At 42.9% G+C, this 243,128-nt stretch overlaps 7 protein-coding genes across 20 annotated transcripts in view; 6 read left to right on the forward strand and 1 right to left on the reverse strand.

The window, feature by feature from the left end:
- pacs2 (phosphofurin acidic cluster sorting protein 2) overlaps window positions 1-11,344 on the forward strand; it is a 56,163-nt gene extending 44,819 nt beyond the window's left edge. For 2 of the 3 annotated variants that reach the window (XM_041953215.1, XM_041953217.1), the window contains exons 12-25: window positions 237-361; window positions 536-668; window positions 920-1,024; window positions 1,259-1,365; window positions 1,473-1,627; window positions 2,241-2,351; window positions 2,537-2,645; window positions 3,902-3,934; window positions 7,514-7,556; window positions 7,672-7,714; window positions 7,909-8,044; window positions 8,823-9,043; window positions 9,263-9,376; window positions 9,831-11,344. In XM_041953215.1, coding sequence (XP_041809149.1) covers window positions 237-361; window positions 536-668; window positions 920-1,024; window positions 1,259-1,365; window positions 1,473-1,627; window positions 2,241-2,351; window positions 2,537-2,645; window positions 3,902-3,934; window positions 7,514-7,556; window positions 7,672-7,714; window positions 7,909-8,044; window positions 8,823-9,043; window positions 9,263-9,376; window positions 9,831-9,949 — 1,554 coding nt within the window. In that variant the 3' untranslated portion in view covers window positions 9,950-11,344. The remainder of the gene's footprint in view (window positions 1-236; window positions 362-535; window positions 669-919; window positions 1,025-1,258; window positions 1,366-1,472; window positions 1,628-2,240; window positions 2,352-2,536; window positions 2,646-3,901; window positions 3,935-7,513; window positions 7,557-7,671; window positions 7,715-7,908; window positions 8,045-8,822; window positions 9,044-9,262; window positions 9,377-9,830) is intronic. The other variant, XM_041953218.1, reaches the window with a different exon arrangement.
- Window positions 11,345-14,403: 3,059 nt separating this feature from the next.
- Window positions 14,404-30,352, forward strand: dcaf5 (ddb1 and cul4 associated factor 5). Its single transcript, XM_041953219.1, has 9 exons — window positions 14,404-14,756; window positions 16,008-16,151; window positions 16,815-16,851; window positions 17,505-17,644; window positions 19,119-19,248; window positions 20,377-20,590; window positions 25,173-25,239; window positions 26,188-26,315; window positions 27,669-30,352. Exons 1-9 carry the CDS (start codon window positions 14,540-14,542, stop codon window positions 28,992-28,994), a joined length of 2,403 nt encoding a protein of 800 aa, XP_041809153.1. The 5' UTR covers window positions 14,404-14,539; the 3' UTR covers window positions 28,995-30,352.
- A 5,828-nt stretch (window positions 30,353-36,180) lies between these two features.
- actn1 (actinin, alpha 1) lies at window positions 36,181-93,790 on the forward strand. Of its 3 annotated transcripts, XM_041953214.1 has the most exons (22): window positions 36,181-36,584; window positions 62,667-62,781; window positions 63,732-63,851; window positions 67,733-67,819; window positions 68,446-68,533; window positions 71,681-71,759; window positions 72,797-72,878; window positions 73,734-73,819; window positions 80,271-80,363; window positions 81,550-81,780; window positions 82,937-83,084; window positions 83,378-83,528; window positions 83,754-83,862; window positions 84,297-84,437; window positions 85,146-85,328; window positions 86,308-86,442; window positions 86,851-87,030; window positions 88,629-88,775; window positions 90,718-90,798; window positions 91,121-91,186; window positions 91,568-91,726; window positions 93,204-93,790. In XM_041953214.1, exons 1-22 carry the CDS (start codon window positions 36,477-36,479, stop codon window positions 93,360-93,362), a joined length of 2,748 nt encoding a protein of 915 aa, XP_041809148.1. In that variant the 5' UTR covers window positions 36,181-36,476; the 3' UTR covers window positions 93,363-93,790. The 3 variants fall into 3 exon arrangements, with proteins under 3 accessions (XP_041809148.1, XP_041809146.1, XP_041809147.1); XM_041953212.1 differs by lacking the exon at window positions 91,121-91,186; XM_041953213.1 differs by lacking the exon at window positions 90,718-90,798.
- Window positions 93,791-95,747: 1,957 nt separating this feature from the next.
- LOC121617996 (cytochrome c oxidase assembly protein COX16 homolog, mitochondrial) lies at window positions 95,748-100,239 on the forward strand. The gene is made up of 4 exons (XM_041953226.1): window positions 95,748-95,879; window positions 96,594-96,671; window positions 98,677-98,745; window positions 99,514-100,239. Exons 1-4 carry the CDS (start codon window positions 95,820-95,822, stop codon window positions 99,625-99,627), a joined length of 321 nt encoding a protein of 106 aa, XP_041809160.1. The 5' UTR covers window positions 95,748-95,819; the 3' UTR covers window positions 99,628-100,239.
- A 17,849-nt stretch (window positions 100,240-118,088) lies between these two features.
- slc8a3 (solute carrier family 8 member 3) lies at window positions 118,089-216,604 on the forward strand. Of its 10 annotated transcripts, XM_041953540.1 has the most exons (9): window positions 118,089-119,704; window positions 182,337-182,414; window positions 196,285-196,331; window positions 201,971-201,981; window positions 208,978-209,007; window positions 210,986-211,093; window positions 211,467-211,581; window positions 213,577-213,849; window positions 216,228-216,604. In XM_041953540.1, the coding sequence occupies exons 1-9, from the start codon at window positions 118,125-118,127 to the stop codon at window positions 216,602-216,604; spliced, it is 2,619 nt and encodes an 872-aa protein (XP_041809474.1). In that variant the 5' UTR covers window positions 118,089-118,124. The 10 variants fall into 10 exon arrangements, with proteins under 10 accessions (XP_041809474.1, XP_041809473.1, XP_041809476.1 ...); XM_041953542.1 differs by lacking the exons at window positions 201,971-201,981; window positions 208,978-209,007 and adding an exon at window positions 196,582-196,597 and having other exon boundaries at window positions 118,092-119,704; window positions 196,285-196,325; window positions 210,982-211,093; window positions 211,467-211,566; XM_041953539.1 differs by lacking the exons at window positions 196,285-196,331; window positions 201,971-201,981 and having other exon boundaries at window positions 182,337-182,448.
- Window positions 216,605-222,973: 6,369 nt separating this feature from the next.
- On the forward strand, window positions 222,974-234,846 carry map3k9 (mitogen-activated protein kinase kinase kinase 9). Its single transcript, XM_041954163.1, has 11 exons — window positions 222,974-223,364; window positions 224,724-225,137; window positions 228,123-228,303; window positions 230,042-230,190; window positions 230,542-230,717; window positions 230,862-231,102; window positions 231,445-231,567; window positions 231,759-231,900; window positions 232,131-232,243; window positions 232,658-233,410; window positions 234,392-234,846. The coding sequence occupies exons 1-11, from the start codon at window positions 222,974-222,976 to the stop codon at window positions 234,844-234,846; spliced, it is 3,138 nt and encodes a 1,045-aa protein (XP_041810097.1).
- A 3,643-nt stretch (window positions 234,847-238,489) lies between these two features.
- On the reverse strand, window positions 238,490-242,785 carry LOC121618208 (tetratricopeptide repeat protein 9A). The gene is made up of 3 exons (XM_041953567.1): window positions 242,168-242,785; window positions 241,600-241,782; window positions 238,490-239,361 (listed from the first exon to the last, which is right to left on the reverse strand). The coding sequence occupies exons 1-3, from the start codon at window positions 242,643-242,645 to the stop codon at window positions 239,279-239,281; spliced, it is 744 nt and encodes a 247-aa protein (XP_041809501.1). The 5' UTR covers window positions 242,646-242,785; the 3' UTR covers window positions 238,490-239,278.
- Between the last annotated feature and the right edge of the window lie 343 nt (window positions 242,786-243,128).

Consider the following 243,128-nt stretch of genomic DNA (forward strand, 5'->3'; position numbering starts at 1 on the left):
AGAAAAACGAGCCCTCTGGGTAGAAATTGCACATTTTAAATTGCATGTGTCCATCAAAACCAAGTAGACACAGTTAGGATAGATTATAATAGATAACAAGTACAATCCTCAAGGACAGTGCAGACAGTTAAGGTGTTAAAAAGTGTTGTTTTAAAAGAAGAATGCAGACGTGCTGTCTGGCAGCGCCTTTCTCACAAACCCTGTTACTGTTTTTCTCTCTTTTTGCTGTCCCTCAGGAGCAGCCGGAGGCGGTGACCCCGACCACAGAGCTGGAGATGGACAACATGGACACATTTTTAGAGAGGCTGCCACCAAGTGGCAAAATGACCAAGACAGAGTCCCTAATCATTTCGTCCAACAGGTAGAAATAACAAGAATGATCTACTTTGCTATGCGTCTGCAGGGCGTGAACAGTGTCTTTTAAAAGGGAAAAGAGTGAATTAGCTGTCGTCGCCTGCAGATCAGTGTTTTTGCTTCCTGCATTACATCACACTCCAGTCCTCCATCGCTCTTCCTCTGCTGTTCTCGTTTTCAGGCAGGAACCGAAGTTGGCAGGGAGGCGAGGAAGGAGCACGTCACTGAAGGAGCGCCAGCCCAGCAGGCCGCAGAATGAGAGGGCCAACAGCCTGGACAACGAGCGGTCCCTGGACACACGCTGCCACCTACAGGTAGGAGGAGAGAACTGCAGCACAACGTGTCGCTTAATGCAGATTTGTTGTTGATTTTGTCAGCATAAAATAGCAGAGACGTGTGGCCTCTCTACAAATCATGATGTTTAAAAGATGCATCTTAAGCCCTGGCAGAAGAACTCAGTCACTTTAAAGACTTTAAGAGCCACTTAAAGATTCAAACATATTTCATGGTGCCTCAGTTAAAAATATGGCTTCTTATTTTTACTGTTCTTCTTTTGTCCGCCTAGATCCCACGAAAGACGGTGTATGACCAACTAAACCACATCCTGGTGTCTGATAACCACCTCCCTGACAGCATCATTCTCATCAATACATCAGACTGGCAGGGCCAGGTGAGGACAAGCGTGAAATGGCTCCAACTCTGCATGTTGTTTTGAGATTTAGTTTTACTCCAAAGTGACAGAGGGTAATCACAGTTTGTATAATGTTATGCAGGCTCTTGAATGGTTGTTTGGAAAGCATTACTTATTCCAGTTGTTAAAGGATAGTTGGTGAGAAAATATTTAAACATTACATTTATGGCAGCGAACTGCTTTCCACAATAAAGCCTTCCTCTCCCCTCCCAGTATCTTTCAGATATGCTGCAAAACCACCAGCTACCAGTGGTCTGCACCTGCACCACGGCCGACATCCAAGCTGCATTCAACACCATCGTCTCCCGCATACAGAGATTGTAAGCCAGCCTCTCACGCGCTGACTTTCTGAAGCACCACTTCCCTTTACCAAATATGATTGTATCGATTAGGAAACTGTAAGCAGTATATTTATTTTCTTCCCTAGTTGCAACTGTAACTCGCAGACACCTATTCCCATAAAGATTGCAGTGGCGGGAGCGCAGCACTACCTCAGCGCTGTTCTGAGGCTTTTTGTCGACCACCTTTCCCATAAGACCCCTGACTGGCTTGGCTACATGAGGTTCCTCATCATCCCTCTAGGTTAGTAAAGCCTAGCCCTAATGCTTCTCTTAGCTTGTTTTATTGTAGTATTTAAAGGTGCTATGTTTGTCCAAATGCTCTAATTCAGGCATGTCAAAGTGATTCCATAAAGGGCCGTGTGGCTGCAGGTTTTCGTTCCAACCAAGGAGGAGCACACCTGGCTGGAATCAATTAATCAGCTGATCTCAGTCTTCAGCTGATAACTAAGGATCCCTTGATGTTGATTGGTTGGCCTGGTGTGCTCCTCTTGGGTTGGAACGAAAACCTGCAGCCACACGGCCCTTTATGGAATCACTTTGACATATGTGCTCTAATTGCTGAAAATGGATAAGATAATGGTGGAGTCTGGTGGTTCCTATAAAAGGCGCTGCCACTCCCTCTCATGATGAGACAGGATGTTGGAAAATATCTTTCCATCTGTCTTCCACTCTTTCCACCACCTGCCATTATCAGTATCTCTAAACACTGTGGATCATGTTGCACTGGAGGAACAGCGACGCTTCCAGTCCTCTCAGCATTGGCCTTATTTGTTTACAGTACTATGATAATTTAACACTGCACATTTAAAGCTGATTGTTGTCTGATTTTGACTGTTTATATTTGACTGGTTTAGGTGCACATCCTGTCTCCAAATATCTTGGCACTATTGACTATCGATACAACAGTTTGTTCCAAGATGCTGCTTGGAGGGACCTGTTTCACAAGCCAGAGGCGCCTGTTGTTGGTGGGCTGTTATGTTTAAATACCTTTTTTTTAAAAAATAGTTGCCAGCAGTCTTTAGAGAACATCTGCAATTAGGGAAAACTGGTCATTTTTGCTCCTAACTTACAGAACTTCTTAATGAATGTTTCTGACTATGCATGCAGGTCTGCAGTCAGTAGCAGAGAACTAATAGTGTGTCTTGTGCAGCCCAGGAGAGCCCAGACGTGGTGTCAAGGGTGACTCAGTACATGGTGGGAGCTAATGGAGCTCACCAGCTTCCCATCGCAGAGGCCATGCTCACCTACAAACAGAAAAGGTATTTTCTTCTCTTTTCGGGATTAATACAGAGCTGAGAAAATGTCACACTGAGCTGTTTTTTTGTGAGCTTCCCTTAAAAAGTGTGGATTTTGTTAAGTCTGAGGGTTTCATCTAACAAATGCTTCTAATGCAGAGCTTTCAGCAGTTTTTCAAAAGGGGATTGAACTCTTCTGTGAAAAATCGGCTCTATGAACAATCTGTGATACATTAGCTGGCTTTTAAAAATGCATTTCATACATTCTTTCAAGTTTTTTTTTGTTACAAATTCAGGCACAGCTATGCAGAGCACTAAAACATCTAATATGTGAAGACAGTTTTCAGAGAGTTTTCACTGGTAGCAACTGAGAAACAAGCTCAATGATGGTGATTACAAGTCAGCAAAAAGAGGAGATAAGCAAGAGTACATGAGGGCTATTCAAAAAATTAACAAGGCCAGAACAGGAACAAGGAAACTGGGCGAGCTGTCAGATTAGTCATTGTCCATCATGCCAGGAACACGTAAATTAGTGACATTTAGAGGTGCTGCTGCACAGCTCTTGCTATCTTAAGATAAAGACAGGCCAGCTGTTTCCCCATTTCCAGTATTTATGCAAAGCTAAGGTAAGCTAAACTAAGCAGCTGCTGGCTATAGCTTCCTTTAATGCACGCATGAGACTGACATCTGTCTTTTCATCTCGCTCTGCACCAGAAAGCAAATGTGGAGCAACTGCTTTCGGTCTCCACAAGAAATAAAACGCAGTCGTAAATCTTGCAACCATGCACACAGAGTCCATGAGAATAAAAGCACAAACACATAACAGTTAGCCCTGTAATATAATAGACACTCAGACTGTTGTCTTAGGAACACATTAGCCTTTTTAATACATAAAATGAAAATATGATATATTTTGCTTTTCGTGCGTGCACTGTGCATTGGCCGACATTAAGTCACTTAAATGTCATTTAACACAGAAAGAGACGCCTAAGTGGTGGGTCTAGCAGTGCAGGGGCTCTCCACCTCTGCAGGCCGGTGTTTCTTGAATAGTTGGCTAGTGATTAATCAATTATCTCAACAAATTGTGGCACGTTCTGTTTCTGTTCAAACGCTTTCAACCCCCTTTTGAAAAATCGGGGTAAAAGTTTGACTAATCTTGAGTTTGTGTGGGAGTGTCTGACATGAGGGTCTAAACATCACTGTCTTTCCATCACTGTGTGTGTGTGTGTGTGTGTGTGAATAACATGTTTTATCTTTTTGTTGTATGTTTTTCTTTGAAGGAAAAAGAGCTTTCATTTTGATTTTGCAGTAAGGTATTGTGGTCGATTGAGTTTGTTTCTCACGTAGCTTGTTGACTCATGCGCTTTCTGTGTGTTGGAGCCATTTCCCCTTGAACCCTCTTAGCCTTTTCTGGAGCTTGCCACTTTAACTGCCTCTGAGATTTTTATTTTCTATTTTCTTTGCTATTAACAGCTTGAGCTCTAAACCTCTCGGAATAGATCTAACTCTGCCATTCAGGCCACGGCTCAGAGTTCTGACGCACAGCAGCACACAGACACAGTATGAGGTTTTCTTGAACTAATTAAAGCTGCACCAGGCCATGTTTTTATTTAGAAAGCAAGACACAAGAGATGCAATAAAGAGGAGAGTTTTATTCCTACCAAGACACTCTAGCTTTGCCCTTTTTGGCCAAATGAAATTGTGGCTAGGGGCACCATAACCACAGTTTCCACATGTTGTCGCTTCACAGCCAAAGAACGTGACATTTTGGGAGAAAATCCAAACTGTTTGCAGAAAAGAAATCAAAGAAATGTGCACATCAGTGTGAGATCAGCTGCCTCTCATCTGTTTGGTGTCCTTCGGTGTGAAATGATAGCAGAGCGGCCACGCTAATGTCATGTTACGTGGTCTCTAGGCTGTAAATGAATGTTTTGCTGCGTATTTTTAGCTGCCGAATGCAGAATTATCTGGTGCAGCTTTAATTGGCAAAGCTGAACAACTACTCTCGATTTGAAGAAGTATGCCTCTTGAAGGAATAGAGAGCCGAAGTGAAACCAGGACGCTTGGCTCTGTTCTAGAAGAAAGAAAATCCCACTGACGTTTGAAACTGCAGTAATAACTAAACGCAGCCGTGGAACAAAGCCTTTCTCAGCAGTAATGCTGTGTGGCTCACGTCATATGTCTAGCCCAGTTTTAGGATTGTTTTTTATTCAGTATTTATGTGTCATAGTAGCCTTTCGTGAACAACTGGTCCCAAAAGCAGAGGCAGGTCCACGAGCAAGTCGAGGGGTTGCAGTGAGCTCTGATAAGTTGCTCGATCGAACGCTCTGTATGTTTTAACAATTGCCTGAAGTGCATCATGCAGAACTTCAGTGCACATTTTCTAAATTTATGTGTTTCAGCATAAATGAAGACTTTCTAGTCTCCAACATCTGTGTGCTCTTGATGTAAATATTAGTATACCTGGAATTAAAGAAAGAACTTCCTCGATAATTCTGACTAATGCCTACGCCAAACATTTCTCATTGATAAGATATCAGAGAAATGGCTGAAGGATAAAACGATGCTGATAAAGTGGCAAGAGACCAAATCAGCTGTCTTCCCTCCTCTGAAGCTTTTTCTTCTGTTTCTTCCTCCCTGCTGTCTCCTCTCCATCTTCGCCATGTGCTTCCGGCCATCCATGTCTGTCTGTTATTTGTCCCGTTAGAAGTAGAAAACCTGCACACTGTCAATAGAAAGACAATGTCGGCGTGCAATTAACACTTAAACTTTATAATTAAATCACAAACCTAAACCACCAGGATCAACATTTCAGTTACTTGTTTGGTTTAATGTCACCATCAAATGTCAACTGGAGAGTTATCAGTGCTACTGAGCCTGTTTTCAAATTATATTAATATCTTTTTTTAAATATATGCAATTCACTTAAATGTTTTAATGCTATAGATTATATAGAACTAAAGTCACAGCTGAGTCTGTTTCTTGACAGGTGTCACATTTGTTTTCACATTTAAAAAAAATGAAAATTGAGTTAAAAGACATTTAAAATGTCATATTTAGGAAATGATTTATGAAATTATGCATAAAATGATGAACCTGTTAAATAGAGTAAATAAAGTGTTGCAACCAACTGTGCAAAAATAAAAAGTGTTTATACTCCACTAAACGTCTGAGAGAGAAGAGGTGGAGCATGGGTGGAACTGAGGTGGACGAATGAAGCGTGGTTGCTGAAACCTAGCGGCTAGCTGCCACTCGCAGCAACCATGCCCATAATTATGCAGAACTTTAAGCCTTAATATAATTTAAACGAGTGCGTTATACAAGAATGAATCCCTTGTACAGTTAGCAATAGAGATCAAAACTGTTTATTGCACTAGGCTGTAAACGAGTTTATTTGTACTGTAAAGTTGGCATTTTAATATGGGGGTCTATGGGGATTGACTGTTGACACATTCAAGTGGCCATTCAAGGAACTGCAGTCTTTGGCACTTCAATGTTGGCTTCATTTTTCAGCCCCAGAGGTTGCTACTTGGTTGTGCTGATATCACCAACAATAATAACACAAATTAATATATATAGCTTCAAAAACAATATTAAAAAGTACCTTAAAGCATAAAAAGGAATAAAACATGATAGAATGACACAAATTGTCATTAACAACAATTACAAAAAAATGTATTATACATAAATGCACACTGTAATGGTAACATTATAATACATCCTGTAATCTACAACAATACAAACATTAAAAAGATTAGATGCAGAACTAGAGTCGAGGTGTATCTGAAAAGTGCATGCATTATGTCCACACAGTAGTTCTGCATCCATCTACATGGATTGATGATGTGCATGTGCATCTTTTAACCAATACATCACATATGTAAGCCAATATATGGATGAAACACATCAGGCAGAAGCCATGTGTTCTCTCATAATCCATCCCTGCAAGGCGAGATGAACATGAATCACTCACATACCAGGCAGACATCTGGCTTTCTCTCTCTGGCTGCTCTCAAACTGATTCCAGCAACAGAAAACAAAACGTGGCCTTGATATGCAAACTGTGACCCACTGCGGACTGTCTTCTCTCCTTCTCTCCCCTCCTCTGTAGTCTCTCTGTTTCTTCCCTGGGGGGGCGATGGCAGGTTTCTTCAAGGCAAGAGCAACAACCTCTCACATCATCAAACGCCTTTACATTTAGAGAACGTAGAACTAGAACCATTCAGGCTATTTTCCTGGCAGCGACCGGAAAAATAGTTCGTGTAGTCATGCACTATCGCTCGCAGGTAGTGCATGGAACCTGGAGAAGTTTTGGATGTAGGTTGGTGCTCTTCCTTCTCATCCATTTCCTTGTGACTAGTTGTTCCCCTGATGGACTTGCTGCCTCCTGAATGCCCTTCTGACTTTGGTTTGATGGATCCAGTCTGTCTCTGCAACAGCTAGACGGCTTTGCCGGAGGTCCTGAATTAGCCGATAGCTTGCATGTTTCGCTCTCTACTTCTCCAGCTACTTTAAGGGGCCTGCAGTTCGGAACTGAATCTGTTTTAGTGGAAGTTTGAAGCCCAGCAGCAAGTGAAGCATGCTCGGTTGATTCTTTGCATAATTTGCATAGTATTTCCAGATGTGAAACATCGGAAATCAAAAATCAACATTTGCAAGAAAATAATTATTAAATCTCATTGTTACTAACTGTAGATGTCACGTCTCTAAATTGTTAAATCCTTTCACAGTCAGTTTTTGGAAATGCTTGTAGGAGTTAGTCCCTTTAGATTAATTTAGTTTTTTCCATCTGTGCATAATTTCCTCCCTTTAAATCATGACATCCTGATTAATTTTTTGCCATCTTTTTACCTGAACTTTTTTTTTTTTTGGCCCCTGCTGCTTCTCCACAGCCCTGATGAGGACTCATGTCAGAAATTCATCCCTTTCATTGGGGTAAGTGGCCTCTTTGACTCCAGATTTGCCCTTCTTTGTCTTCTGTTGTCAGTGTCTTTTAAGTGTTTTTATTTTACAAGTAATAATCCGTTCTCGTCTGTTTTTAATTCTGCAGATGGTGAAGGTCGGCATCGTGGAGCAAACATCTGCAACGTCAGGCAAGCAATAAGTCTGTTTAAAATTTAAAAGAGATACATGTTTTTTGCTCAGTTTGCATGCTAACCTGCACCAAAGCATGTCAAAGTTGCACCAGACACCTTTGCACATTGGCGGCGCTGAACAAAAGCATTGCTCCACCACATTGCATACAGGTATCTTTTGGAAATGAATGATTGACTGCTTCCTCCCTCAGGAGACTCTGATGATGCAGCACCTCTGGGCTCCTCGCTGCTCTCCTCCACTCCTCCACAAGTATCACCTGCACTGAAAGAAGCGTCGCCCACCCCACCCTCCTCTCCCTCTGTCCACACCAGCTTCTGTGCTTACAGGTACGATGTGATGTATGGTGTCTGCAAAATGGACCAAAACATTTGACCTTTCTGTAAATTCCTTTTCTTTCATACATTTTCTATGCAGGTGTAGTAAGTAAGTGACATAAATACTAAGAAAAGTCATGATATTATATTTTTCTTCCAGGTAAAAAAGGTTTCTTATGTTATGTTGTTGATATGAGAAATTAGCATACATATAAAACATATTCTTCATTTTATTTGGCTTTAAAGAAATAGTGACACAACACATAACAGGCTTTCTTGCAGGGAGTTAGATGTTAAGGTTGATACCACTCTCATGTCTGTGTGGCAAATATAAAGCCACTGCCAGCAGCTGGTTAGCTTAGCTTAGCATAAAGACAGGAAACAGGGGGCAACAGCGGCCTGGCTCTGTCCAGATGTGAAAAAAAAAAACAAGAAAAAACTGCAGCTGTTGAGCTCACAGTGATGACACAGTTACCTGGACCTACCTCTCCAGTCTTTCCTAAGCTAAGCTAACCAACTGCTGGTGGTAGCTTCGTATTTGCCATGCAGACATGAGTGAGGTGTCAATTTTCTAACATAACTCGCAGAAAAAAGGCAAATGTTGACAGTAAGTAAGTAAGTAAGGTTAAAAGTATTTTCTAATTTATGTAATTGTAACATTTCAGTTACTGCTTTAAATTATAAGGCTATCTACATCTCATATTCCCAGCTTTAACCACTTGAACTCCAACGTGAGAGTTTTTCCATTTAAAACAGTTTTCATGGATTTCCACCTGACTGTTTTCTGTAGTTCTGTAGGTCAGGCGGAACTGATGGGGCTTCAGGTCGACTACTGGGTGGCTCCGACAGAAAGGAAGAAAGACATGGAGAAGCGGGACTCCTCCTCCAAAAACACGCTCAAGTGCAATTTCCGCTCGCTGCAGGTCAGCCGGCTGCCACTGGGGGGAGCAGAGCCGAGCCCCCAGCCCACCATGTCCATGACTGTGGTAACAAAGGAGAAGAATAAGAAGGGTGAGCTGTATACCTGTGTTGTACAAGGGGACTCATGCATGCATCATTCTCTGGATTTGTGGAGAAAAGTGTGACAGGGTGTGATCTGATCAAATCCAGTCTTCTACAGTATCAAAAGAAGCACCAAAAGGCCAAAAGTCATTGAATCCTCAGAGAGCAAAAAGATTCTGAATCCCTCATTTACTCACAGCGTGCATCTCTGTTCCTCCCCTTTGCCAGTCATGTTCCTGCCAAAAAAGAGCAAAGACAAGGAGGTGGAGTCGAAGAGTCAAGTGATCGAGGGCATCAGCCGGCTCATCTGCACTGCCAAGCAACAGCAGACCATGCTGAGAGGTACTTTTCTGCACTCCTGCCCTGACATGTCACCCCCCGCAACAGCACACACTTCCCCAGAGGGATCTCGGATGTTTTTCAGCTTTCCTGACAGTTAGTAGTAGTAGTTAGTAGCTTGTGAATTTCCCCTTGGATCAATAAAGTCTTGCTATATAAGTATTGCCATATAATAATCATATCATAACTTATTTGTTGATTACATTTTGTATTATTAATCAGAATCTGGAAAGTAACTCGTTATTAAAGTTATCATTAAATATAGTGGAGTAAGTACAAGTACAATATTTGCCTCTGAACTGTAGTGGAGTAGAAGTATATATATACATATATACTCAAAGTCCAAGTACTTAGCTGCTTTCCACGACTGGACACGGGGTCATTCAGGATAGCAGCATCATTAACTCCAGTAATAAAAGTGTAGCTGTACAGTAATGTTTGTTTTCCTCCTCTGCAGTACTGATTGATGGCGTCGAGTGGAACGATGTCAAGTTTTTCCAGCTGGCGGCACAGTGGTCCTCACACGTCAAACACTTCCCCATCGGGATCTTTGGACACACTAAAGGCCCTTACTAGCAGCACCTAAGAGACTGAAACACTGAGGACAGCTCCCCCCTCTCCTCCCGTTCCCTCCCGCCAACAGCTTTTAACCCCCTCCTCCCTACTTTCCCCCTGCACACTTCTTCTATCCTGCCATCTTAATTTAAACTCCTGCTTTCTGCTGTTGCATTTGTCTGATTATTTAATCTTTTGCGTGTTTTTTTTTTATTTTCTATTTATGTAAAAATGTCTCGAGGCAAAGCTGCCGAGAGAAATTTTATTTACTCAGCTTTTTAAAAGAAAGAAAATCCTGCTGATGTTTTATAGACTTTTGAGAAAAAAAATAACTAATTACTAAACAATTACTTCTAACCTTTAACATCCTGTACGAGTGCCCAGGTGTCACCCTCTGCCATCGTTTTTTTTTTTTTTTTTGACTTGGTGAGGCACAGCACATTTAATCAAGAATATATTTAAAAAACAAGAGCAGTTGCCTTGTAATGAAGTAGAAGACTTGATGGTCGTCTTATTTTCCAACCGTGACGAGGAAATTTTGGATTCTCAACTTCAGAGACTGTTGTTGAGTCATCGTCTTAACCCTGAAGGAGGAAAAAGTAAATGACCCCAGATCTTTGGCTCTCTGCACTCAATGAAGAAGTCTAATGTGCAATAGACTGAATACTGTGTGAATGCGATTCTGAATAATAACCTGGCACTGTTAGAAGATTACACACTGCTCTTAGTTGTGATTTTCACTCTCCCTAACCCCTTCTCTTCTTTACTTTCTCCTGCCGGTAAATTGGCTTGAGGTTTGAAGAGTTTTGCCCCAAAGTGAGACATGTAATTAGAAAATAAACTAAAAAAATATGCTTTTTAGAAAATCTTTCATAGCACAAAATGAACTAATATATAGATAGTAGTACAGACTTTTGGGAAATATGTTGTGTTGTTTCCTTGCCAAGTGAAATGAGAAGATTAATATCACTCTAATGTTTGTCCTTAATATGTAGAGCCAGCAGCAAGTTAGCTTAGTTTAGCATAAAGACTGGAATCAGGGGGAAACAGCTAGCCCAGTTTTCTCCAAATGTAACAGAATCCACCTACCACCATCTCTGAAGCGCACTCCTTCGGACAGAGCAATGCTAGCTTTTTACCTCTGTTTCAAGTCTTTATGCTAAGCTAAAGCTAACCGGCTGCTTGCAAATAGCTATCTTGGCTCTGATCAAAAGTAACAAAATTCGCCTACCAGCATCTCTAAAGCTTGCTGATTATCATGTGATATCATTGATCTGTACAAAAAAACTGAAAATGTATAAAAATGCCAAATTGTGGTTTTAGAGGGGGTTGAAAGGAAATAATTTGGCACATAACACCCCTCAGAAACCACAATTTGTCATGTTTTACACTCTAGATGATGTACAGCTTACACAAATAACATTTTTGTTGGGTTTTTTTTTTTACCTTTGGACAGAGCTATGCTAGCCGTTTCCCTCTGTTTCCAGTCTTTATTGCTAAGCTAAAGCTAACCGGCTGTTTGCAAACAGCTAGCTTGGCTCTGATCAAAAGTAACAAAATTCAACATCCAGCATCTCTAAAGCTCACATTAAAACATCATGTCTCCTTTGTTTAATCTGTACAAAAACTGAGCCAGGCCATCTGTTTTCCCCTTTTCCAGCCTCAATGCTAAGCTAAGCTAATCAGCTGCTGGCTGTAGCTTCACATTAGGGCTATGAGAGAGGCATCAATCTTCTCACCTTGCTGGAAAACAAACTTTTATTTCCCTAAATGTTAATAACATTAAACATTTTTTACAGAGTGGCTCCTCTGTATGAGACAATTAGCTTGTTAACGTTCATTTGAGAAAGAACTCTTCCTCCTCAAGCCCCACACTCCTCTGACACACTCCACGTCTTTTGCTAAAAGCAAATGTTACTTTTGCCAAAGGAATACTCATCAACTGCAGCTCACCTGTTACCTGTGGTATTATAGAAGACTTCATAATGTAGAGGTGAATGTATTGAAGGTACCTTAATGTAAAGCACTTTTAAATGTTTGTCCCTCATAGATTAGCGTGTTATAAACCTTCCCGGGACCCTGCAGGTACGTATGACTGTGGTTCACAGAGGCACATGGACAGACCCGGTATCTGTCGTTCTGTCTGAGCTGGACAGCAGCACAAGCAGCGGTGTTCATGGCATAGTTCATATGCAAAGCAAACCAAGCACCTGTATCTTCTCAGTGCTGTGTAATATCACTTAATGCTCAGTGTGTGAGGCCTCGTCGGACTATTTAGATTTTAGTTGAATATTCTGTAAGGTTAGCCTAGAATGTGACGTTAACAAGAAATGTTCTGTCAGTAGATCTTTCGTTGACTGTTAAGCATAAAGCGAAAAGTATTTTGCTTGTTGAATTTCTTTCAGTAGCATTTTCCTCGTAACCTTTGCCAATTTCTTGATAAGTGCCTAAATTGCTTAATTTTGACAAATCAACATTAAATAATTTGTCCTTGGCTAACATGGTGCTGATTCTGGTCCGACAACAACAGAATATCTCAATACAGTGCATTGATTTTGGCAGTCGAGCTTGTTCATTGGAGGGAGGGAAAATCACGCTGTGGACAGTTGGCTCTCAAACATGGGTTTGGATTAATTAAAAGAACACCACAGCCCATTTGCGTTGAGCATATATTTGTCTCTCTGTATAGAAGATGTTTTCGATGTTTTGGTTTTTCATGTTGTCTCAGAGAAAGGCTTGTTGAAACTGAAAGTTCCCTAAAGACTACCACTGTAATCCCAAAACTTGGAGTAATAAAACTACTATACACACTAAAATGTACACTGCTATGTACTCTTTCCCTGTGTGAGTTATTAAGCTCTGTTTGCTACTCGGTGCATTGGATGAAAACAGGAAAGAAAATGAATCAGCTTAATAAACTTCAGTCAGTGAAGGCAACAGATAACAACCAATAGAAAAACAGTAACGTTTTTATAAAAACAATGTTACTTCCTGTGGTTCAAAGTTCAGACTTGACTTTGGGAGCAGCGGCAGAGAAAACAGCTGGCCGTCATATCTCATGATCTTTATCAGCAGAAAAGCTACTAAATGGACTCAACTGCTGTTTCTAAGGTCAACAATAAACTGTGAACCTACGCTTTCAAGCCAGTGTAGCTCAGAAGTCCTTCTAGTGCTCAGAAAAAATTGAAATTTGAACATCTACAATACATCTGATGAGGATAATGTACTGTGATTGAAAGCTCCAGAGCAGCTATTGAAAGCACCTTGTGGTTACTCTTTGAAAGACTCACCACCAATTTCAATGTAAAACTTTATTAGCATCAGTGTATACTTAAATTACCAAAAATTACTTTCATATGACAATAATGCACTTAAGGTCCTGCAGTCAATATTATACTTAGGTAAAAGTACAAAAGTATTAACAGTAACAGAACTAATCATGCAGAATGGATCCTTTCAGAGCTTATTTTATATCTTATACTCTTGTTTTTTTTTTTTGTTGATGGATTGGCATGCAGCATTTTAAAGTTGTCGCAGGTTGAGGTGGAGCTAATTTAAACTGTGTTATACTGTAAAATAGTTGAATCTATAACAATGCATCATATAAGATGATCGCATGTTGATTTAATCTGCCCAGTGACTACAGGTGACAGATAAATGTAGTTGTGACTGTGGAATATTTGAAGTAAAAGTATAAAGTCGCACAAAATTAAAATACTCATCGTAATCAAGTACAAGTACCTCAAAACTGTACTCAAGTACAGCGCTTAAGTAAATGTACTTATCAATTAAAACACAATCTTTTCACAAAAACAGTGTTATTTTCTCTTTGAAACACCAATTATATAAATTACACAATTTAAAAATCTAAAAGTAAAAAAAAAAAAACATGTAAAAAGTCCCTTATTCAAAACTTAACTCAAGTAGTACCAAAGTATTTGGATCATAATATAATTAAGGTACCAAAACTAAAAGTATTCATCATGCAGAATAGTGCAATTCATAATAAAGAACATATTATTGGATTATAATTTGTGATTGATGTATCACTTCAAAGTTGCAGCGGGCCAGTGTGGGGCTAATTTTAATTACTTCATATGTAATTAACTTATTTTTTTTAACAATATTTTGTGCTAATAATCTGAATCTGTTCAGTAAGTAAAGTTATCAAATGAATGTATGTTTGTAAGTTATAGCTTACATGGCACCACAGGTTTGTTTCAACCTAACGTGTGAATGGTGGTGTGGTTAGGTGGGCTCACACCTGATACCTGTGGTAGGAACTAGTTGGCCCACATTCAGTTAAAGGTGAGACGTGAAATTGGAGCCTGTGGTTGTAAATGAAAGTCGGCGGAGTCCGGGCTGGTGATGCTGACTGACAGACAGGGGGAGAGAGAGATCCTCCACCGGAGCAGGAAGCTGCTGCTGGGACTACCGAGAAGACAGAGGAGGTACAAAACAACGTCGACATCAGCAGGCAGGCAGCGGGGCATCCACCATAATGTAGACCCAGCAGAGCAGGAACAGCCGTGTGCCACATCCAGCGAGCGACACGAACGGATGTCGAGGGTGCAGTGGTGAAAACAAAAGCAGAGCGGGCCGTATTTTTGCATGGTGAACATGAAGGAGCTGAAGGGCTGCGGTATGCGCTCCTCGGTGGGCTTTCTGTCCCGCAGAGAGCTCACTGGGCAGCCGCTCATGAAGGAGGAATTCCAGAGACGCAGGCTGGCAGGCTGCACCAGCCTCTACAAGAAGGATATGCTCGGACATTTCGGCTGTGTCAACGCCATTGAGTTCTCCAACAACGGCGGAGAATGGCTGGTGTCCGGTAAGTTGACAAATCCCCCTTTCCCAGGCTGAGACTGTTTTAACGTGTTAGCATGCTAACGCTAACTAGCCAGGCAGTCAGCTGAAACCTTCCTGGGCTAGCCAAGTTAGCCTAGCTCTTTTTTTTTTGCTAGCTAGCTAGCTAGCTAGCTAACGTCAAACCAAACAGCGAGCAGCTCAGAGGGGCAGCAGTCCCGGATCAGTCCCGGATCAGTCCCGTATGTCAGTCCGTAAGCTCATCACTGCGGCCCCTGAAGTGCACATTTTCTTTCTCTGGTGGGTCTAATCATGGCTACCTCCTGAAATCACAATGCTATTTATGTCCTGAGAGGATTAAAAACCATCATCTGGCCTAGTATAACAGCCCGAGGCTTGCTATTTTTGGGCTGCTGAGGATGTTAACTTTGCACAATACAGCTAAATTAAACGTAAATTCTAGAAACTGAGCTTGACTCCACCTGGCCAGGTAAGTTAAACTATATATATGCACTTCATTAACTCTGCCACTTCGATGAATGGGAGATGTATACAGTTCTTTCCAGCTGAGTGTAATTATTAACTCTTGACCATGAAAACGACCTCCTGATCTAGATTTTGCACCACATGCATTACACTGTAGTGTTTTAATTTTGCTCTTCTAGGTGTGTTTTGAATGTCATCTCCAAAAGAGCTTATTTTCAGACCATATTGTTCAGCTCTGCATCTAACTAATGTAGATCCAATTATAATAGATTATTATTATCACGTGTTCTATGAAATGTCCACAAATTCTGGAAAAAATTACCATTACAGTTTTTCACAGTCTAAGGTGACATCTTCAAATGTCTTGTTTTCTCTAATCAATAGTCTGAAACTCAAAGATACTTAGTTTACACCCACAGACAGCAGAGAAAACCAGCAAGTTGTCACATTGGAGAAGCTGGCGCAAGAGAATGGTTAGAGGGCTTGTTTGGGAAAAAAAAAAAAAAAAACTATGAATCAGAATGGTTGACTAATTTTCCTTTGATTCACGGAGCGATTAATGAAGCATTATACCTATAAATCTTTTAGTTTTACCTATTTAGGCCTAAAAAATGATTGAAATGAACCAGTCTGAGGAGGGAGCATGTTCGCACATGTACTGTAGACATATGCAACCTGTGACACATGGTCATAAGTGTTGCTTCACTTTAAACGGTTTGGAAAAGACTGCTCCAGACGATTCTGCATTGTTGTAAGCTGGTGGTGTCGGTCCGTCCTGTCATGTCTACAGGAGGAGATGACCGCCGGGTGCTGCTGTGGCACATGGAGAAAGCCATCCACGCTCGGTCCAAGCCTGTGAAACTGAAGGGAGAGCACCTGTCCAACATCTTCTGCCTGGCCTTCGACAGCACCAACAAAAAGGTCTTCTCTGGTGGTAAGAGCAAGAAAAGCTACATCTGGTCTGATCTCCGCTCTTTCACAACAAGGTTCAATCCTCTTCCGAGTCCTTGACCCATGCAGGGATGTAGCTGAAAGTTAGATCAGATTACATTGAGGAAATGTTGATGCGTTTGGTAATGGCAGGTTTTGATGGAATAAAGTGTATTGAATAAAAAATTAAACCACAAGAGGTGACAAGCATAACACTGACATGAGAGGCACTGCAGGTGGTAAAGCGCTGTAATAAATGAAATAGAAAAAAAAACATTTATTTCGAATGCACATAGGACTCAATAGAAACATTATCTTAGTTTTTATATCATCAAAAAGCAAAAGATAAAATATTAAATGGATTGTTTCCCGTGCTTTTAAATTGCTGCAGAAATGTTGGAGTTGTTGAATTATGTTGTTCTGGAGGCATGACATGAATGCTGCTTACCGACCGCTGACACGCTGCCATGCAAATTAGTCAGGAAGATAAAATATTGATGATGCTGTGTAATGATTTAGTTGCTGGCTGGTAGATGATTAACTAACCACACCATTTAAGACTCCCCTGAAGGCCACGCTAGTGTTGCATTTAAGCACTGAGGTTGAAAATTAGAGCAGCAGAACGTTTATCCTCTGTGATCCTCAGTTTGTCTCTTTGCTGTTTCAGGAAATGATGAACAGGTGATTCTTCACGATGTGGAAAGGTGAGTAAAATAACACAATTAACACACTTTATATTAATGTACAGATGTTCACCATCAACTAGCTACTTATTAGCATGCATATCAGTGTCATATTGGCTCTTTATTAGTCCTCCGGGGCACTGCCAAGATGCCTGTGAGCACCTAACCCCTACCTGCTCAGCATGCTGTACTGTCATGACCCATCACTCTGACATCTCTCCATATCAGTTGTGTCATTTTATTATCCGTGTATCAATTAATTGCATTATTATGTGTGTGCGTGTATGTGATAAAGTACTGATCAGAGCATAAAGATGAATTCCTATATTTGTCAGCTGTAATTAGGAGGTTATTGGGGGAGAACTCCTTGCTAATGGCCCAGTTGTTGTAGAATGTCGTCATGCAGAATAAGACATTAATAAGTGCTTTATAATGACTAATAAAGAGCCAATATGCCACTAATATGCATGCAATAAGCAGCTAAGTGGTGAATATGTATCTTATATAAAGTGTTTCCATAACACAGCCATCATTACAGTGTGATTGATATATATATATATATATATATATATATATATATATATATATATATATATATATATATATATATATATATATATATACACACAATTTGCATTTACTTTAACAAAACATCTGGATTGTTGTTTCTACAGAAGAGAAACTCTGAACGTGTTCCTGCATATCGACGCCGTGTACAGTTTGTCTGTCAGTCCGGTCAACGACAACGTGTTTGCCAGCTCATCTGACGACGGACGTGTTCTTATCTGGGACACCCGCGAGCCGCCGAGTGCAGGTAAGCGGCGGTGGCCTTTATGCTCCTGTAGACCTCGTTGGTTGGTGATGACAGTAAAAGTATTTTTTTTATGGTGATGCCATGTTTAATGTTTATTCATATGGCTGCAAGGCAAGTACAATTAAAGGCCCTATTCCAAATGATGTTTGGATAAGTCAGATAACCTACTTCATAGTCTGAAAATATATCCTGCTGTTGTGTGAGGCTAACGATGGATTAGAATAAAAAATGGAAACCACAGTTCCTGCTCTGAAGGATAAATGAATGAGTCAAAAGATGGGACCTCTGTCAGGTAAAACCCTGGATCAGTGTGTAAAGTTATCTTTGTTTCATGAAAATAAAGCTCTGCAATGGTGTCTTTGGTAATAAAAATACACAAGCAGAGCTCATCTCGAAGCATGTCCTCCCTTTTGTTGTCTCCATGTGATTGTAATTAAAAAGCTGTTGACATGCAGTCTATTGTAAGTGTCTGAAAAGGGTGGGTAGTGCTCCATGATGGGACTTAGTGAGACTTGTTGATAACTTTAAAAATGCAGTGGATCATCTTGCATGACGGCCACATCCTTCTATTTTAGAAGCCTTCCTTGTGACCAAGTTGGACTAATAATACATTTAGCAGTAACTGGTGCTCCATGTCTGCGAACAGGCTTTTTATGTAGCTCTGTTCCCACCCTGCAGCCTCAGTTTGAAAGGACAAAAGTCACACACAAATACAAGCAAATGCATTCCTTTATTGGTCGAGCTCTCACTCTGAATATAAGTCATGTTTTATGATTAATTCTGGTGTAGCCGTAAGTATAATGCATTAAAATAAGTGAATACACGTGGGCTGGGAAATGTTTTGATTAAATTGTTGATTGACAGTGTACAGCAGTGATGCTACTGTTTGAGACTGGCTGGTGAGCTGAAAATCTGCTCCACACAAAACTGACATGTAGAAATTCTATAAATAAGAGTTTACAGATGTGCTAGCGGCTCTGCGAACCTGTACATTGGTGCTTTGAGCTAAATGCAAATGCCAGCATGGTAACATACTCACAGTGACACATGCTGATGTACAATGTTCACTGTCTTATTTTAGTTTTTGCATGCTAACATTTGCCAAACAGGACTCAAACAAAGCACGGCTGAGGCTGATGGGTCTGTGATTAGTTTTGTTATTAGATGGCGTTTGGAGACCGTTTGGGATCCTATAGGGGACATGAATTTCTGTACCGAACTTCATGACAGTTCATTCGATAGTTGTCAAGATGTTAAACTCAAAACAACAAAAGCAAACCTCGTGGTGGCGCTAGATGAAAACTTGGGGGATCCCCAAAGTCAGAAGGAAACGTCATCTGGACCTCATGATAGTCTGGACCAAAACAGCCAGACCAGTATTAACATTCCTACAGCCGTGCTGCTTGTTGCTAAAAACCTGTCACAGAAGTGTTCATGTAACTGTAATTGATAAAAATCTCATGTGTTCCTGCAGAGCCGTTCTGCCTGGCCAGCTACCCCTCAGCTTTCCACAGTGTCATGTTTAACCCTGTGGAGCCCAGGCTGATCGCCACAGCCAACTCCAAGGAAGGAGTCGGATTATGGGACATCCGCAAGCCACGCAGGTTAGAAATTTTACTTTTGATCCATTTTTCAGTGCGGCATCACTGAAAAATCCAGTGAATTACAAGCATGCAAATAAACAATAGTAATGTTGATAAAAAACAAAGAAAAATACCCTTTGCAATTAATATTTCATCAAAATCTGAAGCCGGGCGTAAAATAATTGTACATCAAACTGTAGATTATGGACTCGGTCATTTTCCAGTGGTTTGTATGTTGTTTGTATCAACAGAATCAAGTTTACAGTCTGATGCAAGTTTGTCCCGCCCATGTCCACCAGGTGGCGGTGCTGACCTGCAGTTAAACTAACCACCGCTGCCACTCCGTTAACTGCAGACCTGTTGCACTGCAAAAACCAAATGTTTATACCACTCAGATGACTCTGTGAAAATACCGATTTGTGCTGGGAGTGTGTTCACTCAGGTCAGGTTAGGTTTCACTTAGTAAGACACAAATGACAGCACTTCCAATAAAAGTAAATACTGAGTCATCCCTCCTCCACTGTTGGCTCTGCCTCTCTGCAGTGTGGGTATGTTTACAGCCACCTCTTAGAAATACTCTCAACTTACTATGAAGTTTAAAAAAAGCTTCCAGTTGAAGTTAATTTAATGAATGACCTGTTTTATTTTGTCATTTTAATTCAGTACTGGCCAGTCTGTTTAGTCTCCCGATAAGCTGCAGACATATTACAGGATATCTTCTGATGATGTAGTATGTCTGTCGCAGTGGTGTTTGAAAGGTGCGTTACAAGGCTTCAAAGTATTAAAAAAATGAAATCCACTTATTCAGAGCCTTATTTTGACCCAACTACATTGAACTGTGATGTCTCAGGTATTAGTATAGGGACAAAATCCAAACTTCAATCAAAACCCCTTCAAAAACTAGTCAGAGTTTTGTTTTGACATATTTTTGAAATGATTTGCACTAATAAAAAGCAGAGGTATCTTCTGCAATGATATGGATCTAATATCAAACTCAGCTGGATTATTTCCAGTCAGTTTTGGCTCTTACAGTGAGAAATGGGACGCTCATCTCTTCCGAAGTCTCACTTTGTGATTAAGGCAGAAACGAGGATTGGTGCACTGAAGTCTTACTGAGCTCTAATATGTTCTTTCCTTCTGTTCTCTCAGCTCATTGCTGCGTTATGGAGGCAGCATGTCCCTGCAGAGCGCCATGAGTGTTCGCTTTAACAGCACCGGCACCCAGCTGCTGGCACTGCGCCGCCGCCTGCCGCCCGTCCTCTACGAGCTGCACTCCCGTCTGCCCAGCTTCCAGTTTGACAACCAGGGCTACTTCAACTCCTGCACCATGAAGAGCTGCTGCTTCGCTGGAGACAAAGATCAGGTTGGTCGCCAGATTTTAGAAATCCCAACTTAAACTACTGCTGCTATCATTGCTATATCACATTTTGACAAAGACTTGGTTAATATATTAATAAGGCATTTATAGATAAAAGGGTTGTACAAAATAATAGCTGAACAACAAAAAGAAAAACAAGGCAAACAGGATTTGAGAACATCTCTTTCCAACTTCTAGTCAGCCAACGTTTCCAAAGGCACCTTCCCCTTACATACATACAGGCGGAATGCATTAGTGCTGACGAATGAATTGTATTTTGATCCTTATGTACGTGTGTGATAAACACGTTCAAAACGTGATGAATAAGAAAAATCCTTTAATTTATACACGCCGGGGGTCCAAATTGAAACCCAAATGCGGGTAGATTTTCCATTTGGCCATTTTTCCTTCACATTTGCGGGCAAATGCTTGTACAAAAACAGACATGTAATAAAAATTATGCTGTGTTGTACTGATACTTAAGGGCACCCTGCTTGTGGCTGCTGTTTGCGTCGGAGTGTGACACATGGTACTTCATGGTGTGTTCAGGGCCCCACTTGAACTCTGAGATCTACACTGCGGTGCACGGCAAAGCTTGTTGGCACAAACGGTAACTTCATGGTGCATTCAAGTGCTGCTCGTAAACTGACTAAAGGTTGTGTGTTATACTCCCTTTGTTGAAATACATAGGCCTACATCTGTCATTACTTTCTTGTTCTTTCACTACAGCATTTTTAATAATTAGATACTAGAATCATAACAGCATCCCACTCATTGCTACAAGGGCAGATTTTAAAAAATCTGTTAAACAAATCTTAGCAAATTGTTATCAGTACAACAGCAGTAGTGCAGCAGTCCTTCTGTGATAATTTTCAACTTGTTTTACAGCAGGTTTCCTTAATAAATAAATAATATTATCATACTCAATATGCATTCATTTTGGCCAGTAAAAAATATGCATGTTAAAAATAATTCATTTCATTTTTTTCAGTGTGTGCATCAGCTGTTCAGTGTTTGGAGTCTATGTTAGTAGTGTTCCTATTAAAGCAGAAAGACATAGAACTTGTATAGCTAATGTGCACACTTCAATGTTTGTTTATCTCAAGTCATATTGTCATCGCAATGTTGAACAATGTTTGCACATCACAGATTTTCCCCATATCCCGCAGGTCTAAAATACGTGTGTATGAAATGTTTTACAGGACTTCTAAAAGTTTCCATTTCATGTGTCTGTGCAGCCATAAAAGTAGTGTTTTGAATATAATATATGGCACTCAGGTGTGTGATTTAACTCCTGATACAACAAGCAGAAACAGAATATGTAAGTGATGTCAAACAGTGGAGAGATTGTTTTATCTGACTTTGTGGTTACATAAAGTGAAACATGAGGAGAATATTGGGAACATGTGGGATCAATAGAAAGAATAAGAATAGAAGGAAATGTGGGTTCCTTCTGTGAGATTGGGACTTCTGAGTGTTGGAGGAACACCAGGAGCCATGGTACTCAGCCAATGGTCCTCCCGTTGGTCCTCCTCAGACGTGACATCACCCTGCAGCCACGTTTATTATGTTAACATTATCCTCGGGTGTCAGCAGAGCTCATGGAGGCTTAAAAATGATCCCTCGCTACATGAGTGAAGCAGGTAGTTTAAAGGTCACAGAATCGGGTCAGGGCTGTACAAGAAGGTTGCTGGTTTGCATCTGTTCACCTGCAACGTAGTTGGACAGAAAAACTGGATTTAAATTGCTTTTTTGACTTTAACAAGGATTGTTCAGGAGAAAGACCATTGTGGGTCAGTTGGTCCTGTACCGCATGTGTTTGAGCGGAGTTACATGCTTTAAATATATATATCCTTTAAAAAACAAATGCTGATGTGGTGTCCCTCATATATCTTGTTACAGTGTAATCAGCACTCACATCTTGTGTGCCGTCAGCACATGTGCAGTGTTAAAGGCCCATAAAGATCATACAAAACTATTTTTATATGTGTAAGTATGTAATTGAGTCTGCCTTCTGAAGAGAACGAAGCATTTTTGTGCCTCTTAAACGGAAGTATTTAAAAGTATATACAGTACCTGTTTACTCCTGAGCTGACAAAGATTAGTGATGTAACCATGGATCAAACTTTGGGTTGCAAAGATTGTCTGGCAACACTTGCAGGTCCAACTTGCTAATGTGGCTACAAAAATGACCAGAGACTGAGCTCAGGTCATCCAAAGTGTATCACTCTGTGGAAATCTTGTTTTTGTTGAGTGGTTTCACTCCTCAGCTTTCTGCAGCGATGCAGAGGTGTACTTCAGGCTTCGTTGATGCACGTCGACATCACTGTTAGGTGTGGTTACAGATGCAACAGCAGCACATGTCTAACCACATCAAACCACACCCTGCAGTGCTGCTTGGTGTGGTCACAACCATGACTTTTCAGCCTGGTATTACGTTGCTCTTTAGTGTGTTTCTTTATTATTCTTTATGCAAAATATTTCAAAAAGTGTAGAGACAGGATGCCAGTTTTAGTAAGACATCACAGTTTAGGGGAGAAGACAAGAGGCAGCAGAAGAAATTTGTCTCACAGCGCTCTAATTTTCAGAAACCTCCTCATATAGACCCAGAACCACAGACGGCAGAGGATTTTCTCAGAATGGCGTGAAAGCAGAGGTGCAGAGTGGCAACCTACCACACAGACTTGATGGAAAGGAGAGAGGGAGGGAGTTATGGGTGTGACATTCCTGCTTGACGTGTCCTCTGGGAACCTGAGGCGGAGCACACAGGTGTTCAGTTCAGAGTGTGTTCATGTGGCCTGGAGCTACACTGATACGAGTCTGTTTCAGGAATAATGACTTCTCATCACTGCAGAGTAGAGGTTATTTGTAGATCAAGACATTTTTCACCAAATAAAAGTTTTACAGTGATTAGAGGAGTGAAAATGGATTCAGCGGCCAACATGATTGCAAGCCTTCAAGAAACATTCTTGAGCAAGTCTCTGAAACAGCAAAGTTGAAGGAGAAATGCACCCACAGAGACCAGCAGAATATTTCCATAAGGAAATTAAAGACATTTGTTTCAGTCACTGGCAGATAAAGTGGCACAAAAATAATTCACAACTTGACAGAATGTCAGAAAATCAGCAGCACAAGACGATGCCTTAAAACAAATGTAAACGATTTAACAAAAATGTGCCTCCAGATGGTGAAATAAGGCTCGACAGACGTTCCAATTGAATAGAAATGTGCCAGAAGAACAGAGGAGGAGAGAAAGCAGGGGACGTATTTTTAAGAGGGAAAAGGTTCTGGTGTTTTTCTGATTATGCACCTAAATATTTGTGGATGCCTGTGCAGTCCAGTTCATAACCAACCTCCAGCCAAATAGTAGTTAATTAGCGAGGATAGCTGAACTCTGGCTGTAGCCATCGACACTGGCTGCGACCACTGCAAACTATAACCACCCTGTTGCCATGGCTACAGTTGTGTGTAGCTATTGCTATGGCCACAACATTAGCTGTGGCTGTGATCGTGCATGGACATACGACAGTAACAGTGGCCTGGACAGCGTTGTAAAGCCAGTCAGTCCTGCCAGGATTTCTGTCAGATGTGACAGATGTGCTATGAGTTCACCCCTGGAGTTCAGGAATAGCTTCACCACAACGCTCAGCCGAACGTGTCAGTTCACACGGGCACGTTAGTGTTGAACAGAAGAAAACACAAACATCCAGTGGCTACAACCATAGCCATAATCACAAGAAGGTGACGGAGTGGTGCCTTCTTGGACGTCCTGATAGTAAATAAAACGTGATAAAGAGCCACATAGTAGTAGTTCTACTTTAAATCTGTACATTTCACTACAAATGCATCATGAATTCCTGAGCGTTGGTGACCCACCTCATGCAGTTGCAACGCATAGCTTGGCGCTACCATGTTATGTCCAAGAGAAAAGTCTGAAATCCAGTGAAGAGCAGGACTGATCTGCTAACGTTAATATAAACTCCAAGACTGGCCCCCACACACTGGGGAAATACACATAGTGGATGTGCTTGTTGTGAGTGTGTCATGTGAGGAAACCCAAAGCTCGACTTACCGAGCTTAGTCATGGTTGCGAAGCTATGATTGAACGATCACTGGTCGGGGGGGAGGGGTTCAGCAATCAGTGAATTGGCAGATCGTGTTAATGTTGGAATGACTGCGCATTACAGCCAGTGCCAGAAAGTCAGCTTCAAGCCCGTCTTTTCTTGACATGTCGCAGTATATATGTGTAAGAACTGTGTGCACCCCCCCAGTCTGGCTCTGTCAAAACTTACCTTAAGCGACAGGTATAAGTGGAACCATCTGTTTTCAAACAGTTCAGACGTGGAGCAGAAGCTGTGTTAGGGTCAGACTGTCATGTTGTGTTAAGAACTTGTTTGATCTTGTTTGTGAGATGAAGCGCTGCGATAAGATCTGGTGGGTTTTTGCCATATAGTGACCCCCCCACCCCCAAGTGTGTGTGTATATGTACGTATAAACATTTCCGCTCTCTTGTGGTCATATGGAAAGTTTTGTCATATGTATTGGAGCAGACTTAAATCTCTAAACACCCCTCTGTTTTCCTGCTCAGTACATCTTGTCCGGGTCAGACGACTTCAACCTCTACATGTGGAAAATCCCGAAGGATCCAGAAGCAGGTGAGTTACTGAATCTGTCCGCGCCGACTGCGTATTTACGTGGCTCGATGATTTACATTGATTTTGCCGTCTACGCGCGACAAAAATGATGAATGTCTTTCTGTCTACTCTGCTGAATGCTTATGTTTTCTTTTGTGAGTTTGGTTTGTCTAAGTTCACGCTGTTCACCAGGAAATCAGTGCTTGTAATCAGATGTTACCACAACTTGCAAATATTTTTTGGTGATGTGTCATCCTGCAAGGTTAAAGATCTGAGTGGCGCCAGGGAAGGCAAAAACAAACCTGATTCCAATCGCTGTCAGTTTCAGCCCCAGAAAGAATGATGGACGTCTCTGTGCTCTTTGCCATTGAGCATCAGCCCAGGCTGTGGTTTGCCCTCAGTTCATTCGGTCACAGTATACTTTCCAGGCCGAAGTAACTATCACATATCCTATATCAGCGTCTGTCTCATTATATAATCATCCGCTTTGTAGTCTGCTCAGTTCTTACTTGGGTCAAACTTTTTCTTGACTTTTAATGTTTCCAAAGCAAAGTTAATGCTGGAAATTTTGGAATAAGTGCTCCAAATAGGCCTTCTGTGAACATGCCTCAAATCTAATTACTCTGGGAAGAAAATCCCAAAAATGCAACAATCCAGGAATGTGGTCGTTTGTAGCTCTGGAGCACCACCTGACACATTTATGGATTTCATTTTCCCTGGAGTTACTCACACTGGAAATATGTGCAAAGGGCCTGTTTGGTGTCAGACTTATGACATCTTGTGAGGATTACATTACTGCCATATTTCACCGTGTTTATTTTCTGTCCTGGAATATTCAGAAGCAGGTTCAATAATCCTGGCTCTCTTTGTGGAGCTGACTGTGTTTGTTTTAACGAATCCATGTCATAGACTCGTATCTGTGTGGCTCTGAGCCTGCGTCACAAACCCACATCGTGTTCTTCCTTCAAGGAGGCCCTGGTCGTGTGGTAAATGGGGCTTTCATGGTCCTGAAGGGTCACCGCTCCATCGTGAACCAGGTTCGCTTCAACCCTCAAACCTACATGATCTGCTCCTCCGGTGTGGAGAAAGTCATCAAGGTTAGTAAAGAAATATCATGACTGTATTGGTAAAGTAATTGGTAAAGACATGAGTGTTTTTTAAAGCCTGGATTTCGACCTGAAGGTGAGTTACAGAGAGATAACTCTTCTATCCACTGCAGCATCAGGATGATGTAGTGGTTGGATAAATTGTTCCGCAAGTGGACAGACTGAATGTAAGTGTGTGCCCTCCAAGGTTCAGACAGTAGACGTGCCCTTAAGTGAGACATTGATCTCCGCTGACACCACACTGTAACAGACTGAGCTGCGACGTCCCTCTGTGGAGTGGGGAATGAGAAAAGATGAATATCCCCATATCGTAGAATGTAGTCTGTATCAGGTGATGTCAGGCGGTGTTCAAAAACTGCGTCGTGGTGAGATATGAATGGTTCCACAGATACAGGATTTCTGAAACCAAACCCAGGCTATGTCACACTGCCAGCCTTTCACCTGTCTTAGCAGTTTAAGGTGGCCCGGATCAAATGGCGAAGCCTCCATAAGCATACGGTAAATCAAAGCTGTTACTGTAGCTCGAGCTTCATTAGATTCCACCGTCAGCTGCATTTTCTGATTTATCATGATAGAATTCATATGGCGAGCCATTTGTTTTGATCTGTTGGCTTCTTTGACAAGAGCGTGCTGTTAAATAAACACTCCTCACAACATTCAGATGTTTCGCTGCACACAGCAGCTGCGTTCCTGTATTCAGTCTTACTCAGTGCGAGCTGTCTGAGTCACTGTGTTGACCGTATGAGTGAACTAGCTCTGTGTCGCTCTGATGTTTGACTCAGTGAAGCATCATCAGTCATCAGTTATTTTGCCTGTGCTCATAGAAACAGAACACTTAATGTGTTCTGTTCTGTTCTGTGGCTGAAAATTAGTTCAAGGAGAGAAATAAAGCACACCTGTGGTCTTTTGTTTTGCTTGTGTCATCAGGCAAGCCCAAAATCATGATTACAGTACATGAAAAGGTATCGCTACCAAGCCTTTGAATAGCGCCATATTGATCTTAAAAAGTGAACTCAAACAGTCTAAAAGTTCACAGCTGTTCACATGAAAGCATTCACACAAGGATAAGAAAGATTCAGTTCTTTTTGTGTCAGTACAGTAACACAAGCTCTCTGTTGTGTACATTTTACTGCAGTGAAAGCTGATACAGGTCCAGGTGTTCTGTAATATGACCTGGGCTTCTCCACTGCTCACTTTTTCTCCTTTTTTCATTCTGCCCTCCAATCTGTCCAACTTTAAATCCTCATGTTTGTCTTTATCTCCATCATCTCCATTTTCTATCCTGTCCTTTATGCCTCCATCCACTTCCACCATTCCTCCACAATGTTTCTTTATCCTTGTCAGGTGTGGAGTCCCTACCTGCAGCCCGACAGTCTAGGTGACCTGGAGGGCCGTGTGGAGGACAAGTCACGCAGCCTCTACACCCATGAGGAGTACATCAGCCTGGTGCTCAACAGCGGCAGCGGTCTGTCCCACGACTACGTCAGCCAGTCCATCCAGGAGGATCCACGCATGATGGCTTTCTTCGACTCTTTGGTGCGTCGAGAGATCGAGGGCTGGAGCTCCGACTCTGACAGTGACCTGAGCGAGGAGGCCATCATGCAGCTCCACGCCCGAGGACGGCGTACCACGCGGGCCACACCAACGGCTCCCACCGCCGTCTCGGCTGCTGGTCACCACAGTGACTCTGACAACTCTTCCTCCTCCTCACTGGCTGGACCTGACGCCTCAGGAGGGGAAGAGCAAGCCGGGCCGGAGGTGGAGGGGCGGCCGAGGAGACGAAGCAGGCATCAGCGGCATCAGTCAGGCTTCCTTGTGAACGAAGACTCAGACTCGAGTGAGTTTTGGCTCGACCCCATGCCCCGGCCTCGCTCCCCGAGCCCCAGGGACAACTCCACGCTGTCTAGCCCCACCTCCTCCCCTTCGCTTCCTGCGGGAGCCTCCAGCTCCTCCACGTCCACTTCCAGCTCCAGCAGTGACGACGAAGAGCGGCGGAGCGCGGTGAGGCGGCGCAACGTCATGAGGCGACGGCGCATGCATGTAGTCTCCAGAGCTGGGGATCGACCCGAGTCTGTACAGGCTCTGTTTTCAGCCATCGACTCCTGCAGTTACCCGTCGATATCAATCGATGACCTGTCTTCCTCCTCCTCAGGTGAGGAACAAAACTCTCTCCAAATCAAGCCCTGCACTGGCAGCGCCAGAGATGAGGAAAAATGTCTGAGCCCTTCTGACTTTGTGTGTCTGAGCCCAGTAATGTCCCCCGAGAGCCAGGAGAATGAGGAAGGGAGTGACAGGACTGAGCTGGAAAGACATCCAGCTGCGTCTCAGCGATCGCTGGTTGGACACAGGACTGGAGAAAGGGCTGCTACAGATCCGGCTTTAGACAGCTCTGATAGCGAAGAGGCTTGTAGCAGCTCAGGGGCTTTAGACAGTATCTCCCAGAGCCAGCACAGCCCCGGAGTGAACGGGCAGCACCGGACTGTGGCCCCGTATGTGAGCGAGAACCTCCTTGTCTCCTCAGAATCAGAGGAAGAGACTGGCATTACACCTGAAGACACAAGGCCACAGAGAGAAAAGGGCCTGGCACAGAGCGCTCTGAAACGGACTCATATGGGATCAGAGCAGGGAGAGTCGGGCTCCTCGCCCTCGGAAAAGAAGTTAAAAACATAATGACATCTCTTTCTCATCCTGGAAAGAAATCCTTTGTTAACAGACTCAGTTCAGGAAGTGGGTTTTCTATGGGTTTTTACAACTCATCTTTTTCATTTCGCGTCTTGTAGTCATGCGACACATGTGGACTCACGCTGATTAAGAGCAGAAGACGTTAAGGAACTAAAAAAAAGAAAGTGTGGTTAATTTGTGTTTCCGAACAACGGAATTGAACAGTGTCATCGTTCTTTAGGTCAAACCGCAGATGACATTAAAAGATGGAAAATATAAAACGTAAGCTAAATATTATTGATAACAATGGTATTTTAAGTGAAACGCCTTTATTTTCATGCAGCATCAGTGTTTCTCTCCCATGCTCTGGTTGTTGCAGAAAGCTCCACCCAGGATTTGGAGCTCCTCCAACTACAACAACAAAAAAAGGGTCTTATGGAGGACAAAGCTTAGCAGCATTTTAATTTCTGCAGTTTCACACTGAGCGTAAATCTGATTGGGCTTATTTTCATTTTCAAGTGATTCTCGGCTAAGACTGCTTCGGGGGTGTCTGAAGGATTGACTGTGTCTCCATAGAAATCTTAAGGAGCACCATTTGTTTAAGCTGTGCATTGAAATGACGCTTTCACTGTGTCTACCAATTGTTTTTTGTCTCATTATCCAGCCCCTGGGTACCATTACAAGCCAGCGCTCGCTTTTGTTTTCCTGCAATTAAAGAATAATTTGCTCCCCAGTGACAATGCCACAGCGTCTTCCTGAGGCTGCACTTACTCACAGTCGAGTTCGACTGAAATGTTTACACTCTCTGACACACGTCTGTCTGAAATGATGGAAACAAGTTATTTGGATCCTCCGCTACCGACTCCGCTAACACGAGTTGCCGTGGCAACGCAGCCTCAACTCTCCTGTGAAAGAAATCTGAAGCTCTTTCAGCGGGCCCTGACCCTGAGCAACCAATGTCAGCCAGAGTAGTTTTTTTTATTGAGAGAACCAATTACCTTTGCTTTCATTAAGAGAATAGTTCAAACAATTAGCAGTCTGCTGCTCTGAATGAAACACATACATCACAGAGAATTAAAACACTGATTCAGATATTACAAACAGTTAATGTTCATCTCTGGAAAAAAAAAAAGCCTTTTGATGTGGATAGATGCTGAAAAGAAAATATTTTAGTACCAAAGTCTTTGGCCACTCTGAAAAAATGTGTTTAAAGTGTTCTGTTTTCATATTTGTCTGAATGCTGGTTGAAAATCCTTCCACATTAATTAATTCATGAATTAATAGTCAGGTTAATTTTGTTATCTTGAAAGTAGTCAAATTGAACCTGCAATAACTGATTTTTTTTTTCTTTTGGCCACTTGGGGGCACTGGAAACAGTTTGTGAACACAACATTGAAAAATCATCACGGATTAAGTCATGTGGCGAATGGATTCATTTATGAACTCAGCTGCCGTTACGGCGCAACATTATCATTAGTTAGGAGTCTTGTTCCTGACAACCTGATGAATGTAAGTTCAGTATTCACTCTCTTTTAGCTCTGTTTTTGGTCTCTACCAACTGTTTCGGGGAATATTTGTCTCTAGCGGCTAAAGCAGGCAGACAGAAATATGGCTGTACGTCCCAATGCTCTACTACAGCAACAGTGTGGAACTTCACCAGAGTGTTACAGTATGCCATGTTAATTAGTCAAAAGTGATTAAACAGAATTTACGGTATTTAGAAAAGGAAAGACCCTGCAAGAAACAGTCAGACAGCATCTCCAGCTCAGAGAAGCTGGCTGGGGGTTTAGGCCAATCAGATCACAGCTCAATTTCAAGCAGCTTCTCAGAGCCAATCGAGGACTGTGCTCCTTCACCTACCCCCAGGTTGGACCTGCCGACAGTAGTGAATCCTTAACTGGTTGTATTTGAGACCTTTGATCATTTTTTGGGAGTAGTTACTGACCATTAAAATGCAGCAGTCGTTTACGGTGTGTTTTTAGAGCTTTTTTGCCTAAAACTGATAACTGATTACTTACAAACAACGCTAAGAGAAAGCCTTCTTTTCATGTTAATTTTCTTTTTGTCCTAAAAATATCACTTATAGCAGCTTTAAATATGTTGAATGTAAAAAGTACTGGAATCAGCTCGTGAAATACACGCTCTGTGCGATTTGTCAGGAAACTCATATCAGTGGATATCAAGTAAAAGTACACCAAAGGAAAGAAAAAAAAAATCAGTATTCCTAAAACAGACAGGATGTTGACCAGTCATGACTTGAAAAACCATAAATGGATGAGTATCCATTCAGCAATAATTTCGCCACACCCTCTCAGATTCCCCAACAGTGTAATGATTGCCCATGAAACACATGATGTCATTGCTTTCCGAGGAAGCAGCAATGCCAGCTGTCTCCTGTCTACAGCCTGAACGACGGCACTCTTCTGCCAGACAAAGCAGACTACTAGAGGGCACACCAGTGGTTGCTGGGAAAGATTACAAAAGAAAACACACCACATGGCATCACGGCCTCGCGGGCTGGCGGTGAAGTGGTAATCTGAGGGCAGGCAGACACGTAGTTGAGGGTTATCGAGTTGTTTGCGCTGCTGTCTTGTCAAAATAATTTCCTCTACTTCATAGGACTTTGTGACCAGCACTTATCTGCAGGAAGTAGACACCCTTCATTTAACCCCCATGCCTCCCCTGGGACAAATAGTCCAATTGGGATAGTGTATACTTTGGGGTTGTTTACATTTTGAATGGTGTGTGCCTGCTGCGCTGCATTTGGCTTAATGATTAATTACAGTTTATGGATGCAGGGGCGTATGAGAGAGTCAGCTTTTTTTAACTGACACAACATCAGAATTATAAGTTGAATTTCACAGATTCCCTGAAAGAATTAAGTCATGCATCTTTTAGTATTACTGAACACAATGCTGAAGCACGCTTTGCTGGTCACATTAGAAGAGAATCAAACCCATTAGTGAACTTACAATGGACTTTTTTTATCTTTATTTACTCAGGAAGGTCAACTGATTATATGTGCTCTTTTGCAGCAACACCCTTCTTCATAGGTCACATTCACAACTGGGAGGAGCCCAGTACAACCACAGCCTTTGAGGACTTCCATTAAAGCAAGCATGGGTTTGGTCAAATGCACCATATTGGTTTGGGAGGGGACATCCTCACTTTTTCAGTTTCCTAATGACCACAAAAACCTATTTTCCTCAGTCAGCGTTGTGGTCCTACATGCTATTTGCTGCCAAAGTTTGTCAGTTGCAACATTCAGCTCTATTTGTCGTCTTGTCCTTGCGTTGCACTGGTTTGTGGTGGGCGGGGCTCATTTTGAAAAAGGTGATGACACGTTTTCCCCTGCACCAATCAGGATTTAGAAATAATTCAAATGAAAATGTGATGGCAGATGTTGAGCTCTTTCCTTTTGTGTTGCCAATCAAATCGGACCAAACCACACACTGCCCACACAGTCCTGATAAACAGATTTGTTTTTGAGCATTAAAACTATTAAACTGTGATATGTGCACATTTTGTCAGGAATATTTAATGTTACAGAAGAACGCAGAAACACTGCACTGATTTAGCATTACTCTCCTGTAAACTTTGTCAATCTCGCAGTAGGCTTTAAACAACAACAACAAATTCAGAGATATCACTCCTTGTCATGACCCTGAGCCTACATTACCCACAATGCAACATTGCCGCTGACAGTTCTGTCACAGATTCGGAAGTGTTATGCTAGTAGCAGCTAACTTAGCTTGGAGCTACATAAGCAAATATGAGGAGCGGCCTTCACAGGTCTAGTAAGCGCACTTCTTTTAACTCCACAACCTCAGACTTTTTACAATTTTAAACTCATCTTCAGACCCAACCAGTGCTGACTCAAGTTTCATCACATAACTCGACTCTGGAGCCACCAATGTCACTTTTAATGTGCAAAATCAAGAGATCTGAAACCAAGTTTTCTGGGGTTTTAAGTTAGATTCTGAATTTGCCCTGTGCTGAATTGCCCCAGTTGAATCCAGCACCCGCCCACTGCTGCATTATAACCCAAAGGAGCAGAACTCCCCTTTTAGATTGAGTCCTGACATTCTTTATCCTGTGCCTACAGTATGTTTCCTTTGGGCCCAGATGGTGTTTTGGCTCAAGCTGTTTGACCACAAACCCAAACACATGTACAACTCAATAGGATTACCATGGTTGTTCTGCTGTATCCCATACATGGTTTAGCTTTAACTGCAAGTACAGCTATTTAAGAATTCCCCTCCCAACATGACTGGAATACCTTGGGATGTTGCCAGAGACCAGACAGAGCCAAATGCACCAGCTCTTCACATGACCTGTGTGCCTCAGAAAGCAGGCCTGAGCTCCTTTGCACCACTGACTCTTCACAAGATATTCTGGGATTCTGCTGAATAGCATGATGTTGACGTCAAGTAGCTGGACCGAGTGAAATTTCTCCAGTCTGCCCAAACCAAATGCAGTCTGGAGTGTGCCACCAGAATAATTACACACATTTCAGTGATTCATTATAATGAGTTAATTGATGCAGTTAATAAGCCATCATTTGCAGTGTTGAGAGGAAGAGCCCCTTTTGTCAGCTGGCCAATTGGAGCTCCTGTTGCTACTCTGTAGCTTGGACCTTTTTTAATTTTTAGTGTGGCAGTGTGTTTCAATGACATTAATGAAAGAGACAAATGATAGAAAAACTCATTACAGGAGTAATAATTAAAAGCCTTCTTAGCCACGTTAGTTGCACTCTCCAGGAATAGCAGTGTCAGTTGGGCCACCACTTAGGTCCAGACTGAAATATCCAAACAAATATTAAATTAATCATCATGAAGGACATCATTTTGTGAGGACTTTTATTCATTCAGACATTCAGTCCTCACAGGATGAAGCCAGTTGACTTTGGTGATCCCCTGACTTTTCATCTGGTGTTACCAGCAGGTTAACATTTGTGGTTTTCAGTGAAATGTCTTGACAAGTAGTGAATGATTTGCCATAAACTTTGGTACAGATACTTGCAATTAAGAAGGTTAACGTGATAACCATTATATCTGCTTAACATTACCAGTATATGTAGAGTATACATCAGTGTTGTAAGATCTAGCGTTTCTTCAGATTTTTAACTCTGAAGGATATCATTTTTACAGATTCGTGTGAGTTTTATGAGGAACAGACTGATTTGATACGCTTAGCCAACTCACAATGGCATTTAGCTCCAAACACCACTGTGCCTATGTACAGCCTCACACAGCTGCGAACAGAGCTGTAGGCTCTGGTTCCGATTTATTTAGCAAACCCATTTGTCCCTGAATTAAAAAACTGATTATTTGAAAACACGGATAATGAAACTGACTTATTAGTGGGGGCAGATAAGGAACATTGTATTACCTTTTAGCCAGTAGTTTTCAGAAAAGTATAATTTAAATTAAAATGTAATTAATTGCTTTGTTTTTCAAGTCACTGCAGGTTACTTAGCCAATGAAAAGGTGTATAATTACCTCCATGGCACACTCTAGAGTCTCTTACTATCAAGCTGCTGTCAGCTACTTTTGGTTTTGTTCTATCATTGAGTTTTATCACCACTGCGCTGCTGCTGCCTTGCACAGGAGCCGCAGGCTGCTTCCTTAAACCAGGGACCAGGCAGAGCTGGCAGCCGGCTCCCTGTCCGTGACATCACTTTCCCAAACATTCACCCTTGGAAGTTTGTCCATATATGGAAGAGCGCTCCACTTTCTCCTGACTGCCGGGGCTATCCTGTGTCGGCATCTTTCCTGCTCTGTGTGTGTGACTGTGAATGTGTGCATGTGTGACAGAGAGGGCGAGGAGAGGGAGTCGGTTTACCTTACAAGGCAGACAGACCTGGCCTTCGCCTCTCATGTTTACAGGAGCTGCGTCCTGACTCACCTTTCTTTTCTGAATGACTGGAGGTCTGGTGTATGCAAGTGCTGTGCACACTGTAGGCCTACAGTATATATATATATATATATATATATATATATATATATATATATATATATATATATACTATAGCCTACAATATTTGCCAATGGTGGATGAAGTATTCTTATCCTTTACTGAAGTAAAATACCACAGTGTGAAAATACCCCACTTAAGTAAAAGTCTTGCCTTCAAACTTAAGTAAAAGTATGTAAAAATTATCAGCAAAATTTACTGAAAATATCAAAAGTAAAAATCCCTATCTGTAGTAGTAACTAAAGCCGTCAGCTTCCAAATAATATACTTTTAACTCCACTACATTTATTTGATAATTTAATTCACCAGTTAAATCGTAAAATTAGCCCCCCGCTTTACCAGCTGCAACATAAAGTGATGTAAACATTAATGCATCAATAATTATAATCCAGTAACATATGCATGATTCTGAAATGAGCCATTCTGCATAATGAATACTTTAAGAATTAGTTGGTGCTAATACTTAAGTACTTTTGTACTAAATCCCAACACTGTGGGGATGCTACCTTTAATGACGAAACATATCTGAATACTTCTTCAACCACAGACAGTAAAAATTTACTCAGTTACAAGACAAGTCCTGTAATGATTCAGAAAAATATAGTGGTTGGATGTAATAAGTATATTTACCTAAGTACTATAATCAAATACATATTTGACCTACTTATCTTCATGTAATGCTTTGACTAAATTTTCGAGGGAAATGTTGTAGGCTACTTTTTATGTCATTTGATGAACGACTGTAGTTATTCATTTCTTTACACATTTTACAAAAAATGGAAACAAGCAAAGTACCTCATACTTTATGTTCGGTAGGCTACTTGAGTAAATCCACTTACAGTTACAGTCCACCACTGTAGTATTGTTCATATGACTTAAATAAAGGATGGAAGTGCTAAAAACTCACCCAATATCAACAAAACTGCTTCATCAGTGTGTGTTTTAAATGCTGTCGTTACAACATGTGAAGTAACGCGTTACAGTAGTTTTACACCGATTACATCCTGAAGTTTCCTCGCAGTCAAACAGTCAGATGTTTGGATCAACCTATGCAGTCAAACCTTGGATACAAAGCCTCCACACTGACAGCCAAACAAGCCAATCCAATTCAAGGGGGCAGGTCATGTGCGCCCATAGGCGTCCAATCAAATTCCTCGGTCGGTTATCGATTCAATTTGTCTGAAGCAAAGTTTTTGCGTCTGTCACTCGTCGCCACTAGACCTGCCTACCGCTGCGTGCTCCTGCTGGGCAAAAGCTCGAGCAGATAGAGGGAGAAAAGAGGCAGAGTTGGAGGGGAGAAGAGAGAGAGAGAGAGACAGAGAGTGAGAGAGAGAGAGAGAAAGAGAGAGAGAGGGAAGCCGGGGGTGGACCGTTAATTTCATCCACACACCGTCTTGAATGCGTGGCGGAGAGTAGACTGAGCTAATATACGGCTGTAAAACATCACCTCGACGAGGACCGGGGGACTCACGAGAGAAGCAGAGAGCGTCGATATATACAAAGCTTTATAGATACATGTATAATATGGAACAGTATGATGGAGATGAAGATTATATGCACCAAGAAGATGACTGGGATCGGGATCTCCTCTTGGATCCTGCATGGGAGAAGCAGCAGAGAAAGGTGAGACTGACTTCCTTCTACCTCCGGCGTAAAGGTGCGGAAGTGGCTTTGTTGCTCGTGATGATCATGATCATAAGGATGGAGGTGATTCGGATTATTATCAGACATTAATTAGGGTGTCTGGCGCGTGCGTTTGGCCACTTTGACAGCAGATCGAGGAGCCAGCAGCACCAAACACCGACTGGCAGCGGTTTACTTGAATGATTCGGCTCAATATCGCGTTGATAATCACCTGTGCGGCTTTCTCGACTGCTTCTATCAGGGGCCCGATCGTGCTCCGAAACTTTTCTCACCGCCAGATCTCGCAACACACTTGCACATATCCTGTAAAGCGTTATGAAATGTCCTGTAGAGGCAATTAAATGCAGGAGGCCCACCCATTATCCGTGCAGCAGGAGGGACAGAGTAGAGATGGGGGGGGAGTGCGAAGAGGGTAGAAAAACAATTGAGAAGTGGACAGGGCGCCCACCTTTCCAGCGCAACAGATGTCAGCCATGCGCTTCACTGCATATGGTGTGTGACTGGCCCCTCCTGTCATCTGGCTTATGATGCGACGTGGATTAGTCCATGCTTAACAACCGGGGGATGGCGTGCGTGTGTGTGTGAGGGAGAGAGAGAGAGAGAAAGAGGAGGGTTGGGGGGTTAACCCACCATAACTCAATTTGCGTCTCCTCTTTATAAGAGGAATTTACGCGCGGATTCCGCATGCTACTGAACGCAACGCAGACTTATAAGGCAAATAAATAGATTTCTGTCTATTGTAGAAGTTGTTTGCCGCAGTCTGGAAGTTAGTTTGCGCACCTTTAGGTGTGTGAACAGATGACTGCTTTACTTTTCCTCCCTTTTGGTGACTATGAGCTCCACAACCCGGCGTGCACACGGGTCACCCCTTATAATAAATGGCTGTAAGACGTCCCATATACTGTTTTAACAAGCCCAAATCATCCACACGCGTTTAACAGCTGCCCTTTCTTTTCCAGACAGAGTATGAATGGTCTGTTTCTTGAAGGGGTGTTACTTTTCTCTCTCTCTCTCTCTCTCTCTCTCTGCTCCCCATACTTTTCCTCCTCTTTGAAAAACGGGGAAGAAAAGCGCTGTGGAATCTGAGTAAGCGCTGCGGTTTGGGCTGGGCTTGCATGGGAGCAAGCGTGCCCAAAAATGGTAATAATCGGCCCCTCTCGCTGCCGTTGGAAAACTTTTTCCCCCAAGTTTCTCTCTTGCACTGAAGCTCTCGGCTTCCAGTTTCCTGGATTATGTCATCGTCAGGCTGCTACCGGTCGAAAGCGAATTAGAGGAAATGCAGGGAAGGTGGGCTGTGCAGGGCTGGTGTCAGGTGTGAGCAGCAGACAGGGTTTGTTCAGTCATCAGAGGAGTCACCGTCTGGGGTTGCTGCTTCTTTAGTGCCTTTTCATGCAATAAAGTGAACTTTTGCACAGGCCTGAAGGATCAGAACCACCTGACAGACACACCCAGGCTGGATCACAGACCTGAAAAGACTTTCCTCTGGTGACCCTCACATTTCTGCGCCTGCCTGACCCTCATTGATCAAACCATCCTGCAGGGCGCAGGAATGTTTTATTCATCCGCTCCTCTCCGCAGAGAGCAGTGATAAGTGGTTATGTCGGGATCTGACGCCACACACAATTACAGGCTGAATGGGAAGGCAGCGGCACCCCGATCCTCGACCGCAGGCCGAGTGTAGTTTACTGTCACACACATGCAGTATGCTGAACACACAAACACACTCCGCCCGGATTCCCTCCAGGCTTTCACAATCAGCTTTGGTGCTGATGAGCAGATAATCTAGAAGCCTTTCAATGTTCGCTGATTGTTCCCAATCAAGAGAAAACATCTTTATGATTGAGATGTTAAAAGAATCATCCAGCTTCCCGGAGGTGCTTCCTCAGCCTTCTGCATAGATTTTGGTTGATCCAATTATACAAGTGAGTGAAAGGTGAGACACGGGATTAAGGTGCCAAAGAACATGAAGGAAAACAAGAAGGAATTAGAAGCAGTTGGTCATTTGTATGTTTTTGCTCGTGCAGATTACAGGCAGAAGTCAACAATCGTGTGCTTATAACTGATATTATAACAGCTCATAATCGTTCACCTCTTTATAGCTTGAAGATCTGTTCGTCAAGAGGTGATGATTGAACAGCAACTATTTTACCAGCACAGTCATCCTGCTTGAGTCTGACAGACAAAAAAACCCCCAAAACTTAATTGAGATTTGATGCCTCTTAAACTAAACTGAAAAAAAAAACATCGAGCGCAGGTGACGACTTTATTTATTTTTGGCTCTTTTTTTGTATTTCACTGCGACGCACGCAAACCCAGCTTGCCAGAGAGTGCTTAAAATATTTTGAGTCCGATGCAAGTCTTAACCTGACCCCGGAGTGTAAGGGCGCTGGTATCCTCTTATCTTGGAATCTTGATGTCTTTGCAGACCCAGGTGTCTCAGGTACACAGCGCCAGATGTTACTTAAAGCTACAGCTCCCACATATTTTCACTTAACCAACACTGGTCGATGTGTTCAAAGAACAAACAAAAACACACGCACATACCTCATCTGTTTTTCAGCCTCTTAACGTTTCTGTCAGTTGTTTTCATAGCTGGAAGGTGGAGTTCAGGTGTTAACTACCGTGGCCAATTTGTCCACATTTGTCCTTATAAGGATAAAAACTGCAGTACCTCCGATCAGGCCCTGCCTGTAAACCTCCCGCCTCCCACCTCCCATCTCCCACACCCCAACCTCTGCGCTCACACCCACATTCCCCTGCTCAGACTGTACAAGCTAGGTCATAGATAACATCCGCTGATGAGTTGTTCACCTTTGACAAAAAACGTCTGTGTCAAATTCATCAGTTCTGGCAGACGTGAGCCACAGCCCCTGTGTGAGTGGACAAAAAAAAGCTAAATTATGAAATATCTGGTGTGTTTCTTCATGTAACCTACTGACCGAGATCATGGATTTCCTTGTTGGAGTGTAATCAAGCTCTGGGCGTTCATGCTGACAAGCAGCAGCAGCGTGTTGGTCGATACATTTCTACAAATCATGACGTAGGACTCAATTAATCCACCCTGCAGGCCAGAAGGCCACGCAGGAACTTGTCTTTTTGTGTGACAGATATGCAGGAAGTACCCATTAAGCGAATCAGTCATCAGACTTGTCATCCCGTTGCACTCCCCACTTTGACTAATCAGCGGTCCTCGGGCGGGGCTGTCGCTGGCAGCACGCGTCCAAACCCAGCGTCCTCACCCACATCCACAGCAACTGACGTTTCACTGCTCCTGGAAAAAGCTGACACCTGCTAAAAGGGTGTAAGGCTTTAATTTAACAGGAAGCAAGACTAGCCTATTTTTATTTTCTGTGCCCAGAAATGTAAAATTGCAGTATCTGACGAGTTTCGAGGCTCAGGAAACTGACTCATCGCATGAATGACTGCGTGACGCTTCAGTTCAAGTAAGAAGGCCATAAAAAGTTGCGTGTTTGTTCCCCAACGGCAGCTGTTGGTTAGATTGCATAATAGGATGTGTAATGTCAGCTCTGGCCACCTCACAAAATGCTTCCCGTCATCAGATTCCTCTGTTCCCATGATGCACCTTGCGCAGCCCTCAATTTAACAAAAGAAGAAGAGCGTCACAGCCTGGCGGTGACAAAGCAGGGAATGTCAAACGAGTGAATTCCCCTCTCTCTGTGGCGGCCGGCTCGGCTCTCCACCCCGATAAAGGCGTTACGTGCTGAAACGTTGCTTCTTTTCACTGCATAAAGCGCGAGCGCGCCGGAGAGCGTGTCACTTTTTGTTTTGCCATGTTCAGTAAACTGTCTGGCTGCGTCATGTGATGTTTTCCATCCTGCAGCCTGTCATTGAGCGCCTGATTAAACTCACATGCAGTTATTATCATGAAAGTACACGGCGCTTGTAATAGCAGTGTAATCATCTGCACGTCATCAGTTCAGATCCCCTGGGAAAGTTGAGAAAAAGGTTGAGCACTGCAGCAACACTTTTGCTTCCCTCAGATGCTAAAAAAACGTTCAAATCAAAGATATTTCGATGTGTTCGATCTGATTGAGGAAATAGCTTTTCAGAGCTGTTAGTAAACCTCCAAATGCTCTGATAAAACTGCTCTTTGGCCTACAGAAGATAATAAAAGCAGTGGTTCAAAATGTTGTGAAACTCATTCACTATCTTGCCAAGATTTACACAAGAAGATTAAGACCACTGTCATGTCTGTACACTAAATATAAAGCTACAGCCAGGAGCTGGTTAGCTCACTGCTACTGGACAAATAATATTGTACAAACATTGTTTTTGCTCTTATTTCTTTTACTGATTAAACAAGCAAATACAATGTGTTGAATATTGAGCTTTGGACGTGCTGGTGGGCAGATTTTGTGACCTTTGGACCGAGCCAGGCTAGCTGTTTCCCCATATCCAGTCTTTATGCTAAGCTAAGCTAGCTGGCTGCCGGCTCCTGCTTCACATTCAATGGACAGATGTGAGAGAGGTGTCAAATCTCTCATCTCAGCAAAAGAGTGAATAACCGTATTAAGAAGAAGTCACGCAACTCCTCGAAAGAAAGGCGAGAGAGTGAACTCGGATGCCACTTCTGTCAAAGACGCTTCAGGGAAATGAGCAGCGTTCTGCCTGTGTCTCAGCAGGAGACAGCTCAGTATCCATTTCTCAGTCACTTAGTCATGTGTCAGGGCGGCTGCTGTTCTCTGTGAAATAGTAAGAAAATTGAAAGTTATTTTAGCATTGAGGGCTCTTGGGTGCTGATAATCCTGAGCCCGCTCGCTGGCGTGGTTAACACGGCCGGGGCCATAAATCCCAGCAGGCGCTCCCCAGGGAACCAATCATCCCGCTCTGGTCACGCCGTCAGGGCCCCGTCTCGTTTGTCCTGATTGATGGGGCCACCCCAGCTGAGAGGGCCCGGGAGCATCCAGCCATCCGCTCGTCCCATCGCTGGAAGTTTTACGCGTGTGCTCCCAGCTCAGCCAGGGGCCACGATCAAAGGTGGAGTCCAGCTCTTTTGAAGTCAGGAATCGTCCGCTGGAGATGTAGATTGTCTTGAACGCTTTATTTGGCACTGCTGTGGATCGACAATAACATTCAAAAGCTGGAAATGTAATTTTTAATAGAAAATGATTCTTTTATTTATCACGGAAGCAAACTGATCAGATTTGGTCATTTAAGCTTGATTAATTAAGGATGAGCTTATCATTAAGATGCTAATGTAATGGCTGTTGAAAATTGGGCCATAAATCAGTCATTTATAGCAGTCATAGCCATTTGCAACATTGGTAATATTGGCTTTACTGTGTACGCTGCTTAAATCAGTGTAATTACACTTTGATGGGCAGATTATCTACTTTTTTTATCAAAAAACGTGTTTACCTTATTGCTTTTGCTCCAGTTGTCCCAGTTGGGATTCAAACCTGTGAGTCACCACCAACACTCTTTTCTGCCCACCTCGCTCCTCATCCTACCACCCTTCTCCTTTTTCTCTGGCTGTAAGCCGATCCTGCGTGAACACAGTCAGGGTTTGATCCAGCACGTTTCATAATTAACCGAAACATCTGGTTATCTGCCGCTAACGAGAAGCTTCCAGCGAGAAGGAAATCATCTACTCTTACAGCCTGAAGCTCCTGGCTTGATGTCCGATGCGTCCGACGATACCGACCTGCGTCTAATGACTCTTGCATAACCCACCTCCGCGTCTCGTGGAGGGAGTATTGTTCTCCAGCATAGTGTACTGAGGCTCTTGTGGGACAGCCTGCAGAGATCAGTGCTTTAGAGAGTTGCTTTACTACACATGCAGGTGAAAACAGCAGCTTCTTCACTGTGTTGTCAAGCTAATTTAACTTTTAGCCATGCTAGCGATGAGGGCGGATGGATGGCAGTGGTGATTGGTCAATATGGCACTTTGGTCCAGATTAAAATATCAGTCAATATCAATATCAATGGATTTAAAGGAAAATTTGTACAGACATTCATTCCCCGGAGGATGAATCCTAATGACTTTGGTAACTTTTCCTTTAACACCACAATGAGGCTGACATTTGTGTCTTAATGTGAAATGTCTGAACTTTTGGATGGATCGACTTTCCCATGAGCCTCAGCTTTTTATTGCTAATTAGCAAATGTTAGCATACTAACACTTTAACCTAAGATGGTGAACATGGTTAACGTTATGCATGCAAAACATCAGCATGTTATCATTGTCATTGAGATGCTGATGTCTGCATTTAGCTCAAACCACCTCCTGCCAAAGTACAGCCTCACAGAGCCGCTAGCATGGCTGTAGACTCTCAGCTTTCTTAGAAAATAAAATGACCTTGAAACAATTATGATGATATAAGAGTGTTCAAAGATGAAAACACAGACACATGAGGCGAGTTTTCCTGTTCTCTTTGAACACCGGTGAACTGTATATCCTCAGTGTTTTGCAGTACAACTTTCTTTGGTCTGATACCTGTGTTTGTGCCAATGGTTGAGAAAGCAGAGCGGAGGCTGAACCTTAGCAAAACTTCTCATCCTTTCTTGGTGTGGAAACATTTTCATGCTTAAGTTGCGGTTTGTCCATTTTATGTGTTTCAGTAAGGTGAAAGCTAATTCTTCCTTATGTACATTGCATCTGGGTTTTTGCAAAAGTCACTGTTTGAAAAGTCAAATGTGAGCAATTACCAGGCTCTTATCTGAACTGCTCCCAAATGCCAGGGCCCTGATGCAAATTCTTGCATAGCTTATTTTCTCAGGCTCATGCTCCAAATTTAGAAACGTGTACAGGAATCAGCTCCAAGCTTTCAGTTATAGGCCATTAAAACAGTTTCAAGGCCAATTGTGCAATGAATTTTAACGGGTTTATCGGGGTTTGGATAAGTTTGACTGCTTTGGTTCATGATGGACAATTCATCCTGCACAGACTGGAGTTAGTGTTATATTTGCAGCTCGGCGGCAGATTTCAGACCCCAGATGGGTGTTTTTTTGGATTCCACATCCACCATGGGATTTGGGGTCAAGGTGCATTTCCTGCTGAGCAAAGAGTACGGAGCAAAAACCTGCTCAATGCTCGACCACGTCTGGAACCACTACACACTTAAGGTCACATGTCTTCAATAGCGTACGACCCAGAGGGGGTTTATAGGCGATCTGTCTGCATGTTTCCAAGGAATTTTCCTGCACCACATGGGAAGGATGTAGCCGGGTCTTTCCTTCACTAATGCTATTAATCAAACCACATGCATTCTCAAGTGCATGTGCTCGCAGCGAAGCCTGTCTTTGAAGCCAAGGGGGGCTCATACTGTACTGTACTCGGAGGGTCTATGAACATGTGAGTGTATTAGCTATAAGCCTGCTCACAGGAGCAGCTGCAGTGCGTCTCATATAAGTGAAAGCAGCTTTGAGTAAACAGATACTCTGTTAAAAGTAGTCAGCAGGCACACCTTTCCATTCAGTAGCTGTGTGGGTGGAGCTCTGGGGGGGTGGGGTGGGCTCAGACAGAGGAGCTTTCAGGTCTCTGCACAAAGAGAGCGTGTTCAGGAGGCCATCCTTTGTCACGCTGTCAACCTGGAGTCAATAATTTATCATCACTGGCCAGGACGGCGTATGAGCTATCAAATGATTCTTTACTCTGATGCTGCCACAGGGTGTTTCCCTCCTGCAGCATGCTTGGTCTGTTATTAACAGTGTTTGCCACGTTACTTAAGAACGTAATCAATTACTCTTACATATTAAAGAAATTACAATACTGAGTCATCAAGATTGTTGCAGTCGCTGGTTGCAGTGGTTGTATTTTTTCCTTGTGTGAAACTTTACATTCAACAGAACTTCACAAGCTGTTTTATTGAACTTATTTCCATCTAGTTGTTTTTATACACGTGCATCTATATTTTTAATATAATCTTTTTCTTACCTTCCTCGTGTCACCTTAGTGTAAGTTATGTGTGTTTTGTGATATGTGAACTGCTGCTGCAACACTGCGATTTCCCTTTGGGGATCAATAAAGTATCTATGTCCATCCATCCATCCATCCATCCACCCACCCGTCCACCACTTAACAGGAAAGTAAGGTGCTGCACATTTCATCCTCTATATTTAAAGCAAAAGATTTTGAGAAGAAATATGCTTATTGGCTTTCTGGCAGAGAGTCAAATGACAAGACTGACACCACTCTCATATCTGCTAAACGTAAGGCTACAGCCAGCAGCTGCTTAGCTTAGCTTAGCAGAAAGGCTGCAAACAGAGGGAAACCTTGCAGTTGCCAGGCAACCAGCGCAGACTTGAGAAAGTTAGTGCTCGTGGTCCAAAAGGTCAGACACGTAACCCTGCGTAAAACAGCAAATTGTCATTTTTGCACTTTGGTTTTTGTATGTCTTGACAAGTGAGCTTTAGAGGTGTTTGTATGCAGATTAGTTACTCCTGGACAGAGCTAAGCTAAGCTAGCAAATCGCTGGCTGTAACCTCGTAGTCAATGGAATGGATAGGGAAAAGCAAATAAGCCCATTTCCAAAAATACTGAACTTTTCCTTAAACACTGGAACAACACACTAAGTTTTAAGAAGCAGTCTCCTGTTTGGTGGTGTTTACTGTCCGTCGTCAGCTAGCTGAATGTTAGCCGCGGTGACTGTGTGCAGCACTTTCAGAGTCCTGACCTCGCACTGAAGCTGCAGAGTTCACACACCTCTAACTGTGACTACCAGGATATTCCTGAAAGGAAGCTATGCACTCGCAGTATGTAAATATGATCGCTGTGGTACACGAAGGTGCGGTTTCTCCTCTTTTGGTACAGGACAACCGGCGTAATCCTGCCTGATCAGCTCCTCTTCTGCCGTTTATCCAAAATCAGCCACTGCCGCTTCTGTCGGAAACTTATCAATGCATCATTTCCCATGTGGCACAAAAGTTTTTCTGCGGAAGAGCGAAGCTGCCTCTGGGAGTGCAGAACTGCAAGAGCTTCAGTGTCGATGGGTGGTAGAGTGAAAAAGTGCCAAAAAAGTGTCTTTTTGCTCCTTCTATCCACCATCTGTCTGCACACTGTGACTGCATGATTGGGCGACAATGCATTTAAGGAAAATGTTTTCCCTTGCTTTAGCTTTAGCATGTTGAAACCTCGCTCCAGCCTTATCAGGCAGCCTGTCTTCTGTTGCGCAGAGGGTGCTGCGTCACCATTGTTTGCTCTGTGACTAATAAATAGGCAGTTGCAGCATTTGAAGAAGGAAGGCAGGATGTTTCTTAGGCTTTTATTTACACTGTAGGCAATTAAACATAGTTGAGAGAGAGTTGAATTCAATGCGGTGAATCAGCCTCCCGTGGTGGCCGTTGTTGCAGGCAAGGAGTGAGTGATAAGTGCAGCGTTTAAAGCAACAGCGAGTGGAAAGGAGATAAAACCAATGTTCGAATGAGGATAATGTTGGAAATATATCAATCCATTTATTTGTGAGTCCTTGGGAAGAGAGTGTTCGGATGAAATCCGAGGCTGGAGGCTATTTGTTCTGCAGCACTCGTCCACTTCTCTAAAATGGGACAAGTATTGAACGTCTGAATTTCAATCAGTGGCTGCTATTGATCGTCTGGTCCACCGGCGCTCACGGTCAGTTAAAGTTGACTCCCGCAGGCGAGTTGCATTACGCGCTGATGACTCTGTGCTGTTTGCGATACACTCTGCACAGTTAAATTCTGCAGCCGCGACAAAGCCTGACCGACATTTCTTTTCCCTGCGCTGCTTCCCCGTCCTTGTTCACCGCTGCAGGATCAGCCTGCACGCTCCTGACGTCACTTCATTTGCTACAGTAAACAACAACAAAGTGCTCACGGCGGATCTCATTACAAGTTGTAACAGACACCTCCCCTCGACAGCCCCACCCCTGGTAACCCAGCACAAAGGGGAGAGCCGGCCTGCTACTTGTTAGTGTGCAGTTGAGAGCCCTTGGCAGAGCGGCGGGGCAGCAGAGTGGTTTGAGCTGTGTGAAGTGCTGGCAGGTGGACGGACACAGACCGGGAGGGAGGGTGAAACAGCATCACTGCCAGTCAAAGCAGCTGATCGTGCAGTTCACTCGTCGCTGTGGTCACTCAGAAAGTATTGAGATTCAAAGGCTGTGATGTGAACTGTTCTCGTCGTCCTCCTTTTGCCTTTCGCTCTGACTTTGCCATGAACTATTTCTTCCTTTTCTCGCCCGTCGTAATTACAACCTCTGTGACCTTCCCCTGATCCAGCTCAGAGAAGAAACGCAGATGCCCACAAGATTTTTCTTTGTCCAGTGAAAAATACGGTTCCCCTTTCAGAGCCTAATTTTATGTTACTGCTGTCAGTCATATTCTATTCTGGGTCAGGTCTCCGGTGAAGCTGTGCACCTTTGACACCCTGCAGCATCGTCTGTATAGTCTGTTGTCTTGAATAAATAGCAGAATATTCCTCCCCAAAACAGAAAAGAAGTAAAATCTCAGAGTTTTTGCCACATGCTTTTTTGATCCATCGCTACAAAGGGAACATAAGATGTGACGGATCAATCATCTTCTGAGCTGTGTCAGACAGATCCTCCTGCGATTAATCTCCGTGTGAATGTAGTTTCTAAATGGCAGTTTAAACAGTCGCCTCACTTGTTAAATGGCATTTGCTGCGTGAAGCTGCGCCGCCGTTAGTTTTCTCTGAAGATTAATAACTCATTTCATAAAAATGTAAAAATTTCTTCTGGTCTCATGTGAGACTGGCAGCCTAATATTATATACACATTCTCTCTGATACAGTGCTCCTAATGCAAGGGGAAGACCTGATCATGCTAATCACATTGATCTAGACGTCTTCTCCAGATTTGTCTTAGTTTGAAAGATTAACAGTTTATTTGCGTTGCTCCATCACGACCAATCGGTCAAATGACGCTTCAGTCCCTCAAATGCCATTTTCAAAAAACACAAAATCCTGATTTAGAGGAACTATCGATCTCATCAATCAGACGCGGGTCTGACTGTCACTAATTTTGTGGCCATTTTTTATCACTATTTTTGTAGCCAGGTAAAAAAGCTGCTTATGTGAGAAGATATCATAGAGGTTGGAGATCGCCGGTTTGATTCCCCCACTGGACCGGCAGAAAAATGTAGATGTGGTGGAGTATTCCCTCCCCCTCCATTAGCCGGCTGATCTGCCCTTGAGCAAGGCACTTAACCCCCCCCCAATATGCTCCCCGGGCGCTTGAATGCAGCCCACTGCTCCTGTGTGTGTTTCACTGCATGGTGCATGTTTGCATGTGTGTGTGTTTCCCCAGTGATGGGTTAAATGCAGAGAATAATTTCCCAGTCTTGGGATCAATAAAGTAAATAAACTTAAACTTAAAACTTAAACTTAAAACTTAAACTTAAAACTTAAACTTAAAACTTAACTTAATTCTTAATCCCTCCTACCAAGCTCTGATTTGTTGCCTGTTTCATTTATGTTCCAGCTTTTACAAGACAAGTCATTTGTAAAAATCTCAAAGTTGAATTTAAGTGTGTTTTTGACATGAATTCGACTGCATTTTTTCTATCTAACACCACAATGTTTTTAAAAAACAGCGTAAAATGTGTTATTATTTCTCCTTGTTACATAAATACGTTACTCTGAGTGGATGTTTCATGTCAAGGCCAGATGAAGTCAAGTAGCCGGCGGAGCTCAGCGGAATAGATCACATTTACCTGGACTTTTGTTGACGCGGGCCTCTCCTGAAACCAGCTTTCAGGTGCGGTTTACTTTGCTGAACTGAAAACGTTGCCACTTCTGTTTCTCGACTCACATGTGGATCTGATCATCAGGAAGCTTAATTCTGTGTGTTTCGTTTTCAGAAAGTTCCCACGTATAAACAACACTGAGGCCAGAGCAACGAAAGAGCCCCCCATTCGTTCTGCCCTGCCCCCACACACAATATGTTTTCACATTCTGCAGATCAGATCTAGTTTGACGGTGCATGTGGAAGCGAAAAATTAATTGTCAACATTTCAGTGTGTTCTGTAATTCATAAGACATAAGACAAGTTCATTCTTGACCTTAGAAAGTTGAGAAACAACCTCACCACAAGGTCCATTTAGCTGCTGCTCCTGGAGCTTTTGATCATATCAGATGATGTTCATCAGTGGATGGAGTTTGCCCTGTTGTCAGGGCAGTAAGTCAAAGTCTCCTAGCACTCTGAGGGCTTCTCTTCCATAGCGGCTGAGGCGACTGTGTCTGCTGACGTAGGCCAGTTAAAGACTCCAGAACCGCTACTAAATAGACCTGATGGTGAGATTTATTTCCTATTTCTATACTATTTGACGTTCTATATGTCATTTTTATTTTAGCTGCATTGATTGGACATTTTACCAAGTACTTTGTGAATACAAACCTGTCTCATTTTCAGATTTAAAATAATGTGGCAAACTTTACTTTTTGGCCCGTTAGCTGCTCACTCAAGAGTTGAAGAAAACAGTGAGCATGTGAATTAATAACCACCTGACTGTTCGTCCCAATGAAAGTGAATATCAAACAATAGGAAGAAGTGAGAAACCACTGACAGCTGTCACTCTCAGGTGTCCTGGTATAAGAAAATAATGAACCGTTGTTGTTGCCTCCTGCACTTTAAAATATCTTGTGTGCAGAAATAGAATATGTCCTGATTTGTATTTTATTTCTTCCATGATATTGTAAAAAATACAAGTCACGATCCAGAAAAATGTTTTTAAACCCAACAGAAAATGTTGCATGTGCACTCCTGATAACTAGGAGACGTCAAGCTTGGTGGATAGAAATAGAGCCCATAAGTACAATACGTACAATGGCCTTAACAGGACACGTACAGTACAGTTGATGTGTAGATGTGTTGAAAGCATCCTTTGTTCGAGTGCACCGTAACTCCTCCCAGCTCAGCATTTCTCTGAGTCAGGTGACGGTCAGCAGAGAAAAACGCTGCTGCGGCACAAAGCGGCACCACGTCCGAGCCGCACGCTTCCCATCACACGACCGCTGCGGGCAAACCGAGCTCGAGCTGACTCATGACTACTGTGTTATGACTCGGGTGAAGTGGGCCACCGTACTTCCCATCACACTGTTTGGATTGGCATCTGACTGTTGTCAGAGAGCACAACAGCTCAGGCATGACTCAGGAATTACGACTGTGCTGACTCGCTGTGATAACAACTTTATTCCTGTTGAGCAAAAAAGAAGTACGTTGTCTGCTGTTTGCAGTGGAAACATGCAAATCCCTCTGTCCATTTTAAATAAAGTTCTGTTGAAATGCATCAATACATTGCATTTACAGTGACGGACATCTAATAAATGTACTTGAAATATGAAAATATGATTATAGTCTGCCAGAAATTACGCCCAGGTGGACAATATTAACGTGAAAGTTCAAGCCTGTAGGTCTTTGTACATGTATGTGCACAGTCCTCACGTCACAGTTAGTTGACGTACCATAAAGCCGAGCTGTAGCTTCAGTTTGGACACATACAGCACAGAGAACGGGCTTCTCCACAGACTGACCTTTGCACAGTGAGACACTCCGGCTTGCAGCCGGTGAAGCGGGGAAATACATGCTCACACTGGGCTTTTGAATGACTTGCTGCCCAGCATGGCGTCTTTGATGCCTGCGGTCTATTTGAATAGCATCCGCACATGGATTTGCATCCAATTTGTGTGCTGTGAGATCACCAGAAATGCTGCATCCTATCAACTTTTGTCAAGCTCAGTTAGACATTTGTCGTGGACGTATTTGGTCTTGTTCTCACCAAAGACAGAAGCTTAATGAAAGAGACGCAACATCACTGAAGCTTGAAAAAAGTTTTAAAAGTTTTTTGTTTTTAGATCAATGAGTGGCTTTAAAAGTACTTTAAAAGTGCTCTGAAGTAAAGCTGCAGTACCACAAATTCAAAACTGAAGACTGAAATCATCATCATCAAAATGTACTTTAAGAATCAAAAGTAAAAATACTTCTTATGCACTATTGTCCCCTATTAGAGTGTTCTGTTATTATGTATAGTTGGATTATTTTATTTTATATTAGCATGTTAATGTAGCTGGCTGAGCAGAGCTAATTTCTACTCCTTTATACACTGTTGGGTTGCTAAATTTGTAGTAATAATAGGATAAATAATTCTATATCATTAGATGATTTTTGCTGTTTTGAAACTAAAACTGTCTTTTGTTTGTACAGTAAAAAGCACAATATTTGTATTTAATTAAACCCATGTTGCTGTTTTTTATTAAACTATGCCACCAGAAAATGTAAATTTGATGGATATCTGATCCAGAAGCAGTTTAAAAATGATTTCAGCAAAATCACTTGAACTAAAGCATCCCTCGTCGAGTCTAAGGTCCAGGTGACCAGCACGGGAACCGACGCGGCGATCTCTCACCGTCACAGACGTTTTTGTGGTCGTTAACTTGTGTTGCGTGGGGGCGTTTGTGTGAATGTGCATGTGTAAGCTGACATGTTGCATCCCGGCGAGCGCTTGGGGAGCCGCGGACGTGGGCTTTAAGAGCCTCGGCGCTGCCAAGCTGTTTGTTTGTGGGTCTCCAGGCTTTTGTGGTTGTCATAGCAACCGGCCAGTGTTAGGTGCTCTGCGGCATTTTCACAGACGAGCCACTCTTTGTTAAATGAACTGGGCTGAGAAAGGAGCTACTACCGCTGACTTCACATTGTAACGCACACACACACATGAATATGCATCAGGGCTGCTTTGGGGCACATGAGAGTAAATATCAGTGGACTGGTCACAATGGCTGCTATTCTTTGTCAATCTGTACTTTTTGGCCGGCTCACCGCTCCACCAGCACGCGCTTGAACTGTGGAGAGTGTGCGCATGCAAGTGTGCAAGTACACATGTTCAAGTGTATTTGCTTGCATCCGCAGAATGTGTCTGCATGCGTCCGTGCACATACTGTCTGCTGTGTTTCTGTGTTAGCATTTTTTTTTTTTTTGTACTCGTGTTCACGCTCTGGGCTGCATTTGCTTGCGCGCACTCGCCCTCGTGCACCCGAGTGTGCTGAAACAGCAGCCAGGGCGATAGATAAGTGTAATGGGATGACTGTGCTGAGTCAGCAGTTTGCAGAAACAGCCTGTTTGAGTGCCTGGTTGGACGGATGCTGCACCTGAGAGACTGTCGCACTCCATCATGGCTGCAGGCTGGAGGAAGGAGCGCTTGCTCTTCTCTGATGGGCAGGAGAGACGCTGCTATGGCACACTGTGTGTGTGTGGTCTGAACTGAGATTAGGGCAACAAAGAACAAAGAAAGAAAAGCAGTGTTAGCTTCATCAGTCCACCCGTTCTTATTGCTGCATCATCATCGTGAATCAAATGGAAAATCTTTTGTGTATAATTCTTATGCACATTTGAATCTGAATCAGTGCGACATGTTTGTCTATCTGTGGAAACCTTGAAATCTTTGAGTTTAAAATCATGATCTGCGGGTTTGAGCAGCTCGTGAGATACTTTGCACAGGTTGAAATAATTAATGAAGCATCTTACGACACAGTATAGAGGATAAAACCATGAACATCACCTGGAAACAGGACTGAGTATCAACCCTCATCAAACAACATCTGTCCATAGCGAAGACTTTGAGAAGTTGGCTTACAATGCAGAGCTGACATGATTAGTCAATTGATCATGATCACCATTTTTCAAGCAAACAATTAGCTTTTTCACCCTCCTCCTGTACGAGGATCTTTTCTATTCTATATCTTAACAATCTGAATATCGTCGGGTTTTGGACTGTTGATTGGACAAAACCGGACATTTGACACCATGTGCTCTGAGGAACAATGATCAGCATGTTTTGCTATTTTTGCCATTTTCAAAAATCGTTTGTGGCAGTCGTAGCTGAGTTCTTGGCCAGATGTTTTGATCAGATATGTCCTGATTTAAATCAGAAAACTTTTCTAGCTTTTGTCTTTGTGTTATTATTTATTGTTTCTTGACATAGTTCCTTATTTAACGCAGATGCATTTAACAGTGTGGCATATTTTGTTGAATTGTAAAAAGGGTTAAAACACGGTTCAATAAACCAAGCTAAGCTAAACTATAAACTAAGCTATCAAAAAAGGAATTGGTTTGCCATCACTACCAAATCCAAAACTATCACGTAGGCACCGATGTCTGAAATTTTCAAACAGCCTGTCTTGGAAAGAATAAAAGATTTTCACGCTTGGTCATCCAAATTTGTGGTGAAAACTGGATAAAAAGACGTAAAAACTGAGAGCAAAAGCAAGTGAAAAGAGACGTCCAGCTGTGCTGTTCTTGAAGGGAAAACGAGGGAAGCCAGAGAGCCACAGCACTGGAATTATAGCGGCAAGTGTCGACTCAACTTACTCCACCAGCTGCAGTCAGAGCGGTCCACTCGGTCCATCTCGCCCTCCTCTGCACACACACACACACACCACATCTGCCTGGCAGCCTCAGCTGAACCTCGTCTACTTCTTCTGGTGTCAGAGACACGTGTGTTTTTTGTGTGTGTGTGTGTGTGGGTAGTCAGGCTGTATCCTCCAGTGAGCTTTTTAGAGGAAGGAGACAGGGAGGGATGAATGATGACCTTTGACCCTTTCAGCGCTCTCCCCTTGTTAGTTGGCAGGTCCCCAGACTTGTGTCCTTCCTCTGGCAGAGAGGGAGCATCTTCTGGGCTGTAACCAAGAGAGAGGCGGATATTTCCCCTTCATCCCTCCAGCATGTGGAGCAGCAGAAAAGGTCATATAGTTCTGTCCATGACTCACTCTGTGCAGGACGGACAGAGCTGTGGCGCTTATTATGCAGCGGTGTCGCTCTGTTCGTGCTCGAGGTGTAAATGTCTACATGTCGGGGCGCCTCTGTGGATGTCGGTCGGTGAATGTTTGTTTGTCTGACTCAGGGTCAGAATCTGCAATGACTCGTGGCATTAAAGCCTCCTAAAATGCCAGTGAAATAAACATTCTGGTTTGTTTCAGCTTAGGTGTTTTAACTACTTTTGTAGTTTTGGTCATTGTTTCCATCTAAAACTCAAATATGACAACAGACACTATGTTCCCAGATCTGTGTTATTACTGATAGGAATGATGGGTAAAACTACAAAAATAAGATCAGAATTGTATCAGACAAAATAGCCCTTTAAGAAAATCTGTGGGTTTAAAGGCCCACATGAAGATTTTTCACACTGTTCATTGTTTTCTTCATTGTAGTCACTCCTCAATCCTTCTTCTGTCCGCTGTGAGCCACCGTAGGTGATTTGTAGGAGCCTCTTTCCAGTGTTTTCTTGGAGAATGCTGCAGTTTATGGTCAAAGGCGAAAGTGTGCACAGCCTGAAACGGCTGAAAAGCTCAGTGTTTGAGCCCTGTTGTTGTAGTGTTCTATATTATGGTTTAATTCAATCAAATTGTCTGTAAAAAAAAATGTCACAACACAATTAATTCAACTTTATGCTTCACAAAAACTGAGCTCTGTGCCCAGCTAAGCATGGATTTTCTTTGCCTTCATGAGCGTATCCACTGATTTTTCCGGCTTCATTGAAAATGATTGATTTTGGTCAGAAAATTTGCAATCCTGCGTTGTGTCATTATACAAATTGAGTGCTTATTTGCCAAGAAAAAGTGCATGGTATGTTATATCATAGTTCAACAACACTGCTGGGGAAAAAAACTGCCTCAGAAGTGATTTTTTTCTCCCCCAGTCTCTGTCTCTGTTTGTCTTCTTATCCGTCTGAGTCTCTGGACATATGCAGCAGTTGTTCTGCTGTCTACCATCACTTTTCCCAGACTTTGCATCATGTCTTTGCTCTCTTGCCTCCCACTCAACTGCTGAGATGGAATTTGTGTTTTGAGTCTCTCTGTTTGCCAGATGCACGGAGCCACAGCACAGCGGTGTGCAGAGCATCCAGACAGCAGGCTGGCCCCGCATCCTGCACGCTGTGCCTCCGAACCGAAGGCAGCAGTAACCCCCAACCTCCTCTGTTCATCCTACCAGACTTTCATTGTCAATTCGTACTCATGCTAAGTTCTATTTTTTGGATGACAGTTGTTTTTTTTTTTTATTTTAGGATGTAACCTATATCTGATGTGTATATCAACCGACAGCGCTGTCAAAAATAATTCAGACGTGAGCTTTTCAGGCTTGTTTGGAAGTCTTTGTTATTCGCTGTTCTGTTTCTGGCTCAGTTGAGCTGCAGGAGGTGTTGAAATGAAACTTTTTTTTTTTTTTTCAGGTGAATTTAAGATTAATTTATTGTCCTGGCAGCACTGACAAACTCCAGATTACAAATTGCATGTAGGTTGCTGGAATACAAATGCATCACATATTCATGGAGTGCAGCTTTGACTGGAAACAGAAGCTATGTTTCGTTATTAAACTAGATTATTATTCATTGAGGTCTAAATAGGGGGTATTTCTTGTTTGTGTCCAACGTCTAGGACTTTGTCTTAAGCACCAGAAGTTGTTTGGTTTCACAAAAAGTGATTTGGTTTCCAGATATCAACACTATACTGCAACAGGCTGTTTATAAGAGGGCTTCCTGTTGGTTAACGGCGTAAATTTGTGTGTCCATCAAAGTTGAACTGAATCAACTGGTCGCAGTGATTCTGTTTAATACTTCACGCTAAAAACAGGATATGACTAAAATGCAGCAGTTCAGATCTCCAGAACAGTCTGGAAAGTCTGAGCAGCAGAAACAAATGAGAGAAGTTCTTCCCTTCCTTATCATTTATCGTTGATCCGCCCTTGAGCAAGGCACGCCTCGCGCACAGCTCTCCCTCCCCGCACAGCTGCCCCTCCTGGATGCCATTTTAAGTCAGAACACGCTCGCCGTGAACTCGTCTGGTGAAGCGCCGTGCCCTAATCCATCACACATCAGGAAGTCATCTGGGAGTCTGAGAGGGAGGAAGGTGCCGTGGCTGTTAGCAGCTCTGTTTTCCTGGCACGCAAAACTCTTTCCACCAGCAGTTTCTGGCCCCCAAGAGCCTCAGTGAGACAAAGGCGGCAGAGATAGACTTAACAGGAGAGAAACAACGCTCATACCTCCCCGGGATTCACAGAGGCTCATTTCCCCCAACTCATCCAGACCTCTATTCTCATTACGGCTCGAGCTGCGGGTGGCATTGCGGTTTTTACCTTGTGGATTTGATTGTAAAGAGAAATATTTTTTCCCCTCCTGCTTTGTTCAAGGTTCTGGAGGAGACGCTGGAAAGATATTATTTCTAGAAGTTTTTCTTGCAATTTATCTGCCTGTTTCTGAGGTTTCATCGGGACATGAGAGGCCCTCTGGTACCCTGAGCTGGAGACTCAGGCTTAAGAAACTGGCGGCTGTGTTGAAAACCGCCTTCCTGTGTCAGACGCTCTGCCAGCAATGTCTGCCTTTCCTCTCTCCCCTCGACTTGTCCGCCTGCCTGCGTGTTCGGATATGGCAGCGGCTCGCGCTCATGAGCTGGCTTGTTTCAGTAAAAGGATTGTACTAATATGGAACTGGCAGAGAAGCAGGAAATATTTTCCTAACTGAGGTTGATTAATGGAGTGGGAGGGAGGGGACGGTGGAGCAGGGGGGAGGCCGGGAGCTGAGCGAGAGGTGGGGAAAGGAACAGGAGCGAGGAGAGGGAAAAAGTATATGTGACGGCTACCAGCACAAGGAGGTAGAGAAAGGTAAAGCTGGCGTGAATGTTAAAACTTTCCACCGTCAGCTCAACGGCTGGCGATTGCTGATATATTGGCGCAGGCGTGTGTGCGGCGCCCCCCCGTAGTGTCAGCTGGGAGATGTGTGAGCAGTGAATTCGCCAAGATTAACAAAATAAACGTATAAAATGTCAAGAAAGGAAAGGAAAATCAACCTGTTGTCTTTCTCAAACAGAAAAATGGAACCTTCTGGATTCAAGATTCTCTCTGTCACCGTGCTAACACGAGCTGAATTCCCTCGTTAACTCCTCGTAAACCTCACTTCATTCAAGCCCGACAGAAACGAAATAAATCTCACCAAAACCGCCTTGGTTAGTCTTTCCACTGTTCCAACAATCACCAGCTCTGGCTTGGTGGGAAGAAACCCTTCAGTCTGTAGCCGAGCGGCGGCTCTCGCTCGTTCTTCGGAAGCAGAGCATTAAATTAGCCGAATAAAATGTCGGAAACTGTCCAAACTCAAAGTTTACTCTCCAATTGTATCACCGCTCACATGCCAAGATGATGGATCCGTTCAGGTTTATCATCTGCAACAGGAGTGAATTATGGTACCATGGCAAACAAAAAAATCTAAAATATATAATACGTAATGCAACATAAGATTATATAAGATGAGTTGATGTAATATTATCCATAGCACTAGTACTTCTTGTCCATTTTGCCTCAGCTCTAGCTTTCAACCACGTGACACTGTCTTCATCGTGAAAGATCAAGTACAAGCTGTTCACTTTAAGCCAATCAGGACGATAGATGAAATCCTAACAGCTGCTGAGCTAGCATGCTTTGTCTTCTTAGGTATATGATGCTATCTAGTCCAGGGCTCCCTTGAAAAAGGGAGTTTGTGAACTCAGTGGGACTTTCCTGGTTAAATTAAGGTTTAAAAATGTTGACCATCCATCTACATCTGAGCACAATGCTGATGTATGTCTCCTGAAAAAGCTAGAAAGAGGACAGAAAGAGAACAATTTCCAAAGTCAAGAACAAACCAACATGCATCATAGTTTTTAATGGGAGATACACATGAATCCACTTTTTCACTTTCTTGACAGACAGAAATAGTCTTCCCATCCAACTCTCATCAACAAAACAAATAAGTCTCTTCCCAACAACACTGAACCAATCCTTTAACTATATTGATAACTGATTCTTTAATAAAGCAAAAATGCAGAACAACCACCACTTTCAGCTTCTCAAACTTGCTGCTTTCCCGTGTTTTATGTTTTTGTAAATTAAGTATCTCTGGTTTTGGACTCGTGGTCAAACAAAACAAGCAATTTGAGGACATCATCACGGGAATGGAAAATGGAAGATTGTGACGGTCATTTTTCATTTTTATAAACGAAATGATTCATGTGTTTGTATTAATTAAGTTTGACGCACTCGTGAACTCGTGCTCTACTCTGACTGTCTATGAACGAGAACGTTGTGGTTAACCGGCTTCAGGTAGTTTGCTTGCTGAGCTTTGCATTCAGGGGTTGCCATGGGAAAAACGTTGCTGTAATGACGCTGACTGGCAGCTTTCCCTGACACTGATGCGGAGCAGATTCCTCCTGCTCTCGACCCCTGTTGTTTTTGCAGCCTGCCTCAGTTCTGGGAGGCTGAGACGAGAGAGAGGAGGGGGGCCCTCAAAATTTACGACCCCGCAGACACTGTGCTTTCACTTTGCCCCGTTTACGCATGTTACGCTGAGGCTGAACACAGGCTGTGTTTAAGCCGCGGTAACGAGAGTGATTTCCACTGGCACGTCGTGGACGAGCGGGGATTGGTCTCCGTGGCTCCGGAGCAGAAGACATGTTAACAGCTTACAGAGATTCACAGCACATACTGTACTGACACAAACTGTACAAGGACGACATTATCACACATAGAGTGCACTGGGATCAGATGACACACTCCATACGCAGTGAAGCACTGTGTGTATCCCCCTACTTTTATTTAGCCAACACCCTGTAAGCTGCAGGTAAACGTAGGTTAACTGGTGTCAGATATTCTCCAAGATTCAAGATTGCCTTTATTGTCATTGAGCATAACATGAATGAATGAATTTGCATTGCAACCCCCGTGTTAGAAACAAGATAATAAGAAAGATACTAGAATAAAATAAAATAACATGCAGTAAAAATATGCGTAATTTCAATAAAAATTACCAGAAATGAAAATATACTAAGACAATAAACAATAAAATATACCAACAGCAGCGGAAATATGCTAAAATGTAAATGCTGAGTGCAAATAGCTAGCAATTTAGTTAAGAATGCGTGTACTTAAATGTTAAGTACACAGAAGGTGCAGGTGAAGGTGGAGGTGAAGGTGGAGCAGTACAGCTACAGATGGGTTTCTTCATTTTATATTTAATCCAAAGCAATGACACAGATCAGTGTTTTTTCGCAGTCCCATACATTCCATGCCATTTTGCAGCCACCTTTCAACAATTGTACAGATAGAAATCTAATGCAGAAGAGGAAGAGAGGTCGATTTCTCCACAGACCGCAGCCTCTGTAAACTACAGAGCAATGCAGCTCCGAGACAACTGGAAAAACTCTCACTTGTGGTCCTACTAGGGATGTCCCGATCAAGTGGTTTTGGCCCGGATCCTGATCCTTTAATATGGGGGGTTTCCAAAACCAATCCTGATCTGATACTGACTTAAATGTTGATTAAATATGCATCCGACACATTACAATGACAGCCGTAGCTGACTTAATGTGACAGGGATTGGCCCGAGGCATCTCTAGGTCTTACTGATGGTTTTAAACCCAGTCCTCAGATTTGGAGCTTGTCAGAAGTCATTCTAAAATGTACAAATGTAGATAACTTTGGCTGGAAAAAAGTAGATTTAATTTAGAATTTATATTTTATGATAAGGTAACACCTGGAATACAAAGATCATCAAGGGGGTGATCAGTGCACATATTTTGTCCGATGATACTGTGAGAGTATCCAAGGATGAAGCTCTGCGAGTGGTACTCATTCAGATCTTGGCTATTAATACTTCGGCCCTCCTCATAGGAAAAACCCAACGCCTCCGTTTATATTGGAGCGATGGCAACCGATGAAAACATAACTCTCAGGAGGCATTTTTCTCTGGAAGCTCCTTCCGTAGTCCAACACAACAGCTAATAATGTCATGAGTTTTTGATAAGCAAACTAGAGTCATACGGAAATTAATAGCCCAATGATGCTATCACTGTCTGTTCCAAGCTACTTGGTAGCTACCGCTCCTCCACCTAATGCAGGTAATTGATCGTTAGCTTAGCTTTGCCTTAGTTAGTGTTGCTTTCCATTCGAGTCTGGTGCAGCTCACATACGGTTCCAGCAGACCTCTGTCGATTTTAGTGATGAAGGCTGAAATCACAAATGTTGTTGGCAGATTTTTTTTTTTAAGCTATAGCTAGCTTGTTGATAAAACTAGCTTTAACATAGTTTTACTGTAGCGTCTGGCTGCCTTTTTAATGTTTCCACAGGACTTGTTTTTAAACAAGAACCCTGTAAAACAGTCTTAAATTTGGACTTGATGGTTACATGCATGATAATATGCTAGCAGACGGAAGCTAATGCTACACGTCCTTGGCAAAAAGGATCTGACTGTCATGCTAATGCAGTAATCTGCCGCTGTGACCAGTGGACCGGTGACTCACTGTCGTGCCCTGCCAAGAGCCCCAGAACACCTGAGGGGCCTGCGAGTGTTGACCATAACACAGCCTGCGGGTCATGTGACGGTGCAGGTGGCTGCCAGCCCGAGCAGCGAGCTGCTGCCAAGCTCCACAGTGACCCAGAGAGTTAGAGGAGCTGCAGGAGGGCCGGCTAATTCTCGTCAGGAGGAGGCCTGTCACCCAGCCCAGAGCAGCCAAACTTACCCTCCTTCCAGCACATTTAACAAGCTAGCATTCCTTCTGTGAACTTTTAGTCGTTTTCACAACTGTGCTCGTTGCACTGTGGAAGCCCATATAATTTCAGTCCTACAAGAACAGATCCAGGGCCTTCTTATTTATGTTTTCTTCGAAATAGCCCAGTGTTATCAAACCAAAAATTGACCCTGATAGAATTCATATAAATTGAGCAGGAAAGAACAAGTATTTGGTTTTACTTTCTTTTCTTTATATTGTTGTTTTTCATTTTCATTTTATTCACCTTTGAGCATTTTAATATGTAACTATAAATTCTACTATAAAAGTATGTGTATGTGAAAATGAAAATGCAATTTTGACCCAAATAACACATACATAAATGGAAAACTATAAATTTACCGTGCAATTACATTTTCCTTTTCAAGTTTGCATTATCATTTTAATAAAGTCCCCTATGGGCTTCCATATTGCGGGTTGACTCAAAGCCTTTTAACATTTTCAGCTGTCCGGTCCTGTTCAGGCTGCACTAAGCAGGAATTTTTAGTGACAATACAATCATTATATCGACTGAGAACACATCCTGTTCCCCTTTGTACCTTCTACCTTATTTTAAATGATGCTATAAGGAGTTCTCTTTCATTTTGCTGTCCTTTGGTGCAAGGCTTTGTGCAGTTTGCTGATGATGTGTTAATAGGATATCAGTGTATTATAGGTCAAAGTTTTCTGTTACCGCTTGCTGGCATTTGGAGTTGCAGAGTTTGCAAGAGTTTTCTCTTGCTTTTTTTCTTTTTTTTTTATTTCAATTAAGTGGTGGGAAACTGAACAAAAAAGGGAAGGGAGAGCAATGGGGCTGACACGTGTCAAAAGTTACACCATGTACAAGAAAACAACCTCAAAAAACACAACGCTGTGGGAACCTCAGCAGAGCCAGCAAACACCCTTATCTCAACACTTGATTAAATGATACAGTATTCATGTTGGCTGCTGACACCACAGCCCTGCCTCAACAGCTTAAAATCTTTGGAGAGCTCTTAAAGGGACTACTGATTAGGATTAATTGATATATCTTAGTGCCTGTTGGAGCTTGTCTTAACTCATGACGAACTTTAGAGGAATACAGAATCTTTTAGAGGGCGTGTACCTGCCAGTTGCACATAAATCCTCAGCGCTGGTCTTTTTCTGTCAGCTCTACCCTTGGAGATAAAATACCATGTAATCTGCCCTTTTCCCTCCACATCTTCTACAGTCTCCTCAGTTTCCTTTGGCTTTTTCATTGGTTGGAACTCCACCACATGCCAGCAAACTCGTACACATCTGAAACCCGGCTCATCCACGCTCGAGTTTATTGATAGTCGTGTAAACCTCATGCCACTCCATTTTAAGAGTGATCTCATCGCGGAAGTTCCACGAGTGCTCTGGACCAGCTCGCCAGTGACTTTTAAGTGGCTGTTGTTCCCCGGCAGTGGAAGGCAGGCCAGCCAAAGACAGTGCAGGCTTTCATAAATGCCTGGCTCTGCTCCTGCAGGTCCTCCTTCAGCTCTCTGGTGGAAACATGGTGCCTGGTGTTTCGGCCCTGGGTGTAATTAACCCGGGAACTCATAAAGAGGCGTTCACAGCAGGGTGCATGGCGGGCCCACTCCTCATGCCAGCTCCTGTTGGGCAGCTGAGATCCTGCTCCAGATGTTTTCCATTAGCATGTTTGCATGCCTGCAATGCCAGAGAATCCAAGGCCTGCTACACCTACTGTATACAGTACACAATGCTCCAGTGTGCTAAGCTTGTTAGGAAAGATTCTCATGAAAGGGTGGGAGTATGTGAATGAACCAACAGGAAACACATTTATCAGTAAATAGGTCTGGTTCCGCGAGCTGGTTGTGATTTAGTGTTTTGCTTATAGACACATTAGGCAGACATTTTCGCTGGCAGCACGGTCAGTCAGTCGGTCCACCAGTTGGTCCAAAAACTGAAATATCTCATCAACGACTGGATGGATTCCCATGAAATTTGGTATAGGCGTTCTCAGGTTCTCATGGTTCTCAGATGATGAATCTTACTGACTTTGGTGAACCCTTCACTTGTCCTGTAGCGCCACCATGAGGTTGACAATTGTAGTTTTGACAGAAGTAGCTCAACAGCTAACAGTTGGATATGCAAAGAAATTTGGTACAGACATTAATGTCACATCGAGATCAATTGCAATCACTCTGGTTATTTCTGAAATGATCCCCCATCTAATCAGCCCCCCATCAGCCTCAGCTGTAATTAGCAAATTGAAACATCAATCAGCTAGTTTGAGATGGTGAACAAGGTCAACGTTATACCTGATAAACATGATAAGGCTTGAACCTGCATCTTCAAGCTGGACAAGAATCTCACTTCCTTGTACAGCAACCTGCTGCCCTAATGTATATCAGCCCAAACATAATTCTGCCATTGATGAGGTTAGCCTTGCTGAGCTTAATGCACTGGAGTGCCATTGTCAACAGATTGTAAAATAGTGTGAAACTGATCACTATCAACTGTCACAGTTGGCTGCTGCAACAGATGATATGACTGTAAGTGCAATGACCAATGATTGTTGTTCTCTCTTTCTTCCGTCTCTGTAGACATTTACAGCTTGGTGTAACTCTCACCTGAGGAAAGCAGGAACGCAGATTGAGAACATCGAGGAGGACTTCCGGGATGGACTGAAACTCATGCTGCTGCTGGAGGTCATCTCAGGTAAACACCCTCTTACTTAACAGGATTATCTGAATGAAAACACTTTGCGTGGACAGGACTGTCCCACGCTGAGTTTGGATACCAGGATTGGCGTCCAAACTCAGCATGAATCTGAATTTAGAACATCTTTAGCTTTTGTAATGAGATGTATTTCTAAGTGAAACAGAACATGTGGGCCCGTTCAAATTACGAGAGGGATTTGGATTACATCCGTCAAATTTGATTGGATCGTTAAAAAGCAGGTGTGACTTCGCAATATGTTGATAGATTTGGAGACACACACACATTAATAATTACCAGTTTCTTTGGAAATGTATTCAAAGTGTTTGCCAGCTGACATCAACACACACACCCTACTGTAATCTTAACTCACAAGCTAACAGTCAAGTACATTTTTATTTATATGATGGGCTTGCGCTAGTTAGTTAGTCACCCCAAATCATGATTGATTGGATAAATGTATGTATGTATGTTAAAATAAGATGTGTGAGTTATAAAAGCTATTTCAAGGTTTTACAGAAAGTCAGATATGATTGTATTAACATATACTTGGCATTTACCAAAAGCCTGAACAATTATTTCACTGTGTCTTCGAATATGAAGCTACAATCAGCAGCCGGTTAGCTAAAGAAACAACTGGCTGTGTCCAAAGCTACACAAAGGCCTACCAGCACGTCTAAAGCTCACTAATTACCACATTATATCTTGCATGTTAGTGTGAAAAAGACTGTCAACTGAATTGACCTATGGACAGAACCAGCACAGCTGTTTTCAGTCTTTGTGCTGAGCTAAGCAAATCATCTCCAAATCAAATCAAAGCAAATCATCTCGTCTTGGAACCACTTTTTTCTATTTTATTTTATTGTTCCAGAACAAAATCTTGTTTATTTTAAATCTGAGTGCTGCCGATCATCGTCTATCTGTCTGCCTTTTTGTGTTTTCCTGTCTAGGCGAGCGCTTGGCCAAACCAGAGAGAGGCAAGATGAGAGTCCACAAGATCTCCAACGTTAACAAAGCGCTTGACTTCATCGCCAGCAAAGGAGTGAAACTGGTGTCTATTGGAGCAGAGGGTGAGTGATGTCACATCTGTCTTATAGGGACATTTCCATCAGAGTATGAAGGTCAGGGATTTTTCACAAAGTCGCCTGACCTTCATGGCCTAGAAGTTTGTTTACTGATGGCCACCTATTGATTTCAGTTGGGGCATCATCCAAATCAATACCTACCATTCTGGTGTACATAGTGTAATGTAGACTCAGGTCCTCTCTCTCTCTCTTGTTACCATGGCAGTGACACTGGCTGCTGTGCAGTTTAATGAGATCCTTTTTCCAGAGTGTTCCGGCCCAGGTTGTGCTTTGCGGTGCATTTTCTGAGAGCAGATCTTAGGATCAGCAATCCCCTCAGGGACTGAGGCCGCTCATTGTTCAGCACAAATAACTTAGGGATGTCCGTCCTCCTCCCATCAGTGAATAAACAACTCTTTAGCCAAGTAAACGCTCCCATTTCCCTCTCACTCTCTCTGTCTGTCTTCCTCTTTCACAGTCACACACGCCCCTCTGGCATTTTCTGGAATTGACAGCGTTTGCACATGTGCAAACAGAAACTACAAACTGTCCACTAAGTGATCCCTAAATATTTAAATGCTCTTGCAGGGTCAGTTCACACAATATACTTATTTTTCTACTCACCCCTTGTGGTTTTTAGCCATGCAGATATTTATGGTTTGAGTGCCAAGGTTTTGAGATATCACTCTCTGAGATTTCTTCTGCAGCACAATGCAGCAGAACAGACATTTTATTGTGTTGCTCAAAGCACTGAAAGATGACATTTGAAAAACTCTGCAGGAATTTGTCTCACAAGAGACAATGTCCTGGTTTCTCTGGGCAATCCAAACCTCACTGACAACAATTCCTGCTGCAACTACTTTCTACTGATGAAATAGTCCCCTTGAAAATTGTTAGATTTCATGTCATTTGGGCACAGAAAGTAAGGCAGAAAATATGCTACTTTGGATTTTTTGTTGAACTGACCCCTTTTGTAATCCATGTTAAGCACACAGGGATGTGACTCTGTCCCGCCCCAACACCAGGTTCACCTCTGACCCATCTAGCCCTGCTATTCAGAAGCTTTTTCTGTGTCTTTCACTGTCAGACACAACCATGTTGAAAGAAATCCTTGTAAGGAAAATGTTTCATTTCCAAACGCTGACCTGCAACTGAAAAGTTAGTCCATAATCCTTCACATATTTTTACCTCTGCGTTGATTTCTGACTCCCCCCTGCATGCAACACCCATGCTGCAAAATTCTCTGTCTTATCAGATCACTCTTGTCAATTATTAAGTTTGAAACTATTATGAAGTCTTATTGTTGAAGTCTTATTTTAACTAATTTCCAATACAAATCACCTGTTTTCAGTACTTTTCTGAAAGTTTTAATAATATGATAATAATATAAAAAACTAACTTAGTTCTGATCAAATTATCATTTATTCACCAACAATCTAAATTTCACCAGTTTTAGGCTTAGAAAAAGCTCTTTTTGGTAGTTTGTGTTCTGACAACATTTAAAAAACATGATTAGCAAATATCCTTTTAGTATCGATGTTGAAACTCAGGTGTCATATTGACTGAAACAACATCCAGCTCTAATATCTACAGAAGTCAAAGGAAGTCAACAGAAATTTTCTTGATTAATCAGTCATTATCATTTGATCTATAAAATGTCAAACGAATGGAACATCTTCCCAGAGCCCAAGGAGACATCTTTAATTACTTGTTTTTAGTTATGTAGTTAGTTTATTGTAATCTATTAAAAGTTTTCTGACAGGAGGATATAAATCCTCCACACTCTACAACTCGAAACAAACCGTACACCAGTTTTGCAGCTCTTCTCTGACCCTTCCTCATTTTTTCTATGTATTTTAATTTATATATTTCCTTGTATAAAATTAGAAAACCGGTCACACTAATTACTCATGCTATATGATGATGTGTGGTGTCAGTGCCCTTAGTAATTATTCTAAATATTGCAGCGCCTGCAAAAAGAGAAGCATCAGATTGGATCACATATGGTAAATCATTAATGTAGACAACAAAGAGTCGAGGGCCCAGCACAGATCCTTGTGGAACCCCAGCAGCCCAAAAACTACAAATATTTAATCTACTATCATAGAAGACAAAGAAAACCAGCAAACATCTGAAACAGTGGAACCAGTGAATTGTTTGATTTTATTCTAATTATTTAGATTTTAACTAAATGGTTCAGCTCTACTTTATTTCTTTAAGATTATAGAACAAATCCATGGAATAGACTTCTTTCACTCTTTTAAGGAAAACCAGACTCTTTGGTTCAAGAGGACAAAAATTACTTCATAAAATGGAGATTATTTTGCAGTGCACAGAGGCCGGTATAAAAGCTCCTAAGCCAGACCAGCATTCCAGACAGATTAGTCGCCTGGAATCCCCTCCTGGTGGAGCGGCCCTGCAGCCTAGCTCCCCGCTAGCTGCGGTGGTGGGATGAGACTAGTTGAAGGCTCAGGTTCATGCGACTCATCAGGGGGCTTGTTGTGGGTGAGGGACGAAGGAGGGTGAAGGGGGGGTCGCAGTTTGAAATGGATTTAACAGGATTTGTGTTCCTCCCTCAGGTTGATCAGTCATGTTCATTAGGACTAATCTCAACATGTATCTGCATGTCGGCCCGAACACCCGAGCGCGACTTTTTCTGCCTCCTAATTCAATCTGAGCCGTCTTTCACAGCGTGTTACACGTACAGACCTCTGACTGACACCTCGCAGTCCGAGTTTGTCCGTCACAGCCGAGCGGCCGTGGAGCTGTCGTGCCCCGTGCCTTATTGGATTAGAGGGAGAAACGAATGATTATTGAAGGCGGGCAAACAGAGCGACCTGTTAGAGGGGATTTTCATTATCGACAATACAGAGGGCACTGGACAGAGGCAGTTCATTCACAGCCTCCAAGTGCAGGCACACAGCTGACTGACAGCTTAACAGCTTCAGCCTCAAATGATTGAATCTTCACATGTTTCATTCATCAGAGCTCAGTACTCACTGTTGTAGTTCCCCCTCTAGGAAGTACTGAACCTAAGCCTGTGTGGACATGTATGTTTTGGCGTTGAATTGGCAGGTCATCTGAATGCCAAAAGGCCTGTAAAAGGTGTTCTTAAACACATCATAGAGTTTTGAAAACATGGCTGTAATTTTCAAAAAGATGGTTTTCTTTCACATTTTCTTTCCAAAAGTTTTTATATCCCCATATTTGTGTATCAGGGCATTATTTCTTTCTCTTGCACTCTTTGTTGTTGACAGTTTGTAAGTAAAGTTAAAAGTTAAGTTAAAATTGAGAAATTAAAAATTACCCTGCAGAAGTCATCTACATAGACATCAAAATGAAACTTAGTAAATTTAATGTTTTTTAGACATCTGGGTTATATAGAACTTTGTTTCAAGAGCATTTAAGAGTGTATCTCAGTGTGATGAAGATCCTTACAACACATTGTGATATAGTTGTTAAAATGCTTCTGAAACAGCTGTTAGAAGTAACCTGGGTAACTAAAAAGACCAAGAGCTTACAGCTTCATCCTTCATGCTCCAGGAATCTAAAGATACATCATGCTCACAATGACAATGCTAATATGCTAGTGTTTAGCAGATGTAATGTTTGTCCTGTTCAGCATCAGTTTCCAATGTTTGCATGCAAACACTAATTAGAATTAAAGACAAAGTACAGCCGAGGCTCATGGGAATGTGTTTAGTGTTGCAGGTATTTTGACCTGATGATGGCGCTAGATGAAAAGTCAGTCATGTACTTCAGTTTGGACCAAAGTGGCGGACCAGGACGGCGTTGCAGCCAGCATGACCATAAGTCTTTCATGTTTCAACCATATTTAGTCCGGTCAATCCTAAAATATAAATGTTATTGCTTTGCCCTTCTTTCAGAGATCGTAGATGGCAACGCTAAGATGACCCTGGGAATGATCTGGACCATAATCCTCCGCTTCGCCATCCAAGACATTTCTGTGGAAGGTAGTGTGTGTGTGTGTGTGCGTGCGTGCGTGCGTGCGTGCGTGCGTGCGTGCGTGCGTGTTGGAAGGTTTCCACGCACTTCTTATTCATTGACTTGATTGAAAAGAGCTCCAGCTCACTGTCTTCATTTGCAATTCAAAACACTTTTCATTGACACAGTGTCTCTGTGCTAAGACCTTTGTGACGCACCTCACCGACCTGCACGACACCACATATAGACTTGAGCTAATGCACGTTCATTTCAATATGAACGTTTCACTGCTTTTTCCCATGGAAGTGGACATGTTTAGGTTATGCTCCTCTCCTTGGTTAACATATACTGTATAATGTACTTACAGTGTAATCCAATTTAAATGTCAGGAGTGATCATCCTTGATTTGTTCAGCTTTAGATTCCAGCGCAGCGAGTTTTAAAGTATTTAACATTTACTGTTTGTGTACAAAGCAATAGCAGACACCTCTCGGCTTCACACAAGAGAGCACGAAACATCCGAACAATCACACATGCTCCCCATTCACTTCACCTCCACTTAATCCACCACTAAACAGGGATTAGCCGGCAGTCGGTCAAAGTAAAAGCCTGAGAGTTTGTCCAACTTCACAATGATCCCTTCTCTCCAACCGCAGAGACATCTGCCAAAGAAGGCCTCCTGTTGTGGTGCCAGAGGAAAACTGCGCCGTACAAGAATGTCAACATCCAAAACTTTCACATCAGGTAAGGCTTTGGGGAGGAAAACATAATGAGCAACTAAAAAGGTTATTTTGCACCACATGCCGAGATGCAGTTACAGTTAATGGGGTGAGATTGTGGAACTGTATGCAAAGAGGTCAAATATCCGCGTCAAGCAGGGAAAATTAGCGCAAAGAATGTGAAAGAGCAGGGCTGCATCATCTCACCTGAGGTTTTACTTGGTCTAAGCCTCCTCATGTTGGGGGGGCACAATGAGTCAGTGGTTCAAAAGCAAACAAGTATACATGAATGTTATTTTCTTCATTATATTAATATATAATCTAGCTAATTATAAATTATGGTTACATTGTTATCGTGATTTCCATAATATTGTTAATATGCCAAAACAATACATGCCACATACAGTAAACTGCTTCATTATAATACACTAACCCAGCAATCTGGTAATGTTTTCAAGATTTTTTGGGGGGGCATTTATTTTGCCTTTATTACACAGTAGAAGCAAAGAGGAAACGGGGGCGTTAGCATCCTCTGTTCCTGCTGCCACAAGTGGGTTTAGCTCGGCCTCAGTCCCCGTCACAGGAAGCCTCCACGCGTGTTGAATTATTGAAAGAAGACCACTGTGATCCTCAGATGTGGATGAAAGCCGAGGCGAGAAGAAAGGTGGAGGGGAGGTCATTTCAGTGGACGGTAAAGGGAGAGGCCTGATGATCCCGGCGCAGGCGCAGGGGCCAGGCCTTTGATGTGGTTTCTCTGTGAGAGATGATAGCAGCACATTTAGTCTTTTCATCAAGCACTCAGGTACGGCTGCTGTAGAAGAGTCGCCTTGTAAAAGCCCCTCTCTCTTTTTATGGCAAGTAATACATTTCAATAACCCATCCCACTAATTTGTTGCCATGCGAGCAGAGAGCACCGGTAAATCCTGCAGAACACTTACAAATTGAGATGAAGATCGCACTGCGCCATCCCATCATGCTGCATTTACAGACAGACTGCTTTTTCTGCATCAAGGCCATTAATCAATGAACTGCAGAAGGCCAAACTAAGAATATGTCTTCCAGCTAAATAGACACATGATCACTGATGTCAAGAGAAAATTTGATTTAACTGTAATGTTCTTGAACTTTGTGGCAGGTTTTAAATTATTTGGAAATACAATATACAGGCATTTGAATATACACTTTCATCCTCTGCAGAGTCAAAACTAGCACTGAGATTCATATTTCTTATTGTTAAACTTAGCCGCTCTCTCCCATACGTCACAAAAACAACTCCACATGTCACTGTAAATGTATATGCATATATCTTTTTCAAAATCTAGTTTCTACATAATTTTTCTGCACATTGGATCACTGGGGTCTTGAACCTACAAGTGTTTAAGCGTTGTGTATCGTGTAATGTGAAAGGTGTCGCTTGTAGTGACGAACCCGCAGAAAATTATTGCCTGACTCTGCACTCCCCCTCAGCTCGACTGAGCTTTTTAGCATCCTTTAACTCTTAGTTTGGGTTTGATGGTTAAACTTTGCTGTTTTGGTTCACTCTCTCCGCTCTCACTGTGCCATTTTCGGCCACAGCCGGCTGCTGTTTTCAGTACTGAACACTACCTGCTCAGCATCAGACTGCAGACTGACACAGCTGGCCATAAACCTGTGAACAAAGTGGAGCATTTAGCAGCTAAAGATCCAGATGTTTTCCTCTGGATTTGGTGGAGACCAAAATAGAGCTTAGGATAACTTTCGTTTTTTACAACCTGGACCTTATTTGTAGTATTAAATACGCCCATTTACTCACCCAGACAACTTTGGTGGCATTTGGAGTCGTTTTGAAGAATTTAGCCTCAGAGGAGCGGCGCGTATATCTGTATAATGCGAGTACTCGGGGCATCCATGCGCAGCCTCTATATAACGCATAATCTGCGGTGAAACTCGTTCATATTCCAATATTTTGTTATGATATGCTGGTGCTATTCCCCTCTGAGCCCGCTCCTCTGGGGCTAATTTCTTCAAAACGACTCCAAATGCCACCAAAGTTGTCTGGGTGAGTAAATGGGCATATTTAATGCTACAAACAAGGTCCAGGTTGTAAAAAACGAAAGTTATCCTTTAAAGGCGAGTGCAGTAGGGCTTTCAGTCAACGTGTGGACAAAATGAATGCTAATGTTTCTCTGTGTCTGCTGCATGTGGAAACATTCAACCGTTTGTTTTATCACATTCCTTTATAAGGTGACAATATGTCAGCATTGTGTTTACAGCCTTTGAGCCACAAGTGGCCAGAAAAAAACAACACTTACTGCGTCTTTAATTTAATCTGATAAAACACAGCTAACAGTAGCATTAATGTCCAACATTCACAGGGTAGAAATGTTTCACACAAATACAGGAGATATCTAAATAAACTGTGTTGGAGCTGAAGCAGTCTGAATAAATTGGACCACATCTGTAAGTCAGCAAGTCGCACTGAGACCACTTGCCAAGAAAATTACCGATAAGTAAAGTAAGCCAGTCCAGAAGTAGCGTTTCTGTTCAGTGTACAGAAGTGGCCGAGCAAGAATGTCTCTTTCTCTGAACATGTTCCAGAATCTGGACCTCAAAAGCCAAATGACAGCAATTTACAATTTTTTTATGGTCCTTGAAAATAATTTGAGGGGTCATTTTTCGTCGTAGTTTTTCTTCTTCAAAGATTAAAACACTGAGACTGTAGATCCAGCTTGTTCCAAAACATTCTCTTATTTAACATTAGACCTCAACAGTAAATCTATGCGTGTCCTACAACTGCATTGTTTTCTTAGAATGAAATAAATAAATCCACGAGGTGAGGATAATTTGTCACCGAAAAACAACTGAATTCAGGAACTTGACCTCATCATGACAAAGCATGTAATTTCTCAAACTTCAGAGGCTGTGGCGCAACTTTAATTGGAGACTTGGACTATGTGGTACATTAGATAACCCATCCTCCCTCATTTGTGCTGATAGCGGTCAGCTTCATGCTGTGTTACAGTAACACACCACGTTCTGCTGGGAGGATGTGGGTGTGTGACTTGAAACTAATTAGGGAGACAGACGGAGGGGAATGATTTCAATCAAAGATTAAAGTCGAATTCCTTTTCCTCGGCTTGTTGTGTCTCACTTTTACCCTCATCGCAACTTTTTCTCTCTCTGTGTGCTTCAGCTGGAAAGATGGTTTGGGTTTCTGTGCACTCATTCATCGACACCGTCCAGAGCTCATTGACTACGGAAAACTGCGCAAGGTGAGTGAGCGCTGTCTGACGTTAATGTGACAAACGCACAGAAGTCACTAAACCCATGAGTTCACCACATTTCAAATGTTTCAACAAAAGCACAAAGTGAAGAAGCTCTTCTGATCAAACCAGGAAAAACAGTAGCTGTATGTTCTCGTGTCTTCTGTCAGCCCGGATGGATTATCCTGCTCAGACACCATCAGCTTCACAGAGATGTTTAAGAATGTTATCATCTGCCTGCTAAATAACACCATGCACAGTATCTGGTAGCAAAACAGACAAACATACTGTAAATCATTAATATGTTGTTTTTGCTATCTTTCAAAACAACAAAAGGTAGAAAAACAGTGCTTTGATGAATAAAACCAAAGCATTCATTGATAAATGATGAAATATGAAAAGGAAGGAAAAATTATTTCTTATTCATCTGTTTTTTCATTTTCTTGTAGTTGCCCTTTTGTCAGTTTTTGTTAAGTGCATGTGCTTCAACAAAATAAGGCTGCTACTTACCGTAATTTTTATTCTATATCGAGTCATTTTCTCGATTAAATGATTAATAATTTGCTTAAAATAAATAGATAAATAAAGCCAATTCTGACATCCTCACATTTCTTGTTTTTTTTCTGACCAAAACCCAAAGATCAGGTGACTCTCATGAAACAAAGAAAATCAAAAGGAAATGGACATTTTAATATTTTTTTAAAATAAAAACAATGACAAATTGAATAATGATGAAGTCAAATTGTTACATACAAAACTCAGCGTATTTGGTTGTAAAGTAGATTCTTCATTAAAAGTATTTTGAAAAATGTATTCACAATAATTAGCTCTGTAGCTTAAATTGTGACAGGAATCTTTTCTAAGTTTATCTTTTCTAAATGACAACTTACAACTTTTAACTGAGCTCATTTCTGAGAAAACATTTAAAAACTAATTGACCATCTGTGATCATACGGCCCTCTTGTTAAGAGAGTGTGCTGCTGTAGAATAGTTGCTCTTTAGAACCATCCTTATGTCTAAAGGTGTTGATGGTCTGCTGTTGACAGGACGACCCCATGACCAACCTGAACACAGCCTTCGACGTGGCAGAGAAGTACCTGGACATCCCCAAGATGTTGGACGCAGAAGGTGAGCAGGCCGGGAGGAAAACTGTAAAATGATGATGAGCAGGAGAGACGTTTTGCTGTGTTCAAAGACCAAAATACACTCTCTCAGAAGTGCTGTTCAGAAGTCTAAAAGGTGATGAAAAGCTCCTTTCAGGACATGGATGGGGCCTGCACCACCCAATCTTTATAACTTCCTGAAAACGATAACCTGTCAGCCTCGCTTTTTTTCCCCGCAGCGATTAGCCAGGTGTGCATAGGTGTGAAAATGGGCAGAGCTTCAAATTTTTTTCGTCACATTCCTCCTTACATCACTTTACGTGTGTACTGCTGAATTGTTTTGGCAGACTTACAAAAAGAGAACCAAAAATTTACCAAAATCTGAATGAAGTTCTGAATACGCCCTTAAGACACATGATGCTGGGTGATGGATGGGCTCTCTCTTCTCCATCGCTTGTTTTTGTGGCCTGCTTATTGATCTTTAGGCACCAGTTTCTCTGAGAGAGTATATTCTGGTCTTCAGGCTCACACATGCAGCTGTGCACACAGAGAGAGACACACACATCCTTTTTTCCATCGACTGTAAATATCCAATTCTCATGTTCCGAATACGTGTTAAAGCCTTTAGACTTTCCTGATGACCTCTGACGTGTTTGTGTTTCTGTGTCGAAGGCTGCTAACTTTAAATCAAATCCTCCTCGTTAAGCACATCTGGACAGTGACACAGCATGTTTTTCTTTCCATTCTGGACATTGTTTATGTGACGAGCTGAACCCCGGCTCTACTTCCTGTGTCTCATTTATCTGTGCTCTGTTTAACAACCTCAACTCCCCCCCTCCGCCCCCCACCCACCTCCCTGACCTCCTCTCTTCCCCCACAGACATTGTGGGCACTGCCCGTCCGGACGAGAAGGCGATCATGACCTACGTCTCTAGCTTCTACCACGCCTTCTCAGGCGCCCAGAAGGTATCCTGGATGCAGCGTCTCCCTCCTCCTCCTCCTCCTCTTCCTCACCCTTCTCCTCCCTCGTTTCTACTGCCGTGTGTTTCTCCTAACGGTGCCCTTCTCTTTCTGCAGTGCACAACGAACCCCCTGCAGGGTTCCCCCTCCTTCACTTTCCGCATGGTTCACACCACCAAATGCATGATGGGACGACAAACACTCTGTTCTTAGAGGCAATGAGCACAAGTGTATCTCCAGTCGACCTCGTTGTTACGGTGCCGCAGGCCGCCGCGTTCACCCCTGATTAGGGTTTTGTTCGACTGAACAGAAGCTGAGCGGAGTGGGAAGTGCGGCGAAGTTTGTCTGATAAATGATGATGATTGCCTGTGATAAAAGCCGTGGTGGCTGACGGAGAGAAACAAATTAGCCTGAAGTTTAGCGTGCTGGGGGAGATGTAACCATTTAAATGGATGGTTATGTTCAGCCTTGAGAGCGACAGCTTAAATGGAGGGTGGAAGAATGAATGAAATTAAAACCGGCACTTCAAAGCAGAGCAGAAAGCTGTCTTTTAATTTTAATAGCTGCGCGCTGTCTGGCTTAAGTGGGGAGTCTGTTTCCTCGTTCCTCTGGAGAACGAGGTCTTGTGTCAGAGTTTGAGAGACAATGACTGATTGTCTGTTAGTTTGACGGCTACCTTGAAGCGGAGCAGGAACTCTGCCTGCTGCCAAGTTTATTTATGGAGCACATTTGAAAACAAAACAAGTTGACCAAAGTGCAAAGAACAATGAAAATATGAGAACATTTGTAAAAACGTTAAGTGGCAAAACACAGATACAGCTGAAACAATGACAGTCAACTGTATAAAACAGAAGATTCAGGTGGCTGCAGATGCTCAGAAACAAAGATGGGTTTGAGTTGAGTTTTAAATGAGCCGGCCTAACAGACAGTGGGAGATGGTTCCAAAGTTTAGGGACAGTGACCACAAAGGTGCAGTCACCACTGAGTTTGTAGATGAATCATAGGATGATGAGGAGGCCATTGTTGGGAGAAATGGAGAGATCTAGAGATGGAGTGGGGACTGAGGAGGTCTGGAGGCCTATGGAGGGCCATCCAGCTTTTGTTGTCCTCATTCCCTGAGGCAGTTGAGGTCTGATGGGCAGTTGGGGTTCAGGGTTAGGTGCTGGGTATCACCGGTGTTACAACCCCGATTCCAAAAATTCCTGGGCTCAGGAACACTTCAGAAAACTGTGGTCTGTGAACACAGTTTGCAAATGATTGTATTCTGTTTTTATTGATTTTTTACACAGCGCCAAAACTTTTTTTGCCATTGCGGTTGTATATTTCAATTTGAATCTTGCAAGTGGGGAGCAAGTAGAGAAAAGGAGAACAGAACTGGTCCGAGGATGGAACCTTGCGGCCAGACCCTGTGCCTCCTCTCAGACAGTCAGGGGAGAAGCAGAGCATCAAAAAGCAGAAGTTATATAAGAGCCAGGTCCGTTTGAGAGGCCCAGCAGCAGAGAGAGCATTTCAACACAGCTGTGTTTAAGCAACGCATATCAAAAATGTCTGTGTTTATAACAGGAGAGAGTGGAGAGGTGTGGTCTGCCTCACTGAGAGCAGCGAAACAACAGCTGGACTGTGGATTGCATCATAGATCTGAGAGGACGGGACACGACTGGTTTTTAGATTAAGCTGGACTAAGTTTAGTCACAAAATACAATGAAAAACACAATTCAAAAAGCTCGCCACAAATTATGATATCACAGAATTGTAATTTTGGCCGCTGTTGGACTGAGTTAATCCTCCATATTTTACAGTTGCTGGCAGATATTTGATAGCAGATCTATGGCTGTATTTTTGCTGGAGGCACTTGACTTCATGGTTTAAATTTATTTAAGCTGCACCTTTAGCCGACCCTGAACTCCCCAGCTACTTAAATAGTGCTGCATGTGCATATAAGTATATTTGTGTGAAACTCATGCATAACTTACTCCACTTCCCACTTAAAATTTATTCACATTTATCTTTCGATAAATTAGATTTCCCCAAAAACAAACCAACTTGAAGGCAGCCTGTAGGTCGACTGGAGATGACTTGTGCGCCCACTGTTGCCTCCTCTTGTGATTACACCTCCTGCCGGTCCTTTTGTCTCTGCACTCTTTTACTCTTGTGCATTTTTCTCTTCTCTGTCCTCCCTCCCCTTCCTCTGTTCTCCGGGCAGATATCATTAGCACCTTGAGGCCAGATGAGAAGGCCGTCATGACTTATGTGTCGTGTTACTACCACGCGTTCTCAGGCAAGCAGAAGGTGAGAAATGAAACGCAAAAAAAAAGAAAATCCACAAACAATAACCGGATACCTGCCAAAGTGGCTGGCAGAGAATGACAGAGTTGTTTCTGCCAGCAATCATTTTTTTGGCTGCTTACCAGTGATACCATAATTTGACTCTACAACACTGAACGACACCGAAAATGACCATATCAGGCAATATAACCCCTGAAGTGGTTCTTTATTGAAGGTTTAAAGATTCAGATTAAACCAATTCCACTGATCCTATGAAATGCCCAAATCTGAATATTTGACACATTTTGAGGGCTTGGAGTTGGTCTTTATAGCTGCTATGATCAATATTTTTAGATCAACGATGGATCAGATGGCTGTGTAGTGTGAGAGGGGTCGTGATGAACCCATGAACAATTAGCATTTTGGCATCTTTCAGCTTATTGTTTTGGTTTTTACCGGTTAAGGTCAATGTTTTGGTTGTTTCCAGCTTCATCAGAAAGCTTCAGTAAACCCACTGTTCACTACCTGCTCAGCTCCAGACAGCACACAGGCACAGGTAGCAACTAGCTGGTGAACATAGTGGAGCATTTAGCAGCAAAAGAGTTATTTCTCGTTTTAGTTGGTGGAGACCAAATTCGGAGTTAAAAGAGAGCGAATATTAGACTTACATTCATCAAGAGTGATGTTGCTCCATAACTGGTGGATGTGTCAAAAAGCAGCTGTTTGCTAAGAAGTTCACCAACTCAGCTTTAGAAAGAAAAATCTATCAGTGATGTGTTGGCAGCTTGTGGCAAAATAACCTCTATCAAGCAAATTTTGTTCCTGCAGTAACTGAGCTAATGGAAAAAAGTGCAGTAACCAAAGTGAGCACTAGTGGTCAGTCAGGGAATAACTTTCTTTACCTTCAGACGACAAGTGGAAATGATTCAGGCTTATTTTAAAACATTAACCAGCACAAGACACACATATTTACACCAAGCAGACCTTTTATTGTATGTGCCTGGAAGCGCTGTAGCTCTACATTGTTAGCGTGGGCAGCCGCGGGAGGAAACCAGTCCCTCAGCTATTCAGAACCACCTTATCTGCCCTCCTTCAGCAGCGTATTGATCCCCGATAAAACACGCAACCTTTCTCCTCTGCCAGCATCAGCTTCTTACACCCTCAGTGGAATACATTATGCCAAATCCAAGATCTCTGCAGAGAGTCGTGGAGACTTATCACACACAGGGGATATCTGCTATGTCTCCTGTACTTAAAATCTTTATTAGGATCCACTTCGTAATGGAGCTCTCGAACCTCCCGAGGAGTCTGGAAACCGCTGCTGGCTGGCTGCTGGTTTTACAGCGCTGGCATGGGTTACACCTAGAAACAGGCGGTGGAGAACAGTTACTCCTCCTCTGTCTAACACCTCAGATTGTACCCACCAGGAAACCATCGCTCCAACTGTTCCTCACTTTAACTTTACAAACAAAGGGTCAGTGTTCGGCCCAGTTTGTCCCTCGTTTATATTATCTTTACAGTCTATTTTAGTACCAAAGATCCTTTTTTTTCCCTGAAAGTTAAATGATTTCCAAAGTGGAACTAAAGTGTAAAAAAGGTCAGAAATGATGTATCGCCTCTCTGTAGTAGTGAATACCATTGAGGTCACTGAGGTCATGTCCTTGGAGATATCTCTGGGAGCATGAGGTGGTGTAATGAGCTTTACATACTACGATTACATACTCCACATGTTGCCCATTATAAGTCTGAACTGCTTGAAACTTGACCTGTTTTTGAGCAGACATATAATACAATAAAGGGATTTAGTGTTATCCACCAGGATTACATACCTGGCAATGTGGAGAAAGCTTGGAAACCACATTTAGACAATCATGTAGGTACAATCAATCAGATGTCGGGGCTATAATCAGTATTTTTATTTTACCTTTGGCTGGTCAAATCTATGAATGATGCACTCTAAGTAGAAGAAGTGACATAAGAAGATTATGTGCAGGTGACACAACTAGAAACAGGCAGTAGTTTAACAGTGATGGAAAAAGAAAATAAGGAACTTCACTATAAAGTCTTTTAGCTGCATTACATTAAATATCACCTTAAAGCTGCTCTAATGTGAAAGAGACACACCCACTGAATTATCGCCATCATTTCTGCTGCCACTGATGTCAGGACAGAGTAATTCATGAAAGCGGTCGCGGCTGTCAGGGCTGTCAGTAAACAGGCCCAGCGTGCAAACATTAGCTCACAGAAGCACGACCTGCACATCCTGGCTCTCCTTTTAAGGCGGCTCGCCTGCCGCTCCTGGTGGAGCCCCCGGAGCATGTCTCCGACCGAGCCAAGTTTACCCCGTGATCTTTTGACAAAGTAGGCTGGAAGCAGTCCTCTGAGCGGGACGCCAGCGTCTGAGCTATGAGCTGCAGTGAGGAGCTTCAGGCCTGTCTCACTGTGCGTCTGTGCTCGCTGCTGCGAGGCGACTTTTGGGTGGACTGGTTTGCTTGTCCAGCCTTTTAGAGGAAAATCGATAATTTGGGTTGAGCCACGACAGCTGCAGATGGATTTGATATTTTCTGAGGTGCTTCAACACTTTACTACTGCTGCAAACTTTATATCCAGCTGATTATGTTTATATTTCTGCATTTCTTCCACACTTTGTGCACGTCGCTTAAATTTCTCTCTACATTTTCTCCTCTGCTCTTGTTTTCGATGAGCTTTCCTGAACACATTTACTCATCTTGAACCCAACGGGTTAACTGTCGACATGTTGTCATGGAAACTGCTTCACTCATGCATTGCCAGCCCAGTTATGAAGACTGACGGGCCATGTTAAGGAAGTGTTGTGTCATGGATGAGCCCCCCCCCCCCAGTTATCCCCACCGGAGCCTCGCTCTCCATTTCCCTGCTCTCTTTGTGTAGGTTGAGAGGCTAAAATAACACACTGTACACTGCTGTTCTATAAAAAACAGTGGTGCAGAGAGAAAGGTGCCCCACACCTGACAACAGGTACAATATGATGTGTCCTTGTTAAAGCTCAGTGAGTGGAAAAAGACATTAGATTATTAATCTTAGGTGATGTTTAGGCGACATTCACCAGGCAACACAGAAGCCCAGACAGGTTTGCAGAGATACAATCATACAGTATCTGTCCTGTTTTTACTCCCCGGAATGTCCCATTTGGGAAATCTTAAAGTGCTTTTGTAAGCAGCACAGATGGATGTATGCGTTTAAATGGCAGAAATAAATGACTGTAAATTACCAGTCACAAGTAGATGTCTGCTTGAGTAAGAGGACAGGGTTAAGATGCACTGCAGCCAGAAATGTGTTTTCCTTCTCATTTCTGCAGTTGCATGTTTGAGCTTCACTCTGCAGAATGATGTATGTGCAAGGTTTGACACAAGAAGGCTGTTTTCACATTCATTGCTGACGGTGTAAATTTAGCTAATCGTGCTAATTGACTGATTTTAAGAGGCGGGCTTACGAGCACTTTGCTGTTGTGGCGCATCACAGAAGCCACTGCTTTATATACAGTTACTGGAGGTAGTTTTCAACCTAGGGATCAGGCCCCCTCAAAAGGTCACAAGAAAAATGGGAGAGGTCGTAAGATGATTAAAGTTCTGCGACACAAACTTGTGTCATTCTTCGGAAACTGGACTGAATCTTCGCTTTTTTCTGAAATATTTTCAAATTTTACTCGTCATAGCCATAAAAAGTTATTTGAATGGAACGATTGAAGAAGTTTAGAGGTGAATACATTTTTGTTGAAACTCGTAGACATCTGAAATGTGGGCCCACACTAGGCGTTGGTCATTTGTAGGTGGTTACGAGCTAAAAAGGCTGGGAGCCACTAGTGTAATCTTTAACAATGCTTAATAATTTATGAGATTGTATCTGTTTTATTAAATGTGAAATCTTGATATGAAAAGTAACTAATAAGTACATCTGTCATGCAAAAAGTGCTAGAAAAAGTACAATATTTTCCTACGAAATGTAGTGAAGTAGAAGTATAATGGAAATACTTCAGTAAATTACACACACAGCATGCCAAAATGATACTTTTTACCACTAAAGATTATCACTTTAACTTTACAGAGCTTTCACTACATATGCATCCATTGTACAGTGTAGATGACTGAACGGCATCGAGCTTCTGCTCAGCTCTGGGTCTCACACTGTTTCTCCCCTCGCCCTCGTCATCCAGGCAGAGACAGCGGCCAACAGGATCTGCAAGGTGCTGGCTGTCAACCAAGAGAATGAGCAGCTGATGGAGGACTATGAGAAGCTGGCCAGTGATGTGAGCACACCCCGATTTTTTTCCTATAATTGCCCTGAGCCTCCTCTACCCTTCTATCTCCCTGTTCTCCTTTTAAAGCTTCTCCCTCGCCTCCCAGCCCCCGGGGGTGTTTGTGCTCCGTACAGGTGCAGGGTCAGGACCACAGACAGGGTAGATCCAGATGAAAAGACAGCCTGTTGGTTTCAAGCATAAAAAAGTACAAGTAATGTTTTTGCCTGTTTTAGCCCATTAATAACACTTGATTTTAGACAAATATGAAAAAAAAACTCAGTAGAGGCATTAAAACGTATTGATAATGTATTGAATAGATAACACAAAATTACCTGCAAACTATTTTGATTATTATTAAATTGTGATACATGAAGTAAAAAGGGCAAATAGTTAATGGTTGCAGCTTCTTCTTGAGGATTTGTTGCTTCTGTTCATCTTATTCAATTACAAACTGAATATCTTAAGGTTTTCCACTGCTTGTTGAACAAAACAAGATATTTTAAGACATCAGGTTGGGTTTTAGGAAATTGTTACTGTGACCTTCGGTCATCCTGACATTTTGTAGACCAAACAATGAGTGAATCAAGAAAACAATCTGCAGTTTAGGAACCATGAAAAGTTTTTTTTTTATGTACAATGTCTCACTCAGTTCATAACATGGTCCCAATTATTTAATAATCAAATTTAATGAATCCTCATATTAACTGTGTTTATCCCAGCCAATATGCCTTTGTTGGATTTTTAAAAAATCCTAAACATCAATATTAGTATCAGCATCAGGCTACAGTAGATTGAAGCTAGCTGTTGGTTCTAAATTATTATTTATTGCTCTGGAAAATGGTCAGCATCAATGACAACAACGCACAAATTGTACTAAGTGGGATAAAACATGCAAAAACACGGGTGTTGTCCTTTTAAATTAGACACAAGTTGTTCTTAGAGTTACATTTGGTTACAAAAAAATCCACAAACCAATTAGCTAACCAATTCTCTCGTCCTGTATTCTTCTTTTGCTGACACACATTAATTACATCCACTATACCTCACTAAACCTGTTCCTTTCTCCTTTTATTTGCATGGTTCTCCATTTTCTTTCCCCTGAATGGTGCTCTTTTCTCCTCCATCCCCTTTCTTTTATAACGCACCCTTTCCCTCACACACACACACACCACCACCACCGCCATCAACACCCCAGCTGTTGGAGTGGATCCGTCGCACCATCCCTTGGCTGGAGAACCGCATGCCTGAGAACACCATGCAGGCCATGCAGCAGAAGCTGGAGGACTTCAGAGACTACCGCCGCCTCCACAAGCCGCCCAAAGTGCAGGAGAAGTGCCAGCTGGAGATCAACTTCAACACCCTGCAGACCAAGCTGAGGCTCAGCAACAGGCCCGCCTTCATGCCCTCGGAGGGAAAGATGGTCTCGGTAGGTGAAGGCAACTTCTGAAAGTGCAAACTCACACACAAAAACTCTTTGAGTTTGAGTTTGAGATCCACACCTCCTCCGTGCATGACTGTGATGAACCGATTGGTGGTCGTCAGTGGCCAAAGCGTTACCTCAGCTCCATGAATCATGAAGACACATGCTGCCAGGGAACATTTGAACCCAGATTTTAACCGACGTCTTACTTGGTTGCTTGTTTGCTTTGAAATGTCAAATTTCAAACCCACAGCACAGCCAAAATATGGTGGAGTGTCGTTTCAGTGCAGTTTCTCCTCTTTCGCCCTAAAATTTTAGTAAAAAAAAAAATACAGTACAGTGTGAATAACTGCACGATCATATTTGTTTTTGTGGTGTCTCAAAAAACAAATGAAAAATATCCAATATTTGCAGATTTTCTTTGTAACATTCATCCAATTTAAAGCTGCGATGATCAGTATAACAGTGTAATGTGAAAGGGGTTGCTTGTAGAGAAAATGATCACATGACTCTGCAGATCCCCTCAGCATGTCAGCGTCTTTCAGGTCGTTGTTTTGGTTTTAACTTTAATGTCTTTATTTTCTTTTGTTATTCAGTGTTACTGCTCCCATCAGTGTTGCCAGGCACAGTAGTGAAAAATCCCACCGTTTGCTAACTAACTCCCCAACATCAAACACAGACAGAGTTAGCAACTAGCATTTAGCAGCTAAAAAGCCAGATATTTCCCTAAGGAGCTGGTGCAGACCTAAAACTGAGCTAAAAGGAGAGTTAATATTGGATTCATTCGTTAGATCGACAGAAACAAACTCCAAATAAGTGATGAAGTTCCTCTGTAACTGCTGGATGTGTAAATAAGCAACTGTTTGCTAACAAGTTCACTATATTAACTTGAAAGGTTGGAATATGCCAACGTTCAGCAGCAAAAACTCTCTAAAAGCAGGTTTAACTTTAGTTTAACTTATCATGCATGTGTGACAAAAACTGACAGCATATACTTGTAGAATAAAATATGAGAGCACAGAAAAACCGCCAACAGGAAGGTTGTCTTTTTTGTTTTGCTTATACAGATTTTTGCAGTCAGAGCCTGAATTACACATCACGTCTCTCCCTCTCTGTTTTTGGCGAGAGTTAATTCTGAGGTATTCTCCTTTGCCTCGTTCAGGACATTAACAACGCGTGGGGAAAACTGGAGGGAGCAGAGAAGGGCTATGAAGAGTGGCTCCTCAATGAGATCCGCAGGCTGGAAAGACTCGATCACCTGGCGGAGAAGTTCCGCCAGAAAGCAGCCATCCATGAAGCTTGGACCGAAGGTACGGCGAGTCTGAGAGGAGCTCAGAAAGACCCGCTGTCTGCATGCACACATCCAGCTCCTGTGTTTTAGTCTCATGCTGGCTGCCGAACGCCACAACAAAGTAAAATGCAAATTACAGCCTGTAAACATTTTTAGGATGCTGGCTTGTTATAATGCAGTATGTAATTGTCCTTTGTTTTAGTATCACGTAACAAGCGCTTTAAACAGACAAATGACATTGTTGATGGACTTGAGATACATTTTAATTTAATCCCAGCTCGGCCGGTGCATTCTCCGTGTCTCCCCCTGCAGGTAAGGAGGACATGCTGCAGAAGCGTGACTACGAGACGGCCTCTCTGTCAGAGATCAAGGCCCTGCTGAAAAAACACGAGGCCTTCGAGAGCGATCTGACGGCGCATCAGGACCGCGTGGAGCAGATCGCCGCAATCGCACAGGAGTTAAAGTAAGGGTTGATTCACAAGAGGCAGGGTTGATGGTGAGAGGACTGTGGAGGTGGACGAAAAAAAAAGAAAGAAAAGAAAAAAGAAACCTAATGAGTGAATCAAAGAAGACGCAACACACAGCAGGATCATAAAATCTAAAGAAAGATGATGATAAAACAACCAACTGAAGTGAACGACATATAATTATAATAAAGCTCTTGTTCCCTCGTCTGTTTGTGCTCCAGTGAGCTGGACTACTACGACTCCCCCAGTGTAAACGCTCGCTGCCAGAGGATTTGTGACCAGTGGGACGCACTGGGAGCTCTGACCCAGAAACGCAGCGAGGCTTTGCAGGTGAGACGAGTTAAGAAATATACTCTAATCCCAAGAGAATTAAAAAATAAACGAGTCAAAAAAGGAGTCAAATTTCTACCCTCTAAACCATGCACTTTGTTATCCTTGTTTTTAAGTTCACTTTGTCCTTCTTGGTGCCGGTGAGAGCAGAAATAATTCCACATTTAGGCTTGAAAGTGTTCTTTTTCACAGTCAGAGGCTGCGAAGAGACTGATTTTCAGGATTCCCACAGCCCTTGAAAATCCTATCAAGGTTTTGAGATTTGCTGAATTTTTTATCCGTAAAAATATGACCCCAAATCCATCGATATGACACAGCTCTCTGGAAGATCATGAATAAGATGAAGCCCCCATAAATTCTTCACCCAACAAGACTTTGAAGGTCGACGAAAAGCCTGCGACTTCATGTGATAACCTTGTTTTTATGCTCAACAGAGAACTGAGAAGCTGCTTGAAACCATTGACCAGCTGTACCTTGAGTTTGCCAAAAGAGCCGCTCCATTCAACAACTGGATGGAGGGCGCCATGGAGGACCTGCAGGATACCTTTATAGTGCACACCATCGAAGAAATCCAGGTGAGCACAGAGTGGGCTGACAGGGATAGAGGAGACTTAATTTACCCCAGAATCAATAACAGTGTTGCCATGCAGCATGCACAGCTGTGGACTTTTATGTACTTTAAAAATATGTTGCTGAGAATTACAAGCAAAAGTTTGACATTTTGGGAAATATGTTTTTTTGCTGTCTTGAGTTAGATGAGAAGATTGATACATCTCTCATATCTGTCCGGTAAATGTAAAGCTGCAGCCTGTTAGCTTAGCTTAGCATAAAGACTAGAAACAGGGGAAGACAGCTAGCCTGGCAGATTAAAGAATCTTCCTACCAGCCCTCAAACTCACTTATTAACGTGTTATATCTCTCATTTTTAGAGACATTTTTGCAATTAAATTGCAAAGAACGTTTTCCCCAAAATGTTGAGCTTCTCTTGAAGTCAAATGTTTTGTTGGACAGCATGGAAAAGACATGGATTTCTAACTTTTATATAGCTGTAAAGTACAGATGCTACAGATCAGCTAAGAAAAGGCACAGTAGATGTATGAACTGTGCCAAACTGAAGAAGCCAACACTATTTGTGCTTTGCCTGTTTTCTGGAAGTGAAGCTATAATATTTAGCAAAAAGTTGATTATAATAAGCAAGTAAATTTCTTTTTATTTCTAAAAGCCTTCATTGTTTTTGTTGTGGTTTAGATTTTCATTGTCTGTGTTTGTGTATTGTGTCTCAGGGATTAAGCACAGCCCACGAGCAGTTCAAAGCCACGCTGCCAGAGGCTGACAAGGAGCGCCAGGCCATCCTGGGCATCCACAATGAGATTACCAAGATTGTGCAGACCTATCATGTGAATATGGCTGGCACCAACCCCTACACCACCATCAACCCACAGGAGATTAACGCCAAATGGGACAAGGTAATAAAAAGCAATGACGAGCGAGGAAAATACACACTTGTACACACAAATTTATCTATGGAAGATGGAGTCCAGCAGTTCCTTGTCTGCACAGGACTTGAGATGGACTCAAGCTAGCCTGTATAGGTTTCCACCATCCATCAGTTAGACTTAACCCCAGGTCGGAAAGACTCTTTATGAGAGATTCTGATCAAGACTTATAGAAATACAGACATATATCATGGAGTATCATTATCATCTCATAATAATTCAGGTATTAAGCAAGCAACCACAAATTCAACATACAGCTATGTAAGCAGAATGCATCAGAACAACTCTGGCTCCAGATGGTCTTGTATATTCTTAAAGGGAAAGTTTGACATTTTAGTAAAAATAGTTTGCCAGCACATAGACTGGAAAACAGCTAATCTGGCTCTGGTTGCCTGGCAACTGGTCCCGGTCAAGAAAGTCAGTCACAAAACCCCCTTCAGAAAATGTCGAATTGTTGTTTTTCCGTTTTTGTACAGCTGAAACACGTGAGATGTAACCTGTTAACTTGTGAGCTTTAAAACACACATGCTAGCTGTTTCTCCTTGTATTCAGTATTTATGCTCAGCTAAATTAGCCAGCTACAAGTGGTAGATTTATATTTATCTCACAGACATAAGTGAAATAGATTTTCTTATCTAATGCTCATCAAGAGAACAAGCATCAGGTCTATGAGGACTCTTACAGTTACATAAAATTAGCCTGGCTGCTACTTTAATATATTTTATTTCCACACCGAAAAATTCACTTTATTAGAAGTTTTACTTTTATGTTCGGAAAAAAAGCTCAAGATCCTGTTTCATGGAAAAGAAACGATTTCAGTTTATTTTTGAGACATGTGGAAACACTATACAGTGTTCTCTGTTCAGTATAAGTTTTCCCTCCTTCATAAGAATCGCATTAATGTGCGTCCACTCTTTTGGGTTTTCTGTGGCCCTCCTGCCTGCTGCAGGTCAGGCAGCTGGTGCCTCAGCGCGACCAGGCTCTGATCGAGGAACACGCCCGGCAGCAGAACAACGAACGTCTGCGCCGACAGTTCGCCAACCAGGCCAACGTCATCGGGCCCTGGATCCAGACCAAGATGGAGGTCAGTATGAGCAGAAATCACCACGTTACCACGCTCAGAATGAGGCCAGCATGGCGACGAGTGCAGCGCTGTCAGTACAGTACAGTGTGTAATTAAGTTGTAGCGCATTTTTGTGTTGAGTTTAGTCTCAAATTGAAGTTTAATCACTTACCGGTCCTTTCCTGTGAGGAATTTCATAGGCACAAAGATTAAAATAAGAAATGGTAAAACTTTCTAACTGTGGTTCATTAAATCTGAACCCAGATTTGATAAACAGAATAAAAATATTCACAGTTTATGAAAAAGTGGCATTTCAAGTTCTGCACTGAGTGCAGTTATATGCAACATACAGCATACAAGTGACAGTATGACAGGGTAGTGTGAGGTTGAGAGATACATATCTGACAGAAATGGTGTGTGTCTCTGCAGGAAATCGGCCGCATCTCAATCGAGATGCACGGCACCCTGGAGGACCAGCTGACACACCTACGCCAGTACGAGAAGAGCATCGTCAACTACAAGCCAAAGATCGACCAGCTGGAGGGAGACCACCAGCTCATTCAGGAAGCTCTCATCTTTGACAACAAACACACCAACTACACCATGGAGGTAAAACCTGGAGCCAAGCTTAAAGTCTCTTTAACATGACAAGGAAAAGACTGAGGTTTCTGCTTCAGCCAGCTAGTATCCAACCAATATTTCTGCTTCCCTCCTCACTGAAGTTGCCATTGGTCTGTTTAACGTACTCGTTTGACCTGGCTGAACACTGCAAATACTTCTAATGCATTTTTCGAAGTTGTGTTGGCACCAGATGGCTGTGGTTTGCCACAGAGAACAAAGCAATGGGTGGCAGGATGTTAAGACAGCCACAGGAAAGTTTAATACTGAACCCTCCAGTCTCCAGTGTACATGATTAACTTTTTGTTTCATAAGCCACATGCTAAAAAAAACAGAAACCCCTGCCAGCCGAGAATTATTCATATGAATCTTGTTATTGAAATTTTGCACAGAGCTCTTATGTAGGTGTGTCTAGAATCTGGAATCAGGAGACGAGCAGATTTAAAGTACATGCGCCAAATTTGCTAACGTGTTTATGCAAAGTTTTTGTCTGCAGCTTTCTTTTTCTGCATCATTTCTGCTAAGGCTTGGCCAGTTTTAGGCTAACTATTCTGACAGAAGAAAGTTCAGATCACTGATTCCTGAACTGTTTCAGTCAGACGTACCCGACTGAGGTACCCCTTCATTATCCTGTCCCCTTTCATAAATAAGATTGAACTGTTTGGTAATATTGACTGCACATGTGAATACATACAACAGCAGGTTTTGTCTAGTTTGTATTTGTACGACTGCCACTGACAGAAGCTGGATGCTTTAAACCTGCAGTGCAGAGCTTTTGTCTCCCCCTTCTGGCAGTGAGAGTAATTGCAGAAACACTGTTGACCGGCCTTTGGCGCCTAGCCTTCTGTAGCCTCCATCTCCACGGTTGCTCCACCCTTCAGCTCAAACCAGTCATCACAGGTTGATGTAAAATGCATCACGCCAGATTTAAAAAGACCATGAGTATAACGGACGTTCATTTATATGTGAACGTCTTGTACTCCAGCTTTAAGCATTTATATATTTACTTCCAGAAGTCCACTTTGGCTTTTTTGTTAGCATGCAAACTAGTTTCATGGACGCTTAATCACAAAGCATCGTGTTTAGGTGTTACATCTATTATTCTACTATTTGTGTGTTAATTTGCTCCCAAAATACAAGTGAGCAGATTTTAAATACACTATTTTTTTTAATCAAATCAGAATTTTTCCAAATTAACTTAGCTGCTGAACACATTTCCAGGTGCGTCCAGGTGAATAACTGGTTCAGATGATACTGGTTGACACATCCTGAACAACAGGCTACTGTAAAGAGTCTGATGACAGTCATCGTTTTCTTTTTTCATCAGTGGCCTTCAGATGACAGCAGCTAAAGACTCGTCTGTGTACGATCAAAGCATTCAAATTCAAATGTGTTAAAATGTCAGATGTCATTCTAGTTATTGTCCTGATATAAAAATCATCTTTTCCTCCCTGCAGGTCTCACCAAACATTTTATTTGCAACCACCCAAAGCTAAAACCCAGCAAAAACTAATGCCCCTGAGATTGCTTTACAATCCATCTCTTCTTTAAACTTCCTCTGCCTTCGTGTGTCTCTCTCTCCTCTGCAGCACATCCGTGTGGGCTGGGAGCAGCTACTCACCACCATCGCCCGCACCATCAATGAAATCGAGAACCAGATCTTGACGCGAGACGCCAAGGGCATCAGCCAGGAGCAGCTGAATGAGTTCCGGGCTTCCTTCAACCACTTCGATAGGGTCAGTACTCGTGCTGAGTCGCCGCGCAGACACAAAGGCGAGGAGAGGTGTTCGCAGGCGGTCGCTGCTCATTTACCGTCAAACGTTCGAATTTTGCACGCTGTAAACTAGGTCGTTAGTTCTACATTTGGGAAATAGGTTGCAGAGAGTTAGCTGAGAGTGTCGATACCACTCTCATGTCTTTCCATTATATATGAGGCTAAAACCAGCAGTTAGTTAGCTTAGCTTAGTTTATGTTAGCGTGAAGATCAGACCAGATTATATCCTGGTCGGGAGTAGTGACTTCCTGGAATTTGCTTTGGGAGTGCTAAGTGCTAAGCTAAGATAACTTCAGGCAATAGCTCTTCTCATTTAACTCACAACAAAGAAAGTCATTAAAAGTCAAACTACAGCTTCAAACCTGCATGTAAAAAGTTCTGGCATGTGGAGTCACGCGTTTGTCTTCCGCATGTTTAGACTGCACCAACAAAGCGAAGAAGTGAAGGTGAGAATACATCGTTTCTGGGTTTGAGCTGTCGTGTCATGGTGCCTGAGGTGTGGCTAACGGCGATCCTTTAACGAACCTATAACCGGAAAACTGGGAGTGTGCAGAGCGTACAGTCGGGCTGTGTGCTTACCGCCTGGTTGAAGAGGGACTTTCAGATCAGTGAAGCTGTATTCTTATCTCATCTTATCTTTAAGACATATCAAGGCAACTGACAACGAAATCCCTTTATTGTGAGACACAAAAACATCTGCATTGAATTAAAAACAGAAATATGGAGCATGTGGAGGGAAATTGAGGATCGAGTTGAGATGTGTTCCCAGTGAAGGCTGTTTCTATAAAAACCTGCTTCCTGCGGCCCCCCTCCTGCCTCCAGAACTTAGTGTTTACACTGGGGCTCAATGTGTCAGGAACAGCACCAATTATGGATGAGTTTTTATTTAGCTCCCTCTCCACCTCCTCCTGCTCCTCCTCACCCCAGCTCTCCCGCTGTCTCCACCATTACCTCATGCATTTTTCCAGAGCCGCCCCATCGTTAATCAATACCTGGGGTTGACGATAGGAGGCCACGGGAAGACGACTGTGGACCTGAACTTGTGCTTTTGTTTCATATTTCATTCGTTACATGAGCGTGAATTGAATATCTTTGCATTATTGGTCTGAAAAAACAAACTCTTTGAAGACTTAGTTTCTAGTTAATTGGAATGAACGTTTTTCAAAATTATCTCACATTTTATGGATGAAACAAAGAATCGCGTAATCAACAATCAGATTAATCCATAGTACGAATAATCATTAGTAGAGCTGCAATGTGCAAAAGGTCTTCTTCTATGATTTTCATTTGAATCTGTTTGGGTTTTAGGACTTAATCGGACAATGTTAGACATTTTAGGAAAACTTCTAATCAGTCAATGAATCGGTTATAATCACATCTGTGTATTTACGGTTGTTTTATGCCTATATGGGAGAATGAATGTGATAAATGAAGCGTTTTACTTTGATGCTGTGTACATAAAAGGTAAAGAGATACTTTTGCATCCAAAGGAGCATATTTTGTGATGTTAAGCGCCACCAGTGATATGAATAACCTCACCACAGGGCCTGTAGTCTGCCTGCCACACTGCACATTAACGCCTCTGAATGCCCTCGCCCAGCATGGCAGCACTGCTGCCACCGTGTGTTCACCTGCCAGATCCTAATGAATATGCTGTGTTCTCTGTTTCCTATCTCGTGCATGGCCCTCTCCCTTCACCCCCCTCACTTCCTGTTCCCTCCCCGTGCATGGTGCACTCCCTCCACCCTCCTCCTTCCCCTTCCCCCCACCCCATCCAACACCACCTCACCCACCTCCCCGTCCCACCTCGTCCACCCCTCACCGTCACTGACACCGCTGTATGTGTTGCTGCATGGCCTGTGGCCCCCCGACGCCTCGCCTGGCACTGGCCTCCCACACCCCAGGACCACTCGGGCACTCTGGGCGCGGAGGAGTTCAAGGCCTGCCTGATCAGCCTGGGCTTCGATATCGCCAACGACGCACAGGTACATAATCGTAGCCGCTCCCCCGCTGTGAAAAGTTTAACTGGTTTCTTTTTTTTTTTCTTTTGTACTTTTTCCCCCTCGTATCTCTATCCTCCCCCCTACTCTCCCTCTGTTCCCTCCTTTACTGCCGATCCCTCCTGTCTAAATGTCCTTTGTGATTCCCCACACCGTGAAACGTCCACATTGTGGATCGCTGCGGCTCTCTTCCTTAATTCTACTCCTTGTTCATCCTTCACTCTCCCAATGTTTTTCCTCCACTATCCCTGCCACTCTCCATCTTTCCTCTCCTCCTGGCTTCCTTTGCCCATCGCTGACCTTGTAGAAGAGATCAGGAATCATGGATGCTGAAGACTTCAAAACCTGCCTTATCTCCATTGGTTACAACCTGGTAAAACCATGAGCACTCTTCAAGTATGGACATTTGTTTGTGTGTGATTAACGAGACCAGTCGGAAATGGAAAAGGATAGATGTAACCTTGATTTCATTATTTTTCTTAATGTTTGTGTATCTTACTATAGATTTTAAGAGATGGTCTATTGATCACAGAGTTTTTATGGTGATTAAAATTGAATATTTTCACTCAGCAGTACCTCAAATGAATTTAAAACTTACTTATGTAATATAAATTTGTGCTAAACAGTGAAGCTTATATCTAACTTATAACTTCTATCCCTGTATGAAGAATATATGCTGTTTACTCTTTGTTTGAATGTGTTGTCACGGAGACTGTCACCACTGAGCTTCACAGTTCCTCTCTGTTGCCACCAGGGTGAGAACGAGTTCTCCCGCATCATGAGCATAGTGGATCCCAACCGGATGGGCATCGTCACCTTCCAGGCCTTCATCGACTTCATGTCCCGCGAGACGGCCGACACGGACACTGCCGACCAAGTCATGGCCTCCTTCAAAGTTCTGGCAGGGGATAAGGTACAGCCTCGTGTTGTAGTGTCACCAAAGAAGAGTAACAAAGCAGAAGAGAACTTTTCAGTGTAGATTAAGCTCCATTTGGCTAATAATGAATATCTGATACTGATAACTTTCATTTTTTACAACCTGGACCTTATTTGTAGCATTAAATACGACCATTTACTCACCCAGACAACTTTGGTGACATTTGGAGTCGTTTTGAAGAAATTAGCCCCAGAGGAGCAGCGCGTATATCCGTATAATGCGAGTACTCGGGGCATCCATGCGCAGCCTCTATATAACGCATAATCTGCGGCGAAACTCGTTCATATTCCAACATTTTGTTATAATATGCTGGTGCTATTCCCCTCTGAGCCGGCGGTCGGCCCAGTAAGCCATTGCGTATTCGTAGCCGATTGCCGCAGAGTCAGCCGTGTTGTGGCTGGCTGCTCGCAGCGCGCAGCGTTCGGTAATGACATCATCCACATCAGAGGTAGTTTCCTAGAGACGCTGGATATTAACATACCACCACGGGCTCAGAGGGGAATAGCACCAGCATATCATAACATATATCATAACAAAATATTGGAATATGAACGAGTTTCGCCACAGATTATGCGTTATATAGAGGCTGCGCATGGCTGCCCCGAGTACTCGCATTATACGGATATACATGCCGCTCCTCTGGGGCTAATTTCTTCAAAACGACTCCAAATGCCACCAAAGTTGTCTGGGTGAGTAAATGGTCGTATTTAATGCTACAAATAAGGTCCAGGTTGTAAAAAACGAAAGTTATCCTTTAAGGCAGCGGAAAAGAGACTTTTTCTTATCTTAACAGTGAATTGTTCTTGTATGTGAAAGTAGTTGCTTGTAGTAAGAAGTATCACTCACCTCTGCAGTTCCCTTCAGCTCCAGATATTTTCCTTAGGTGTTGTTGAGACCAAAACAGAGCCAAAGGGAGAGTGAGAATTGGACTCACAGAAACAAGTTTATCTTAACAACCTAAAAAGCGATAATGTGTCCGTGTTGTGTTAACATCTGGTTTACACTGCGTCCGAGCGGCCAAAATATCGTAGCTTTAAAGACAACAACAAGACGAAGAGATCGTAAATCCAGAAAACTTTTCAGCTGGCAAATTGTTCGTAGTCAGTCACGTCCTTTAGTCAAAGAGACTTTAGCCAAAAGTCTCTTTGGCTTGCTGGATGTTTGACTTCTCATTTATTCCAGCAATCATCATTCCTACTTGATAGACCAGCAAACCAAAAAATGAGCTGAAAGTGGCCGAAAGCTGATTTGCACTGCAGAGATGGCTGCTGATTCTGAGTGGGATCAGCAGTGACAACAACTCTTTCACATCACAGAGCCTTTTTAAATCAATGATCAAAAATATTCAAATATTAAAAGAGTACTGCAAATCCAGACTGCATGATGTTTTCATGTCTAACAGCCGCGATTCTAATGTAAAAAAAAATCATATTATTGTTCTCATCCTTGACAGAACTACATTTTAGCCGATGAGCTGCGCCGGGAGCTGCCTCCAGACCAGGCGGAGTACTGCATAGCCCGCATGGCCCCCTACACCGGCCCCGACGGCGTGCCCGGAGCCCTCGACTACATGTCGTTCTCCACCGCTCTGTACGGAGAGAGCGACCTCTGAACACTCTGTCGTCAGTCGTCCTGACTCGGGACCACCAGCCTACCTGCTCTGATCACCGCCACGTCCTCCGACTGCCCCTTCACCACACTCCTGTCCTACTACGCTCATTTTTTGTATGTCTCTGGCCTTATCTTTTTGTCACTATCCTCTGTCTCCTCCTCCTCCTCCTCCCACCTCTCCAGCCTCTTTACTGCTCCCTCACACTCTGTCTCCGTTGTATTTGCTCCCCACGCAATGCAGCAGCTCTCCAGGTTTACAAAGAGGGAGAGAGAAAAATGTTTGTTTCTGTTTTTATTTTCTTGTTGTCATTGTTTTTCTTCATAAAATGAATAAAGTTAACATATTTTATTATACTGAACAAAAAAGGTATTTTTCTTCACCTGATTGAAAATAAGAGACAAAAATTGTAATAAAGAAAAATTGCTATACATTCTCTTCTTATTCTCTGTTTGCTGCAGGGATCACTTACTTTTAATGCATTTACATTTACAGTTAGCTGACTCTCTACTCCAGACCAAAAATTATACTATAAAAATGGCTATATCATAAACCTGCTTGTAAATATCCCCTTGTTCCTGGAAAAGCAGGTAAGAACAGGACCCACACTCATTAAACTATTGAAATTATTATGACGGAAACATGTAAAGTTAGTGATTACCTACATGAAGAGGAGATGTGAGCTAAGCGAAGTTTGAGGATTCTGGTGGTGCTGGTGGTGTGTTGCATCTCTATTTAGACCCACTGAATGAAATAAAAAAACAGTCAGTTGCCCATGTGTACACCGAAAAAGGTTTTGCCTGCTGTAATCTTTCTCCTGTTCATACTTCCGAATGTGCTTTGAATGCAAGTTTTGGAGGATGAAATCAAAGGTAATCTGAGGCTAATATGAAGCTTCAGGTGTATTTTTAGTACTAACTTCTCTCTTTACTATCCCTCCAAAAAGACTTGGAAGTTAATCACTTGATTTGATTACAATGAAAGCACATTAGGAAGGGATCTCTTAAAGGCCAGTATGAACAGGAGCAATGATTACAGCACACGAAACCTGTTTAAATGCTCATATGGGCACTGGTTATTGTTTTGAGACAGAAAAAATATGAATTTATTCATTAAGGAAGTCCACTACAGCTAACACGGTGCCAGTTTATCCTTGTTTCTGTTATAATGCAGTGCAGACATATTAGACCCATTATGTCATCTGCAGGATGATAGATAGTTTTCACATATTAACTTATGGTAGCAGGAAAGCTTGTATGAATAATGTCAATGATGCCAGTGAGCTAGCCATTAACATGAACACTGGCTCTGTTCAATTCAAGTGTCCCAGTAAGCCATTGAAGTAAGTCATGGAATTCAGTCTTTATTCATTTAATTTTTCACACCTTCTGTTATATGTCAGAATGTCACTATAGGCCACTGAAAGGCCCTCTAAACCTGCACAGGTGTTAATCAGTTAGTAGCTTATTAAACCACTGATTTGGTTAAAGTTGGAGCAATGTTGGGTATTTGTGTGAAGTCGTCAAACTCTACTCTCCAAAATGTCCTGCACAACCTGCTAGATGGAAATTGGCCTGTGTGTTTGTGTTACATGATGAATCACAATTTATTTAGTAAAATGCACAAAACAAGTTCAATATACTGCATATTAAAACAATAAAGAAGAAGAGTAGAATGGTTCCGTCCGAAAAGGTACAAAAAAAACCTGCTGTCGTTCAAGCACAGCGCGTGCGCGCGCGCGCGCACACACACACACACACACACACACAAAGTGCTGCGAGAAGCTCCAATCAGGCAAAGTGATCGAACACACCTGAGTGGGTCAACAGACAGGAGTGTGATCTGAAACCAGTGGCTGCAGAGATGGTAGGAAATGTGACATGGGCAGCAGTAGTGTAACGTGCATGTATTCGTAGTTAAACATGCAAAGACACCTGTGTTAAGGGTGTGATCGTGTGTGAAAGATAAAATAAGATAAAACATTATTTATCCCCAGCCGGGGAAATTTGGGCATTACAGCAGCATGTGATAGCAGCGGCAAGAGAAATAGCAGTAGAGGTAGAATACATTCGAAAAAACAAAAAACAAAATAAAAAATAGATTATATATGTGTACATATTATACACGCAAAATGAAATTTGACTATATAAAAGAAAAATAAAACTGCTTACCTACGTTACTGCTCCGGTATTATTGTAAAAAAAAAAAAAAAAGAATAATAAACTGTCAGTACTCTACCGTTAAAGATCTTTTGGTGACATTTTTCTCGTCGACAATATCAACAACAACAAACATTTATCGTTGGTATCCTTGAAACGGACACACACACAGCGGAACCTTAGTCGTGTTTTCGCTGTACGGACAATTTACAGCGTCGGACCCATTCAGGAAGCGCGTCCGAGCTGTGACCTGCTCGGTGTTTGCCTCAGTCGAAAGGAGTTGTACCTGGAAAAAAGAGTCATGTTTAATCTGAAGGTGTTGCAGAGAAACAAAACAGTGAAATATGGAGTCCCCATGCTTGTAAGTTACTTTTATGTAACGTTTTACCGTATTTACTAAGCGTTAATAAGGGCTAACAGCTTGGCTAGCAAGTTAACAGTTTCATGATACATAATGCTCCTGTCAAACGTCATGTCGAGATGTTTTATCTGTAAGCTAATATTAAAAGTCAGATTTCGACCTCACAGTAATGACAGCTATTTTTCTATGTTCCCTCTTAAAGCTGTGTTTCAAAGCACGGTTAATTAGCAGCTTTAGGCTTTACAATTTCAAACTAACTTCGTTGAATTGAAGTACAGGAATATCTGCTAAAGGGTAAATATTATCCATATCTCGACACAGACATTCACTGTTTATTCACCAGGATTTGTCTGTTGTGGGAACTTGTGCATGTCTATTAGCCTCAAAGCAACAGGAATGTTATTCAGACCTTCAGTTGGCAGGTTATCAAGTTTTGTTGAACGTTTTTTATTAGGGATTTTATCAAATCTACGGTCATTTTAGAGGCTGTACATTAGTTTGTGATGATGTGAGATTAAATTGCAAGAGTCCTATTCTTAGATAATTCATGCTCAAATTCTAACTCACGAGTAAAGGTTGTTTTAATGGTTAACTGGCATGAGTGTTACTATGATGTTCACATTGTTCAGAGGAAACTCCCTCCAAATGCTCTGTGATGTCCGAACAGGAGGATTTGGGATAAAACTAACCGTGTGCACTTAAATGATTTTTCAGTTGCTCATAGTTGGAGGATCCTTTGGCCTGCGAGAGTTCACAGAAATTCGGTGTGATGCCCAGAAGCACAGAAGAAAGGTTTGTACTCAAGTAACTCTTATTTCACACATATTTCATGGAGTGTTGCTTCTGGTAAATGTAACAGTAGATTAAGTTTAAATCCTTGCATTTTCACCATCATAAGACAGTGGAAAGAGCCAGCTCACAAGCACGTCAAGGGTCAGTCAGTCAGTGTGCAATGACTCCTCCCAGTGGTTAGACACGGAATTGCACATGAGAATCATGATTTCTTCCAACATAACAGTGTAAAAATAGCACACATGTAGAGATGTTTCTGGATCTGTGAGGCTGGAATTTCACACTTCAGGGTGGTTGATTCAGGCTTACTTGGATGTATGTTTTTAAAGGAACCTAATTTGAGTATTTTGTCTGTGCATGATTTTAGACACTGCAGGCATGCAGCACTGGCAGGCTTTTCTAACCCATCAATACAAGAGCAAGAAGTGAGAACAAGCGCTCATAATTCATCAAATGACAGATCCAATTCATTAAAATGACAGAAGACTGGCCCTTCGTTAGAAGCCATTACAATCTGATGAGCTGCCTGCAAGGGGAAGTAGCTGTTTTGTGCTATTTTACACTGACATGCCGATGCACGTCATCTGGGTGGGAGCCAGATGGCAGGGGCATCTTTTCTTATTACTGTCCATGTGAGGCGGCACTAGACTGGATGACGATGGTGGACGGGAGGCATCGTGCCCCTGGCGCCACGCCTGTGCAGCTGCCCCCACACTGCTCGCTCTCTTCTGATGGGGCCCGCGGCACACCGAGCCTCTCTCCTCTCAGACCCTGTGGAGCAAAGATTCAACTCAGCTCAGTGTGTGTATGTGTGTGAGCGCACATGTAATTTAATGCATGGCATATCTAAACAGTTGTCAAAATGCACATGATTAAAACCGTTCTTCCGGTTCGTACCTGGAACTGTTAACAGCAGATTCCATTATTTTGGTCTCACAGACCACTTAAATGATTAAAACCTTTGTCTGAGGGTTAAGTCACTGTGTGATCCAATTAGCATTTTCTCTTTAATGGTTTAATTTAGCCCGGAGGCAGAGATGAACCTGAAGGTCTTTTGTCCTCCCTGTGCAGATTTCGTGAGTTTTCCTCACCTTTGATGCTCCCAGTTTGTTTTTGAGGCTTGGGTTAGTGGCAGATGAAGAAAAGCTAATAACACCTCCACAGCAGGTATCACACTAATTACGTTGGCTATTAATTCCCTGGTCTGAAGGCTGCAAAACGTACTATATATTATTTATTTGCTGTAGTAATGTAGGTCTAATTAAAAATCAATCATGGAATTATGAAACTCATCAGTCAGCTGTGTAACTGCGGCGTTATTACTATGAAATATTAGAACTCATTAAAAGTAATGATTCAGAATGGGATTCATTTCAGTCCTATTCTCGGGCAAAATCAATTTGAATTGCAAAACTCAGATACAGTAGCTCCACCGGACTCGATTCTCTCTATTCTCTCTCCCAAAACCCTCTGATACATATTTTTTTGTTTTTTACTTAACCCAGTGATGTCGATGCCAAACCGAGCAGAATAATTTACAGAGTAAAAACAGGGTAAATTGGATCCTCCCTCTAGGTTTGGAGAGGCTCGACTTTGGTGAGAAAACTCTTCAGTGCTGATCTCATCCTCACAAGGTTACAGGCCTGAGTCGAAAACTGCTTCACCTCTTCTGCAGATGTCATCATTTATACATTAAAGAAATAATGCACAAAAAGGGGAGGAGATGCTGCCTGAAGGGGCGTCTCACTGCTTCAGCTGAAAGTTGCAGACGTACAAACCTCATTAATTCATTATTTGTAATTTCTTTTGTAACACTAGTGACTTCAATTAAATATCGCTACCCACCAGTCCGTCTCTCAGACAAGGAGCCCCTTCCATGTCTTTTCCAGTCCTCTCGTCATGTCTTCCTATCTCTGTTTTGCTTGAATTTTCTCTGTTGTTGTGAACGTGTAACTTTCTGCCAGAAAGCTCCGCATGGTAACAGTTCTTCTCTGCTCTCGCTCAGCTGGATCCTTCACTGGAGGCCAAAGTGAACGTCCAAAGGCAGTCAGTCATACTGGAGGATGAGTACGAGGTAAGGAGAGACCGGCTGGGACCCAGCGGGGGGGGTTGGAGTAGATGAAGGAAACTAACCAGAGTGGTGCTGTGGTAAACAATATGAACTGTTAGAGAGTTTCAGCAAAATGCTTTTGAAAAGTTTTTAAAAGGAAATCTTGTGTTATGATTTCTAGATATCTGTAAACAAGCATGCTGGCAGGTTAGAGAAGCAAAAACATGTGGATTGTATATGTAACTTGACACAATTCATTTAAAAAATTTAGAAGAAAAATGTGACTGTGCAAGTGTTTAAGTGTTTTAGCCTCGGGTCAAATAATATTTACAAATAATTAAGGTTGGATCAGCAGCAGTCATTTAGTGTTCGGTGCTGATGTGAAGCTGCACACCGATCTTAATTTCTAATCTTTAATACCTTCAATAAATGTTCATTTTTAGCTCAAGTGTTTTTTTTGTCTGGGTGGGTTACGGAAGCTTCTCGGCCATCTGACGTGCCGCCCTGAGGAAGCATACCGGCATAAAGCTTAATTCTTGCCTCCTCTCACCTGTGTGACACACCAGATGGTCTGAATCTTCCACATCTGGCCGTTTCAAAGTACATCAAGTAAACTGAGAAAAGACTCCTGAATTGGCTTTGAAATGTTTTGTGTTCATGCTGACTTTTTTTGTTTAATTTTCCTGTGCAGTTTTCAAATACTGAATAATCTGTCTGATTTAAGAAAAAATGAATTATTATGTTGCCTGAAGTTTAAACCTTGTCTTGTTTTTTTCTCCCCTCTCTCTGCAGAAGATGAAGCAGTTGAATTTGGAGGAATGGAAGAACATCCGTGGTCCTCGTCCCTGGGAGGACTCCAGGGAGTACCAGGAGCAGCAGCGCAACAGGCAGAACAAGAAAGACTGAGGTCCAGAGCGGCAGGTCGAGCAGACTGCTGCAGCAGGACGGAGCAGGCCAGAGTGGACGGAGTCTGTGGCGAAGGCGCCGCTGAGACCAAATTACCACAGACGCTGCTTAATGGACTCAACTTGATTGGTCTTTGCTTCTGTCGGACTTAAAACTGGAGCTGTTTGAAATGTACTACTGCAGTACCGGTTACAACTACTGGTTATAATGATGCCACATGAGCCCAAAACCTTGAAATAAGTTCAAGGTTGGTCTTAAATTTAAAGACATGTGCATCGATTCTTATATTTTTTCACACATGAGTGTAACACGGTCACCAGTTGGCAGCTTATTCTCCACTCTGTTGACCAGGAGTTTGTAATTAAAAGCAACCAGCAGGTGGCACATCTGTGTCCTGCTGCTCCTCACCTCTCCCACAGAAAGCAAGGAGAGAAATATACATCAACGTATGATTTCCATGTCCTGATAAATTATGTACTATTGATCCAAATTGTTACTTTTACTTTTATTTTGTTTTTGACAAAAGCTCGTAGATGTGGCGAGTCTTTGTTTACAACAGAATTGCATTGATTTACCAGCTGAAAGTATAAAAGAATAAATAACACAACAGTCCAGCGTCTCCTCAGGCTTTATAGGTCTCGACAGTAATCTGTTTCTCTGACAGTTATTACTTTGCAATGCGGTGGATTTATTACGTTTTTAATGGAAATAGTATTACCTTTTGCTTTTTTCGGCCTACAAACAGAAAGAACATGGTTTTTGCTGCAAGTCTTGAGATTGTGAGTCATGTTTGGGTGATTGACAAGTAATGTATGTGCTGCGTTCCCTCGTGCAGTTTGTGAAATGGGATGTAATGAATGTTCCTCAGGTGTGGAGGTCTGTATGAAAATGTCCTGGGATACATTTTCTGTAATCACATTTTTTTATGTTCATGATTTCACCTGGTGTTTCTCGGCCTCTGGAGATTATGGGACACAAACAGGAGCTCCTGTTTTGAGGAGTATTGTGTTGCTTGCTTCGTCGTTGGCTGTTTGAGTGTCAGGCCCGAGCTACCGTGAATCACATGTGTGAGCGAGAGTGGCTGATCAGATGTGTGCTGAGGAAAATATTTAGTCTATGCTTCTTTCTCTGAAGAGGCCTCTTTAAATTTAGAGCAGCCAAATGTTGGTGCATCTGTTATCTTAGAGGTCAATCACACACTTAGTTTTGATGCTCCACAGGCTGCAGTATTAAGACTTAAAGGCGTGCAATCAAAATCTTAAGTACAAGTACATTAGTATTATAACATACTATAAAATATACTATTGGATTATTATTATTGATGCAGTAACAACGCTGAACACCTGCCAGCACCAAGGATGCTGCTCTGCAGCTGATCACTGACCTCTGAACTGTTCTCCAGGGCAGTCGGGCAGGTTAAAGAGCATTTTGGTCCAGAAATTGGTAACATCTCAGTGATTTTGTGTGGTTTACAGCAGAAGTAGATGTAATACTGTGAACACATATCCACACTATACACACTGATTTCCCTCTGGTGAAATCAAGCTCTCAGTTTGACAAAGCAATGCAGTGTGAGGGTTTTAACCACAGACAACAGCAGTTTGCACTCAGATGTGTTGGAGAAGGCGGGTTGTTTTGACATTCGGCCAACAATTATAAGGCAAAACGCTGAAATATACAAATGTTTTACTCTCAGAAAAGCAATCATTTTATTTTAGCAGATATTTTTCTTTAAATGCAACATCTTCACAGAACTTACTCCAATTTCACACCACCGACTGTGGTCTATGTTGGGATTTTTAGAACAAGAATATGCAAAACATACAACCAAGAGACTACAAAACACAGATTAAAAAACCCGCCAGATACACATGCCAGCAAACAATCAGACTAGAACAAAAATGTTGCCCGTTTAACGAATAAGTGTCCGTGCGTGCCAAGAATCTCCAGTGTCTAAAGCCTCTAATGGAAATGTCCACACAGGCTAAACTTGTCGGTGCTCGGTGACAGTCTGTGGATGTCCAATGCGTATCATTTTAAAAGAGGTAACTTAAAGCTGTACATGGACCCACATTCAGAGGGACACATAACTCAATGCACACTCCTGACTGGCAGCCAAGTCCATTTGCCATCAGATATAATCATTAAAGGGCCCCCGGATCTTTTTATCTTTGCAAATTTACAGTACGAGACAGATGAGGAGCTCCGAATATCCTCTAAATAAAGATGGGAAACTTTATCATTGAGGTGGATTTCCATTCTCTCAAAATAACCGTTTTTAACCATACATCACATTAAAGCCTCTCTGCCTCCTCTCATATGGAAGTTTTAGGAAGTTTCCAGAACAAGTTCACAGTTTAACATTTGTCTCCCAACACTTTTAGTAAGTAAACAACAATGTGTGACGGCTGCACCTGCTGCCACGCGGCTCATTTAAACATCAGTAACCTTCCTTCACCTTAGTTGTCTTGATAGTTAATGGTTTGTGTACTCATTTAGTTTGCTGTCCTTTTGACCTCATGCACATTACATTCACATCGCACATCCTACACACCAGCATACATAAATGATGACCCGGCTTTTGTTTCATGTAACATACTCCTGCTTATTTAGCTTAGTTGGCAGTACATTCGGTTCTATTTGTAGCGCACATTCAGTTCTCTTCTGTAGTTTGCTTTCAGTGGTTCTAATTTCTACTATTTCCGGAGTTCACACTCTGGAGGCTGCTCACTGCAGAGCCTGGCCGAGTCCAGCTCCACCTCTAGGTCCAGCCCGACCCACTGACCATCAGGTCCAGACAGGTGGAGCTGAGCCCGTGTGGCTCTGCAGTGAGCGCTGCTTGAGGCTGCAGGGTCGTCTTGTCAGGCCTGGGAAGAGGAAGCAGAGCTGTTGCTGGTGTTTGTTTATTTCTTTAGACTATAATTAGTTTCTTGGTGTTCTGGTCAATTTTATAATATGATATTTAAAAGATATAATATTTATAATGATAGACAAATTGTCTTGTTTTATTTGTAGTTTATTTGGTACAGTTTGTATTTGTGTTACCCCCCCTTTGTTTCAGAAATGGTCCGATCCTTCATTATGTCCCCCGCTGTGATCAGTTAGTTAAGTCTGTTGTCTTGGTTAGGTCACTTCAGGCTCTTTAGTTGTAAGCAGTTATTTTAAATTAGCATAGCCTGAGTTAAGTTTTCTTTAGCTGATCTCTTTTATGAGCCAAGGACTTTTTGGTATTTTTTATTGTTATTCTCATTTTGGAAAATCCACCTGTCTCTCCTCATGCTGCCACCTTGTGAAACACAAGGTACACACATGTATTTAGATTCAGCATGAATTACACTTTCTTAGGATATCCAAGGATTATTATTTTAAAAAAGCATCCATAAATCCACTTAGAAATCATTTTAATATAAGACTTCCACAGTGTCAGACTCATAGGGACTATTTCTTTGGTAGAAAGTACTTCCAATGAAAGCTGTTGACAGGGTGTATGTTTTTGATAATTTGACTGAACTATGTATAAAATTTGGCAGATTTTACCATGGAAATCTTCATATTCTGCAGACAAAACATAACCTTGGTGAAACATGCCACTTATTTAGACATTTTTCTAAATGTACAGTGTGTGGGATTTATGTAGTTGTGTATTTGGTGAACCATCCATAACCTCACTAATTGTGCAAAGCCACACTGCCTCACAGCTCCCCCATAGAGCCCATTTCAAATGAACCATGTGACGGAGTCTTGAGAGCGCCGAAGCAAAAGATATGTTAACAGCACACTCCAGTTCTATTAAATGGCACGGGTGTCGTCGTCAGAGGCCAACTGGGTCAGTCCGGGAGGCCGTGCCGTCGTAAGCGAGCCGTCAGGATGCATGACAAGTTGGAGTCCTAATTTCAGGAAGTCCTGCCCCTTCACGTGCCGTTAAATCTTTCATCTGAAAATGCAAGAAAGCACCATCAAATATTCATTGGACATGGCTAAGAAAGGAGGAAATCAAATTCAATATTTACTACGTCGTTCTACGAGAGGGAGAAGTAATGAGGTTCTGAGAAGCAAGAATCATGTAGCTGGTTGAAATTCAGGGCCCTGTGACAACTGGGGCTCCGAAACACTAAGTAACTATAATCCCGATAATCTCTCAGGGGCCCTTTCCAGCTCTGGAGCCCCTGAATCTGCGGCCCTGTGAGCTGGTTTTCCATGAATTAATGTGGCTGCTGCCAGCTATCACAGCTCGGATGTGGAAACTCTGCAGAAGAACCAGTCAGCCCTCGGTCTTCTTGGCCCTTGATGAATGAAAAATCCCTCCTCCCAAACACACACACACACACACACACACACACACACACACTCCAGATGATGATTAATTATCTCACAAGAAGACGTTCTTCACAAAGATTAGAGACGCGATCATTCAGTTCCACGAGCGAAATACGACATATTCGATCACATTCTGGGAATCAGCTGAGGTTCCCTCGCATTCATTACTTCCTTAATGTGAAGTGTTTCCTCTCCTCTTGTGTTGGGGGTCAAATATTAGACAGCGAGGTGTCGACCTCGATTGTATACCTGCAGGTTATCAGACAGAAAAGTGAGATTGTCTGTAAATTCATGATGACTGTATTTGACTGCACTTTTAAGTAATGCAGCGTAAGATCACCACTCGAGACACAGCAGCTTTCAATCTCGGTGGTGGAGTCCGCCGTTGCTACCCTGCATTCAAATTGCCTCCACATGCATGGGATTTACAGGAAACTATGCATGTAATGTAGCATTACTGTAATTTTATATCTCTCCTACAGCTGCATCAGAGATGTTTGGAGCTACATGTATACGTTTTCTATATAATTAAAGAGCAATACCAGAGCAAAAAATGAGTGTTTTATGACCCTCTGGCCCAAACTTTCTGCTGCTTCCAGCTTCCCAAATAATTGTAAACTAAATATCTTAGGATATCTTTTAATTTTTTTTTTTTTGGACTGTAAAAAATGATTAATTAGAAACAATAATTGACATTAACCAATCATAAGAACAATGCTTTGGTGCAGGTATAACTCTCTCGGCCCGGATAGGAAACAAAGCAGATGAAGCTGCGGTCAGTGAAAGCCTCAACCTTCACTACTGACTCACTTAAATGTCACTTACAGAGAGCTACAGACTCAAATGACAAAAAATAGACTTATTCTACATGGAGGAGGGGGAGAGAGGGAGGAAAGCGGGCGGGGAAATGGCCCCTGTGCTTATTTTATTTCCTCCCTCTCTCTCTTTCATTTTGTTTCTATAAATAGACAGACGCTTGGCAGCTGAGGGGTAGTCCACGCAGAACAAATGCACCCCCTGGCTGTTTCACTTCATTCCCCACATAATGAGCCAGACGGAATGCGCGCAGAACGCCGCCGTCACTTCCACTCTTCCCAGGGCCGTGGCAGGGGCCGCATGTTGCCATGGAGATGTGGCTGTTGGGCAGAGGGGCCCGGGCGGCGTCGGTCGTGGGCACGCAAAGCCGAGACCCTCAGATGAGCTGACCTCTCCGCCTTGATCTCTGTCTCATCCTGCCTTCCCCTACTTTTGATTCTCCCTCCTTCATCCCTCCCTTCCTCCTCTCTTTCATTCAGCACCATGAGGCAGGGGGGAGACGAGGAGATGAGTGTGGAGTCCAGTGTCCTACGCTCCACTTCTGGGTCTCTGATGTAATGGAGTTAGTGCGGGTATCCCTCTCTCACCCATCTTCCTCTGCAAATATATTCCAGACCAGTGAACCACTGAATGCTCAGCTCCAGTAGCTGCAGCTGCAGAAGGGGCACTCTCCATAGATGAGCTATACTATCCGTGTGCTATAGTGGTCTCTATGGATATTATTTGAGCTGAAAGTACATTCAGAGTGCAAGCTTAGCGCTGAGCTCCTTTCTATCTGCATTTCACTCTGTATATTTATAAACTCAGTCACGGTTTTCTTTGAGATTTACTGGTACAGGGTGTGTAGCATTATGCATGTATATACATATACAGCATTACCAGCTCTTCTCAATATGATTATGTACATACCCACCTATCAAGCCAGTGCATGCACATGTGGGATGATTGTGATGGTGTTTGGCTAGATACCACGAGCATGTTATGTCATGGTGCAGTTGCTCCTCACCTTTTTGCCGCGAGCCCCTTTAAAATGAAGCCGCTGTTTGTGATTGAAGATTGTGGTCTGAGTCTTGACAGGTGATAGGAAATGTTTCCTCTCTGACATTTTGATTTTAAGGATGTTTATAGACTGCAGAGGGAAGATTAACCTAAAAAAAAAAAAGTCAGAAACTACAACTTTCATTTTGTCTTCATTTTGGCGACCCCTGTGGAAAAAAGCGGTAGTGAAACAAAGTTAGCTTTGTTTTAGTACTGCTCACCTAGGTTACATGTAAGCCTACAATGAACAAATCTGGTTGCTCAGTAATAGCAATTTTGTCGAGAAAGCTTAAGATAAACATGAACAACAACAGATTCATCTTGGGGCCCTGTTCTGAGGCGCCCATCCCCAGGTAAAGGTGAATCTAACAGGTTGATAAAGGCCCGGACACACCAGCAGTGGATTTTCAGGCTGAAATCAAATAATGAACTTTTTCTTTTTGCACCTTAAACGAAGTAAATCTGTGCAGAGCTTTCGTGCAGTTTTAGTTTGGTGAACTTCGACATGTGAATTTGTGTCACTGACCGGCTGCGAACCATCTCGGCTGACCTTTGAGGGAACGGAACACCTGAAGACCATTTTTATAAGAGCCACCTCTGCTGGAGCACGAACAGCCTCTAAAAAAGCTGCAGCACAGTTTGCGGTCAGTTGTGCAACAGGAATCGACAGCATGAATACATCTCTTCAAGTTAACTTTGTTGGCTTATTGTCCTGTTTGTGGCCAAAGCTTCCAGCGCCAACTTTTCCACCAGGATTTGTTTCCTGTGTCACTTTCAGGTTTGACAAGTCGCAAAGACACACAAAAAATGGATTATAATGTTTTTTTTCAGAGTTTTACTTCTTTAAGACATTTATTCAAAAATCCCGTTTTAATTGAACTGTTCACAACAAACTGTGACAAGGCGTCTATGTGGAAACTATTGTGCCAGACTAATGCGAGTCTGTGTTATTGAGATTTTGAGCTCCTCAAATCTCAAAGACAGATCTCTCCAACCCTGAGCAGATAAACTATTTGCATGGCCAGAGAGCATTCAAGGTAAATGAGAATTTCTTTTATAATTTGGGTGAGCTGACCTTTTTAAAAAGAGTATTTGCATCTCTCTAAATGCTCTATTCCTGCACTCCATGTATCTGGGCTTGGTGCTCCGCTCTGTCTGACCCCCACCACCGCACCACCCTCCAAACCCTCACACTCACCAGTGACAGGAAGTGGCCCTGCAGCCTTGAGGCCTTTAGATCCTGATGCGAGGTGACTCTTTACCTTTCTCATTTCACAGCTTCACTATTCATTACTGAGCGTCATAAGTGGACATCGCCCAGGGGGTGACGTCAGCGTTAGCTCCCCCCCCCCCCCACCCCACCCCCTGTCTCTCACCAGCCGGGCCCACTGTGTCACTGCCCGACTGTTTTTTTCCACTGAAGTTGTTGTAACTCGAGCCTACAAATTATCAGCATGTGCAGAGTGCCGAGCGCAGCACAGAGGCAGAAAATACAAATCACAAAGTGCAAGTGCAGCACTATTCTCTTGTGCTACCCTGCATCGTTCCCTGCTCCAGATTCTCTGCTGCTTACAGACGTTTAAATGAAACTGATCCAGGGCCGCGGCCGCCATCGAGTGTCCCCATGCAGGAAAAAAACCAGGAAGGGGGAAAACGCAGGAAGGCGAGGAGAGGTGAAGTTGCTTTGCTCTTGGAGAATCAATGCAACCAGTCAGTTTCAGGGCTACTGCCGTCAAGCCACCCGCCCTTGCGTGTAAGTGCTGCTCCTCTCAGTGGGTAGCGCGAGCAGGCCTGGTGTGTTGATTACAAGCATAATCCATTAATCATCACTGAGCGCATGGAGGACTTTGATGCGAGAGGCAAGAGCAGACATTGAATTCCAATCATGTGATGCACGCTGGCTGCAGGTACGCTTAGAGAGCCTGCAGACCAATCTGCCCAGTGCATTTCCCGCCTCCACCCTCTTTCCTGCAGATAAGAAAACTTCATTAAAACATCCAACCATATTCTCCATACTAATTACAGCATTACATGGAGAGGAGCGGAGGATGGTGCATGGGAGTGGTGGTGGTGGTGGTAGAGGTGGGGGCTGACACATTGGTCCGTCTCATCCTCCCCTCGCCGTCCATTTGGGAAGTGGTTGTTTTTGAATTTCATATTTGAATTTAACAAGCATGGAAATCTGAACAGGCTAATAAGATTCTGTACCACAGTGCCGGACTATGTAATTAAAATTGGATCCAATTGATTTTCTCCCTGCTTTGCATATGGGCTCCATCCCAAAAGAAAAGGGACTCTGCATACTGCAATAAGATGACTGCTCCAAGTCTCTCCATGTTGGTTCTGGGCGGATTAATGATAATTCATTATTGATTAATTGCTAATTAATTTAAAAGACTTTTAAATACTTGTATTAATTTTACATACAGTTTGGTTTGCCCTGGGACTTTCAGGATTTCTTTTCGCGCTGCTTCAGGCCTGTGTGATTCTGTTATTAGAGGTGGTGGCAGCGTCGACATCCTCCTGCTTTGCTCCTGTCTCTGGGGCTTCAACTGTCTTGTCAGCAGCAGTTATGGGTGATTGTGCTGCATCAAGGACTGTGTGCCCACTGAAGCTCATTATCTACTATCGGAATGCATCTAACTGGGGTTGGAAGATTGTTGGGTTGTGGAATGCATCTGCAAAACCGGACACAAAGAAATGCAGGAGGTGATGAGTGTTTGGTGAGGACTCTGAACAGGATTTGTTTGAAGAAATAGTTGTAAAATACACTTTTTTGCTTCCATGAGGAGACGTAGGAGATAAATACTCTCATTTCTGTAGGCCAGTGCTGAATATGAAGCTTCAGGAGACAGTTAGCTTAGCTTAGCACAAAGACTGGAAGCAGGGTCAAACTGCTAGCCTGGCTCTGTCTGAAGGTGAAAATTATATTTGTGTTAAATTACTAATCAACCATATCTATATGTCTGTCTGCCTGTCTACAGATATAGGTAGAGATAGATATAGATACATATCGTTTAATTCACTTAAATGGCAAGTTGTGGTCTTAGGGGGAGTTATTTGACTATTTCTTTGCTGGGTGCAGTGACTTCCTGAGTTTGGTTGTTACTGTCACTGCCAGGCAACCAACCAAAACTCCAAATTTGACTTTTTATACTTCGGCTTTGTATGAATCAAACAAACGAGAATACAGTTATTTTGACTGTAACAAATGGCACGAGATTCAATGAAATGTACTATTTTCTCTGAATGTGTTAGCGATCTGAAACCCTCACAAGGCCTTGTTCTGTACTGTATGAGGGCCTGCACTGTCTACATTTACACCCCTGGAATAAGCTTATTTTCTAATGTGTCAGGCTATTCTTTTCAGGGCCTTTTGACAATGAACTGGCACACTCAGCCTTCCACATGCAGGTTCCAACGTAGCTTTATCCGCCACATTTCTAACACTTTGCACTAACCTGGCTCTGTCTACCTCTATGTGATACTGGGGATGCAGAACATGTCTCCACATGCATAACTTATATGAAAATTTTGCCACTTTTGCATTCTTGTTTGAGTGTTTGCACGTGGTTACAGTTTCTCAGAGTAAGCCTGTGTGTGCGTACTGTGCACATTTTAATGATACAATATCATGATTGTTGCTGCAACTGAAAGTCTGGCATGAGAAGAGGTGTTAGTCAATCTAACTCCATCTTTTGTAAAGGCTTCATTCTCTCTCTCTCTCTCAGTGTGTGTGTGTGTGTGTGTGTGTGTGTGTGTGTGTTATTTGTGGCATGTGGCCAGAATAAATGTCAGTGACTCAGTGATCATCTTCCTGCTGCCTCTTATTATTTCTCTGCCTTGAATTAGCAGCATGTGGCCAACAGGGCATCCTCAGCTTTTAGAGGTAAAATGCTGGGTGATACCTCAATTCCAAGCTGTTTCTTCCTCACCCCTCCCTCCCTCCTCTTGTGAGCAGTTGTCATGGTGGGCTGTGGGGCCTGGATGATATTCATGCTTTGTGGTGCAGGTTTCTTCTCTCAGCCGATGGTGACGTAGTTGCGCGCCTAACCGAGCCTGTGTGACTTTTTAAAAAATGGGAGGCGGAGGGCTGTAGGGCGCAACCATTTCCCACCTCCACCGGCGTGAGAGTATGCCTACAACTAATAATAATTCTCTGAGGGTGACAGCTCATCTCCAGCGATCGTTGTAAGCTGCAGAAACTGACGCGCAGTCAGCGCAGAGGAGACGAGTCTTGGTCATTCCGATGGTGCGCAAAGTCCAGCTGACAGCCTCGGCAACTTAAAAACCGGTACGCACAGCTGAGCGCGTTTCTAACGTACGGCGGTGTTTCACATTGATTGCGGGGGCATTTGTGCGGAGAGAGGACAGCCGGGAAAGAGCAGCTCCGCGGCAGCCAACCTCCGAGAACGACATCATAGATTTCCTGCGCTATCGCAGCGGACAGAGGGGGAGGAGGAGAGCGCTGATTCACGGCTTGCAGAAGGAGGGAGAGCCGCGCGGACGGGCTCAGAAGATCCATCTCTTATCTTAAAATACCGACCCCCCCTCCCCAACCACCACCACCACCACCTCCTCCTCCTCCCTCGTCATTGACAGCTTTGCGACCCGGTCAATCCGTCAGACAGGGAGGATCTGGGGAGGAGGGCGCCAAGGCAGGAGAGGACGAAAGGCGATCACCTCTGGCCGGCTTGATCCAATCGCCAATACCGAGCAGGCTGGGGACCTGCCTCTCCGTACATGAGGACGACACAGTGGCTTCGCCGGGGGATTCTGGTTCGAGGAGCACGTTTGACCAAAGAGGTCCAAACGGCGCGAGTGTTCTGAGACTGTTGGCAGGCTGATCTGAACAATAATAAAAGGGGGGCGGACAGGAGCTATTTCGCAGCCTCTACAGAAACTCCAGAATACAAATCCAGGTAGGTGAAAATGAGCAACGCATGATGCAAACTCACTGATATGAAATAACCAGCGTGTTAATGAGTGATGCAACCCGGCACGCCATCAGTGATGAAGAGCAGGCTTTCTAGTGAATGTGTGACAGATGATAGGAACCAGATCCGGATCCATGTAGCTGCGAATCCGGAATGAATGTAGTCTGCCTCCCCGGAGCGCTTCATTCTGCTCAGGTTTGAACCTCATCACTGTGCAGGTCTGATCCATCGCAGCGGGCTGAGATGGATTCGTGATCCCGTCTAATGGGTGTGCCATTAAAATAATTGGCGTCCGTCAACGCGAGTATCGGATGCAGCCCGCCGAGCTGCTGATTGGCTGAACACCTGAGTCTCTGGCTCCTGCTGATGCGTCCCTGCTTCTCCTGCACCTCCCGCCGCAGTTTGGACTTGATTTTGGAGTGTTTCCTCAGCTCAATGAGGGCGGTTAGTGTTCGAACATGGGCTCGTATGTTCTCTGTGCGTCTTTACACGTAGGCCTGTGCGCACCCGTCCAGCCAACGTGCGGGCCTGCGGGCGCTCCAGCAGGGATTCCCCCCTCAGGTAGCACTGACATCGGCATAGCGAGCAGCGAAATGATGATTAATCAGCAACAGCTGAGGCTCTCCGTGTGTCTGCTGAGTCCATGTTTACGTGCATCTCAAATAGCCTCCTTAAACCAGACCCCCTTCCCAAAATAGGGAAGCGATGTGTGAGCGGAGCAGCCGCTCTCACCTCTCGGCCATAATGCTGCCTGCATCAGAGGACAGGAGGGTGGACGCGGCGACCGCCTGAAGACGCTGGAGTCAAACATTAATGTGCGCTTTTCTCTCTACAGTCATCCAGAGTCAGACCGATCAGAGCGGCAGCTGTCTGACACTTCATTAGATTATTATTGATTATTATTGATTTACCAGTTTTAGTCATTAAATGTCAGAAAAAAAATTCCCAAAGTCAGGATTGACAGTCCGCACATGATGTTCATTTAGTTGAATATCAGAAGAAAACCAGGAAATGTCAACATGTTCAAGGTGGAAACAGAATTTTTGTCATCTCCACTTTTAAAAATGAGCGTTTAATCAGTTATCAGTATAGTTGCAGATTAATATTCTGTCGATAAATCATCTTAGTATTTCAGCTCTGGGACTGATATCTCTTTCCATTCATGAGAAGTTTAGGCCTTTACGTCTAGCGAACTTGCAGCACTTATTTTTCTCAACACATTTTTTTTCACTCAGTTATTCATCTGATTTGGACTCGTGTTACTTTGCATAATTCTTAATTTTGCACTATTATTGACAGTGATTCCCTTTCATTGAGGTGAGCTCCTAAAACTAAAGGAGTCTGACCAGTTTGGGCTTAAATCAGAATATTCCTTTGAACTGATAATGGTCTATCTTCTGTTTCAGGCATTTCCCATCTTGACTGGAATGACAATTAATGGAAGACATTATTATTTTGTTTTTAACTTTGCATATTTTACTTTGAAATTAGTTACAAACTACTTGGAGGTTCAGTATAAGAATATTTGCACAGGTATCAGTGCATGCCACTTTCTTATTGCTTCACTTTATTAGCTGGGAGATACAGTATATTAATAAATTGCATTATCGATATTAACATATGATGCAATTTTGGGAGTTTTACTCTCATTTTAATGTTTTACATGGTCTTTTTCTTAACTCTAACTATATAATAATGATAACAATAATACAACATGATATCCTCAAAAGTCATAGATACTTTGAGATAAAGTCAAAGATTTAATATCAGTGAGTTCTACTTCCTTATATTTTCCAAAATAAAAGTGGTTAAAAGTTATGTAAATAGAGTTTGAGTGTGTTCAGCCTCCTCAGCTATTTGTGGTTGAAGAGGTCAGTGTTGGATGTAATTGGAATATGTCAGAGCTGAACTCCACCCTTCATTTAGGAATGTCGGTTGAAATATGGCTCTCAAGTTCTTGAAGTTTTTGTGAGCAACTTTGTGGTTTTCAGTTGATTTGAATGCTTTTTGGTGAACGGTCTTGATTACAGCTGAAAATTATAACTCCAGTAACAGTCCGCCCCTGCATTCGCAATGCAAAACACAATAACTAAAACAATAATTAGTATGCAAATTGTTTTGTGTAGCTTCTAATTTCGGGGTCATGGCTCTAATGTTGGTACACATGGAGAAACGGGGCGGTTCGCTCTCCATCACCTGACAGCGCCTGATGCAATTTGTGTCGAGATGGAAAATCAATTATGAGGTCATACACCTGAACAGTCCGTCTGAGTGCTTAAATGTAATTGTTTTCATGAGCTTTACATTAATGCTCCAGACTATGTGGTTGTGTCTCTTAAATGGTTTCTCAGTCAATCAACCAACCAGTCCATCAATCAACCAGTCAATCAATCAATCACTCCATCCCCATTGGCTATTTTACCAGCATTTTTTGTTGTATTAAGATTTTGTTAAAGGGCCACTCATGATGTTTAGTGTACTGCCGTGAAAATAGTGGCGTGATATCTTCTGTGTCGCCGGAGTCACAAATCGAGAGAACATAACCCTGATGACATCACTATGATGTCATCAGGGTCTCTTATTTCAGATTGAGTTTGTAGCATAAAGCCTCTGTTAGGAACTGAGGATGTGTATCCCGGGCATTTACCAATAAGAGAGGGCCTGATGCACCATGTTATCAGTTGCCTTATGGGAATTTTAGGTTCCAGCATTTTCTTAGCTGTTCCCAACTTTATGGACCTAGAAATTGAATTTGTACATATACTATTCAACACCAGTGATGAGGAGTTGGGGAATGTAATTGCTGCATGGATTATGTTTACAGGCAATGTTTTGTCAAGGAAGTGCAACATTTTTGTCCAATTCCTGTGTCCTTTGTTTAGGTTTAGGCAGCAAAAGGTGAAGGACAAATCGTAGTCCAGTTAAATGTCAGTACAGTAAATACATCGTGTGTCTTGTTTCAAGCCACTGCAGACTTGAAACTCTGTTCTAAACCAAAAATAAGCTATGAGTGCCTGACGTAAAGGTAAATAAAGCTTTAGTTGCTATGAACAGAAGTTGTATTGAAAAAAAGAAATACATTGTCAGAATATTTTCCTGCTACTTAACATTTCCTCATTATGTTGATAAAAAGATGGCATGACGTCTCTTTAAAAACGTGCCGCTGAAAATTAGTGGTACTGGCAGTAAAACTGGGGTCTCGCTGAGGTGAAATTTCAATTGAGGAATCGCATATTTTTAAAAATGATTAAAACCACTAAGAATAATGCAAATGTGTCTTTCAGGAGACCCAGAAATCAGCACAACTAGTTTAAAATTACAAAATAATCTCTCTCAGCATGATTTTATTCCGCTTGTGAAATTTATATGTCTAATGGGACGAGGCAGGAGGTACTTAGGAGGCAATTGACTCCGTCTGTCCAGCTTTACTGTACGGCCCTATATCTTTAAAATTCTCTGTGTCACTCTGGCAGTTTGCTCTTGGATTTATGGGTATTTGGCTTGTTTGCCATTTTGTCGTACGTCTGTTTATCCAGCGTAGGCTGACTGAGCTCATTTACTCTTTTTCATCACTGTCCTCCTTCCATGCTCTGATAACACACATTCACACATTGAGACACAAGAGTCTCCAACTGTCTGCATTAAAGCTGCAGGAAATTACAGTGAAGTGTTCGAAGGATAGGACATTTCAGCTCATTTAAAACTGCTGTAACCAATATTTCATTATTAACCGTGGATCACATTACTACCTGTATGTGAAATAGGTTTGCGGGGATGAAACCAACCCCCCTCAGTTCTACAAAGCTTTGCTGAGAGTCTTCTGGCTGTTCTTGACCGTTTTGGTCCACTTGTTCACTTGTTTTCAGTGGTAGCAGCTGTCTAGAATTAGCTGTGCACCACTTTCCCAGTATCAAACAGTAGGGGGACAAAGTTGATGACCTGATAAGCATTATGTAGCATTTAGCAGCTAAAGAACCAGATACTTCCCTCAGGAGGTGGAGACCAAAAACAGAGCTAAAAGAGGAGTGAATATTGGCTTTACGATCAGGTGGACAGACACACAACTCTAAATTAATGCTGATGTTGCTGCATGATAAAGTGATAGTACATCAGTGTTGTGTTTTCATTTTATTTCCACCTCACCGGCTGGCCAATAAAAACAGTAATTGCATTAAAAATGTAGAAATCCTGAATCATGTTGCTTTTTAAATGATCAGTCACAAAACAGTGAAAATGATGTTACAAATGTCATTTTAGCTAGTATAAAACACGTGAGTTGATTTTGACTCAACACTTTTTGATTAAGGAGACTCTTCCTCTCGTATATCACCTAACAATTAAATGACGAGTCATTTAATCGCTCCCGTCCCAAGGTTGTAACATACCGAGAGGCTCTCCAGCCTCTAAATTCTGGATACTTCCTCTGTTTCTGCCTCATTGCAGTTTCTGCCCGTCCACCCCGGCAAGCCACAATGCAATAAAGAAGACAGGGAGAAGGTAGCAGGTCAGCAGTGCTGCTCTGATTCTAAAACAGGAAGAAGCGCTTCCCTTAGCCTCCCCTAGTCTCTTCAAAAACGTGTCCCTGCTGTCAGTTTTCCGAATAAAACTCATTTACTGTACGTTGATAGAGGTTTATGGCCGCAATTTGAGCACTGCACACATTTTTATCATTCCTAAAAGTTTGCTCTTGCAGGTGAGAGTCTGTGCTAAACTTTAAGGCTGATACAAAAGTCAAAAAAGCAGCTGCAAAATCCATAGTTTTCAGACTCAACTTTTCTCTCATTTGGTTGCAACTTTATCACTCAATTATATTCCTGTTGTTTTTGTTTGTGCTCAGCGCTGCCGGTTCTCACAGGGATTGTATAGCTGGCTCCCGTCCATTTAAATGGCTCTGCTGATTCAGTTAAATTTAAGTTCCTTGTCTCCTGCTTCTGCTGTCGTTTGCTGTCATCTCCTTCTCTATCTCCCACATCAGTGCGCCGCTCTGCAATCAACATCTTTTTTTAACATCTGAGGAATTTCATTTCAAACTGAGATAATCTTCATTTTGAAGCTTTATCACCTCTAAGAAAAGCACTTCCTGAACGACATATCTTTCTGAATGTCATTGAGGTTATGATCCCTCAGAAGACATCATAATAAAACTGCCAGTGATGCAATTATGTGTACCTATGAACCATAAAATTAGAAATATAAGGAATCACTTATTCCAGAATAGATTAATTGGTTTTGCTAATGCCTGAATTTGCACACAAGACGTTGATAGACTTTGCCAGTTTTTTTTTTTTTTTTGCAGACATTAGGTGTGTGTTGACAGCGCTCAGACAATATTTGGCGTTTAAATTGGCATGAGTGCTTCAAATATGCCAGCTCTTGTTTGACTATCCACACCTCCATTGAAAATCTTGTCAGCCATCCAAACTGGCCAGTGGTCTGTCTGGATGATAGATATCGTTTCCAAAAATATCACCTGAGAGTTCAAGTAGTTGGAGTTATTTTAAGCCTTCAGATCCAGTGTGCTGCATAAGAGTTAAATCAAATAAGAAATCTGCATTACACTGCATAACATATGGCATTTAATGGATGCTTTTATCCAAAGTGCCTTAAAGTGCCATGAGAGCGTAACATACACAATTTAGTGCAGGTGGCCCCAGAGGTAATCAACCGTTTAACCACACATCAGAACATAAGAATGCACTTTTAGGTACAACATGTAAAAAGACTTGAATTACACTTCAACAAAAGCAAAGAGAAACAAGTGTGGCAGTAATAAAATATTGCAATTCTCCAGTGAATTTAGGGCAGAATGATTAACTTACACAGTCTGTATCTCTCTGAAGAGATTATTTTAATTCAGACTAAACTGCCTGTGTGTCTCAGGGGCCCAAAGGTGTGGTGGAGGCTGCAGAGAGGCCCCACCCGTTTCCCCGAACCACTAAATAATCACAGGTACCACTGAGAAGAAAGCCTCTATAATAAATCCCCTGTGTTCCGTCTTAAAGCAGCTCACATCTTCAAAGTTTGGGCGGGTTAACTTCATGCTCCCGTTGCCTCTGGCCTCAGCTGTTAGCATCAAAAGAATTGTCAAGTCCTGTCTCATAAGAGCTGGAGAGGTGCGTAAGATGCTTAGTCTGAGCTATTATGATTTTGGACAATGTTCGGATTGTTATTGTAATGCTGCTCTCTCTTGCGGAAGTAGTAAGTGTGCATTTAGCGCTCAGTGTATAATGAATTTGGACGGGACATCTGTAGCCTTTGTTTCAGTTTGCCTCTTGACGGTCTCCTGCCTCCCCTCTGCTTTTTTTTTTTGCCAATGCGACATTTTGGACAGTGCTTAGTTTGGCAACATTGCACGCCTGCTGAGCGAGCTGTTTGGTTCAGAGCTGTGTATTACCCCTGAGACTTCAGACGATCACGCTCAAATCCACATTACTGGGCGCACGTATCCACATCTGAACTGAAAATAAACTTTATGATAGGAAATGAGCCCACAGGCTCTGATTTTATTAAACGAATGTTATCTACGTTGTTCACGCTGTGGTTTACAGACCTCTAAGCATGGGGAAATATTTTCCAGCCCGATAACATAAAGGTCTCATGACTATGCTGTTTGTAAAGGAGCAGCAGAAACTCAGTGAAGTCTTACAGAAGGACAGTGGGATAATTTAAATTCTTGCATTCATATAAAATTCAGAAATTCTTTTCTTGCTTCAGACACAGTGTGTGTTTCTCCCTGTGAAATGCAAACACACAGTCTTGTGTTCAAACTTGGGATTTAAAACAATGTGGAAGTACCCTAAGGTTGGATAACCATTCCATGATGTGATTCCATACATTATTGAATTAATATGTGACTAAAAACGAATGCATTGTAAGAAAGTTCAGTATGTAATGCATTAAGTACGTACAATAAATATTTATTAAGCCATAGATGCATTTTTGTATCTAGCAAAAACATACAAAGCAAAATGATGCAATTGTTTTACCACTGTTATCCCTGTCTGAATCTTGTATCTATCATTTGAGAGTAAACTCTTTGTGTCTTGTCATGAAGATATAACATAGCATCCTTATAATCTCTGTTTCTGTCTGCTGTATTTAGGTGGTGGGTGGAGAAAAGCACAGCCCAGTGCTGGATCCCAGAGGGACTGTCAGTGTGGTAAGGACCCTTGAGACGAAGGAGGGTGCATGGAGGGTTCAAAGCCTGTAAAGCCAGGGTCGTCAGCCTGCCTCTGGTTGGGGCTGGTCTCTGTGGCTGTAGCCTTCCTTTGTACAGAGGCCCGGACCACTCCGAGCCCTCTGCTCAGCCCCAGCAATGCGACCTGCGCGGGAAACTCCAAGTGTCATGAAGGGATCATCCTGCCCATCTGGTATCCCGAGGATCCCTCCATGGGAGACAAGATCGCACGGGTCATTGTGTATTTTGTGGCAATGATCTACATGTTTCTCGGAGTGTCCATCATTGCTGACCGTTTCATGGCGGCCATTGAGGTCATCACGTCCCAGGAAAGGGAAATTGTCATCAAGAGGCCCAATGGAGAAACAACCACGACCACGATCCGGGTGTGGAATGAAACCGTCTCGAACCTTACCCTCATGGCCTTGGGCTCATCTGCCCCCGAGATTATGCTCTCTGTAATTGAGGTTTGCGGACACGAGTTCAAATCCGGTGAGCTGGGGCCCTCCACAATTGTCGGCAGTGCAGCCTTCAATATGTTTGTCATCATTGGCCTCTGTGTGTCAGTCATTCCCCAAGGAGAGGTACGCAAGATCAAGCACCTCAGAGTCTTCTTTGTCACTGCAGGCTGGAGCGTCTTTGCTTACATCTGGCTCTACATGATTCTGGCTGTATTTTCCCCCAACGAAGTCCAGGTCTGGGAGGGTCTACTCACACTGGCTTTCTTCCCCATATGCGTACTCCTTGCCTGGGTAGCAGACAGACGACTGCTCTTCTACAAGTTCATGCACAAGAAGTATCGCACAGACAAGCACAGGGGTGTCATCATCGAGACGGAGGCCGAACGCTCCAAGGGTATTGAGATGGACGGCAAGATGGTCAACTCTCACTTCATGGACGGAGGTGCGGCAAGCAACCTTGTTGGTTTGATCGAGAGCAAAGAGGTGGACGAGTCCCGGCGCGACATGATCCGCATCTTGAAAGACCTGAAGCAGAAGCACCCAGAGAAAGAGTTGGATCAGCTGGTCGAGATGGCCAACTACTACGCTCTCTCGCACCAGCAAAAGAGCCGTGCCTTCTACCGCATCCAAGCCACGCGCATGATGACGGGTGCCGGAAATATCCTGAAGAAGCATGTCGCAGAGCAGGCGAAGAAGAGCACCAGCGTGCAGGAGGTGCATGTGGAGGAGCCCGAAGAGTACGTGTCTCGAATTGCGTTTGAGCCGGCTGTCTACCAGTGCCTCGAGAACTGTGGGGCCGCCATACTGACCATTGGCAGAAAGGGTGGCGACATCAACAAGACGATCTACGTGGATTATAAGACAGAGGACGGCTCGGCTAACGCCGGGGCGGACTATGAGTTCACAGAGGGTACAGTAGTGTTCAAACCAGGAGAGATGTTCAAGGAAATAAACATTGGCATCATAGACGATGACATCTTTGAAGAGGACGAGCACTTTTTTGTGCGGCTCAGTAATCTGCGTGTCCTGGAGACTGAGGACGAGGTGCTGTCCGCCAACAGTCTCCCCTACCCAAAGGCGATGCTGGGCTTCCCCAGCGTGGCCACTGTGACCATTCTGGACGATGACCATTCGGGCATCTTCACCTTTGAAAGCGGCTCAGTGCATGTCAGTGAAAGCATCGGTATTATGGAAATGAAAGTGCTAAGGACTTCTGGAGCAAGGGGAACGGTCATTGTGCCTTATCGCACCATGGAGGGACTCGCCAAAGGAGGAGGGGAGGACTTTGAAGACACTTACGGAGAGCTGGAGTTCAAAAACGATGAGACCTGGTAAGAATGCAGATCTTTTTTCTTCTGGTTGCAGGGTAGTTGCTTTTTTTTAATGTGCTGTTTGTGATTTATTATTGGCTACTGCCTGATTTTTAATCAAACGAGATTATTGAAAATGAAGTGCATTTAGAAGTCATAAATAAGATTTTTTTTCGTTGTGTCCCTTTTTTTGCATCCCTTTGATTTGTGTGCTTTGTTTTCGAATTGCAGTTTGATGGTGATAAACTGTCAAGAAGCGATAGCTACAGTGTATATGATATGATAGCTAGCTTCAAAGCTATTCAGCAGTCTGCTAGATACGTGTCTCATTCAGTGTTTGCTTTTGAATTCAAAGACTGTTGTCGCCTTTCTTGACATCATTTAATTTAGGACATACTTTGGTAACCTATTCATGTGCTGTTTGCACTCATCACTCTGTGAATTTTAAAAGCTTTTTTCTTTACGTGGTTAGACACCGTACCCTCTCATCTGAGCGTGCACTCTATATCCCCTTGTTTTCCTGTCAAGAGATTTTGCTGTCATCAGAGCGCAAACCTGTGTGCGTGGCATGCAATTGGGATTCAACTTTGGGATTTGTCACACAACTGTGGAAACAGGAAGTCCTGAAGTAACCCCTCCTTGCCTCTTTAATCCCTGCTGCTTTTGTTTTGTTGAACTCTGGATTTTTGCTCTTGCTCTTTTTTTTTTTTCGTGTTTTCTTGTTTCTGTGTCAACTCTGCATCAATTGAAAGAAAGCAGTATGACAAAAAGAGAGAGAAAATTACAGCAACAAATGTCATAGGTCAGGCTCAGGCCCACGTAATAATCTCTGAGGTGAGTCTGCAGAACAAATCATGACGAGTGACAGGATTCCTTTTGGGGGCAGCCATGCTAAAAAAAACCATGCAGTTTGTTGGTAAGCATCAATGAGTAATATGTAAACTGTGTTATGTTATGTAGCCTTGTTAGCTGTACCATCTGTGTACAATACTGCACTACAAAACACATAGGCTCACAGCTGAGTGGGCAGATTTGACGGTGTTGTAATAATAGCAATATACTGTACTGTAGTACAAATAGGATCATGGCCGTGTGTTGTATGATACTACAGCCTTTTGTCCTATGCATGTCAGCCAGTGCTCTGGGATACTGTCATGTGTACAGTACTACATATCTTGAGAAATATCGATTTGTTTATTTCACAGCTTGCATCCACTTGCATCTCACACATTGGTCCGCGGGCACTGAATCAAAGTGACATGCGTCTGTGATATCCCCTTCTCCCACCAATCAGGACCCTCTCAGTGTGCTGTGGCTCACTGGCATGGTCTGAGCTCCAGGGTGTGGGTTCCTGAGGGCTGAGGCAGCCCAGGAGACCGGCAGCGGGGGGAATGAGTGTCGGGGTGATCAGCGTGCTCTCGGGGCCTGCTGAGCTCTCAGGGTTTTGCTTGATTTATGTGAGAGATGCTATATGGGCCGGGCCTGACGGCTGCCGGGGGAGTCGAGGGGAGAGATGTGGAGAAGAACTATCATTATGAGACTGCTGTGATGTTGTTGGCATTGTGAGGGAATGCTGGTCTATTGATCTGTTCATTGTGTTGCACATCGTGCTGCGAGTTAGATGTTCTTACAGTGCAGCGCCGCTCCTTTGTGAGAGTGCACAACTTGACACGCTGTGAATTGATAAACGCTAGTAGTGATCTGATAGAGGAATCAGACTTAATGGCTAAATAATTATCGCTTCAGAACATCTCACAGAACACTAGGGACCAGTTATAAACACATGTAATTGTCTCTTATGTTGAGTTGTGTCAATTCCTTCATGATACGTCTCATAAATTTGAAAAATATTGACACTGAGTCGTTAATAGTCTTACATCTTCAAATAATTAGTGCTTTAAAGAAAAGACATTTTGGGAAATATTAGCTTTCTTGCTAGATGAAAAGATTGACACTAGTCTCCCATCTGTACAGTAAATTTATAGCTGGAGTGGTTAGCTTATCTTATCTTAGCTAAGCTTAGCATAAGGACCAGAAATAGGGGGTAATATTGAGCCTGGCTTTGTACATAGAGCATGACACAAAACTCCCTGTAAAATGTCGATTTGTAATTTTTGTCAATTTGCCATTATGCTAAGCTAAGCTAAAAGTATTCTTGCTGTAGCTTCATATTTAACGGACAGACATGAGAGTGATGTCAGTCTTCTCATAGGCAGCATGAGGTACATGTAGGCATATCCTAGCTCTTTATTTTAGCTCTGTTATGCATTGAGGACGTGAAGATTTATTATTTAATCAAAGAACTGCATGTAAATGAATTGTTCAGTTGAAAGACTGAGGCCAGAGGTCATGTTTCACCTTTGATCCTTTTAGCAAGAACTAAAGTCGTAATGTTGTTTTTATATCAGCTGTAAATGTAAACCGTGACATTTTCAGTGACATTGAAGAGGCTGTGTGATTACTCAGGCTGTATTGCTACAAAGAAAAAAATAATAGAACTAAGTAATAAGAGTCCAAATCACCATCTGTGGAATAAAAGCCAAGGAAATGGGCTTGCTGACATATAGTACGTGCAGTCATGTTGACAATATACATTTTTATAGTCCCCACTGATACACAGGGTACAAAATGAATGAAGACTGTTACTGCAAAGGGACCTCACAAGACATACTGTGCATATTGAGTAAATTTACACAGTCAGTGTTGATCAATGTACTGGCTGTAGAATAATGATAAATGTTATATGATTTCTCAAAACATACAGGACATTATTCAGCTGAGCAGTTAAAACAGTGAAAACTGTTCATATGCATGAACACGCTCGAGTATTAATTTGAAAATCTTTCCTTCCCCCTTCAGAGACTTCTGGATCTTTTGTAGAAATGGCAGACTGCTGTTACAGAACTCCCAACAAATCTCCAGAAATTTCCATAATTACACTCAGATAGTGATGAATTAGATTTCGTGTGCACCCATAAAAAAGACAAAGAGGAGCAGTGGAAGTGACAGCTTCATCCAGTAGCATACTAGAAGATTCATGAGAACATTTCCATACACAAAACAAAGGGGATGAATGTGTAGAATATTCACTAAAGGCATAATTACAATGATGTTTCTTCCACTGCCTTGAAAGCTCTCCTCAGGGTCGTTTTCACAGTAGCGACAAGAAAAAACACAGAATTTATTTGCCTCCGTTGCCTTCACATTAATATTCCGGCTCCTGCGTGTATGGAAATTGACAATGGAAATGTTATGCGTGTTTCCATTTTGCATAGATGTTGAAATAACAGAACGATTCCCTCCTTGGTGCACGGTTAAAACAGTTTTCCTTCTTGCTGCTCATTCAGTGTTAATTGCGACGACTAAATGAGGCTTGAGTGTGCTCCCTGGTTAAAGCGCAGGGGCTTTTTTTTTTATGTCCTTTAGGACAATTAGACCTCATAATGCTTCAGCCCTCATGTTCTTCCTTTCTCTCGCCCCCTGTTTTACCAGGCATTGACTCTCAATCTCTTTTGACACACTTCGGGCCCATTGTTATCAACCGGAGTGGAAATTTATTACAGTCCTAATCTGGAGCTCTGGAATACATCACTCCAATTCTTGGCCAGACAATAGTTCTCAGCACGAAGGATGAAGTTTAATAGTTTCTTGGTGGCGGTGCTTCTGCTCTGAGCTAATGGATATGAACCTTATCGAGGCACCGTGAGCTCCTTACATGTACACGTTATGGCGGTCAAAGCCATGAAGTGGCTCTCGAGTTAAAGAGTGCCTCCTTACAGGTGAGACTAACAGGAAGGCATTTTCAGGTGGTACAGAGCAGTGGTTCCTACAGAAGAACAGCTGTGCTTGGAATGTTTTTATTGCCTTTAATGCAAGATAACAAAGCTAATTTTCTTGTGTTAACGGGTTAATATAACTCGTTATCTCAGGAAAACAAAAGGCTGATTTGTCGAGATCGAAAGAGAGTTTATCACGAGAATACGTGATAATTCTGGACAACTCGAAAATTAGTGTGTGGTTCATTTGCTCGCACCTGATTTCAGACTCAGAGATCACCATCATGACTGTCGGGGAGGATTCATAACCGAACAGTAGGATTTTTGGAGTAAGAACAGTAAGAACATTTTCATCTTAAATCAGTTGCCACAGTTGTCATGATGCCATCTGTGCATGCTGGCACGGTGCTCCTGATCTCTGATAAGCTTTATAAGTAAGAACAGGAGGCAACATTTTGCTCTTTTGAGATAATGAAATAATTAACTTGTGATCTCGAGGGCTCAGCAGGGCTGTTCTGGGCTTATTTTTAATGATAAAATTCCAAAATAGTCTCCTCCAATGTGCTTCCTTGCTTGTTTCCTTAGTCATCTACAAACTGAATCTGAAATGAATCTTTGGGTTTTTGACTGCTCGTTTGACAGAATAAGACATTGAAGATATTGCCTTGGATTCTGGCAATGGATAATGGACATTTTCCAACAAATTTTCACTATTTTCTAATATTTTATCAACAAAACGATTAATCCATTGAGAAAATAATCTGCAGATTAATCAGCAGTGAAAATAATCTTTATTTGCATCCATAAACAGCACTAAACCCTTTGTAATCCTCCTGTGACCATTCAGATTTATTTTGAGACCATTTGGGGGGTTCTGACCCCTACGTTGGGAACCGCTGGTATAGAATTTGTTTGCCTCAGAGAAAAATGAATGGCTGAAGGTTGCAGGCTTCTGTTTCCTTTGACCCAGGGAAGATAACACAGCTGTTAGGTGGAGGAGCTCCATCCCTGGGGAGACGGATGTTTAACTAGGCGCTGATGGATTCATAAACAAATGAGTGGTGTGCAGCGGACGGACCAGAATCAGCTAAAGCAATTGCGACTGTGGTCACGCCTGTATGAGCATGACTCTCCCGTGCTTGTAAACCTTCCTGATATTTTTATAAATAGCGTGACACAGGGTGTTGCATTATGGTCATGGTAAGATGCATGGATTTGCCCTTTCCCCTCCTGTCCACCCCACCTCCTCCTGCTCAGGCGGCGCCCTTGCCCAACCTTTTTCCTTAATATCTCTTGAATGTGTAGCTGTCACCCCTCTGGGCGTCATGACTGACAGAACACATGTCCATGCTGATCCTCATCCTGCTGACCACACAGCTTTTCTCCCTGCCAGCACTTTTCCAGACACCCTGGAATAGACCCATGAGGTTTACCTTACCACCCTGCAGCCAGCCCTCACACACACCCAGGACCATCTCAGGCCCAGCTAATCATATTCAGTGCTGTACTTCTGTTGTTTTATTCATGCAAGCCTCATAGTTTCTGTCCTCTCAATAATTGGAATGTGTCTTTGTATTTTTACAGCGCCTCAGGGTGCAACCACACTTTGTTTTCTTTGAAAATGCGTTGAAGTTTGTTTTGTAGTATTTTTGTATTTGCTTCATCACAGTTTAGGTTTACAGTGAGCCAGGGCTTATAAACAGTGTCATACTGACTCACATTTGTTTTTTTGGACAGTTTTGGTTTTGTGATCCTATCTATCAGGTCGTTTGGTAGACAAGTTCCAGTTGTAGCTTAAGAAAAGCATGATGAACTGACTGATTTGACGACTTGCAGTCGTTATCTTCAGTTTTCATACCTTGGAAGAGCACACAAAGACACAGCTGAATATGATATGAATAACTAACATGACTAAGAATGTACAGCCTTGCTAATGTGTCTGAGAGGCTGAGGCACAGTAGTGCTTTGAGCTAAATGCCAGCAGCCTAACATGCTCACAATGACATGCTAACATGCCGATGTTTTAGGTGTTATACTTACCAAGCTTGCAGTCTTAGTTTAGGAGGTTAGTGTGCTAACATTTTCTAATCAGCAATTAATGCAAAGTATATCTGAGGCTAATGGGAATATCATTAATTTGTAAATCTGTAGAAAATTTGATGCCAGTCCATCTCATAGATGTTCAGATGCTTCACTGGACTAATGAGAACTTTGACCTGCTGGTGGCGCTAGATGTAAAGTCACTTGATCATCAAAATAATTAAGACTCATCTTCTGGGCACAGTTGATATCTGTACCAAATTTCATAGCAATCCATCAAATAGCTGTTGAGATATTTCAAACTAGAGGAAAGGTCATGAGGTTAATAATTATCCTCTGTGGACCATGAATGTCTGTATGAAGTTTGACACCAGACCACGTTGTAGATGTTGAGATATTTTACTGAATAAATGATAACTTTGACCTGCTGGTGGAGCTACATGAAAAGTCACTGGATCAGTACACTCAGTAGGATTCATCCTCCATGGACCACGAATTTCTGTACCAAATTTCGTGGCAACCCATCAAACAGCTGTTGAGATATTTCAGTCTGGACCAGAGTGTTCGTCTGCCATCCTTAGAGCCACACTTCTATCAGGGCTAAAAACAAGTGAAGTGAACGCATCCTTAGTTGCAATTACAGGCCATAAAATGGCATGAAATTGTTTTCTGTATCACCAGCACTTTTCCCTCTGCTATCATCTGAGATCAGTTTGTTAACACACACACACACACACACACACACACACACACACACACACACACACAGGCACACACACTCATGAAAAAACAGACTGTCTCACACAGGTTGTAACACATCCAGAGACATACAGTAGTGGAAGATTCATGAGAACATTTCTTATCTCAGCAAACTTATTGTAGCTTTTGCACTTTAGCTCCTGCTTACAAATACTGTACAGAGTCACACACATACGAACACACACACACACACACACACACTAACTCACGCACAGGTTGAGCAGCAATAAATATGCTGGCCCTGCGTTTGTTCCTCCCAGTTGGGGGAATGCAATTAAGTTAAAGCTTATTTATAACACAATTCAGTGCAGGGCATGTCGCCAGCTCTGAGCCTCCCCCTGAGTGTTTGTGTGTAAATCTGACTGGGGATCATATATTCAGGATCCCCAAACTTTTGACAGCCTCTCCAGCCTAATAGAGTTAGGATGGAAGTAAGTGCATCAGTTTGACCCATTTGACTGTCAAAGTGTTTGGCTACAACGTTTTAACAAATAAACACTGCGCTGTTCTATAATCCAGTTTTATTCTGGAAAAATGACTTGCTCTTAGGAAGCGAACTGCAAACTTTCACTAAGTGTGTAAGTTATTTTGAATATTCACTCGACAAAATGGTAACAAGTTCACAGGCTGGATCCTCTCGAGGAGTTGCATTTTAAGGGTCCTCTTTGCCTGAAATATACGATTCTGCTTTTAAAGCATTCAATAACATTTAAGTAATTGAATAATGTACTTATTTATAACATGTTACTTGCCTTAAAGCAAGCTGTTGTAAGTTCTTCTCATCAACTCACTGTGGGGGAATGTGAAGATGGAGTCGAATCAATGCGTTTGAGTTGTTTGACAATTAAAAGGTTCACCCATTTTAAAAAAGCAGCCTCCAATGGTATCAAGTAATGTTGGTAGTTTCCACAAGGACTATTTTTTAGTAATGTCAGTGTTGGGTGGTCCATCTTTTTGGTCCAAGACGAGCCATCTCATGAAGTTTTGAACAGACGTTCGTGGTCCCCAGAGGATGAATCCTCTGAATTTTCCTCTATCACCATTCACCATCGTATTCATAGTTTAGAGTGAAATATCATCATCCATCAGATGGATTGCTATTAAATGTACAAACAAACTTGTATACACCATGAGTTAAACTCTTTGTCTTGTTTAATGTCATTTTCAGTGTGTTGTGTTAAAACCTGGAAAAATTAAACCAAATGCATGTGTATGGCTAGGCGCTAGTGTTTTTTTTTTTTTTTTTTTGGGTAATTTGGTTGAATATTTTAAACTGTAGTCAGCTCCAGAGGACAAACGAAAGCTCCCAAAACATGTCGTATTTGATGCTGTAGCATCTGCGCTGCAGCGGGACTTGTGTTCAGGCGATGTTGTGATCATCCGCAGCCTGAAACCTGAGCGTGCTGTGGAATATCAGAGATGTTTCTTTAATTAACGTGAGCTAGTTTGTGATGACGCCTTCAGTCACAGTAGATGAGATGTAAATAGGAACTGCCTGCTGGGAAGAACTTTTCATTTTGGCCTCCTAGAGGTGACAAGTAGGATATGTGGGAGCTTTCTATTGGCTGTGATGTCTCCAGCTTGATGTAGGAAGTGTGTCAACAAGAATGGGAAACCAAGAAAAGGAAATAACAATAAGACCTTCGTCATGATCAGTTAAAGGGGCGCTCCACAGATTTTACACATGAAGGAGTAAATAGCCTGTGAAAATAGTTGTGTCATGTCCTCTGGGACTTTAAAAAAATAACCCTGATGATGTAATAGTGATGTCATCGGGGTTACCTGTGTATTACAAACTGGAGATGTGGTGTTTGAAGGACATTGCTTACTAGCCAGGAGATGCTTTTGAGTTGCATAATGGGAAATGTAGGATCCAGATTTTTGGATCCAGATTTATGGAAGTGGAATATTTCTTCAACTGGATTATCAGATTAAATGATGATTAAATGTTTCAGACGACACAACGAGTTTAACACAAACAACGGGGAAACTGACAGACAGACAGTGGTTTGCCCTTCAAGCTGAGGGGTGTGTAGCTTTATCGTAAAATCATTTGAAAATGAATTGATAAGTCAATAAATTAAATTAATGAACAGAAAATATGATCAACAACAATTATCATACTCAGTTAATTGAAGTTTTAAATAAGGCAAAAATAGCCACAAATGCATTTTTGTAGCTTCAACTAAACTGGATGTGTTTAGTTTTTGGAGTTTTGGTCGTACTGCGCAAAGAATTTGATGACGTTACCGTGGTTTCTATGAAAAAGTGCCGAACTTATTAATGGATTGATGAGACAAATAATCTAAAGCGAAAGTAATTGTTGGTCGCAGCCCTACTTTTGAGAACAACTTGATGGCAAAAACCTTTTAAAAAATCAGGACCGGGGCTGCAAATAGCAGTTATTTTCATTGGTTAATCTGCTTATAGTTTTCTCAGTTAATTGATCAGTCATTTGGTCTACAAAATGTCAGGTTATAGTGAAAAATACAAATTATAAATTGTTGAAGCCCAGGGTGACCACTGCAAGCTGCTTGTTTTATCTGACATCTAACAGTCAAAACCCTAAAACTTGGGTTTATTTTGTTTAATTAATTCAGTAAATGTTCACATTCGCCAAAAAAAAGCAGCAGATCTGCACATTTGAAAAGTTTGAAATCATAATTTTTGGACATCTTCGCTTAAAAATGACAATTAATCAAAATAGTTATAGATTATTTTTTTGACAAGCGACTAATTCGATAATCAGCTAATCACGTCAGCGCTCATCAGGATCTCTAACCAGAGTAAGTGCCTTTAAGAGGCCGATCTCTTTCGCTCCACACAGCAATTCATCTTGGTTGTACTTCGGTTTGCACTTGAAAGAGAGATGAAGAGTGGTGCGTTCAATACAGGTCGCTGCTCTCATTTCATTCCCTGCCTGCCAGGGTGACAGTCTGAGGTGCCAGTGGAGGTGCCCCTCCTGCCCCTGCACCCACATTCAGCATCTGCATACTTTGATAAAGGTCAGTCCCGCTCCACAGCACCTTCCTCCACGCACAGTGGCGCAGCATTAAGACGAGAAATCGATGAAGCTCACAGCGAGAGGTTGCACCGAGTGTGCTGGGAGGGGGGGTTCAGCAAAAGGCTGCAGGAGATGAGAGAAGCTGTCTGCTTTTAGGCTTTTCTTTCCCCTCTGCTGTTGTCTTATTTTTCATGCCTGAAACAATAATAGAAAAGCATATGAGAGTGAGGGGTTGTGTTTGCAAATTTCCAAATGTTGAATGGTGATTAGAATGTGTGAATTCAGCTCATGGCACTTGACGCCTGACCAATATACAAAATGCTTCAGTGAGCAGCCCTGAAGGAAGATGAGAGCCAGTGAAGCTGAATGAATGAATTCGAATGAGGTCCTTTTTTTTCTATTTTTCATTTTTAGATGAAAGTCTGTGAGCGTTTGCGTAAAATATTAATCTGTGTCATCCCTTAAAACTGAAGGTGCTGAGTGATCATCGCTGTGGCTTTTTCACACTACATTTCCCAGAGTTCACCTGTTGCTCAAGCAGTGTGATGGTACTGTGTCAGCTCTTTTTTGGATTTTTCCAAGAATGACTCCTGTTTGTGGCCCACTTTTCTTTGTTAGTGTAGGTTACTTACTGAACAAAAATGGGAAGCATTACTGGTTACTGCTTCTCAGATGTGGGAATTTACTTTACTTTTCTCCATTTAAATAAGTCTAAATTGGATATTTTGGGTTTTGGTAGAAAATTAAGCAGCAATTTAACAATTCTCATTTTAATAATCAGTCATTTTTCAAAGAAATTTGTTCAAACATTTTTTTTTTTATAAAACTTGTGATGCACATTTTTGACTTTTTATTGTCCAAGCAATTAAAAGCCAGAAATATTCAATTAAAATTTATATGCGGTATGCAGTAAATCCTCTCACTGAAGCTGCTGGAAACATCAGTTGGCATGTTTACTTGAAAAATGTTTTTAAATAATTAGTCGAGTGTCAACAGTAATTTAGCTAATTTATCTCTAGATAAATTGATTATTAAAATAAGTTGTAGTTAGGTTGACTAAGTTTCACAGTTTTCTGTAGTTTTAAACTATTAATCTGCAATTTATCATAAAAAACACAACAATCAACCATTTAATCAGTAAGAGAAATAATCATTAATGGTTTTATGCTGATTATTTAATTTTAGATTCCTTTATAAGATTAAAAGGGACTAAGAGAAGGAGAAATGGAAGAGAAGTTGTTCCTTATTTGTTTTCTAGATAAAAAATATCCCTCTTTTTTGCAGACATGCAGTATTGCTGTGAACCCTGGCGCGAGCCTCAGCTGACCCTCCGTTTGCCCTTTGACTCCAGACAAGTGTCATGCATTGGTGCATCTTGTCGAGCATTTAACGAAGCCCACCCCCCCGGCTCAGCCCTGCAAAATGCCTTTTCTTTTTTATGTATATGATCCGTGGAGCGGTTTCGAAGTCAAAGAAAAGGAGTCAGAGGCTCCTCGCTTTGTTCAGCTGGAAATCACAAGGGGGGCTTGTACCACCGAGGTTTTTTTTTCTTTTTCTGCGTCCCGTCTTTGATAATCAGGCTTGTAGCAGCCTCCTCTCTCCACTGCCCTCCATCTGTGCAGTGGGGGTGTTCTTTTTCTCGAAACACCCTGAGCCGATACTCGCTGTGATCTCACTCCAGTTTTATTCTGTTCGCTCTCCACAGTCCCAAGGCTGCTCCTCTGCTCTGCTCTGCTCTCTCTCCGTGTGTCAGGCCGGACCAGCATGCTCCGCGGGCAGCTCAGGGGACCTCCTTCAGGGGGAACTCGCTTCTCCATGCTATTCCCAGGGTGCTGCAGCAGAAAATGCGCCAGAATGCATCAGTAGTTCCTCGCTACCCTTCCCTATCCTGCTCCTGCATGTCACCCCCCGCCCTTCATCCCTTTCCCATACCTCCTCTTCCTCCTCCTCCTCCTCCTCCTCCGCTTTCCTTTCTTTCTCATCATTTTCCTGTTGGGGCAGCAGCTCTGTGGTGCAAAAGCAGGCATGGATCTCAACATTCATGCATCAGCTGTTTTAAAAAGTCGCTTGATTTGTGTTTCAGAGCTGAATTAACGCAGGCTCTCGCTTTGCAGGAGGACTTGTACAGAGCCAGCAGGAATTCTGACGCGATTTCTAAAAAAAAGAAAAAAGAAGCTACTTTTATTCGCAGTGTGGTTTCTATATTTAGTTTGGATGTTTGGTTCAGATCCGCTTATCATGGATTCATTGCGTTTGCTGAGAAACGTCTCCCGTCCTGGAAGCCGGTTGCTGATTAGTGTCATTTGTGACGCTTTGATGAGCGTGTGTGATGGTGTGTCTTAAAGAGAGCGAACGCAGCGCAGACACAGACGAATCTCAGAGCAGAGAGACTTGTAATCAGTCGAGGGAAATCTTCACTTCGCATCCCTCCTCCATCCTTGACTTTTTTCTCCGTCTGTCTCGACTCTGCCTCCCAGAGGAAAGTCTGATCCTCGAGGCACAAGCTAGCCAAACTCTCTCCCCCCGGTGCCTCGAGGACACTGAAGACAGGCTGCATGCTCAACACATATTGGATGCTTGTGCTTTTGTGTGCATTTGTGTGTGTGTGTGTGTGTGTGTGTGTTATTTCTCCTTGATGCATCTGTGCTGGTGGGAGAGAAAGCTTCACTCAGGAGAGGAAATGGGTCTTTTGTGTTCCTCCTAATCCTCCCTGTTGATACTCGAGTGGCAGACTTATTAGGCGACTTATGCTCTGCAGCAGGGGAAGGGTTACTCTCAGGGCTTTCCACGCTCTCTTGGATGATCATATTTACATCAAACTCAAAGCGGTGGGTGCGAGAGGAGGGGTCCTTTATGCAGAGTGCGCCGCATCCCTTAAGAGGTTGAAAAATGAATGTGGTAATAGCGCAGCAATCCCTCCCATTTACGCTCACAACAGGGGGAAGGCTGTCTGATAACTTCATGCCTGGAGGATTTTTGGCAGACAGCACAATGCAAATCATGGCAGGAGAAGTTGAGCGCAGGATGATGTTCATGGCGTCTTGACAGGAAGACGTCAGCGAAGGCTGCAGGGTGGTGTAATCAAGCTGAGGTTAAAGGTTAGTCCAGAGCTCTGCAGAACAGGAGGAAGATGCCAAAAGTCTTGACTTAAATAGTCTTAGCCTGCAGAGAGTTTATCTGCGTCACCTGCCGCAGGTGTTGGACATCCCTTTCTATGCGTTTGGGTTGGAGGGATTGTGTTTTTTTAAAGCAGCTTCATCTGGAAGCAGAACAGCAACTGAATCCTCAATGTATATCTGTAGAGATAAAATGTCTGTTTGTTCCCCATCTGTCGTGCTTCTTGTTTGCCTCTGATGTTTTTGTCAGTTTGCCACCTTTTTTTTCAGGATATTCTCTTTTCTGTTTTTTTTTTAAGCTCTCTGGGTTATTTTAGTTTACCCATGCAGCCTTTTTTTAATGATATAACATAAGAAGAATCCAAGACCTCTGGATTCCTCCCTTCCCCTGCATCAGGTGTGAAACAAGCTGGGCTGAAATGCATCAGGGTCTACATTCAACAGAACTTGCATCTTGAATTGATAAATGCGTATTGCACGGCTGAAAGAGTCCTTTTTTTTTTCCTTTTTTAACAAGTGCACTAATCTGCCAGTGCAGTAAGAGTTCAGGTGGTGGAGAACAAAACAGAGCTGAAAGGAGACTGAATTGAACCAAATGAATGATTATGTTGCTCTCTAACTGCTGGATGTTGGCTGTATGCTAAAACATTCACCATTACAGCCTTTATAAGGTGATAAGCAGATACGGGAGCATTTCAAAGATGTGTTAACAGTCTGCCTCCAAGGTGCCAAAAAGATTTAATTCAGGCAAGAAAAAAAAACTTAATAAATAGGAGATTGCCTTCAGTGGTAAATTGTCAAATCGGTAAATGAGGTTTGGTTGGTGCCTGTGTGTAAGATTAGCTTTTAATAAATGTCAAATGACAGATCCCAGTGCATTTATGTCACCTTTATGTCAATGCAGTGGTTTTGGTCTGGACCCCTTCAAGGTGTTGGCCAACCTTGGGCCACATGTGTGTAGGGAGGCCAGATACGCTTGCGGCTTGGCAATGGAAGTGGAGGGTGGGTAGGAGGGCCGTACAGGGTCAGTTTGGCAAACAAATGTGCCCACGCTGCCCCTCTGGGGTCCAGAGATGGGTAGAGCTGTCATGTCGAGGGAGCTGGCGAAAGATGAAGAGGTTACGCTGCTGGGATCACAGCTCTGCCAAGGCCTGCGGGACCTCTTTCTCTTTACAACACTCAACCTAATCTCCTCCACTATCGCTCCTTTCATTTCCCTCTCCTTTTCTTCTTTTCATGTTCTTCTGTCTCTTATCGTGTCAGGGGCCCTTGTTCCTGGCTCGCTTTCCCTCTACCCCCCACCCCGTCGCATTTTTGTCTCGGTTTTATCTCTCCCAGCTTATTTTTAGGCAACCTTTCCTGGATTTGTATCCTTCTATTTTCTCTCCATCCTCCTCTCCTTTATCTCAGCCGTAATTTCTTTCCATTTCAATCGTTCTAATTCCATTTGGTTTCTTCTCAACCCCCCCGCTGTTCATATTTATTATTTAAGCCCTTAGCGGTGCCTCCGTATGTGCTTCCCCCTCTTTATAGATGTTGGCCTACTTCTGTCCAAACCTGTAATTGTGGTTTGGATTGAGAGTGTCACAGCGTCGGGGCTGAGGTGTCAGACTTGTGGGTTCCAACTGGTCGTGTACGCTTGACAGAGCGGACAGTTTCATCATCGCAGTAACATGCATGTACTGCTGTATATTGTATGGCTGACACTGTCCTACAGCTTACTTTTATATGGATGCTACAGTATTTACCATTAGCTAACATTACTCAGTTTTAGTCATTCTGTGAAGTTAATGTTAGCATTAGCTACAATAGCTTCTTCAAAGCTCTGAGTCTTGATTCCATGATACATGCTGAGGAGTTAACATTTAACATCCTGAGAACTCTTCCCTACCCGACAAGCCAAAATGCATAAATGACATATTTAGTTAAGATTTAATCAAGACCAGAATCTGACTTGACATTTATTTTTCAATGTGAATGTTTCAATGCCATAGAAATGCACAGTTCAAAAGAAACAAACAGAACCAAACTGCAGACTAAACGGCTAAAGCAAACGCGAGCTGGAGACAGCCTTAGTGTAGCCTAAGCTAAATTTACTTACTTTCTCCAACAAAATATTACCCATTACAAGCTGTGCCAGTGGTATGAAATCATGTGTATGTCCTGTCTGCTGAGTGAGTGTGGTCAGTGGTGAAACCCACCTGACACAGACACAGGAAATTACCCATTAATGAATAAACAACTGTGTTCAGTATGTTCAGGAAAAGCCCCACAATAGTTTTCTGTCACATGTGGAAAAAGTCAGAAACAACAACAAAATCCACATTTTTGAGTTCACACAGTTAACAAGCCTTAATATTGGTAAATATCAGATCTACACTGGACACAGCACATATTATTAAAACTGATGCAGCTGTCAGTCCAGTGGTACCAAAACATTTGATGTAACGTTGTGTAGTTCTCGAGTTTCTGTACATATATTTGTTATATTTTATATTTAGACATTCCCATATAACGTTACTCATTTCTGTCAGGAAGGTGGGGACTTAAGGGAGACTATGAGGGGAACTAGGGGTGAATTTAAGGGTTGAACCCAGGTGCAGACACAACGGGAAGCATGGATTAACAACACGCAACACAACGAGACAAGACTAGGACAACACAAGGAACTCACTAACACACAGGGCAAGACTATGGATAATACAATAAAAGGAAAACTCAATCAGGACATGAACACAGACAAACCAAGGGATAGGCTAGATTGAAATTAATAAATTTATTGAGACAACGAAAACCTACAACTAAGGAAACTAATTAACACACTCAATAAACACAACGGGGCATGGATGGAACAGGGACAGCACAAGGACTAACTAATTTAGAACAAGACTACTAAAGACACAAAGACTAGCAACAGGAGGTAACATAGAACATGACAAAACTAAAACACTATGGCTACAAAACTAGAAAACCAAAAACGCTCCAGAAGGAGGAAAGCACAAAGGGCTATGAAAAAAGGGAACTGTGGCAAACTAAAGACAAAGACGAACCAAGGAACAAATCAGACATGAACAGAAACACGGACATGGACAAAGGTAACGCCACAAGAAACACAACTCGGACAGAACAAAGGAATCACAATGACAAACACTCACTTACTGGCTAGAACTGTGACAAAGAATCATGGGCAACAAGGTGACATGGACATGGCTAGGAAACATAGACAAGGTAGTGTTGACGACGACCCGACAAGGACAAAGGGAAGACACGGACTTAAATACATTAGGGAGGAACACTAATGACGCACAGGTGAAACACATCAGACAATCACACAGGAGGGAAAACACAGGAAGTAAAGTAAACCTAACAAGAACCTTCAAAATAAAACAGGAAGTAACCAAAACCAGGCAAAGACAGGACACAATGGGAAACTTAACCAATGTACAAACACAATGTGGCAAGACAATACAAAAACTCTTACATAAAATGTGGCATGACTAAAGACTAAGACATTAGGAATACACAGAGTAGAACAGAAATGAACATGAACAAAGAAAACACTAAACCAAACCCGGCGTGCATGGCACGGGTCATGACAATTTCATCATTTTCCACACTAGTGGAAATAAAGGTTCATGATCCCCTGTGACTAATGACGAGAAAAACTTGCACACTGGCCTCATACTTTTGATACTGATTTTTACATATTTAGTGGACTAGCTCAGGTAGAACTGTAAGAGCTGTGAAGACGATAAAATGTGGACATTAATGGGTTAAGCACGGCATCTCCTTTCGCCCATTTCGGTTTCCTGTGAGTAAATAAAGCTTTATTTATATAGCACTGTTAAAAACATGCAATTGCAAAATGCTTCACACGCATGAAAGGATAAAAATGAACAAAGAAATACACCATTACAATATAAAACACAGAACAGAATAGGTATATGAATATATCAGTTTTGTTGCACTAACATCTGTTGTCATTCCACATAAATAGCACAGCATAATCCTGTCATGGAGAATAAAAACAGCGACAGGAGACTTGCTCAGGCAGTAACTAGCCTAGCTTAGCAGAGCAGCTGGAAATGCCATCTCCGCTTTTGACTAATGGAATTGGTGTGGTTGAGCTTCCTCTAAAAGACATGTATTTAAGTGTATTAAATTTAAAATCTGCTTCCTTTTGATATAGGCAGTCATCATCTTGTAATTTCCCTGCAGTTCTGCTCATGAAATGTGAAATTTATCAGGAAATAAAGCCGCTCACACGTGATGTGCCGGCACATGTGAGTAGTGCAGGCTGCTCCCAGCCCATCGAACATGCGGGTTATTTTTGAACCGCAGCATTTATAGGGAATAAAACCTTTCTAAACTTCATACCAACGGCAACGGAAATGAGAGGGTGTCACTTCTAGATGTTAACTCCAGAAAATACATTCGCCTTTACATTACAGTCGTGGAACCTGTCATGTTAGATTTCATCCAGCTCAGTGTAGCAGCGTCCTCAACATGCCACCAACTGAGGCAGCGACAGGACAGCGGGGAGGAGGAGGTGAAATGAAACATGCAGGGAGAGAGAAGAGATGGGGATGGATAAAGAGGCCGACGAAGAGGGAGATGGTGAGGCAGGGAGGATGTGCGGCGAAGACACGGCATCAGAGGGAACAGGGTGCAGGAAGATAATGATGGAGACGCAAAACGAGAGCTGGAGGAAAACAGACGGAGAGAAAAGAGGGAAGAGTGTGGCTGCAGAGAAAGAAAAACGTCGTCTGAGACGGACAGGAGAAAATGAGCAAGCAAGAGCATGGGAGACAGATGAAGAGAAGGGTAGAAACGAGTGGAAGTGAGAACGAGTGAATAAGGAATGAGAGAGAAAATGAGAGCCGAGACCACCAGATTTCTGTGCAGCGTGCCGGCAGGTTTGATGAGGCTTGACCAGGTGTGTGGAAGAGGAGGAGGAGGAGGAAGGGAAGGGAAGACAGGAGCCTGGTTCCTGTAGATGGGATTGAATTTCCTCACGACAAACATTGATTATAGTAGCCAGCACCGTGAAAATCTCCCGTCGCAGAGATAAGAGGAGGAAGTCGGGGCCGATCTGTGTGCGAGATCAGCAAGATAATGTGTGGGAGATTGTTTGGTTGAAACAAACTGAAAAGAGCCAGAAAACAATAAGCTGAACACCAGATTGATGCTTCACTTGTTATTTATTCTGCAACTCTTGTCAGACTGTCAAACAGGAAGCAAAGTTTGGTTCTGGAACAATATATTCTTTATTTGAACAAATCACCACCTACTCAAATGTAATAATTAATAGCGCAAATTCTAACACTTTATAAGCTGGTGTCTTAATTGGGCCTTTGGTTGACAAGATGAAAACACTTATGTTTAATTTGCGTGTTCATATTTTTAAAACATATAAACAGATTAAATGGAACGAAGCCTTGAGCTAGTTCAGGCAGAAAACTTGCTGCTGCACACGCACACACTTAACTGGCTGCAACCAACATCAAAGGTACTCGCTGCAAAACGGCTTCTACTTAAGTTGTTGATGCTCATTGTGTTACGGAGGAGCTGCTGCTTTTTACATTTTCACACTGCCAACTGCAACCCATTGACCTCTTGTATCTACCCAGGCTGCTACATGCAGCATTTCATGATTACTAGCAAATCATGTTGATAATAAGTTTTCCATCAGTGGCTAGATTAAGGGTTGGGATACGTTTCTGGTTCGCCGTGGCAGAGATGACGGGATCAAGGTTAAAGTGTGATTTTGTGGATTCAGCTCTAATAAATGACCGATAAGGGTTTGCTGCAGACTGTGAGTACTGCATATGTTCATAGAGTGGCTTGTTGATACAGTGGTAAGAAAATTAGATTCAGATTAAGAAAAACTTTATTGATCCCAGCAGGGAAATTGCTTTGTTGCAGTGCAAATTGCTCAACACAGAGAAAGAAGGACGAAACACTTAAAAAACTACACAGCTACAAACTACTATAAAGATGTCATAACCATAATAGTACTAATAATAGTAAAAATGTGCATATGTGTTTTTGCCAGTGGCAAATGCAAATGTGCAAATGTAAGTAAACTAACAATCATTTAAGAGTAAAGATAAAGTAAAAATAATGCTTATAATAGTTATTGTAAGTATAAGTTAATTGTGGTGAAGGGAAGGTGTTTTATGATTGGATGGTCATGAGCTAAATGCTAGCAGCAGAGATGCTAGTCTGTTAGTGAATGACCCCTCAGTCCCCTGAACGTCATGACAGGAAGCGGCAACAAGGCTGCTGTTTCTTACCAATCACCAATCAGGATGTGGTGATTTGGTGCTGCGTTCACCAGCAGCCCCCTCGCTGATCACACGTTTACTCAAACGCAAAGCAGGTGACACTTTCATCCACCGAGAGCATTCATTTGTGCCACAAGTGGCTCCGGTGGGAAATGAATGGCGCGCGCCTCCCATTGAACTGCGCAGGACCGTACCAAAGTGGGTGTCGGGAGGGAGCCAGGTCTTTGAAAGCAGAAACAGACAAGCAGCACGTGTTTCTTCTTCTCATTGTCAGAGGCCTCAGAAAGAGAACGCAGCGAGGCTTTAGACAGGCCTAATTAAAACTTCCAATGCTATGAATTCTCTTTGATCTCTCTATACAGTCCCAGCGGAGAGGCGTCAGTGTCACATTCCCCTCTGTACTTCTGTCCTATAACCCAATATTTTTCCTCTTGTGCTAGTCTCTGTTTTCCTTTATTGTCGTCTCCGTGAGAATAGTATCTGTCTGCTTCTTGCCAGGACAGAGATTTTATAAAAATATGTGTTAAAACTGTTTCCAGAGAACGATATATCAACACTTTACCAATTTAAGAAAGACCCTTGGGACGCTTGCAACATCAAAGAACCACTCACACTAGATCTGTTAATATTAGCATATAATTTCTTCTCCTAACAAACGTTGTACAATTGAGCGTCTCACTCTTAAAGCATTAGTTTGACATTGTGGGAATTTTGCTGACTCGCTTTCTGGCAGCGAGTCGGATGAGAAGATCCGCACCACCCTTGTATCTGTCCGTTAAATATAGCGAGCAGACGGGTAGCTTAGCTTGGCACAAAGGCTGGAAACAGCTAACAAAACGGGCCTAGCACCATCTCGAAAGCCCTTTTTTCTGTATGGATTAAACGAACAAGATGTGGCGTGCTAATTAGTGAGATTTTCAAGGTGCTGGGAGGCGGATTGTGTTAACTTTGGATCGAGCCAGACTAGCTGTTTCCAGTTTTTATTCTAAGTTAAGCTACTCATGCTGGCTGCGATTCATATTTAACCAACAGATAGATAGAGAGTGATACCAATCCTCTAATTTAACACTGAGAAAGCAAATATGAGTATATATGTTTGTCTGCTCCTTTAAAATGAAAGTCAATTCTGAAGGTTTAAGTGCAATAAAGACAAAAAGTCTCAGTCATTTCTTTATAGATTGATTATAACGATTACAACTTTAGGAATTTGTGAGTGGGGGATAATTTACTTCCTAAAGTGCAAAATGAGCTGACCCTGCATGATACTAATGATGCTATTTGTTTTCTGTGCAAACTGGACATTTTAAACTGATTATGTAATTATACTTCAAACTTTACATAATAAGTCAGATTTAAAAAAAAAAAATTCTGTGAGACATTCCCATGATTATTATTCAGAGACCAAATTAGAGGAAAAGCAAATTGTTCCTCCGCTTCTCAAACAACAGAAATAAAAGCTGCGCTTTCTGCCCGACTCCTAGACGTCAAGATGAAAGTGAGCAGGCGTGCAGGCATCTCTCCTTTCTAACATGGGGGCATGCTCACCCTTCAGCCGTCACGTTCCCTCCAGATTCTCACCGCTCTGGTTAGCGAGTGTCAATCCTCGGAGATATTAAAAACTGCTCGTTTTGAAGCCTGCGTTGTTTTTCATCTATCCTCTCGTGAAAATCCATCCTTTGATGTTTCCGCACCCTCAAAATTGCTCTAATTCCATTTGCCACTATTTATGAAACTGTTAATTGAGCAATTACCGCAGTGTCGATCCATCAGAATTACCAGTTGTAATGCTACACTGTTTTCTTTCCTTCTTTTAGTTTAGTTTAAAGTGGTCTGGTTCCTCATTTGAGCGAACGACCAAGCGGACTCTGACGAGGTAATTTGGCGTCAAGATAAAGGCAGAGGCAGACACTTTTAATCTTGCGATGTTTGAAGTTTGGCCTGCTTCTGAGCCAGCCCAGATTAAAGATGGAGTACGAGTGTGTGGATAGAAGTGTGTGTGTGTGTGTGTGTGTGTGTGTGTGTGAGAGACAGCTGAGGTGGAGGTGCTCCTTCGTTGATAGGTCCTGGTTAAACATGGTATATCTTGTCTTCAGGAAGCAGCGCACTGCATGGCAGCCCCGGCTAATGGGAATCTGCTGCCTGTCATCTATGGCCAGGCCATTTCATCAGAATGTCAATAAGGGGGGGGGTAGTATAGAATTTCTGTTGCCTACTGATGAATGCAGCGATGGCCGAAGCAAAAGGAGAACAGAACAATCGTGGTGCCTGCAGGGTTTGGAAGGCCGGCTCCGACTTGGGGGAGATATAGATTGATGAGGGATTGTTCGCTGGGAATGAGATTTCATAAGAAGCTGTAGATTTTCTCCCTCCAGCTGCAGGTATGAAACAAAGTTGTGTCACAGTAATACAACCCCCTACCCACCCACACACACACACACACACACACACACACACCCTTGATGTTTACTCAGACGTTTACTGGTTGTGTGTGTGAGAACTGATAGGGCTCTTTTGCCTGTGACTAATAGATGAAAGCCTGAAAGAACTGCAGCTGAATAATTGAGGTCTTATGTAATGATAATTGCTGCCCATTAATAGGGATTCACCTTTGGCAGAGCACAGACTCCATTTCCATTTCCGCGTCCCCCCGTTGTGAAGCCGAACAAACTGTTTCCGTCTGAGACCGTTCTCTTTTTGGCGAGCTCTCTGTCTCTCCTTCATCTCCTCTTTATGTCTCTCTGCCTGTCTTTATGTCTTTCAGGGTTTTTTTTTTTCTTTGTCTGTCTCAGTCTTTGTCAGTTACACACAGACACACACACACACAGAAGTGACAGTTTCAAAGCAGTGCCTTGTGGAAGAGCCGGTATTGAACAGGAGCCTCAGTGAGATTGGTTGCTTTAATTGCTGTCAGAGGCAGGATGGGAGTGGCAGTGAGCTGGAACAGCTGAAAGGTTTCATCCAAAACGCTGTATAGCTGTTTTATAAAAAAAAGTCTCCTCACCTGAAATTCACCAGCAACGGTTAAAAGCACAGGATGAGCGGCTGCAAACTTTAAAGGGTTGATTCACCCAGTTTAAAGCTCCGTCGCCCGCTAGCTAGCTCATCAAGCTAACAGTTGGTTGACTTCTCAATGTAGCTGATTTGTTCTTAAACAAGAACCCTGTAATAGGAGTCTTGAAATATACACTCAATGGCTAAAAACATTATTTAGGCTAGTGCTAAAAGCTAGGAGGTCCCAGGCTAACCACTGTGTTTGTGGAGCCTAACACTATCTCGTTTACTGTGTTTTGTTGCGGCTGCTAAAGTGTTAACATCTCCATGTATGATAAAGAGCAGGGAGCTAATGCTAATGTCAGCCCATACTGCGGTAGCTCTCACACAGTGGACAAACACTTGTCACATGGTGGAAGTTTGAGTTGGGCTTTTTTAAAATGTAGCCTGTAACCCGAAAAATTATTGTATTAGCTAATTTTGCCCATCTTGGCTTTTGAAATATTGCTTGGTCACTGTTGCAGGTAGGAAGCTAGTTAGCCAGACATGCTAACATCTATGCCTTACATTAGAGAAAGTGAACACAGGGTTTAATCCAATCCTTACATTTTGGTTTTTGGTTTTTTGAAGGCCAAAAATGTAGCACAAATTATAACCGAATTTCCGAGAGAAGCAACAAAAGAAAAGAGAAATTAACGTACATTTCCATCCACTACTGTTATATTACTTCTGTTATTAGCAGTTGGTTTGTTCAGATAAACAGCTGTGGCGCTAGTTTTCCAGTCAGATGCCATTTAACGCAACAAAAAGACATAGTTAAATGAGTGCCAGTCAATCTGTGAAAAACAACAAAAAAAAATCTGATGGAAATATGACATTTGTTGGTGTTTTTTTCAGTCTCCTCATGGCTCTACACAAATCTCTTTTTTCATGTCATCAGTGCAAGTCATATGTTTGATCAAGCCTGCATCATAATTTATTTGTTGAGTCTGTTTCCACCACTTTTTGTCACATTTTGCTTTTATTGATGCGTTAACTATTCCACCTCAGCCGAGTGTGAAAACCTTTTTGCGATATTTCGAGATGTTCGTTTAATTTTCTGCATTTCCACTCAGGATTTTTTCTGCATAAACTGAAGATGCACATAAAATCAGGTGGATGGAAACCAACCCGCTACCTCTAATGTATTGAAATGTTTTGTTTTAATAGTGACCTGCTTTGACTTGAGCCTGGAATAGTTTTGTAGTAGAAGTTCTCTTTTTTCATGTCTTGTTTTGGCTTCTCTTCAGCTACAGCAGCAGCAGGGCCATTGTGTGTGACCGGACGCCTGCCGGGTCACTGGGTCCTTACCCATCATGCTCCACTTTCCAGGGCTGTTTGGCTTCGTGGCAGGGATGTTCCTCCCGGCCCTCAGTCTCCCAGTGCTCACCTTTTTGCCAAAAAAAGCCGAGATGTGGCCTTGATGAATGTCTGGCTCGTAACAGTGATGTGACTGAGGGACGGGGGGTGTGGGGGGGTAATGATTTAATCATCGTATAATGGATGGAGGACATCATTCAGGCCCGGGTTAGTGCAGGTGTTTGCCACCCCACTAATACTCCGGCTGATGAATCTCATTGTCAGCTCTGAAAGTGATGGTGCGGTTTAATCTTCACTGTGAACTGCAAACACAAGCTATTTTTGAAGTGTCAACGATTCATCTCCAGCAGCAGATGCATTAGAATTAGCTCAAGTGTTCATTTGTGGCGGCATTTTGCTTTTGAGATCGGCCTGTACACTTGACTCGAGATTTTATTTGACTTTCAGTTCTCTGTTTCTACGGCTGCAAGTAATGACTTTTTTCATTATTGATTAACCTGTCTAGTATTTTCTCAATTAATTGATAAGTTGTTTAGTCTGTGAAATGCCCATCACCAGAATCCAAGGTGAGGTCTTTACAAGCCTCAAACCCAAAGATATTCAATTCACAATGATATAAAACAGAGAAAGGCAGATAATCCTCACTTTTGAGAAGCTGAAACCCAAAAATATTTGATATTTTCCTTGTAAAAGGAAGATGAATCAATTATCAACACAGTTATGGATTCATTTTCTGTTGATTGACTTATCCGATAAATAGGCTAATCATTTTAGCTCTAGCTCTTCCAGGTGCCGTTGGGTAAATGTCCAGGAAGGATGTAGTTGCAGAACTCACAATTCAATAAACTGTACAGGCATGACATCCATGACAGGAAAACAATGTGTCTGCAAAATGCCAATTCAGAGTGTTCTTTTATTTTAGAAAATTCTCCTACTTCCTGAGTTAAATTAATCATTTAAAACCCCAGTGGGTTAGCTGAAAAGTGCATTGTCACAAAGCTGAAAACAAGGCTGCTTTTCTTAGCACTTGAAAAGTCGACATTTTGGATATTCATGGTTTTCACAGGACAGCGACGAAATAGAGAATGACACCCAGACAAAACAATGAAAATCTAAGTAAAGGCTGGGGAGTCCAGCATGAAATTTTTATGGATAAGATGAGCTTTCTGTCCTGATTTGGTTAGAATAACCAGTTAGCTTACAGTTATGGGGACATTTCCTAAAAAGTGACTGAAGGTCTTTTTTATGTTACGGTTACGTGAAATATTTGGATGGAATCACAGCAAAGCATCCAAATCACTGTTATAAAACCATATATGGCTTTGAATCTGACAAGCTGCGGTTCTGAAGTGTAAGTTGATGTAGTCAGTGATCATTTTCCAGTCTGTCCACCAAAACTGCATCTTAAACATGGTAAGAGGACACGACCTCAGCTGCTATAGCCAAAAAATGAACTGTTGATAGTTCATTCAAGAATGAAATAGATTAGTTGCAGCTCTAGTAAACACATTCATTCTGAAATGGTGAATGCAGCCTGCATTTATTTATTTGTGAGCAGAAACAATATAAACAATATAAATGTATTATTATGTTTGACATTTAGAGTGTTCAAAGATATTGTGCCATCGTCGAATTGGAATGATTTCTTCCTTATTTGTGGCGTCTGTCATAAACACTCGTGCATAAAAACAAATATCCATTATAACATGCATTTCTTTTTTCTTGTTTGCTGTCTCTGAACACCCACTCTCACTCTACTTCACGCAGAAAAACAGAATAAAACAAACATGCAAGACTCCTAGCCAATTCTCACGGGCCTCAAAGTCATTTTGGGTAAAAATGAATGGAAAATGGAAGTCTATAAAGTGCTCTTTGTGTGAGAGTCCGGTCTTTGAACGTGGCTATAATTGGAGAGCCCGACAAAAGGGATGGAGCGACAAGGGAGAGCTCGTGGGACTCTCCAGACTCTTGATTTGGTTTGGAGACGGCCTTGTGTGACAGAGTGGGAAACACAGGGAGAGAGAAAGACAAATGCGTGATGTGATAGATGCACACAGATACATAGAGAGAGGGAAAATAAGACCTGCTGCTGGGGTACAAGCTTCCTCCTCAGCTTGAAGTTTCCATGCCAAATCAGGTATTTTTAGACCATCTGCGAATGAAATCTAAGCGCCTATTTTCTTTATTTTTGTCAGCCTGTCATGATGTCAGACAAGCCGTGTCAACTTATGCATAACAGGCTGTCTGCATTGTTCACAGGCTGTGAAATCCTCTGAATGAATAGCTTTAGATGGAAGAAGACAAGTTGCTGTATCCTAGAAGTACATAGATGGCCTGCGAGTGTCTATGTCTGTGCATACTGCCGTGGCAGCATTTAACAGACTGAAGAAGAAGACACTTTGGGATGAGTAGTAAAATGCGTAGATGGCTGGCCATGTGAGAAGGCCTTTGAGGTGCCATACAGGCTTTTACTGGCGGCAAGAGATGAAGTGGATTTTTGCAAGGTGAGCCGCATGGTTACAGTTACATGGTGTGTAAGAAGAGGATACGCGTGTGAAGGCCTGTGAGTGTGTAGACGTGCCTACGACGCGTTAGTCTATGAACTGCGTCTGCATAAGTGTATGTGCTTAAGTGAGTCCACAGGCCGATGGAGTAAACTCAGCACATTCCACAAATGTGGTCCAGGGGCCGCCTCGGAGGCTATAGGGTTACAAGCCGTCCAAAGACGCCCCGTGACCAAATGTGGACGAGTTCTCAGTGTGGATTCATGTCGAGGCTTAATCATATCACCCGAGGACACATTATACACTACGAACATCATCTGTGGTATGTAAAGAGCAGTTGAGCAGTGAGCAAACATGGTTTAAAAAAGCTTTCATATACTGTAGGGAAGCCTATATGACAATAAATCATGTTTTTTCTGTGACTTGCATATTCCTGCATTTCTTAAAGGGGGCTTTTAAGTCATGTAGTGTCCCCTCTGGGGACATGAAGGTCCTAAGGTCTCGGCCCACAGCGACTGTCAATGTCAGACTGTGTTACTTAACTCAAGTCGTGGCTGTCTAAGGAGAAAATTGCATTTGACGTGGCTAATTTCCGTGCTAATTTAGCCTGGAGCTGATCATTTTGCTACTGACACATCTGATCAGAGCTGATTTGATCATCATACCCTGTCAGCAATGTTCACTAACTACCTATTAACTAGTCAACTAAGATCACCTGATTCGGTCCAACTATTATTATTATACCTTGGCTACACAGCAGTTACTACAGATCCCGAAATTGATCTGAGTTAGTGGCATATTGGCAACGTCCTGTTTCAAACATACTCAACACATATCATACATATGATGTGATATAGACATATTAGTCAGCAGAGAGGTGGATTATGCTGCACGAGTGGTTTCTGTGGGTGTTTTGATGTTTAATTTGCTGCGAGTCTTGGTCGCTGTTGGAATTAGATGTATCCACGGTGAATCCTATACGACTCCAGTTGTCTACTCCTAGACAGAGCGAGCTACAAACTTGTTGAGACTATTTTCATCTGTGGATGAATATGCATTTGATTCTCGTAGGAGTATTTACAGCAGCAGGATGCTGTATCTGTCATCTCAACATCAAGTGGACACGTCGACCTGTGCCACAGTGTAATTTATTGATGTCTTTGTAATAGATTTTGGACAACAGTGGAGCTCTGCGGCACAGAGGAATAAGAGTATCAGGCTTTGGCTTCGTAGGCAATCCTCATTAATTGGATTATGTCTTTGTTTTTTGGGCTTTTTCTGGATTTCTGTTCCACTAAAAAATGTGGATTATCACCACTTTTCCTTTAACATGTTGCTTTCCCACTAAATGAGCTCCCTCTGGCAGCTGGCAAACCTACAACAGTTAACAGGGCAGGCTCTGCTTAAACTGCACCATAAACAACAGTTATTGACAGAGAGAGAGACAGTTAGCTCTTTTTCTTGCCACATTTTTATATATTCAGACATTATTTTGAGCACTGGCGATTTGGACCTCCAAGGTGGCAGCAGCAGTTGTTGCTAGGGAATCTGTGATGTAACAGCAAACCTCTATAAAGTGAGTGTGTGTAAATATAGGCTGTGTGTGTGAGTGTGAGACAGAGGGAAAAAAAAGAGTGTGAGAACATCTACTGTGCGTGCTTCACGATTATTTTTGGGGAGCGTACATGCAGGACAGCACCTGTAGTGGTTTACTGATGTTTGTATGAATGCACGTGTCCTCATTTTGGGGAGGAAAAAAAAAAATCACCTGGGACCCAGCTAGTGTCTGGGTCGCTGCTCTGTCACCACAGCTCCAAATGTCAGCAGGATGGTTCACATGTTTTCAGTAACAGTACCCTTCCCACCCAGCCTCCGCTCACGCCCTCACCCTCCCCGGGCGTCCTCCTGATGGAAGTCGATGTGATGTGGTCTTGGGCCGCAGGAGTGGCGCTGCTAAAACAGATGAAACTGCCTCTAAGAGGCCCTTGTCTCCTACCTGCCAGGCGCTTATAGAGATGGATGGAGGGAAGCACACGAGCACCACATGAGGTGATTACTGATGAAGGTGTCGAGCGGCAGCCTCGCAGCCTGCTCTTCAATCCTCCAGTGGCATCACAGCCTCACCCCGTGGCGCCCGGCCCGGAGCCAGCGAGGCCCCTCCGGAGGGCTGATGATGGGACTTATGAGTAAGCGGGGCGGGGGCGATGAAGTAAACACACACAAAAGAAAAGAAAATGAAACGCTGGTGAGGGCTCGAGAGGAGGAAATTCAACTGAGAGAGGAGGGAGAATGAAGAGCGAGGAGAAGGGCAGGGAGGATGATGTGATGCGCGCTGGTCGTGGGAGCGCCTCTGCTCTGCTCTGTCCCTCCAGGAAGTCATACCGCTTCTCCTCTCCATCTGAAGGAGGCTATGTCGCCATGGCAACCGGAGAGAACCTGCGCCCGTCTCCTGGCTCGCCGGGCTGGGCTGTACGTGTGCACGCATGAATGTGTTTTGCGCAAACACATCGGCTCATCGCCCGCTGCATGTGTGCCTCCGTCTGATGCGTCACTGTCATTCAGTCAGTGTGTGTGTGTGTGTGCGTGTGTGTGTGTGTGTTTCTATGAGCATCAAGTGCAGGCATGCGTGTGCGAGAGGGAGATACACACTTGTGCACGCACACACACACACAGAGCCTCACATTCACAGTTTGTACTGCAGGCTTTATTTTTAGCACGTGGCACTTATATAATCAGGGTGACACTGGGGGGAAATAAAAGGAAGGGGAAAAAACATCTCTTGCATTTTCTTTACCCTCTGTCTGCCGCTTTCGCTCTCTGTTTTTCCTCTTTTACATTTTCCCTCGCTTGCTGTCTGTCTTTCCTCCGATACATTTTCTTGTTTCCCCACCCCTCTTTCCTCCTCTCCGCTCTCCGTCTCTTCTCCCCGGTGCTCCCTGCCTCATTATATATTTGACTCCACATCTCCTCTTCCCGTTTGCCGCTCCTCTCCTCGTGCATCTCTGTCTGTTTCCCTCACCCGTCATCTGTCTTTCCTCTTTTCTAGCCTCACCTCCATTCCCCCCCCCCCCCCAGAAAGGGGAAATGTAGACAGAATGACGAGCAGAGAAGAAGAAAAAACAAGACAGCCGGTGAGAGAAAGGAAGAGAGACTGACGAGGAAAGAGGTTGAGACACAGCAACAGGAAGAGAAAGAGGGATGTTAAGAGAGACAGAACCCCTGAGCTCTTCTTTCCAGAAGAGGAGAGCAGGATTCCTCGCTGCTTTTAAAGACTCAGATTCCCAAGTGAGCTGTGCTCCACACTCTTGTTTAGCCCCTCTTTTTCTCCCTATTATCCTTCCTCCTCTTCCTCCGTCTTGGCCCGTTCTTCAAGGTAATTTGAGAATAGATGACATGTCAGGATTATATAGTGGGATCAGTGCGGAGTTGGCTTCTGGAATACTGCCGCCAAGGCCGTGGGAATAACCCGCCCGGCTTTTCTCCTGTTACATAAAAAAAAATCACAGCTTCACTCACAAACGGCCTCCCTGTGGATTAATGGCGAAGCGGCCGACACATGCTGCACCATACAGCCGAGACGTGTTTGATGTGATCAAGTGCTACACAAGCTGAATGCCACATCCGAGGAGTCATCAAAAAAGAAATGGTCTCTACTATGTGTACCGCATCCTACTGCCCCTCTGGAAAATCGCTTACGCTATCACCTCTAATTACTTTTTGCTTGACAAACAGTAGTGCCAGTATCTCCCATGAAGTAAGCACTGTGGTTGGGGCACCGTAAGCATCTGCTGACGTGCAGCTATTTCAAACAGCTAAGTTGCATGCAGTTGCATTTGGTAATAACGGATATCTTCACGTGATCACAACATATACAAGCAAAAAAAAAGTTGGGATGCTGCATAAAACAAGTAAAACAGAATGTGATAATCTGCTAATCTTTTTTGACGCTCAGTTGAAAACCGAACAAAGACAATATATTAAACGTTTTACCTCATCAGCTTCATTGACTTTTGTAAATATCTGCTTATTCTGAATTTGATGCAGCAACATGTTTCAAACAAGTTGGGACAAGACTGGGAAAGTTGTGGAACGCTCCAAAAACACCTGTTTGGAACATTCCACAGGTAAACAGGTTGATTGGTAACAGGTGATAGTATCATGATTGGGTATGAAAGGAGCATCCTGGAAAGGCTCAGTGGTTCACAAGCGAGGATGGAGCGAGGTTCACCACTTTGTTAATGTATAAAGGATGTTACATGGCCTCTGTTTTTCTTTATGTTTTACACAGCATCCCAAACTTATTGGGAATCAGAGTCAAATCAAATCAGGTCTGTGCTTGTTGGACGGGTCTGATTTATCTATGATTTACAGTCTCCGCTTGTTGATCCTTCACTCTGCTTCCCCACCACACAAGCCATATTTCTAAAAGAGCAGTTTCCTCAGCTAAAGGATAGGACTGGCAATATTATATATATGTATCCCATGAAAAAATCAAAACCAGCAATGTTTAAATCCATCTCTCAATGCACCTTCCCCCAGCCTGTCTGTGGCTCCCAGCGCCCTGCCCACCAGTACCTTCTGAAGACGTAAATCCTTAATAATGAGTCACAAATATATAATTTAATCTTTTTAAAAAGGCTCAAGAATGTTTAAAAACAGCTGGCCACTGTAGTTTTTAGTAAACAGGAGTAAATAGTGAATTTTTCAAGAGCTGTTTTCATCTGCTCATTAATGTGCATCCCAGATATTTGCAGCAGCAGGGTGGTGTAAGTGGGATTGACTTAAAATAAACTACTGTGTTCATTGTAATGAGGGAACATGCCACCCTGTGTGGCTCACCCATGGAGTGGAATCATATATATCAGGCTTTCTAGGATCAAATCATTATTTTGGGACTTTTAGAAAAACATATAGTATCACCAATCTGAACCTTTAAACAGCCTCTGCATATCTAACTCTGCAGTAGTAGTTTGAAACTGCAACTGATGAGTACAGAGAGTTTTCAGCTGCTTCCTATCACAAGCTCAAACTGTGTGACGGGACAAAATTTGAGTGATGAATTTTTGTAAATATATCATAATAGATACATTTTATTAAGACCTGCTCATATGGTGTAGATCAGCTCCCAAAAGTGTGTGTGTGTGCTGACATTACATATCCCCCTTCGTGTGGCCGCAGGTGTGTGCAGGTATCTGCGCGACTGAGTTTGCATGGATGTGTGCCGACATCTGTGTACATTCATGTTTGTGCTTACACGTGTGGTTGCGTGTGCTTTGTCCAGCACCTCACGGCTCTGAGACAGAAATGAGTCGGCGCCTCAGGGAGCGCGTTTCACTTCGCTTCCTCAATGGCTGTCGGGTCCGGCCAAACGCTACCAGAGCGCAGAGGGAATCCTTCGCTACCTGCTGTCCCCCATACACTCCTGTCCCTGCTACACTATGAGGGACAGAAATCTGTTCTAGCAGTTTCCCCCTCAATCCAGTCTTTATGCTAAGCTAAGTTTGCTGCATCTTGGCTTCAGCTCCATACTTAAATCACAGTCATCAGAGTCTTGGCAAGAGAGCAAGTATTTCTACCATTTTACCGAAAATGTACTTCTATGAACTTCACCTTTCAAGCCTCAATCCACAGATGATGCACGGTCTAGGCTACATTTATTTAAAAAAGTGAAATTATGAAAAAATTATATAGTATAGTATATCTTGTTCCAGCAGCATATAAATGACTAAATTTAAATTTGAAGCAGGTTTTACGGCTAAGTTAAAATATAATGTTTAAATAACAGGTTTGTAGCCAAGGTGCGGAAAAACCTCTGATTTCTCAATCATAGTTTGGTCCAGTTTTATCTTAGATGTCTTCTTACCTGAAAATCATCAAATAAATGCATGCTGGGAGTTTTTAACCCAGCTATCACAGTCTTTACCCAGCTGTGCCTCATGTAGTGCAGGAAGCACAGTCTGAACCTGAATGCAGATAGTGTGGATAGTGCTGTAATGGATTGGGTCTTTGGAGAGGTAAATACCACGTGTCCTGCTCCTTTGAACATTAATTCAGGTTTTTCATTTCTCTGTTTTGACTAAATTCAGTTAAGATGGTTTAAAACCCCAGCCGGCGCAGTGATTGTGTCTCTGCCAAACCTCTGCATTGTTGGCTTGGAAACCTGCCTCTTACATCATCATGTACAGACCTTGCATGCATGTCACAAGCTCTCTGAACTGATAATATGCAAAACTATCTCACGTCAATCAGGAAATTACACCTGGCACCAGTCCAGGGATTACGACGGCGGGCGTGGACAAAGCAGTGTAGTGTTATTGTTGATCTTGGATTACAGAGCGAGGCAGCAGAGCAATGACCTATCACGTTGTTGTTGATACAGCTTTTTGGTAATGGCAGTCCTGCTCTGGCCTCTGTTGTACACACAGTTATTTCATCCGGCTCTGTCATTGTGTGAAGCCGCGGTTGATGTTCACTGTTGTAGCTGAGTCGATGGAAACCGCCAGTTAGCGAGCGTCATGGAGGGACTGTTCTGCTGCTCCACAGTGATGGTTGGTCACAGGCAGCTGCAGATGGAGTTGCGTTGTGTATCATGCATGGGAGATCAAGGCGTTATGGATATACGCGTTGGGTTTGCATTGTGAAAAGCGACGTGAAACGCATGAATGTGTATGTTTACATGCGTGTGTGCAGGTGTTGTGCAGTTTCTGGGGGACTGACATGCAGCCACAGTGAGGGTTTTCCAGCGGCTGCAGTTTTTAACCTGAAAGCTCAGTGACACATCGTTGCATATTGCTCAAGGCAGTGCAGGCAACAATGACCTTTAATGCTGCTACTGACTTCCCTGCATGTATTCTTGTGTTCATGTGTATGTAGGCATGTGTGGGAATGCTGCTGAGTGTGTGCATGTATGTGTATCATGTGTTTGTACTGTCTGCTCTTTAATTAACTTTCTCAGTGCATACCCGCTCTGACATTCACCACTGTTTTGGTGGTGTGTATTATGAATGGTTTGGTGTACGCACGCACTGCACATTTTCTTAGCAACTCAATCCCAGAATCCCTATTTGCCATTTCTACATTTAGTTTCACTGCAGAACACAAATATATTCCCTCATTTTGTCATTTAATGATGATGGTTTTGATGAGCGCTGTCTAAGATTGGTAAATCTCATACAGGTTGAGATCTGGTAATTGTGAAGGCCAAAGAGTATTATTCACATCTTTTTCAGTATTCATGACTAAGGCTCCTGCCATCTGTACCCCAATAACAAACCCTTCAGCGTCATTAACAGCTGATCCATCCTCTCACCATCTTCATCTAAAATCCAGGTCAGCTGGGCATGCCCAGCATTTCTGTACATGTCACCGAGCATGACAGGATTTGAATTGCTTAATTGTATTATGCACTACATCTGTATGGAAGCATCTGTATTTGTTATGTTTCTCCACCCATTTGTTCAGGTCTTTGTCTGGCCGCAGAGCTCAGGGTCAAATAAGGTTGACTGGCAAGCTAATTGCTGGGGAAAAAAACAATAAATGTCTATATTAACTACGTTGACTAAGCTAGCACTTTGCTGACACTAGTTAAAGGGCCCACTAAGAGCATGTCCTGATGCTATATCTGTTATAGTTAATAAAGCTAACAGCTAGCAAATTCTCTTCAGCTGGTGTCACAAAGCAAACAGCTTCCTAGCTTACTGAGGCTAACAATGCGAGTTACATTTTGCCAATTGGTGGTTTAAACCTCAAACAATAAAAAAAATGTAAAAAGACACACATAAAGAGGCTCTATTTTTTTTTTAGGGAAACTTATTTGCTTTCTTTGGAGAGCTGAATGAGAAGATCGTTGCCAGTCTTCTGGCTTTAGGGTAATTATGAAGCTACCGCCAGCAGCTAGTTAGCTTAATTTAGCAAAAGGGCTTGAAACAGGGGCACACAGCTCCCCTGTAAAGCAAGTGTGTCGTTTTTATGCTTAAAATTTTGCACATATTAATTAAACAAGATGTAACATGTTAATTAGTGAGGATTTTAGGTGCTGGTAGGTGTATTGTTTCGCCTTTGGACAGAGCCACTGCCAGCTGTTTCCTCATGTTTCTAGTCTTTGTGCTAAGCTAAGCTAACCCTCTGCTGGTTTTAGACGATTATGAGAGTGGCATCAGTCTCTTCATCTAACTGTCAGCACCACTCTCCCTACGGGTTTCTCTTTGCTCTCACTGGTGTCCACACAAGGACGTTATTGTCTTTTTTTTTTCTTTCAGTCCTTTTATTCAAAAAGGATTGACCTAATATTTTGGACGTGAGTGGTCTGGGATGGCATCCTTTGTCAGAATTCAAAGCGCATTTGTGTGTTTTCCCCTCCTCTCGTCTGGCTGCGAGGCGAGGCAATATCGAGCGGAGAAAGTGTTGACTCAGGGGGAAGCAAAGTGTCAGATTAATAACGAAGACGGGCCACGAAAGCCAGCGCAGGAAGCAACAGAAATTAGACAGCGTGTCCTCATAGTTCAGCCGGCTGAGGTGTGTGCCATGTGTTTGCAGTGTTGCAGGTTTAAATCAGGTGCATATAGCTGTTTGTCATCCGGCGTCCCTCCCTTGGCTCCTGTCTTTTTCCCCACTGCGTGCTGTCTAATGAGAGCAAAAAGGCAGACAACATTTTAATTTTTAATAACAAAGATGGGTCATGACAGGCGGTGGAGGAAGTGGGGAAATTAGATGAGGAAAGAGTCCCTGGATGAGGCAAGAGGGTGGGAAGGGAGAGTGGCAGGGGTGAATTAAGGGAGAGAGGCAGGTAGGTTAGAGCTGCAACCAATGATCATTTTCATTATTGATTAATCTGTCACGAGTGCTGGAAAGTTACTAAGAACATTTACTCCAATACTACACTCTGCTTAGGTATAATTTTGAGGCAGCTGTACCCTGTTTGACTACTTTCATTATACAATACTTAAATCTGTGAGAAATACTGCACTTTTTCCTTCACTGCATTTATTTGACAGATATAGTTACAAGTTATTTTGAAGGTCAAGCTTTTACACAGAAGCATATCAATTTATGAAATATGATGCAATAGTATTCAATAGTATATCAAAAAGGAACACCTGAACAAGCTAAAATGCTGCTTACGCATTCATGCATGAGTAATAATAATCCAATAGTATAATACAACATGGACAGAAGACACACTGATGCCTGCTTTTAATTTTCATGCTTTAACTGGCTGCTGGTAATTTTGTACTTAAATTTTTTTAGGTTTTTGAACCCTTTATCTAATGGTGATAGTTGAGAAACAAGAAGGGAATGCAGGGAGAGAAACGGGAATTACATGCAACAAAGGCCGGAATGGAACCGGGGACATATGCAGTTTTATGGTAACTCAAACACTCGAGTATTTTCATGCTGTAGTGCTGCTACTTTTACATCAGAGAAAGATCTCAATATTTCTTCCACCACTGTCTGACGCTTTTATTAATACTTTGTTTTTATGAGTCTATTCATAGTCTACATAATGTGGAAAAAAACATGACAATGACCACTGCAAGTTCCCAGAGCCCAAGGTGACGTGTCTGAATGTTTCGTCCAAACAACAGTCCAAAATCAAAAGATATTAATTCTACGGTCATACAAGACAGAGGAAACAGCAAATCCTGGTACGGAATAAACTTGAGCAAGGAAATAGTTAGCATTTTTGATTGACTTAATAAATCAAAACTGTCGATGATGGGTAGGAAAGAAGTGTCGAACAGGAGGACAGAGGGAATGAAAGTGGGAAGAAGGACATGAGGGAGGAAGTGATGGAGGAAAGGTGGAGGAAGAGGAAATAAAGTAACAAGAGAGAGGAACGGGACAGCATTATTGAATAGGTAGAGGAGAGGAAAGAAAAGAAAAGAGGAAAGAGAGAGATAGGACCTAAGGGAAGGCAGAGTGGGAGGTTGGGTGTGTGTGTGTGTGTGTGTGTGTGTGTGTGTGTGTGTGTGTGTGTGTGTGTGTGTGTGTGTGTGTGTGGCAGTGAGGTTGGGGGGTAGGGGAGGGTGTACGTGACACATACCATCAGACAGGATCAGGCAAAAGCAAATGAAGTACATGGCATCGCTGCCTGCATCCTGCATTATGCTAATGAGCCTTCTAATGCTGCTGCTGCTCCTCACTGAGTTCATGTAGTGAATATAGCATGAGCACACACACACACACACACACACACACAAACACACACACACAAAAGCAAGAAGTCCTTGGTGTGTGAGTACCTGCACGTGTATACAGGCGAAGATATGTGCATGCTGCACATGTAGGCCTAAGCAGACAGTCTTATATACTCATGCATGCACACCTTTCGCATGGTTGCACACAGTTTGGTCAAAAGAAACAACAGTCCACCCCCACCCCTTCCTCCACCCCCTCCACCCGCACAGCTTCCTTCTAAGTCTTTTTATTTTTATTTTTTTTGGAGAAGTCTGATCATCAGATACGTAGCTCATTACTCATGTTTGTTAATAGAAAAGTCAGCGGCGGTGACATCATCCACCTCCTCCTCCTCTTTGCCTTCCTCTCCCTCCTCCTCCTCCTCTTTACCATTCTGCCGTTGGTCACATGACATTGTGTCACTCTCTGAGTCAGGATGTGCAGTCTCAAGCCAGATTTGTTGCTGGTCAGAAGCAAAAAAGATCATTTTTCTTAGTTTAAAGGGTTTGTTTTTGTGCAGTTTTGTGAGAGGCCCACATACTGTGATACGTGACTTAGCAGCAGGGATTAGTGTATCTTAAAAGTCTAAAACATCATATATTTACACTGTAAAATACGGTTAATCTATGATTTGTACCCCGTCTATTACACGTCAATAAGTTTTTAAATTTTTACATTTCCAGAGTGATTGTTTCTGTATGGATGCTGGGGGAGAGTGCTATAGTGAAAGAAAAATCAGAGTAAGTTTGAACAGTGAAATGAGCACAATGCTCTCATATGCCATACCTGATAGTTAAAACCTGTTAGTTTTTTAGAAAACAGGTGTGCAAACACACAAACTCTGGTTGCATTTTATTCTGTGTGAGGATACTGTGCAAGATCTTAGTCTACTCTCGTGCCTTGAAAGACACCTTTGCTTTTTTGCCGTGTTCCCACTGCACAGTAGTTTTGGATAGTACCTGATACTTTTTCTGGTATCACATGAGTCGAGGTTCGAAGACAGCTGAGCCGATCCTAAGACGCCATGGAAATCCCTTTGATATCCTCCATTGTTCCTGTGTTTGTGCAGATGATGTCACGGTAGTTTCACACTGCTTTGCTCTGATGACGAGCTAAGAATCCTGCCAATGTTGAGGGGGTGCTATCGGCAGTGGAAAACGCAATCAACAAAAGTACCTGATACCAAAAGAGTAGAGCTGAGCTGCAGTGGAAACACAGCTTTTGATTCTGAAGGGCTTGACAGCAAAACTTGGCATTTAACCTATTTTTTAGATTCTTCTACATAAATGTCTCTGCTGTCAGACTCCATTGTAAGTGTTCTGAAAATATATTTTTACCTGGCATAATGTCATCAGAAAGATACTGACAAAACCACGAACTAGGTTTAGAGTTACGAAGTGCATTATGACACAGTGTTTGTTGTTGGGAAGCCAGTGAGGGATCGCATCCTTGCTCTGGTACTACAGGATAGCATGACCCCCTGCAGCCTGTTACATCCCCCTGGTAAAAGCTCCACACTGTTGCTCTCCTCAGCCTCCTTTGGCCAAAATTTGGAGTTGGCAGCGACAAGGACTGTGGGGAGATGAATTGGCCAAATCAGACTGGGAGAAAAAAGGGGGGAAATTGGAGTAAAATAAGTTTTTGGGGTTGATTTTCCATTGAAAGGAGATCAATTCTGCTTTTAAACATATGAATTGTCATGGAGCTGATAGGAATATGCTGTCTGTATTTGCCTCTTGGTTCACACTGTTGTGTTGACCAGAGCACCACTTAAGGCCAAATCCTCCTGAGTATGAAAAATAAGGAGCTGAGAAGCTGTTTAATTTGCCCGTCACAGTAACACATATGCTGTACAGGTATTCGAGTAGTCATGCAATAACAGCGGGGTGTTTATGTTGGCTTGTGCTTCTCTATAAAGAGAAAGAATACAAAATACAACTGAAAGGATAACATACTGTATGTATACACCAACTTCACCCATATGCAGGAACATGCATAACATTACCAAACCTCATATAACAATAAATAATAATAAAGTACACAAATATGATGACTAATATGTCTCCTGAACTACAGTAAAACCCTACAGGCATGGTATGTGCTGTCACCAAGTTAGCAAAGCCTCAATAGCAGCACAGGTAACAATACTTGACACCAGCCACTTCGTATTTAGCTCAACATTAAAACACTTAACAGTGCTAACTAACTCACATGGCGAGAACCTAAGCTCCTAATTCTCATCGACGTTAGCTAACGAAAGTTATCTATGACTGCATCGACTCACGGAAGTACAACACCACAATAATAATAATGGATAGACACTCACACTTTTTCATACATGCACAGATCACTTGTGATGAAAGCTACTGCGCTGCACAACCGTTATCCATCACATGACCAATTGGACGGACTTGCTTAGCCTTGAACAGGAGCCATAAAGTGGGTGAGTCAGATAGATTCACAGGAAAGTTATGTACTGTAACTGACAGTGTGTTTGCTGCTGTGTACATGGCCATTACATAGATTTTACATAGATTTACTCTCTAATTTGATCCAGATTTTATGAGGGTGCTGCTGAACCAGCACCAGGTGCCATTCTGTTGGTGGTTTCATTGAGGCCAGAGATAAGAGGGCTGGTGTCCATGTGGTCGTGGTGGTTTGCTCAGATCTTGGTCATGTGGGCAGCAGCGTTTGTTCAGCTGTCAGAGGGAAGCTCCCAGCGAATGTTCATTCATATCCCGTTGGTCATATTAACAATTTATGCCAGAGAGGATTTTTCTTTTGCTTTCTCAGGCTGAAAAAGGTTGACATGAATATTGACGATAGTAAATGTGGTCTGTGTGTGCGTGTCCGTGTGTGTGTGCGCGCACTGGAGAGAAAGAGAATTACCAGGCTTGTTTGAATGAATGAGTGGAGTCGGCCTCCTGAAACGTGTGTGGATGTGCAGCGCTGTTAGGATGGAGCTGGCTGAGCTTGCATCACAGTGGGAATTGGAGAGGCCAGGCCCGGTCAATCACTGTGCCTTACACAGCTGACAGCCAAAATATGGAGGCTTTAGACAGCTCATCCAACAGAACCAGGAATCTACTCAAAGGTTCACCTATATAGCTAAAATACCTCAAATATTATCAATTCACTCACATGCATGGTGGTCACTGTTACTCTGTTTTATCATGAACAGGCGGTCTGGTGGTTAGCAAGGTTGCAGCATAAAAGCAAAGTCTTCAAGTGTAAAAAATACATTTTCTAAAAATAAATTGTTCTGAGCCCTCAGGTAGCTGAGTAATACAAACTTTATGTCTATGTTAACACAAATATGACCTCCAGACATTCAGTAGACAGATGTAACAATTACTTAATGCAAAACAAACCATGAGAATGACTTGACTGCACAGTGAAGTGCAGTTCTCTTGATTAGCTAACACTTATTTAACCACTCTAGAGGGTCTTATAGCCAGGTGTGTCGGATCATAGCTCTCAGGTAAATTCAAATGGGAAAACAGCAACTGTACCATATAAATGTCAATATAGCCAGTAAAATGCCACCAATGAGATTTCTATATCCTACTGTTATACGACAGATATTCTACTGGATGATATGTATGTATGTAGTTCATCTTTTGGTATTTGTAAACCTGCATGCATTGCTCATGACTGGTATGGATGCTGGGAGGTACTGCTGGTGGGTTTTTTTGATGGTAAAGTGAATACAGGTGCAGGATTTATAGAAAAACTATGAAAGAATGCTTCAACATGTGTGTAAACACGACAAACGCCAGAGTGAGTTGATTTGTATTCCAAATGTACATTATTTTTACTTTGTTTTAACCTTGCAAATCTACTGTGGGCATGTGAGCGAGGTAGAGAGCATTTAAATACTTCAAGGTGCCCCGCAACTATTAGTGTCAGCAGCACACAGTGGTAGAAAGAATATATTCCCAGTCACATGAATGTTATATAAAGAAACGTGTTTTAAGCCACTGTTTTATGCCACAGCGATCGTGTATCTCAAGTATTGTGTGGCAACAACGCTGCCATTGTTGTGGTTTGACTCCCAGCAGAGATAGTCATTAAAATCGAGTACAGTTCTTCGGAAGAGTTGTTCTCTGAATAGACCGAACATGTTTGCTCAGTATCTATAGTGCTGTTGCATCCAAGGGGGAGACAACATTGAAGGACAAACTCTCCGCCCTGATCAGATGACACTCATTTAAAACATGTCAGCCAGCTCTTCCCTGCAGGCCACGTTTTTGCCCGCCATGTTCCGATGTCATTTCTTTCCCTCCTTGTCACGTGACATCCCTGTTTGTGTTGATTTGCATCAGTCTATGTCTGCCGGCCTTCCTGCGGACGGGCAGACGGATAACACTAATAGTAACTAACTAATGACGGCTGGCTGTGGATTTGGCTCAAATTGAATGAATGAGGGTCTGTGTGCGAGGAGTGGAAAATCCAAGCGGCGGTTGCATGCCAGACGGATATAGCAGGCAGGCGGTCTGTGTGTACCTCCCAAGCAGATTGGAAGAGGAGGAGGAGGAGGTTTGGATGTGTGAACAGCTGGTGACTGAATAAAGAGGGGTTTGGGATGATGGTCAGGAAACAGTGCAGAGAGGAAGAGGTGAGAGGTCAGGGACACCGGTGCTGTAGCCCAAACCGGTCCCGCTGTGAGATTAAATTGCATGAGCCTGTTATGTCTTTGACATTGGTGCAGCTGAAAAGCCCTTTAAGGTTAAGTTTCTAAATGAGATAATAGACCTGGAAGCAACCAAGTGGTAGTCATGAAAACAGCTGGCTGTATTCTTAAAAGGTGCATCTGTGCTTGCTTTCCCACAGCCTTTCCTCAAGGACTTTGCACCTTTCATGGCAATATTTTAAAGTTGATGCTCGTTACTTTTAAAGCAAAAAATACAAAGGCTCTGCCTATCCTGGTTTCATTCCTAGTTCCGTCATCTTTCTGGGCGTGTGGGCTTCTTCAAGGCTAACAGATACCATCACAGATTCTGACAACACACATGCAGGTCAGGAGGGGTTGGGACTCTGAATTGCTAATGCCTGTTTGTGTTAGTGCTGTGGTGGGCTGGCAATGTGTCCACAATTCCCACCTGCTTCTAAGACTATGAAAAGGATCAAAAGTGCAAAGACAATGAATGAATTACACTCACCACTACTAACATGCATTTTGGTTCTTTTAACTTTTGGGAACCTTGACCAAATAGTTTTAGTTGCCTTAATAAGCATACATTAACCATAATGCATCTGCAGTGTCTGAGTGTTGTGATTAATTAACAGGACTGCATCTATATTAGCAGCTCTGCGAGGTCGTACATGGGCGCAGTGGTTTTTTGAGCCAAATGCTAACATCAGCAAGATAACATGCCCACAATTTTTATCTTATTTTTAGCAGGTAGGCAGAATGTCAGCATACTGACATTTGGTAATTAGCACTAAAAATAAAGTGCACAAATCAGAAACAAAAGTTATGGATAATCAAAGTTTCAACAATTCATGCCGAAGGGAACATGAATATCTGAACCAAATTTCATGGCGATCCATCACACAGTTGTCTAGACAGTAACCTAAAAACCGAAATGTCAGAGGATCACTGAAGTCATTCAGATTCATCCTCTGGGAATGAGGAATATCTGCTTTATCGCTCCAGTAGCTATTGAGATATTTCTGTCTGGACCAAAGCGGAGGCCAAATAAACTGACTGACGTTGCCGAGTCGCTAGCATGCCTAAAAACATTGGCCACGACAGTCGCCTTTAAATGTAATCCATGGTTTTGTAGAATCACTCTTTAAATATCCTGCTTGGTTTGCCAGTATTCTTTGGCAGCAGTATACAGGAAGCCTTGTTGTTTCACGTTCAACGTTTAATGTGTGAAGGCTCTTAAGCGTAATAGCTGTTTAAAATTGTCTGAAGGAGAAATGTAGTCTTGAAAACAGTCTATTTTTGTCTTGTGATGCCAGTGACTTTGACCACAGCAGCGGACACACTATCAGTCAGGAATAAACCCAATTCCACACCTTTATTTCCGACTCCTGTCGTTGTTCCAGTGGTTCCGACATTGACCCCTTTTTGATAGAGGTTAATCCCTCAAGCATGCACACTGAATGAGCCATCTCCAGCTGAGTGGCAGGTTTCACTGTGGGGGGCTGGGGCAGCTGGAGGGGGCTGACTTCCCCTCTTCTTCTCCTCCCAGCTACTTTCTTCCTTCCCTCTTTCCTCACATTCCCCGCTCCGCCTCTGCATTGGACCCAGCCGGCACACCTAGGGTGCTGTGAACAGGTGTTATTCCCCTGTCAGGGGCAGCACTTAAAGGAGATGCAGGGAATGAAGTTGGCATGTAGATGACTGGGAAATCAGGTCAGCGTCCCGAACTCACACACACAAACATAGCTACACACTGCCAAGAGTGTCTAAAAATAACGATGTCACCGACAGGGGGTGGACAGGAAAATAAAGTAAATGAAAGCAGAAGCATTTGCTGAAGTAGAAGATGTGATGAGCGCAAGGGTGGCCTGGAGAGAAGGAGATATGAAGGAGGGTAGCAGATAAACATAAAATGAGAGAGTGGAAGAGGAGGAGGTAGTGGGGAAAAGATGAGACTGGGGGATGAGAATGGAAAAGGAGAAGCTGGCTGGATGGGGCATACCATGTCCCCCATGATTGTCCCTGCCACACCTTGTTAAGGCGTCCTGCTGTGCTCCCCCTACCCCTCCTCTTTCCCCGGGCACTGACACACTGTGTTCCTGACAAACACAGCTGGGGGGACATGGGGGAGCGCAGGGGAGCGGAGGAACAACGGCTGCAGGATGCGGTGCCGTATTGTTCAGGCTGAATTGCACGGTCACGCAGGGTGGGCAAAGAAGAAACTCGACGAACAAGAGGGGAAGGAAGAAGACACATACTGTAAAGAGGGATTAGCTCAAACAGTAGGGGAGGGGGATGAATATGGAAAGGAGTCAGGCCTGGGTCAGATAGTATTTGCAAAAACTTCTTAGCATTTGCTTTAACTTCCACGATGGGTGGGAGGCTGCTCGAGTACCATGAGAATACATTTATGCAGAAAAGAGCTGCCTCCTAATGCTGTAACCGAAACAATAAGAGGCAGATTGCACTTTTGAACTTCAGAAGTTTTTCCAGGAAGGAGACCTTTAAAGAACTCAGGAACTATATATTTTATTGGAGAAAACAGAGCCTAAATTTATTTGTTGCCCCACAGTAAGTCCCTCAACAAGGGGTATTACTTTCTGATGGCCCAGGAAACATGGGGCCCAAGTTTGCAGCACAGACCATCACGGACTAGCTGAATGTAGACCTCAAGGCTGCTGCAAGCCATTGGTGTCAATTCTCAGACCAGGAACGGGACTATCTTGTAATGTTTCTAGATGTTTAAAGAAATGGAAGGTTCAGCATTTTGGGAAATACGGCAGGGAGGTGATTAGCCTAGCTTAGCATAATAAGTTTGAAACAGCCTGGCACAAAAACCCAGCTATCAACACCTTTTTGCGTGGGAGTTAAACGCTGTAATTATTTATTTGGTGGAGAAAGCCAGGCTAGCTGTTTACCCCTGCTTTCTGTTTTTATGCTAAGCTAGGCTAATTGGTTCCCTCCTCTAGCCACGTACTTAACGTCCAGGGATGAGAGAGGGTTTCTCAACTAAGTCTTGGAGTGACGTAAATAAATGGACTTCCCAACATGTTGAATTATTATTAGTTTGTCATCCACTTTGAAAAGATGCATCTCTCTGTTTCTGTTCCTGCAGGTCTCTTTTACAACATCGGAGCTAAACATGAGAACATTACATCAATAACAAAATTATAAATAAGTATTGCCTCTTTCATAGAAATAAAACATACTTTACTTAATCTTCAAAGTTTCTCCAGAGGCAGTAGAACCACAAACAGCAGTGGACAAAAGGGACTTTTGGCTCCTGACTGCTGTTCCTGAGAGCTCAACATGGAAGATGCAGACATAGAGAGATGAAGACAGTTCATGCTAAAGGAATAACAGAGGCGAATGAAGGCAAAAGATCAGGCAGGCATCTTAATTGAATAGGCATGTACAGCTGTAGAGCTCATCCCCGAGAGGTTTTCAACAAATGTCACAGTGAATGAGGAGAGTGATGGAGGACAGGATCGATCGCTTTCGTTCCCACTGATTCTCCACCTCTCCTACCATTCTCCTCTCTGTACCAGAGGACTTAAATGCCTCTCGACTGTGAGACCAGAGGCGCATCTGACTGACTGACTGACTGACTGACTGATTGATCCACGTCTCCCCTCTTCCCCCCGGCTGAGAGAGCAGCAGTAGACCTCTTCACCACCCCTCACTTCCTCCACTGCAAGTCCCTGCCCTTTGCATGTTTCTTCTACATGGCTGACTGTTTTAGATTTCTCACTGCACACCATCTAGCCTTTTAGTGCACTTCCCATTTAACAGCAGCAAAGAGGAGGTTGTCGAAAGGCTTTAATGCTCAGGAATTAGCAGTGGATCTGTATTAAGGAGTGATAGAGCAGATGGACAACTGGGCTTTCGGGCTGGTTTTTCATATTCTGCATTTAGCTGGTGCTCTTAAAGGGGAACAGTAATTTATTAAAGCTTGGGTCTTATTTTTGTTGCTTTGGCTGTCATTTCTGTTTCTTCTGCATCAAACTCACCAAGTTCATTGCTGAGATGTGGCAGCATGGCGACATTGCTGCAGCCGAATCTTACAGAGCAAGAAACACATCTGGTCAGATGATTGTACGGATTGTAAATGAGCCAACAGTTATGCCCAATTATCTAAGCCTCTTTATTTGGAGGAAGTAAGTAAATGCACCCAAAATGTTGGTACAAATTCCTCTTTGCACAGGAAAATTGTGAGTGTGCTCACTTACAGCAAGCACCAGAGGGCAAAGTTGACCAGGAGTTTTGAGTTTTGACAGCGGGAAGGACAGAACATACCTGGATGCTTGATTTTTGAAGGCCTTTTGGGTAAATTGGGAGAATCTTGAATGTGATTCTGTATTTCATGGGCAGCCGGCGAAGTGAAGCCAGGATTGAGGGTCATGGGAGTTCTACAGCTGGATTTTCAATCGACCATGTGGATAATAATTTTACAGTTCACCAAATAAGTTTTGGTAACCTGAGGCTTGTTTAAAAACTGTATGATTTGTGCATCCAGCTGGCCTAGTGGATAGGATAATATATCAAATAACTGCAAGCCTGTTCAACTCATGGGACCTCTCTTGCTTGACGTACCCCTCTTATCTCGTTCTCTCTTTCTGTTCGTATCATCTCTGTTTTTTTGTCCAATAACGGTGCAGAAAAAAATAGGATCATCTTGCACATGTTCCATTGAATCTATCCACATTTACAGATCTCAGCTATTTTATATGGCTGATATAATAGTATTAGTTCCCCAGTTGTCCTTTAAAGTACCATGTGAGTTGTTTTGCAGGTATCACCCCTGCATTGCTTCTGACTTAAGTTGTCAGCAGTACAATAAAAAAATGAATGAAACAAAAACCACTAAATATTCTATTTGAGGGTCACATTGAGGAGCAATGTTTTCACATTTTTGAGGTAATTCTAAGAGATGAGATCATGCTCATGAGAGGTGTTTGCCTGGATCGGATGGATCTCAGTGGTTAACTGAAATGTTACTGATTTGACATGGCGTTATGATAAACTGTGATGAACGCTCATGATATCAGTGGCTTATCAGCCCATGCAGCTCATTATTTTTAATCAGCCCCGGTTTCCAGTATCGCCGTCGTCTGTCAGCTGCTTGCACCTGCTGATAATGATAAGCTACAAGGCCCTCGCCTTTCCTAAAGATGTACAATACTGCAAAATGACCCCCTGGATCTGTGCTTAGTGGACAGATTGCATGACTCCAGCGTCCAATCCGATCTCCTGCACTGTTAGCTAATGGTAATGAGGATTCGGGAGGACGGATGATGGCAACACGCTCCATGGGATGGAATTAGCGCTGAGCATTTCAACTTTCCCTGTGAGGCAGTGGTCCTTTTATCCCGTCATTATTGGCGGAGACAATGGTGTGGTTAATCTTTTTAAGACAACACAGCAGAGGGCCAGGAGGGAGGGAGGAGCCGTCCAATAATCTCATCAGAGACCAGAGGACATACACTGCGATGGAGGAGAGTCCCTCCCTTACATGTCAAATCATCCTCCTCTCCTGTTACTCCGCTGCCCCCCCGCCCCCCCGTCCTTTCCCTGTCACTATGTGTGTGTATGTGCGTGTGTGTGTTGGTCTGAGGCTGCATGAGCAAGCTGGGAATAAACCATGCATGTCATGTTTCCTGTGTGTGTGTGTGTGTGTGTGCCAGCATCCTTCACTGCATTAAAGAAAGGTGTAATGTGTCGAGGGAGCTGTCAGATGTGCAGCGTACATGCAAGGCGGATGTGTGAAGGGAAGTGAAGAAGTGTTAGTGTACAAACTGCAGGCTGTGATGCTATACAGTGAAGACAGTGATCAGCACAGGGCAGATATCTTCAATAACCACAAAGCTCGGCTGCAGAAGCTACAGTAAACCATGCGCTGATCTGACAACCACCTTTCAATATCCCCCCAGCAGCCTACTTAAGTTGACGCAACAGTTAAGGTTACACCAGCTTGTTACACGGGACTATAGTTTCAGGAATGTACAGGAGAGGCGGAAATTATTGTAAAGCATGAAGCAGGAGCTGGCAGCCTTTGTTTTTGGCAGGCAGGTCCATGTTAAGGCCAGAAAATGCCTTTGACCCCATGACTATGGAGGAAAATGTTTAGGCCCAGCCGCGAGAAAACATGCACAGTTTTAATCCTGCAGAGGACAGAAATGAGACTGCTCACATAAGTCGGTCAATGGAAATTCATTGGCAAGCCGCGTGACGTTTATAGTGGTTCTATGCAGCCCAAAGGCCATTGGAAGACGTTCCACAGTCATTTCTGTATAATTAGGAATTTATCAAGGGACCCATTTCAACATCAGAAGACACTACATTGGTTGCCAGCCCGAAGGTTGGGGAACTGTGATGTACTGTAGAGAATTGCGGTGTAAAACCTAGCTGTAGGCGTGCTATGTATGTGCACTGTGGAGCGTGTACAGGAGCATTGTGTGTACAGGACCCCAGGCTGTGAATAGTGATCATAATTTCATGGTGTGTTTTCACTGTGTTTTAATGTGTGTGGCTGTATTATGTGTGTATATGTGCAGCCATTAAATGTTGAAGAAGTTGAGGTCTCTGGCAGGCACACAAACACACACACACACACACACACACACACACACACACACACACACAGTCTCACAGCCCCCTCCAGAGAAAATCCATGTCCCTGCCTATTTTAAGAACTGGATGCCTCCTCCCTGTGCCATCCACTTCTCAATCAGTGATGTCTATCAGTCTCTGCTGCAAATCAAATGCACCCCCCACTGCCAACCAATCACACGTACACATATACACACACACACCGACACACACTTGTAATTCTGCACAGTTCTGATGAGGAACCTAATGCATTTGCTAACGGTGGCTCCCAACCTTTTTTGCCTGCGACCAGTTAATATAATGTCGTGGCTACATCAACCACCAACCGAGGCCCGCAGAGGTAAAACTCACAAATATTTTAAAGAAGAAAAAACAAGATTGGAGAAATGTCTGTAATCATATTGTGGCCATTCACATTCATGTTCATTTTGAGCCCTTGTGATGGTCGCAGCACATAAGCAGGGAACCAGTGTCCTTTAGTTGGAGGTTAAACCGAAAGTGACATGCAGTGCGATTATTTCCGTCATATGAATAATTGAAACGACGAAAATAATACAAGAAAGAGATGGGGAGTGACAAGAAGCAAAAGCCCCTTGCTGAGCACATGTCCAGGCCCCAAGAGACCCCCAGGAAGTGGGTTAGAATACCATAACAGAGGATTTTGCAAGAAGTATAGCAGCAGGTGCAGAGTAGAAATATACCGTTCACAGTGCGAATGGTGAGTGCACGTATTTGATGACGTTGCTGCAAAAGTTAGACTTTTTTAGCGGGACAAGCTTCTTTGTCAAGACCCATGCTGCTTCCTTCGTGGCCTCAATGACATAATTGAGGCTGCAGCAGAGGAGCAGTGCTAGTGTTGAGCTGAAGATGGCCTCAAGCCCAAACCTTAACCCGAAAGCCAAGTCTCGTGTCACATTTACAGTATATCGTATGGGATGGATGGTAGAGAGGGGAAAGCAGCGCAATTTTAAGCATTGTGAAATAGTGTGCTTTGACAGTATAGAGCTTTATCCATTGTATTTATTTATATTTACATTTAAACAATAGACATTGGCTGATATGAAGCGGCCATGTTTGTTTGGTTTTCAGTTGGTTATATCTGAACTCTCATAAAAAAACGCGTTTCCCAGTCAGAGTTAGCAACTGGCTGTTGACTGTGAATGTTTTACAAGCCGAGAGCCGGCGATGAACTCCAACATGACATGAACGTGTCACTGACACTCAAACAGTCCTTTGACCGAGAAAGTGCCTCACCCTGAAACATGCCTTCTGCTCACTTCCCCTCGAAGATAAAAGTACAGCATCACACGTGCAAACACATACAGTAACACACACCCCGACCCCTCCCCCCATCTGCTCCCTCCGCTGTAACTGTAAAAATGCACGAAACGACATAATGCACAAGAACATTTGCACCAACTCGCACACACTCACACTCATGAATGTGCTTTCTGTTGCTTGATTGGAGATTCACTGAGGCGTGGCGCTGTGGGCTTTTCTTTTTTTTTCTGTTTCCCTGCAGAAATAATAGAAGCATGTGTAGTAACGCCAACGTGCAGAGCAGATCAGAAGAAGGGCTGCCGAATGCGTGAAACATGTGCTGTGGGTTGGTCCGCTGCCCGGGTCCTGTGGAGAGCAAAACAGCCACAGAGAGGTCACTGTTACAGACTGTGAACGGACTGTAAGCTCTAATTCAGACAGAATATGTACTTAATACAGTATTCACAATGACAGGGTGACCTACAAACCACAGACAAGTATTTTGACTTAATGACCCAGATTTAGGGCTCATTGCTCTGGTTTTTATTTATAAAATCCTGAAAGGGGGATGGCGAAGTTCATCTGAGCATACTCGGCAACAATAGGGACCACTTGCAGGACTGGAAGGTGACCTAATCAAGCCAGGAGCATGCTCATATTTTATTCTTAAGCTTGTTCAGGATCTTTTTTACTCTGACGTATGATCAGTGTCTTCTTGCAGAAGGAAGCAGAACTTCTGGGTTTGTGTGGACATAAAATCTGGGTGAAAATGTCAACCTTTTTTTAAAAACCTGCCTATTTTTTGTTCAAATTGGCCAGAAAAAAACAACAACAATGTGCTTTGCAGAAAAGTGTCTCGAGTGTCCTTGAGCAGGTCATCGCTCTGGCTGCACAGACATCAATAATGTATCACATCTAACCCCTCTGGACAATATCCCAACCTTTATATTTGCTTTGTCAATTATCATTTGTGCAGTAGAGGTCAAATATCTTGGTGCCGTAATGTTTTATAGACAGTTACGGTCAATTTCAATGAAAAACTGGGGCCCAGGATGAAGAATGAGACAACATGTTGCCTTTTATTTGGTATGACAACCGTGATACTGACCACGACAGTGCGGAGAAGCGATCCTCAATCAAGTGGAATTGACGCTCAATGGCCTGCAAATTCATATTCCTACCAAACACTTCAGCAGCTCATTTAACTTATTACCACACCTTCAACCAGAAAAAAAGTAATTAATTAGTGAAATCAGCCACTGTAAAATTTTGGTGGAGTGAAAAACCGCTCTTCAGCCATGGTGTGACATGGTGTAGAGCATTGCTGTATCTTTACATGAGAAGCGTAGAATGAATTAAGTCCATGAAAGCTGATAGGGCTTCAAGGCTAATGAATGGCGAGAATATATTAGAGTTATTACTCTTCGACTAGAGGGCAGAGTGACATATATATGGGGTATATATGATTTATAAATTAAGCAGGAGGTTCTAGGCTTCAGACCTCAAGCCACACATAAAGCTTAACTCACTCTTCTGTTTGAAACGAAGAAGAAGAAATAAAGTTCTGAACAACTAAACTCTGGAAAGAGATATCATAGTGCAACACTATGAATATCCTCCAGGAAAGTCTGTCCGTTATGCCCATATTTAAATGATTATCGCGTCTCTCTCCTTTTCTGAGCCGCCCGTCTTCCAGGGAAAATTTTCTTAGCACTTTTGCCTTCCAACGAGGTCGAACGACAGCTCATACGAACTACTGCGTTTAGCCCCAACCAGCCCTCGCAGAGATATATATTAACTGATTTTACATGTAGATAAATGTATCTATGATTAGTATATTTGATTCATATCATTCACATTTGCCACCACCTTGTTATATAGTCATTGATTCATTCACTGTTAATAGCCTTGGATTTGGTTGTAAGTTCGAGTGCTAACTCGACTAACCTACGTTTAAAAAAAACCCATGAAGGAACTATAAAGCTCTTGGTTACATTAACAAGGCCATGCAGACCCAAATGCCCACAGCCAGCTCTCTATTTCTAGAGCCTCAATAGTTTGACTTGTTTCTATACATAAGAGGCTTATGTTTCATTGTTTTAGCTTTTTTTTTGTTACATCTCAGTAATGCCTGGAGGAAATTTCATCACATCTGCTACTCACATCCTCTTGGACTCCAGGCTGAACTGATTAGGTTTTGGCCAAGGTTAAAGGTCTCTGCGATGTGTTTTCTGACCATAACTCAAAGATTCATGTGCTAATTATGACACAATTACACACAAATGTCTCACAGGATATATATAGATCTGCTGCTGTGTTGAAGGTGTGTGTGAAGCAGCCACGTTTTACAGTTTCTAGGGTCTTTGCAGCAGCATCCATATTTGAAGCATCGTAGTCCAGCACGAGCTCATTGGTTCTGCTGATACTGAGCTTCAGGTGATCGTTGTTGCTCCATGTGACGAAGCTCTCTGTCACACCTCTGTAAAAATAGTCTGTGAGTCTCGTTATTACATTTCTAAGATTTGCTGATCCCTGATGCCAAGGGGAGCGTGTCGTCTCTGAAGTCATTCATATACAGTATGATGGCGTTCGTCATTCGGCTGCAGGCGCTTTGACTTGGCCAGCTCTGGCTCTCGACACCCAGAATAGCCTTTGCGCATTTCTTGCCCTCAGCCCAACCATCTCCCTCACCCCCACCAGGGTTCTACTCTGGCTTTCATTCTGGAGGCCTGGCCGCATCCTCCATTACTTCCCTCTCTTCCTCCTCTCCCTCCCTTGTCGCCCCCTATCAGACACTTCATCTCTGAGTGTTTTATTGCATTGTGTCCTTGTAGAGGAGGACCTTTGGGCTCGCTCCAGACATCCAAAAAAATATAGCTCACTGTTTTTTTTCCACCTCCTCCTGCTCGCCTTGCTCTCGGCTCAGAAAATATGGATCATGGCTGTCTGTTTTTTCAATCGCTCCCCCGTCCTCTCGCGTACCTTTGAGTGTCCTCTCCCTTTTTTCATCTTCTCCTTTTGTCTTTTTCTCCTTCAGCACAGGCAGTCAGTATGTTTTTATGGAGACTGTGTTGCAAGGGTGCATGACAAGTGAAACCAGCCAACTCCTCTCGTCCCCCCATAGTCAGGCCTCTCTGTTTAGATCAGTGACAGCCTCTTGCTTCTCTAGAAAGTAGATTTTATTCTCAGCCATGTCCCTCATGTCTTTAGTATTCTGGGTTTCACAGAGCTCTCTTTTTCTCTGCTGTCTGTCCAAAATTTTTTACTCTGGTCTTGTTTTTCTTTCTCATTGGAAAAATAATCATTATTGTATGAATCAACCTGCTTCATTTCAGATGGGAGGCATTTGCTGCAAAGCATGAGAGGAGAAGTTTTAAGATTGGAGCCGAGGGAATCACACAGATGTGATCAAGGGTAGCTGCTAGCAACTATTTTCATTATGGATTATATTATATTATATTGATTGTTTTGTCTATAGTGCCAGCAAGAAGTAAAAATGCCTACAGCCTAAGTGTGATGCCCCAAAGTATGTTTTTGTTTGACCATCTGTGCCAAAGACATTCATAATAATATATATGGCATATAGTTACCAATGTATATGGCAAAAGAGAAGAAGCTGATATTTTGCTTAAAAAATGATGAAAAATATTTTATTATCAAATAGATATGAATCAATTTCTGTCAATGAATTAATTGATTAATTGTTGCAGCTCTAAAATAAGCATAACTAATGAATTAATCCCAAGAAAAGTCATCCAGAGATATAAATGAAAATCCTGCTCTTTGTCGACTTGCTTGTTATGAACAGTTTTGAAATAATTTAATTGAAGGTGCTCTGTTGAGTTTTCTTACAAACAAAGTTTATGTTGCAGTCCAAAACCCAAAAAGATGCTCTAAAGAAAGGAAAAGCAGCAAGTCCTCATATTTGAGAAGCTAGGATGAATTAAATTTGAGAAATGCAAAACATGGGCCCAGAGGCCTTCATCCTCTGCATCCCTTTGTTGTCCACCCTGTTACGAGTCTTTGGGGAGAAAGGGATGTCCCTGTCGGACAATGAGAGAGTTACAGTTGCAGCACAAAGGCGGGATATGCACAGCCGTTCTCCAGGGTTATTGGCGTGTTTGGACAATGGCTTTAAGGGCTGGAGCACCAGTGTGTAATCTGACAGGACGCAGGAAGCGAGCTGCCACTGTGTGATCTCGTGGTCGTCCCTTCCTCCGCCTGAGTCAGATTTGTGTGTGTGTGTGTGTGTGTGCGTGTGTGTGTGGGTTTGTCAGAGAAGCCAACAGATGAAGTAATGGACTGTGCGTCAGCAGGCAGAGGTAAACCTGTTAGGACGCTTTATTCCCCCCAGGGACAGTTCCATTGTGCCGTTTAGCTCGGTGCAGCCGAATGAATAGAAATGAATGGAAAAGGTTGAAGTTTTACGGAAAGTCGTCGCGTGTCATGTGTCGCATTTCAGAGAGGGAGCCGGGCTGGTGAAAGGGGTTTTGTATCCATGACAACAAGTGAGAGAGAGCGAGAGCAGCAAATGGGAGCGGGTCGGCCGCATTAGAAATCCAAGCCCTAGACCTGAGAATGTGAGAGATCCGTCGGGGGGTGGGGGGTATCTTGTCACTGGGGGCACATTCGATCGTGCTCCCCCTCTCCTAAATCTAACACACACTGTAATCTGACCTGCTGCCCACTAGGTAAAATAAATGAGAGATTTACTGTTCCCACAGAGACGGATGCAGGTTGTGTCAGACCGTGAGGCTGCGTTGAAGAAGGTGAGAGGGGCTGAGGGGGGACAGCTGCAGTCCCACCTTGGAATTCGGATAATTCGATTCCTCGTCCAGCTTCGTGACGACCCGTGATTCCTCTTAGCTGCAGTATTAATAAACCCGGCTGGGTGCTCGTCATGAGCCACACGTCCGTCAGTAGCAGGAGCACGCACCTCACTGCGAGGCTTCACCTCTCCATCTGGTTATGTGTATGTGCCTCTCCGCCACTGTTGAGACCTCCACCGCCTGTGTCCTCTAACTGATATTGTAAAGTCATATGATACTTTATTGATCAGTCTGTTGCCGTGACCCCTCACCCTTCCTGCAGTGTCAACTACAGCTCTGCGTCCCTTGAGCTCGTAGCGATTTAGGGGTCGATTGCTCGGGCTGAGGGCTGAACATGCAGCGTTTTTTCTTTTTCTTTTTTTTTATTGAAGCCACTGACAGTAAATAATAGTGGAAGAGGTGAATGTGACATCAACCACCGGTTTCTAACTGATTGTTTAGAAGCCGACAGACTGTATTTATAGTCGCTTTTTGGGAGCCAAAGCAGGCAGAACGAAGCCAAGATCAGAGGCAGAGGGGAGGGAGTGAATCCAGAGCTCAACGTGGGGCTGCAACTGATCATTATTTCTATCATCGGTTAGCATGTCAGAAGAAGAGTCAGACATCCCAATATCATCTTTAAATTGCTTGTTTTATCCAACCAAGTGTGCATTTTATGTCTTATGTGAAAGATCTTTGAGTTGCCTTGTCGTTCAAAGGTGTTATACAAATAAACTCGCCTCTCCAAGGTATTACATCCATATCTGCACCCGATGATTTACTCCCAGTGCCAAAACAGGAAGTGGCGTGCCTCACATGTAGTAACACAGAAAGTGGACTTTCAGGAAATGAAATTTCGCCCCTTAACTGTGTATGTGTGCACATACAAGGAGTTTGACTCCAGTTTAAACATTGAACTCGGTGTACTTGCACAGGAAAAAAGGGCATACAGCTCAACGAGGGCAAAAAAGGACTGAACAAGAAGTTAAACAGTGTAAAAAAATCTAAGAGAAACAATATATGCAAAGAATGATGTGGCAATAAACAATATATACAATGAAATGTACAACGTGCAGGTGCTTATGTTGACAGAGACAATGAGTGATGAGTTTTAGATGCCTTATTCTAATCTCATCATAATCTTCTTTTGCAATAACCAGGACATTCTTTTGTCAAACCGTAACCACACTGTGTGCATTATTGAAAATGAGAATATTTCAAGCATCAGTACTGGACATGCAGGATTTTTGCCAAAATCTGATGTTCTTAGTGGTGAGAGAGTTGGACCAACAGTTCAAAACCTGCACATACTAAACATACGATGAATTAAATGATATGGAAAAGAAGAAAATCCTCATATTTGAGAGGCTTCAACCAGGAAATGTGCAACATTTTTCCACTAATGATTATGTCATTATCAGAATTGTTGGTGATTCATTTTCATCTTATTGATCAACTAATTGTTTCGGCGTTAGTTCAACAGTTACGCAGCGAGGAAAACAGCCTCGTGTTGCACTTCCTGCAAATCATAACGTCAACAATTACAATGTTTTGTAGAAATAACATTGACTTTATATTCTTTATTTTTCAACTTTATAAAGTGGAAAATTAGAATGTCAGAATCACTCAATATTGACTTTATTCTAGTTACTATTGTATTACTGTGAGCCTGCTGTTTTCTCTCTCACAGCAGCTTGGCTTTCTGACGCCATGAGGTGGCTGCTTTGTATTTAGTTAAATTAATGTTCGTGTCTCTAATGAATCATCATTAACAGCAACTCTGTCTGGGAGCCATTTTTCTTATTTCGGAGTCCCATCTGTCGCCTGATCTGATTGGACAGTCGACACAAAACAGTGAGCGATTGTGAATTGATTCATTTCTTCAAACTCCGGGCGCTGAGGCGGCTCACAAATCAATCGCTGTAAAAAAAAAAAAAAGAAAAGAAAACCTCCTAAAATTGCTTCCAATGTGATCGCACCCTTCATGAGCTGCTCAAGGACACTTCAGCAGCGAGGACGCTCGCCGAAACGGGGGCTTGAATTTGGGCGCTCTGGATGAAAGATTGTCTCTTTCGGTACGAGGCCAAACCGCCACCTCAGTGTGACTGAACATAACAAGGGATCAGATCTTGAATATTGGTAAATTTGTGATCACAGTGCATGTCTGTCTTGCTTTCTGTCTCTGGGTTGAGTGTCCAAGCTGGAACTCACTTTGGCAGCCATGTATTATTCAAACAGCAGCTGGCGCCTCTGCGCTAACACTCATGCTTTTTTGCCTTAAACAACTCGTAATCACAGCTGTTGCATCTGGCTCAAGCTTGGCCATCAAATTTGCAAGTGGCCGAGCGGACGGCTCTGTGTGATTGCGTGACTCACTCGCGTTCGGCTTATGTAATATTGATGTGTGACTTCGGCAGGTCGGCCGCCGCCTCGACGGGGATTTGACGTCTCCGTCTTGAAAGTTTTAGCTCTTTGTCAGTTGGTCAAGCATGCTTTGATTTGTTTGCCTCGCTGGGGCGAAAATGAAGCAGGCATGGAGAGAAAGACGGCGAGGGTGAGGGGACGAAGACGCGTGCAGGCCTTGTGGGTGTGGAATATTAAATCTGATGTAAGTTTGTCATCAGATTGGCAAGAAATCATTGACAAATGTGTTTACTGGCTTTCTTTCTGTGATTGCTGGGGAAAAGCAATAATCAGGACTATAATGAGCGAGGCACATAATCCCTGCACTTGGTGACAGAAACCAGGCCTGCTTAATTAAGGCACTGATTTCCCACGAGGCACTGGGGCCTTTTTTTCCCCTTGTCCTCAGCCCGTCTTTATTGGCTTGACTTTATTCGGGATTTTGAGTGGACTCGTTGCCATGATCTGACTGGGCTGAAATGGTGTGGGAGATTGAGTGGCGATTCTCATACTGTTTTGCGCCACATTTTCTTTTCCACAGCTCATTTTCCTGGCTCCTGCTCCGGCAGGTTTACTTCCAGCAAGATGCAGGTGATGTTTTCTACTAAAACTTTTGAGGAACAGACCTCCTCCTGATCCCTTCACCATCAGGGTCTCCTTACTGCGGCGAACTGAAAGTAATGTGTGCTGTTTAAAAACCACGCTTCGGTCCCTCCGCACATGCTTCAGCAGTGGTTAAATGCAGTCTTGCATGAGGGCGAAAAGCAACTGAAAAGCACTCAGTAGATTAAGGAAGGAGACGGCGGCAGAGGAAACTTTCAAGAGAATTTGAAAAGGATGTTCTTAGTTGAAACCAGAGAGCTCAGGGCCCGGGTCAGCGGCGGCAGGTGTTTTCTGCAGAGGACACAGCCAGAGAGAAAAGAAAGGTCGTATTTAATTGCAGCACTTTTAGCTGCTGCTCCTGCTCTAGCCTGGAGTACATAAGTCTTCTTAGTTTTTGTGCAAATCCTCACAAAGAGGAAAGACTTTGCAGAGTGAAAGCTGACTTCAGGGTCACCAACAGAGAAGACGAAATTTTGAAGTGGAGATCGGATAGAATGCATATCGCTTCCACTGATGTGTTACTCCGCCACGGTGGCTTCACACTGCTAGCGGTTACACAGTATTATTTAGTGTTTGTGGAAAGAAAGCCAGAGAGGAGGCCGACACAGTAAATCTGCTGTCGAAGAGGAGGCATCGGGAGGCGAGGAGCAAAAGCAAATTTCAGCCGCAGTGTGGTTTTTGGCCGCAGAACAGAGGGAGAAAGAGACGCTCTGCATCTGCCTCTCCATCCCTCTCACCCTGCACCACCTCCACTTTCATGTCTCACTCCCGTCACTGCTTTCGTCTCCTCTTCCTCCTCCTCCTGCTCTGGACTCGGGGAAGGCAGAGGCTGCTTCCCAGTGCAGCGGAGGTGTGAACCCTCTAATCGCCTGTCATTACCCGGTGGCTCTTCCCACACTTAATACTCAACTTAAGGGTGCTGTGTCTAGCATGTTAGCATCAATAAATCATTAGCACCTTCTCTTTGGCACATTAGCGTAATTCAGTTTAACAAATGAGAACGCCGGTGAGAAGATTGGCAGCCGCTGGGCGTCTCTGTGCTCGGTTTTTCGGATTTCGTGGGATTTTTCTGTAGTCGGCTGAATTTCTCCACAGCACAGAGGGTGATTGCTCCATGCCACCAAAGATTTTAGCTTCAACCTTGTGTTCGCTGATTTTTATATTGGAGTTTTAGCAGCTCATATTATATCTTACCCTTCAAAGCAGAGATTAAGAGAGAAGCGATGCAACAAGACTGAAGAATTAATGGGACTTCTGGCCTCGGTTTATGGATGCTACACTTAGCATCCATGGAGGAATAGTTGGACATTTTGGGAGATGCACGTATTGACATTTTTTCTGAGAGTAAGATGAGATGAGATTGGCTAGCATAGCTTAGCATAAAGACTGGAAGCAGGGGGAAACTGTTAGCCTGGCCCTGTCTAAAAAAGCATGTATATGTGTTAGTGTGAGGAATAAACAAGCTAGATGTTAATTAGTGAGCTTTAGACCCCTAACTCTCTCTCCCTGCTTCCAGTCTTTATGCTAAGCTAGGCTCCGGGTTCCACATATCCAATCAAGACAACCTTTTCACCTCATACTGTCATGATCTGTGTCCACCTGGCGGAGGAGGGAACGCCCTTAAGTGATACCAGTTAGCTAAAACAAGCAGCTCAGGCACAAGAATGCATCAAGACAAATAAAAATAAAAGTAGTGCAGTGTACCTGTGTATACACCTGTGCCAGCGTATATGAGCACGCCATCTGCCGCACGCTGTCACACCCTCTGTGTCTTTTCTGTCAACACGCCACAGTGAAACCATTCATAGTACGCAACCATCCACCGCACCGGCAGCGAGTCAGTCCCGGTAAACACTGCACTGTGATTTGTGTTTGTGTGAACAGCAGGTGTTTGATTGTATCCCTATCACTCCACACACACACACACACACACAGACACACACACACACTCCGGCTTCGATCAGAGTGGCTTTCTGCAGCTTCCACAGCGGCTGATGCCAGATGTTGGGATGGATGGATGAATTATTGATGTTCGTCACAGACAAATGCAAATGTTGCTTAATGTTCCCCCACGCGCCGCTCCACGTGTGTGGCGGCGTTTGCCGAGTGTGTGTGATTGCGGGCGGTTTGTGAGTGGTTATGTTTGTGTTGTGTTCATGTTGACTCAGAGAAAAGGGTCAGCTCTGTGAGGTATAGATGTACTTGACAAATACAGCACATAACCTGCGATTGAGTGTGTTTCTGTGTGTGTGTGTGTGTGTGTGTGTGTGTGTTTGTGTGTATGAAGAGGTACTTGTATTCTTCACTCCATCTCATAGGGAAATAATGTCTTTCAGCTCCACTACGTCTATCTGCCATCTTTATTCACTTGTTGCTTTTCAGATTAAGATTTTTGCACACAAAACATATGAAGAGTTGATAAACTTCCCAACAGTTAATATAAGTGCAGCACAAACAATTAGTCCATTAATGAAGAAGCTGACTATTTGATAATCTTGTCCTTATTTTAATCATTTTATGATTCGTTTGTAATCATTTTGAGGTTTGGACTGTTGGTTTGGACAAAACAAACATCGTGAACGTGTCACTGGGCTCTGGCTCTGGGCTCTGGGTCATCCTGACGGCGTTTCTTGCTATTCTGAGAATTTTCTCAAATCAAACAATCGATCCATTCTTGGAGAAAATAATCAGCAGATTAATCCAGAGTGAAAATAATAGTTAGCTGCAGTCCATCACAAAATATCTCAAAATGAGCTCAACCTCATCCAGCTACAGCTGTAAAATCCTGCTTTTACATTTAATGAATGAGTCATAATAATCAAATAATAAAATATATAATAGTTTTAACAGTCAGTTCCTGATTATATTTGCATACTTTTACTGAGGTAACATTCTCTATGCAGGACTTTTACTTGTATCAGAGTATTTTTACAGTGTGGCATCAGTACTTTTACAATACTTCCTCCACTGCTGTTGACGACAAAAACAATGAAAATCATGATGAAGACTGATTTCTATTCTCTCGATTACAGTCTCTTCCTTTTCTTTATGAATGAGATGCTAGTTAAGGCTGCGTTCCAGTCATGTGGGAATATTCACTACAGTGGCTCAAAGCAACAGCTTGGACGTGTTTATGCATCAGGTAAAGCCTTTTCTAGACTTTCGCTAACACACGTGCACTCAAATGGGCAGCAAATCAAACGCTGGGGTGTCAAACAGAAACAAAATAAGCACTTGTGTCATGTTGTTGCATTTTTTTATTTATTTATTTTTCCCATCACTGTAATCTGTCACAGTCAGTTAAAATTACAGACACACTTTCCCGCAGCAGCTCTATTAGCTTTCTGTACAACACGGAGACAAGTTACAGGTTGCTCAGTCTTGTTGAAGTGGAACACCAGAGTGTAAAATGTAGCTGACAAGTTAATTTATGTTGTCAGGCTCCAGAGAAATATCACACAAAGGTGCAGTAAACTGTGCAGCTGCTCTAATGTATCCATGACGCTAACATGCCTGTTGATTATTAGACAATTGTTTTTTATTGGCTTCAGTAGGTCCCCTGTTAAATTAGAGCAACAGAACCAAACTGTTGCACAGAATCAGATCTAATTGGTCTTTAATGGTGTTTCAAAAGTGTTGAAGATATTCAACAAAAGCCTGTGTGTCAACTGGTTTGTGCTAATTTAATGCAAAAGTTTATGTGCATCACTGCAACACAAATATCAGTTGACATGATAATTGCTGTACGGTAGCTTCTGCTTTATTAGTCAATCCTGAGGCCTCCCCCAGCTGCTCTAATCAATATTTTATATTGACAGTGGATAAAATGACGATGTATTGTGTGAAAGGGATCATTCATAGTGACAAACCCATAGAGAATTATCAATAGGCTGCATTTCACAATGCTACATAGCTTTCTAGCATCTTTCAGCTCATTGTTTCGGTTTTATGGCCCACAGCTTTGCTGTTTCAGTGCACTCATCAGGAGGAGGCTGCTACTTTCATTGAAAAGCTCTGATAAAAGCCCAAGTAGCAACTAGCTGGTGAATATAGTGGAGCGTTCAGCAGCTAAAGTGCAAAATATCCATATAACAGAGCCTGAAAACAGAGCTAAAAAGAGAGCGAATTGCACTTAGATTTGCCAGGTGGATACAAACACGACTCTAAATGAATGCTAATGTTATTCTGTATCTGTTGGATGTGTAAAGAGAGAACGTCTTTACCAGTGAGGTGAGTGATAAGATAAGATGAGTGTGTCACAAAATGTAGTTTAGTAGTTTTGTGTTTGCAAATTACTGTGTTTAATCAAGCACAGCTAAGGCATCATTTTAGCACAGAAAAACTATACACATAGAAATGAAAGAGGGAAGGAACAGTTAATAAAGCTGATATTTTTTTTCCCGCCAGGGCGCCTCCAGCAGGTTAATCAGCCATGTCGTTAAGTGTATGCCTGCTTTTTGCATGCGTGCGTGGCGGTACAGTGATCATGTGAGGCTCGATTTGCAGTTTCTCCGTGCCCACATGCATGTCAGGCAAGAGCCCCGTTCCTCACTGCAGCCAGGCGCTGAGTGTTCGCCAGGTCCCACTTGTCCATTAGCCTCCAGTGCTTCCTCCTCTCAGCCCTGATGGCGGCGGCGGCAGCACTGCAGACATCTCGCCCAGCAATCTGAGGAAAGCCCCGCCAGTGGGATTTGAAGGGAGAGAAAGAGAGATGGATTGTTCTGCTGCGTGCAATGTGCTAACGGGATCTCGGATAGTCGACCTCCCCCTCAGCGAGCAGGATTCATATCCACAACTGCATGTACACCGGCCAGAGAAAGGGATTTAACTATGCATTACAGCAGTAATAGAAGTACATTTTAATTTCTCTAGAGATGCTTGGATTAATAGTATTATTTGCATGGTGTGTGCGGTGCGAGCGTGTGCGCGTATAAATATCTGTGTTTGAGTTTGTGTGGGTGTGTGAGAGATTGTGCTTCTTGCATGTGTATGCAAGTCAGTCAAAGCACTGACACACGCCACGCTATATGTCACGCTGCTGCAAGTGCATCAGCGGGATGTCAGGGAGCGAGCTGCTTCCTGACTCGATACATGATACATGAACAGCTATCCATAATGAATACTGCCGTGCCACTTATCTTATTAGCAGAATTCCTGCTTTCCAAATACTCTCCCTAAATAACATGCGGAAAAAAATGGCATTTTTGCTCGGTTGAAGAGGAAGAGCATCTTCCCATGAGATGTCACACGCATAATAAAGTATGTCATCCCCATTTCAGGGCTAGCTGCGCCTCTGTCGACTATTGTTGCCTCGTCTGCTGCTTGCAGGGAATGCTTTCTGAGGCCTGAGACAGTGGACGCGGCGAGCGGCGTGACTCGAGCTTTGCCGGCTTGTTTCCGTTTGCATGAGCCCAATTGAATTCAGCAAAGCTGTTCCTCGAGGAGTTCCCACTGTGATATGGCGAGGCGCGGAGACATCTGGGTACCTACTGACCACTTAACTGCCCGCACTCGTCAATAACTCTTTAAAAAGATCAATTAGGGCGATCAGTGGCGAGAGCGCCGCCGGGGCCGAGGTGCCATATTGAGCTGTTGCTGTGAGATGATGTCACATGCAGCTCCTTTCCAGAGAAAGAGCCTCACCCCTCCAGACATTTGACTTCATTAAAGGGGTGTTCTCCTCAAACCGGAGCAATAAACTCAGCAATAAGCCGCCTCTCTCTTATCTGCTTGTCTGTGCCTCGAGAGGAGGAGGCGGGAGGAGGTGGGGGGGAGTCCTCGCAGTGTCCAGCCAGCCGTCTCATTGAAAGTGTTCCGACTGAAACATCGAGCCATAAAAATCGATTTAGATAGCGACACTTTCTTTCATTTATCGTTCACTCACCTTTTTGCCCTTGTGAAATGTCCGTTTACACATTTTACAACCTGATTGATTACATGCTGCTGTTTTCAGCTCATTGTGTTCTTTTATCCTCCCCGCTATGGAGTGCTTTTCACCCTCCGTTCCGCTTGTATCAGACGCTGTGATGAATGTGGTTGTCATGACACCCGTGGCAGCCAATGAGCTCGCTGGAACCCGCGAGCGCGTCCGGTCCGGCCGGTGACAGACAGGCCGGCCCGCAGCGAGATGACCTTTCACCTCCTAACCTTTCTTCCATGCTGATTATTAATCCTACTTACGGTGCACTTCCTGTGTCCCTCCATCACAAATTAACCTTTCTCTTCTTCTCTCTCTCCCTCTTCCCCCTTTTCCTTTCACGCCCCTTCCTCTCCTTTGCCTCCCCTCTTGTTCTCCCTCTTGCAGCAAAGTTATTCACGTGAAAATTATTGACGATGAGGAGTATGAGAAAAACAAGAACTTCTTCCTGGAGCTGGCCGAGCCTCGCATGGTAGACATGAGTCTGCAGAAAGGTGCAGTACTGAACCTATTTCTTTCTCTCTTATGTCTTTGTCTGTCGCCCTCACACGTTGTCACTGTCTTTTCTCTCACTGTTAGTAGCCTCCGACTCTCCCGCAGGGCTCTTCTTTGCCCAGTTCCTTTACCCGAACCTTCACTCTGCTGTATGTCGTCCATGGCGCCTGTTCACCCCCTGCCTCCCTCCACTTTTACACACCGCTGTGCATCCATGGATTCTATAACTCACGTTTTCATATTACACCTAAAACTCTTGCACAGTCAAGCCACAAACGCTCCATCCCCAACGTAATTCCCAGATGATGCTGTCATCTGCGTAGAAAAAGAGCAGGGACTTGAGGAACTGCTGTGATTTGCCGTCTCCACGAAGCAAGTAGCCATCATTATATAAAGACATGTTTTACCTAAATGCAGAGTCTAGTAGCTATTTTCGAGTACATGCAAACTCCTGGTGAAATGAAATTATTGGTTTATTTTTTGCTCGTCGACCGTTTAACTCACAGAGCTGTTTGAATTTAACGGTTTATGTGAAAAACTTCATGAACTTAAACAAGCTCTTTCTCTGACGGTATCTTGTATGGAGCTCATATTGAGGTCATGTATTCTTACTCACTGCAAGATTATATTCCTCTGCTCAACAAGCTTGTCTGTAGGCTTTCTTTTTTTTCTGCAAGGTGAATATATTGTAATAAAAGTAGGACGTAGAAGAATTCAAATCGGGGCGAGTTTTAATCATAAGTTTTGTTTGTTTTCTTGTTTACAGCTTGTTGTTGGTAATGTCTGCTGAAAGAGCCCAACAGGCATTTTCCTAAGATTCGTGCACGGTTATCTAATGCAGTGTTATCTAACCATGCTCGAGGCCAGGGGATGGGAGAGGCTCACAAGCTGGTGCGGAGGGTGCAGAATCTAACACTTGGCTTTTGCCTCCAAACATTACAGCTCATTATGTTTACGTTATTGGGTCTGGCAGCACTGTCTGACTAGTGCCGGCTCCCCGCGTTCTCAGAGTCACGATGAAGAGCAGCTACTATGCAGGCCTTTATGAGTGACGGCTGCGTCACTCCAAACACTCCTCCGACGCTCTGTGGTGCGCCTTGTGTTTTTTATTCTCGTTCTGTGCCGGTGCAGGTTTTACCCACACGCATGCTGATAAACAAACACACAAACTGTCTGTCACACTCCTCTGTTTGGCTCTTTGTAACATCAGTAAACTCCGAATTTGTGCAAGAGTAGAAAACTTAGTTGCATTTCTTGTTGTTACTTTCTCTGATCTGAATCTAAGTTTAGCATCTGGAGGTATAATCCCATAGAAATGCATTCACATGCATGATTATGCTGGTTAGCATCCTCACCGACCTCCGTACATCCAACAGCTACCTGCAACCTGAAAGCAAAGGCGAGCTGCTTCCCTTGTTTCCAGTCTTTGTGCTAACCTAAGCTATAACAAATGTTTTCCTTCAACGCTAACCTTGGCCTAAACTTTAAGTCTGATCCTAACCTTAATGCCAGCTCTTTAATCTAAATGAACCGTAACACTCCCCGTAACTTAAAGCGGCAGTATGTGTTCTCTTCCTCCTGAAAATGAAAAGTTGAATTTATCATAAGGAAACAAAGCATGCCATTGCTCAATGCAGCACACTTGCAGTAAAGGTTACCTTACTTACTTGGTCTTACTTGGTCAGGTATGATCAGTAGCTTATGGTGGCTAATGTTAGCTAATGCTTGCAAACTTCAGATAGATATTTGCCGTGTACCTGACATTACTGAGTCTTATGGGCTAATTTTCACAGTGGCCCCTGAGCAAACGTTACATAAAAGCTACAGGGTCTTGCTTCAGAGTGAGACTTTTAAAAACACAATCTCTCCTCTACAAATGAAATGTTGAATTAATAATTAATGAAACACATCCTAATTAATTATACCAAGGAATGTTGATGCTACAGCCTTTAATGGTGTTGGTATGACGAGTAGCTTGCCAAAGCAAACTACTGCTGCGTGAGTTATTCTTCTGTCTTTTCGACTCTCTCTGCTTTTGCTTATGTTAAACTGTGTCTAAGTTTGTCACAGATGAAGATTTCAGTGGTTTTATCACAAAAGTAAAACAAGAAGTAAACACCTCATCTCAACTTGTGTCATATAATTGGCATTTGTGGCCACAGGGGCTGTTGTACAGCAAAATGTACATAGATTCACTTCTGCACTCTGAGAAGAGGAGGTTTCATAACCCTCGTGAGAGCATCGATACTGCAGTTACTGATTGATTAGGTCTGCAATCTCTCTCCGGTAACCCTGAAGTGCTCCAGAAATACATTTTTAGTCCAATCAAAAAGCAAAACAATCACATCGAGCCAACAAAAAAAGAGCCATGCAGCGCAAACGCACCCGTCATTTCTTCATGAGCGCCCTTCATTTCCGGCAGCCGTGGAGGCTTCTGCAGCGGGTTTGTTGAGTTCAGTGCACCGAACACGAGTCAGGGTTGCTACAGACAGCATAGGTGTGGAGGAAGCGGAGGAAGAGAGAGATATCTGCTCAGACGGAGGGAGAGATGAAGATAGGTAACGACAGCTGGAGCTGAGGAAGACACATGCCAATGGCCAGGTTTAGTCTGAACGGATCAGAACAGCTGCTTTGTTTGGGTCGCACGCTGACAGCAGAAAGAAAGCGAAACCTTGTGTGTGGTTTTTTTTAGCTCGGACGACGCTGTGATTCCTGTGAAACACTGGATTTCCAACTACATCCAGTCATGGTGGCTTTTCTTTTCCCGTCCTCTGTCATCATGGAGCGCAACATGCTGATACACCTTTGCACCCATATTTGTGTATATTTACTGTACAAACTGATTAAAATGTTGCTCATGCTGATACTGAAAGAAGAACACAACAGTGCCTCTAATGAAGGTGCAGCCACTGTTGACAATGACTAATACGAGATACGTCCACTTACTTTTTTTTAATACAAGAGGTAATGAATGTTTGATCAGGGGTAATAAATGTTTGATCTATATATGATGGGGAGGTAATGAAAAAGCTATTCTGTGTTATTTCCCGTGCAGGATCATCTTTTATGAATGCGCTGATGAAATCGCTTTAATTCAAAATAAGAGGAGGAACACGAGCCGGTGTTTAGCACGAAGGTTACGTATATTGTCTCGTTGCCACAGAAGGTGCTGCTGGATCGCAGTGACGTGAATGATATGATAATTTCTCACTTTTCATATATAATGTGGCGATTATATTGTTGTTCATAACCGCTGATGTGGGGCTGATTGGGTTTGTTTTTCTCCTTATTAAAGCCGGAGTGGAGGAGCAGAATTGATGAATATTCCATGAGAGTCTTTGTTTTGTTTGTTTTTTTTTCATATGCAACAGCCTTGCTCCATTTTCCTATGCAGCCTTTCCACCAATAATGCTTTGCAGCCAAAAAAAAACTGTTTCTCTACCTATTATTTCTCTATTATAGGAACACAAAAATAACTGTCAGGGCTCATTTTAGCTCTCTGGTCTTTTTATTCATTACCAGCAGTTGCATCATTCATTGCAGCTTTTCTAGATTTGCTCATGCACTGGGATGCTAATAGCAGAAACCTGGCAGATATGAGCGAGTCTGAAGCTGGCAGGTCTGACTTTGGACAGTGTGTGAGTAATGAAAGCAATCAAGCCAACAGTCACCCTGACATGTCAGTCTGGAGTTGTTTACTGCCGGCCCCATCTATGCCCTTCTCTAACTTATACTGAAGTGGTCAATACCATTAGCACCTCTGGTGAGGAGGCCAGGCAAGCTTCTTCACTGCCGCCACCACTGCTGCTGCTGCTGCTGCAGAGAGTCACTGCCAAGTCCGGACATGACACTACAGGACTTTATTGTGGTGACTCTAGGACATGTGGTATCATGCCAGATATGTTTTGGGTGTTTTATTGAAGCTGCGAGACATTCATTTTATTCCTTTGGTTAATTTGGGCAGGTGACAACATTTCCATTTGGCATCCGCTAAACTAAGACTGCCTGAAAATGAGTTCTGAGCAAACTGCGGTGCAGTGTATTATGGAGGGACAATATAATCTGAGCCAACTGCATAAAATAAATCCAAAGCACATTTTGTTCACACAAAAGAGTGATGTTGACATCTGGTAGCCAGCGGTAACTCATGCCTAGAAAGCGTAGCATTACAGTTGAACTGAGCACAAATTACAGCCTGCAGTGCTTCTTCTATTTAGCAAAGTTGGAATACTAAAGAAGTAATTTCAAACAAAGAGAGCGGATAGGTCAAGTTACAGGTAAATCTTTACTTTGACACACTTGTGACCAAACTTCCAATCTATGAGTCCTTGTCGCACTTATAACAAGCTGTGGTTTTCTTGTTGGGAGCCAGTTTTAGCTCGATTTGACCAACGTGCAACAGACTATCCTCTGGCATTATAGTGTGGACCAAGGAAAACAAAGTGTGGCTTTGATTTTGCTTTCATCCAAACGGAGCCTGACACAGTAAGTGCAAGGACAACAGGACACGACCTCCTACACGGACGGTATGGGGTTTGTTTTTTACATGTATTTAACACAGGGTTGCACCGTTGAGGATTATCTTTGAACCAGACAAACAGGGTTCATGCTCATGTGTCAGCAACTATCCATCTTGCTGAAGTGCCCTCAAGCAAGGCACTGTACCCTGCAGGGATGCTGCTCTGTGTCTGACCTCTGACCTCCATCAGACAAAAACACCCTGCAGAGAAATCAATAAATATTCAATAGCTGCATGAGCAATGTGGTCTATAATGTGGTAGTGTCAGTATAGCATTAATTGTTAAATTGCTAAAATGTAGAATAGTGAGAAATTACCATCACATGCTCCCCCATGGTTAACTCAGAATACAATAAAAGCAGGAAAAACAGCAAATCTTCACATTGTAAAGCTGAACCAAGTGACTGTTTGGCATTTCTGCTTGACAAAGGATCAGCCAATCAATTGATCGACCAATCTTATTAGCAGCCGAGATCAAAATGTCCTGAACGACCAGTCATTTGTTGTTCCAGTTTGTTTCGAGCAGGCGATGTTAAGTAGAATACGATGCAGTAAATAAATGATGATAGTCTTCCTCCTGCGGACGAAAATTGTCACAGTTGTGCTGAAAACGTGATGAGAATGGACAGATTGAGAAAAAGAGGAGAAAGGACAGCGGAGAGAGCTGCTCTAACGTGTCGAAACAGATCAGTAGATGAGAGGCCGGGATGGGTGGGGGGGTGGAGAGTGTTGGGTCGGCTTGGAGATGCAGGACCTTCATATGACACTGCAAAAAGTGTGCAACAAAGCAGTCGTTGGCAGCGCCATCATTCACGCGCGATGGCGTGTCAACACTGCGTTGTGTGTTTCCTCCACGTGTGCGTGAAACCAAATGAGGGGCAACGCCAAAGTGAGTCTTCCGTGCGCCGGTGTGAGAGGCCGTTTGGAGGTATTGTATTATCATGCGCGTGTGTCTGCATGTGTCAGTGTGTTTGTGCATGCGTGCGTGGCTTTAGGATTAATGCCCCTCTCCCCCTGCAGTAATCCATCTCCCACCCTGCCACTTCCCATTCAAGTCATGCCTAGCGTGGGGGAAATGTGCCACCCGTCAGCCCCCTCGCTCAGAGTGAGCTCTCGTGGCAACTAAGGGCACTTCTCATGCTGTTGTTTGAGCTTAGCCGGGTCCACGCACGCTCACACACACACACACACATTCATTACCTCTAAATGAGTCATATTGTGGGAGATTGGAGCAACTCTGAACTCCAGGACCGATGAAGTTTGATTTAGACGTCCTGAAAACACACCGTAAGAAAGTGAAATGATTTAGATGATGCCTTCATTACAGAACATCCTCATGTGGAGTAAAAATAGGTGTTCAATAGGTAGTTGAATAGGTTTGGGGTCATTGTAGTGGGTGTAGACCAGAATGACTTTGCAGGAAATTAGATTGGCCTTCAATCACCCAGAGCCGCGGCTGCAATTCGGCACTCACCTAAAATTTTTAAATTACAGCGCTCCTCATTGTCATCATCATCCACACCAGCAGCCATAGTTCATTAATTGGTCCAGATATGCCTGCTTCAATCTATTCCCAGTAAACTGTCTCCAGACTAATCAGCAGCAGTCAGTGGTGGAAGAAATATCCTGATATTTTACTGAACAAAAAGTAGTGATACTTTCAGTGTGAAAACAGTGTCGGAAGTAAAAGGCAACAAAATATACTTAAAGTACAGAAAGTACTCACTGCCAGAATATATATATATATATATATATATATATATATATATATACCTGGATTATAATTGATGTGTTAATCTGTACGTCACTGTAATGTTGCAGCTGAAATTGGAGCTAATTTCAACTACTTTTGGGTAATCATAATAATCAGAATTTATTATCGGATTTGTATTTTGTATTAATAATTTAAAAACCTGCAAAGTAACCAGTAACTAAAGCAGAGGAATAAAAAAGTACAATATTTACCTCTAAATTGGCGGTAGAAGTACATAGCGTAAAATGGAAGTACTCAGCTAAAATGCAGGTGCCCCAGTACTTGTGTAAATGTACTTAGTTACATTCACCACTGACACCTTGTCCTAAGTGGTAGAAGTAGCTGCTGTTGTTGGTATGGAGCAGTACTAGTTGTTGTGTTGTAGTAGTTGTAGTTCTAGGAGCAGAAATAATAGTGGTAGTGGCACAAATGTCAAATCACTCATGGTAATAGCAATACTATTGCCAGCAGAGGTAGAGGTAGTAGTACAGCAGTAGTAGCAGTAGATGGGGCAGTATTAGTTGTATTTCAGCAATGGAAGGCCTCACACGTGAGCAGATAATTGATTTCAGTAAATGTCAATTAAATCAATTTATAACCAGAAAATCCTGTAAAGTGAAACCGATTCAGCAGATTCCCCCTGGGGAGCTGGAGACGGGGCCTGAATACGGCCGCTGCCTGGACCCACTGCGTGCGTGAGTAAGTGTGTGTACGTGTAGACGGGGAAGGCTTAACACCACAATATTTCAGTATTAAATATTGATCAGATTTTTAAAGGAGCATACCTCTGGGGTTTGCTTTTCTATCACACCGTCAGCTAACCGCTTGAGTTTTCACACGAGCAGCCACACGGTCTCCTGCAGCCCGTCAGTTTATGAGCGATGTCTGCCCTCTCCAACGTGATAGGACCAGGAGGAGACCAAGCCTGGACTTGGAGCTCATCACGTTCCCTTTCGCCGGGGTCACGGGCCCAGTGAGTTTCATGAACCTGCCCTTTGTGTTGCTTTAAAAGTCAAGTTTATCATCCCTTTGTTAGCAGTCGACCCGAATTTCACCTCGAATGAATCTCCTCCTTTCAGCGTCGTGTCCGTGTCGAGGAGAAGTGCTGTTTGCTTCCTCAGAACGGCGAAACGGAAAGTTAGAAGCGGTGTGGAGTGAAAAGCCACATCCTACTGTAAATAGTGCCTCTCCTGTGGTTGCAAATAAAGCTTCACTGCTTCAATAATTAAAGACGAATAAGATTTCCTAACAATTTCCAAGCAACTGATATGTTGCTCTAAATTCTTCGGAAGGTTCCTGGACAAGATTTAAAATTTGGTGATCTTTACTTTGGTGCTAATTACAGGCAGAGATGGAGACAGTGTTCAGTCGGCACACTTCCAGTTAATTATTTGAAATTAAATGATATTGCATAACCAAGAGAGTCTTTTAGTGAGTGCACAGCAGGTCAGCTGAACATGCAAAGATGACAGATGTGTCTGCAGGGAAGCATGCAGTTACTGTGCATAAAAAAGCAATAATATTAAATGAATGTTTCACTGGGTTTAAGTTCCACTTCCACTGCTCATAATTATAGAAGTTTTAGTACAAGTAAATTTCTCAGAACGTGTTTATGTTCTGTATCAGTAGTACAAAATTACACTTTTCTTTTTTACTAATGGAGGAAAAATTACAAAACACATAAAGTACAGTGGACCCACAAACGGAGTGTCACTTTTTAAGCTTAATTATCAGGAAATTAAGGAAACATCCTCACAGAAACTGAATATCTTTGGGTTTTGGACCTTATTGTGGACTCTGAGAAGTTGTGATGGACATTTTCCATTTTTAGATGCTTTGTAGATTTAATCAATCAGTTGATTCAGAAAATAAGTATTTGTAAATACCATAGTATCAGCCACCCCTGTGATCCCTGATGTAATTTATTAAGTCATTAAGATTCTTTCCATCCAGATTATAATCTTCAGCCTTCGTGGGGTCGTACACCCTCCCTCCCTGGCTGCTGCCCTCCGGGGAACTCATGTCTGTTCAAAGGGCTGAAGTGCTCAATCCTGGGCCTGGAGGAACTCTAAATGACTGGTATTGAATCAATTAGCTGCCTAATTGGGCTGAGATAAAGACTCCATTTCCTTATCACCAGCCCCACCAGCCATTACAGATGGCACTGGGGATCTCCCAGTGGATGTGCCAGTGGGTCATAGTGAAGCTGCTGATGGTTTTGGCAGCCCCACTGTAATCCAAGAGGTAGGGAGTATGCACTGTAAAACACCAAAGAGGAATTCAGTGGAATCCACTAAACTTTTGTCATTAACTTATATATATGTTTTACTAATTTCAAGGATATTCAGTATTAGACTTGTCAGCATGTACTGTTTGAGAGTTAAAACCCTCGAACTGTCTTCAGATAAGTCATGGTTGTTTCATAATAATGAAAACTAACCATGAAGAAGGTCAGTGTTTGCCAAGTTTCCAACTGTGAACTAATTCTTCAACTGTAATTCTCAGTTTTAAGGTAGCGAGGACATTTTCAATCAGCTTAAAACACTTTCCAGTGTTGAACTGTTGAGGCAGTGAAGTAGCACAGGACAACAGACGCTGGATTAATTCACGTGGACCTCATTCAGTTTGTCTGGAGGACAGGTGGTCTGGAGGACGATGTCTGCTGTAGATTTTCCACAAAGTACTTCTATGCTCCCTTCTTTTTGTGTTTTTATAAACTCATTCTGATTAAAAAGTGAGACCTCGGCTGCAGCATCCTTTGTGCTGGATAAGTGCGTGCGCGTGGGTTGGATTATGCTACCATTTACTTGATGGTACAGTGGAACCTCCCACAGCAACACCAGCGTGTAAGGGCACATCTGTTCCCCTGCGTCCCGTGGGAAAGGTATGTGGATTGAGTATTTCTGCCATGTGTACAGGCATGGAGAGAACAATCCTCATAAGGACAGACAGGAAGTGATAATCTGAAGATCTATGGATTAAATGTCATTTGCCTATCAAATGACACATTTTGCGTGGGTCTCGCTTTATTCAGTATCGGGCCTTTTAACGAGGGCTTATGCCATCATATGCATCATTACACAATAGAACCTCCCACAAAGCAATCCATTATTACCTGAGATAATGACACCAGAGCCACTAATCTGCTCAAACCTGCCGTTTTAGCAGTCCCCCGGTGCTTTTACCATCAGTTTCCAGAGGCTCACCGAGTTCTGCCCTTGTTTCGGCAACTGACGGCGGAAGCAGTGACACCGTGGCGAGTGAGCGATGGGGAACAGCTGTCGCTCCCTGCAGGAGCGGCGACCTCGCCACCTGTCGGCAGCCGGTTAAGGGACGTGACCCTAAGACCTCGGCCTGTTTTGCAGCCACTGCTCAGCACAGGAAGAGCAGAAAATGGGACAGAAATGACAGTAGGTCTTAAAGTTTGGCATTTCGGGGTAATGCACTGATTGATACCACTCTCATATCAAGATCACAGCCAACAGCCGGTTAGTTTAGTTAGCGTCCTGAACTCAAACTTCTCAAAAGCTCACAAACAGGAAGTTACCAGTTTATGGAAATAGATGGATTTGGGGTACTTTCAGCAACGTCTTTTCCTTGTTTCTGAAAGTTAGATAAGAGGACCAGTTAGCAACATCCAGTTAGGCTTTCAGAACAAAGCCTACAATTGCACTGTGGTTAGGTTAGGCACCTGAACTACTACCTAAACTACAACTAGGTTTCGGAAAAGATCATTGTTTGGTATGTAGGCTATGCAGATTACTTACCTACATCACATTACTTCAACAGAAAACAAACTTCACTTTTGGTGTCAAAAAGGGACCCAAACCCTGGCCTCCTGGATGAAAGTCCTGTACAGGATCCATCCTACCACCTCTACTTTCTTCAAATGCAGGCTTTACTCGCTCTTTACATTTATACTGCGTCATTTGCTGCGTTGGGAGAACGTGCAGTCTATACATGCCTGTCAGACTACCCTGCAAATTGAAAGCTCATGCTGAAGGAGCACCCAGTGCCTTAAAAAGTGACACCAAGGGGTCCTGATCATGTGTCTGGATGTGACGATCTGAAGTGAGGCAGAGAGGATCGGAATGACACACTTGATCAGTATACTGGGCAGACACCTCAATACATGCCATGAAATAAAGTTTGAAACAAATTAGGAGCAGCTGCCGGTGGAAAACCGAATGTCTCGTAGTTGCTGCTGCGTGCATGTCGGTCTTCTCATCATTATCTTGGTTCAAATTGGTGTCAAATTTGACTTCAGATACGAATTAACACGAGCAGACCTCCAATTAAATGGGTATGAGCTGCAATTTGGAGTAACATGTAGAGGTCTGTGGTGTGACTGAAGCCTTCAGTTGCTGTTCACTCTGGAGTTGGGTGCATAATATTTAAAAGCCAGTTTCCCAATCTTATTATTAATATTTTGATTTTTAAGGCAACAGCTCAGTGCGAATTTGATCTATCGTTAAAAAGACATGTAAGATACTCAGGTAGTTTGCCAAGAAGTGCTTCATACAATGCAGAGCTGTTCTCTTCTCACTGCCATCTAACTTTCTCATAAACAACAATGTGTTCGAAAGCCATCCCCAGGTACGAACCTCAGAGCAGAGTGACAGACTGTATCGAGAGGTTTGAGGCTGGAGGAAGGAGGACGCATATAAATTATGTCACCATCGTCCATAATGAGTAAAAACATTTACTGGACAGTTTGCTCTCTGCAGATCTGAGTGACACATGAATTATTTCTGTTAAAAAAAGGAGCCGTGCAGAGATTGCTCTTACAATTGAGTCAATTAGCTATGATGGAAAAACAATTCAGTGTTTACAATATTGTCTTTCTCGAAATCTCTGCCTTGACATTTGAGCTTAGAGAACATCTCTGACGAACTATTTTCTCTTGTCGTAATTGCCAGGGATCCGTGTTGCACACCTGCCTCATGAGCTTGCGTCAGTCCTGGTGGGGGGTTAGCGGTTTGCTCCCAGTCTAAAATCTGTTAAATCTCTTCTCTGTTGTCAGCAAAGTCTCCGGGTTCGTTCTCGGCTTATTTTCAAAGTGCACGGGGCTCTCTTTGAATACAGATGACACAATTAATACTGAAATCTGAGAGGGATTACCTTAATATGTCAAGAGACTTCCAAAATTAGAATGGTGTGACAGTGAAACTAGTCCCCATGCAAGAAATGGATTTAAGAAAAGATTATTATGCATTCGTAAAAATATGCACCCCGAGGACTGTGTGTCACAGGTGACCTGCAGGACTCAGTCAGTGACTCAGAGATATGGATTCAGGTTTGTTTGTGCATCCGTCTGTGTTTGCTCAAGTGTTTGATTGCAAAGTCTAAGGTGTGTGTTCCTCTTTTTACTCTTCCTAATGCAGAAATGTGTAAATATCTGCAGAAAGCCACAAACACATCTTCCTTACACTGTCTGGATTTCTTTCACCTCTTATCTTCCTCAGTCCGGTCAAAGCCCGCGTATTGCACTGGATTTGGAATTGGTGGTCAGGGATATAGGCAGATGGGTGTTCACCTCCCTGCCTGCTCCACCAGCCATGGCGCAAATGTCACGACTCAGAGGACCTTCGGTTGCCTCGGTACCACAGAGAAATCACACTGGCACGGATGAATAGATTTAATTCAAATGGGGGCCCAGCGCTATTCATGCATTCGCAGACCCCGACTTCATTAAAGCTCCACTTCTTTGTGGGGTCACGAGGAGGAATGTCAGAGGCAGGGTGCAACATGATAATGAAGGTTATGAAGAGTTAATGCACTTTCTACATTACTGGACTTCCTATGATTGAAAATGACTAATTTAGAAGCAGTGTTGTGCAAGTTGCCGAAAATGAGTAATTAGTTATTTCTCTCAAAGTAGTTACTTAAGAATGAATTTAGCAATTACTGCACATAAAAGTCATTAGTTTTGAGGGAAAGTAACTTTTGTGTTACTTGTCCTCAATTCTCTTATTAATGCACATATAGCTGTTTTATTTTACTGCTGCGGTGGCACAGAGTGAGACAACTGTCAACTTTTATATATCATTGTACCTGTTATCACTGCAGTGAGAGGAGTTATTGATACTCCAGACCCCGGCCTGAATTTATTTCAGTTATTGTAATTATAACTGTTCATTTGAAAAAGTGACATTTTACTTACCACCAAAGCAGTGGAGTAACTGTAAGCGGTACTTTACATGTTACATCTGTGCAGCCAAACAAACACTATGCATCTTAATGATTAATTCAGTAATCAGTAATCCATCCTTCATCCATTAACAACTGCGGTCTGATGGCTACCTTGCTGAGGAGTTGGAGGTTGCGGTTAGTGCTAACTGCAGTCACAGACACGCTACATTTTCTGTGGCCTCCTCACAAAAAGACTGTGAAGCTGCGAAAGCATTAGCAATAACTTAATGCAGCTCTGATATGGTGTAAAGCCAGTGAGCGCTAAAGTCAGTAAATTAAGTTGTACTGGATTACATGCATGCCTCATTTCCTGTGAATCCTTCATGCAAGGCTTTTTGAATTGAGGACAGGAATAGCGAACTCCTCCACTAACAATAAGCCCTACTATATAAAGACACTCATTAAATGGCTATGAAAAAAATAGCCTTAAAATAGCATCAAAAACAGGGCTTGGTTTCATGAAAATATGAAGGATTTTAACTTTTTTTGTCAGATATCTTATAACTTCAACAGTATTCCATTATGCATGCTGCTTTAATGGCAGCAATCATTTTGCAAGAATAATTGTCACTTTTTAAAAGGCAGATGTCTTGTTTTGCAGTGTGACTCTATTACAGAGAAGAAATTGCGGGTGCTTTTTCCTCCCTTTGCTCGCGCAGAGCTAACTGTCAAAGCAGCATTGATTGTATCAACATGCAATTAAATGGTAATTCGGTGATGCAGTGTTATTGTGGGAAGCACTGCATGAATAGTCCCCTTAATTATCCCTGATTGTGATTATAACCTTGCATATTGGCGTTGCGCATCTTCATATTTATGTACATTGTTTGCCCAACTTTCCACGAATCAAGACAATGGTGGAACTGCAGTGTACACTTACAGCAACGCCTCCCGAGTGTAGAGGTCAGAGCTGACTTTCTCTGCTGTGATTACTGTGGAGTTGTACAGTAGTTAGTGTAGGATGTGAGACGACATGCTGGTGATTTAATGTGTCTTTACTCTTTCTTCAAGGACAGCCATGAAGTAGGGCTACTTCGGCCTCTGCCGCTGCTGCTGCTGCATTCTTATCCACATTTCCTCAGCATCACGCTCGTGTTTTCAGCAGATAGGAGGGTTACAGGGGCAGCCGTGCACAGGGAATGGCAATCGAAGGCTGGCGTATTGTTATCAAATTAGATTCATCCCTGTGCTCCGAATCGCCATGACGCTGCTTTTAAACAAATACGTTTCATTCCGTCAGCCAAATGTGATTTATGCTGCGATCCCTTCCCCTCCCAGATTGAGGTCGCAGTTGAAGGACGGGACCCGTCACTTAGCGAATGACACAAGCGTTTACGTCAAAACACCCCGCATGCCTTCAGTGCGTCTCCCTGCCGCCGGTGGCCTCGCCGTGGAGTCGCAGCGAGATTGTTGTCTAGTAACGGTTGCCATGGATGCCACACTCTGTCAGGGACTTAGGTGTAATGGATTTAAATTGAACTGTTGAATTCCGAGCTGGTAGAGCGGCAGAGAGGGAAAGCGGGGAAGGAGGAGGACGGCTGTAGACACAGAGGGAGGAGGGCGCGACAGAAATAGTCTGAGCATAAAAAAAGACAGAGAGGTGGAGAGAGACAGACACAGTCAACCAAAGAGACAATGAGCCGCAGATAGAGGAGAGGGGGGAGAGGGGGGAGAGGAGGGAGCCGAGGGGCGGGGGAGTCGCTCTGAAAGCCCTCACCATCTGCGATGAGGAGCTGGAAGAGCAGTAATTGTTCCTGAGAGGTGTGTGGGGGCTGTTCTCAGCACGGAGATACGGATGAGCCGCGCCGCTACCTGCCACGCCGGTGGCACACCACAGTGTCAGGCCTGTCTTAACGCACAGGTGAGGGCCAGCAGGGACACTAACCCTCTATGTGGGCTCTCATTAATGTCGATGTCAGTGATGACCTTCTCTACCCCCACCCGATAACAACTTCGCTCCACACTGACACACCCAGCGCTCAGAGGAGGAGTCACCTGCTTTGCATCCTTCTCACAGAGGTGAAGGTCCGTCTCCTTCATGCTGAACACCTCCCAGTGATGATTTGGTTTAGTTTATTCCTGGGTGGCTCAGCAGTCGCCTCAGAGGTGTGAATGGGAGTGTGTGTGTGTGTGTTTGTTTGTCGCTGTGAACAGCTCTGGATAGATTATTGAATGGGTCTACCGGGCACAGGCCAGAGCCTCCGTTTGAAATGACTGTTAACATTTCTTGTTGGTAAGTCACAGAGCTCGAATCCCTCATGCATGAAGGATCAGTTGAATCCAGCGTTGGAGTGGCTGACTCCGCCACAAACAAACCTACTATATAGAGAGGGAATTATTGAATGTAAATACATTTAAACTAACTCAAACCTTTACAGGTAAAAAGCAAATCGTATCAAGAAATGGGGTTTGAGTTCATGAAAATTGGTTCTCCGAAGAATTTTACACGGGTGATGCAACACACCCTGGTTTCACACTATTCCACTGATCCACAGGTGCAATGCAGGATTAAAGATAGTTGTGAAATTTCCTTTGTAAATCTTCTATCGGGAAGGGAATCCATTCAGCACATTCAGCACTAATAGCTTATAACCTCATTGATTTTCCATTATGTGTTGCTTTGATGCAAGCAGTCATTTTTAAGAGTAGTTGTCTCTTGACATTCCCATCAGCCTTTGCTGTACTCTGTTTTTAGCACCAATCAGCAAATATGAGAAATAAGAAAACAGAATCTCCATCTCAGGCTTTTTTAAATGGTTTTCAGGTAATATCTTGTGTGCTGTTGTATGTAGTAAAATATCTGAGTAGCGCCAGTGTGAATCTGATCTTGCAGGGAGTCATCTTGCCTGTCTTTCAGTGTCTTGCTCCTATGTGGGAGCGGTGGGGGGCTTTAACGGGGCCCCATTGTCTCATAATCTGTCGATGTGGCGGGGGTAAGTAGGTAAATGGATGAATGAACGAGTTTATTTCCCTTTGTCATTTTTGGAGAATAGTCACATTGTTCAGTACGTCGAGAATAAACAGTCGAGTGTGTCTTGAAAGTGGTTATTATTGTGTCAACAAAAGACTTACATTGCTAATCATTTGTTTTAATTGAGTGGTAACAGCCATTCTGGAGGATGTCCCATTTAGTAACTAAATTCTTTAAATACACACGATGAAATATTCATATGCAGGCTGTCTCGTACCCAGAGGGTGAGACATGAAAATATTAACAAAAAAACTTACATCCACTGCAGTCCTCTGCGGAGAGTGGATAATAACGTTGAAGTTATTAATGTTGCGTATGATAAGTGGATATTGAGGGCTTCAGAAGGATCCTTGGGGCCTTGCCTCTGTGAAAAGCCGATGAGACGACTCAGCAGCGGCCGTGGCTCTCGGTCTGTGCGCCCTCGGCCGAGCACGGCTGTTAATCAGTGCTCAGGGTTACATCAATGATGTCAGCGCGGTGGCCGCGATACATCACGGCGAGCAGCCGGGAGACGCCTCCCTCCCTGGTGAAGTCCAGCACAGCGTCTCCAGGGCGAGAACCCACCCGTTTACCTGCCTGTCAGTGTGTGTCACATAAGAAGATATATAAGATAACAAATATACCAAAACTTCAAAGCTAAAAGTGAAGTGAAGATTTAAATTAGATGTATTCATTTTTGATAAGCCTGGACGACCGTAAGTCCTCACAAGTATAGTGATGCTAATAACCAGTGGAAGACATCGCATTCAGATCCTTTGCTCAAGCAAAAAGAGCCAACACAGAAAGTCCTCCATGGTAAATTGGTAAGTGAATTATTTCACAATATTTGTGTACTTTTACCAAAGTATTAAAATGTTCTCATGATGCAGAATGGCACTTTTAATAATGCTATATTGCTGCAATATTATTAAACAATAGTGGAAATATAGTGTTAATGCAATCATATTCGCAATATTGATGGAATGGTGCAGCCATGTTTTTTTCGCTGTATCATCCCCAAGCTTCATCCTGATGTCGGCACATTGTTTGGACAAATACAAACACACACACATATACAAATGCTTAACCTTTTGTATTACAAGCAGACGACCATGTGAATCTTTGCTTTCAGCTCACTGCTCCGTTAATGGAGTGTTAGCTTTTTAAGCTGCGCAGCATCCATGGGTGTTTTACGGGCAAAAACACTACAGAGGGAAGAAGGCTCTGGAGTAGAAATTCATGAAACATGTGTAAGTGGGCAGATATGACCACATGCTTCTCTGTAACACAGCTTGACGATAATCCAAGATCTGTCACACACACGTCAGAGTGCGTTAACCAGCTGTGTGTGACAGCACCAGGCAGAAACCTGATATCATCGTCTGAACTGCATCTTCTAATCAGAATAATGGTGGCAGCAATGCCAGCAACAATTGTTGTATTTTTGATAATTGCAATAATCTGATAATATATATTTATCTATTTGGCCTAGAGGGCAAAGAGGCAGTGCACACTCCTGGATATATGTTCTGTTTCACTCAGTTTGAAATCATTAACATTAAAATAATGTGGAAATAACGTAATGAAAGTCAGTGTGTAGCACGTTTGGGTGAAGTCAAACATTCCAGATCTCAATCTTAATAATATTGCTTCATATATTATAAGCTGATCACGTGTTTCCAATTTAAAATCTTATGCAAAGTAACTCCAGCAGAACTTAAGTGCAGCTCTTGGTGTATGTCCACCACAGCTCATAGTGTAGGCCTGTATACAGTATGGGAGTAAGTGTGAATATGTACATGACTGTGTAAGCTGTGAACCTGTGAACTGTGTAAACGCGTGTCTTGATTTGTTTGAGTGTATATGTGCGTGTTCACCGTGAGTGTGTTTGTGTGTCAGGCCCGGTCTGATGACATTATCTGGGCTGGTAATCTGCTCTGTAATTGCCTGCCGCTGGCACGGCAGCGAGGCTGACACGGCTGCAGAATAAACAGAACGCTAACAAGTAGAGGGAGCTCGTCTCCACTTGATCCGCACAGCACAGCGCGACATCTGGACCGGACCAATCGGAGAGAGGAGGAGAGGGGAAGACAGGCAGACGCTGGGAAGCAGGGACGGAGGGATGCATGAACACCAGCAGAGATGTATGGAGAGAGAAAGCTTGTGAAAAAAGGAGAGAAGAGGTGGTGGTGAGGTGTGGTTAACTTTTTTATAGAAATACTATAATCATCATCTAAACTTTTCCTAAAAATATAGAGTTGAATTACTCTGCTTTTTACAAATTTGGTTTCTCAACAACCAATAACAGACAGACAGAAATACAGCAAAACTGTGGATTGAGAGAGAGAGAGTCAGCTAAAGATGGACGCCTTATTAAAAAATGTTCACCCAATCTTTTATATTTTGCTTATTTACAGTCATTTCAGCTGAACTAGGTAATAGCTAGAGTTTAAACGATAAGCCAATTAATTGCTAAGTCGATTTGTATTATGTATTTACTTTTCATTATTATTCGATCATTAATTATTTTGATCATTTTTCAAGTAAAAATGTGCAAATTGGGCTTGTTCCCATTCCACTGTGATGATTCCATCTTTTTTCTCCATTTCATATCATTGTAAACTGAATATCGGTGTTAATTGAACTGATTCATCTAGAAAATAATCTGCATATTAATTGATAATGAAAGTAATTGTTAGTTGCAGCCTTAGTATCACTGGCTAAATGGGCCACAGCCAGAACATTCTTCTAAAGAGTCTCAGAAGTAATTATTTTTGATATGACTGGTCTCTTCTTTTAGGGACTAAATAAGCATTTGACCAAAATAATTCTCAGTATCATTGCTGAAAATCACTACATTTTCACCCAGTGGGTGGTCAGTGCTTGTGCTAAGCTAAGCTAACCAACTGTTGGCCATAGCTTCATATTTAATAGGCAGATGTGAGAGCAACAAGTGTATTTCCAAAAATATTAAACTCCTAAGAGAGAGGCCAAAGCATCAAACTGCTTCACTGTACTGAAAGTGAAAGTGTGAAACCGTATTCACATAAACCGGACGAACTCTGTGTGAATCAGCTGAACCGGACATGAACCGGACTTTACCCTAGCAGCTTTGATTGGTTGCATGTGTGAATAAAGCAGGTCATTGTCCAGAAAACTGATGTTGCACAGAGTAGCTGCTTTGTGCTCTTTTCTGCATGCTTGTATATTGCTGTGTAGTATTGATATCAACGCTAAAACAGTCATTATGACAGTCCTCCTCCTCCTGCACACTCCACCCAGGCGCCACAACTCACCTAAACCCAATGGAGTATTTCCAGTAGGTCAAGATGCATCTGACACGGACACTCCTGGGCAACTCCGGACGTTGTCCAGAGTTCATGTGAGAAAAGCGATCAAGCTTTAGCTCCCTTTGTTCTGGAACAAACGGTGACCTTTTCCTGCTTTGTCCTGTAAAACAAACCACCAGATTCCAACTCAGCTCTCTGGCACACAGTATAAAAATACAGTGTTGTGCCTGGTAGAGGCAGCCAATTTTCCTGGCAATGATTGTATTTGTTTACAGTAATCACCTTAATATCTCCAAATGAATGTGTTAAGGATTTATTGATGTCAAAATGCTACACTTAGCAGCTTTAATTAGCTCAGCGAGATTAAAAACATGACTTTTCAGCTGTGAAAGACCTCCGACGGGACGCTCGAGTGAAATCATCCAGCATTCAGTTAAATTATCAGTTCATTCAGTCTAGCAGCGCCGCCTCAGAAGATGAAGTATGGCGTGTACTCAGCATTTTGACTCCTTCCGATTCCATGCCGTCAGAAACATGGATACAGCATAACAAGATGATGGACGCGTTACACAGCCTGCATATTGAAAGATAATAAAGGCAGCTGAAGCATCCGTCTCTGTCATCTCGATTCTCTCGCAGCCCGACAGTGTGTGTTTGGTGCGAGATGAGTAGCGGTGCAGACCGGTGACGCGGCCGCTCAGCTGCAATCCTGAACTGTTATTATTTAACACATCACTCCGAGCTGCAGAAACACTCTGATTGTCTGCCGAGATCCCAGTGCAGCGTGTTTTCACCGCACAGTCTGTGCTAATGTGTCTGTAGGTGGATGGACAGTGTTGGTATAAATATCCTCAAACATGCATCTGTGTGTGTGCCTTATGAAGGCTGATGACTCATCAGCAGTACAGTGGCTCGTATCTTTGTAATGACGCTTCACGATCGGACAGTTGCAGAAAACGGAGGAATATCCCTCATCCCTCGATGTCTGCGTCTTCATTCATCCACACATCCACCCTCCATTCGCTCCTCCGTTCGAACTTCCATCACTGCATTCATCCATCACTTTATCCTTCCATTCATCCTTCTCAGTTCTTACATCCCGGCTCTGTGGATCTTGGTCAGTCCACCAGATTTTACAAAGTGTTCCTGAGTCCATGCAGTAACGTCTTTATCCAATCACATGTTCACAAAGTGGTGAACCTCGCTCCATCCTCGCTTGTGAGCAACTGAGCCTTTCCAGGATGCTCCTTTCTTACCCAATCATGATACTATCACCTGTTACCAATAAACCTGTTTACTTTTGTAGTGTTCCAAACAGGTGTTTTTGGAGCGTTCCACAACTTTCCCAGTCTTTAGTTGCTCCTGTCCCAACTTGTTTGAAACATGTTGTTGCATCAAATTCCCAATCAACAGATATTTACAAATTTAATGAAGCCGATGAGGTAAAACATTACATATACTGTCTTTGTACTGTTTTCAACTTTTCAACTATATGTCACCAAGGATTAGCAAGTTGTCACATGCTGTTTTCTTTATGTGTTAGCGTCCCAACTTCCCACCGCCTTAGCCTCTCTTTTTTAGCGATTAGTTGAATTTGAATGCTTTTTGATGCATGAAGAGTCACGCTGCCAAAGTACGATAAGTATTTTTGCAACGAATGGTTAAAACTTTGATGTGAGTCTCCTGAATTAAACGACCAGACACCTGCAGAACTGATGACATTCCCATCAGCCTCAGCTGTACTTTGTGTGCTTCCATCTTTCTATATTGTGCTCGTTGTGTGCTTTTATGCTTCCATATATCAATGCACCCATCTTTTCATTCCTCTTCTCCCCCAGTGTCTCCCACATTCCACTTCATATTCACCCAATATAAAAATCCTTCCTTTTTTTTTCGTCGCCCATTCTTGCGTCCCTCTGTCTCCCTTTTCATCCACCCATCCATCTATGTGTCCACGGATCAATCCACTTTTCAGTCTATTCATCATCCACTGTCTCCCTCATTCTGGCCCACTTCGATCCAAACACCAGTCCTGCAAGATCAGTTCTGCCATTCCTTCTCTCTGATACTCGTCCATCCTTCCAATCACTACAAGCTTCCATCTGTTCTATCTTTACATCCCACTATCAATTCATTCATTCCTCTTTATCCCATCTTTTCTGTCATATTCCTTTTTTGCTTCGTGTGAGGTGAAGCACGTTGCCATTAATCCTGTTGGTTGCTGGTTCCATGTCCTTGAGCACACACTGGACCCCAAACTACCCCTGATAATCAGGCCATCACCTTGCATGGAAGCTCTGCAGCCATAAGTGTGTGTGTGCGCGTGTGTGTGTGCTTAGGTAGAAAAGCACAATATAAATGCAATCCATGTATCATCCCTCAAACTCCTTCCTCCTCCGTCTCATTGTTCCTCCATCACCTCTCCTACCTCCACCAATCCCTGCATCCTCCTATCTCTCAATCAATCATCCATGCATGTTGCGATCCGTCTGTTCCCACATAAATCTACTTGCCATCGCTCCCTTCTCCATCCCTCCACATCCACCCGTCCTTTGATACTCCCTCCATATTCAATCTTTGCTCCTCCCATAACTTCCCCCGTTAGGGAACTTTGATCTATAAGCCTCATGATCTGCATATTTAGTACAGGCCTTTACACCTGGCAGTTAGGAATGCACTGTGACTTGGGCTTCAGTGCCTTGCCCAAGGACACTTCAACACATGGACAGGAGGAAGAACCGCGGAACACCTTCCATCCATTCTTCTCCATCCTTCCTCTCCTCCTCATCTCTACCACTCTTCTCTACCACTCTCAATCCCCCCGTCAGCCCTTGTTTCCGTTCCTCTATGGCTCCAAAAATCCATCCATCCATCTATCCGTTCCTTCTTTTAATGCGTCCACCAGATTCCCCCAGCTTCTCTCCAACCCCCACCCGTCCACACATGCAGCTCCGGGCACAGGCCCAGACCCTACAGAATAGTCTGATAAGTGACTGATAAGTCAAATGACGATCATGTCTGAACGAGCTGTGGAGGGAGAAGAGCTGTGCACTGACGCTGCGAATCAGTGCCAGAGGAGGACTCGCCCTTTAGTAACGAGACGGATCTGATTTGGCCGAGCAAGTCGGAGAACACGCTGATGATGACGACGGTTAAACAAAGACATCCCTGCCCTACCCCTCCACACACACACACACACATGCACACACTCCCCCACCCCTCCAATTATATCCCTTTGGTTAATCTTCCCTATCGCAATCGTGGTGCTGGCAGAATGAAAACCTTTCTGGATTGTGAGTGCAATGAGTGCTATGAGTCTGCTTTTAAAACACCTCCGTGTGTGTCCTGTTGCCAATATGTTATGCGTTGTTTGTGCACAGTCTGTACGTATTCGCAAGTTTGCATCTGCAAGTGTGCATTCATCTGTGTGTGTCTGTCGCGTTCCTGTAGAGCTGAAACTATGAGTTAATTAATCTATTATTGATTTTAATTCAATTGAAAATTGAAGGTACCCTCTGGAGTTCACTTGTACAAAAACACAGTTACATTTAGGGCCCATCAGAAATTCCATGCTATGCTGTACTTACTCAGTATGTGTATCATCATTCTACAAACTTTTGTGTAAATAAATCGTATTATGTATCTTTTCTAACGTAACACGCACAGGAAAGGCGTCATCGTGGTAACCCATGCCAACCAAACTCACCCTGACGTTACCAGAGGTGGAGCTGCCTTGGTTGCTGTCTACCATTGTTGTTTACATAAATGCTGCGTTGCATTGTGGGATATTTGTGCTGGCATAGCGTTCAGTGTTTGCATACTGAAATATTCACTGGAAATGGCATGCACCTTCATGTACTATGTAGTTCATACTACGCTGTCGCATACTCAAGTGTGTTAGTATGGATTCCGGGCCCCAACATTCTGTGTTTCTCTTCTGTGTGTATCGTTGAGGAATATTAAATACATTTCATTATATATACATTATAAATACATTACTTATTTTTAGCTGTTCTTCTTTCCTGAAAAAAACGTAGCCCCGTCATTCCTTTGTGAATAAAGTTTTTCTTTAAAACTGTATCCTTAGGGTTACTTATCATAAAAACAGGAGACTCTCTCAAATGTTGTGACATAAGTTTATTTTGCGACCACCAGCTTTAATTATTTTAGCTTGATTTCTGAGAAACCATGTTTGGTCTGGTTTGGTGGAAGAGCTCAAAATACCCATGAGCCTCGGCCACAGTTGCTTAGGAGGAAAGGCCACTCAGAGGCTTTGCTCCATTAGCAAATTTAAGACTCTTTTGTGTTTGAATTTTAGCTTAGCTTGTCATTAGTGGCACATATAACATTTTTAGCTCTATGATTGGATGTTTCTTGGCAAAATGCACATTAGGAGTCACAGTTAACAGGTTTTTATGTACACAGGATCATACCTTTAAATGAAAGAAGCAAATATTTGCTCATCTTTTGTATTGACGAGCCAGCTGGGAGAATTTCATGTCAATTCAAGCCACTGAAGTGCTCCAAATGTGAGTCACATCGTCTCTGGAAAAACATCTGATGAATGACTTTTATTTCCAGAACCAGGAGGCCGACTGTGTGGGACCGTGACGCAGGGGGATGGCGTCACAGAGCGGTCTAGCAAAACAATAGGAAACAAAAAAAAAAAAAAAAGAAGAAGAAGAGAAGCGTAGGCTCGTCCAGCAGGAAAGTTCAAAGTTGGCTCAACTTCAGGCAGCTCATAATATGTCATTTATGACCTTTGACAGACTAAACCATGAATTTATTGATCAAAAGATAACAGATCAATTGAAAATGAAGACAGTCAGTAGTTGTTAGTTTGCGTATGTGTATCTCTATTTGTAGGTATTCGAGCTTGCTTGCGTGTGCTCATGTTTGTGTATATTCTGTATGTGGTGTGTCTAAATCTTTGTGTGTGTGTGTGTGTGTGTGTGTGTGTGTGTGTGTGTGTGTGTGTGTGAGTGTGTGTGTGTGTGTGTGTGGCTCCCTCGCCAGCCTTTATTAAATGGCATCCTGTTATCACTGACTGGGGTACGGACCCTCAGACTCACCACAGCTGGGTTTTACACCGCACTTGGCTTCAGATCAGCACGGCTCGGCTACTACTAATGATAATGAAGCAAGTCGCCCACAGCAATTAATGCACTTAGCCGCTAATGATGATTAACTGTGGACTGTATTTGATTTAGGAAGTTGATAAGCTGCCTCCGAACACAAACAGGTTAATTAGTATCATGTCTGGGTGAAAGAGGCTTCAGAAGGAGCCGGACCATTCGTGGGAGACGTGAGCAGCTTCGTTTTGTCCTTCAGAGTACTTCTGATCCCAATGAGACTGTGAAATTTTTGTCCTTGTTTTATGAACGTGAGGGGTATAACGATGAAGACGTCAAAAGGAAGCATTGTCAGTGTGAATCTCCAGAGGCTGAGAGGCATGGGAAGGCTTTCTCCTCTCTCTTCATCCACTGACGCCGTATCCTGTCATGTAATTATCTGCCTCGCTGGATGACTTTTTGAGCCTCTTTTTCCTCTTAATCATATCGTTTAGTTATGGTTTACACTTTGCCGAGGGCATCTGAGCGTGTTGTGCTGCGTCACTGACTGCTAACAATCAGGCATAATCATGCGAATCAACAGTCGGAATCCAAATGCTAAGAAAGGGGGAATGATAGTTCTTAGCATCTGCATCAGGCACCTTCATCATCATCAGCATATTTTATGCTACAACATGTGGATGGTTGGTTGTAGATGATGGTGATGATCATCGCCCCTGACAGGCTGTCAGAATACCACATCTGACTGGGAAAATGTGAGCGAATATAAATCTGTTCCCTCGCTGAATAACTACAACTGAAGTGCATCTTTTAATCACAGCCTCCAATAAAGAAGTCAGTATTTGTGCAGCCTAATATCACATGCATGTCTTAACAGGCTTCTTATCTCTGAGATGACAGGAAAACCTTCTTTAAAAACACTTCGGATGTAAGAAAAACTGGAGGGAACCTCACAAAGGAAATTCAAAACCTGTTGAAACGATCATAAATCCTCCCAACAATGGGACTGTAATCAAGTAATAGGACTGCTAAAGGTCTAATAGTGATGTAGCAAGCAAATATTGACTGCACAAACCACCTGCGTTTATTAAAATGCAGGTCTCTCCTTAACAAAAGGAAATCAAAACAAAAATTTGTGTGGATGTTTTTAACGTTCCTTCCCACTGCGAATAACTGTTGTTGTGGTTTTACAGATATTGACCTTTGAAAGATGCTCTTTGTTTGTGAATCTGGTATTTTTAATGTCTCTAATGATTATTAAGATTCTAAAATAATTCAAGGATTCACTGCTTCGTCTATAAAGTCAGAAATCGACAGAATAGAAGCAGCCTTTAGGCCTCCATGAGACACTAAAAGTCTGTAACATGCTAACAAAGTTTTGAGGCTGGCTGGCAGGCTGAAGCAGGTTTTGTTGTTGTTTCAACGCTGCCCCCCAACTGAAGGTGTCAAATAAAATCCTGTCATCTTCACCTCCGCCATATTGACAGAGGCGTCACAACCTCTTACGTAATATAAATCCCGCCAACTGTTCAGACTTCAAGGTCTGTAAATGTCCCCAATCACTGTGATTTTTGTAAAGAAGAAGATTTAACATTTGTTTCATACACAACAGCAATCTGAAAATTTCATATCTTAAATCCAGATTTTTGGAAAGTCTCTTAAGCGTATTAATAATGATAAATTGGTATATATAATTTATCTGCTTCACAAGTTATTTAAACAGATCCGAGCAAGATGTTGCACTTTGTTTGAATAATTCATTCATCCGTATCTACAATATTATCTTACTATTTTTGTTTATCTTTGACATTTAGGGCTTTATTTATTTAAATACAAGCACTGTGCATTTTTTATTTTTATGTTATGATAATGATACAATTGATGGGAAATGAAAGCAGCTCAGATTCTTTATCATTATCATTAAAATACCAAGTTCTGGCAACTGCATATATTAGCCCAACACTACTTTTATGCTGAACTTGCTATATAAGGGTTTATGTGTAATTATTACCTCCAAACTCAGTCATCTGACAGCAGCTAGGAGTAATAAAGCTTTTAGTTAATGTTGTTCTCATAGCTGGAGATCATGACGCAAAATATCCTCCCATTGTTTGATTTCTATTGGACATTTTTTCCCCCAATAAACCTCGATCGTGCCTTTGCGCCCATAAAAAAAACTACAAAATGCCATATTCATCCCACTACCTCATCCGATTGATTACTCAGTGCCACATATATCACACCTCGGGGTCAATACCCAGCCATTCTCTGAGGCCATCGCATTTTTCTCCTCCATATCAACCTGCTTTCCTCCTTTTCCGTTGCTCATCGCTTTTACCTGTTTTCTCCATGCCTTCCTCCTTCCCCTCCTCCTCTCCTTCTCCTCACTCTCTCTTCCACAGCCCTGTTGTTAGCTGGCGGTAAGTTGCCTGTTCCTCCTCTAAGCATCTCCACTAAGATCACCTCCTCTGTGTGTGTGCTGTGGTTTAAACACCAGCTGTAAGTCTGACAATCACTCCGAGGATGACAGTTTAAATAGTTTACTTCTCAAGACTTTGAGTCAGAACTCATATTTTGAGATGTTTGATATAAATAAGATGCATGCCAACGCTGCGTTCCCCCTCTGTCATTGTTACAAACAACACATGCTCTTTTGCTGCTCTCTCCCACGCATAAATGATGGATTTTCACGCTAATCAGCTGCTAAATTAATCATAAATCCATAAATTATGTTCTCCAGTCAAGAGCGAGGTACAGACACTTGATAACCACCAAGATAAAAAACCTGCAGTTCCGAAATTAGAAATTTAATTACCTTCGCAGGATTGTGTTAGTATTTCTTTCCCCCTTTCCTTGTCAAGGAAATGGTGTCATGTAGTGGTGCAGCACAGAGCAGAGGAATGGCTGGATAATCAAATTTTAAACATGAGCAAAAGAAATCCTGTCAGGACTTGAGGGTACACACTGTCTCGGGTGTGTAATTGATTTAGCTTAAAAGTGTGTGTGTGTGTGTGTGTGTGTGTGTGTGTGTGTGTACGTGTGTGTAGGCACTCATGCGCTGGTATATTATGCATGCATGCATGTGTGTGTGCGTGCGTGCATGTGCGTGCCGACACGCCCTCCTATCAAGGGGACTTGGCTGTGATCTTTAATGGCAACGTTAATATTTAATGGTAAGCGTGTTGTCAGCAAAGAGCAGCAGGCTGGGACTCGGGGCTCGTATAAAAGATGACAAGGTCCCTGCACCAGGTGGCTCAGCGGGGGTGTCACACACAGAGCAGGATGAGAGGCCTTTGGATGCACAAGTGCTCCTTCTTGATAGAGTTTGACAGCACAGAATTGATGTTATGGCGCTCTTTGTAGTGTGCGGTGCACTCAGAAGCTCTGTGAAGCATTGTGGCTGCTTTCTACAGCAACCAGGACAAGTCTGACTCAGATAGAAGGACTGATCAGGGCTTGCACCAGCCATGAAAATCATTTTGTATTCGAAAAAAGAATAGCATAAGGCCTAAAAAGAGGACTGACATTGACTGGGAGGCCTTGAAAGTACTTGATTTGTTGTTGTAGCTCCTAATATGCCTCAGCTGTACATCAGTACTTCACATCCTATCTGTATTGATTAAGCATGTAAAGGGTCAGTTCAACCAAATCACAGAAAACATCAGCCCCAAAGTTCATTCCAGAAATCAGAAATGATCATGCCGTGTCCACTTACTTGCTCTTTCCAGAGCTTTTAACCAGAGTACTCGTTCTCCATCAGTGGATGGAGTTTGCTCAGTTGTCATGGAGATGGCTTGCAAGCTCAACAGCTTTTATGATTTCACGGGCGATACTTATCACTAGGTCCATCTTCATGACAACTGAGCAAACTCCATTCAGTGATTAGACCATGTGACCTAATTAGTTGGATGCAGATAGTTTTAGTTTTTGTTGCACAGGTTTGGAGCTATCTGACTCTGAGATTTCTCCATCTGTTCCCCCAAGAACATAGATCTGCACTAAATATTTGCCCTCGTGTTGTGTTTATGTGCCGGATTGATCAAGCATCCATCATTTTTTCTAACCTTTACATAACAAAGCTGGACCACGATACTTGAAAAAAGCAGCTATTTACTACAATAAAGCTGATATTATGGGACACACATTCACCTTTAACTAGCAGCTTATTAGCATGCATATACCGGCTCTTTATTAGTCATTATAAAGCACTTGTTAATGCCTTATTCTGGGGGTTAGGGTTATTAAGGGTTAGGCCATTAAGATTGTAATTTATGTACAATATCTTCCTTATTTACTACTAATAAGCAGTAATTAGTAGGTAATTAAAGGAAAACGCCTAGTTAATGGCCTACAATTGTAGAATGTGATTATACAGAATAAAGCATTAATAAATATATGACTAATATGGAGCCAATATATGCATGCTAATAAACAACTAGTTAATGGTGAACACGTGTACCTTGATATAAAGTGTTACCTAATTCTTCACTGATGTGCACTGATCAAGAGTGACAGATGTGACTTAAATCCTGCACATAAAACAAATCTTGTCTCTTTGTGAAGCCTGAACCTTAATAAAGGCTGAATAAATTCAAACTGTTAACAGTGAGGCAACCCTCTGATGTTTTGTTTGTATGCTGTGAAGTACAACACAGCATGCTAATCAGCTGAGCGCCTTCTTATTTTGATTGCTATCTTTCTCACTGTGATTTCTCTTTGTTTCGCTCCGTCTCGCCCTCGCCGCTCAGATGTACCAGACAGGAAGCTGACATCAGACGAGGAGGAAGCCAGGCGCATCGCAGAGATGGGAAAACCGGTGCTGGGGGAGCACTCCAAGGTGGAAGTCATTATTGAGGAATCATACGAGTTTAAGGTGGGAAAGGTTACTCTTCAAACAGAGCCTGATTATTGCAGCTGAAACCAGTGTTTTCCACGCAGCTGAGCAGATATACTAACTTCTTCAGCTGCCATCCAACAAGTAAAACAGCTAGACATTTCTAATGTTAGCATTTCTGGAGGAGATGTGGTTCATATGCATCCTCTAACCTCAACTAAAGATATAGCCTCCATATTTGTTTCTGGTGTGTGGTTTTCATCACAAAGATGTCTCTGCCGCCTGCAACTTGATGCCACTGCCATCATGTGGTGAAGCTCATGTATTTCTTTTGTGAAGCGGCCTCCGCTCATGCAGATTCCAGTCTCTGGGTGTAAGTAATGGAGGGATTTCATTCTTGTGTATCACACAGAGCACAGTGGACAAGCTGATCAAGAAGACCAACCTGGCACTGGTGGTGGGAACGAACTCGTGGAGAGACCAGTTCATGGAGGCCATCACAGTCAGCGCAGGTACTGTAAAAAGACGTCTGACGCTACAGGGCTGCACATAATTTCACTGGACATCATGTGTTTCCTTCTATAAACAGCTTTTAGCATGTGTTTGTAAGTGTTGCAGCACAGTTAGTGACATATTTTCAAATATTCTTTATATTGTAAAAGTGCTTGGCCAACATGGAGTCTTGATGCTAAGCTACGCTAACCTTCTCCAACCTCTAAAAAAAATTTTTCTTTAAATTCTACTGGCAGTAGCTTCGTATTTAACAGACGGATATGTGAGTGGTGTCAGACTCTTCATGTAACTCTCTGCATATTAAATGTTGTTATCTCAAAATATTGTCTATCATCAACTTCATCCCAGAAATATCTGTGTCTGCATGAGCCTTCAAAAACTCCTATTAGTGGAATCCCCCCGGAAAGCAAAGCTCTTGAAGCTCTGGAAATATCTCATGCACGTAAGAGAGAAGCCATCCATCATGTCAGGCGACGGCAGCATCAGATCACCCCGCAGCCTGCAGCGCAGCCGCCGCTCTGCCCGCTGCAGTCACAGCCACCATGTAGTGTGCACCGCAACGGCCTCGGCTCGTCACTTTGCTCCTGAAATATTTAATCCAGCGGTGCTCTTTACTTTTTCATCATCCACCCGTGGCTGAAAAATGCATGCGGCTCACATGGCCTGACACTTTGAATCAGCACAGCGTCCCTGCTGTCTGCTGAGCTTCCTGTGAGCTGCTGGGACTCAGAGGACCCCCCGCTCCTCCACCCGAGGGAGGGTGACCAGTTACATTTAGGTTTTCAGCTCTTATAGGGAGACACTGTTTTGCAGAGGAGCTCAGAAAGAGCACAGTTCAGTCTCTTGCTCAAGATCACAAACAGCTGGTGTTGTGACTGAATCTAAGAATTTTTGGTTATGGGGAAATCTCTGCATGAGCTTGTGCGCCAAATCCATCCTACACACTAGTCCTGCACAGTGCTCTTCATACTAACTGTCATAGATACTGTTTTTAGCAACTAGTGTACAAAAATAAAACATACTTAAACCTTTTATACTAACAGGAAATGACAAAATATGTGAAACATCTCATGTGGATCAAACTGCAACTCTGTCGCTGCCAGTTAAACTTAAAGATTTAATGTTTACATTTTGTTTAATCGTCACCAGCTTTTTTCAGAGTTGTGAGCAGCAGAGCTCCTTTCCTTTCTGCAGTGCATTGTGGGACTATAGTGTCCATCAAAAGCACACTAAAATCAACTTTATGTATTACAGTATGCAAACTGTTTGGATTGAGCATACTTCATATTGTCACTTTTCCAGTGTGAACAGTATGAATAAGTATGTATTTTGGAAAAAAAAAGGCCAAAAGCCTCAAAGTGAGTTAGATGAAAACAGTTTGAGAAATCAGGCTGGATGAATTCTATATTATCAAATGAGGTAGAAATATTAAAGTGTAAACTAAAGCAAAGTTAAATATCTGTCATCTCCATCAAAGACATTATTTTTATACATAAAAAATGAGTCCTGCCTTGCAGCAGTTATGTTAATCTATGTATTTGTAGCACATTTAAAGCTGAATGTACACAACAGTAACCTCAGGCTGTGATAAGACTTCTCACCCTGAAAAATAAGTCAATTTGCCGTTTTTAAGTGAATATTGTTCTCTTCTTCCCTCTCTGTCATCCCTTATCTCCTTCATCGATCCTTTATCTCGCCAACGTCTTCCAACTCCTCTCTGGCTCTTTACCCTCTCTGCTCTCTCGCTCAACTTTGTGCTTCATCATCTGTCTTTCTTTTTTCTTCCCCTGTCATATTCTCTTTTACTTTCTCATCTTCCATCGCCTTGTCTTTTTTGCTCTCTGCCTTTCCTCTTTATATTTACTTCCCCTCCTTCACCCCTCTCTCTTTATCTTTTCCCAAATCCGCTCCACTCTCTCCTGTCATCCCATTACGCTCCAATCTATCCCGTTGTCACCCCCTCAACTCCCCCGCCGTCTCCCCCCACACTCTGCCCCACTTCTGCCCAGAAGATGAGGACGAAGAGGACACAGGCGAAGAGCGGCTGCCGTCCTGTTTCGACTATGTCATGCACTTCCTCACCGTCTTCTGGAAGGTCCTGTTCGCTTGCGTCCCTCCCACGGACTACATGAACGGCTGGGCCTGTTTCGTGGTCTCCATCATCATCATCGGCCTGCTCACGGCCGTCATCGGGGACCTGGCGTCGCACTTCGGCTGCACCATCGGCCTCAAGGACTCGGTCACTGCTGTGGTGTTTGTGGCGCTTGGCACATCGGTTCCAGGTGAGTCCTAGAACGGTTGAAAGGGCCCTTTTCTAAAAGCACATCATTGTCAGGATATTCATGTTTGTAATGTGAAAATCTCTCCTCTAAAGTTTTGCATATTAATGCCTTTTATGTCAGTTGATGGATTATATGCTTCTCTGGGAATAATATGAGACTCCATGAGCTTTTGAGACCCTTTCAAACAGCAAACATGCTTCGTCATCAAGATGGCTGATATTCTCATTTCCTCCAAACTGACATTTTCACCCAACAGGAACAATGTGTCACCAAAAACCTTGACTCTGTCAGCATATTTGTTATTAAAGGGCCTACGTGCAGCATTAATAAATCAGCATTCATTTTGGGAAAAAAAGGACTTATAAATATTATCAACAAACAAGACCAACACAGAGAAGACTGCCAGCATCCACTCGCCTTCACTGTACAGTCTATTCTTTGAGCGACAGGTGGGTTTGGCAGGAAGTATGGAGAGTCACTTCCAGTATCTCCTTCAGGAAATCAAAAGATCTAGTGGGAACGGGATGAACGGGAACAGGAGATGTGACAGTAGTCTTCTTGCAATACTCATCCTCTTGATGGACTGTTTCTGGAAAATTAAACTATGAATCGGACAAGAGTGCAGTGATGTTGAAAACCACTTTTCTCAATCAGCTGTGAGCCGTCTGCAGCCTTTCTGCCAAAGTTTGAGCTGTTTGGTTGTGTTTGATGAGACATTTCTGGTGTTTTTGTTTTGCTTGTCTTCCTCACAATGGTTTGAAGTGGGCGTGACTCAGTTTGAGGAGGTGATCTCACAGTTTAGCAACACTTGAATGAAAGTCTAATGACAGTCGTTGGGTTGGTTGTCAGTTAAATCCGATGAAACACACAGTTCTGAAGAAGCACACCAGCTGCCTGAAGTGTAAAACCTTTAATTAATGAATAATTATCAATAATGTAAAAAGGTGTCAAGCTGTAACTGTGATTGCTGCTTATTTAGTTGTGATTGGGTCCTACATGAACACTCTGTTATCTGATAAAGGTCCAACCTGCAGGTTATTTCACAGGAGAGATCTTTTAGTCTGAGCTCCTCTTGCTGGCTTGAGATGTGCAGTATTTTCCTGCTATTTAAAGGGCACATTATTCAGACAGTAAGATCCTCCCACACCTGCTTCACCTCGGGGGGCTTTGGTGGATTTCTGCTGCTCCAGTAGATGGTCTGCTCGCGTGCTTTCACTTCGCACATGAGCTGATCCGCTTCTCCAATTCGCTGAATCTGCCATTTAAATAGGAATGGTGGATCTAAAGGGAAAGGGAGACGACACTCTTTTAACTCATGTTGCACCCAAAACACACCTATGATTCATTAAGAGATTAAATATGACCCCTTAGCACCTTGCACCTTACTTTGCGCCCTGATTATGCTCCATTTCACGAGCAAAAATGGAGCTGGACACACCTTAAATGCACTTGTACCAAACAATTTAGACCATGTGCTATAGATCAGTAAAACAGGGCAATTAATGTTATAGAGGAATATTTTGTATTTGTATTTTGATCACAGTATCTTTTAAAAACTGAAATTATACTGATGGCAGACGTTGTTTTTAGAGAAGTGAAAATTTTTCATGCTACCGCTAGAAGTCACCAGAGTCAGATATTTCCATCTCCTACACACAGGCGCTTTAAAATGTTACATATTAAACCTTTATACAATATGTTTCATAGGTTTTATAATCAATGTGTGACTTTTTGCATTTCCAGGTATGCAGTGATCATGTCTTTAGGATGTACTTGCACTTAAAATGCTTGCTCTTTCTTGACCTTTGAAACAGCAGCTGACCAAACAATCTCACCATCAGGTCCATTAAGTGGCTGTTCGGGGCCTTTTGATCATATCATATGATCTTCCTCAGCACATACATTTAGCACAGTACTCATAGATGTTCAAATTTCCATTTTTTTCTGAGCAATTTAAAGAATGTTTGACATTTTGTGAAATGTGCTTATTAGCTTTCTTGTCAGGATTGAGATTGATGCCAATTTCATGTCTGTAGCATAAACAGTTGTTAGTTTATCTTAGCTTAGTTTAGAGACAGAATAGGATAGGTATAAACTAGAACAAGCCTTGTTCAATCCGCCTACTAGCGCTAACATGATATATCTCATTGATCCCTACAAAGGAACAACAATCTTGGTCAGACGGAGAAGCTCATCCTGTCCTTCTCTGCTCAGCGTATAGTGGATAACAACAGATGATTGAACAGCCCCTCACAACCAAATTATAAATGTGTTTCTTAGAAAAGTTTTGACCTTTTGGTGAAATTGTTTGGTCATCAACATTAGAAATAATCTGATCAAAGTTAACCGGGAATGATAAATACCCTCTTCCTCCACAGATACCTTTGCCAGTAAGGTATCAGCAGTCCAGGACACCTACGCGGACGCCTCCATCGGGAATGTGACTGGCAGCAACGCCGTCAACGTCTTCCTGGGAATCGGCATGGCCTGGTCGGTGGCGGCCATCTACTGGCACATCCAAGGGAAGCCGTTTGTGGTGGAAGCCGGCTCGCTGGCCTTCTCTGTCACTCTCTTCACCATCTTCGCCTTCCTGGCCATCTCGGTGCTGCTTTACCGGCGCCGGGCCCACATCGGAGGAGAACTGGGCGGGTCCCGGGGACACAGACTGGCGACAACAGCCTTCTTTTTCAGCCTCTGGTTTCTTTACATCCTCTTCTCCAGTCTGGAGGCCTACTGTCATATAGAGGGCTTCTAAGCAGAAAAAACTTCAGCGTGAGAGAATACACACATACAGGGGTTTAAAGTACAACTTCAGAGGTAAAAGAGTGAGTTCTCACTGTGGAATTTGGGTCAGTCTTGTATGGTGTGAAAGGACAGGAGAGGTAAACGCGGGGTTTTTCCAGACACCCCCTCCATCTCCCTCTCTCTCTCCCCCAACCCCCTCTGTAAGGATGCTTGGAGGTGTGTATCCTGCCCTCTAGTGCCGACAGGCCTGTTCGCCCTGGCTCCAGGAGAGCTGTCCTGAGCCTGTGCGAGTGTGCTTACAGTTGGGATTGGGTTACCACAGAGTCCAGAAGATGCCAGTTCCAGGGCGGTCCTGCATTCCACTGGAAGAGACTGCAGTCTTATATCCGGAGAGAGTTGAGTTAATCAGAGGTATATATTTTTCTCAACATCTGACGAGAACGACTTTTTTTAAAAAGTATTTTGGGGATAAAAACGCAAAAAATAAATAAAACAAAAAAAAAAAAATAAACACACATACACACACAAAGAAAAAGAGGAATAAAAGAACTATTTTCTGATCTACGTTAAGGAATAACAAAAGATTATATCGTAAATGGGAATATGTTGTTGAGTGACAGTGGGATGGATTCATAGTATTTATTTTTATTTGCATAGTTTCCTAAGGAGCACTGCAGAGTTCTCAGAAATCACACAAAGAAGAAGAGGAGCGACAGTGACACTTCATACTGGCAGATGAATCACCATTAAAACTGGCGAGGAGGAAGAGGTGGACACAGTGAACATGGTCAAACTGCCCTGAACATTACTTCTGTACTCTATACGTATCTATATATAATATATTTCCATATTTTCTGTATATTTTGAATATTTGTTTAAATGTGGTCACCTTCTGCTCTAATAACAGAGGATTGCTGTGGCTAAGCGGGAGGGGAGGGGGGGGGTCAAACTATATACTGGAACGATGTCTTCACATTTCTAAGAGTTATGTATCTTGCCTAGGTAAAAGTATGACATTGTATTTTATTTATTTACTGATATCTTGGTCTCACTCGAGTTTTCACCTTTTCAATCAGAAATCAGAAAAAAGAAAAAAAACGTGTTGCTGCAGAGGTAAATTCAGAGGTATTTTTGTACTGTTCCTTCCATGCACTTTGCTGTATAGTTCTATTTATGGAGACTTCTACTTGTACATGTGCAAAAGGCCAATATTAAAGGTGTCACTATGGACTGAACAGAGTGCCTGTGGAGAGAGGCCTTTGCTGCCCACACCGATCAGCTCTTTGCTCAGCTGAACAACTGAAGAGTTTCTGCCTAAAATGGTTAATTTTAAAATCTTTAAAGCTGCATTATTAGATTTTGGCAGCAGAACAAGCTGAAAACACAACCGAAATCCTGATGCCACGAGTCGTTAGCTGCTATTCTGCTAGCTTCTTTTGCTAGCTTTTTTATCTCAGTGTAGTTCATCTCGATTTATGAAAAAGTTAATAATTTTCCAGTTTTTCACCATCAGCTTTTTAAAATAAATGAGTATCTACTGATTTTATTCACAAATTTAAACAGCAATTGATGTGCTAGCTCACAGAAAGCTACAGCTCCTACTGTGCATTAGCTTATGTCATCATAACTTGGTCTTGATTTCTACTTTATCTATGACATACACCAACATTCTCTTATAATTTCATTTTCCCAACTTTGTAGCTGTAATTTCTGCCATTTTTAAACATCTACACCCTTCAGTGCAGTGATTACAGCTAACCACTCGTCATGTTAGCCTCATTCATTTGAGCTGGTGACATTTAGCCTACAATGGTCAAGGGCTCATTAATGTACATTAAAAGCCACTGAAAACGCAAATATAATAAATTAAAATTTAGATCACATTGTTGTTGTTTTTCTAAATTTACCAGTATATATAAACTTGCTATGGAGAATGTGCTAGCAAACAATTGGTATTTACACATCCAGTAGATGCAGAGCAACATTAGCATTGATTTGGGGTTGTTATTTTGAAGACCTGATCAATTTAAGTCCAATATTCACTTGTCTTTTAGCTCTGTTTTTTTCTCCAACAGCTCCTGAGGGAGATCTGGCACGTTAGCTGCTACACTGGCTAGATGCTAATTTTTGCTGTTTGGTGCCAGGCAGGCAGCAGTGGCGTTAGCTAAAATTGCTAAAATACTGTATGGAACTGCATAGTTGGGTGATACTTCTCTGGGGTTGTAACTATGAGCAACACCTTTCACATTACACACGACCATTACATCCATAGTTAAATAACGATTAGTTCAAATTTTAGAGAAAAAACAGGGTGATTGCATTATCATATTTGTGGGTGTTTCACTGGCATCACTTCAAAAAATGTTTTGTAAATGGCACGTTTTTTCATCATAACATTTACTCTTGGTCATTATGTAAAGAGTGATGCTCTTTTTGGATTGAAACTCTTCACTGAAGAGGCTGTGTCGAGAGCCTGGTGTGGGTGTCAGAGCAGCAGATAGCTCCAGGTTGAATTGAATGCTGTTTAACACACGACTGGTGCTTTGTTTTTAAAATGAGAGGGGGAAAAAAAACATACAGATTTGAAACTCCCAAAAGCAGCGGAAAATATGTTTATTACTTAATTTGCATAAAAGTGTATGTTAGTATATAATCAGTCAATTCTTGGTTAATTTAAAAATCACCCAAGAGATTACCAAAGAGGTGGGATGCAACATCTGTTTTAAAAAAGAAAGAAAGAAAATGTTAACAAAAAAAAGGAGAAGTGACAGTAAGTGGCAGTGACACTGTATTTCCATGGGGGATGCCAATATCCAGTCCCTGTGGTCGTCCCTTCTTCTACTTCTCTCCTCAGCACTCTTCCTCCTCCTCCTCCTCCTCCTCAGTGTTCTTTCTTCGTGGTGAGCAGTGTTGTAAATACGTCTCGTGGCTGAGTCGGATGCTCCCTCCCTGGCCCCGGACCGCACCTGCTCACCCCTCTCTGCCTCTATCTCCCTCTATCTCTCTCACATGTAAACACACACACATTCGGAGGAGAGCGACGGGTCCACTGCTGCACAAGCGGGAGGACAGTTTGGCCGACTGTCCCATTCGGAGGCAACACAAAACCCACATTATGTACATAATTTTCCGTGTATGTTTACATAGGCGCAGTATAGGTGTCCTGGGGGTGGGGAAGCATGTCAACACAACTCACATCTCATTTACAGGTTACCTGCAGTCGCTTCATCTGAGCCAGTGTCAGTGGAAGTGTGAAGTTTTTATTAGTTTACTTTTCGGGTCATCAAGGCTCAATTTGTCACCCTTTCCCTACAACAGCAACTATTTTCAGTGTTGAGTTCAGCAGGTATTCATGATGTCAAGGAATTGCCAGTTTTCTTAGTTTTATCTCTGCCTTTAGTGGCTATTCGTATTGTTTATTTGGTTGTATTCTTGATCTTTTCTGCCGGGGTGTGTTGAGCAGGAACGTTGGCCAGTGTGTGTTGGTGTTGCGTGCTGTGCATGTTACCGTGCTGAAGCCGGGCAGTGCGTCCTCTTCGCACTTGCGTGCACATGGGCTCTGTTGTGGTTGGTCTTCACAAGGGCACGACTCTAAATCAGTTCAGTCATTTTGTCTTAAAAATACATGTCTTAATTATGTAAAAGAGGAAAATTATCAATCATACACATCAGCCTGCGGGGCGGAAGTGAAATATCACTTGTGGCTGATGATGTTGTGCGACACCGAGGAAAGCTTCAATGATACTGTTCTTTTAACTTTGTTTCTTCTTGTGTAACTGAAAAGGGACACACTTTAATGGATGGGTATGTTTTTCCTGGCCTGCAATGAGATGTCAAAATAAAAAAGCAAATTTCCAAAGCTGTTGGTGTTTTGAGATCAAGCCGTTTTGTTTCTTTTGCTGTGGAATAAAAGCAGCTTTCTGGTTCATAAGCAAACACTGGTTGCACTGATTTAAAACAGGCCTGACTAATGTGTCTTTGAATCCGACGGCGTGTCTACTTGTAGAATTTGAAACATCCTCTGTTGACAACATCATGTCACAGAGTTAGCTTTTCAGGAATGAAGGGAAGCAAAGTTGTTTACAGCCCGACCACACTGTACTTGTGAGATGAGGTTTCCACAAACAAAGCAAAATCCTTTCAAACAGAAGACAAAAATCTGAAATTGGTGTTCAGGATGTTCATGAAACATTAATAATGTATTGTGTCGGTACATGTTGCAGTGAAAAAGCACACTGGGCACACGGAGGTGTGAGGGTTTTTTTTGGGATACAGGGTTCCAGGCATTGATAAACTGAGAGATGTTCATTTGGAAATGACTCCTGATTCTTGCTTTTCATTTCATCCTCAAAACATATTTTTCTCAGCTTGCAGATACTTTTACTCAATTTCTGTGAAGCCAGTCCTCCGTCTCGTATCTTTATATCAATGATCTCCATGACTGATTGCATTTCACTGCATATCTGCAACACTATCTAGCAAAGCATCACGGTTGTGTGAAGCCAAACCACATTAAGCCTGTTATCTGTGGCTTTGTGTGTTTTTTATAACGCTGTTAAAGCAGCCAAAAACAGTCTGCAGAGGAACTGGCTTGTTTACATTTTGCACACAGCAGAATATTCCAGATTCAGATCCAGAGACATTTTTTCAAACCAGCACTGCAGAGAAGCAACTTCAGAAGGGTGTTTAATTAGTATCTGTAATTTATTCAGGCATTTTGTGGTACATGAAAGCTTCATTGATTATCAAAGGGTCCCGTCTTTCTCACTGTCTTTCTCTCTCGCACTCACAAGGTTACTCAAGTCTTTATTCTGTGCCGGATGATAAATAAGGCAGCCTTTCACAGATGATTTGTGACGATGTCTGATTAAGGAGCTCAGTGCTTCCGAGGTAAAGGTCAAATCAAAAGGGGGGGGGACCTCAGCTGTTGCATGTATGGAAGAACATCTCTGCCGGAAAAAGAAAAGTTAGTCATAATAAAAACAAAAATGTACAGAGTGAGTCAAAAGTATGAAAGAGCATTCAAAATTATGATATAAAAAGTGCAAATTTTTTGATTTGAACTTTTTTTTGACTTGAGCTCATCATTTGACTTACTAAAAAAAATAAGTTCAGTCCAATTTTTCATATCTAATATTAGAAGTCAGACTTTTGACCCACTGTCTGATAATCTATCTCGTAATCTCATAATTGTTTTTATTATACTAACTCAAAATGTTCACTTACGCAGCTAAAATGTTGACTTTCTTCCATTCACATGTCTCTTGTCTGTCACCATCTTCCCAGGTTCCAATCTGTGCAATTACACTGCTTATATCCTGTATCTGTACATGTGAATCTCAAAGATCAAATGTGCAACCAGATCCTCGTGAAATGTGTCAGGAAGTGGACTGAGCTGAGTCTCACTCACTGATCATTTTTTATTCATCAGACTAAACATGTGAAACAGGTATTACGTCCACCTGCACTGGGTGAAGCTGTGCTCAAAGATGCGGTACATTTCTGGTGTCTCGCCACACAGTATTTATGGTTTGTTTGTTGTTGTTTTTTTGTGCTTTTCATGAATGGGTTAAAATTTAATCAAGTTAGAAGAAAATTGAGCCTTTGAGCATCTGTTTTCAGATGGAGGGACGATTGTTTGGATTTCAATGATACACACATGCACACACACATTGTCCTCTCAGCACTTCCCTGAAATAGTGGGGATTTGTTCATTTGATTGTTTATGTTGATTGTTTTTTACCTTGCTATGGATTCTGTTTTTATTTCAGGGAATTATGCATGGAAGTTAAGCTTAGGTTGAGTATTTTGTTATGTTTGGCTTCTTTTTGGTTTTGTGAGGGGGTCAATAACTAAATAAAGGAGACAATTTGAAGAAAAGAAACGCTTCCGTGTGTGTGTGTGTGTGTGTGTGTGTGTGTGTGTGTGTGTGTGTGTGATTGATTGAAACGGGCGCAGGTTAGAGCTGGAAGAAGGGTGACCCGCATTTGACGCTGAGAGGAAGGTGGGATAGACGCTGTTGCTGACGTGCCTGCGCACCAATGGGAAGCTGCGGATGATTCGCACGTTGGCACAATTGGCTTAAATTAAAGACTACTGCGTCCGAGGAGTTACAGCGATGATTGGTGAAGGATTGCGCTTTGAAAGGCATCAAGCTGGAGCTGCGCGTTTGATAGCAGCCAGCGGGGATTGAAAGGCAGACGATGCAGCAGAATGGTGTTTCCAGTTTCCTGCGGTGTTTGTGTGCCGGATTAGCCGCTACTTAGCTTTGTGTGTGTGTTTGTGTGCGTGTGCAGACGCAGGGCGCACCGAGCCGCCAGCCAGCCGCGTCAGGTGGATGCGCCTGCAGTGATCCAGGTCGCCCCTATGGATCGCGTCCATGGATGTCTTCAAACCCGCTTTGGACAATAGTTTGAGTCCCAAGGCGTGCGTGTCCTCATCTGAAGAAGCAGAGGCAGATGTTTTTCGCTGGCCGACACCGGAGAATGGCATTAGCGCCGCGCCGGATGCGGGACCCGCCGCACCGGGTTTCTGGACGGCCGTGTTCGACTATGACGCGACTGCGGACGACGAGCTCAGCCTGCGGAGGGGGGACCTGGTGGAGGTCCTGTCCAAAGACTCGCTGGTGTCGGGAGATGAGGGCTGGTGGACCGGTATGATAGCAGACCGGGTTGGCATATTCCCGTCTAATTATGTGAGCAAAGGGAATGGCATTCCGGAGGAAATACGGGACACCCCGGAGCAGCAGTACTCTGTGCCTCCTCTCCACCGTGAGTATCCCATTGTGCTTCATGCCTGGACAAATGAAATCACTGTGCTATCACTAAAACACAGCACAGGTCTTCCCTTGTCCTTTGTCAGAAGGCCAGAGAAACACACGTTGAGAGTGCTGTGTCATGGTCGGCGCAGTGCACTCCTGTTGGCCTAGAAACAGGCTGGCCCAAGCATCCTCACAGCTTCAGGACCATTATTCATCACACTGCATGTCAAACAAACAGCCAGCTGCGGTCAGTAATGCACCCCGCCTCATTACTCAAATTGCAATGCACAACGTGCTGCATCCTCAGCAGAAAGAATATTTAACAGAACTGGACGTCCAAGTCCTGCACGTGCAATATTACCAATAGATATTATATAAACCTTTGTTATGCTCTTTGAGGAAGTGCATGAACGTGAAATGCATTAAATATCCTGCAGGCTGTTGGTGTTGGTGCACCAAAACAGTGCAGCAGGAGGGGAAGACATGCTTGTAGAGACAAAGCTTCTGCAGCAAAATGTGCAGCCAAGGCCTCAGATAGGTGCAGTAAGCCGAATCAAAAGCACCTATAGTGCACCGCACAGAGAGAAAACTCTTACTTCTCTTTGGTCTGTATGTGCAAAAGGATGCCCTGCAGCAACAAAGCCAGCTTCCCCCACAGATAATAACAAATCTTATGTGTCCAAGCATAAGCAGGCTAATAAAGTGTGTGTTTTAAGGCCATGTGACCCACATCTGTAGTTCGGGTGGGCTACGCCACCTCAGATGTCTTTGTCGCCTGTCTCAGTCTTTCATCTCTGTTCGTATTAAGCAGCAGCTGGCCTACTTTCACATGCCATACCTGAAATATTCATCAAGGTCAGTCTGCTTCGTAGACTGTCAGAAATCCACATTGTGAGAGTTTACAGCCACAGAGACAAAGGCTCCTGTTAGCATCCTTAGACACCTTTCAATTAAACCCCCGTGGAAAGGATCATCTTCTTTTCCACCCATCCTTGCTTTCTTCCTTCTCCTAACATCCCAGCCAGATTTAAGGACAGATGCTCACCCTTGTGTAATAGCAGGAGGGGTAGTTCCACCAGATCCTGTATTTGGGGCAGCAGCGTGGCTTAGTGAAAACATCCTACAACGGAATGACCTGGTTTTCAGATCCTTGTTTGCAAGCATTTGCCTTGCTGAAGAGTAAAACAGCTCCAGACAGACTGACCCTGACCTCTAATGTCCTTCGAAGGGTGTCTGTAAAAATGTAACAGCTCTTTGAAGATGAATATGTTGTCAGGATATTGTTATTGTTTTAGGGGAATACTGGTTTGTCCTTTTTCTTTCTCTGCCTCTCTGAATCTGTGCCATCTTTTCCTGCATCTCTCCTCAGTCCTGGAGATTGATTTCTCAGAGCTGACCCTGGAGGAAATCATTGGGGTGGGCGGTTTTGGAAAAGTATACCGTGCAGTGTGGCGGGGCTCCGAGGTGGCAGTGAAGGCAGCACGACGGGACCCCGATGAGGACGCGGAGCAGACTCTGGAGAGCGTGCGCCAGGAGGCCAAACTTTTCGCCATGCTCAACCATCCCAACATCATGGCTCTGCTGGGGGTGTGTCTGCTGGAGCCCAACCTGTGTCTGGTCATGGAATACGCCCGGGGAGGGCCCCTCAACCGGGCCCTCGCAGGGAAACGTATCCCTCCGTGCACGCTGGTGGACTGGGCCGTGCAGATCGCACGGGGCATGCTCTACCTCCATAGCCAGGCCATCGTCCCCATCATTCACCGAGACCTCAAATCCAGCAACAGTAAGATTCCTTTTACTGTCATCACATGGTTATTCTGCAGTGGGAAAGATTTCAATGATTAGTGGATTAATTGATCTTAGTGCCCACAGAACATATCAGCTTAATGATCAAATTGCATGTAGGGCTGCAACTAACAGTTGTTTTAATTATCAATCATTTGGTGATTATTTTCAGGAGTTCGTGTTTAAAAAAAGGTTGGAAAATAGTGACATAAAGGTCAAAGTAGCCGGAAGTCTTGTTTTTCTGGTTTTTGTGTCAGACGTAAGCAAGAAATTCTGAAACACCACTGTGGGTTCTTGCAACTTCTAAATGGCCATTTTTAAAAAATATTTTTGTCAGATTATAGGGGAAAAAAACGGATGGCTCAATATTGATAATAATTGTTATTTTCAGCCCTAGTCCTTAATTTATTTCCTGTTCTTTGCGTGGTTAAATTTTAGCAACCCTATGGGGAATTAAGAATTTGTAGCTTCATCCAGTTTATGGTAAAACTTATTGTATCCAGTAATGGATTGTAATGTAATTCTGAATACTCATGGCAGTTATTTCCGTGTTTTAAAAAAAGGGGGTTTTAATTGGTAAATGCGAGAGGAAGGTTGTTTTCAAACCAAATACAAGCCAGAAAGTTTGTTTTCTGAAGCCAGGTTGTGGAAAAGTAAAGACTTTCTCACTGGTGTGAAATCCCCACAGATGGGTAATATCTATGAGACATTAAAAAAAAAAAAAAGTCCCTGTATCATATAAAATGAGTCAACGCCCTGTTTAGTCTATGCTAAACACAGTGACACATTGTGACTCTTCAGAAATGAGAGCAGAAAGCAAAAGGAGTTTGCATGTATGTTTGTGGAGCAGTTGTAATCTTGCATTTTACCCAACTGGATCCCCTAAATCCCAAGCCTATTACTGAGGATTTGCCCAACGCTCTGCCCCAGCCTCCCTATTGGAAGCTCTGACAATACATACAACCAGCTTCTTGCCTGCCATTGGCCTGTCCCCTGGTGATCAGCTCAGACGCTTCACTTCCAATAGGCTGCTTTAAAGTGTTTAGTCAGTCTAACTAGTTGCCATCCTGGGCTCTGTGGGGAAAACCCATGCCCTCTTCACAGTACAGGCGCAGCACAGAATGCCAGTCGACTCTTTTACAAATCCATGCAAATTTAGCCTCTAAGAAGCAGGAGACCTGTCTGGTTGTGCATTATTCTGTTAAAATTAGCATATATTTCACATCTATTTCATTTGTATCAGTTAAGAAATCTCCTTTGACCCCATTTTCTTGTTGAGTGGGTCCTTGTGTGATCCAAACCACTCAGGTGAGAAACTCTGATCGCGAAGTCGCTCGGGATGTACCTCTGCCATCAGGGGAAGCAAAGCGCTCTCAAACCCATGATTTCCAATGGCTTACGGCGTACAACGATGGCTTGTCGCTGCATCGAGCTAAGTGGCACCCGCAGCCCAGCATGGCGCTCAGAGTGAACGGACAAACGGCCTCAAACCGCGTTGTGTCTAAAAGGGCCTGAACATCATCACAAGGTCCACATTTGTTTGCATTTTGAGTAATATGTCTCAAGAGCTATTGGACGAATTGCTATGAAATTTGATGAACACATCCACGTCACCCACTGGATTACTTGTAATTACTTTGGCGATCCCCTGATTTTACATCTTGCGCCATCATCAGGTCAAAATTTGAATTTGTTCAATACTAACCCCTGCAGAGCTATTAACATTCCCATTAGCCTGAGCAGTGCTGAGCAAATGTTATCATGTTTACAAAATAAAGTAAGACGGGGAACATGCAATACATAATAATCAGCATGTTAGCATAGTCACTGCAATCATGTTAGCATGCTAACATTAGCATTTATGTGAATGTATCGCTGTGGCTAAGTGAGGCCTCGCGGCGCAGCTGCCATGGCTGCAGAGAGCCTGATCTAAAAGCCTGGTCGTACTCTACTGCTCCCTGTGAAGCCATGATGTGTGAGCTGTTCTCTGCATGCCTTTTGTTGACTTCCCTTTCCTTGACAGAACCAAATACTTCACTTAGATTTTTATCTGTAAGCCATTCTTCCATTTAACAGTCCTGATCACTTGGTGCCTTCAACCTTTCAGCTATCCCTCCTGCCTCCCTCTCACATGACATGCCATTTAGTAGATGCTCTGATCTAAAGCACTGTGCATTATGGTGAGTGCATACATTTGGAGCATGACTGCCCTCAGGGGGAATCAGCTTGTTTCGTGTTCTACCTCCTGAGCCACACAGATGCAGGAGTTGCTTTTCGCCACATGTTTGGGTTTAGTTTCTTAGGAAACTGCCTCTGTAGCATAAGAGCCACATGCGCAACAGATGAAGGGGCGCTTGATGTGCACCACAGCCAGCAGACACACCCTCTCCACTGGGCACAGCCGCAGCAGATGGCCTGGCATCGTGGAGCTGAATGGGGGAGTGAGCATGCGGTTAGGAGGAGCACTACTTTGCTTGTGCATGCTGGGAATGGATTTTTAGAGCCTCTCGGAGCGAATGGGTCCGTCATAACAGGCTATTTCTGTTGTTGAAGTGTAGTATTAGTGTTTGTTTAAGATGTGTTGTAAAAATACGCAGTGAGATCATTAGCATTAATCAGGCTGCTGTTTTTCATCTCTGCTTTCCTCTGTTGTAGTGGCTCACTGTTTCTTCGTTTCTCTGTTTGTTCTCTGTTTTCTCTCTACTCTGCTTTTATCCTTCCAATCCTTTCATCATGGCCTCCCACCAACCGCACCCTGTTTTGTTCATCCACCATGTGTCTAATTTTTGCGTTTCCTCATGCATTGTGTTTTGTCATGGGCCTGATGCCCCTGCTGCTGCTGCCCCTCCCAACATTACAATCCTGGTGGTGATTACCTGAAACCTTTTACTTTACCGTCAACCCACCTGCCAATCTGCCCACCCCCCACCACATCCTTCAACTGAAATCCCCCCATCACCTCCACCATTTATGACCACCCCAGTCCTCATCCTTGAGCGGGTTGAGATGGAAGACCTCAGCAACAAGACTCTGAAGATCACAGACTTTGGACTGGCTCGAGAGTGGCACCGCACCACCAAGATGAGCGCCGCCGGCACCTACGCCTGGATGGCTCCAGAAGTCATCCGCTCGTCTACGTTCTCCAAGGGTAGCGACATTTGGAGGTGGGCAGAGGAGCGGGTTTATGCAGCAAACGAGCTACAGAGCCAGAATAAGAATCAGTCTTTCCACCATGCACACGAAAAAGTTCAGCCCGGGCAGCCGTTGCCATAGTAACACGGAACAGACTGGCACATTGGAACGAGAACAGAACGTTGTGTAGTATAAGACGGGTACAAAACTAGATAAGGCTAAAGAGTTCATATGCATTCAACACAGGCTTATGTATTCGTGCAGCATGACGAGTCATCACAGAGGATCTTTAACATGGACGCAGCACATACAATGCTGTGTAATATAGCACTCTATATTTTAATGCTCATGCAAAATGTGCTAGAGGCTGTGCTAAAAGGCCAGTATGCAATAAAGACTAATAATAAGAGCAAAAATAAGAAATATAAAGGTTAAAAAAACAAATATGGCAAAATGTAATATAGATGTAATAAAAGCATTAAAATGCTGAGGTGTATATTATAACCATACAGTTTTGTACACACACCAGAGCAAATATCCAAATGTACAGCTCCCTCCAAAAGATTCACAGGTGACAGCTTTAATTCAATATCAATTTTTAGATCCACACGTATAAAACACACAATGCGGCTTCTGTAGCAGTAACCCTCATAACTGCAGATACACAAACTGGTTTAATTTCCGTATTTGGTGTCCCTGTAAAGATGTGATCTGTTCAACATTTGTCCTTTTGGTCATTACTGCGAGTACAGCTGAAAAGATTGCTTGATTTCTTTATGAATTGATTGGTTAGAAAATAAATAGGCAACTATTTTGATAATTAAGTCATATTTTAAGCAAAAATGTCCATGATTTTAGGTTTGTCTTACGTTATGGTAAGCCGAATATCACTGATTTTTGGACTGTTGGTTATACTAAACAAGCAACTTCAAGACGTCAGCATTGAGAATATGTTGACCTTATAGACCTAATGGTCCATGGATTAAACAAGAGGTTCATCAATAATGTAAATAACCATTAGTTTCCTGCATTAGACTTGTCAAGAACCCTGGAGCCAATCAGCTTTTTCTCTGTGCAGCATATGAACCTCATGACGTTTGGTAGGTTTAGATGAAAGAATTTGGATTGTCCTACTTTGAGAGCACAAAAGCAAAGATGGCCCAGCATATGTGCATGTCTAATGTAAGTATGTATGCTTTAATGCCATGTTTGCCATGTGTTTCCTCTGAGAGTCTGTTGCCGTAGCCCAGCTATTCTTCAATGAATGTGGGGTTTCCCAGGTTTAAAGTGTGATCGGTGAGAGAGCCAAGAGAAGGCAGCATGTGTTATAACAGTAAGGACAGGAAGACGAATGGAGAGTGCTGACCAGGGAGGGAAATTACTTTTTCATCTTAATCACTGCTTCTACGCTAGAATAGAATAACTGTGAAAAATAATTGCAAAAAATAGTTTTGCCCTGTTTATTTCTAGGCATTTCTAGGTACTATTTTATCCCTATCTGCACACACATTGTCTAGAATTCAGTTGATGGGTTTATAACAGAAGCACCACAAGCAAACTTCACAGAATCCATGATATTCATTCATTCCTGATTTCTTTGATTTGTTGCAGGTAGTTTACTCAGTTTGTCAGTGTGCGGCTGCTGCACTGATACCTTTGACCTTTTCTCTCACCTTGGTATTTACATGAGTGAGCAAAATATAATTATTTCCAGATTCAGTCAGCATCTATTTTCTATGTTTCTCTGTCCTTTTTTTTTTAACAATAAAGTTATGGCGTGCTGCTGTGGGAGCTGCTGACAGGGGAAGTTCCTTTTCGGGGGATTGACGGCCTCGCAGTGGCTTATGGGGTGGCAATGAACAAGCTGGCTTTGCCCATTCCCTCAACCTGTCCTGAGCCCTTTGCGCGTCTTATGGAGGGTAAGAGGAACAAAACCATTTTGTGCTTAAAGCGAATCCTCCAAATTGGATGGAAATTATCACAAAGTTATTACAGAACTGTGTCAAAATGTTTTGTAATGGGAAGCCACGTGAAAAATATAACACAAGCCTCAGTTCATGTGCCAGAGAGATACTTTTGAACTTTATTATTAAAAATGGGTTTAGTAACCACAAGATTCTTGCGAAAAGCTTCTGAAATATAGCTGAGAAGCATCAAATAAATAAACAGAATATGTAATCACTATCTGGAACCACTTGAAGCCAAAAATAATTTTTGCTGAGGCAAAATTGGCACAAGTTTTAGAGAGTGTTTTTCATCTTTTGCCACAGACTGCTGGAGCTCAGACCCCCACTCCCGACCGCAGTTCACAACTATTCTGGACCAGCTGACGGCCATCGAGGAGTCAGGCTTTTTTGAGATGCCAGCAGAGTCCTTCCACTCTCTGCAGGATGACTGGAAACTGGAGATTCAGGAAATGTTTGATCAGCTGAGGACCAAGGAAAAGGTAAAGGTGGTTCAATTAATGTAAAAATCTGCAGTTAAACTTCAGGCTCTGCTCTAATGATACATATTGGAATCTATTTGCATTAGAGAGATTAAGGCCGGAAGTTCAATGCAGCTGCTTCACCTCTTCTTTTTGTCCCCTCAGGAGCTGCGATCGTGGGAGGAGGAGCTGACCCAGGCAGCACTGCAGCAGAAGTGCCAGGAGGAGGCGCTGAGAAGGCGCGAACAGGAACTCGCCGAGCGGGAGATCCACATCCTGGAGCGAGAGCTCAACATCATCATTCACCAGCTCTACCAGGAAAAGCCTCACGTGGAGAGCAGGCAGGGCAAGTTCCGCCGCAACCGCCTTAAACTCAAGGACGGGAACAGGATCAGTCTGCCTTCAGGTACCGCAAACACACAGTGATGATGCAGTAGACTGCATGCACAGGTTTTCAAACTGAGTCAATGTCAGATTTGGGATATTGTGGTAGAGACCTAACACCCGCGCCTAGTTCTTTTTTACATACAGCACCTCAAATATTCTGACATCATTGATATCAAGGAAAAATCAGCAGTTCTCATTACTTTCTGATATTGTAGCTATCAGCTGAGTCACACAGGCTCACTGGCAATTATTGTGTAATATATGCAATTTGCTTATTTTACTAAAAAAGTTACATAAAGCATCTTGAATTTAATTTTTTTCTGGAAGTTAACTTGTTTTGTTTTTTTGAATCATAATTTAGATTTTCAGCACAAAATCACAGTACAGGCGTCTCCGTCACACGATCGGCGGAGGAGTTTGCTCAGCAGCAGTTCCAGTCCTCAGACCAGTCCACCGATGCTGCCCCGCCTGAGAGCCATCCAACGTAAGCACCATTAAGGATCTGATGCTTTCAATTATACTTGATTTAATTGATCATTACTGCAAAGCACAGACTTCGTGTATTTTCCAAGGACATTGAAATTCACTGGATTTATTATTCATCACACGTTTTTTAATCTTTCCCTTGATATCATTTGTCATAATTTATTCTTTTTAAAACGTCTTCTTTTGCAGTCACTCCAGGGGACGGATGTACAGCCTGGGGCCGCAGCACAGGTTTCCAGCAGGATGAAGAGGAGGGCGAGAGGAAGGGGTCCAGGAAAAAGGGCAGATCCCGCGGGTGTGGTCCATACAGGGAGCACAGCGCTGATGCCAGGTGAGGTGACCGGAGGATCCAGAAATAGTCCTTACTCTCTCCAGATAACCTTCATACTTTCTGTCAAAAAATGTATATATTGCATCAGTTCACATTAAGATGAAGATAAAATATAGCTAATGGATGCTGTTATTCCACAAAAAGGTGCTCTAAAATGGAAACCGTTGTTTGAAAAATGAAATCTGAGCCTGTTTTTCATTCCTTCTGTTTTTATCTTTTCTACCTGACAGTGTGAAGCCTCCCCATGAAGGCAGCAGGCAGCGGTCCTGCAGCGCCCCAAACCTTCGCAGGTCCCCGAGACACAGTCCAGCAGTGCCTGGAGTGCCAAGCCTTGTGGAGATGGGTAAGCAGCACCAGCTCATTAAATCTATTTTGTCAACTCCACATAATGATACAGAGAACAGCTGTCTAAAGGTTGGCAAAGTGGGAGACTGGAAGGGAAAACATGGAAGGGGAAAGTGAGTGTGTGAGATATTTCTCTCCCACATGGCTCTTTGTGGTTGACCTGAGAAACTAACAGATGTGCATGTTTGTAGCTGTGTGAATGTAAACAGACTTGCTGAAAAAGCATCAAGCACACTCAGCAAAGCAAACTTGGGTGGTTGGACTTCAAGTAAGAATGCTGCAGTAGACCTGAAGCTGCTTCATGTTTTAGAGGGCTTGTTGATGTTAGAGGCTTGTCAGCTGTGCAGCATGAACTGTCTGTGTCTGTGCTTCAGTGTGCATGCTTTAAAGATGTGACTGATCCTGGTCTTAGAAAACGAAGACTGCTGCTTCACTACTGAGCCAGGAGGTGCTCCTGGTCAGTCCTACCTCTGCATCCCCTTCCATAAGGAGGGCCACACGGCTGCTGCTGCTGAAGGTGATGGAGATGAGTACTGCCCCAGCGGCCAGGTTCCAGGAACACCGCCGTGCAAGAAGAGCCCCGGTGGGGGGCGGCGGTCTGAGCTGGTCCTGCTGGGCTGTGGAGCTCTGCTGGCTGCTGTCGGACTGGGCTGCAACCTGCTAACTATGGCCCAGCCGGAGGAGAGCATCAAGCCGCGGTGGGAGGGTTTCTTCCACAGAACAGGGGGCCAGAGGCGGAGCACCAGCCCCCCGACTCGCAGACTGTTCCGGCGGGAAAGTCCGCTGAAACCCTCGGCGCCCTCGCTGCCCGAACGAGGCCTGCCCTCCTCGTACACGCTGCTATCCTTATCATCAGTGTCTGACTGCAACTCTACCCGCTCTCTGCTGCGCTCTGACAGCGAGGAGTTGTTGGTCTACCGCCCTGCCTCAACGCTTCCCGTTTCACAGCATCAGGCCATCCCAACCCCAGTGAACCCGCTGGTCAACACCCACCTCGAGAGCTTCAAGCGTAACCCCCGCCAGTCTCTCACACCCACACATGTACCCTCCGCCCCAAGTTCCTCACGTAGCCTGCGTCGAACACCATCAGACGGGGCCATCAAGAAGAGCTGCCCTTCTAATAATCTGGGGCCATTGCCAGAAAAAACAGCATTAGAGAACGCAGGTAAAGTCTTGTCTCCTTTAATTCCATCTAGACATACAGTTTTTGAGGGTTAATGCTGATTAGGATGCTTTTTAGTTTGTTTGATGATATTCAGTTTCCATATTTGGCCATTTAGTGATTTTTTTGCCACACTAGCAGCATAGCTCTAGGAATGGCAATGTCGCTGGGACAACCCACCACTTTGGTCCAGACTGAAATACAGACGTTCATCGTGCCTAGAATTTTTAGTCGATCACTTGACGGTTCTAATGTGAGAATTTGGTACTTTTCTTAAACCTTCAGTAAATGTAATATTTTGGGGGTTTCGGAGTGTGGTTTTGAGTGAAACCTCTCCACAACTACTAAGTGGATGGTCATTTGATTAACACATTCATGTTCCCCTCAGTATGAATGGTGATAATTTGGTGATCTTTTCATTTAGCGCCCTCATCAGCTGAGGGCGCTAAATGCTGAATAACTTCATTCCCATCAGCCTGAACTGTGTTTTTCATTTTGTCCTTATTATTAATGTTAGTATGCTAACCTGCTAAAATGGTGAGCACAGTAAATATTCTAATTGCTAAACATCAACATGGAAGTATTGTCGTTGTAAACATGTTGCAATGCAACCATTAGCATGAAGCTCAAAGAACTGCCGTACCAAAGTACAGCCTCACAGATCCACTAATGTGGCTTTAGAGTCTGTTGTGTTATTTTACCTCGTGCAAAAAAGAAAACAATACCAAAAATAAAAACATGAAACAGCATTTAAACCATCCTGGAAAACCCAAACTCTCCACTGAACCCCAAATGTTAAAAACGCAACATAACACAGACAACTTTAAAAAATATATTTTCCAAAAATGTACGGAAGTTTTGAATAAGAGTAAAAAATAATGTCAAATTAAAATGTCACTGAAGGTTTTTTATGTAGCTTTAGGCCGATCACAACCTCAGTCTTGATGGTTGATCTTTAACGTTGGATTTTCTCTGGATTTTCAGGTTGCTTCAGAGGTTTAAAAGAAGACTGTTCTGAGGTTCCCCGGCTCCCCGATCCAAATGTTGTGTTCCCTCCAACTCCCCGTCGCCGCTGTGCTCCTGAACGCCCCAAAACCCTTGACTTTGTGGCTCGGCCTCGGCCTTCGCCACGGGCACGCTGTGATGTGTTTTGGGCAGAAGCGAGGCCCAGGGTAAACGGACAAATCATGGGTAACAGCGAGTCACCCGCCCACACATCCAGCACAGAGACTCCTCCGACTGTTGAGTTTGGTAGAGACCCGGCGGTGCTGCCCACCCCCATGGAGGCCCCGACGCCCTACTCCCCCCGCAGGAATGAAAACCTGTTGGATCAGCTGGATGAGGGTCAGTGCAGGGATGGAACTGTACCACTCTGCAGACCGGAGATCAGCTTTCCTAGAGACTCACCGTACCGCTACAGACCTGGATTCTGGTCCTAATTCAGCCCCATGTGCATACAGGCCCGGTCCATCACGTTCCAACACAAGGAGGGGACTGTCCCTGCTGCTAGCCTTTGGATTGTTACAGGTCTGGGCCAATTAGTACTTACAAATGAATCTGTTTTTGACTTAATTAGTACTTAAAGGGGGTGGTTCACCTTTCCCCTTCTACAATGTTGTCACTAAATTACAGGAAGACATTTATTGTGAATATTTTACCTTTCTGACATTTGTTGTGTCACCATTTGTGATGAAAATCCTCCAATTTGGCATCAAGTATTTGAAAATCCTATTTGAGCCAGGTCTGGTTGTTAATGCACTAGAGGGACGGAGTATCCCTTTTTCTTGATTTCTGTCGCTTACAGAAACCCTGTCATTTGTCATTCAAGAGGTAAAGGCTTTCTTTTCTTTTGGAATAAGCGGATTAATGGCTTTATAGCAGAATGGCATTGACAGCTTCACAAAGCTTATGTGCTTTTCTTAATTTCAAGCTTGAGTTCAAGATTGTGCATTTAGTGAAGTGCACTTTTGGAAAGCGTCATGAATGTAAAGCTTCAGGTTTTTTCCATTGTCTCAAAACGCGGTCTCTGATTATTTGTGGGTTTGTGTGTAAAAAGCATTGCATTATTTGAACTCATTTGCAAAATTCACTCTCCTGTGTTAGTGGCCGATGGACTCCTGTTACGTACTGAGCACCTGTCATCACCGATCACTTGTACAGCGTAATATTCCAGGGATGGGGGATGATGTTGTATAGTATGAGCACTTCTTTGCATTAGTCTTGAAACAGTGTCAGTGCAATAATGTCTGACTTGGTCTCGAGCCCTGTATCCTAAACTGTACTTAAAAGAAGAATGTCACTACTGCTGAGGTTTGAATTGGGATCAAAACACTGTCAGAAAGTCGCAACCAAATATATCAAAGAACTCTTTGATTCCCTCTCGAGTTCGTTCTTTGTTTGTGACCCTGTCAGAGCAGCTTGTTTGGATCCCGACACGCCGGTTGAGAAACATTTCTCCAAACTAAAAAAGGGAACTTTGTATCTGTAATTGTGTAAATTGTTTGCCTCATAAATTGTTGACCAAGACAGGATGAGAGATGTAACGTATGTGTTTGAGTATGTAAGCGTCAAACTGCATGAGCGTCGAATGGCACACAGGTGAAGCAGGCCCTGGTGGCATGTGGAAGTTCACTCCTGATTGTTTATATTTGTAATGATTTATTGAATTTTATTTATCAATGAATTTGTTATGACGGTTTATTTTTATAATTCAATGTGTTTGCCTTGATTTTTGACAATTTTGTCCATGAATGTTTTTAGAGTGGCTTCCATCAAAATGCAGCCACGTTTGACTTGCTTCATATTCATTGGTTTGGTTTCATGCATTTTAAATCATCATCAGGTTGTTGGGTTTTTTTTGTTTTGTTTTTACGTCTTTAACAAGGGTACAAGTAGCTTCAATCCAGCTAGAGACCAAAAGCGCACACAATTAGACCTAAAGCAGGCTCAGTATCTCAATATTTCAATCTGATGCATTAATCAATGATAAAAATTGTCATTAATTGCACCCCAAATCCAACAGTCAAAAAAGTTATTTACCTGAGCTAACTGCATGCGAACTGGGTTGTGCACATTGGTTATTTTTTGTTTCCACATTCTACTTGTGTTTGTCTTTCCTGGACTGGGGTTAAATATTAATTTCAAATAATTTACTTATACTTATTAGTTATTTTGGCCTGTTTGACAAGGAAATTCACAATACTGGGGGAATTTCAGGTGTCCGGTTACTGGTGCTGTCAGAGGTGATATATCCTACACATTAACTGTTAAACTAGCAGGTCAAGAAAGAGCTAATTAATCATCAATTGTTTGAAAAATACTATCTGACTCTGGTCTTAATGCCTGTTTCTCTCATTTTATTTTTGAATGTCAAGTGACCTCTCAGCCTGGAGTACCGCATCCTCTGAGATTCGACCTGTCTTTATTCCAAGTGTGACATACGTGTAAATGTGAATGCTTTTTCTCTGACGACTGTGCAGAATGTGATCATGCTCAATGTACAGTACAAACTCAGTATTTCAACTAAGGGTGCTAGTTGAAACAAAGCTCTCGTTCTGAGGTGTAGCCAAGGCGTCATTATCTGTCTGAAATGTTACCACGAATAAGCTGATCTTACTGTTGCTGATGGACATTGTTCACACTGGGAATAATACTGTTACTGACTGAATTGTATTTGCACTGGAACACACTGATTTAAGTAAAATCATAGTAAACAATCCAACTGGGTCATTATTTCAATTAAATCTCTTGTTTCCGTGTTGAATTAATGGATATAAAAATAGCTTTAATCTGTATTTTTACTTAGCAGCCCTCTGTGTTTCTTTCAGCTCATTGCTTTTATTAACCCAACTTGTTACTGTTTCGCCCACTTGCACTGCTCTCACAGAGTTATTTGTTGTTACAAAACAAAAAGCTATGAATTTCTCTGCACTATTTGTTTAGCACCAAATAGCAGACAAAGTTAGCTTAGCTGGTGGAGAAAGTGGAGCATTTAGCAGCTAAATAGCCTCATATTTCCCTAAGGAGTTAGTTCAGACTAGCAACTGTTTGTGCTCCTTAAGTATTAGCATTAGCATCACAGCACACAGACTTAGCCGTTAGCAGGCTACAGATATTCTGTAGGGGGACATTAAGCTAGCAGTTTCCCTTAGGAGTTGGAGATTTGAAATAGTGCTTTTTTATGTATAAAAAGAACAATGTATGTTTTAACCAAACTTAGTGTTGGGTGAATAGTAATGGGGGGCTACATAGCACCAAACAGCAGACAGACAGATTTAGCAGTTAGCAGTTGGAGTGAAACATTTCGCTAGCAGCTAATGTAAGAGACTCATGTTTTCCTTAGTGAGTTAGTGGAGACTGTAACAGCTTGTTATGTATTAGCATTAGCATTACATTTAGTAACAGAGCTGTGCATCCATTTAATAATTTGCCAGTGATATTTGAAGAACCTTGTCAGTTGTTGAACAAGTCTTACAGCTCGTCTAAAGGTAATGCCAGATTCCCCAAAGACTTTTTCAACTTTTTCATAATGCTGTGGACAGAATATTCTTTCATCCAGATGGTTAGAAGAGTCTTTGACAAATCCAGGAATATCTTCAGAAGTCCCATGAGTAAGAAATGGTTAGTTACCATTGTGACTTGAATGTGGGTAATGCTATATGATATGAGAGAAACAAAAGCAGACAGGGTTAACGGTTAGCTGGTGAGCATAGTGGAACACTAAGCACCAAAGGACCCTCATATTTCCCTCAGGAGTAGGTAGAGACCAAAAACAGAGCTAAAAGGCTGTAAATATTGGACTTACACTGATCAGGCAGCCAGAAATACAACTCCAGGTAAATGCTAATGGTGCTCCGTCTTAAAAGGCTGTACGCCATATAAACTTAAATGGTGATTATATCATAGTGTTGTGTTCACAGCCAGTTTCTGCAGCCCCCAGGTAGCAAAAATATATATGTAAAATCATTTCAATCAGCTGTGCTTCACTTATTTATTTACACATGTGCTTTCAACAGCATTTCAGGACATGGGGGAAAAATTCAAAACTAAAGGGAAAACTGCTGCAGCACAACAAAAAAGTACTTCAATCAATAGACACATTTATTACACGCATACAGTAAACATATAGCATTTGTTGATACAGAAAATGCTGTGAATGAAGTGCTTTGTTTTGGCATTAACAAACACAAATAGCTCACCTCTCCATTATATTTTCTGTGATTTCTATAAAGTAGCATATTTACATTTTGTGATATGTCTCTTAAATTCGTACTGCAATTAGCAACCATGTGCTCTTGATGTCCTTGCCTGCGCATTTTGCAAAACCTGCTTACTGAAAGCACCGTCACTTCAGATATAATTGAGAGTATAAAAAAATGTCTTTTGTTGTACTTTCAAAATCAAAGTATGGTGACAGAAGTGTAGGTGGTTGTTACTCATTTACACCATGCCATTGAAAAGACATCTTGTGCGAGGGCACGTGCTAAATTACAGTTACACTCGCCTGCAGACATGCTGGATTCACTCTAAGGATCTTGTTGCTCCTGTCTCTATCACAAGTGTTGGCCTGTGTGTGCAATGTTTGGACTGGCAGTGCATCAGTTTGTAGAGGTTAAAAAATACTTGGGATTCATAATAGATAAATTTGGCGGTTTGGAGACATAAACTCAGTATCAAGTACAATTCTTAAAAAATGCTTCAAGCACACAATGATGTAGTTCAATCACGTAACTGGCCACCAGATGCTGTGCAAGGCAAAGCAAACAAACATTGTGTGAAACCAAGACCTCTGACTCATGGTGTGTGAGGTCTGGGTGGCACACAGTCGGGCTGAAATTTATGACGGGTGAGAAGTCATCAGACAGCAAGTACTTATGTTGCCTCTTTCTTGTCCCTTTGGGCATTCCGGCGAATCTTCATCTCTGTCAGCTGGATATAGCGGATGACATTGGTGTCTGGAAAACAAAGGCAGGAAAAGACTGATTTATTTCCTGCCCAGGCAGGAAATGTGCATCAATGTGCTCATAAATCTTCCACCTAAACTGAACTTGGTGGTACATGTGACATCGTAAAGTAGCCACAGGAACTCGTTTTTGAAAATATTTTTTTAAAACACTATGAATAAACATGATTTTGTTTCCAGATTCACTGTGATTTTTATCCTGTGTGGTTCTGAAATGTTTTTTTTACTGGACCAACACTGGCAAACAATGATGTCGTCAATCAAGTGAAACATGGACAAAACTGCAGTTATTGTACATTTTCTATGACTACAGTGAACCAGTTGAAGATCTGAGCTGAAGAGGGCTGTCCGAGGTGGAATTTTTCCCAAGGTGATGAATTCCACCTTCACATTGCAAAGGAGGTGAGTAGGCCAAGTCCTATTTTTTTGAACAAACCGAATAGTCTTTAATGATTACTCAAAAAACACATACATCCACTGTAGTACTACAGAGATGAACATGTTTGTGATTTAGAGACTAATCCACTACACTACAGGTGGTAGTAACATGCAAAGAAGCATAGCAATGTGCAGACAAAGGTGGAGAAGAAGAAGACTGTAAGCTAGTAAACTTGGATGTAAACAACGCTGGATTCAAAATGCCGACTAAAAATCAGCTCTGCAAATGTTTAATGAGGGATTAAATACATTCAACAGGTTTTTTAGATCTGAAGGATTTAGTCAGTCTGCCAGTCGCTAGCCAGCTGTTCCTCCCCCATCCTGCTGTAGTTTACAGTGCCTCTCACCGTCAGTCACTACCTGACTTCCACACCTACCTGTGCACCTGTTTCCAATACCTTAATTAGCTCCTTCGCATATATACCTGTCCCTTTCCCTCAGGTCCCAGCTGGAAGTCGCATGTCACAGCAGGTAAAGCAGAAGTGTAAATACTAAATAAATTATGTCTAGATTCCATTAGCTGTTTCAGTGTCATGGTCCTGATATTGTGCATGCTGGCTCACTGTAACACATGGATCATGGATTACTGGGACACTTGAATAGAACAGTCTTGCTAGTTTTATTAGTAACCTCCTAGTTACCAGTTTTTTGCTGCCTGTTAGGACCTCTTGCCTGCTGCATGCCTTGTCTTTTTTGCTTTACCTGAACCTGACTGACCACCTGTTATCAAACCCAACTTTGAAACATCAACATTCACCTGAGTCCTTTACCTGCCCCACTGAGCCTTTACATTCACCTGCTTCAGGGTCGTTAACACTACACCTACACAGGTATGAGACAGGCCAGCAACTGACAGCTGCAGCATGTAGAATTTCTCTATTCAGTTGACACAATCCCAGCTAAATTTGCTGCGGTCTATGTGATGCTTTCAGCCAGCTCATCTCAGTGACCCCAGGTCAGATCTGTGGGAATCCACCACCACATTCTACATATTACTGAGTCATCATTTGCTTACTTGCCCATAATTAACACCCATCACAAGTTACCAGGGCACAGAGTAACACCTTAAAGATGCTTAGTCAGATATCCAAAAACAGTGCTGGAAGAAGTATTCAGATTCTTTACAAAAGTATCCATACAACAATGCAAAAATACTCCATTATCAGCAAAACATGCTTAAAGTATTAAAAGTACTCATCAAGCAGAACGGCTCTCATTGAAGTTTTATTATATCATATTATTGGACTTTTATTACTGAGGCATTTTAATGCTGTACCTGTTCTAGGTGGAGCGAGTTTTAACTACCTCATATCTGGTTTAAAGCACATATCTGTGTTGTGAAAAGTACTGTACAGTACTTCCTGCTGAGGTAGAAAGTAGTAGAAAATGGAAGTGCAAATACCTCAAAATTGTACTTAATCATCTTTGAGCGAATGTACTTTCCACCACAGGCGTATAACACAGTATTCAATTCATAAGGGTATAAAATAGGGAAAATCAAGCACTTCTTCACATTTGTGCAGCTTCTGTTTTAAGTTGATTTAATTAATTACAATTCCCAGCAATCGACTAATCAATTCATTTTCTAATTAAATCACCATCAACATAAGAGTCTTAAGCAGGTCCACGAGTAAGCACACAAACGGATGTGATTCCTTTCAACGAGCCAAATCAAACAAGTAACTGCGGTCTAATGAACCATCAACGCGGTAACCTGTGGTGAGGAAGAAAACAGACACACAACAGTGTGATCGAATGAACCACTGAGACGATGCTGAGGCTCAGTCCTGACCTGATGGTTCCTGTTTGTGTGACTCCTTCAGGTAGTACAGGGCCTTCTGGAAGTCTCCAAGGTGGTAATAGGCCACACCGGATCGGTACAGAGCTTTGAAGTTCTTCCCTTCCTTGTGTAGCACTTTCAGACAGTATTCCTTCACACGTTCATAGTTCACCAGCTCCATCTGCAACAGGCAGGCTAGAGTAGGAGAACATGAGGAGACGGGAGGGGTGGAAAAGTTAGTGATAACACTGCATGAGCCAATGGTAGAATTTCATTGTACAGCAGAAGTACTAATGTTTGACTAGTCAGGCACCGAGACGGGATGGATTCTTTGGTTCATTCTTTAATATATAACAAACATAATGACTGAATTTGCCAAGGGGTGAAAAAATATGAGGCGGATATCAAAAGAACGTGAGGGGATAGTGGGGTAAGCCTGAGAATGACTCATCTCTTGATGAATCATTCATGAGCTCTGGAGTATTCCCAGTATCTTTCTCTGCTGAAAAGAGAACAGATAAGTGTAGAGTGTGTGTGTGTGTGTGTGTGTGTGTGTGTGTGTGACAGAAACGTCTCTTACCGGCCAAGCTGTTGTAACACTCCAGCTCCGCATTCTCCATGGCCCCCTTCTGCTCGTCTGTCAGCGTGGTGGACTTGCTGATGGTCGGCAGGAGCGGGGATGGGGGCTTGGAGCTGGTGTCCGGATCCCCCAGCACCCTGCACAGCCCCTTAATCTCCAGCAGAGCGCGGTGATACTTGCCAATCGCCTCCCGGTACTTCTTATCCTTGTAGCACTGGGTGCCTTGGCACTTGAAATCCAGCGCCCGTCTCACGACGTCGGCTGGCTCGTTGTGAGACGGTTGTTTCAGCATCGACCCACCATGATGCCGCTGCTGCTGGAGCTGCTGCTGCTGGTATCTGGCATCTTTGGTCCGGCTGCTGCTGCTGTTGGGAGGCTGAGCGCACGGCTGGAGCCTCGGGGAGCCGCCGCCGTTGTCGGTGTGGCTGCCTCTGCCACCGTCCACCCTGCCGTCGTGCCCGGTCTGGATCACGCTCATTTTCGACGTTATTTGACTGTAGCTGCCCTGACACCCGGCTGTAAATTAACAGCTCAACAGAGGCTCCTTCACTGCATCTTCTCGGCCGTTTCGACTCGCCAGTGTCGCAGCTACGTCTTCTCTGCGCGCAGTCCTGCGCGATGCGCGCTCCTCCGTTGTAGCCTGTTCTTCACCCCTCCGACGAGCCGATTGGTCGATAAATACAAGGCCAGTGGTCCCATGGGGGTCCTCCACCAGGAAGAGGAGAGGTTTGATCATCAGTTCATTTGGAGATGATTTCATTATCAGTTTGTTTGCAAACTGTACTCAGCTTTATTTAAAACCAGACTGCTAATGTTTTCTTTGTAGGTACTCTGAGTTATGTTTTATTCACAAAGGGAAATTGCAATCAAGCTTATTTAATCTGAATAGACAAAAAAAATCATTTATTTTTCATCATAAATGTTTTCAGTAAATATAATCCTGCCTAATTATACCTCATTA

The sequence above is a fragment of the Chelmon rostratus genome, chromosome 15, assembly GCF_017976325.1.
Source record: "Chelmon rostratus isolate fCheRos1 chromosome 15, fCheRos1.pri, whole genome shotgun sequence".
NCBI classification, from domain to species: Eukaryota; Metazoa; Chordata; class Actinopteri; order Chaetodontiformes; family Chaetodontidae; genus Chelmon; species Chelmon rostratus.

Excerpts from the sequence above, each read along its gene's own strand:
- LOC121618208 (XM_041953567.1), bottom strand. The coding sequence starts at position 242,645 with ATGAGCGTGATCCAGACCGGGCACGACGGCAGGGTGGACGGTGGCAGA. Across the intron at positions 241,783-242,167 it reads GTGTTACAACAGCTTGGCCG|CCTGCCTGTTGCAGATGGAG; the intron begins GTAAGAGACGTT and ends CTCCTACTCTAG. Across the intron at positions 239,362-241,599 it reads ACACAAACAGGAACCATCAG|ACACCAATGTCATCCGCTAT; the intron begins GTCAGGACTGAG and ends TTTGTTTTCCAG.
- LOC121617996 (XM_041953226.1), top strand. The coding sequence starts at position 95,820 with ATGTTTAATCTGAAGGTGTTGCAGAGAAACAAAACAGTGAAATATGGA. Across the intron at positions 95,880-96,593 it reads AATATGGAGTCCCCATGCTT|TTGCTCATAGTTGGAGGATC; the intron begins GTAAGTTACTTT and ends ATGATTTTTCAG. Across the intron at positions 96,672-98,676 it reads CCCAGAAGCACAGAAGAAAG|CTGGATCCTTCACTGGAGGC; the intron begins GTTTGTACTCAA and ends GCTCTCGCTCAG.
- dcaf5 (XM_041953219.1), top strand. The coding sequence starts at position 14,540 with ATGGTGAACATGAAGGAGCTGAAGGGCTGCGGTATGCGCTCCTCGGTG. Across the intron at positions 14,757-16,007 it reads CGGAGAATGGCTGGTGTCCG|GAGGAGATGACCGCCGGGTG; the intron begins GTAAGTTGACAA and ends TCATGTCTACAG. Across the intron at positions 25,240-26,187 it reads CCCGAAGGATCCAGAAGCAG|GAGGCCCTGGTCGTGTGGTA; the intron begins GTGAGTTACTGA and ends TCTTCCTTCAAG.
- map3k9 (XM_041954163.1), top strand. The coding sequence starts at position 222,974 with ATGGATGTCTTCAAACCCGCTTTGGACAATAGTTTGAGTCCCAAGGCG. Across the intron at positions 232,244-232,657 it reads GCCAAGCCTTGTGGAGATGG|AAAACGAAGACTGCTGCTTC; the intron begins GTAAGCAGCACC and ends TCCTGGTCTTAG. Across the intron at positions 233,411-234,391 it reads AACAGCATTAGAGAACGCAG|GTTGCTTCAGAGGTTTAAAA; the intron begins GTAAAGTCTTGT and ends CTGGATTTTCAG.
- actn1 (XM_041953214.1), top strand. The coding sequence starts at position 36,477 with ATGTATAATATGGAACAGTATGATGGAGATGAAGATTATATGCACCAA. Across the intron at positions 36,585-62,666 it reads GGGAGAAGCAGCAGAGAAAG|ACATTTACAGCTTGGTGTAA; the intron begins GTGAGACTGACT and ends CCGTCTCTGTAG. Across the intron at positions 67,820-68,445 it reads CCAAGACATTTCTGTGGAAG|AGACATCTGCCAAAGAAGGC; the intron begins GTAGTGTGTGTG and ends CTCCAACCGCAG.
- slc8a3 (XM_041953540.1), top strand. The coding sequence starts at position 118,125 with ATGGGAGACAAGATCGCACGGGTCATTGTGTATTTTGTGGCAATGATC. Across the intron at positions 209,008-210,985 it reads ACCACCAAGATAAAAAACCT|CTGACATCAGACGAGGAGGA; the intron begins GCAGTTCCGAAA and ends CCAGACAGGAAG. Across the intron at positions 211,582-213,576 it reads CGCAGGTACTGTAAAAAGAC|AAGATGAGGACGAAGAGGAC; the intron begins GTCTGACGCTAC and ends ACTTCTGCCCAG.